Here is a 288,358-nt window from a genome sequence, read left to right as displayed (position 1 = left end):
GGAGAGAAGACCCGGTATCTGGGGTGCATTGCTCCCATCGGGATTGGAAGTTCCATGCAGTTCCCAGGCGATCCCAGGCACTGGAACACAGGCCTGGATGCAGGGCCTGTTGTACCTGGTTCCTCCAGAACAGCTGGCCCCCTGGTCTCCCTGGATCCACTGGTTTCCTGATCTCATTGGTGGGAGAGAAGACCTGGAGTCTGGGGTGTTTGTCTCCCGCCGGGATTGGAAGCTCTGTGCAGTTCCCCGGTGATCCCCAGGCACTGGAACACAGACCTGGATGCAGGGTCTGTTCTACCTGGTCCCCCAGCTCCTGGATTTTATTTATGACTCTATTAATATAGGGCTCATACATTTCCTATCTTGACATGTTTTCTATCAGCTTTGACAGGAAGCAAGAGTAGAGTACTGAAGAAGTGCTCCTGTGGCCTCTTTAGTCCAGCCTTGGAAAGATGACAGGGTTCAGGGCATCATGGTTTATCCCCAAGATACTGGACTGACTTTTACATCTTAGGCTGGTTATTATCCATCAAAGTATTCCTTGATGCAAGTGGAATGACAAAATTGAAGATGACCTAAGAAAGAAAGAACAGCAACCTGCATTTAAGAAAATATCTTGCTATGACCCTTAACTGGGCAAGAGGGAGCATTGCAGGCCAAGACAATAGTTCTGTTTCAAGCTCATCTTTACCCCATAATTTCCCTCTTCTAGATCAGTCTGTGACTCATCCTTTTAATTTAAGGATCTGTACCTCATCTCAGTCACCATCAAACACCTGGGAAAATTGGCCCATGTTATGATCATTTAGCTGAATGACAAGACCACTCCTGGTCTCATGTGTGAGATTTCTGTACAAACAAGTCCTGAGTGCTATTTGTAGGTGCATCTTGGGAAACTAAATAGGAAGCCTTATTAGGTCCTATTTGTAGGACTTCCTTAAACGTCATTGCCTTGGGAGCATAGACCCAGGAACAGCAGTAGACATCAGCACAACTAGAGGGACACAGCATTCTTTGGTGCAATGCAGGCCATGTGTCTGTTATGTCCAGAAGTGACAATGGTCATCTGACTCCAAATCCTAAGTCTGTATCATCAACCTATTCAGCTCAGCTCACTCACAGCAAAGAATGCTTCTCCCACACAATACAGGAGGCTTGTGATCTCTAAGAACTCAAGTCCTCTTGATCTGCATGTGATTCATCTTCTGCCTGGTTCTCTAAAGACATGGATTGAGGGTGGATGTTAGAAAGACCAACATAGTGAAAGAGTCCTTTGCAAGTGTCAGAGTTCCCACAGCAATCCATTTCTGTCTTTTTCTTTATATAGCACTGCTACACAAGTCCTCCATTATAAGTGACAATTCTAACCCCACTGAGGTTGAGGACAGTAGCCTAAAAGCATATACATGAGTGTCAGAATACAACCTAACTATGGGGGAGAAATGGTCAAAGCCTCTAGAAGATTACAGGCTGAAACTGTCAGAGGGCAACTGAACGCTCATTTATTGAGTGTCATAACTGACAAAGGACCCTATTAGTGTGTAATATGGAAAATAATGACTGCCACCTAAAGTGACCCATTCAGCCCAAATGTCACTTGTGGGTAATTTCTGTTTCCTCATGGCTATAACTTCCTATGTACAGGTTTCAAGAGTGGAGACACTCAGCCACTCTCAGGTATTGACACAGATCCACCACACAGATACCTAGGCTGACCAGGGAATTCTTCTCTAGCCCAAACACATACAGTTAGGTACAGCATTGAACTAGAATTGCCTGGTGGGACTTCTTCCTAGAGAGACTCAGCGTGATGAAGATAGGGGATATCTAAGACTCAGGATCATTGCACACATGAGTGACCACTGCGGGGTTTGTTTGTGTTCTGCCAGGGATAGATCAAGAGCTTTTGTATACTGCATGAGTACTGCTCTACTAATCTATACCCAAGCTCTTGTTGGGATCTGCTCACCTAAGGTAATAGAATATATACTAGACCTTCCATACACCAGGATTTTCCAAATTCCTTTCAGGCATCACCTGTGGCATTATTCAGTTTGTTCCAGATGGCTCAGATGACCTGATCATATCCCTCTCTTTAAATTATTTGTATCCAGGGTTAAACTTCAATCTGTTCTTCAATGTTGCCCCTCAATCACCTTCATAGTATTTTTGGCTTATTGAAGGAGTGCCCCAGGTATTCTGTCAAGACTTCTTTATCCCCAACACCATTACTAATACTTGTAAATATTATATCTCCCTTGTTTAGAACTCAGCCATCGGTGTCCATTGGACCAAAGTGAATAAAATAACATTAGTCTGAACAGGTGAGTGACCCACCTGCCAGCTGAAATGCAACACTCCCTATATTCTTCCCCAAAGACCCATACCACAGAGTAAGCTATTCCATTCATCAACTGGACTGTTGTTGGGCCCACTCCTATTGCCAGCTGACTTCTCCTACTCAGGCACAGGTCACATCAATCAGAAGAAGAGATGCAGGCCATATCATTAAGAAGAACAGAGACACCCTGCTGCACCTAAGACAATGCTAATTTCCCAAAAAGTGAGCTCCAACCTTGACAGAGGCTCACTACCAGATCAGATTAAAAGTTGGAAAAGGGCTCTTCTCTTCTCTGGGGACACACTGAACAGTCGACTTGTAGAACGCCAGAGGAGTAACAGGTCCCTGGACCTTTCTCCAACATTGGAAGTAAGTCCCAATTGAGGTAGACAATGCATACTTCAAGAAACAGGACATCAAGTATTCAAGGAATAACTTTCAAGCTGTCAAAAGAGAAAGGTTGTAATTAGTACTACCCAGCTATGAATCAAAAAAAATTGCCAGCATGTCAAGATATCCCTACAGGTGCAATAATGTCCATTATACTTTGATAGTAACAAACAGCTCTCTAATTGGCTCAACAGGAGGGAAAGCATAAAAAGTACTGAAAGCTTAGACAAATACCTGGACTATTGAAGTCATGGATCTTAAAGACTCTTGTATTATCTTATTACTAGACCAATATAATCACCAACTGCACTATAAGGATACCTTGAAGATCCAACTACAGTCCTCTGCTCTACCAACTGAACTATTATAAATATTTATTCTCATACCCACAGGTAAGTGTAGCTCTTGCCTTTCTTCAAAATGTTTCACAGTGTACCTGACAGAGGCTGTTACAAAAAAACACAACTGGTCCAAATTAGAACATAATTGACTATGGAGTGACTGTTCCTAATAGATATATTTACATTGCAATCCAGGCACTTATGTCTCGGAGAACATTATGAAACCGGTAAAATTATTTTAAGAGCCAAAGGTCTAGTGAGTTGCTTAGACTGTATTTTCTAGAAACCTCAGCAACAAGGCTGACTAAAGAAGACCTGAACAATGACAACACCAAGAGGCATGCTAACATGGAAACAGGAAACCTCACAGTGCCTCCTCACCACTAAACAAAGAACTTCTACTTCATTATGTTTCATATGTTAGTTTTTATATGTCCCCTTTTATGCTCAATTCCTTACGTTTCTGAGTAATTCAGGTTTCACCTGGATCAATTTAAATACTAAGTACATTTTATTCTAATCTTAGCATCCACATTTTTCCAAAACATATATAGATTAATATTTAAGTACAAAGATCATTCTCTCATATTTAGAATGGAACAAATTCAATAGGGAGTTAAAAATGAAAATAGTTAAGTGTCTTTCTGACATAAACTTCAATAAGAATATTTTATTCAGTACTCCCTATCAAGTTATATTTAAGTTTCACCAATAAATCAAGAGAAATAAAATCTCAATTATCTGTAAATATACTCAACAGAATTACTTTATCATTAGGATAGAAAAATACAGGATTTTCACTTCAAATAAAATCGATGTGAATTTTGTTGATCAATAGTGTTCGTTAAGTTTACAAATAAGCTAATGCTATTCCAAGTTGTACTTAAGAATTAAAGCTAGTATAGAAAATTGTCAACTGATAAACAACTGGCATTGTAAGAGTGTAGTTTCAGTGTGATAATGTGAAATATAAAAACACTATCAAACGTTTTTCTAAAACTCTACCAATACATTTCTTTGTCTGTTATACCAACATTTTTATCAGAACTGCATTTCCATTAGATTTTTGAATAATTTTATTTTCTCCCTGTGTTGATGAGATAATAGAGTCAATGGTTCCTCAACATAAATCTAGTATAAGTCCCTTTTCTTGGTCAATGGTAGTTAATTGCAAAGGACACTTAGGTTTTTGTCTGTGTTTTCATTTCAGATTAGTGCCTCTTGCTTTAAGCCTTGCTTTGATTGTAACATAGAGAAGTGAATTACACTAATCCCTTGTAATGTGCAGGGAGTGTATTGTAGAACAATTAGATTTGCAATCTGATTATGTATACTGTTGAATGAACATAGAACTCTGATCTGTCACCAGACTTAGAAAACTACATCACTTGGTGGAATTTGCAGAGCCTGACAGTCATCAGGTGTTTCTCTTGTTCTAGTTCTCATGTTCCAGTTATGCTCCTCTACATCATTCCCCACAACTTATTTATACAGTGCACACATAGTCTCAGGTAGGTCTGCACAGGTAAAAGAACACATTCTTGCAATGAGATTTCATAAGCTGTTGAACAAAGAGTAATTCAGAAAATGATTAAATTGAATGATGTTAATTTTATATTTACAGTTTCCCTCCTAGAATTCATTTATAACACTACCAAATTTTAGTAGGCTTAAATTTGATACCGTATACACTCTGACTTTGAACTATTTTTAAGTGTGTTTCTATATCGAACTATTAGTAAATGTTGGTCTATATTGCATGATGTTATTACAAAACATAGTGGCATTTATAAAAAAGAATCTGTAAAATGTTTCCTTTTATTTGTGATTAAATAAAATATGTTTAAATCTAAAAAAAAGAGTTGGAAAAAGATTTTGCGATCAAACCACCTAAGATGCAAACTGTTATTAGTTATCCTAATATCTAACGAAATTGACTTCAAAACTAAAGTATTAAAAAAGATGGAGATGGACATTACATGTTCATCAAAGAACAATCCCACCAAGATAATATCTCAATTCTGAACATCTATGCCCCAAATACAAGAGTACCCACACATATAAAAGCAATATTATTAAAGCTTAAATTACACATTGAACCCCTGTGCATTAATAGTGGGATACTTCAGCACCCTACTCTCACCACAGAACACATCCTTCAGACAAAATGAACCATGAAATAAAGAAATTATTAGATATTATGACTTAAATAGACCTAATAGATATCCACACAACATTTCACCCAAACACAAAATAATATGCCTTCTTCCCAGCACCTCATAATACTTTATCCAAAATTGGCCATATATGGTCACCAGAGCAAGTCTGAATAGATGCAAGAAAACTGAAATAATCCCCTATATCTTTTTGGGATTTTTGAGTCAGGGTTACTCTGTGTAGTTTTGTAGACCAGGCTGACCTTGAACTCACAGAGATCCACCTGCCTCTGCCTCCTGAGTACTGGTACTGGAATCAAAGGCATACATCATCACGACCTGGCAATCCCCTGTATCTTTTCAGGCCACCATGGATTAAAGATGCATTTCAACAAACAATAGAAAACCAGAGACTAATGGAAACTGAAAAACTCTTTACAGTATTTCCACTAAGGCAAGGAAGATTAAAATAAAAAATTAAAGACTTCTTAGGATTTAATAAAATTGAATGCCGAACATACTCAGAGTTATGGGACACCACAAAAGTGATGTTAGGAGGAAACTTCATAGCACTAAATACCTTCATAAAGAAATTAGAATGATCTCACACTCAAAACTTAACAGCATATCTGAAAGCCCTAGAAGAAAAAGAAGCAAACACAATCAGGAGGAGTAGATGACATCAGGAAATAATCAAACTGAGGACTAAATCAATAAAATACAAAGAGAGCAATATAAAGAATCAATAAAACCAAGTGTTGGTTCTTTGATAAAATCAGCAAGAAAAAGAAACCCTTAGCTCAACTATCTAAAATGCAGAGAGAGAATATCCAAATTAACAAAATTAGAAAAAAGGTGGACATACACACAGTCACTGAGGAAAACCAAAGAATCATTAGGTCATACTTCAAAAAATGGTTTTGCCTTAAAATTAGAAAATTTAAAATAAGTGGACAATTTCTTTCAATATATACCACTTACCAAATGTAAATCAAACCAGATGAACAAGTGGAATAGACATATAACCCCCCCAAGGAAATAGAAGTAGTCATTAAAATCTCCCAACTAAAGAAGTCCAAGGACAGGTGAGGTTAGCACAGAATTCTACCAGGCTTTCAAAGAAAAGCTAATATGAATACTCTTCAAATTATTCCACAAAACAGAAACAGAAGGAACATTTCCAAGTTCTTTTTATGAGGTCACAGTCACCCCTATGCCCATACACACAAATCGTCAACAATGAAAGAGAATTACAGACCGGTTTTCCTCAGGAACATAGATGCAACTGCATTCAATAAAAACTAACAAACAGAATCCAGAGACACATAAAAAAGACCATTCCACATAATCTAATGGGCTTTATCCCAAAGATGCTTAGATAGTTCAGCATATGAAAATCTGTTAATGTAATCCACCATATAAACAAACTGAAAGAAAAAATCCACATAATCATGAAAAAATCAATACTACATCATGATAAATGTCTTGGAGAGAACAGGAATACAAGAGACATATCTAAACACAATAAGGACAATATACAGCAAACCAATGTCCAACATCAAATTTAATGGAGAAAAACTCATAGCAATTTCCACTAATATCAGGGACAAGAAAAGACTATGCACTCTCACCATATCTACTCGAGAGAGTACTCGAAGTTTTAGCTGGAGTAATAAAATAATTGACAGAGATCAAGGGGATATAAAATGAAAAGGAAGAACTCAAAGTATCACTATTTGCAGATGCTATGATTGTATACATAACTGAGCCAAAAACATCTACCAGGGAAACTCAAGAGCTGGTAAATACATGTAGGAAATTGAAAGTAACTAAAAAAAATCAGTGTCCTCCTGAATACAGATGATAAATGGACAGAGAAAAAATCAAGGCTAGAACAGTATCCACAAATATTAGAAAATATCTTAGTGTAACTCTAATCAAGTGAGGCCGTTTGAACAAAATGGTACCCAAAGCAAGTGACACTATTAGGAGGTGTGGCCTTACTGAAGTAGGCATAGCCTTATTGCATGAAGTGTTTCACTGCAGGGGTGGGCTTCAAGGTCTCTTTTATACAAGCTTTGCTTTTGTGACAGACAGACAGACAGACTGTTTCTTGCTGCCTGGAAGACACAGGTTTCTCAGCTACTTCTCAAGCACATAACTGTCTCCACTCTGCCATGCTCTTCGAAATAATGGTAATGGACTGAACCTCTGAAACTGTAAGTGACCTGTCCTAATCAGATATGCTTTTTTATAAGCTTGGCCATGATTATGTTATATTTTAACAACAATAGAACTACTAACTAAGACATCAAGCATGTGAAAGACCATTATTGCAAGAGCTTCAGGTTTTTGAGGAAAGAATGAGAAGAAGATATGAGATTGAAAGATCTCCCATGCTCATGGAGTGATAGGATTACCACAGTAAAAAGTGGCCGTCTTACCAAAAGCAATCTACAGATACAATGTACTCCCAAATCAAAGTTACACCACAATTCTTGAAAGACCTTCAAAGAACAACACTCATCTTCTTATGGAAAGACAAAAAAATCAAGTTAGCTAAAAATTATCCTGTATAATAAGGGAACTTTTGAAAGTATTACCATCTCTGATTTCAAGATCTGCTATAGAGCTACAGTATTAAAAACTACATTGTATTGGCACAAAAACAGGCAGGTGGGTCAGTGGAAAGGAGTAAGTGGCAGAGGGGCTGGCAGGGTAAGAGGGAAAGAAAACTTTGGTCATGGTGAAAAAAATAAATAAACCAAAAGCAGCATTAAAAAAAAGAAAATAGTGTCTCAACCAAGACTGGACAGGCTGTACATTTCTGTGAATAATTCTGTTAATTGATGCTGGACGTGGTAACAGACCACTGTGGGAAGCATCATTCCTATGCAGATGGTCCTTGGCTGTACAAGAAGCTAGCTGAGCATGAGCTAGACTGTGAGCCTTGGAATGATCCAGCAAGCATCATGTTTTATGCCTTGACTTCCTTCAGTGCTACAATATAACACAGCCCCAAAAAGGAAATTGAATCTACCCTCCTAAACTGGTCTTTTTCAGGATGTTTTATCACAAATAGAAATAGGACAGTATATAGGGAAGACACATCACTTTGAATAATTGTGATTTGTGCTCAGAAGTAAACCTCTGTGCAGAGAAAATGTCGTATTTAGATAACCATCATTGGTCAGAAAGTGCGTGTGTGGTACACTATATTAATGTCCTCTATTTTTTTAACTAGACAGGATTTCATGTAATCCTATAGACACGGCTGACCTGGATGTAAAAGACCCACCTATCTCTGCCTCATGAGTGCTTGGATAGAAGGCATTCCACCAGTCCCAGATGTGTCCCTTTTTTTAATCTCAAGAGGTATTTCCTAGGACTTTCCTCTGAAATTTCCTAAGCACAACGTTCCTACTGCGATTGCCCTTCCTCTGGATTCACACTAATTCCAACTTTAGTCCAGGGTTTCCCAGGAAAAATCTACAAACCTGTCTAAACCCTGCCCTAAACTACTAGCTCTTTCTTTTCTCTGAGTACATCTTTTTTCATGGGGACCGTAACAGTCTCCTCCCTCATGGCATCTCTCTTAGGGAAAAGCAGGATTACCACCAGGGAATCAAGTAGGAAAAGGACAAAGGTGACCCAGGAAGATCAGGGAGGACTTAGACTCAGCCAACACATAATGCTAAGTGTTGCCTTGAAACCCTCCATAAGGTATAGTCCACGGTCCTTTCAAAGACACACAGGTCACCTCTTCCCCAACACTGAGCACATGACTCTAGGCATTTCTCCTGGATCTATAAATTGACTGTTGAAATTAGTGATAAAGGACTGATCTTCATCCCTAGTTATCACCCAGCTGCTTTCTTTCCAGCCCTCAGAAACTTCCCTGTCACTTTCCACCTGGTATTAAGTAAATCCCACCTTCCCACAGCATTGAGAACACAGGGCATACTGAGTTCTTAGCTTGTTCTATGTGTCACAAGCATGATGGATGCTTCTCTGATGTTGACCCAAAGCAAGGACACAGCAGGTGTCAGCCCTAGGATGAGTCATTGTTCTCTGAGGAAATGGAGATGCTTATCAGCACTGTGGCTCATGTGTATTGCTTGGAGGAGAAACATAAAGGGAAGTTGAGAGGGATGCAGATCAGTGCAGAGGATGGAAGGCATTTGATTCCAACCCCATCACTCATAGCCCATTGGATTCTAGGAAGTACTCCAGTCTGAGGAGGAAGGAGAGCAGAGCCTGAGTTCTGTGTTGGAGATGAGGCTCTTCTCCTCAGAGGGAGGACAGCAAGTGAGAAGATTGATGGAGGAGTCCTCCGTTCATCTCTGCAAGGGGTGTAACCCCTGGCAGGGGCTTCTGCTCACAGGTAAGGGTAACCATTCTCTGACTGTGTGAGGAGGGAATCTCAGAAGCAGACTTGAGCCTCTTGAAGAGGACAGGAACTTCAGAGGAGACTCAAGGCTTTTGTTTTCGGTTATGATGCAGAAGGCAGAGTGAGGGACAGACGCTCAGCAGCCTGAATCTCTCAGGGGACAGGAGGTGATGGTGGTAAGAAAAAAGCTTCAAACATCCCATATTCACTGTGAATTACAGTGGCTGCAATGTTCTGAAGGCAGCTCTTCCCAAACAACAGTATGATCCTTGAAACAGAAATCAAACAGGGAGGGCTAGCGAGACATCTCAGTGTGTGAAGTTATTATAACATGAATCCAATCCTTAGTTTCCCCCACAGTGGATGATGGAGAGAACAGACTCCTGCAGGTTCTATTCTGCCCTCTACAAAGGTGCTGTGGTGTGCACACACACACACACCCTGACACACACACACACACATTTGTGGCATACATCTTCATATGTGCACAAGGAGACACCAGCCTTTTCTTATACACAAAATATATTTACGTAATGAAATCTAAAACAATTTCTTCCACACTTGAATATTATTATTGTCATAAGCTCCAAACCTAGGAACTATGAAGAGAAATCTGTAGAAACCCGCTCTTCCTTCCTTCCTATTTTTCTTTTTCCAGTTGTATCTGAGTCTTTTCCAGGAACTGAAACTTCCAAAAAGGCCAGACTAATCCTGCTCTTACAAATCACTTTTTGTACTGCAGTGCGGTACATACCTTTAATCCCAATACTTGGCACGCAGGGTCAGGTGATCCCTGTGAGTTCAAGGCCAGCCTAGTCTTCAGAGCAAGTACCAGGAGAGAGAAGCTGCACAGAGAAACCCTGTCTCAAAAAAAGAAACCAGACCAAAACCAAAAATGAAGCATAGCAAACAAACAAAAAAGCCCTGGTTCTAGTGGACCTGATGTCAGTATATCTGGTAATGGAGAAAAACAGCAAAAGGTGAGGACTCTCCAGAGGAGGATATCAGAGAGGCATGCCCCTCAATCCACATACTCTATGTGAGGAGAGATTTGGGACACTGCAGGGTGGAGAAATAGCTGAACAGAGAATTCCTAAGAGAGTAACTAATCCACTCAGACACTAAATCAATTAAACGCATGTTGCTCATGTCTGCAAAGAGGGTGGGCAACCCTGACTCACACACCAAAGTTGAATGGTGATCACACCTGTCTAATTTTGGTGAGTTTTCTCAATTCTCTTCTAGCCTCCCTTTTAATCTTCTGCCACCTCTCCAACACTGCCCATGTGACTGTGACCATTGAATCAGTGCCACCCCTAGTGGCCAAAGGAGATGATGTCCTTTTTCTTGTCCATGATCTGCCAGAAAATGCTCAAATATTAGCCTGGTTCAAAGGGCTAACAAACATGAAAGACGCAATTGCACTATATGGACTGTTCAACAATGTAAGTGGGCCAGGGCCTGTGCACAGTGGTAGAGAGACAATATATCGCAATGGATCCCTGCTGATCGAAAAGCTCACTGAGAAGGACACGGGATTCTATACCATACGAACCTATAATGAACATATAAAAATTGTATCAACAACATCCACGTACCTCCACGTGCAGGGTAAGTGATTCATTGTGAGCTCTGTGAGCTGGGTGTGGCTCATTTCACTGGTCACAGACAGGAGAATGGTCTGTGCCTACCTTCCCTGTGCACTGTGCCCCATGTTGGGGCTTGAGAATTTAGTGCAAGACACATATGGTGTAGAATAAAGGAAATAGGTCAGAATCCTTCCTTTGATTTTACCTTGCACATAGTTGGATGCATGATGTGTAACTCAGCCAGGGATATCAGCCCCTATCTAGACTCTAGGGGTTCTTACCAGGAATGTTTCCTCGAGAGATACTCCTCAGGAATCAACATTGTGCCTGGTTGTGGAAAATGTAGGGGCCCTCACAGAGATGTGAATACCAGGATGCCGTGCTCCAAATCTTTGTCCCAAAGTCAAATCCAGGTGTCCATGAGAAGCATTTTAAAAGTGTTGGATTTTGATTTCCTGATGACAGGGAACAGTACTTCCTACTAGTCAATGTCTTATGACTGTCATAAGAACATTGCCTGAGCTATCTCTTTCAGGGAGTTAACAGGGGAATATAGCTCAATAGGTATCCAGGCCATTAGTTAATTGTCCTGTTGGGTATATAAGAGAGGGACACAGGACATGGTTTTTCCTTCCAAGTGCTTGTCCTTGGGTCCAGCTCAGAGAACTCTCTCCTGCAGGCAAATGGCTACAGTCTATACTAATCTGACAGCTTCATGGACGTGAGCTGTAGTTCCCCCAGCGATTACCAGGATGTCATCAGATACACAAGGAACTAGCAGAAAATATTTGTCTGAACCAGGAATGTACCTAGTAGCCTGGATCCACCCCTGTTTTTTCAGACCTGGATATCATGGTAACAGCATTGTTAGACTTACTGGCTATCTAATTTGCCTGCTATACTGCTAGATCTTGTTCTGTTTCCCATTTCATGTGTTTTCTTTGGGAAATACATGACATCCATGAGAGATATACAATGTAGAAGTCCAAGGCATTTCAGAAAGGTCTTGGAGCACATGGTTAGACTCATTACACAGCTCAGAAAACATAGGAAATGAGAGCATGATCTTCAAAATCTTGCACAGGATGAAGGACCTTACAGCCCTTTTCCAGGAATCAAGTTACCTCCTAACACACACCCAAGATGTGAGACTCTTGATACATCATAGGCATTTAACCCCACTGTGAGCCCAGTCTGACATCACTCACCTGGTCCATTTGTAGCCTCAAAGGCAGTTTTGTCACCTTCCTGCTGGGATCAAGTTCCATGTTTCCAGAACATTGTAAACACGGGGCAGACTGGGTACATTTCTGGGTTTTTTGTCATGCAGTTGTGCAGATTTCCCCCTTTTTGATGCTGACAAACCTTGGCCAGGACACAGCAGAGTGCAGTCCCATGGTCAACACTACTATCTTGTGTCACAGGAATCGCCATTACCCTCAACTCTCACTGTGTGTTCTAGAGGACAGAAACATAAAGAATGGGGAAGGCACATCGGGGCAGCACAGAAACTGGAGTGGAAAAGCGTTGTTGGGAACACAGACCCATTCTCAGCTGATGGGACTCTGGGACATGCTCCTTCCAGTGAGAGACTGAGCTTAGATGGGGGAAGGCCAGTAGAGTTTGTGAGTTGTGCTGGAGCAGGCATACCTCAGAGGGATGACAGGCCAAGCTACTGAGACAATGGAAACGCCATCAGTACTCCTTTACAAAAGGCTGCATCACATATCAGGGGGGCACCACATTCATGAATGAGGAGTCCAGTGTGTGGGAGGAGACAATCTGACACATTGTCTGTAGTCTCCTCAGTGGCACAAAAACATGAGAGGAGTCTCAATGTTGGTAAGGGAGAAGATAGAGAGTGAGAGAATGTCAGCATTAGGATGCTCTCATTGAATATTAAACAGAAAGGGTGGGGAGATTTAATTCTTACACAAAGTTAGTAAGCATGGTCGCAAAATTCTGAAGACTGATGCTCTCAGCTTGAGAACTCAACTGAAAGTCAAGCTGATATGGCTCAGTGATGTGGTCCAATAGATACAGGCATTTACTTCTTTGTCTGACAAGCTGGGAGCAATGAATGTAAGGCGTCTGACCTCCACTTAAGTACTGTGTCCAGGATACACCCACACACACACATACACAGACACACACACACACACACACACTAAACTAGCCCTTACACTACTCATGCACAAGTATAATATGTAAACATGTGGAAAACATCAAGGAAATGGGATGATCCAATACTATATCCCTAAACCTATGAGTTTCTTAAATGAATCCTTGGTCATACTGGGGTCTAGGACACCATTCAATATTTTAGTCTCCACATGGATCTGAGATTTTTTTCTAGGCAGCATTTTTTTTTGGTTTCATCTCTTATTTATTTTCTTTTTTTTTAGTTTTTTTTTTTAATTTTAAATAGCTTGTTTTACATGTCAATCCCAGTTCCCTCTCCCTCCCCTCCTCCCGCACTCCCCTTCCACCCTCCCTCCCACCCTATTGCCACATACTTCCACATAGGGGATGTCTAGAGTCTATCATTTTACTCTTGGTAGGGTCAAGGCACTCCCCTAAGAGTCCAGGCTGAGAGAGCATCTCTCTTTGTGCTATAGGCACATGAAGACAGATTGTATACCAGGAATAGACACTGATCCACAGCTCAGAGCCCCATAGGTTGTCCAGGCCTTCTCACTGACACTCACATTTGGGGGGGTCCAGATCAGTCCCATTCTGGCCTCCCCACTGTCGGTCTGGGGTCTAAGAGCACTCCCCTGATCAGATCAGCTGTCTCTGCTGGTTTTGCCAGCCCATTCTTTGCCAATTTGCTCATCATTCCTCTCTCTCTGTCGCTGGGTTCCTTGGGTTCAGTTCAGTGCTTAGATGTGTGTTTGCCTCTGCTTCCATCAGTCCCAGGATGAAGGCTCCCGGATAGTTATAGCCATCAAGTTCATTATCAGGAATGGGCATTCGAGGTGGTCCTTCCACTATTGCTTAGCTTGCCAATTGATGTTATACCTTTAGATCACTCGAGGTCACTCTGGTGCCTGATCTGTCTTTGATCCTATGATTCCCTCTTCCCCCTATTCTACCCCCACCCCCTCAACTTCCTGTTCCCCCATGACCAACTCCCTTAGATATGCATATATACATAGTACCCAAGAGAAGAGGATGGAGACAAGATCCTCTGAATGGATGGGGAACAGGGCGAGGGGGGGTAGTGGGTAAAGAGGAAGGGAGTAGGCAGCATTTTTTTAAAAAAAGAAACAAGGCAGCTTATGGTTCTTTTCATTTAAATTATGAACAACCCTATTTTACATATCAATCCAAATTTCTGCTCTCTCACATTCTCCCATGTCCATCCCATTTCTGCTCCCCAGGGAGGTTGATGCCTTCCGTGGGGGATCATTAAAATCTGTCACATAATTTGGGGTGGGACCTAGGCCCTCTCCATTGTGTCTAGGCTGAGCTAGTATCCTTCTAGGAAGGATTCCTATCTGGGAATGAGTTCCCAAAGTCCATTTGTACACTAGGGATAAATACTAATCCAATACCAGAGGCCCCATAGATTGTCCAAGCCTCCTAAATGACACCTATGTTCAGTGGTCCTGGTTTGGCTCTATGATTGTTTCCCAGCTGTCAGTCTGGGGACCATGAGCTCCCAATTGTTCAGGTCAGCTATTTCTGTGTGTTTCCCCAGCCTGGTCTTGACGACTTTGCTTCTCATTCCTTCCTCTCTACAACTGGGTTCTAGGAGTTCAGCTCAGTGTTTAGCTGTGGATCTCTGCTTCTGCTTGCATCAGCTGCTGGATGAAGGCTCTAGGATAGCTTATAAGGCAGTCATCAATCTCATTATAGGGGAAGGGCATTGAAGGTAACCTCTCCACTATTGCTTAGATTCTTAGACAATTTATGATTCTTATGTTGCTCCAGTTCAAGTGGACTTGAAGCAAATGAAGCTAGAAGGTGAATTCAGGTGTTAGCTACAAGCACAAGAAGAGCAGAACAACCAAAAAGTCAGAGAGTGAAGACAGGGTCTGTATAAGATGTAGAGCAGGCATCCATTGTAAATGAGAGCAGGGGTCTGATGACAATAAGCAGGGGCAATATTGACACCTGAAGAAAGGGAGACATACAGTGGAAATGACCAGTGTGGGGACACTGAGAACAAGAAGGTCATGTTTTGACACCCACCTAGTGGGAGAGGTTGACTCTCACACACAAACATAAGCTGAGCAATGAACACAGCTGCTCAGGACACAGGGCCTCATCTTAGTCAAATACAAATGTCTCAATTTACATGGATCTCTCTCTTAAATTCTAGATTTCCTTTGGAACTGCGGGCGCCATGCCACCTCTGCCCAACCCACAATTGAATCAGTGCCACCCAGTGTTGCTGAAGGGGGGAATGTTACTCTACTTATTCACAATCTCCCGGAGAATCTTGAAGGTTTTGTCTGGTTCAAAGGCATATCTGTGTTCTGGAAAAATGAGATTGCCCGATACACAAAAGGCAGCAAATCAAGTATTACAGGGCCTGCTTACAGTGGCAGAGAGACGTTGAACAGTGATGGATCCCTGCTGCTTCACAACGTCACTCAGAGTGACACTGGATTGTACACCCTACGAATTATGAGTACAGATATGAAAAGTGAAGAAGCACACGTGCAACTCCAGGTGGACAGTAAGTGATTCTCTGTGATTGTTCAGTGCTGGGTGGGGCTTAGACACACAGAGCTGTCATGGCTGGCCTGGTCTCATTTCCCTTCACAAGGTGTCTCCATATGGAAGTTTGTGCATTTAATTTACAACAAATACGGTAGAGACAAATGGCCATAGACCAGCATGCATCTTCTCACCCCACCTACATCAAAGAAGACCTAAAATATGAGTGTCAGCCCAGTGTCTTGGGCCTCTAGATCAGGGATCCCTGAGCCCTGTCATCTTTGCAAGGCAATAATAAATTGAGCAAAGAAAGTACTTCTCCAGTACTCTACTTTTGCTTCCTGTCAAAGCTGATAGGGAACAATAGATTTAGAACATCCCGATAAAATGGAGCATATATTACCTCCATATTCAGAGTATAATAAATAAAATCCAGAAGCTTGTAGAGATACCATGGAGGAGTGCTACCTACTGGCTTGCTCTGTAGGGCTTTCTCAACCTTCACTCTTATATCACCTATGTCTGCTTGCTCAGGGTTGGAACTGACTGCAGTGTTCTCAATTCACCCCCTCAATTTAAAAACTGGACTACATTCTTGCCCACAGGCCAATCAGGTGATGGCATTTTCAACTGAGGCCTGTCTTTCAAATTACTCTCACTTGTGACAAGGTGACATAAAAAAATCCAGCATAGGACCCAAGGCTTTTAAAGATGTGAGTCTGCCATGAGGATCAGACTGCTCCCTGATCCCACCCAGTCCCAGTCCTAAGGGTTGACAGGCAGGGAAGCAACAGCATCTATAGGGAGACCTCAGGGTTTGATTGGAGCCACAAAGGAAATGGAAAATCCAAGTCATGCAGAGATCATGGGAAGCCACATCTGAACCCTCATTGTGGATAAATATGTAATGTCTGACTGAGAGCAGTAAGGGAACAGTTGTGAAGACACATAAGGGGAGAGTTTCATGATGAGTAAATGACATTATTTTGGGGCACACATGCAAGGGAGGAGGTCATGTTCCTCACCTTGATTAAGTGGCACAGACATATCCACACCAGTTGATATAGCCAGAGTGACACATCTATCTGCTCAAGAAGGATGTCACCATCTTTTCATTATGCACAATAATCCCCACACGATGGCTTTTTTTCTCTTTTTCCTTTTAGTCTCCCATTCTCCATGCTGTAACCCTCTCACCTCTTCCCAAGTCATGATAGAACCAATGCCAATGTATGCTGCTGAAGGAGAAAGTGTTCTTCTCAAAGTTCATAATCTTCCAGAAGATTTCCAAGCCTTTACTTGGTACAGGGCGATATATCGTGTTCCGCATTTTGAAATTGTCGAACACAGCAGAGAACTAGATACCATCACCTGGGGAAATCAATATAGCCAAAGAGAGACTGTGTATGACAATGGAACCCTGCTGCTCCAGGACATCACTGAGAAAGATGCAGGAATGTACACACTAGAAATTTTGAAAAGTGATTCCAAAATTGAAAAGGCATATGTGCAATTCCATGTAAACAGTAAGTAACTCTCACTGTGCCTGCTCTCTTCCATTACTGCATTGTGTCCCCACAATAAGGTTTTGGCACTTACTGCTGGACACTCATTGGGGAAACAATCAACAATCAAGTATAGGTTAGAATCTCTACCTGTCTTTACCTACACAAGTGAGAACCTATTCTCAACTCATCACAAGGGTGCCAGGCTCAGTGCAGGCTCTGTGGCTCTCACCATGCAAATAGCCTCAATATAAACATTGTGGGAGTCAGACAGACACTGCAGAAGGAAGTCATGGGATCTGCACGGAGAGCACCAGGAAGCCCTGACTCCAAACCTTTGCCACTGGCTGCATTCTAGACAATGCTGTGGAGATTTTTGTCACTGTCCTGGTTTCCTTTTAGAGCTGACAGGGAACAAGTCTTTACTGACTCTCCAAATCCCTTAGAGTATAGAACCAGCTGTGTACTGCCATGACAGCTGCAGTTAGTTAGATCACCTGTGTATCTCCTTCTCCTAAGTCTCTATGGCCAGCTGTCTGGGCCATTGCCCTTTGTTCTGATGGCATTTGAGTCTTCGCAGGCAGGTGAAGGCATTAAGGGAAGAAACAGCAGAGGCAGATAATCCAGATTCTTCCTTCTCCTCATGGGTCCTTCTTGGGGAATTTTCTTCTGCAGCTAAATAGGAACAGATGATGCTGATGTGAGCATCTCCCCATCCCAGGGTCAGATCATTACTCACAATTAAGCTTAATTCAGAGACATGGCAATAATCATGCTCTATGTGTCCTATTATAGGGAAACAGTCACAGAAAATAATGTCTGAATCAGAGTCAGAGAGTTCATTGGTAGAAGAACCAAAACACATGCTCCATCTATAGTCACAGTTCCAAACTCTGCCTCTGGAGGCTTTACTAAGTAGGAACTAAGGAAGGGATGGTTGAAATCTCTGGACTACCATCATTTGTTACCCTCCTCTGTTTCTTCACAGAGCATGTGGCACAGCCCTTTGTGCGAATCACTAACAGCGTAGTCTCATCACACAGATCTGTGATATTCACCTGTGTATCACCTGACTCTGATGTCTCCATCCGTTGGTTCTTCAATAACCAGCACCTGCGTCTCTCAAGGAGGATGACTCTGTCCCCAACAAAGTGTGGACTGAGAATACATCCCGTTCGATTAGAGAATTTTGGAGAGTATAAATGTGAGGTCTCCAACCGAGTCAGTTCAAAGACCAGTCTTCCAGTCTTGTTTCAGTGAGCTCTCCTTTCATCCTACACTAGAATGTCAGCATTTCTTTATCAATTTTGCACTAAACAGAGAAAAGTTACATGTTGAAATTGATCAGTTATCATTCAGATATAGCCAGCATGGTGACTAATATCTATAATCTTGAGATACATATGTTTACAAGGATAGAACAAGATTTAAATTAAGATTATGTCTCCAAATAAAAATAAATAAGGCAATATGGTAAACAGAAATGAAAAGGATTTCAGAGCTTAGGTTATGGATCAAACATAGCCAACCATCAGAACTCATGGAAAAAATTTCAGGAATTGCTAGACTTTGGGATGCTCAGGGTCTGCTGTAAAAAGTGCATAGTGGAGAAAAGCAGTCTCATATGATAAAATACATTCATTGTGTAACATATTTATTAAATAAACATCTTAAGCAATTATGTCTCTCAACCTTATAAATTGTAATCTATTTTGTAAGTTTCTTTTAGAATTTGGTAAGAAAAAATGCTACAATTATCTAGTCTTCAACCTTTATCAAAGACCCATGAAGGATATAATCCTAGCTAAGTAAACAGGAAGTTTAGAGAAAACAACTTCCAAAACTATAGAAATGAAAGAGACATCTTGATGTCTGTAGAGTCACCCCAAGGTTTCTCTGTAATTCTGGAGCATCCATATTTTGCTTACAGGCCTAGAATATCTGACAGACTGTCCCACCTTGTCTTGGCAAAGTACAACAGTCACAATACAAACTAATGGGAAGAAGAAAATGAACATGATCATCTCATTAGATTCTTTAAAAGCCTTCAAAAAATCCAACAGCACTTCACAATAAAGGTCTTTGAGAGACCAGGGATAAAAGGAACATAAAAACACACAATTAAGGAAATATACAGCAAGCCAATGCCAACATCAAACTAAATGGAGGCAAACACAATATGGTTTCTCTAGAATCAGAAAAAAGACAAGGCTGCCCAATTTCTCCATGTCTATTCAATATAAACCTTGAAGTTACAGCTACAGCAATAAGAAACTCTGAAAGCCAAAAGGTTATGGATAGATGTTCTACACACGCTAAGAGACCATGCATGGATGCCAGTCCAAAATGCTGTCAACACTTTCAGTCTCCAAAGATGGAGAAAACAAGATATTCCATGAAAAAATTTAAGTGATACATGTCCACTAATCCAGCCCTACAAAATGTACTGGAAGGAAAACTCCAACACAAGGTAGTTAACAACACTCGCAAAAACATAGACAATACATAATCCCATTTTACCAAAAATCAAAAAATGGAGATAGGGGAAATTCACATGCAATACAAACAACCAAAACAAATCCAAGAGTAGCAAGAATCAACAATAAGCAGTCATTAATATGCCTCAATACCAGTGGTCTTAACTCACCTATAAAAAGACACAGTCTAACAGAATGGATACGATGACAGGATCAATTCTTCTGCGGCATACAATAAACACGCCTCAACTCCAAAGACAGACATCACCTCATAATAAAGGGTTAGGGAAAGATTTTCTGATCAATTATACATAAGAAAAGAAGCTGCTGTAACTCTCCTAATATCTAACAACTTATATTTCAAACTTCAATTAGTCAAGAGAGGTAAAGAATGTCATTTCATATTCATCACAGGAGAAAACCATCAAGATGAAGTCTTAATCCTGAATATCTATGCCACAAATGCAAAGGTACCCACATTCATAAAAGAAACATTACTAAAACTCAAATCATACACAAAACCATATGCACTTATACTGGGAGACTTCAACACCACAGAATTACCAGACAGAAACTTAACAAAGAAACAAATCAACTAACAGAAGTTATGACCTAATTTGGTTTAACAGATATCAATAGAAAATTCCATCCAAACACAAGTAAATATACATTCTTTTCAGTGCCATATGGAAACTTCTCTAAAATTGACCACATACTTGCCAATATAGCAAACCTCAACAAGTACAAAAATAGTTGGAATAATCCCCTGGATCTTATCGTATCAGCTTGGTTTGAAATCATAATTCAAAAACAACACAAATTACAAAAAACCATGCAAACTCATGGAAAATAAACAATGCTCAATTTCATCACTTCTGAGTCAAGGAAGAAATAAAGAAATTAAATACTGCCTAGAATTCAATGAAAATGAAGACACAACACAGAAACATGGGGGACACTCTGAAAGTGGAGTTAAGAGGAAATTTCACAAAACTAAGTTCCCACATGAAGAAGCTGAAGAATAGCCACAATAAAGAATTAACAGCATACCTGGAATCTCTAGAACAAAAAGAAGGAAACTCATCCAGGAGGAGTAGATGCCAGGAAATAATCAAATTGAGGGCTGAAATCAATAAAGTACAAACAAAGGTAACAATACAAATGATAAATGAAACAAAGAGTTGGTTCTTCTGGAAAACCAATAAGATAGACAAACCTTTATTCACACTAACCAAAAGGCAGAGAGAGAACACACAGATTAACAAAATCCAGAGAATCTTTGTGTCATACTTTGAAAACATATACTCCATAAAATTCAAAAATTTAAAGGAAATGGACAATTTTCTGGATAGATATCACTTAACAAATTAAATTAAGAAGAGATAAGCAATATAAGCAGACCTATAATACCTAATGAAATAGTAGTCATCAAAAGTCTCCCAACCAAAAACAGCCCAAGCCCAGATGGCTTCAGTGAAGAATTCTACCAGAAATTCAAAGAAGAGTTGCTTCCAATACTGCTAAAGTGTTTCACACAATAGGAGCAGGAGATTCGTTGCCAAACTCTTTTTATGAGGTTACAATTACATTAGTACCCAAACCACACAAAGACACAACTAAGAAGGAGAACTACAGACAAATCTCTCTCATGAACATTGATACAAAAATCCAAAATAAAATATGAGCAAATCACATACAAGAACACAACAGAAAAATCATCCACCATGATCAAGTAGGCATCATCTCAGAGATGCAAGGATGGTTCCACATGAAAACCTATCAACGTTTTGTGCTTGGGGACTGCCTGGGGATGGCCACTGAGCCTCCCATCCCAGAGTGAGCCTACACTCCCCAGATTCCTGGTCTTTTTTTCCACCAATGGGACCAGGTAAACTGGGATCTGTATCCTGGCCTGCCTTGCAGTGCCTGGGGACATCCTGGGGGCAGCCACTGAGCCTACCCTCCCAGAGCGAGCCTATGAAACAGAGTTTCCTGGTCTTATCTAACCACAGGACTTGTGCCTGGGGACTGCCATCGAGGCTCACCTCCCGGCCGGAGCCTACAGACCCCAGATTCTTGGTCTTCTTTTGCACAAAGAGAAACAGCACCTGGGGACCTGACTTCTCCATGGAAACTCTGAAAGTCATAAGGTCCTGGATAGATATTCTATCAACACTAAGAAACCATGGATGCCAGCCCAGACTACTATAGATGTAGAAAGCAAGATATTCCATGACAAACCTAGATTTAAACAATATATATCCACTAACCCAGCCCTACAGAAAGTTCTGGAAGGAAACTCACAACCAAAGGAAGTTAACTACAACCAGAAAAATGTAGGAATTAGATAATCCCACCTTACCAACAACCAAAAGAAAAAAAGGGGTGGAATCCCATACATAATTCCAACAACAACAATAACCATTCCAAATCAAAGAATGAGCAATCAATGGCCATTAATATCCCTCAATATTAATGGTCTTAAAACAACCATAAAAAGACACAGGCTAGAAGAATGGATTTGAAGACAGAACCTATCCGTCTGTTGCATAAAAGAAACACAGCTGAGCGTCAAAGACAGACATTACCACAGAGTTAAATGTTTGGAAAAGATTTTCCAATCCAATGGACCCAAGAGACAAGTGGGAGTAGCAATCTTAATATCTCACAAATTAGACTTTTTAAACTTTTTTATTACTTTAATTTTAAATAGCTTGCTTCATATGTCAATCCCAGTTCCCTCTCCCTCCCTTACTCCCACACCTCCCCACCATCCCCCCCAGTCTCCCACCCTATGCCCACTTCCTTCCACATAGGGGATATCCAGAGTTAGTCACTTCACTCACAGAAGGGTCCAGGCATTCCCCTAAAGGTCCAGGCTGAGAGAGAATCCCTCTTTGGGTTATGGACACACAAAGTCCATTTGTATGCCAGGGATAAACACTGATCTACTGCCCAGGGCCTCATTTTTTGCTCAGAACTCGTCACTGATTCTCACACTCAGGGAGTCTGGAACAGTCCCATGTTGCCCTCCCAGCTGTCGGTCTAGGGTCCAAGAGCTCCTCCTTGTTTAGATCAGCTGTCTCTTCTGGTTTTGACAGCCCATTTTTGCCAATTTGCTCATCTCTCCTCTCTCTCTGTCACTGGGATCCATGGGATCAGTGCAGTGTTTAACTGTGGGTGTTTGCCTCTGCTTCCATCAGTCACTGAATGAAGGTTCTAGGATGGCATATACTGTAGATGTCAAGTTCATTATCAGAAATGGGCATTTAAGGTGGTATCTCCACTACTGCTTAGCTTGCCAATTGGTGTCATAACTTTAGATCACTAGATGTCTTACTTGTGTGAGATCTCTTTTCTAACCTATGACTCCTTCTATCATGGTATTTCTCATTCTGTTATCCACCTATTCTACCCCCTACTCAACCTTCATGTTCCCCCATGACCTACTCTCTCCTCCTCTTCTCCCCCTCTATTGTTCCCAGCTCCCACTCCCCCTCCCCCTCTCAACATGATTCTAATCTGTTCAGAAGATCTTACCTCATTCCTCTTCCCTGGGGTACCATGCATATCTCTCTTAGGTACTTTCCTGTTTCCCAGACTCCCTGACAGTGGAACTCGAGACTGGCACTATCCTGATCCATGTCTAAAATCCATATATAAGTGAGTATATACAATGCTTGTCTTTTTGTGACTGGGTTTCCTCACTTAGGATGGTTTCTTCTAGTGCCATCCATTTACCTGCAAACTTCAAGATTCCATTGTTTATTTTTTCTGCTGAGTAGTACTGCATTGTGTAAATGTATCACATTTTCTCTATCCACTCTTCAGTTGAGGGGAATCTAGGTTGCTTCCAGATTCTGGCTATTATAAATAATGCTGCTATGAAAATAGTGGAACAGATGTCCTTGTTGTATAATTTGCAATTTTTCGACAGATGCCTAAGGGTGTAATTTCTGGGTCTTGTGGTAGACTGATTCCCATTTTTCTGAGGAATCTCCATATTGATTTCTAAAGTGGCTGTATGAGTCAGCACTCACACCAGCAGTGAAGGATTGTTCCCCTCTCTGTGCATATTCTCCAGAATAAATTGTATTTGGTGTTTTTGAATTTAGCCATTCTGACAGGAGTAAGATGGCATATCAGAGTTGTTTTGACTTACATTTCCCTGATGGCTAAGGATGTTGAGCACTTTCTTAAGTGTCTCTCAGCCATTTTAGACTCCCCATTTGAGAATTCTCTATTTAGTTCTGCACCCCACTTTTTAACTGTATCCTTTGGTGTTTTGGAGTCTTGCTTCTTGAGTTCATTGTAAATTTTGGAGCTCAGCCTTCTGTTACATGTGGGGTTAGTGAATATCTTTTCCCATACTATGGGCTGCCTTTTGTCTTATTGACTGTCTCCTTTGCCTTACAGAAGCTTCTTAGTTTCAAGAGATCCCATTTGTTAATTTTTGATCTCAGGTGTTATGTCCAGAAAGCGGTCTCTGTACCAATTTGTTGAAGAGTATCTCATAATATCTCTTCTAAGAAATTCAGTATGGTTGGATTTATATGGAGGTCTTTGATCCATTTGGACATAAGTTTGTGCAAGGTGATAGACATAGATCTATCTGCAGTCTTCTGCATGCCAATATTCAGTTATGACAGCACCATTTGTTGAAGGTGCTTTCTTTTTCCACTGTATAATTTTATATTCTTTGTGAAAAATCAAGTATTCATATGTGTGTGTGTGTGTGTTAAAATCGGGGTTTTCAATTCGTTTCCATTGTCTACCTGTTTATTTTTGTTCCAATACCAAGCAGTTTGCAGGACTATAGCTCTGTAATAGAGCTTGAAGTCAGGTACGGTGATGCCTCCGATAGGTCCTTTATTGTATAGGGTTGTTTTGGCTATCCTGAGTGTTTTGTTTTCCATATAAAGTTGATTATTTTTTCAAGGTATATGAAGAATTGTGCCGGAATTTTGATAGGGATTGCACTGAATCTGTAGACTGCTTTTGGCAAAATTGCTATTTTTATTATGTTGATCCTACCAATCAAAGAGCATGGGAGATCTTTCCATTTTCTGGTATCCTCTGTGATTTCTTTCAGCATCATTTGATGCTGTTTATGGCTATTGTAAAGGGTGATGTTTCTCTGATTTCTTTCTCAGCCACTTTATCATCTGTATATAATAGGACACCGATTTTTTTTGAGTTAACCTTGTGTCCTGACACTTTGCTGCAGGTGTTTATCAGCTCTAGGATTTGCCTTGCTGAGTTTTTCGGGTCACTTATGTAAACTATCATATCATTTGCAAATAGTGAAAGCTTGATTTTTTCTTTTCCTATTTGTAGCCCTGTGATCTCCTTTTTTGTTTTATGGCTCTAGCTAGAACATCAAGTACAATATTGCAGAGATATGGAGACAGTGGACAGCCTTGTCTTGCTCCTGATTTTAGAGGAATTGTATAGAGTTTTTCTCCATTTAGTTTGATGTTAGCTGTTGGTTTACTGTATATTGTTTTTATCATGTTCAGGTATCTTCCTGGTATCCCTGATACCACTAGGAACTTTATCATGAAAGGGTGCTATATTTTTGTCACAGTCTTTATCAGCATCTAGTGAGATGATTATGTGGTTTTCTTTTGCAGTTTGTTTATATGGTGGACTACATTGATAGATTTTTTAATGTTGAACCATCCCTGCATTCCTGGGATGAAGCCTACTTGATCATGGTGGATGATGTTTCTGATGTATTCTTGAATCTGATTTGCTAGTATTTTATTTAGTATTTTTGCATCGGTGTTCATGAGGGAAATTGGTCTATAGTTCTCTTTCTTAGTTGTGTCTTTGTGGGGCTTGGGGATCAAGGTAATTGTAGCCTCATAAAAAGAGTTTGGCAGTGAGCCTCCTGCTTCTATTGTGTGGAATACTTTGAGGAGCATTGGAATTAGCTCTTCTTTGAATTTCTGTTAGAATTCTGCACTGAAACCATCTGGGCCTGGGCATTTTTTTGGTTGGGAGACTCACTACTTCTATTTCATTAAGGGATATAGGTCTGTTTAGAGTTTTTATCTGTTCTTGATTTAGTTTTAGCAAGTAATATCTATCCAGGAAATTGTCCATTTCCCTTAAATTTTCAAATTTTGTGGAGTACAGGTTTTCAAGGTATGACCTGATGATTATCTGGATTCCTCAAAATAAAATCATTCAAAAGAGGTAAAGGAGGTCATTATATACTCATCACAGGTGAAATGCACCAAGATGATGTTTCAATTCTGAACATCTATGCCCCAAATACAAGGGTATGCATGTTTGTAAAAGAAACATTACTAAAACTCAAACCATATGTAAAGCCACTCACACTTATAATGTGAGACTTCAACACCCCAATCATACCACTAGATGGGAATACCAGACAGAAACTTAACAAAGAAGCAAAGGGGCTAATAGAAGTTATGACCCAATTGGGATTTACAGACATCTATTGAATATTCCATCCAAATAAAAAAGATTATACCTATTTGTCAACACTATATGGAACCTTCTCAAAATCGACCATATACTTGGCAACAAAACAAACCTCAACAGGTAAAAAAATTTTGAATAATTCCATGCATCTTATCAGACCACCATGCGTTAAAATTAGAATTCAACAGCAACACATATTGCAGAAACCCTACAAACTCATGGAAATTGAATAATGCACAATTGCACTATTCATGGGTCAAAGAAGAAAAAATTAAAGACTTAGAATTCAATGAGAATGAAGACACAACATCCCCAAACCTATGGCACTTTGAAAGCAGTGCTATGAGGGAATTTCTTAGCACTGAGTACCCACATGAAGAAACTGGATAATAGTTATGCTAGAGAATTAACAGCACAGCTGAAAGCTCTAGAACAGAAACAAGCAAACTAACTCAGGAGGAGTAGATGCCAGGAAATAATGAAACTGAGTGCTGAAATCAATAAAGTATAAATCGGGAAGGCAAGAATCAATGCAATGAAGAGTTGATTCTTTGAGAAAAATCAAATCAACAAGATACACAAACCATTTTCCAAACTACCAAACTGCAGAGTGTGAACATGCAATTTAACAAAATCATAAAGGAAAAGGGGACATAACAAATGACTCTCAGGAAATCCAGAGAATCATCAGGTCATACATTGAAAAGTTATACTCCACAAAATTTGAAAACTTAAAGGAAATGGACAATTTTCTGGATCTATATCACTTACCAAAATTAATTCAAGCACAGAAAGAAAATCAATTTAAATAGACATATAACCCCTATGGCAATAGAAGCAGTAATCAAAAGGCTCCCAACGAAAAAAAAACTCAGGTCCAGATGGCCTCAGTACAAAATTCTAACAGAAATCCAAAGAACAGGTTAAAACCAATTCCTCTCAAGGTATTCAACACAATAGAAGCAGAAGGGTCTTTGCCAAACTCTTTCTATGAGGCTTCAATAACCATGATCCCCAAGCCACACAAAGACAAAACAAAGAAAGAGAACATCAGACCAATATCCCTCATGAACATTGAAGCAAAAATACTCAATAAAATACTGGCAAATCGGATCCAAGAACACATAAAAATAATCATTCGATCCCGACATGCCTTCCAGTGACTGGGGAAGGCCTCAGAGCTTCTCATTCTGGTAGAAGCCAAACACTCCATATCCCAGGTCTTCTCTTCCAACAAGAAGACCAGGGGACCAGCTGTTCTGGTACGACCAGATAAAACAGGCCCTGCATCCGGGCCTGAGTTCCAATGCCTGGGGATTGCCTGGGAACTGCACATAGCTTCCAATTCCGGCTGGAGCCAAGTCCCACAAATTCCAGGTCTTCTCTTCCACCAATGAGACCAGGAAACCAGCAGATCCTGGGAGACCTGGGGACCAGCAGGTCTGGAGGGACCAGTTACAACAAGCCCTGCATCTGGGCCTGAGTTCCAGTGCCTGTTTATTTTCTGGGAACTGCACAGAGCTTCCAATCCCAGCAGGAGCCAAGCACCCCAGATTCCAGGTCTTCTTTTCCACTAACGAGACCAGAAAAGGGGCCAGGGCATGTAGAAGAATGTGGATCAATCCATGTTTATCTCCATGAACAAAACTTAAGTCCAAATGGATCAAAGACCTCAACATAAATCCAGCCACACTGAACCTCTTAGAAGAGAAAGTGGGTAATACCCTTGAACTAATTGGTACAGGAGACAGCTTCCTGAACATAACACCAGCAGTACAGACAGTGAGAACAACAGTTAATAAACGGGACCTCCTGAAACTGAGAAGCTACTGTAAGGCAAAGGACACAGTCAGCAAGACAAAAATGCAGCCCACAGAATGTTAAAAAATATTCACTAACCCCACATCTGACAGAGGGCTGATCTCCGAAATTTACAAAGAACTCATGAAGCAAGACACAAAACACCAAAAGATCCAATTAAAAATTGGGCTGCAGAACTAAATAGAGAATTTTCAATAGAGTAGTCTAAAATGCCTGAGAGGCACTTGAGAAAGTGCTCAACATCCTTATCCATCCAGGAAATGCAAATTAAAACATCTCTGAGATATCATATCACTCCTGTCAGAATTGCTAATTTCATAAACACCAAGGAAAATTTATGCTGGAGAGGATGTGATAAAAGGGGAACACTCCTCCACTGCTGGTAGGAGTGCCAACTCATACAGCCACTATGAAAATCAATATGGAGATTCCTCAGAAAAATGGGAATCAGCCTACCACAAGACCCAGCAATTATACTCGTAGGCATATATCCAAAAATTGCAAATTCATACAAGGACATCTGTTCCACTATGTTCATAGCAGCATTATTTGTAATAGTCAGAACTTGGAAGTAACCTAGATGTCCCTCAACTGAAGAGTGGATAAAGAAAATGTGATACATTTACACAATGGAGTACTATTCAGCAGAAAAATACAAGGGAATCCTGAAATTTGCAGGCAAATGAATGGCACTAGAAGAAAACATCCTGAGTGAGGTAGCCCGGTCACAGACAAACATGGTATGTACGCAATCATATATGGATTTTAGACATAGATCAGGGAAGTGCCAGCCTATAACCCCTGGCCAGAGAGTCTGGGAAACAGAACCTCCAACGAATGACTGATGGAAGCAGAGGCAGACACTTACAGCTAAACACTGAGCTGAACTCAAGGAACACAGTGACAGAGAGGCAGGACTGAAGAACAAAGGGGTTAAGACTGGGCTGGTTTAACCCCCAGAAACAGCCTACATGAACAAGGGGTACCTCTTGAATCCCAGACTGGTGGATGAGTATCCAGCATGTGACTTATCAAGACCCCCTGAATGTGTGTGTCAGTGAGGAGGCTTAGGCAATCTATTTGGACTTGGGTAGTAGATCAGTATTTATCCCTGGTATACAAATGGACTTTGTGTGTTCATCCCACAATGAGAGATGCACTCTAACCCTGGACATTAGGGAGAGGGTCTATGCCCTGCCCTGGATGAAATGACAGACTATGGACACCCCCATGGAGGGCCTCACCCTTCCTACAGATAGGAGGGGGTGTTGGGGTGTTGGTGGGAGGACATGGGAGGAGTTGAGGGAAAGGGAATAGGCCTGGGATTGACTTTTGAAGCAACATTGTTTCTAATTTAAATTTTTTAAAAAACTTTTTTAAATTAAAAAAAGAAATTTTATCAATGTAATTCATCATATAAATAAACTGCAAAGGAAAAAACCACATGATCATCTCACTTGTTGCTGGCAAAGCTTTTCCTTTGCTGCTGTTAACATACTTTATTCTGTATAGTTTTTTATGTTATTATTATATGGTAAGGGAACTTTTTTGGTCCACTGTATTTGGTGTCTGGAAACGTCTTGTACCTTCATAGGCATATTCTTCTTTAGGTTGAGAAAGTTTTATTCTATAATTTTGTTTGATATGTTTTCTGTGCATTTGAGCCAGACTTCTCATTCTTCTAGGCCTATTATTCTTAGTTTTGGTCTTTTCATGGTGTCCCAGATTTACCTGGTGTATTGTGTTAAGAATGTTTTGGATGTAACATTTTCTTTGACTCATGAATCAATTTCCTGTATGGTATCTTCAGCTCCTGAGATTCAGTGATACATCTCTTGCATTATATTGGTTATACTTGTATCTGTAGTTCCTGTTCATTTACTCAGATTTTCCATGTGTAGAACTTATCAGTTTTTGTTGCCTTTGTCTCACTTTTAAAGTCTTGGACTTGTTTGATATTTTTCATAGTTTTCTTGGCTTTAATTAAAAGTTTTATTGCTTTTTTCTGACTTTCGTTTTTATAGTTCTCCATTACTTAACAGGGCCTTTTCGTTTCTTTTCCATGAAACTCTATCATCTTCATAAAGTTATTTTTAAGCTCCCTTCTCTCTGCTTCACCTGTGTTATGATGTTCAGGTCTTTCTGATGTAGGACCACTAGTTTCTGGTGGTTCCACAATGCATTCTTAGACTGTCCTCTGCCCATCTCTTCCTCTGATCCATACAGATGAGATCCACAGCTCTGGTAGCTGCTCTTCCTCCAGGTGTAATTGGAGTCTATTCCTCTTCAGGAAGTTGAGGCCTGTGGTTCTGGTGGCCACTGGTGTGGCAACAGGGGATGGATTGTGGGAGAGGGTGCTGCTGCCAGGATACTGGGGATGCTGGTGTGGGGATGGGTGGGATCTAGAGCCTAGAGAGCAGACTCTACAGCTGAGATCTGATACTCAGCTGTCCATTCTGATGCAGTCAGGGCCATTTGGTCCATTATGTTCACTGTTGGAGTACCAGGAGACGATGCTCCTGCCTTGTCACTGGGGATGACATGGTGGGGGAGTGGTAGGTGCTAGGGCCTGAGGGGCATGACTCTCAGGCCAGGATCTTAGACACTCAAATATCCCACCAGTTGCAGGCAGAGCAGTTGGGTTGGGTGGTTGCTGGTGCATGAATAAGGAATGGTTGGCACAGAGGCTACAAGAGTAGGGCCCTCCAGCAGGGATCACAGAAACTTACCTGTCACTCAAAGATTATTTACTTAATGAGTGGAGTTTATGAAAACATGGTCACTTTTTTGGAAACAAGGAACCATATCTTCAACAAGTCTAGCAGAAATGGTTTGCTTCAGGTTCTCTGAGAAAGCCTCTGTGAAAAAATTGAGGAACAATTGAGAAAGATGACATCATTGAGCCTCCACACCTGAACAAACAGGTGAGCATACAACAACAATCTGTACATGCATGCTCACATACAGAAATATTGTGAAAGGGCAAATTTTTTAAAAAAATAACTGGTGTGTAGGCTACATTCTTGATTGTCTAGCCAGTGAAGTTTTATGTGATCAAAGTTCGAGGAAATAGCCAGGCAGTGGTGGCGCACGCCTTTAATCCCAGCACTCGGGAGGCAGAGGCAGACGGATCTCTGTGAGTTCGAGGCTGGGCTGGACCGACAGCCTCCAAAACAATACAGAGAAACCCTGTCTCGTAAAAACCAAAAAAAAAGTTCAAGGAAATAAACATGAAGTTAGATGCTGTGTTGTATTTTCAGTCAGAGAAGCAGGCCATTAGCAATTTCTCCAATTAAGCATGAGTACTAGCACATAGGAAAATTATTGACAAAAAAGTCCATGCATGGAATATTGTAGAAATGCCAGAAATGTCTGAATTACTTTTAGACTTCAATATGCCCTATGGAAATGATACATAGAAATATACTACCTTTACAAATTCTTTCAGAATTAAGAAGACAATTTTTAATTCCTCTTCAGGTTTTTCTATCACACAGTATTAAACTTTTTATAGGACAGCATTAATATTTTATTAAATTTATTAATTTGTATTACATCCCAACCACAGTTTCACTCCTTCTACTCTTCCTATTCCAGCCTTCCACCTACCCTCAGCAGCTCTATCCACACCTCCTCTGTTTCTGTTCACAAGGGGGACAGACTTCCATAGGTGTCAGCCAAGCACAGAACATCAAGTTGAGGTAACTCTGAGCTCCTTCTATTGTATTTAGGCTGGATAAGGCAGATCAGTATGAAGGACAGGATCCTAAAAGCCAGCCAAGGCATTAGAGACAGGCCTTGCTCACACTGCTAGTAGTTCCACAAGTAGACGAAGTCACACACTGTCACACAGGTAGAGTACCTAGGTTGGTCCCATGCAGGTTCCCTGGCTGTCATTCCAGACTCTATGGGCTCCTATGAGCACAGGCTAGTTGATTCTGTGGGTTCCCTTGTGATGACCTCAATTCCACTGGCTCCTAAAACTCTTCTTCCCTCTCTTCAACAGAATTCTCTGAGTTCAGTACAATCTTTGGCTTTGGGTCACTGTATCCGTTTCTATCAGTTACTGGATAAAGGCTCTCTCATTAAAATTTGGGTAGTCACCAGTCTTATCACAGAAGATAGTCAACTCAGGCTACTTATTCACTACTGCTAGGAGTCTTAGCTTGGTCATCCTTACAGATTATTAGAATTTTCCCTAGCACCCAGGGTCTACCTGACCCAAAATCTGCAACATTTCAAGACATCTCTTTCAGTACTGTCCCCCTCCACTCATTCCCCAACCCAATCATTCATGTTCCCATCTCCAACCACCCTCAGTCTATCCAGAAGATAATTTCTATTTCTTCTTCTGAAAGAAATCCATGGATCTCCCTTTGGGCCATTATTGTTACCTAATCTCTCGGGGAGTGTATACTGTGGCATGGTTGTTCTTTAATTTATAGCTAATAATGACACGCGCATGAGTACATCCCATATTTGTCTTTGTGAGTAAGGGTCACTGAACTCAGGATGTTTTTTTCTAGTTCCATACATTTGCCTTAAATTTCTTGATATTATTGTTTATAACAGCTGAGTAATATTCCATTGTGCAAATGTGCCTTTTTTTTCTTTTTCCATTCTTTGGTTGAGGAGAATCTAGGTTCTTCCTTGGTTCTAGCTATTACAAACATTGCTATAAACATACTTCAGCAAGTGTTCTTGTGATATTATTGAACATCCTTTGGTGTATTTCCAAAAGTGATACAGCTGGGTCTTGACATAGATCAATTCCCAATTTTCTAAAAAATTGACACTTTGATTTTCATATGACTGTACAAGTTTATACTCCGTGTTCCCGCTACTCCACATCCTCACCAGAATTTGCTTTCACTTGTGTTACTTATCTTAGTCATTCTGACATGTGTAAGATGGAATCTCAGAATTATTTTGATTTGCATTTCATTGATGGCTAAGGATATTGAACATTTCTGTAAAGGTATCTCACATATTTGAACTCACTGTTTAGATCTCTGCCCCATTTTAATTGGATTATTTGCTGTTTTGATGTGTAGTTTCATGTGTTCTTTCTGCATTATGGAGAACAGCCCTCTGTCATATATGGGGTGGGTGAAGAACTTTTCCCATTCTGTAAGTTACTGTTTTGTCCTATTGACAATATCCTGAAGGTATTCAGTTTTTATGGAATCCCATTTATTAGTTGCCAATTACATTGACTGTGATACTAGTGTTCTATTGAGGAAGTATTCCCCTCTGCCAATGGGTTCAAGGCTACTTTCCATTTTTCACTCTATCATGTTGAGTGTACCTGGATTTAAATGGAGGTCTGTGATCCACTCGGACTTGAATTTTGTGCAGGATGATAGATATGAATCTATTTGGATTCATCTATTTGCCAGAATTCAGTTATGCCAGCATTATGTTGAAAATGCTTTTTTCCCATTGTATGATATCCCTTATCTGTAAAAAATCAAGTGTCCATAGATGTGAGAATCTATTTCTGAATCTTTGAATCACTTCTACTGCTCCATATATCTATTTTATGCCAATGTCATGCTGTTTTTAATACTATAGCTTTGTAATGGAGCTTAATATCAGAGATGGTGATACCTCTGTATGTTCATTAACTGTCCAGGATTCTTTTAGTTGTGATGGTCTTTTGTTTTCCATATTAAGTTGAGAATTGTTCTTTCACAATATGTAAGAATTGAAGATCGAGGTTTCTGTCAAGCCAGGTCCTGCCACCCTTCAGCTCCAAAGAAGCACAGAGAGACATGTTTATATTAAACTGTTGGCCAATGGCTAGGTCTTCTTAATTGCTAGCTCTCTCTTAATTATTAACCCATAACTACTGATCTATGTATTTCCACATGATGTTATTTTACCAGAGATAATGTGCATACTATCTTCCCAGTCTCTACATGGCATCTCTTCCCAGCCTCTCAGCCTCTCTCCCCAGCATTCTCCTCATCCCCTAGCCTGGCCTATCTTCCTGCCTCTATTGGTCATTCAGTGTTTTATTCATTAGTCAACAAGAAAAGCATACAAACAGAAGGACATCCTCCATCATCTCTTTTTTGTCTAAATAAAAAGAAATGTTTGGACTTTAACATAGCAAAATTAAATATAAGAAAGCAGTTATCAAGTTAGAATTATAGTTAACAATATGTTGTTCATTAACATTTGCCAAAATTTAAAGAAAAAACTCTGTCATCTATCCTATATTCGTGAGTCTAAAGTTTGTATGTAACATATTTTTGATCATAACAAAGGAAAACTATAACCATAACTGTTTCTCTTCAACTGAATCAAAAACCTCAGAAGGATAAATTGTAACCTCTTGTATTAACACAGACATCCCTCTGCCTGGACAGTCATCCAAAGTCCCTCTGTAATGTTGCAACATCCAACTTCAGCCCATAGGCTATAGTGTATTTGACAGACTTCTCAGGGAAGCAGGAAATGATAAACTGTCTACCTGTACTGGAAGTTTGTCAGTCCTTTTCCTCTGTGTCTTGCAGAATGTCTGGCAGACTCTTCCATGAAGCAGGAACCCTGTAGAACTGTCCCATCTTGGTTTATCAAGTTCAGCAGTCACTTTCCTGAGGGTCCTGTATGTCTATTTTATACAACATACAGTCAAACAGACCATGTTAGAGCAGATATTTGCCCAAATGGCTATTTCTGCATATGAAGACAAATTCTATAATGACTTTCTTCGATTCCTATCTTCCTCTCTGACATAATTGGTATTGTCAGAAGCATTTGTGTCTCACTGTCATGGAAAACCCTAATAAACCATTTTAAATGCCATATTCTAAAGATCTTTGAAAGATTTTGAAGAATACCTATACAAATCAAATATATGTCTGTATATCTAGAAAACCTAACTAACATAACTATGTATTTAGTATTATAGATGACTATATATAATCTGTATTTAATTATACATTATTTTTTATCATTTTTTATTTTAATTTTAAATAGCTTGTTTTACATGTCAATCCCAGTTCCCTCTCCCTCTCCTCCTCCCGCACTCCCCTTCCCCCCCACCCTCCTACCCTATTGCCAAATCCTTCCACATAGGGGATATCTAGAGTCTGTCATTTCACTCTGGGTAGGGTCCAGGCACTCCCATAAGAGTCCAGGCTGAGAGAGCATCCCTCTTTGTGCTATAGGCACACGAAGATTGTTTGTATTCCAGGGATAGACACTGATCCACAGCTCAGGGCCCCATAGGTTGCCCAGGCCTTCTCACTGACACTCACTAATTATACATTACATTTTTAAATGAGGTATATAAACACAATTATCTAAACAAGAGGAGAAATATGCCTATAACAAATTGATCTTAAATTTGTATCAATAAATCAAAATCCATAACAATACAAAGTGTTCATTTCTATATGATAGTCCTCTTTTTCCTTTAAAAAGAGATTGGTTATGATCATTAGACATTTATATCCAAACACATTTAATAAAAATAAATATTGATAAACAATATTTGGGAATTTGGGCATCATCCTCTCCTGTTATTTGAGGGCACGATCAATACCATTGGGGATACTGAGAAAGCCCAGAGACCTCACCAAATCCTGGCTGTCGTAATCTTTAAGGATGCATTGTCTCAGATGTTTTGGATGTTGAATCACCTGGGCTACTGCTTCAGGGGATCTTGCTTCATCAAACCATGTTATTCTGGAAGGAACCCACAGCTTTTCATTTTCTGTGGAAACAAAATCAAAATCTCTTGCTCAAAGTAACATTTCCTTAGACTTAAATTTAGAATTCAAGGCATTTGCAAAATATATAAGCAGGATTAATCCAGCAGTATTTATATTAAAATGTCTATTAGCAGCTGTTGCTCTTTCCTCAGCAATCAATTTTTTAAATTTATTTTTTATTTAATTTAAATTAGAAACAAGTTTGCTTCACATGTTGATGCCAGCTCCCTCTCCCTTCCCTCCTCTCCCACCCCCTTCAACCCTACCCAATCCCTCACCTAATCACCACTCTACTCTCCAAGGAGGGTGAGGCACTTCAAGGTGGATCTGGAAAGTCTATAATATGATCTGGGGAAGGGCCTAGGTCCTCCTCCATGTGTGTCCAGGTGTTGACAGCATCCCATCACAAGGAATGGTTTCCCATCTGGATGTCATGGATAAATGCTGATTTATTGTCTGAGGCCCCAAAGGGTGCTGAGGCCTCCTAACTAAAACCCATGTTCAGAGGGTCTGGATCATACCATGCTGGCCTCTCAGCTATCAGTGTGGGGTCTATAATCTCCTCCTTGTTAAGGTCAGCTGTTTCTGTGGGTTTCACCTGCCATGTCATAAACCCTTTGCTTATCACACCTCCCTCTCTGCAACTGGGTTCCAGGAGTTCAGTTCAGTGTTTAGTTGTGGGTGTCTGCCTCTGCTTCCATCAGCTACTGGATGAAGGCTCTAGGATGGCATACAAGGAAGTTATTAATCACATTATCAGGGAAGGGCATTTAAGGTAGCCTTTCCACCATAGGTTAGATTGCCAGTTGGTGTCATCCTTATAGGCCACTGGACATCTCACTAGTATCAGATCTCTCCTCAAACCTATAATGGCTCCATTATGGTATCTCTCATCTTTCTCTCCTTTACTCTTCCCCCTACTCAAATTTCCTGTTCCCTCATGTCTTTGTCTCCTCTCCTCTTCACACCCTCTCTTTCTCCCAGCTTCCTCACCCCTCCCCCAGTGCTCCCAATCCCCTCAGAAGATTCTGTCCTGTTCCCCTTCTCTTGGTTACCAAGCATATCTCTCTTAATGTCCTTCCTGTTTCCCAGACTATCTGTCTGGGGATTGTAGTCTGGCACTCCCCTGTTATGGGCCTAAAATCCATATGTGAGTGAGTGCATACCATGCTTGTCTTATTGTTACTGGGTTACCTCACTCAGGATGGTTTCTTCTAGTGCCATCCATTTGCTGGAAAATTTCTAGATTCCGTTGTTTAGAAATCAAATAATTTGAAGACAACAATAACATACAGTATACAGACTCTGTAGTTTAGATCTTTACATGGATTTTTTTTCTCTATTTTTTTTTACATTTACTTTTCACTTTTTCAGACAGGGTGTCTCTGTGTAACTTTGGCTGCTATTTAACTCACTCTATACACAGAGATCTGCTTGACTCTGCCTCCCAAATAGTGGGATTAATTCATGTGCCACCACACTCACTACTCTATACCTTTTAAAAGAATTCCTCTATTCTTTTTCTTTTCTCTCCCAAGCCTATGTATGTTTTAAACACACTGTAATCCTTTATAGTTTTTTTCTTAATCTGAATCAGTCTTTATTGCACATCACTATCTCATCAAAGAATCATGTTGGAAATTTTATGGGCATTGTAGTGAATATGTAGATCACTTTGGAAAATGGCTTTTTTAAAATTTATTTTATTTAAATTAGAAACAATCCAGCTTCACATTTCAATCCCAGCTCCCTCTCACATCCCCTCATCTTATGCCCCCAACCAACACCCCACCCAATGCTCTGACCCCAGCGAGAGTGAGACCCTCTATGGGGATTCCCAAAGTCTTTCATGTCATCCAGGGCAGGGCCTAGGTACTCCCCCATGTGTCCACTGAGAAAGCAACACTCCACATTGAATGGGCTCCCAAACTCCATTCATATGTCAGGCATAAATATTAATCTACTACCTAAGGCCCCATAGATTGTGGAGATCTCCTTGCTGACACCAAGATTCAGGGTGTCTGGATCAATAACATGCAGACCTCTCAGTCATGAATCTGGGGACCCTGAGCTCCTCCTTGTTCAGGTCAGCTGTTTCTGTGGGTTTCACCAGCCTGGTCATGAACTACCTTATATGCGGGTGTCATTGAGGAGGCCTAGGCATTCTTTGGGGCCTTGGGTAGTAGATCAGTATTTATCCCTGGCATACAAATGGACTTTGTGTGCCCATGCCACAATGAGGGATGCTCTTTCAGCCTGAACTCTTGGGGGAGGTCCTAGGCCCTGCCCTGAAATCAATGACAGACTCTGAGGATCCCCCATGGAGGGCTTCACCCTCCCTAGGGAACAGAGTAGGTATTGGGTGGGGGCCTGGGAAGGTTGGTGAGGTAAATGGGAGGAGGGGAGGGAGAGCTAGCTGGGATTCACATATGAAGCAAGATTGCTTTTAATTTAAAAAATAAAAATTTATTTATACATGATGCTATTATGGGTGTTGATATTTTATTTTAATTGAGATCATTCTAATGGTTGTCAGTATTGAGTCATTTTCTTTTCATAAAATGAGAGTATTTGGGACATGACATTATAAAATTAATGGCTAAATTAATTTCTGGCATTCTAGGCATTTAAACTACAGATTACCAATGTAAAGGCAGTTATAATTACTATTGTTTGTTATATTGTTAATATTTCTCTTACATTTGAGAATATTATAACATGATATTGAATATTAGATAATTTACCTGAGTTGTTGGTTAGAGCACTTAAACCACATGCCTGCTTCTTTTTTCCATGTCACTGCTTTTCTCCATATATCTGCTTCTATTTTTTGCCATTGTGTAATTAATGTAGAAGTCAAAAAAAGGTTTGAATACATTATATGAATACTAGTTATGTGTTATTATTGCTTTGAGTTTTTCCTTCTGGATTCTATTTGCTTCTTAATTTTATTTGAAAGACTACTAATGTTCTGGATTTTGAGACTATCCTATCTGTCACAGTCCCTTAAATGAACTGTCTTGTATCTATCAATCTATCATCTATCTATCTATCTATCTATCTATCTATCTATCTATCATCTATCTATCTATCACCGATCTATCACTCAGTCATCTATATATTTCTATCATCTATCTGTCTATCATCTATCTCTATCTATAATATTCTCTCTCATATATATGTTTGTGCATGCATGTGTGTGTGTGTGTGCATATGTATGTATACACACATATATGACTACATAATGAGTCCTGGAGATCAAACAATGCATGATTGTTGGCCTGTCCACAAACATATTTCACTTTGTAAGTCTTCTTGCACTCTCTGAAAAATATTTAAGGAGAACTATAAAAGGTTGCCATAGAGAAAATAATATTTTTTGATGTTCCTTTTAGCAGCTAGTGTTAAGTTGAGTAAGTGTTGGCATCTTTTGTAATAAAAGTAAAATATTTACTCTGGAATTAATAAATATTATTTAGCAAATTTTTTTCTGAAAAAAATTTATTACAAAAAAACAATGAAATTTGAAGGCAAATGAATGTAACCAGAGTTATAGATGGGTATGAGCTGCTGCATATATGCTGGTAACTGAACTTTGGTCATCTATGAGAGAAATCATTGATCTTGACAGTTGAGCCATCACTCCAGCCATTCCAAGTGGATTTTTTCAGAGGCAGATCTGACTGTTAGAGGGTAGAGAGAAAGAACTTGCTGGGACTCAGGCTGAAAGGGACAATTGTGTTTAGCAGATCTCGGGTAGGGATTTGGAATGGCCACTTATTCCATATGTTACCACTGTTACTAGTACCCAGAATCTGAGGCCAGTCACTGCAAGGTTTATTTCTATAAAGAACACAATAGGGTAAGATGAGAGGCAGAGGCTAAAACTGAATTACACAGTAACTTGTTCATCAGAAAGTCCCTTGCTATACAGAATCTACTTGAAGGGAACGATTTAAGACAACAATTTTATTTTCCAGTAGTAGTGATTATAACACACAGGAAAATACACAACCACATCTATGGTATGGGAGCTTAGGGGACATGAAATTCTGGAGAAATTCTTCAGAGCCAGGTGGCTTATTTCTAAAATCAAGTCTATTTGCTTATTTGTTTTCATTTCCTGTGCCAGACATCCCCTAAAGATACTTATGACCAAGATTAATGTCTCTGAAAACAGCTGCTCCCCTTCTACAGCAGCTGTAGACAAATAGCTTGTGCTTCACATCTGCCATCCACCATCTGCGTGACCCTAATTTGGCCACTGTGTTTCTGTATCTTGATAACACACTGATAAGACATATGGTAAATGAATGCTGTCATGGCAATAAGGAGGCTAAATATGAACAAGGATATGGCATTGGGGCAAGACAGGTATCTGTATCAGCAATACCTGTTATGATTTACCTAAAGGAGAGACTTGAGGAGACTTAATCCCTGTGGGCATGCAGTCATCGGGAGCACCTGGGTCCTCTATTCCTCCACTTGCATCCCATGACCATCCTGTGAAGCCACATAGCCCATCAGAGCAGTTGGCCAAGGTCCTGGGCACCTGTGCAGCTGTGCTGACTGTGCTGAGACTCAGAAGGACATGATCAGGTAACCTAGTCTAACTGTGTCTCTCACGGAAAAACTGCCTGGTTCCTTGAGCCACAATTCAGAAAGATGATAGATAACTCTAACAGCTCAGATTCCAAGACTGCCTACACTCCCCAGATCGCCTGTAATCAGGAATCTTGGACAATGACCTGGAGTCAAGATGTCCTGATTGGGGTGGGGGGTTATCTCCTGTTGTAACATTCTATACTTCTCTCAGCCATACCCTCCCTGAATGACAAGGTTTTCTTAGGGCTACATTCTACTCTCAACTGGGTGAATTCAGATAAAAGATTCTAGCAACGTAGTTTGTATCACCTGGGTGCATTTAAACCCTAATGTGGGAAAGAAAATGAAATAAAATAAAACACTTTAGAAATCACGTATTCATCAGTATGTTGTTCGAAACAGCAAAGATCCATTGGTGAACATTGTTTCTCTGCTATTGTGTACAGGCCCAAGTAAGCTTTGACATATGGCACAGGCAGGTAGATTTCTATGATCCAAGAAGTAGGTTACACCTGGCTTCTGATGGCCAAGATACATTTCCCTTCAGATCTATATATGTACAGGTACTGCCTGGATTCCTTCAGATCTGTAATACATAAAAGTATTGCCTGGTTTCCAATGGCCAGGATGCATTTCTCTACAGAACTGTAAGAACTACAATGTGGACAGTCTAAAGGGGACGTCTCCATCAAATGTATCCCCTCAGAAGTCAAGGAACCCCTTAGAAGAGGAGACAAAGTATAACAGTCAGAGGGAATGGAGGACACCAGGAGTACAAGGCACCATAAATCAACTAAGCAAGGCACATGTGAACCCACAGAGACTGAATCAACATGCACAGGCCTACATGAGTAGGTACAAGTCCCTCTGTATGTGTAGTATAACTATTACCTTAGTATTTTTGTGAGACACCTGGGTTTCATGAGACTCTTATGTCTTCTCTTGGGACTCATTTGGACCTGTTGGATTGCAAGGTCCAACACCAATGTGACAGTCTTTGTTTCATCTTATTATATTTTATTTTCTCCTGTTTTGTTATTATCGCTTAGAGGCCTCTTGTTATCCAATGAGAGAAAGAAAGGGAGTGGATCCCCATGGTAGGTGGTTTGGGAAGAAACTGGGAAGGGTTGAGAAAGAAGAAACTATAAACATTATATATTATTTGAGAAAAAGAATGTACTTTAAGGGAGCTGGAGAGATGGCTCAGAGGTTAAAGGCACTGTCTACTCTTCCAAAGGTCCTGAGTTCAATTCCTAGCAACCACATGGTGGCTCACAAGCATCTGTAATGATATCTGGTGCCCTCTTCTGGTGTGCAAGGATACAAGCAGGCAGAGCAATGTATGCATAATAAATAAATAAAAATAAGTAAATCTTTTTTTAAAAAAGAATGTATTTTAAATAAAAAGAAAGGTTCATCCTATAAAGTGATTAATAGCATTAACAAGTTCAATTATATAAACTTGTTTTAAAAGAGTAACTTAATTAACACTAGAAGTGAAACTTGACACCTTGCTGTTCATTTTTCAGATTACTAAAATTCTCATGGCTCTCAATAGAGATGGGAAATTGTAGAATTACTTACATGAAACAGACAAACAACTAGACAGCCAGAACCCACAGAGATGAAAACAAAAGAAACACAAAAATGATTCCATTTATAATTCATAAAACTGACTCAATAAAGAAGTTTGCCAAAAGTGAACAACTTTTAATAATGAAAAAAGAAAACTAGTGTTAGAAGACAGACAAGGGCTGTAGGAGGATGTGAGAAAAACAACAACCAATGCTGTACTCACTGGGGAAATTAACACTTTCCCTCTAAGACCAGACCTAACACAAGGATGCTGCTGTAGCCACAGTTCTTCATAATTCCCTCAGATGCCCTAGAAAGAACAAAAAGTTAACACAAGTGAATAAAATGTTTCAAGTCAATTGGCTTTAAAATACATCTTCAGATGACATGAAATTATTTTTGGAAAATCCTAAGGATTCCACAGATGTTTCTGGAAATGGTGAACTAGCACCCCCATCCCAGCTCTTCCTATATAAACTAATATTGCACACAGTCTATTAGATGCCCTTTTCTCACATGCAAATAGAAGCTACGTGACAAGGAAGAGTTAAGTGGGACTCATTTATCTCACTAGGAAAAAGAAATAGAATAGATTTTGTGGATGGGCTGGTGGCAGGTGTGAATGGGAACAAGAAGAAAGAGTGGGAGACCTGATATGGGAGGAGAGAGTACTTGGGGGAGTGGAATGTTAGGGGCACTTTGGGAGAAATGTGGAAAACTACTACAATATGAATGCCCTGAAATCTACAAAGGTAACACTGCTAACAACTTCTGGTAGGGAGATGTAAATAGTCAGAAGCTGCCATCATCTATAACAACAGAAGGCTTCCAGCAATGACACTGGGACACCAATCCAGTCACAAAAAATCCACCTACAATCTGTACTTCCTGAAATATGTACTGGGGTAACGATGGAGCAGAACATTTGGCACAGACCAGACACTGCTGGATGATTGGGAATCAGAGGCTGAGTGCACAGAAATTCAGGACAGAAAGAAACATGACTAGAAAAACATTTAAATGAAGGATTTTACATCTGTGCATCTAACAAACTGTAAGGCACAGCCATTTAGAAACCAGCTGTGTCCACAGTGAAACATGAGCAGGCCTTTCTCCCATTATACTTTCTCACTTCACATGGATGAATGCTGTGCAGGCAGCACTGGGCTTGGGCAAAGTAATTAAACAGGGAATGAATCTGAGCACATGAGAGGATGTTTTCCTGTATGCAAGCAATACACCATTTTCCCCACAGACTCACAGATTCAAAAAGCTTGAAGGATCCTGAAATGAGTTCCCATGAATCTGAGGTATCATTATACATTTGAACCAAAACCTAAGCTCTTAAGGCCATTGAATTTTTGCTTATCATATTGATGTCTTTATTTTTCTTTTAAGACAACCTCACTTTAAATCCTCGACTGCCCGTACACACACAGGAGTACCAGGATTATCAGCGTAATTCACCATATTGAATGTACCTAAGTATTAACTGATCATTTTTATCTCATGACTATTCTCCATTTTTAACCCATTGATAAAGAAATGCCAGAATTCTACTGTAGGATGGGAGGAGAGGTCACTCACTTCTCACGGCCAGGAGACTGGGAGACTGGTCTTTGAACTGATTCCTTTGGAGACGACACATTGATACTCTCCAGCATCATCACTCCTAACAGGACTTATTCTGAGTCCACACTTTGTTGGGGACAGAGTCATTCTTTGTAGGTGATTCATACTCTGGTTATTGAAGATCCAACGAATAGAGACATCGGTGTCCCGTGAAATGCAGGTGAAGATCACAGATCTACGTCCTGCAATTGTGCTGTCAGTGATTTGCACGAAGGGCTGTGCCAAATTCTCTGTGAAAAAACAAAGGAGGTTACCAAATGACAGCAGCTCAGAGAATTCAACAGGCCCTCTTTAGTTCATAGCTTCCAAAGAGGGAGAATTTGGAGCTGTGGCTAAAGACATATCTTGTACTTTAGATGTGCCATACAGGGATGTGTGACTCTAATTTAGGCACTGTTTCCTGTACTCCAGTTTCTCCTAAATAGGTCATTGCCCTATTCATGAGATAACCTTAAGTTATGAGCAAGGTCTAAACTTGGAATAGGGATCTGATCATATCAGCAGAATCTGTTACCATGTACATGCAGAAGAAAATTCCCTAGATTGGTCCCCTGAAGAGAAAGAGGAATCTGGAGAAGCTGCCTACTCTGTTTCTTTCCTTGCTGCCTTCACCTTCCTGTGAAGTCTCATGAGCTCATCAGAACAATAGGCTGATGGCCCAGACACCTGTCCACACAGCCTCAGGAGAAGGAGAGACACAGGTGACCTACCCAACTGCAGCTGTCAAGGCAGTATACAGCCAACTCTAAACTCTGTGGGAAAATGAGTCCCATGACTTCTACAGGCAGTAAAGCCCTGTTCCCTAGTGACTCTGACAGGAAATCAAACACTTTTGAAAAGCTCTCTAGTGTCACCTTGAGTCCAAGTGGCAAAGTTTTGGGGTCAGAGATTCCTGGTGTTCTCTGTGAGGACCTCATAGCTTCATCTGCTAGGGAATGCCTCACTCCCACAGTATTTCTGGTGACAAGTGCATGGGGAGAGCTCCAAATGTCAGACCTGCACGTGACATCTGAGACTGGCTATCCCAGCACAGGTCCTCCTCTCTGCGGGTAAAGAGAGGTGAGATGTCCTCACCTATTGCAGCTTCTCTACCCACAGCATATCCTGCAGTAAGGGCACAAACCACAGTGAGCCACAATGCAGTGGGGGAGAGGAGAGGCCCGGTCCAATCTGACAGTTAAGAGTATGAAGTAGGATAGGCCACACCCAGAAATTGTAGACATTAGAGAGTACTTACTCTTTACATAAAATTTCACGTATGATTTTTCAATTTTGGATTCTTTGTTTAAAACTTCTAGCATGTAGATTCCTGCATCTTTCTCGGTGACACCTTGGAGCATCAGGGATCCATCATATAATACCATTCCCCTTCTTCCATATCCAGGCCCCCAGGAGGTGGAAGTCGTGGTTCTGCTGTATTCTACAATTTTAATGACCTGGTCCCTATATACCAATTTGTACCAGGAAAAGGCTTTCAGATCTTCTGGAAGTTTATGAACTTGGAAAAGAACACGATCCCGTTCATTAGCATACTGAGGCACCACATCGATAATGAGTTGGGAAGAAGTAAGAGAGATACAGCATGGAGAAGGGAATGCTGGAAGGGAAGAGAGTAAAAAGCAATCATATGGGGATCATTGGTCTTGGCGAAAAGATGGTAATCTCCATCCTGAACACATGGATTCCTCACTCAGCCTAGAGCTGTAAGTGTGTCTTATAACAGAAACACGACCTCCTCCTTTCCAACAGTGCCCCTCAAAGGGTCATATCCACTGAATGGAACTCTTTCCTTGGGTGGCTCCATGGATGCTCCCTCAACGCCCTTAGTCAGACACTGCACACATTCATGCACACTGCGTTTTGAGATGATACTCCCCCCTGAATTCAAAAAGTCTGCAACGTTCACTTTCTAGATTTTTTTCAACCTAGAAAGCATTCAACCCCTGACTTCACTAATAGATGAACTTGCTGCTCTGTCAAGGAGCTCTCAGGTCCAGGGCCTGGGGCAGTGTGGGGTCTGATCTTCAAGGAAGGCTCTGGCCATTAAAAGGCTTGTATACTGGGCTGACTGGTTTTATGTCTACATGGCACAAGCTATAGTTATTTTGCAAGAAAAGATCTCAGTTGATAACGACACCACCAGATTATCCTGTGGGCAATACTGTAATACAATTTCTTAAATTGGAGATTAATGCAAAAGGATTCAGACCAATGCATGCATTTCAGGCCCTGGGCTAGGAGTCCGGGTGATATAAGAGAGCAAGCCAATAGGAAGCACCCCTCCATGCTCTCTGTAGCAGTTCCTGGATTTTATTTATGACACTTTCAATTTATAGCTAATAAATAGCCCCAGTTTGACATGGATGTTCTAAAACCATTGTTCCTTATCAGCTTAGAGAGGATGTAATAGTAGAACACTAGAAAGGTTTCCGCTGGGTCACTTTAGTCCAGCCTTGGAAATATGACAGGATTCCAGGCTCTCTGTTCTAGAGCCCCAAGAGAATGAGCTGACTCTGACATCTTGGACTTAGTTACTTTCCATCAAGGGCTTTGTTAATGCAGAGGGATTCAGAAGATGGAAGCTGCTCTGTGGCCATTTGTCTCTACTAGGGTGTCCTGCACTAACTTCTCCACCCTTCACAAGGGAACACAATGCAGACAGAAGGGAGGTCAGGCCAGCCACGTCAGTCCTGTGTGTCTCATCCCATCCAACCCTGAGCATTCACAGAGAGTCACTTACTGTGCACCTGGAGCTGCACTTGTGTTTCCTCATGTGTCTTATCTTTTCTCAGAATTTTCAGAGTGTACAATCCAGAGTCTTTTTTAGTGACGCCATGAAGCATCAGGGATCCGTCACTAAGCAGTGTCTCTCTTCCACTGTATGCAGGCCCCCACACAGTTGATTTCCTGTCTACATAGTACTTGGCAACCTTAGTTTTCTTGAACGCAATCAGCTGCTTGAACCAGGAGAAGGCTATAATATTCTCTGGGGGATTGTGAACGAGTAGAAGAACACTCCCCCCTTCAGCAATGCTGGGCGGCACTGATTCAATAGTGGGCTTGGAAGAGGTGTCATGGCGCCCACAAGTCCAAAGGAAAGCTAGAAGGGAAGAAAGAGATTCACGTGGATTGGAACTTTTGTATTTGACTAAGATGAGGCCCAGTGTCCTAAGCCATTCTCTCTACTGCTCAGCCTAGGTTTGTAAGCAAGTGTCCTACTTGGTGGAGTTCAGCACATGACCTTCATGTTCTCAGTTTCCCAACACTTGTCATTTCTGCTATATGACTCTCTCTCTCTCTCACCAGTTGGCAGCATTGTCCCAGCTCACTGTCATCAAACCCCTGCTCACATTTACAGTGGAGGTTTTGGAGTGATGCTTCCTGACCTCTTCTACACACCCTCTGTCTTCACGCTCTGACTTGGGTGGTGTAGTGTTTCACTTGAGGCTGAAGCCAACAGCTGACTTCACCTTCTACCTTGGATTTTTTAAATCCACAATGACTGACTTGGCCATTGCAAAAATAAATTTGATTTGTCTAATTTAAAATAAAATACTACCAAAAACTTGGATACCTCTACAGAATGAATGAATGAATGAATGTACCAATGAATGAATGTTATCACAGAACACTGTAGGCCCTTGGATTTATTTAATAGTTCATAGGATAGGGAGTATACAGTATGTAATCACTTCATTTTCTTTGATTTTTATACTTTCTCACATATTATATTTGCTTGTGAGTTTATACAGGACTAGTCTCAGTATGGGTTGGTGAGTACAGGACATGGTACTTGAGTACAGGTCAGAGGAAAGCTTGATTCACTGGCCTCAGCATGTCAGAAAAAGATGCAAATGCCTATATGCATTGGCCCATGTCACTGATCCACAGCCACTTGAAGGTTGATTTTTATTTTTTATGACAAGCTGGTAATATCAGTCTTCAGAATATTGTGACCATGTTTATTTTTTCTTTTAGAAATACTCTTATTTACATATCCATCCCCCCATTCCCTCACCTTCCCATCCTCCCATGCTTCCCACTGTCCCCCCAACTCATCTACTCTTCAGGGATAGTGAGGCCCTCAACCAGGGATCATTAAGGTCCATCATATCATTTAGGGGAAGTCCCAGGCCCTCCTTTCTGTATCTGGACGACAATAGTATCCCTCCATAAGAAATGGACTCCCAAAGTACGTTTGTGACCTAGGAATAAAACTTGGCCCCACTGTTAGAGGTTCCATAGACTGCCTTGGCCTCCTAGCTGGTACCCACACTCAGAGGACTTGGTTTGATCCAATGCTGGTTCCCTTGCTTTACCGTTAGGGTATGAGTGCTCTCATTAGAACAGGTCAACTTTTCTGTGGTTGTCTCCAGCACCATCTTGGCTCATTTGCTCGTCCCTCCTCCCTCTCCGCAACTGGATTCCTGAACTATGTTTATTTATTTTGTGTAAGAGCAATGTCCCTGTTAGCCTGTGACTGGGAAGCATCGGAGGGACAGCATGGCGGCAGTACCAAGCTGTGTGGTGTAAGAAGAACAGAGAAAAAGGCAGCGCCAGGAAGCATCAACAGCAGCAGTGACCAGAAACTTTTTTTTTTGGTTTTTCGAGACAGGGTTTCTCTGTAGCTTTGGAGGCTGTCCTGGAACTCACTTTGTAGACCAGGCTGGCCTCGAACTCACAGAGATCTGCCTGCCTCTGCCTCCCGAGTGCTGGGACTAAAGGCGTGTGCCACCAATGCCCGGCGACCAGAAACTTTCTTAAGAAGTAACTCTGAGAAAGAGCACCTGTGTCCCATCTGGCATCCAGTGCCTTCCTATGTATGAGATACCCCACCACACCAGTGACCACCCAAACACAAAAGAATATGATTTCATAACAGCACCACCATGGAAATTACTCTAAAATTAACCACATACTCCACAACAAAGCACACCTCAATACAAAGAACATGGAATAACCCCATGTCTAATCAGATCAACATGGATTAAAGTTAGAATTCAAGCCAGGCAGTGGTGGCATGTGCCTCTAATGCAAGCACTCTGGAGGCAGAGGTAGGCAGAGTTCTGTAAGTTTGAGACCAACCTGGTCTACAAGAGCTAGTTCCAGGACAGGATCTATATAAAATATTGCTATACAAAATTGCAATATTTAAAGGAAATGTACAATTTTCTAGATAACTACCACATGCCAAAATTAAATCAACACCAGATACACAAATTAAATAGACCTATGAGCCTAATGGAAATAGAAATAGTCATCAAAAGTCCCCAACTGAAAAAGCAGCCCAGGCCAGTGCACAATTCCCCCAGAACTGCAAAGAAGAGCTAATACCAATAATCCTAAAATTGTTCCGCACAGTATAAAGAGAAGGAATACTGCCAAACTCTTTTTGCAAGGCTACAATTACCATGATACCCAAACAACACAAAGATGCAATTAAGAAAGAAAATTATGAACTAATTTCCCCCATAAACATTGATGCAAAAAACTCAATAAAATACTGGAAAACTGAATCCAAGAGTTCACCTGACCAAGTAGGCTTCATCCCAGATATGCAGGGATGGTTCAACATACAAAAATCAGTGCAAACCACCATGTAAACAAATTGAAAACAACACATGATCACTTCATTAGATGCTGAAAAAGCCTTTGAACACCCCTTCATGATAAAGGTCTTGAAAAGATCAGGGCTAAAGATACCATTACTACCCATAAAAAGGCAATATACAGCAAGCCAACAGCCAACATGAAACTAAAGGGAGAGAAACTCAATGTAATTCCTCTAAACTCAGGAACGACACAAGGCTGTCCACTCCCTCAATATCAGTGCTCAAAGTTTTGCTAGAGCAATAAGATAACAAAAGGTAAAGGGGATAAAAATTAGAAGGGACAAAGTCAAATATTAACTATACACAGATGATATAATATTTTACATTAGTGACATGAAAAATTCTACCAGGGAACTCCTACAACTGAAAAATACCTTTAGCAACATGGCAGGGTACAAGATTTACACAAAAAAAGTCATTGGCCCTCTTATATACAAAGGATAAATGGGCTGAAAAATAAATCAGAGAAACATCACCTTTGACAATAGCCACAAACAACATAAAACATCGTGGGATGACTCTAACCAAACAAGAGAAATTCCTGTATGATGAGAACTTTAAGGTGTAAAGGAATGAAATTAAAGAAGACATCAGAAATTAGAAAGATGTCCCATGGTCTTGGATAGTAAAAAACAAAATCTTACCAAAAGCAATCTACAGGTTCAATGCAATCACCATCAAAATCCAAGAACAATTCTTCACAGATCTTTAAAGAATGATACTCAACTTCATTAGGAAAAATAAAAAACCCAGGATAGCCAAAACAACCCTATGCAAAAAAGGAACTTCAGGAGGAATCAGCACCCCTGACTTCAAGCTTTATTGTAGAGCTACAGCAATGAGGACAGCTCATGTGGGCCAATAGGATCGAACTAAAAACCCTGATATTAATACACACCCATGAAACCTGGTTTTGGACAAAGAAGTAAAGCTATACAATGGAAAACGGAAAGTATCTTCAACAAATGTGGCTGGCATAACTGGAAGTCGACATGTAGAAGAATATAAATACGTCAATGTCTATCACCACGCACAAAATTCAAGTCAAATTGGATCAAATACCTCAACATAAATCCAAGGTCATTGAACCTCATAGAAAGGAAAGTGGGAGGTACTCTTGAATAAATTGGTACAAGAGATCACTTCATGAATATACCTTCAGTACACAGACACAGAAATGGAACCTCCTGAAACTTAGAAGCTTCTGTAAGCCAAAGGACACAGTCAACAAGACAAAATGGCAGTCCACAGAATGGGAAACAATCTTTACCAGCCCCACAATCTGGCAGACGACTGATCTCCAAGATGTACAAAGAACTCAAGAAACCAGACACTGACATACTAAACAATCTAATTTAAAAACGGGTACAGATCTAAACAGAATTCTCAACATAAGAAACTCAAATGGCTGAAAGACATTTAAGGAATTGTTCAAAATCCTTAACCATCAGGGAAATAAAAATCAAAACAACTCTGAGATACCTGTCATAATGGCTAAGATCAAAAACACTGATGAAAGCCTATGCTGGAAAGGATGTGGAGTAAGAATACTCCTCCATTGCTGGTAGGAGTACAAAATCGTATACCCATTTTGGAAATAAGTATGGCAGTTTCACAAATAATTGTGAATCAATATACCTCAAGACCCAGCAATACCACTATTGGGTATATACACAAAAGATGCACACCCATACAACAAAAAATCCTCAATAATATTCATAGACACAATATTCATAATAACCTGAAACTGGACATAACCTAGGTTTATCTCAACTGAATAATGCATAAAAATGTAGTAAATTTGCACAATGGATTACTACTCATTGGTAAAAAAAATGACATCTTGAAATTTACAGGCAAATGGATGGAACTAGAAGAAACCATCCTTATTGAGTTAACCAAGACACAGACACACAAACATAAGTGGATATTATACATAGAGCAGTGGATAACCAGCCTACAATCCACAATCCCAGAGAAGCTAGGAAACAAGGGGTTTCCTAAGGAGATACATGGACTCCACTAGAAGGGGAAAGGAACAAGATCTCCTGAGTAAATTGGGAGCACAGGGGAGGGGGAAGGAGATAGGAGAAAGATGAGCGGAGAGAGGGAGGGGAAAGAACATGAGGGATCAGGAAGGTTGAGTTGGGGGAAGAACAGAGAAATAGAGCAAGGAAAGAGATACCTTGGTAGAAGGAGCTGTTATGAGCTTAATGTGAATCCTGGCACTAAGGAAATTTTCGGGAATCCACAAGGATGACCCCAAATAAGAATCTAAGCAATAGTGGGGAGGCTACCTTAAATGCTCTTCCTCTATAACAAGAGTGATGGCTACCTTAAATGCCATCCTAGAGCCCTCATCCAGTAGCTGATGGAAGCAGAAGCAGAGATTCACAGCTAATCACGTAGCTGAACTCCTAGAATCCAGTTGTAGAGAGAGAGTAGTGATGAGAAAAGGGGTCAAGACCATGCTGACCTGAGTAAGTGTGACCTCAAGAACTCCAGACTGACAGCTTCAGAGCCTGCCAAGACTGAACCATGCTCCCTAAATGTGGGTGTCAGTTGAAGGTCTTGGGTGGCTATGGGGCTACTAACAGTGGAACCAGTATTTATCCCTAGTGCACAAATGGGTTTTGGGGGTCCGTGCCCTATGGAGGAATTCTCTCTAAGCCTAGGTACATATGGGAGGGTCTAGATCCTGCCACAAATGATATAACAGACTTTGATAATCTCCCATGAGAGGCCTCATGCTCCCTGAGGAATGGATGGGTGGTAGGTGGAATGGGAGGATGGAAGGGAGCAAGAACTGGGATTGGTATATAAAATAAAATTATTTTTAATTTAAATAAAATTAATTTAAAATATTTTTAAAATTAGAAAAGAAAAGAAAATGTGATATATTTACACAATGGAGTACTACTCAGTGCTTAAAAACAATGGCATGTTGAATTTTGCAAGTAAATGGATGGACCTAGAAAAAAAATATGCTGAGTTAGGTAACCTAGACCCAGAAATACAAATATGATATTATTCCCTCATAAATAGATATTAGGTATAAAGCAAAGGCTAAGCAACTACAGTCCACAACCCCATAGAAGCTAGGTAACAAAGAGGACCCTAAGAGAAAAACATACATGGATCCACCTAGGAAGGGAAACATAGATGAGATATTCTGAGTAAATTGGGAGCACAGGAAGGAGTGGGCAGTTGGAAGGGGGGTGAAGGAATGGAAATGAGAAGGAAAACATGAGAAAACAGGAAATACAAGTTAGGGGAGGGACAGACAGGGAGAGCAAGGAAAGAAATATCTTGATATTTGGGGATTAGTGATAAACCAGGCACCAAGGAAATTCCTGAGAATATACAAGGATGACCCCAGATAAAACTCTAAGAAATAGGGAACAGGGGGAGTGAACTGGCCTTCCCCTATAATCAGATTGAGGACTTCCATAATATTCAAACCTTCATCCAGTAACTGATGGAAGCAGATACAAAGATTCACAACTAACCATTAGGCCAAGCTCCTGGAATCCAGTATAAGAAAGTTCGGAGTGATAATATGAGCAAAGGGATCAAGACAATAATGGAGTAACCCACAGAAAAAAAAAACTGAACCCAGCTAGTGAGAGCTCAAAGACTCCAGACTGACAGCTGTGAGATCTGCATGGGACCAAAATTGGCCCCCTGAATTCATGTGACAGTGAGTGGATTGGGAATTTTATCAGGTCGCTGGCAGTGGGTCCAGGATCTATTCCCTAAACCTTGAACTGGCTTTTTGTAGCCCATTTCCTATGGAATATCTTCCTCAACCTAGAAACAAGGGGTGGGCCTTGTTGAGGCCTCTTTGTGGTGACTGGACAGACTTGTTTGATCCCCTGTTGGAGGTCTCACCCTCACTCAGGAGTGGGTAGAGTGGGGGAAGGGGAAGGAGAGAGAATTGTGATTGATATATAAAATTTAAATATTAAATTAAAATTAAAAAGAACAATGCCTCTCCCACTCTTGCCTTTTAATGTTCCCCCTTATTATTTAATGTTAATGTTGCTAAGCCTCTTGACTGTCCTGCCTTCTCCCCTACAAATAATGAAACTCTCCACATGTTCTTGTCCCTCTTAGGAGACTCCAGACAGTGGGTCAGTCCATTCCTCTCACAAACAATTATGGTATCTTCGCCTGTTAGCTGGAGCTCATGAAAGATGATATATCCTACACAGAGGGGGACGAGAGTGCCTCCCAGGTCTCTGTAGCCTGTTTGGTCTCCACTCTGAGGCATGTCTGCACCAGCATAGCTCAAAATTCCTGCTGTCCTTCCCCCATCTGAGCTAAGCTTCCTCCCAGGAAGAAGCATCTCCCAGACTCCCATGGGCTGACAGTGGGTCTGTGTTCAAAACACTGCTCCACCCCTCTTCACTCTCCATGCTGTCTGGTGTCCATCTCCCCTCATCTCCTTATGTTTCTGTCCTCTAGAACACCCAGTGAGAGTTCTGGATCATGACCTTCCCTGTGACATGAGAGAATTACATCTGCCCCTTTGGCTGCACTCTGCTGTTTCCTGGGCTTGGTCACTAAGCACTAAAAAGGGAAATTCTACACAACTCAGTGACTCAGAAACCCAGCTGCTGCGCACCCCACATGCCCTGTGTTCTCAATGTTCTGGGGACATATCGTTTACTCCCATCAGGAAGGTGACAGATATCTGTGAGACTCCAAAAGGGACCAGCTGAGTGATATGGTGGGGGAAAGAACAAACTGTTCTCAACAGAGCCACCAATCGAGGTTCTGACCCATGTCAAAGGCCCAGGAGGAGTCATGAATCTCACATCCTGGGTGTGTGGGAGGAGGTGATTGTTGTAAAAAGGCTGTGAGCTCCTTTATCCCAGGCAAGATTTTCTAGACCATGCTCCCATTTCCTCTGAATAATGGGTCTCCCCATATGCTCCATGGTCTCTGTGAGATTACATGGACCTCTGTCTAATTCATTCCCTTTGGATATCATCTATTTAACAAGGGAAGCACTTAAAGGAAGAAACAGCGCATGTTCCCCTGGCAGAATAGCAGACACATTAAGAAGCCCGTAAGTGGCCTGGGCACTGCAGGCAAGCCATCTCACGAATGACAGACCAAGAAACCACAAGTCTGCTGACATCCCTGTGCTAGTCCTGCTACCACCCACCAGGAGAGGGAGTACCTCAGTCCTGCCTGCACCCAACATGAGACCCATCAGGCTATTGGAGGTGCGTGCACCCACTGGAACTGAACCTTAGACCTGTACCCACCAGGAGAGGAAGAGACCCCACCTGTACCCACTGGAAGAAGGGATGGTAAGATGACATTATAAGAACACATTCAACAACAGAAAATCCAATGGTGCCACCAGAGTCTAGGGACTCTACACCAGCAAGACCTGAACATCTGAACACAGATGATGCAGAAGAGAATGCTCTCAGAGAGCAGCGGAGGACTGACCTTGGGTTCTTGGCTTCTAATGTAAGTGATTTCTCCCTAATAAAATATTATATGACATCCCTATCCTGTGTAAGTTAATTTTTCTCAATATCTGGTGTCAGAAGGGAAGTAAGTTCGCCCATCCCCCACACATGAGCCTGGTGACATGAGTGCTCCTTGCTCCAGCCACTGCTGCCCCCAGAAGGCACAACTCCCAACCCTGCTGCAGCCTATGTGCATCCCGACTCTGTGGCCATCAGCCTCCTGTTCCTTGACGAGTACGCGTTCCCAGTGGCCAGGCACCCACTCACCAAGAAATCAATGGCTTCTTCCATATGTGTCCCTCATGTACACATGCTCCCTTGCTTAGCTGCTTTCCTAGACACCACCAACAGAGACCAGAGACATGCTGGCTAGTGCCCTGCTGCCAGCTAGTTCGGAGCTCATTTTCATTCCCCACCCCCCTTAACAAAATCCTGATTGCTGAATGTTTGTAAAAAGTATTCAGAATTTTTAGATTCTACTTGAACAGAACGATCATCTGCGTGGGGACTGTGTTTGGTGGTACACCTGCACCATCTTCTGGCTAAGCATAGTTACTACAACTAAAAATCCACACCTCAGTCCAAGACTAGAAAATCACATTGCATTCCTGCAGTTTAAGCTAGTGATAATAAATAAGATTAACTACTCTATACCAATGATGGATAATCTTACGATGCAGAACATTAGGGATCTTTTTGCTTCTTATATGGATGACATCCTGGGAGAGGATTATGACCTGCTGAAAATATATTTATATCTTATGCTAACGTTTAGCATCATAATCCATATAATATCCTGGAAGGGAGGGTTTGATAATAGGGCGAAGGACACAGAAGTTGTGTAAACTATTGGTAAATTAGAGAGAAGGTTTCAGAATACTGAGGACAATAGGGAAGTGACCAACAGAGTAAGTAACTTAGAACGTAAAAATGGCCACCTAGGAGGCAGGATTTGTTTTATGACCTCTGGGTTAATGACCAAAATAGAAACAATGTGAGATTGCCTTGACATGCTATCAGAACTATCAGAAACAACTGCCTCCATGTCTGATAGATAACTCGATTAATAAAACTCAAAGACTGAATCTACAGATTGGAAATCCTACAGAAAAAAATGCATTCCATGTCTGAGGATACTGACAAACTAGCACACAGAACACTGTTTCAAGAAGGAAACGTACATGCCATTCAGATAATAGCTAAGGATGATAATATATGTTTGGAATCGAATTTAAATGGTGAATCCAAAATATTGACCGATTCTATGAAGTACTTAGAAATTTATTTGATCCAAGAAGTTCAAGCACTCAAAGAAATAATAGTGAATAGATTGCAGGCCTTACAAGACCTACAATTTGCTACATCAGACTCAGAGACACAAGAAACAGGTCGTGAAACATGTTTACTTACACCTCTTAGATACTGGGAAGACATTCCTAAGGTTGTTATGCCCTCTCCTATAGTTTTCCCCGTATCTAAGATGAAAAACCAGCACTACAGGTACCTATGATCTCTCCACCCAGTCAAGGATAGCTATTCTGCAAACACAGAGAGACCACAGATGACACAGATGATACTACTATACCCAGCAAAGCTTTCAATCACTATAGATGGAGAAAACAAGATATTCCATGACAAAACAAGATGTAAAGAATACATATCCACTAATCCAGCAAGACAGAAAGTTCTGGAAGGAAAACTCCAACCTATGGAAGTTAACTATACTCATAAAAACATACAGGATAGATAATCTCAATTTACCAAAACCAAAAAGAAAAAGCAGAGTCTCCATACACAATAGCAACAACAATTAATCGAAAACAAACAAGAATTGACACCCAATGGTCCTTAATTTCTTCAATATTAATAGTCTTAACTTCCTATAAAAAGACACAGGCTAACAGAGTAGATATGAAGACAAAACTTGTTCTTCTGCTGTATACAAGATACAAAACACAACTTCAAAGACAGACATTACATCAGAGTAAAGGGTTGGGGAAAGATTTTCCAAACAAATGGGCACAAGAAACACACTGGTATAGCTATCCTAGTATCTAACAAATTAGAGTTCCAACTGAAATCAATCAAAACAGCTGAAGAAGGTCATGTCATATGCATCACAAGAAAAGTCCATTAAGATGAAGTCTCAATTCTGAACATCTATGCCCAAATACAAAGGCATCCACATTCATAAAAGACACATTACTAACATTCAAATTAACCATAAGACCTCAAACAATTATAGTGGGAGACTTCAACCTGCCACTCTCACCACTAGACAGGATGACAAGACAGAAGCTTAACAAAGAAAGGAACTAACAGAAGTTATGATCAAATTGGATTTAACGGATATCTATAGAACATTCCATCCAAACACAAAAGAATATACCTTCTTCTCAGCACCACATAGGACCTTCTCTAAAATCAACCACATACTAGGGAACATAGCAAACCTCAACAGGTACAAAATTTATAATAACCCCCTTTATCTTATGAGACAACCATGCTTTAAAGTTAGAATTCAACAACAACACAAATTGAAGAAATAATGCAAGTTCATAGAAATTGAACAACATGCAATTGCACCATTCCTTCGTCAAGGAAGAAATAAAGAAAGAAATTAAAGACTTCCTGGAATTCAATTAAAATGAAGACACAGCATACACAAACTAATGGGACATTTTAAGAGCAGTGCTGGCCACATGAAGAAACTGGAGAACAATCACATTGGACAATTAACAATACAACTGAAAGCCCTAGAACAAAAAGAAGCAAACTCACTCTGGAGGAGTAGATGCCTGGAAATAATTAAACTGAGGGCTGAAATCAATAAAGTAGAAACAAAGAACACAATAAAAAGGATCAATGAAACAAAGTGTTGGTTCTTTGAGAGCAACATAAAGATAGACAAACCTTTATCCAAACTAAATAAGAGGCAGAGAGAGGACATGCCAATTAACAAAATCAGAAATGAAAAGGGGGAGATAACAACAGACACTGAGGAAACCCAGAGACTCATCAGGGCATACTTTGAAAACCTGTACTCCACAAAATTCAAAAATTTAAAGGAAATACACAATTTTCTGGATACATATCACTTACCACAATTAAATCAAGAACAGATAAGCAATTTAAATGGACCTCCAATGCCTAAAGAAATAAAAGCAGTCATCAAAAGTCTCCCAACAAAAAAGAGCCCAGGGCCAGATGGCTTCATGCAGAATTCTACCAGAAATTCAAAGAACAGTTAACACCAATACTGCCCAAAGTGTTCCACACAATAGAAGCAGAAGTGGCATTGCCAAACGCTTTTTACAACACTACAATTACCTTGGTAACCAAGGCACACAAAGACACAATTAAGAAAGAGAACTACAGATCAATGTTATGAACATTGTTGCAAAACGACTCAATGAAATGCTGGCAAATAGAATCCAAGAACACATTGGAGAAATGATCCAACATGATCAAGTAGGCTTCATCCAAGGGATGCAGAGGTGCTTCAACTTATGAAAATCTACATATGTAATCCATCATATAAACAAACTGAAAGAGAAAAACCACATGATCATCTCACTAGATTCAGAAAAAGCCTTTGACAGAATCCAACACCCATTCATGATAAAGGTCCTGGAGAGATTAGGGATAACAGGAACATACACAAACATAACAAAAGCAATATCCAGCAGACCACCAGCGAATCTGAAATTAAGTGGAGAGAAACTCAACATGATTCCTCTAAAATCAGGAACAACATAAGGCTGGCCCTCTCTCCATATCTCTTCAATATTTTACTTGAAGTTATTGATAAAGCAATTAGACAACAAAAGGAAATCGAGGGGATACAAATTGGAAAGGAAGAAGCCAAAATTTCACGCTATTTGCAGATGATATGATAGTTTACAAAAGTGACACAAAACTCTACCAGGGAACTCCTACATGTGATAAACACCTTCACCAAAGTGGCAGGCTACAAGACAAACTTGAAAAAATCAGTAGCCCTATTATATACATACGATAAACAGTCTGAGAAAGAAAACAGAGAAGCATCACCTTTTCCAATAGCCACAAATAACATAAAATATCTTGGGATAGCTCTAACCAAACAAGTGAAAGAACTGTATAGCAAGAACTGTGAGCCTTTAAAGAAAGAAATTAAAGATAATAGAAAATGGAAAGATCTTCCATGCTCTTGGATAGATAGGATCAATATAGTAAAAATGGAAATCTTGCCAAAAGCAATCTACAGATTCAACACAATCCCCATCAAAATACCCACACAATTCTTCACAGACCTTGAAAGATAAATAACTGTATATTGGAAAACAAAAGACTCAGGATAGCCAAAACAAACCTATACAATAAAGGAATTTAGGGAGGTACCACCATCCCTGACATCATGCTCTATTGTAGATAATTGTTAGGAGGACTTATGACTCTTATTCCTGTCCTTAGCTTCCCTGACCTTCATTAGAAGTCTCATATGACCATCAGAACATATAGGTAATGGCCTGAACACCTGTCCAGCTAAAATTTCTGTGTTCAGTCTCTGGAGAAGATGTTCATGGGACTAGACTAACAATATCACTTATGACAATACACTGGCTGGTTCCACGGGTGCAGGATGTCATCTGACATCTGGAAATCAAAACAAAACTTTTATAAAACGATTGAATCTCAGGGCTAGCAGGGGTTAATTCTGGAACAGAGTTCTGAATTCAGGACATCTTGGTTCTCACAACTCTGTGAGGATCCCACATTTCCCTCCACCAAGTCCAACATTAATTCCTTCTGAGTCTTTCTCAAGGACATATTCCTGGTAAGGACCCAAGAGTCCAGACAGAAGCAGATATCCTAGGCTGAGTTACCCACTATGTGTCCACCTGTCTCATTCTGATCTATTGTCATTATTCTGCACTATGTGTGTCCGGCACTGAATACTCAAGATCCAAAATAGGGAGGCAGTGCACAGGGAGGAGGACACAGGCCACTTTATGTATGTCCAATGGAATGAACCCATGCCCCAGAACATCACAAAGAATCACTTACGGTACACGTGAAGGCGCATGATTGTTGTTGACCCAATGTTTAGCTGTCTATCTATGGTTTGTAGGGTGTAGATTCCTGAGTCCTGCTCAGTGACACGTTCCAGGAGCAGGGATCCATTGCGATATATTGTCTCTCTTCCACTGTGTGCAAACCCTGTCACACTTAAATTCATGTGCCGTGAATATAGTGAAATTCCATGTTTCATGATTGCCTTGCCTTTGTACCAGGCAAAGGCCAGAATATCTTCTGGCACATTGTGGACAAGGAAAAGGACGTTTTCTCCACTGACCACTTGAGGTGGAACTGATCTGATCGTGATATGGTCAGTGGTGGAGAGATCCCAGCAGGTTAAAAGGGAGACTAGAAGGGAAGAGAAAAAGACATCAATCCTAAGAAGATGTGATCATCACTCAACTTAGATATGGCAGTATGAGTATGTCTACCCTCCTTTGCAGACATGAGGAAAATGACTCAGAGTGTCTGAGTGTGTCATTAACTCTCTGAGAAATTCTCTGCTCCAGTGTCTGCCTGGATCCCACTTCAGTGTCCCATATCCCTGCTCACAGAGTATTTGATGTGAGGATCAGTGCTTCTCTGAACTCCTCCTCTGGAGAGCCTCACTTTTTGTCATGCTTCTCTGTTCCCTTTGTGATTCCAGTCCATCCATGACTTCATCATGCAGATACACTGACATCAACTCCTCAAGAGGCAGGCATTGTGAGGACAGGGATTAGTGTGACATGTTTGTAAAGTTTAGTTCCTGGAAAAAATTAGACATAAATAGATAAAGGAGAAAGAGAAGAAGAAAGGATGGGAGGAAAAGAGGGAGGAAAGAAGGGAGTGAGAAAGAGAAGGAGGAAGGGACATTGAGAGGGAGGGACAGAGGAAGGAAGGAAAGTAGGAAGGGAAGGACAGAGGGAGAGAAGGAAGGAGATAGGAAGGAAGACAAGATTGGAGAGTGGGAGAGAGAGGGAGGGAGAGAGAGAGAAAGGAAAGAAGAAGGGAGGGAGGGACTGAGGGAGGAAGGAAGGACAAAGTGCCTTCTTGGGATTATGTACATAGTTCCCAGATTTTGAGTTAATGTCAATAATTGTATTATTTTAGATTTAATTCTGTACTGTAGTGTGTATTTCTGGAAGTGAGTATCTCCATGTTTGCATGTGAAGGGTATGTCACAAATCTGTGTGAAGAAAAATGTCCCAGTGTGTAAAAGTGTGGTTGCATGCCACCACACCTTATGAAAGTCAGAGAAGAGCCTGGAGGGGGCTGTTGCCTCCATCTAGGGAGCAGAGGATTAAACTCAGGTGGTCATGTCTCCAGACACTCAGGTACACCCTGTTTAATTTCTATTAGGAAACACACACTGTCATGGTTGGGGACATCATATTTCAGAACATTGCAGCCAATGCGACTGACTGAGAGTGTTTGAGGCTTTTCTCTTTCTCTCATCTCCTCCTGTACGTTGAGAGCTTCAGAGTGCTAAGCCTCAGTCCCTCACTGCACATTCTGCTCCATAACTGTATACAGTAAGCTTGAGTCTCATCTTGTGTTCCTGTCTGGTTTAGGAGATGACGACTTGCTTCTGTGTTCCCTTCCCTACATAGTCAGAGAGTAGGTACACTTACTTGTGAGTAGGAGCCACTGCCAGGGTGTACATTCTTTGCAGAGAAGCACCGAGGACAACCCCATCTCTCTTCCAACTATGGAGTCCCCCCTCTGAGGAGAACTTCAGCTCTAGCAAGGAGCTCAGTCTCTGCTATCCGTCTGCCCACGCAGCTGAGTGCCCTCCCAGGCAGGAGCACTTCTCAGGATACAAAGAGCTGTGAGATATGCAGTCTGTGTCCAAGGCTGTGCTCTGTCCCTGCTGCTCTCAGTGCTGTCCCTCATCCCTCTCAACTTCCCTTTATGTTTCTCCTCCAAGCAACATATTGAGCAACAAAGCCGATAAGCATCCCCATGGCCTCAGAGAACAATGTCTCATCCCAGGGCTGACACCTGTTGTGTCTTGGACTTGGGTCTGTCAGCAGCAGAGGGAACCTCCTTCTTGACTGCGTGGCATAGTGACACAGAGAGAGATCGGGCTGCCTACTGTTTTCAATGCTCTGGGAAGGTAGGGCTTATTTTATCCCAGCAGGAAGGAACACAGATGTTTCTGAATGTGGGAAAGAGACCAACAGAATGATCAATAGGAATGAAGACCAATCCTGTATCACTAGTGTCACCAGTCAACATTCTGATCCAGAAGAGAAACCCAGAAGCTGTTGTTTGGGGAATTGCATGTTTTAGGTGGTGGAGTAGAGGGGACCTGTGTGTGCCTGAAGTCACTGTAGGCTCCATCTTTCTATGGAGTGTTTCAAGTTAACACTCCAGGATTATGTGTTGGTTGACCTGTGTGTTGGGTGAGCCCATAGGTTCCCTGTTCTTCCAGGGTTACCTTTGTCCTTTGTCTAGCTGAATCCCCTGTGTTATCCTGTCTTTCACCATGGGAGATTCCAGGAGGGGGCTGACTCTCTAGTTCCTCAGGAAGAGAGTTTCTCTCAGACACAAGGAACAGAGCAGGGTGACCAGATGGAGCTCTGCGTTAGTTGTGACAGGAACTGAAACCAATCAACAAGTTAATGTTCTCTCCTCATTCAGAGAAACAATTTTATGATTGTTGAATATGTGTCCTGATATCACCTCCTGGGTATCAATGGGAGAACTGCAATCTCATGTCTTAGGCTACAGAAAACATGGTCAAGAAGTTCAATGTGAACATCCCTGGTGAGTTCAGTACAGGTGGTATGCAGAACCTGTCAGCCTGATCACTATGTCTACAGGACTCCTAGTTCTCTCTGCTGTAGGATGGGTCTAGAGATGGTTCAAGATTTGTCCTGGGAAGCATTGGACTAAAGATAGAAGTAGAGTGAATTGGGGGGAAGGGTATTCTCACTTAGGACGAGACTTGTGCTCAGGAAATTTCAGAGGAAATTCCTAGGACATTTTTCATTAGATTCACTGGACAGAACACTAATGTAGAGTCTGTACCTACACTTGCTGCCCAATCTCTGGTGTCTAAGTCATTCATTTTCCCTGCCCATTGAGTGCTGAGGGGCTCTGATCTTGAGTACAGACAACACTGATTCAAATAGAGGTGTCATCTGCTGTACCCGACATGATGTCCTAAATTTCTTAGTCTACCTGTGATTTTAAAAAAATACCTGAGCAAAAGCAGTTCAGGAGAGCAAAGGTTGCATTTACCTTAAAAGTTTGGGTCATAGTGAACTTTCTTATACAACATAGAGCCATCTGCCTAGGGATGCTGTTGCCCACAATATCCTGGACCCCCCTGCATCAATTAAGACAATCTGTCACAGATATGATCACAGCCTGAAATATGAAAGACAAGTTATTCAGTTGAGACTCGCATCCACTGTGTCAAGGCAACACATAATGCTAACTAGGACAATGTTTCAAATTTAGTAACTATTCTTCCTCCCCCAAAAGGAGACCTGAAAGGAAATTTGCCATTCCACAAGTGAGTTTCACTGAGCATTTGCTTTGGTCCTACAAGTACTGTGATCCACTGTGGTACAGGTCACAGCTCAAGGATGTCTACTTTGGGTTTCACTTTTCCCACTTGCCAGGCACTGAGCAGGGTGACACTGTGATGCCCAATCCAGAAACTGTAAAGTGTTAATGTAACTGCATTGTAAATTGATAAGCTTTGTTGTCTTCATTCGGGACAGGCCTCCCAGGCATATTCATCACCTGATTCTTCTGGAATCAGAGCAGAAGCTAATCACCAGGTGAGACAACAAAAAAGCTAAAAGCATTTGGGGTAAAGGAACATGAGCGTGGTTTAAAGCTCTGGGTGTTCTTTCTGACTCATGGAGAATTTGAAAGCAAATGGAGGGGAGAGGACGGCAAGAGTTAGTGACAGAAAGAAAGATATATTTCACCTAATGTGCAATCCCTTCACTTGGGAATTTCCGTCACCTAGGAGAAAGCCCTGCTTACATTCTAAGACCCTTCCAGGTCACCCAAGAGAAATCAAAGACGCAAGGACAAGAGGAAGAGATGGAGCTGAAATCTCGTGAGAGGATTGGGATTTGTTTGTGACCATGGTCATAGGCTTGGAACTAAACTCTATATCTACCTATAAAAGCAAGATTTAACCTCAAAGCTTGCTTTCAACATTTCAGGAATCAATATCCCAAAACCTGTAACTTTAATCTTTCTGATACTATCAAGGCCAACAGCAGAGATCTGAGCATAGGCAATATAAGATCCACTCTATTTAGTTGTGATATTGGGGATGAAGAGCTTTGAGAAGGATGACTGTGGCTTCCCATTGATGAGCCAAGTGTACTGTGCAAGTGAGTGGGAGGATGCATGGAAGGAGAAGTAGAGGTTTGACCCAGAATGGTAATAGCTGAGATAGAGATGATGGGGGACAGCCAGACAACCTGAGCAAACAGAATAAAAACACATTTTATGTCAGCAGAGGGAAGGGGGAATCTTGATCTGTAGAAAGCTATTGTATCTCTTTAGCTCTGCTATAACTTTAGATGAGCAGGTCCCACCAAGATCTGGGGTGCAGATGAGTAGAAAGGTATTCATGCAGCACGCACAAGCCCTGATCCATCTTGAGCACAACACACAAATAACCCTACTGCACACTTATTAGGTAACAGAAGTCCCTACAGCCCATCCTAGCTCAATGCTGTTCTGTATGCACTTGAATTAGGACAGGATGTCCTGGCCAGCCCAGATATCTTTGTGGTGGTTCTGTATCACCAATCCAAGAGTGATCAAGTGTCCTCACTCTAGTCCTATATATTTAGTCAGCTGTGATGTGGGACCTCTGATCCTTCATCCAGCACTGGTCTTTGTAATATCAACACTAATCCTTTTTCTTGGAGAACCACGCAGATGATGACACTGTCAGATGCAGAGAGTCCTTAGTGCTCATAGATGGTGTGTCTTCTGTGCTGTGTGGGGAAACCACTCTTTGCCATGTGTGAGTTATGCTGCAGTACCTGATGATACAGACCTAGAACTTAGAGTCACAGTGCCAGTGTCTCTCCTGTATCTCACTGGCACACATTTGTCTGCACCTGATGCTACTATGTCCCCCTAGGTGCACTCATCTCCAGGGCTGAGACTGGGGCCATGTCCTCCAAGGCTTTGCAGTACAAAGCTCTCTTATAGATGACACATGCTGAAACTTCCCATTGCGCATCCACAAATGGTTAGCCAGGCAAACACCCATACACAAATCAATAAATCTTCTTTAAGTTGTACTTCTTGGCTGGAAGTTTGTGGTTCAGTGGGGGATAACCTGTGAGTTGTCACTTAAAGAAAACTGGGTGATTTATAAGCATCTTTCCTGGAAGGCCATTACTGAATGTGACTGGACAGAGAAGAAACTAAACAAACAAAATTATTGACTCAAATCAATAAAAATGGGGGAGCTGCATGGAGAGGTATGCCCTTGATCAAACTCTTGCTTAAAGTAGTTTATTTTTAATGCTCCAGAGGACAATTGTTTTAAAATTTTCAAGACAACCTGTGCTGTTACACAAGAAGAAAGAAGGAAGGAAAGAGAGAGAGAGAAAGAGAGAGAGAGAGAGGTAGGAAGGGAGTGAGGAGAGGGGGAGGGAGGGAGAGAGAGAAATAAAAAAGGAAGAAAGAAAGAAAGAAAGGAGAGAAGGATGGAGAGATAGTTTAGCAGTTAATAGCAATGCTATAATTGAAGAGAAATGGTATTTAGTTCACAACACCCATAAGGTGATTCAAAACAATCTGTAATAAAAGTTCTAGAGAATCCAATTACCTCTTCTGGCCTACAAGGACATTGTTTGCTGATGGTGCATAATATTGTAGGCAACATGCCCATACACAGGAAAACATATTTAATTTTTTAAAGAACTTGATCTATGCATGGAAGTGGTAACACATGTACTTGAGTAGCTTAAGCAGGATGAAAGGTAATTGGGTTAACACAAGATGAGACATTACCAGAGACAATCAAGTAAAATCTCAAATATGTGCCACTGAGAAAACAAACTCTGTTTCACTGGTTTCTGGATCTACTGGTACAATCTTAGACATATCTGAACAATCTTATCTAAATTCTAGCACAGTGGTTCTCAGCTGTCCTAATGTTGTGACACTTTAATAAAGATCCTCATGCTGTGGAGAACACTCAACCAAATAATTATCTTTGTGGTTGCTTCATAACTACAATTTTGTTGCAGTTTGAATCATAATTTAAATATCTAGTATGCAGGAAGTCTCATATGCAATCCCTGTGAAAGGATGGTTTGAACCCTCAATCGTGTCATAACCCACAATTTGAGAAACACCGCTCTAGCACGATATGGATCATGTTAGACCCTTCATAATGATTAGGGAGCCAGCTTAGCTGTTACCTGCCTCCCTGCATACATCTACCTAGATCCTTTTCCTGTGCACATATCTCTCCCACACTGCCCCTTGATTTGGTCACTTTGCTTGCCATAAGTCCCCCTCACCTGTACAGTAAATGACATAGCCAATATAATACTGTGATGAGCTACATGGACCCAAGACTTCCTCAGAGGTACTGATGAAAGCACAAAGGAATTTCGTTTCTGTATCCTAGTACAAGAGTGCACTTGGCAAAGTTGATCTGAGACTTAAACTGACACCACATGGGAGTTGAAGCTGCTCTTTCTGGGGACCCAACACTTCCCTCTGGGACGCAGTTTTTAGTACTAAGACAATATTTTGATTAAGGTGTTCCCTGTTCTCTTTACCAACATTAACTTTCTTACTTCTCTGTTGACCTTGGCTTAGTTCTCGCTACAAATAGGATATGAGACACCATACTTCTGAATAAACTTGATTAGCATAAGGTATCAGTTTATTCAAGGCCACATGGTCCTAGCTATTTCCTGTCTTCTTGATTTCTCACTTTCTCTATTTCTCATCCCCAAACCTCACACTGGACACCTTGCCATTCAGAACCCTTTTTCCCGTGAGTAGGTTCAGATCAAGTGGTGCCCAGACATGCGTTGCAGAATATTTGTTTACACTATGAAATGAGTCATTGTCATGGGTTTAATACAGAGCTGGATGGTCAACAGCCAGGCAAGACAGAATATCCAGGATTCCAGGGGAGAGAAAAAGCTTTGGGAAGAAGAGAAGTTGATTGAACACAAAACTCTTGGATAAATCAGACATAGAGTACAGAACACAGGTAACCAAGTCACTTGGCAGAGTGTAGACTGACACAGACAGGTTCGTTCATTTTATAATAGCTAGCCAGAAGAAGAAGTGTGAGCTGAGGCCAAGCTCTCATAATTAACATGAAGGCTCTGTGTCATTACTGGGGAGCTGCCAAGCTCACAAGACAAATTCAATCTACATTTAAGAAAGCTTGTTACATTGGGCACCCAATATGGGGCTCAAATATCCAAATACAGGGCCTGAAAAAGCTAAGAAAAATTAGGAGCCAGATATTGCATCATAGCTGTGTCTCACGGAGGTAAATGCTTACTGATTAGGAAGGTACTACTCCTGAACATCTAGAAGCACCATCAGTCCACCATGTATGGGCAGACAGACTGGCCTTTTATAAGTTGGCTCATGGGGTCAGAGAATGCTGCAGACATGCAAAAAGCCACGTGCAGACACAAAAAGATAACTCTGAAAAGGTAGAGAGTGCTTAAAATGTACTTATGTAGTAAAGAAAGAAAAGAAAATTTACATGAATAATCATACCAAACTAAATGTTTTAAACATAATAAAGTAAAATATTACATAGAGAGTGAAGTAATATAAAAATAAACCACATAAGGATGGGAAATGTTGATTGAATCTCCCAGAGAGGCATGGAGGCAGATCAAACCAACAAGCATCTAGTAACACTGTGGTATTGGATCCATACCCACCAGAAGAGGTGAGTGTCTGTAGGGCTCAAAGGAAAACTCCAACCCAAGAAAGTTAAATAAAAACAGAAAAACATAGGCAATAGAGAATCCCACTGTACCAAAAGTCAAAAGAAAAAAGGGGTGGAAATCCATACACAATTCCAAAAACAACAACAACTCCAAAACAAACAAGAATCATCAATCAATGGACACTAATATCCCTCAATATTAATGGTCTTAAAAAGCTCATAAAAAGACACAGGGAAACAAAATTGATTCAAGGACAGAATCCATCCTTCTGCTGCATACAAGAAACACACGCCAGCTTCAAAGACATACAATACCTCAAATTTAACGGTTGGGAAAAGATTATTCAATCAAATGGACCAAGAAACAAGCAGGGATAGCAATCCTAATATCTAACAATATAGACTTTAAACTGAAATCAATCAAAAGAGATGAAAGAGGTAATTTCATACTCATCACAGGAGAACTCCACCAAGTTGAAGTCTCTATTCTGAACATATATTCCCCAAATACAAAGGCATCCACGTTCAGAAAAGAAACATTACTAAAACACAAACCACACATAAAAACCCACACACATATACTGGGGAACTGCAACACCCCATTCTCACCAATAGATAGGACTACAAGACAGAAATTAACAAAGAGACAAAGGAACTAATACAAGTTATGACACCATTGGGTTTAACAGATATATACAGAACATTGCAACAAAACACAAAAGAATATACATTGTTCTTAGTGCCACATAGAACATTCTCAAAAATTGAACACATATTTAGCAACACAGCAAACATCAACGGTACAAAAATATTGTAACAATACCATATATCCTATCAAACCACCATGCATTAAAGTTAGAATTCAAAAACAAAAGTTTTTAAAAGCCTACAAACTCATGGAAATTGAATAATTCACAAATGCACCATTACTGTGTCAAAGAAGAAATAAAAAAGAAAACAGTGCTAAGAGGAAAGTGCATACCATTAAGTGCCCACGTGAAGAAACTGGAGAATAGTCACACTAGAGAATTAACAGCACAATTTAAAGCTCTAAAACAAAAAGAAGCAAACTCATCCCGGAGTAGTAGATGCCAGGAAATAATAAAATTGAGGACTGGAATCAATAAAGTACAAACAAGGAAACCAATACAAAGAATCAATATAATGAATATAAGATTTGGTTCTCCAAGAAAATCAACAACATACACAAACCACACTGCAGAGTGTGAAATGCAAATTAACAAAAGCAGAAATGAAAAGGGGGAAATAACAACAGTAATTGAGGAAATACAGACAATCTTCAGGTTATACTTGAAAGGCTGTACTTCCTAAAATTTGAACATCTAAAAGAAATGAACAATTTTTGCTATGGGTAAAATTTACCAAAATTAAATCAAGAACAGATAAGCAATTCAAATAGACCTATAACACCTGAGGAAATAGAAGCAGTCATCAAATTCTCCTAACCAAAAAATCCCAGTATCAGATGGTCTCAATGTGGATATCTAACAGAAATTCAAAGAACAGCTAATGCCAATCTCTTCAAAGTTAGAACTCCAGAGATTTACAACAATAACACCAATTAGAAGACTAAGTAATAGCAGAGACACTACATTAATAGCCCCTACCTGATGATAAGGTTGATGACTACCTTATATGACATCATAGAACCTTCATCCATTGACTGATGGAAGCAGGGTCAGATACTCACAGCTAAACACTGAACTGACACCCTGGAAACCAGAGAGAGAAATGGTGGAGTGATTAACCAAGGAGTGAAGTCCATGCTGTTGTAACCCACAAAGACAGCTGACTGGACCTGGGGGAGCTCTTGAAGTCCAGAATGACAGCTAAGAGACCAACAGGGGATTGGTCTAGACTCCATGAATGTAGTTACAGTGAGGAGGCCTCAGAAATCTCTTGGGCCTTGTGTAGTAGATTAGTGTTCACAATGTCATACAAATGGACTTTGTGAGCCCATTCCACATGGAGTGATTCTCTCTCAGCCTGGACACATGGAGAAGGGCCTGAGGTCCTGATCTGTATGAAATGACAGACTCAGGAGATGTTCACAAGGAGGGCCTCACCCTCCTTGGGGATTGATGTGGGGATTGGCTGGGAGTGGGGTGAGGCTGTTGGAGGGACAAGGGGGGATATGTGATTGACATTCGAAGCATGCATGTTTCTAATTTAAATAAAAAATAGTTTAAATACCTAAATAAACTGTGTTTTAACAAATAAAGAAAGAACCATAAGAAGGCCAAGAAAACTATCAAACAAATGAAGTAATCAATTCAGAAAGTTCAAGACTTGAAAACTGACATACAGACAATAAAGAAAACAAAGCTGAAGGAAGGCATGAATCCCAAAACCTGGGTAAATGATCAGAAACTACAGAGGGAAACGTAACCAATAGAATACAGGAGATGGCAGAGAGAATCTCAGGTGTTGAGGATACCCTTAGAGGAAATAGATTCGTTGACCAAAGAAAATCTTAAGTCCAACAAATCCTTAACATAAATATCTAGTAAATATGACAAAACCTAAGAATAATAAGTATAGAAGAAGGTGAAGAAGAACAGCTCAAAGGTGCACAAAATATATTCAATAAAATCATAGAAGTAAGTAGTCCCAAACTAAAAAAGGGCATGTCTATGAAAGTAAAAGTAGCTTACAGAATACACTGGAAAAAAGAGTTCCCTTACGACTTAATAGTCAACACACCACAAAAACAGATAAAAGACAATATGTTAATAGCAACAAAGGAAAAAGACCATGTAACACATAAAGGCAGACGACCAACATTATACCCAACTGCCCAATGGAAACGCAGAAAGCCAGAAGATCCAGAATAGATGTTCTACAAACATTAACAGACTATGGATGCCAGTCAAGACTACAAAACCCAGCAAAACGTTCAATCAGTACAGATAGAGAAAACAAGATACTCCATGACAAAACATATTTCAACAATATATATCCACTAATCCAGCCCGACAAAAAGTACTGGAAGGGAAACTCCAACACAAAGAAGTTAACTAAACTCAAAAAACATGGGAAATATATAATCCAAAATTACCAAAACCTAAAAATAGGAGGGGGAACCCACACACAAAACAATAACAAAATACAAATGCAAATCAAACAATAATTAACAATTAATAGTCATTAATATGCCTCAATATCAATGATCTTAATTTGCCTATAAAAAAGCAAACAGCATGGATGTGAAGTCAGAATCAATCCTTCTGCCGCATTCAAGAAACACACTCAACTACAAAGACAGTCATTACTTCAGAGTAAAAGGTTGGGAAAAGATTTTCCAAACAAATGGACCTAAGAAACATGATGATGCAAGTACACTAGTATCTAACAAACGAGATGTCAAATTGAAATTAATCAAAAGAGATGAAGAAGGCCATTTCATATTCATTACAGTAAAAACACATCAAGATAAATATTCAAATCTAAACATCTATGCCCCAAATATACATACATACATATACATTAATTATAGAAACATTAATAAAAGTGAAATCACACATAAACCAAACACATGTATATTGGGAGACTTCAACACCACACTCAACGCAAGAGAGGACTACCAAACATAAACTTAACAAAGAAACAAGGCAACTGACAGAACTTATGATGCAATTGGGATTAACAGACATCTATAGAAAATTCCATCCAAACACAAAAGAATATACCTTCTTCACAGTGCCACATTCACTCTTGTCTAAAATCAACAACATATTCAAAAACAAAGCAAAGGTCAACAAAATCAAAAAATCGGAATAAGCCCCTGGATCGTGTCAGATCACAATGGTTTAAACTGAGAATTCAAAAACAGAAATGACAGAAAGAGTTCAAATACATGAAAATTGAACAATGCTCAATGCATCTCCGGAGTCAACAAAGCAATAAAGAAAGAAATGTAAGTGATTCTGGAATTCAATAAAAATGAAGGCACAACATACAAAAACATATGGGGAAATTTGTAAGCAGCATTAAGCAGAAAGTTCATAACACTATGAAGAAACTGGAGAAAAGTCAGATCAGAAAATTAAGAGCACATCTGGCAGTGCTAGAATAAAAACAAGCTAAACTCCCGGAGGAGTACATGCCAGCAAATAATCAAATTGAGAGCTGAAAACAATAAAGTAGACACAAAGAAAACTATACAAAGAATCAATGAATCAAAGAGTTGTTTCTTTGAGAAAATCAACAAGATAGACCAACCTTTATCCAAACTAAACAAATGACAGAGAAAGAGCATGCTAACTAACAATGCAAACAGTGCAAGAGTTGAAAACTGAAATAGAGACAATAAAAAAAACAATCTGAAGAAAGGCAGGATATAGAAAAGCTGTGCAAACAGTCAGGTACTACCGATACAAGCATTACCAACAGAATAGAAGAGATGGAAGAGAGAATCTTAGGTGTTGAAGATACACTAGGAGAAATGGATTCATCAACCAAAGAAAATCTTAAGTCCAAGAAATCCTTAACACAAAACATCCAGGAAATATGGGACACCATGAAAAGACCAAACCTCAAAGGGGCAGAAAACATTCAACAAAATCTTAGAAGAAAACTTTTCCAACCATAAGGAAGACATGCCAGTGAAGGTACAAGAACATTACAGAACACCAAATAGAGTGGATCACAAAAAAGTCCCCTTGCCAAATAATAATCAAGACCCCAAATATACAAATAAAGAAAGAATATTAAGAGGTACTAAGGAAAAAGGCCAAGTAACATATAAACTCAGACCTATCAGAATTACACCTGACTTTTCCATGGAAACTCTGAAAGCCAGAAGGTCCTGGATTGATATTCTACCAACACTAAGAAACCATGGATGCCAGCCCAGACTGCTATATATGGCAAAGCTCTCAATCACTATAGATGGGGAAAACAAGATATTCCATAACAAAACTAGATGCAAGCAATATGTATCCACTAACCCAGCCCTACAGGAAGTAGGAGGAAGTTCATAGCATTAAGTGCCAACATAAAGAAACTGGAGAATAATTATACTAGAGAATTAACAGCACAGCTGAAAGCTCTAGAACACAAGAAGCAAACTGCCCCAGGAGGAGTAGATGCCAGGAAATAATCAAATTGATGGTTGAAATCAATAAAGTAGAAACTAGGAAAAAATATAACGAATCAATTCAACGAAGAGTTGGTTCTTTGAGAAAATCAACAAGATAGACAAACCTTTGTCCAAACTTACCAAACAGCAGAGAGTGAACATTCAAATTAACAATATCAGAAATGAAAAGGGAGACATAGGCCACTGCGGATATTCAGAGAATCATCAGGTCACACTTTGAAAACCTGCACTCCACAAAATTTGAAAATTTAAAGGAAATGGACGACTTCCACGACAGCTATCACTCGCCAAAATTAAATCAAGAACAGATAAGCAATTTAAATAGACCTGTAACCCCTGTGTAAATAGAAGCAGTCATCAAAAGTCTACCAACCAAAAAAAAAGCCCAGGTCCAGATGGCCTCAGTGCAGAATTCTACCAGAAATTGAAAGAACAGCTTATATCAATTCTTCTCAAAGTATTCCACACAATAGCAGCAGAAGGGTCTTTGCCAAACTCTTTCTATGAGGCTTCAATAACCTTGATCTCCAAGCCACACAAAGACACAGCTAAGAGAACTTCAGACCAATATCCCTCATGAACATTAATGTGAAAATACTCAACAAAATATTGGCAAATCAGATCCAAGGGCACATCAAAACAATCATTCAACACGATCAAGTATGCTTCATCCCAGGGATGCAGGGATGGTACAACATGTGAAAAACCATCAACGTAATCCACCATATAAACAAGCTGAAAAACAAAAATCACATGATCATCTCACTAGATGCTGAAAAAGCCTTTGACAAAATCCAACACCCCTTCATGATAAAGGACTTGGAGAGATCTGGGATAACACAAACATACTAAAATCTAATAAAAGCTATATACAGTAAACCAACAGCCAACATCAAATTAAATGGACAGAAACTCGATGCAATTCCTCTAAAATCAGGAGCAAAAGAAGGCTGTCCACTCTCTCCATAATTTTTCAACATTGTACTTTAAATTCTAGACATTGCCATGAGACCAAAAAAAACGGGATCAAGGGGATACAAATTAGGAAGGAAGAGGTCAAACATTCACTATTTGCAGATGATGTGGTAGTTTACATAAATGACCCAAAGAACTCTACCAGGGGACTCTTACAGCTGATTAACACCTTCAGCAAAGTGGCAGGCTACAAGATCAACTCAAGAAAATCAGTAGCCCTACTATATACAGATGATAAAAGGGCTGAAAAAGAAATCAGAGAAACATCACCCTTTACAATTGCCACAAACAACATAAAATACCTTGGGATGATGCTAAATAAACAAGTGAAAGACCTGTATCACAAGAAATTTGAATCTTTAAAGAAAGAACTTAAAGAAGCCCTCAGAAAATGGAAAGATTTCCCATGCTCTTGGATAGGTAGGATCAATGTAATAAATGTGGTAATCCTGCCAAAAGCAATCTACAGATTCAATGCAATCCCAATTAAAATCCCAGCACAATTCTTCACAGACCTTTAAAGAACAATAATCAATTCTGTATGGAAAAACAAAAGACCCAAGATAGCCAAAACAACCCTGTTCAACAAGGGAAAGTCCGGAGTCATCTCCATCCCTGACTTCAAGCTCTACTATAGAGCTATAGTCTGAAAACAGCTTGGTATTAGAACAAAAATAGATAGGTAGACCAATAGAATCGAAATGAAAACCCTGATATTAACCCACACACGTATTAATGTCTGATCTTTGATAAAGATGCTAAATATATACAATGGAATAAAGAAAGCATCTTCAACAAATGGTGCTGGCATAACTGGAGGCTGGCATGTAGAAAAATGTGGATCAATCCATATTTATCCCCATGCACAAAACTTAAGTCCAAATGGATCAAAGACCTCAACATAAATCCAGCCACACTGAACCTCTTAGAAGAGAAAGTGGGTGGTACCCTTGAAAGAATTGGTACAGGAGACAGCTTCCTGAACATAACACCAATAGCACAGATAGTGAGATCAACCAATTCATAAATGGGACCTCCTGAAACTGAGAGGCTTCTGTAAGGCAAAGGACACAGTCAGCAAGACAAAAAGGCAGCCCACAGAATGGGAAAAATATTCACTTACCCCACATTTGACAGAGGGTTGATCTCCAAAATTTACAAAGAACTCAAGAAGCAAGTCTCCAAAACAAGAAAGGATCCAATTAACATGTGGGCTGCAGAACTAAATAGAGAATTTTCAATAGAGGATTCTAAAATGGCTGAGAGGCACTTGAGAAAGTGCTCAACATCCTTAGCCATCCGGGAAATGCAAATCAAAACAACTCCGATATACCATCTCACTCCTGTCAGAATGGCTAAAATCAAAAACACCAACAATTTATGCTGAAAAGAATGTGTTAAAAGGGGAAGACTCCTCAGTTGCTGGTGGGATTTCCAACTTATTCAGCCACTTTGTAAATCAGTATGGAGATTCCTCAGAAAAATGGGAATAAACCTACCACAAATCCCAGCAACTCCACTCTTAGGCATATATCCAAAAGATGCCTATTCATACAACAAGGATGTCTGTTCCACTATGTTCATAGCAGCATTAGTTGTAATAGCCAGAACTTGGAAACAACCTAGATGCCTCTCACTCGAACAGTGGATAGAGAAAATGTTGTATATGTACACAATTGAGTACTATTCACCAAAAAGAACCCAATGTAATCTTGAGATTTGCAGGCAAATGGATGACACTAGAAGAAACCATCCTGAGTAAGGTAACTCAGTTACAAATAGAGAAACATGGCATGTACTCTCTCATATATGGATTTTAGACATAGATCTGGGGAGTGCCAGCCTACAATCCCGTGGCCTTAGAGTCTGGGGAACAGAATCTTCATTCAGTGGCTGATGGAAGTAGAGGTAGACTCCCAGGGCTAAGCACTGAGCTGAACTCAAGAAAGCCAGTAACAGAGAGGGAGGACTGATGAGCAAATGGATTAATACTGGGTTGATTTAACCCCCAGAAAGAGCTGACCTGACAAGGGTTAACTCTTGAATCCCAAGCTGAAGCCTGTGAATCCAGCATGGGACTGATCAAGACCCCCTGAATGGGGGTGTCAGTGAGGAGGCCTAGGTAATCTATTCAGCCTTGGGCAGTAGATCAGTATTCATTCCAAGTATACACATGGACTTTGGACTCCCATCCATCAATGTGAGATTCACTCTCACCCTGAACTCTTGTCAGAGGGTCTAGGCCCTGCCCTGCATGAAATGACAGACTATGGACATCCCCATGGAAGGCCTCACCCACCCTGGAAAATGAGGGGCTAAAGGGGTGGGAGGTTGGAGGAGGGTACAAGAGGAGGGGAGGGAAAGGCAGAGGAACGTGGAACTGTATTGTGAAGCAAATTTGTTTCTAATATATATTTAGAAGCAGTCATAAAATGTCTCCCAACCAAAAAACACCAAGGGCCAGATGGTTTTGACAAAGAATTCTAACAGAAATTCAAAGAAGAGCTAATAGCAGTGCTGTTAAAATTGCTCCACAAAATAGAAGTGAAAAAGCTTTGCCAAACTTTTTATTAAGCTACAATTACCTTGGTACACAAGCCCCACAAAGACAAAACTAAGAAACAGGTAATACCCATCACAATCCCAGTAAAATTCTTCACAGACCTTGATTGAACAATTCTCAGCTTTCTATGGAAAAACAAAAAAACCAGGATAGACAAAATCACGCTGTACAATAAGTTAACTTCTGGATGTATCACCATCTCTGACTTCAAGCTATGCTGTATTGCTCTAGAGATGAAAACAGCTTGGAATTGGAACAAAATAGACAGGTAGAAAAAAGGAATTGAATTGAAAATCTTGGTACTAAACCACACACCAACGATCAACTGATTTTTGACAAAGAAGCTAAAATTACACAATGGAAAAATAGCATCCTCAACAAATTGTGCTGGAATAACTGGATGTGGACATGAAGAAGTTTGCGGATACATCCATATCTATCTGCATGCACAAAACATAACTCCAAATGGATAAAAGACCTCAACATAAATCCAGCAAAACTGACCGTCATAAAAGAGAAAGTTGAAAGTAACCTTGAAAGACTTAGTAAAGGAGACCACTTCCGGAGAATAACACCCACAGCACAGACACTAAGATTTGTAATTAATAAATGGGACCTCCTGAAACTGAGAAGCTCATATAAGGCAAATGACACATTCAAATAGACAAAACAAGCCAGACATTGGTGGTGCACACCTTTAATCCGAGCACTCAGGAGATAGAGGCAGGTGGATATCTCTGAGTTTCAAGCCAGTCTGGTGTATGGAACAAGTTCCAGGACAGGCTCCAAAGCAGTACAGAGAAACCATGTCTCAAAAAAAAGACAAACAGATAAGGCAGCCCACAGAATGGAAAAAGATCTTCAACAATCCCAAAATTGACAGAGGGCTGATTTCCAAAATAAAAAGAATTCAAGGACTTTGTCACCAAATGATAAAATTTAAAAGTGGGGCACATTCAGTCCCCTCGGGAGCCTCCCTGTACCTGACATAAGTGGGAGCTTTGCTCTGGGCCCCAACTACTGACATCCTCCTGCTTTTGTCTTCCTCAGCATGTCCTGAGCCTAGAATAGAACCACTACTCCAAAAAGGACCACCTTATGTCTGGCCACACCACAGTCTGCAATCCCTTGCACTGTGCTTGAGGTGAGTGGCTGGTCATTTACAGACCTCAACACCTAACATCTCCCTGCTTTCATGGACATGGGCCTGCTTCACACATAGCGTGGATGCATCCTGCCAGTATTGGACCTACCTGAATACACTGGAAGAGATCCGTAGACCCAAACCCACCAGGAGAAGAAGACACTCCACGAGCTCCAACTGAAAGAAGGGATGGGAAGATGGGAATATGAAAACACAGCCAACAACAGAAAAAACAGAATGACACCACCAGAATCTAGAGACTCTACAACTGCAAGACCTGAATATCCCAATACAGATGAAACAGGAAAGAATGACCTTCAAAACAACCTCATTAAAATGATGGAAGTTCTCAAAGAGGATATGAGAAAAATCCCTTAAATAAATGGAAGAAAACACAAACCTAAAAACACAATAAATCAACAAATCTCTTAAGGAAAGCCAAGAAAAAAATCAAACAGATGATGGAAACAATTCATAAAGTCCAAGTCTTGAAAACTGAAATGGAGGCAATAAAAAACACAAACTGAGGCAATGCTGAAAATACAAAAGAAGAATAAACAATCAGGTACTAGAGATGCAAACATAACAAACAGAACACAAGAGATGGAAGAGAGAATCTCAGGCGCTGAAGACAACCTGGAAGAGACAGATTTATCAACAAAAGAAAGTCTTAAATGCAACAAATCCTTAACAGAAAATATCCAGGAAATATGGGACACCATGAAAAGACATGATGGTTCTCATGACAACTATTTCTTGTTCTCTATCTATCCCTAGCTCTCTCTTATTTTGACTCCTTTTTAACTTCTTTTACAGTGTTTTCTTTTGAATTTTCTTGTATACTTATTTTGTTTACAGCATTTTCATTTGTCAGTCTTGCCCTCTACCTCTTCCCATGATGTCCACTCTCTAATTCATGCCTCTTCTGCATGTATTATTGTTATACATTTATTTGTTTGTTTGTTTGTTTTACTCTTAATAACATTTTTTGTGATCTGATTAGGATTTTAAGTATGGACACTGGTAATTATATCATTTGTATTTCAGAATTCATTGCAGAATAAAAAGAAAATTAGTCTTGTAGAAATAAACCAATGGCTTCATTATAAACTTTCAGTGTTATTACAGGTATTTCCAAATTTTTCTTAACTTATTGAGATTTACTATGATATAATCTCATCTTTTTGCCTTTTATTATTTTTTTAAATTCCAATCCTAGTCCCCCCCTCCCTCCTCTCCTGCTCCCCCCTCCACACCCCACCCTACCTCCCATCTGCTCGCCAGAGAGGGAAAGGCCTCCCCTAGGAAGTCTACTTAGTCTGTCCCATCATCTCTTTGAGTGCATAATAGACACAGAGCAAAGGTTAACCATCCTGAAATACACAGCCTCAGAGAAACGAGGAAACAATTCTGACCCTAAGAATGACACACATTCTTCCCCAGAGAAAGCAAAAGGGACAAGATCTCCTGAATAAACTGGGAGCATGGGGTAGGGGAAGAGAGGTAGGGGAAAAAGGAGGGGGAGAAGGGGACTGGGGAGGAGAGCATGAGGGATCAGGAGAGTAGGGTTTGGGGAAGGACAAAGAAGGAGAGCAAGGAAGAGATACATTGATATAGGGAGCCATTATGGGGTTAATGAGAAACCTGGCACTAGGGAAATTCCCAGGGATCCACAAAGATAACCCCATCTAGGGACCTAGGCAATTATGGAGAGGCAATCTTAATTTCCTTTCCCCTATAATGAGATTGATGACTACTTTAAATGCCATCATAGAGCTTTCACCCAGTAGCTGGTGGAAGCAAAAGCAGAGGTTCACAGCTAAGCCCTGAACCAAGCTCCTGGAGTCCAGTTGTAGACAGGGAGGAGTGATGAACAAATGTGTCAAAACAAGGTTGTGGAAACCCACAGAAACAGCTGACTTGACCAAGTGGGAGCTGATGGACTCCAGACATAAAGTTGGGGAACATGCATAATACATGTATTACATGTATTACATATTACACATGTGGGCGTAAGTTGGGGGACTGGGCAACATATTGGGCCACTGGCAGTAAAACAATATTTATCCCTAGGGCAAGCACTGCCTTTTTTGGAGTCCATTCCCTGTGGAGGAATACCTTGCTCATCCTAGATACAGGGGGAGTACCTCTGTTCTACCCCAAATAATGTGACATAGATTTATGATTCCCCATGGGAGGCCTCGCCCTTTCTGAGGAGTAGATGGGGGGTAATATGGGGACATGATAGGGACAGGCGCAGGAAGAGGGAATGAGATTGTTATGTAAAATATGATTGTTTTTATGTATAATTTTTAAAAAGTGAAAAAAAGTCCTGAGTGTGGTAATCCAGACTCAGAAAGACAAAATGGCATGTATTCACTCACAATTGGATATTGGATATAAAGCAAAGGATAACCAGAGGGCATACCTCAGCTCCAGAGAAGCTACATAACAAGGAGGACCCTAAGAGGGACACATGGATTGCTCTGGGATGGGAAAGCAGATGAGATATATGATGTAAACCAGGGAAGGGGAGGAGGGAAGCTGGAGGGGAAATAAGAACATGAGGGAATGGAATGGTGAAGACAGGGATTGGTGGGGTGGAAGAGCAATGAAAGAGATGTCTTAATAGAGAGAGCCACTAGGGGCTTAGGGAGGAACCTGGTGCCAGGGTAACCTCCAAAAATCTATAAGGATTACCCCAGGAAAGTCCCTCAACAATAGTGGAGAGGATACCAGAACTGGCCTACCCCAGTAAACAGATTGGTTAATGCCTCAACTATCATCATAGAGTCTTCATCCAGCAGTTGATGGAATAAGACACAGAGATCCACAACCAAGAACCAGGCCAAGTTCTGGGAATCCAGTCCAACACAGGGAAAAGGGAATATATGATCAACACTATGATGGAGAAATCTACAGAGACAGATGATCCAAGCTTGTGGAAATTCATGAACTCTAAACGTACAACTGTGGAAACACCAGGGAACCAAACTAGACCCTCTACATGTGGGAAACAGCTGTGAAGCTTGGCGTAGCTGAGGGGCCCACAGTGGTAGGACAATGATGTAAACCTATTGCATGAGCTATGTTGTTGAAGCCTGCTCCCTACGATGGAATGTCATGCGTAGCCTTGACATGGGAGAGAGGCCTGACCCTGGCCTAACATAAGGGGCCAGACTGTTGATTCATCATGGGAGCCTTACTGGTAAGGAGGAATTGACTGGGCCAGAGGGGAGGGGAGGGGAGGGGAGAATGGGAGGAGGCTAAGGGGTTAGAAAGTAGTGTGGGAAAGAGAACTGTAGTTGGAATGTAAAATGAAATTAAAAAATAAAAAGGTATTTTATAAAGACATATATTTAACACCCAATGTCCTGTAAATTCTATCCTACATATTTTGAGAGCTCCTGTATAGACCTAATGATGGATTTTCTGGGATATATTTTATTTTCAGACAAAAGAAGATTCTTTCTTTTTGTATTGAGCCTTTTTTATGACACACTATTGACACCCCCATGGAGGGCCTCATCCTCCCTGGGAAAGCAGGGGGTATGGTGGGGTTGTTGTGAGATTGTGCGAGGAAGGGAGCGAAAGGGAAGGGACCTGGGATTGACATGTGTAGCAACCTTGTTTCTAATTTAAATTTAAAAATAAAAATAAAAATAAAAGTAAATTATTTTATATCCTAACCCAAGTTCCTCTTCCATCTCCTTCTTCCTCCCTTCACTTGCCCCCTATCCCACCATCCATCCACTCCTCAAAGGAGGCAAGGCCTTCCTTGGGGAGTCAACAGTATCTGCCATACCAAGTTTAGGCAAAACCAAGTTCCTCCCCCCTGAATCTAAGCTGGTCATGGTATTCCACCATAGAATGGAATCAAAAAACCAATTCATGACCCTGAAATAGGACCTGTTGTCACTGCCAGGGTACCCCCAACAGATCAATTCACATAACTGTTTCCACATCCAGAGGGTCTAGTTCAATCCCATGCAGGTTTACCAGCTGTCAGTCCATAGTCTGTGACCACCCAATATCTTGGGTCAGCTGTCTCTGTGGTTTTTCCCATCACAGTCTTGCCTGTCCCAATTCATATTATCTCTCCTGCCTCTCTTCAACCACACTTCAGGATCTCAAGTGCTTGGTGTGGGTCACTGCATCTGCTTCCATCAGTTACATCTATTGCGTTCTGTGATGACAATTAGGGTAGGCTCTAATCCGATTAAAAAATTAGGCCCATTCAGACTCCCTCTCAACGATTGGGAGGCATGTAACTGGGGTCATCCCCATGGATTCCTGAGAATTTCATTAGCACCTGGTTTTTCCCTAACTCCATAATGCCTCAAAGTCTGTCACATCATGTAAGTGGGCTGACAAAGAGTAGCGCTCCATGGGGAATAGGTTCCCAAAGTCCACTTTTGCACTAGAGATAAGTACCATTTCCACTGTCAGAGGTCCCATAGAAACTTCTGTAAGACAAAAGACACACTTAACAAGACAAAACAGCAGCCCACAGGATGGGAAAACATCTTCACCAACCCCACATCTGACAAAAGGCTAATTTCCAAAACATACAAAGAACTCAGGAAGCTAGTCACCAAAATACCAACTAATCCAATTAAAAAGTGGGGTGCAGAACTAAATAGAGAATTTTCAGTAGAGGAATTCTAAATGGCTACAAGACACTTAAGAAATTGCTCAACATCCTTAGCCATCAAGGAAACGAAAATAAAAAGCACTCTGAGATACCATCTGACACCTTTCAGAAGGGCAGGCAGATGTTTTTTTATGTGTTCTTGGATCCAGCTGTGAGTTCTTATGAGTACAGGATAGTTGGTTCCATGGGTTCCTTTGTAATGACCTTGACTGCACCAGGTCCTGCAATTCTTCTCTTTCTTCAACAGGTTACTTCAAGCTCAGCATAGGCATTGGGTGTAGGTGACTGTTTCTTTTGTTTTACAGAATTTTTTATTTAAATTAGGAACAATCTTATTTTATATATCAAATCCAGTTCCCTCTCCCTACTATTTTCCCATAGCCCGACTGACTCACATCCCACACCTCTTCTGCTCCATAGACTGAGGCCATCTATGGGAGAATCATCAAAGTCTGTCACATCATTTATGGAAGGGCCTAAATGATAAGACATATGGTAAATGAATGTTGTCCTGGCAATAAGGCAGGCTAAATATGAACAAAGATCTGGCATTGGGACAAGATAGACATCCATGTCAGCAATGTGTGTTACCATTTACCTAAAGGAGACAGTTCAGTAGACTTAATCCCTGAGGAAATGCAGTCAACGGGAACACCTGGGTCCTCTACTCCTCCCCTTGCATCCCATGATGATCCTGTGAAGCCACATATCCCATCCAGAGCAGATGGCTGAGGACTTGGGCTCCTGTGCAGCTGTGCTGTCTGAGCTGAGACTCACAATGACATGCCCAGGTGACCAAGCCTAACTGTGACTCTCAGGGCAGCACTGCCTGGTCCCAAGAACTAGGAGGTTCTACTTTGTTAGCCCTGATAGGCAAGATTCTGAGCCTGCCCACACTCCCCAGCTCACCTGGAGTCAGGAATATGGGACATCAAGGAAAAGCCAGGAGGTCCTGATGGGGAGGTCTCCCCTCAAGTAAGATTCTATATTTCCTTCAGGCACATCCTCCCTAAATCACAAGGTTTCCATGGGACTAAATTTATGTTGAGATGCACACAATCTGGGCTTTTTCTGATACTTTGGATGAGTTAACTCACCTCACATCTAACTCTCAACAGGGAAAATTCAGACAAAAAATCTAGCATTGCAGTTTGTATCAACTGGGTGCATCCAAACTCAAATGTGGGGAAAATGAAATAAAACACTTTAAAAATCACGTATCATTCTGATCCATAGATCCATTGGTGAACATTGCTTCTCAGCCATTGTATACAGGTTCCAGTAAGCTTTGACACATGGCAGAGGTAGGTATATCTCTAAGACTGGAACAGTAGGTCTCACCTGGCTTCTGACTGGCAAGATACCTTTCCCTTCAGAGCTGTAACACTTACAGGTATTGCCTGGTTTCCAGTGGCCAGGATAACTTTCTCTTCAGATCTGTAGCACATACAGATATTGCCTGGCTTCCTTCAGATCTGAAATACCTACAGGAATTTCCTGGCTTCCAATGGCCATGGTGCATTTTACTACAGAGCTGTAACACTTACAATGTTGACAGCGTAAATAGGATGTCTCCATAACACCTGTCCCCTCAGAGGTCAAGGAAGCCCTCAGAAGAAGAGGCAGAAAGAGTGTAATAGCCAAAGGGAATGGAGGACACCAGGAGTACAATGCCCTGTGAATCTACTAAGCAAGTCACATGTGTACTTACGGAGACTGAGTCAGCATGGACAGTGCTACATGAGTTGGGAACAGGTACTCTGTATGTACATTATAGCTATTACCTTGGCATTTCTGTGAGTCATTTTTCTCTTAGAATAAGTGGCTCTGACTGTTGTGCCTTCTCTTAGGGCTTTTTTGCTCTACTTGGGTCACAGAGTCCAAAACCAATGTGATAGACTCTGGTTCATCTTATTATATTTATTTTCTCATGTTTTGTTGTTATCTCTTAGAGGCCTATTCTTCTCTAAAGAGAAAAAGAAAGGGAGTAGATCCCCTAGGTAGGGGATTTGGGGAGAAACTAGGAATTGTTGAGAAAAGGGAAATCTACAAACAGTGTATATTATATGAGAAAAGAAACTATTTTAAATTTTAAAAAATGCTCCTTCTTCAAAGTGGTTAATGGCATTAACAAACTATGTAGATTAATTCTGTTTTTAATGGAATAATTTTATTACTACTACAGCTGAAACTTGAGAACTTGCTTTTCATGTTTCAGATTACTAAAATTTCTATGACTACTCAATAGTGATGGGGAATTGTAGAATGACTTACACAAAACAAATACCTAGAAACCCAGATCCTACAGAGATGAAAGAAAAAGACACACAAAACTGATATGACTTATGGCTCATAAGACTGACTCAATAAAGAATCTGACAATAGTGAGCAAATTTTAATGATGACAACAGATAAACTAGGGGTAGAAGATAGATGGGCAAAGTAGGAGGACATGAGAAAAACCACTGCCAACTCCAGAGTCACAGGAGACGCTTAAGCTTTCCCTCTAAGACCAGGACTGACACAAAGATGCTGAAGTCGCTACATTTCTTCAGTATTCCCTTAGAAGCCCTAAAGAAAACAAATAGACAAAACAAGTAAATATAAAGCTTACAGTTAATTGGCTTTAAAATAAATCCACACACAGCATGAAAGTAATTTTGGAAAATCCCTAAGATTCCACAGAAGTTTCTGGAACTGTTGAACTAACACCCCCATCAAAGCTCTATTTATGTAAAATAATATTGCATGAAAACAATTAGACTCCCTATTTAATAATACACATAGGAAGCTAAGTGGCAATGAAGACTCCAGTGGCTCCCAAGGATCTCCCTATAAAGAAGAAACAGAGTAGAGTTTTGTGGAAGAAACTGGAGGCAAGTGTGAATGAGAGCAAGAGGAAATAGTGGGAGAGCTGAGATGGGAGGAGAGAGTACTTGGAGGATTGGCATGGTAGGGGCACTTTGGGAGCAATATGGAAAACTACTACAATAGGAACTCCATGAAATCTACAAAAGTAACACTGGTAACAACTTCTAGTAGTGAGATATAGATAGTCGGAAGCAGACATCATCTATAACACCAGAAGGCTTCCAGCAGTGGCACTAGGATACCAATCAGCTGTAAAAAAAATCCAATTACAATCTGTTCTTCCTGTAAGATGTACTGTGGTGATGGTGGAGCAGAAAGTGTGGCCCAGACCAGACACTGCTGGATGACTGGGAACCAGAGCCTGAGTGCCCAGAAATTCAGGACAGAATGAAACATGGCATAAATAGAAAAAAACATTTCAATGCAATGATTACTGATGATATTGTGTCACACTCATAGATAAGTGCCTAGCCTAATAGACATGGGGGGCATCATCCAACAGTTATGAAACAGATACAAAGACATAGAGCCAAACACATAGCAGGATTTGGGTAACCCCACAGAATGTGGGGACATTGGGTTGTGGGAACCAGAGGGATCAGTGAAACCATGAAAGCATGGAACACAGAATCAGTTAAGCAGGGCTTATAGAGGACCATAGAGGCTGAAGTGGTAATCACAGACCATGTCTGAGTTTGAGATAGGGCCTCTGTGTATAAGTAATAGTAATGTAGATGGGTATTCTTGGGGACGACATAGCAGTGAAACTGGAGAACATCTCTGACACATTTGCCTTCACCTTGTAACCTTTTCTTCCCACTGGGTTGCCTCTCCCAGCTGTGATATGAGAGATTGTGACAAGTCTCATATAATTTGTCATGCCATGTTCTGTAGATATCCATGGGAGGCTGGCTAATTGTTAGAAGGAAAACAGAAGAGGAATGGATCGTAGTTAGAGGGAAAGTGGGCTTTAAGATGGAATGGTAGGAGGGAAAATTGTGGTCAGAATGTGATATATGACAGAAGAATAAGAAAAGGAAAGAATACATATCAGCATGGAAAACACTCATGTGCAAGGTGCCCCTGAGAGTGACACTCTCAGGAAGAAAACAGGCTGATCTGTCCTTAAGTGAAGGATTTGAGCCCTGTACATCTAACAAACTGTGAGGCACAGCCATATGGAAACAAGCTGTGTCCACAGTGAAACATGGGCAGGCCTTTCTCTGGTTACACTTTCTTGCTTTACATGGATGAATGCTGGGCAGGTGGCACTGTGCCTAGGTAAAGTAATTAAACATGGAATGAATCTGAGCACATGAGAGGATGTTTTCCTGTGTGCAAGCAATCCACCATTTTCACAGCAGACTCTAGAATCAAAAAGTTTTAGGGATCCTGCATTGAGTTCCCATGAATTCTGAGGTATCATTGCACATTTGAACCACAACCTAAGCACTGAAGGCCTTTGAATTTTTGCTTACCATATTGATGTCTTTATGTTCCCTTTAATACAACCTCACTGTAAATCCTGGCCTTCCCTTATACACACAGGTACACCAGGATTATCACCGCAAATCGCCATGCTGACTGTACCTGAGTAGTAACTGATCATTTTTATCTCATAGCTATTCTCCATTTTGTACTCCATTGGTGATGAAATGTCAGCACTCTGCTGTAGAAGGAGAGGAGAAGTCACTCACTCATCAAAGCCAGGAGACTGAGAGACTGGTCTTTGAACGGAATCCTTTGGAGACCACGCACTTGTACTCTCCAGCATCTTCACTTGTGAAAGGATTTATTCTGAGTCCACACTTTGTTGGGGACAGAGTCATTCTTTGTAGGTGATTCATAGTCTGGTTATTGAAGATCCAGTGAATAGAGACATCAGCGTTGGGTGAAATGCAGGTGAAGATCACAGATCTTTGTCCTGCAACTGTGGTGTCAGTGACTCGCACAAAGGGCTGTGCCAAATTCTCTGTGAAGAAACAAAGGAGGTTACCATATGACATCACCTCAGAGAGTTCAACGGAGTCCTGTTGTAGTTAATAATTTACAAAACTTCCAAAGGGGCAAATTTGGAGCTGTGACTATAGACATATCTTGTATTTGAATGTGCCACCCAGGGATGTGTGACTCTAATTTAGGCACTGTTTCCTGTACTTCATTTTCTCCTAAATAGGACACACAGTGAATGGTCATTGTCCTATCCATGAAATAAGCTTAATTAAGAATACTGGTCTAGTGTGGGATGGGGAGCTGCTCACAGCGGCATCTGTTACCATATACATGCAGAAGAAAATTCCCTAGGTTGGAAACCTGAGGAGAAAGAGGAATCTGGAGAAGCTGACTCCTCTGTTTTTTAACCTTTCTACCTTCACTTTCCTGTGAAGTCTCATGAGCTCATCAGAACAATAGGCTAATGGCCCAGACACCTGTCCACTCAGACTCAGGAGAAGGAGAGGCACAGGAGACCTACCCAACTGCAGCTGTCATGGCAATATACAGCTAACACTAAACTCTGTGGGAAAATGAGTCCCATGACTTCTACAGGCAGTAAAGCCTTGTTCCCTAGTGACTCTGACAGGAAATCAAACACTTTTGAAAAACTCTCCAGTGTCACCTTGTGTACAACAAGTGGCAAAGTTTTGGGGTCAGAGCTCTCTGTGAGGACCTCATAGCTTCATCTGCTAGGGAATGCGTCATTCCCACAGTATTTCTGGTGACATGTTCATGGGGAGAGCTCCAAATGTCAGACCTGCACGTGACATCTAAGACTGGCTATCCCAGCACAAGTCCTCCTCTCTGCGGGTAAAGAGAGGTGAGATGTCCTCACCTATTGCAGCTTCTTTACCCACAGTGAATCCTGCAGTAAGGGCATAATACACACTGGGAGCCACAATGCAATTGGGGAGATGAGAGGCACTGTCCAATCTAACAGTTAAGATTATGACATAGGATAGGCCACACTCAGAAATTGTAGTCATTAGAGAGTACTTACTCTTTATGTAAAATTTCAGGAATGATTTTTCAATTTTCAAATCTTTGTTTACAATTTCTAGTGTGTACATCCCTTCATCTTTCCCAGTGAGATCCTCAAGCATCAGTGATCCATCATTGTGCATCGTCCCTCTTTTTCTGTATTCAGGACCCCAGGAGGTAGAAGTCGTGATTTTGCTGTATTCAACAATTTTGAGGACCTGTTCCCTATTTACCAACTTGAACCAGGAAAAGGCTTTCACATCTTTTGGAAGATTGTGAACTTGAAAATATACGTGTCCCCCTTCAGCAGCATACTGAGGCACTGCCTGGATCTTGAGTTGGGAAGAACATGGAGAAAGGGGGGCTGGAAGGGAAAAGAGTAAAAAGCCATCACATGAAGATCATCATTTTGTTGAAAAGATGGTGCTGTCCATCTGGAAAACATGGATTACTTAGTCTAGAATTGTAGGTATGGCTAACTCACTTAATGAAGTACATAAACATGACCTCTTCCTTTCCAAAAGTGCACCTGAAAGTGTCATTGCCTCTGCATGTATCTGACCCCTTGGGTTGATCCTTGGAGGCCCTTCAAGTGCCTTCAGTCAGACATTGCACACAATCATGCACACTATGATTTGACATGGTATTTCCCCTGAATTCTAGAAGCGTGGAATGTTCACTTCCTAGGTTTGTTTCAACCTAGAAAACATCCAACCCCTGATTTCACAACAGATGTGCTTGCTGCTCTGTCAAGTAGCTCTCAGGTCTAGAGTCTGGGGCAGTGTGGGGTCTGGGAGCCAAGGTAGGCTCAAGCCTTTGAAAGGCTTGAATGGTAGACTGGCTGGTTTTATGTCAACTTGACACAATCTGTATTTATTTTGGAAGACAGGGCCTCAGATAAAAATGCCACTACCAGACTGGCATGTCAGAAGATATGTAATACAGGTATTTTTAAATTGGGGATTGATGCAAAAAGATTCAGAAGAATGCATGTAGTTCAGGCCCTGAGCTAGGAGTCCTGGGTCATATAAGAGAGCTGGTTGAGTGGGCATGAAGATCAAGCCAATAGGAAGCACCCCTCCATGCTCTCTGTACCAGTTCCTGGATTTCCTTTATGACACTCTAAATTTGGAGATAACAAATACCATCAGTTTGACATGGGGGTTCTAAAACCATTGTTACCTATTAGCTTAGAGAGGATATAATAGTAGAAAGTGTTCCACTGGTTCACTTTAGTCCAGCCTTGGAAAGATGACAGGATTCAGGACTCCCTGGTCTAGAGCCCCAAGACACTGGGCTGTCTCTGACATCTTATGCTGAGTTACTTTCCATCGAGGGCTTCCTTGATGCAGAGAGATTCAGATGATGAAAGCTGCTCTATGGCCATTTGTCTCTACTAGATTCAGAAGATGAAAGCTCCACTAACTTCTCAACCCTTCACAAGGGAACACAATGCAGATGGATGGGAGGTCAGGCCAGCCACGTCAGTCCTGTGTGTCTCATTCCACCCAGCCCTGAGCATTCACAGGGAGTCACTTACTGTGCACCTGGAGCTGCACTTGTGTTTCCTCATGTATCTTGTCTGTTCTCACAATTTTCAGAGTGTACAGTCCAGGGTCTTTTTCAGTGATGCCATGAAGCAGCAGGGATCCATCACTATACAGTGTCTCTCTTCCAGTGTATGCAGGCCCCCACACAGTAGATTTCGTTTCTGTGTTGTATTGGGCAACCTCAATTTTGTTGAATACAGTCAGCTCCTTGAACCAGATAAAGGCTTCAATATTCTCCGGGGGATTGTGAATGAGAAGAAGAGCACTGCCCCCTTCAGCAATGCTGGGCGGCACTGATTTAATGGTGGGCTTGGAAGAGGTGTCATGGCGCCCACAAGTCCAAAGGACAGCTAGAAACAATGAAAAAGAGTCATATGAATTGGAAGATTTGTATTTGACTAATATGAGGTCCAGCATCCTGAACTGCAGTGTGCACTGCTCATCCAAGGCTTGTGTGAGAGTGTCCCCCTGTCCTACCTACTTGGTGGAGATAAGCACATGACCTTCATGTTCTCAGTTTCCCAACACTAGTCATTTCCACTATATGGTTCTCTCTGTCTCTCTGTCTCTCTCTCTCTCTCCTGTTGGCAACATTGCCCAACCTCACTGTCATCAAACCCCTGCTCATATCCACAATGGACTGGTTTTGGAGTGATGGCTGCCCAGCCTCTTCTCCTACACACCCTGTGTCTTCAAATTCTGACTTGGTTGTTTTATGTTCCTCTTGGCTTTATACCCAACAGGTGACTTGCAAAGAATAAATAAATAAAACTTGATTTGTCTTATTTAAAAAAAGTTTCTAAGAAAAAAAACTTGGATAACTGTACAGAATTGATGAATTAATGATGTCCCAGAACCCTGTATTCCCATGGATTTATTCAAAAGTTCATAGGCTAGGGGACACAGTATGGAATCATTCCATTCCTTTTCATTATTTGCACTTGTTCACATATTACATTTGTGTGTGAGTTTTTCTTAGGACTAGTCTCTGTGTGAGTGAGTAGGTGCAGGACACAGTACTTGAGTGAGGTCAGATGACAACTGTTTCGTTGGCCTCAGCTTCTCAGAAAAAAGAAGCAAGTGCCTTTATCCATTGACACATCTCGCTGATCCCCACACGCTTGATTTTATTTTTGCTTCTGAAGGCAATCTGAAAAGAGCAGTCTTCAGAATACTGTGGCCACGTTTATTAATTCTGAGTGAGAACAATGTGTATGGAGGCCCATGCCTGGGAAGCATTGGAGAGACAGCACAGCAGTGGTGGTAGCCTATGTAGTGGAAACATCAGATATACAGAAAGCTGGCACCCAGAAGCATCAACACCAGCTGCTTCCAAAAATAAATGTAAGAATTCCCTCTGGGAAACAGCACTGGTGTCCCAGTCAGGATCCAGTGCCATCCTATGTACAAGATACTCCTCCTCCTCCTCAGTGACCACCAGAGCCTTAGACCCTCATACACCTAGAGTAGCAATCACCAGAGCTGTGGCCCCACATGTACCTGGTAAAATGATCATCTCAGGTTTGGGTCTGCCTGTTCCTGGAGGAGCACATCCCTAGGGGCTCTGACCTGCTTACACCTGCAGGAGTGTATTGGTGAACCCAATGCCACCAACTGGAGGAAGAGGGACTCTCTCGAATCAGGGCTACAGCAGCACTAATTGGAGGAATATATGGGTAGACAGATGTGCACCAATACCCTCCACAACATAAAGAGCAACACTGAACCACAAGAAACAAGGCTTAAACATTCTGACACACTTCAGGCAAAACAAAATAAACTAAAAATGACTTTACAAAGTTGAATGAGGCTCTTAATAAAGAAATAAAAAATTTCCTTAAAATCAAAACAAATTAGAAGAAATCAAAAATGCCTTAAAGAAAACCAGAAAAAGCAATCCAACCGGTGAAAAAAGTGTACAACACTTCAAAATTGAAATAGAAACAATAACGTAAACATTAACCAAAGGAATTGTACATATGGAATGTTGTGGAGGTTCTTGTCTTACCAGGTCCCACCGCCCCGAAATAAATATATGGATGCTATACTAATTATTAAACTGTTAGTCGATGGCTAGTGCATCTAACTTGCTAGCTCTCTTTATCATCTTCCCATTTCTACTAATCTAAGTATTTCCACATGGTCCTATCTTATAAGAGTAGGGTCCAGACCTGCCAATCCTTCCTCTGATACATGGCATCTGTGCTGTCTCCCTTCACATACCCTGTCCAGAATTCCTCTTGTCTACAAGTCCCACCTATCTTCCTGCCTCTCCTTGACAAACAGTGTTATATTCAACAAACAATAACAGAAATATGTAGACAGAAGGGTATCCCCATCAATGGAAAACCTAGGTACATGAATAAGATCTACAGATGCAAGCATAAACAACAGAATATAAGATATGGAAAAGAGAATCTCAGATGTTGAAGATATAACAGAGGAAATAAATCCATCGGTCAAAAAACAATGTTAAATGCAACAAATACTTAATGCAACATATCCAGCAAATGTGGAACACCATGGAATAGAAGAAGTAAGCTCAAAGGCAAGGATAATATGCTCAACCAAATCATAGAAAAAAACTTATCCAACTCAAGAAGAAAATAACTATGAAAGTATAAATTACAAAACACTGAATAAACTGGACTCCAAAAGTCCTCTAGCCACATAATAATCAGGATAGTAAACATACAGAATAAATAACGAATATTAAGAGCTGCAAAGCAAAGACACCAAGTAACATATAAAGGCAGACCTGTCAGAATTATATGTGACTTCTCAATAGAAACATAAAAGCCAAAAGGTCCTAAATAAGCCTCATGAAGACATGAAGAGACTACAAATGCTGGCCCAAACTACTGTACCCAGCAAAGATTTCAATCACCACAGAGTAAGAACACAAGATATTCCATGACAAAACTAAAGGTTAAACAACACCAATCCACCAATCCAGCCCTATAAAAAATATTAGAAGGAAAACTCCAACACAAGGAAGTAAGCTACACCCACAAATGCACAGGCAAAAGATATTCCCACACCAGCAAATCCCCAAGGAGAAAAATGAGCACACAATATTAACAACAACAACAAAAAAGTAACAGAAGAAATTAAAGACTTCCTAGAATTCAATGAGAGTGAAGACACAACCTAAGAAAACTTATGGGACATTTTGAAAGCAGTGCTAAGAGGAAAGTTCATATCACTAAGTGCCCACATGAAGAAACTGGAAAATAGTCACACTAGAGAGTTAAAAGCACAACTGAAAGCTCAAGAATAAAAGGATATAAACTCACTCCAGAGGAGCAGACACCAAGAAATAATTAAATTGAAGGCTAAAATTAATAAAGTAGAAACTTGGAAAACAATACAAAGAGATCAATGTAACAAAGAGCTGGTTGTTCGAGAAAATCAACAATATAGACAAACCTTTATCCAAACTTGCCAAAAGTCAGAGTATGAACATGCAAATTAACAAACTCAGTAATGAAAAGGGAGACATAACAATGGACACTGAGGAAATCAAGAGAATCATCAGGTCATATTTTGAAAAAATTGCACTTCACAAAATTTGAAAATTTAAGGGAAATGGACAATTTTCTGGATTAATATCACTTACCAAAATTAAATGAAGAACAGATAAGCAATTTAAATAATCCAATAACACCTCAGGAAATAGAACCAGTTATCAAAAGTCTCCCAACCAAAAAAATAAAAGCCCAGGGCCAGATGGCTTCAGTGCAGAATTTTACCAGAAATTCAAAGAACAGGTTATACCAACTCTCGTCAAAGTATTCCATGCAATAGAATGAGAAGGGTCTTTGCCAAACTTTTTATGAGAAAGTGCTCAACATCCTTAGCCATCCGGGAAATGCAAATCAAAGCAACTCTGAGATACCATCTCACTCCTGTCAGAATGGCTAAAATCAAAAACACCAATGACAATTTATGCTGGAGAGGATGTGGTGAAAGGGGGACACTCCTCCATTGCTGGTGGGAGTGCCAACTGGTTCAGCCACTTTGGAAAGCAGTATGGAGATTCCTCAGAAAAATGGGAATAAACCTACCACAAGACCCAGCAACTCCACTCTTAGGCATATATCCAAAAGATGCCCATTCATATAACAAAGATGTCTGTTCCACTATGTTCATAGCAGCTTTATTTGTAATAGCCAGAACTTGGAAGCAACCTAGATGTCCCTCACCCGAAGAGTGGATAGAGAAAATGTGGTACATCTACACAATGGAGTACTATTCAGCAGAAAAAAATAATGGAATCATGAGATTCGAAGGCAAATGAATGACACTAGAAGAAACCATCCTGAGTGAGGTAACCCAGTCACAAAAAGAGAAACATGGCATGTACTCTCTCATATATGGATTTTAGACATAGATCTGGGGAGTGCCAGCCTACAATCCTATGGCCAGAGAGTCTGGGAAACAGAAACTTCATTTAGTGGCTGGTTAAGTACTGAGCTGAACTCAAGAAAGCCAGTATCAGAGAGGGAGGACTGATGATCAAAGGGATTAAGACTGGGCTGGTTTAACCCCCAGAAACAGCTGACCAGACAAAGGTTAACTCTTGAATCCCAGGCATCAGCCTGGAATCCAGCATGGGACTGATCAAGACCCCCTGAATCTGGGTGTCAGTGAGGAGGCCTAGGTAATCTATTGAGCCTTGGACAGCAGATCAGTACCCATCCCAAGTATACACACGGACTCTGGACTCCCATAGAACAATGTGAGGTGCACTCTCACCCTGAACTCTTGGGGAAGGGTCTAGGCCCTGCCCTATATGAAATGACAGACTATGGACACCCCCATGGAGGGCCTCACCCTCCCTGGGGGAATGAGGGGATAACGGGGGGGGATGGGGGGAGGGCACGGGAGGAGGGGAGGGAAAGGGAGAGGGACCTCGAACTGACTTGTGAAGCAACCTTGTTTCTTATGTAAATTTAAAATGGAAAATAAAATAATAATAATAATAATAAAAAATAAAATAAAATAATGGCAAATCGGATCCAAGAAAACATCATAACCATCATCCACCATGATCATGTAGGCTTAAGTCGAGGGATGCATTGATGTTTCTACATAAAAAATCCATGAAAATGATCCACCATATAAACGAACTGAGAAAAAAATCACATGATCATCTCACTAGATGCAGAAAAAGCCTTATAGGGAAAATGTGGTATTTTACACAATTGATTACTACTCAGCGGAGAAATACAGTGGAATCTTTACATTTGCAGGCAAATAGATGGCACTAGAAGAAACCATCCTGAGTGAGTTAAACCAGTCATAAAAAGACAAACATGGCATGTACTCACTCATATATGGATTTTATACATAAATAAGGGGTGTGCTACCCTGCAATCCTAGTGCCAGTGAGTCTGGGAAACAAGGATTTTCCCAAGAGTGATGAATGATACCTGGAGAAGTGGAATGAGGCAAGATTTCCTGAGTAGATTGGGAACATCGTGGGAGGGAGAGGGTAACAAGAAAGAGAGATGGGGAGAAGAGGAGGGGAGAAGAAGGCATGGGGGACCAGGAAATTTGAGTCAAGGTAAAAATAGAGGAGAGCAGGATGAGAGATACCATAATAGGTCGAGTCATTATAGGCTTGAGCAGAGAGCTACAAATAGTGAGATCTCCAGAGATCTAAAAGGAGAATACCAACTGACAAACTAAACAATAGTGGAGAGACTACTCTAATAGAACCTCCTTGATGATAGGGTTCATGACTGTCCTATATGCCATCCTAGAAACTTCCTCCAGTGACTGATAGAAGCAGAGACAGATAACCACAGATAAACACTGAACTGAATGCCTTGGACCTAGTGACAGCGATGGAGGAGTGATGAGCAAAGGGGTCAAGACCATGATGATGAAATCCACAAAGACAGCTGATCGGTTAAGGTGTAGCTCTTGAATCCTGGACTGATGGCTGAGAGGACAACAGGGGACTGATCCAGACTTCATGAATGTAGTGCAAGGGAGGAGGCTACAGAAATCACTGGGGCCTTGGGTAGTAGACCAGTGTTATTCTTGGTTTATGAAAGATCTTTGGGAGCCCATTCCAAATGGAGGGATGCTGTCTCAGCCTGGACACATGGGAAAGTGCCTAGGTCCTGCCCAGGATGAAATGACAGACTATAGAGATCCCCCCAAGGAGAGCCTCACCCTTCCTGAGGAATGATGTGGAGATTGGGTTGGGGCTGGAGGGCTGGAGGGCTGGTGGATGGAAAAGGGAGAAAGGGTGGGAGAGGGAGCTGGGATTGACATGTGAAACATTCACGTTTCTAATTTAATTTAAAACATATATTGAGAAAAAAGAAAGAAAACGCGAAGAAAATCAACAGAAATAAATGAAAATTTTACACTCTATAGAATTAAGCAATCATGCTTCCTTCTAAGGAGAGATTGTGTAATTTCAGTGTTTCTGTCACCCAAACCTAACACGATAAAACCAGAACTCCCAAAGAGATATCATTAAAACAGCCTATTCAGTGGTGACTGAGTCAAAAGTTACCAGTACCTCATAAAACATGTCCCCGAAGACTTCTCTGCCCTTCTTCCTCATGGTTAGAAGACATTTGGATTAATAGGTATCTTAACATTGGACTTTATAGAGTCCAGAATTATAAGAAATAAATGCCTCTCTTTTATAAGAAATAAAAGTAACAGGAATTAACAATCCAGCAGTATCAACAGTCTCAATTTACTGTAAAAAGAAACAGACTAAGAAAATTGATACTAAAACAGAATCCATCCTTTTGCTGCATACAAAAAAGTACTCCTCAACTTCAAAGACAGACCTTGCTTCAGGAAAAGGGGTTGGGAAAAGATTTTCCAATCAAATGGACCTAAAAATAAGTTAGAGTAGTTATCTTAATGTCTAACCAAGTAGACTTCAATCTATCATTACTAAGTCTTAAATCACAGGTTGAGCCATACACACTAATAGGGGGAGACTAACAGATGTAATGACTCAAATGGGCTTAACAGATATGTATAGAACATTCCACCAAACACAAAAAGTATATACTTACATCACAGCACCCCAAAGAACCTTCTCTAAAATAACCACATAATCCAAAACAAAGCAAACCTAAAGAGATACAAAAAATTGGAATAATCCCTGTATCTTAGTGGATCACCATGGTTTAAGGATAGAATTCAACAACCACGTTAATTGCAAAAAGTCCTCAAACTCATGGAAACTAAGCAACTTAGAACTGAATCTCCACTGAGTGCAGAAAGAAATAAAGAATAAAATTAAAGGCTTCCTAAATTCCAAGGAAAACAAATGTACAACCTACCAAAACTTAAGGGACACAATGAAAGCACTCATAAAAGATAGAATTTCATAGCAATAAATGTCTACATAAAGAAGACCATGAAATCTCATTTTGGAAAGTTATAATGAGTAGAAATAAACCTACCAAGGAGGAGTAGATGTCTGGAAATAATCAAAGGGAGGGATGAAATCAATAAAAAAGAAAACAATACAAAGAATCAATTAAACACAGAGTTGGTTCTTCGAGAAAACAAAGAGAGACAAACTAACCAAAAGACAGAGAGAGAATACCCAAATTACCAAAATGAAAATGGGGACATAACAATAGGCACTGAAGTAATCCAGAGAAATATCAGGTCATATTTCAAAACCTACACTCCAAAAAGTTGGAAATTTTAAAGGAAATGGACAATTTTCTGGATAACTACCACACACCAAGAGACTCTAAGAGAGATATGCATAGTACCCCAGAGATGGGGAATGGGACAGAATCTCCTGAGAGGAGGGGAGAGAAAGCTGGGGGAAAGTGAGGGGAGAAGAGAAAGGGAAAGGAGGACATGGAGGAGCAGGAAGGTTGAGTCTGGGCAAGAAAACAGAAGAGTAGAATGAGAGATACTACAATAGATGGAGTCATTATAGGTTTTAGGAGAGATCTGCCACTAATGAGATTTCCAGAGATCTATAAGGATTACATCAACTGGTAATCCATGCAAAAGTGTAGAGGCTTCCTTAAATGCCCTTCCCCTATAATGACATTGACAACTGCCTTGTATGCCATCCTAGAGCCTTCATAATATGACTGATGGAAGTAGAGGCAGACATCCACAAATAAACACTGTACTGAAATCCTGAAAACCAGTTGCAGAGAGGGAAGAGTGATGAGCACAGGGGTCAAGACTGGGATGGTGAAACCCACAGAAAGAGTTGACCTGAACAAGGGGTGGTCATGGACCCCAGACTGATGACTGAGAGGCCAACAGGGGACTGATCCAGACCGCCTGAACAGGGGGGTCAATGAGGAGGCCTTGGCAATCATTGGGGCCTTGGGTACTAAGTCAGTATTTATCTCTGGCTTATTAATGTACTTTGGGAGCCCATTCCATATAGAAGAATTCTCTCTCAGCTTGGACAAATGGGGGAGGGACTTGGCCCTGCCCCAGATGATATGACAGACTATGAAGATCCCCCATGAAGGGCCTCACCCTTCCTGGAGAATGGAGTGGGGATTGGGTGGGGAGGTTGGGGGTTGGTGGGGGCAGATTTGGAGGAGAGAGAGAGGGAGCTGAGTTTGGCATGTGAAGCAAGCTTGTTTCTAATTTAAATAAATAGTTGTCAAATCAGAAACTTAACAAAGAAAAAAAGAACTAATAGAAGATATGAACCAACTGGGTTTAACAGACATCTATAGAACATTCCCCCCAAACACAAAGGGATATACTTTCTTCTCAGCACCACATGGAACCTTCTCTAAAATTGACCACATTATAGGAAACCTCCACAGACACAAAAAATGGAATACCCCCTGTATCTTATCAGACCAACAAACATTAAAATTAGAATTCAACAATAACACAAATTGCAGAAACCCTACAAACTCATGGAAATTGAACAATGCACATTTGCACCATCCCTGGGTAAAGGAAGAAATAAAAAAGAAGCTAAAAACTTCCTTGAATTCAATGAGAATGAAGAAACAACTTACACAAACTTATGGGGCACTTTGAAAGCAGTGCTGAGAGGAAAGTTTATAGTACTAAGGGCCCACATGAAGAAACTGGAGAACAGTCTCACTAGAGAATTAATAGCACAGCTGAATGCTCTAGAACAAAAAGAAGCAAACTCACCTAGGAGGAGTAGATGCCAGGAAATAATCAAATTGAGGGCTGAAATCAATCAAGTAGAAACCAGGAAAACATTGCAAAGAAACAATGAAACAAAGAGTTGGTTCCTTGAGAAAATGAAAAAAATAGACAAACTTTTGTCAAAACTAACCAAAAGACAGAGAGAGAGAGAGCACGCTAATTAACAAAATCCCAAATAAAAAGGGAGACACAACAATGGACACTAAGGAAATCCAGATAATCATCAGGGCATACTTTCAAAATCTTTACTCCACAAAATTCAAAAATTTAAAGGAAATGGATGATTTCCTGGATATATATGTCAGAAATAAATAAAGAACATATAAACATTATAAATAGACCTATAATCCTTAATGAAATAGAAGCAGTCATCAAATGTCTCCCAACAAAAATAGCCCAGGCCCAGATGGCTTCATTGCAAAATTCTACCAGAAATTCAAAGAGGAGTTAATTCCAATACTCCTCAAAGTATTCCATAAATTAGAAGTAGGAGGCTCACTACCAAACTCTTTTTATGAGGCTACAATTACCTTGGTACCCAAACCACACAAAGACATAACTAAGAAAGAGGACTATAGACAAAATTCTGTCATGTACATCGATGCACATATACTCAATAAAATACTAACTTATGTAGAAGACTGCAAATAGAACCGTATCTATCACCATTCCCTAAACTCAGCTAAAACTGAATAAAGACCACAACATAAATCTAATCTCACTGAAACTCATAGAAGAGAAAGTGGGAAGAAGCCTTGAGTGCATGGGCACAAAAGACAACTTCCTAAAAATAACACCAGTATCTCAGACACTGAGAGACATTGCTAATAAACGGGACCTCCTGAACCTGAGGGCTTCTGTAAAGCAAAAGCTATGTCCAACAAGGCAAAAAGGCAACATATAGAATAGGAAAAGGTCTTCACCAAATCCACATCTGACAGAGGGCTGATCTCCAAAATATACAAATAACTCAAGAAACTGGAAACAAAACTACAAAATAATCCAATTTAAAAATTGTGTAAGATCTAAACAGAGAACTCTCAACAGGATAAACACAAATGGCTGAAAGACATTTAAGGAATTGCTCAAAATCTTTAGACATCATGAAAATGTATATCATAACTCTGAGATATCACACACCTGTAAGAATGGCTAAGAGAAAAACACTGATAACATCCTATACTGGATAGGATGTGGAGTAAGGGGAACACTCTTCCATTGATGATGGGAGTGTAAAATTATACAGGAGTTTTGGAAATCAGTGTGGTGGTTTATCAGAAAATTGGGAATCAATCTACCTCAAGACCCAGCAGTATGACTTTTGTGCAAATACCCAAAAGATTTACAATCATACCACAAGAATATTTGCTTGACAATATTCACAGCACCATTACTCATAATATCCAGAACCTGTAAACAGTCTAGATGTCCCTCAACCAAAGAATAGATAAAGAAAATGTGGTATATTTACACAACAGAGAACAACTCAGTGGGAAAAAATGGCATCTTCAATTTGCAGGCAAATGGATGGACCTAGGAAAAAAACATCCTGAGTGAGGTAACTCAGACCCAAAAAGACAAATATGGTATGTACTCACTCATAAGTATGTATTACACATAAAGCAAATGATAACCAGACACACCAGCTAGGTAACAAAGAAGACCCTAAGTGAAACATGAATGAATCCACCTAGGAAGGAGAAATAGACAAGATCTCCTGAGTATATTGGGATCAAGGGATGGAGGGGGAGGATGGAAGGGAAGTAGTGAGGAGAAAACAATGAAACTGGAAGGTAAAGTTGGGGGAAGGCCAGAGAAAAAGAGCAAGGAAAGAAACATCTTCATTGAGCAAACCATTGGGGGATTACGGAGAAACCTGGCACGAGGGAAATTCCCAAGAATATCCAAGGACAACCCCAATAAAACTCTAAGCCCTATCAGAGAGGGAACTGAAATGTACTTGCCTAGAAATCACATTGAGGACTGTCATAATTGTCAAACCTTCATCGAGTTACTGATGGAGGCAAATGCAGAGATCCACAACTAACCAATGGGTCAAGCTCCCAGAGTCTAATCAAAGAGAGGTAAGAATGATAATATGAGCAAAGGCACCAAGACCATAATGGGGAAACAAACAGAAACAGCTGGCCTGACCTAGTAAGACTTCAATGACCTGGAGTGGCAGCTGTGGGATCTTCATGGGACCAAAATCAATGTTCTGAATGCAGGTGACACTTGACAGTTAAGGCAGTTTACCAGGCCACTGGCAGTGGTTCAAGGATCAATCACTAGTCCATGAACTGAATTTTAGGGTGTCATTCCTATGGAGAGATACCTTGCTCAGTTTAGACACAATGGGGAGGGCCTTGGTCAGGAAATCAGAATCCAAATTTTGTAAAATGATTGAATCTCAGGGCTAGCAGGAGTTTATTCAGGAACAGAGATCTGAATCCAGGGCATCTTGGTTCTCACATCTTTGTGAGCATCCCAAATTTTGCTCCAGCAGGCCCAACATTAATTCCCTCTGAGTCTTTCTCAAGGACACATTCCTGGTAAGGACAGCAAGAGTCTAGACAGAAGCAGGTATACGAGGCTGAGTTACACACCATGTGTCCACCTGTGTCATTCTGATCTATTGCCATTATTCTACACTATGTGTATCCTGCACTGAATACTCAAGCCCCAAAATGGGGAGGCAGTGCACAGGGAAGAAGACAAAGGGCACTCTACGTGTGTCTAATGGAATGAACCCACGCCCCAGAACATCACAAAGAATCACTTACGGTACACATGAAGGTTCATGATTGTTGTTGATACAATCTTTAGCCTTCTATCTATGGTTCGTAGGGTGTAGATTCCTGAGTCCTGCTCAGTGACATGTTCCAGGAGCAGGGATCCGTTGCGATATATTGTCTCTCTTCCACTGTGTGCAAACCCTGTCACACTTAAATTCATGTGCAGTGCATACAGTGCAATTCCATGTTTCATTTTTGCCTTGCCTTTGTACCAGAGGAAGGCCAGAATATCCTGTGGCATATTGTGGACAAGGAAAAGGACGTTTTCTCCACTGGCCACTTGGGGTGGAACTGATCGAATGGTGATATGATCAGTGGTGGAGAGATGCCAGCAGGTTAAAAGGGAGGCTAGAATGGAACAGAAAAAGACATCAATGCTGAGAAGATGTGATCATCACTCAACTTAGATGTGGCAGTAGGCGTGTGTCTACCCTCCTTTGCAGACATGAGGAAAATGACTCAGAGTGTCTGAGTGTGTCATTAACTCTCTGAGAAAATCTCTGCTCCAGTGTCTCCCTGGTTCCCATTTCAGTGTCTCATGTCCATTCTCACAGAGCATTTCATGTAAGGATAAATGCCTCTCTGAACTCCTACTCTGTAAAGCCTCACTTTCTGTCTTGTTTCTCTGTCCCCTTTGTGATTCAAGTCAATCCTTGACTTCATCTTGCACATACAATGACATCAATTCCACAAGAGGCAGGCATTGTGAGGACAGGGATTATTCTGACATTTTTGGAAAGTTCAGTTTCTGCAAAAAATTAGACATAAGTAGATAAAGGAGAAAGACAAGTAGGAAGAAGGGAGGAATGGATGGAGGAAGTAAGAAGGTAGGGAGGAATGGAGAGAGCAAGATTAGGAAGGAAGGGAGGGAGGGAGGAAAGAAGGGAGAGATGGAGAGTGAGGAAGGAAGAAAAGAAAGATAGAAGTTCCTCATTAGGACTATATACATAGTTCCCAGATTTGGAGTTAATGACAATAATTGTATTATTTTAGATTTACTCCTGTACTGTAGTATGTATTTCTGGAGGTGAGTATCTCCATGTGTGCATGTGAAGGTTATGTCACAAAGCTGAGCGAAGAAAAGTGCCCCAGTGTGTGAAAGTGTGGTTGCATTCCACAACACCTTGGGAAAGTCAGAGATTAGCCTGCAAGGTCTAGTGCCTCCATCTAAACTGTGGGAGCACAGGATTAAGCTCAGATGGTCATGTCTCCACACACTGAGGTCCACCCTGTTTAATTTATATTAGGAAACTTACACTGTCATGGTTGGGGACATCACACTTCAGAACATTGCAGCCAATGGGACTGACTGTGAGTGTTTGAGACTTTTCTCTTTCTCACATCACCTCCTTTCCTCTGATAGCTTCAGACTGCTAAGCCTCTGTCCCTCACTGCACCTTCTTCTCCATAACTGCAAACAGTAAGCTCGAGTCTCATCTGGAGCTCCGATCCAGTTTAGGAGACCTCAACCTGCTTCTGTGTTCCCTACCCCACACAGTCAGAAAGTAGGTACACTTACTTGTGAGTAGGAGCCACTGCCAGGGTGTACATTCTTTGTAGAGAAGCACTGAAGACACCCCCATCTCTCTTTCTACTATGGAGTCCCCCTCTGAGGAGAAGAACTTCAGCTCTCGCAAGGTGCTCAGTCTCTGCTACCCGACTGCCCACTGAGCTGAGTGCCCTCCCAGGCAGGAGCACTTCTTAGGATCCAAAGAGCTGTGGGATATGCAGTCTGCATCCAATGCTGTGCTTTGTCCCTGCTGCTCTCAATGCTGTCCCTCTTCCCTCTCAACTTCCATTTATGTTTCTCCTCCAAGCAGCACATTGAGCAACAAGGCTGATAAGCATCCCAATGGCCTCAGAGAACAATGTCTCATCCCAGGGCTGACACCTGCTGTGTCTTGGAGTTGGGTCTGTCAGCAGCAGAGGAAACCTCCATCTTGCCTACGCGGCTTGGTGACAAGGGATCAGGCTGTGCTCCCAGTCTTCCTGGTGTTCAAAATGCTCTGGGAAGGTAAGACTTATTTCATCCTAGAAGGAAGGAACACATATGTTTCTGAAAGTTGGAAAGAGACCAGCATAATGATCAATAGGAATGAAGGCCAATCCTGTATCATTAATGTCACCAATCAACGTCCTGATCAATAAGAGAATCCCATAAGCAGTTGCGTGGGGAGTTGTATGTTTTTAGTGGTGGAGTTGAGGTGACATGTGTGTTCCTTGAAGGCACTGTAGACTCCATCATTCTTTGGAGTGTTTCAAGGTAACACTCCAGGATCATGTGTTGGTTGACCTGTGTGTTGGGTGAGCCCATGTGTTCTCTGATCTTCCAGGGTTAACTTTGTCCTTTGTCTAGCTGATCCCCATTTAATCCTGTCTTTCCCCATGAGAGATACCAGGAGAGAGTTGACTCTCTTGTTCCCCATGTAGAGAGGTGCTCTCAGACACAAGTAATAGAGCTAATGTCCTCTCTTCATTCAGAGAAAAAAATTATGATTGTTGAGTATGTGTCCTGATATTTCCCCTTGGGTATCAATGGGAGAACTGCAATCTCATGTCTTAGGCTACAGAAAACATGGTCAAGAAGTGTAATGTGAACATCCCTGGTGAGTTCAGCACAGGTGGGATGCAGAGCCTCTCAGCCTGACCACTGTGTCTTCAGGACTCCTAGTTCTCTCTGATGTATGATGGGCCTAGCGATGGTTCAAGATTTGTCCTGGGAAGCACTGGACTAAAGATGGAAGTAGAGTGAATTCAGAGGAAGAGTATTCTCAATCAGGAGGAGCCTTATGCTCAGGAAATTTAAGAGGAAATTCCTAGGATATTTTTCATTATACTCATAGGACAGAACACTAATGTAGAGTCTGCACCTACACTTGCTGCCCAATCTCTTGTGTCTAAGTCATTCATTTTCCTACCTATTGGGTGCTGAGGGGCTCTGATCTGGAGTACAGAGAACACTGAATCAAATAGAGGTGTCATCTGCTGTATCCTACATGATGTCCTAAATTTCTTACTCTAGCTGTGATCTAAAAAATAACTGAGAAAAAGCAGTTCAGGAGACCAAAGTTTGCATGTACCTTCAAAGTTTGTTTCACAGTGAAGAAATGAAGTCAAGGAAAGAATGTGCTGCTGGAAGTGTAACTCCCTGGCTCACTCTCTCACTCTCCGTCTTACTCTTAGATAACTTTCTTACACAAGCAAGAAACATCTGTCTAGGGATGCTGTTGCCCACAATATCCTGGACGCATCTGCATCAATTAAGACAATCTGTCACAGTTATAATCACAGCCTGAAATAAGAAAGTCAAGTTATTCAGTTGAGACTCTCTCCCACCAGATGACTTTGGACTGTGTCAAGGCAACATTATTGGTAACTAGGGCAATATTTCAAATTTTCTACCTCCTCCTCCTCCTCCAAGGGGAGATCTAAAAGGAAATTTGCCATTCCCCAAATGAGTGTCCCTCAGCATTTGCTTTGGTCCTACAAGTGCTGGGATCCACTGTGGTACAGGACACAGCTCAAGGATGTCTGCCTTGGGTTTCACTTTTCCCACTTGCCAGGCAATAAGCATGTTGACACTCTGATGCCCAATCCAGACACTGTGAAGTGTTAATGAAATAGCATTGTCAAATTATAAGTTTGTCATCTTGATTCGGTTCAGGCCTCCTGGGCATATTCCTCACCTAATCCTTCTGGAATCACAGCGGAAGCTAATAACCAGGTGAGACAACATAAAAACTAGAAGCATTTGGGGTAAAGGAACATGAGCATGGTTTAAAGCTCTAGGTGTTCTTTCTTGCTCATGGAGATCGTGAAAGCAAATGGAGTGGACAGGAATGCAGGAATTTGTGAAAGAAACATCTACTTCACCTAATGTACAACCCCTTCCCTTGGGAAGTTCCCTAACCTAGGAGAAAGCCCTGCTTACATTCTAAGACCCATGCAGGTCACCCAACAGAAATCAAAGATGCAAGGACAAGAGGAAGAGATGGAGCTGAAATCTCATGAGAGGATTGGGATTTCTTTGTCCCTATGGACACAGGCTTGGAACTAAACTCTATATCTATGTATAAAAGCAAGGATTAACCTCAGAGCTTGGTGTCAACATTTCAAAAATCAATGTCCCAAAACCTGTAACTTTAATCACTGTGATACTATCAAGGCCAATAGCAGAGATCTGAACATATGTGATATAAGATGCACTATTATTAGTTGTGATATTGGGGATGAAGAGCTTTGGGGAGGATGACTGTGGCTTCCCACTGATGAGCCAAGAGTACTGTCCAGGTGAGTGGGAGGATGCATGGAAGGAGAAGTAGAGGTTTGACCCTGAATGGTAATAACTGAGAAAGAGATGATGGGGAACATCGAGACCATCTGAGGCAAACAGAATAAAACCACATGTGATGTCAGCACAGAAAAGGGGGAATATTGATGAATAGAAAGCCATGGTATCGCTTTAGCTGTGCTATAACCTGAGATGAGAAGGTCCCAACATGATCTGGCCTGCAGATAAGTAGAAAAGTATTCATGCAGCATGCACAAGCTCTGATCCATCTTGAGCACAACACACAATCAGCCCCGCTGCACACTTATGAATGGACTAAGCCTAAGACTCATATGTACTCTGTCTCCATCATCCAGAGTCTCTCTAGGAAGCAGAAGTCCCTACAGCCCATTCTAGCTCAATGTTGGGCTGCATGTGCTTGGATTAGGACAGGATGCTCTGGCCAGCCTAGGTATCTGTGTGGTGGTCCTGTATCACCAATTCAAGTGTGATCAACTGTCCTGACTCTAGCCCTCTGTATTTAGGCAGCTGTGGCCATGATTAAACAGAAATACTCAAGTTGAATAGTTTACTTCAGATCACACTCATAGGGTCCTGTGTCACTTTTAACACTGAGTGTCCTGCTGCCCTGGGACATCTTCAGCCTGTGATCTTCTGAGAGGCTTTGTTGTTGCTTCATAGCTGCAATTTTGTTGCTGTTATGAATCATAATTTAAATATGTAGTATGCAGGAAGTCCCATATGCAATACCTGTGAAAGGATGATTTAAAGCCCCAATGGTGTCATAACCCTCAATTTGAGAAACAATTCTCTAGCATGATATGGATCATTGGAGAACCTTCATAATGACTAGGGAGCCCACTTAGCTGTTACCTAGATCCGTTTCCTGTGCACATCTCTACCCCACACTGCCCCTTCATTTGGTCACTTTGCTTGCCCTAATTCACCCTCACCTGTACAGTGAAAGACACAGCCAGTATAATACTTTGATGAGCTACATGGACCCAAGACTTCCTCAGAGGTACTGATGAAAGCACAAAGGAAACTTGGGTTATGAATCCTAGTCCAAGAGTGCACTTGTCAAGGCTGATCTGAGGCTAAAACTGATACCTCTTGGTAGTTTAAGCTACTCTTTCTGGGCACCCAACTCTTTCCTCTAGGCTGCAGTTTTTAGTACTAAGACAATACTGTGACTAAGGTTTCCCCTGTTCTCTTTACCAACATTACCTTGCTTAGTTCTCTGTTGACCTTAGCTTTGTTCTCCCTACAATTAGGATATGAGATGCCATACTTCTTAATAAACTTAATTAGTATAAGGCATCAGTTTATGCAAGACCACATGGTCCTAGTTATTTCCTGTTTTCCTGATTTCTCATTTTCTCTATTTCTCATCCCCAATCATCACACTGGATGTCTTGCCATTCAGAACCCTTATTCCTGTGGGTAGGTTCAGATCAAGTGGTGTCTAGACATGTGTTGCAGAATATTTGTATACACTGTGTGAAATGCATCACTGAGATGGGTTTAATAAAGAGCTGGTCAACAGCCAGGCAAGAGAGAATACCGATGATTTCAGGCGAGAGATAAAACTTTGGGAAGAAGAGAAGCTGATAGAACACAAAACTCTTGGATAAATCAGACATAGAGTAAGAGAAGAGGTAACCAAGACACTTGGCAGAGTGTAGAAAGACAGAGACAGGTTCAGTGATGTTATAAATCCTAGCCAGAAAAAGAAGTGTGAGCTAAGGCCAAGCTTTCATAACTAAATGAAGGCTCTGTGTCATTACTTGGGAGATGTCAATTCCACAAGACAAATTCAAACTACATTTGAGAAAGCTTGTTACATTTGGCACCCAATATGGGGCACAAATATCCAAATACAGGACCTGAAAAAGCTAAGAATATTTAGGAGCCAGATATGGCATCATAGCCACAAGTCTTTCTTTCAGGAATGTTCTTACTAATTAGAGAGGAATTACTCCTGAGCACCCACCAGCACCATCAGTCCACCATGGATGGGCAGACAGACTGGCATTTTATGACTTGGTTCATGGGGTCAGAGAATGCTGCAGACATGCCAAAAGCCACGGACAGGCACAAAAAGAAAACTCTGAAAAGGTACAGAACACTTAAAATGTACTTAGGTACTAAAGAAAGAAAAGAGAAATTATATAAATAATCATACAAAAACAAATGGTTTAAACATAATAAAGTAAAATATTACCTATGTAGTAAAGTAATAAAAAATAAACCACATAAGGATGGGAAATATTGACTGGATCTCTCAGGGAGGCAAGGATGCAGACCAAACCAACCAGCATCTGCTAATATTGTGGTATTGAATCCACACCCACAAGAAGAGGTGAGGCTCTGTAGGGCTGTAAGGAAAACTCCAACCTAAAGAAGTTAAATATAAACAGAAAAACATAGGCAATAGATAATCCCACTTTACCAAAAGTCAAAAGAATAAAAGGGTAGAAATCCACACATAATTCCAACAACAACAACTCCAAAACAAAAAGGATACAGCCAATCAATGGACGCTAATATCCCTCAACATTAATGGTCTTAACAAGCTCATATAAAAACACAGGTAAACAAATTGGATTTAAGGACAGAATCCATCCTTCTGCTGCATACAACAAACAAGCGTCAGCTTCAAACACAGACGTTACCTCAAATTTCATGGTTGAAAAGATTATTCAATCAAATGGACCCAAGAAACAAGCAGAGATAGCAATCCTAATATCTAACAATAAAGACTTTAAACTAAAATCAAACACAAGAGATGAGGGAGGTCATTTCATATTCATCATATAAAAAAATCCACCAAGATGATGTGTCAATTCTGAATATCTATGCCCCAAATACAACGGCATCCACGTTCAGAAAAGAAACATTACTAAAACTCAAGCCACACATAAAAACTCACACACTTATACCGCGGGACTCCAACACACTATTCACACCACTGGACTGCATTACAAGACAGAAACTTAACAAAGAGACAAAGTAACTAATACAACTTATGACCATATTGGGTTTAACAGATATCTACAGAACATTCCATCCAAACACAAAAGAATATACCTTATTCTAGGTGCCACATGGTAACTTCTCAAAAAATGAACACATACTTGGCAACAGAGCAAACATCAACCCGTATGAAAACATTGGTATATACTATCAAACAACCATGCTAGAATTTAACAACAACAAAATTTCAGAAATCCTACAAACTCTTGGAAATTGAATAATGCACAATTGCACCATTCCTGGGTCAAAAAGAAATACAAAAAGAAATTAAGACGTCATAAAATTAAATGAAAATGAAGACAGAACATACCCAAACTTATGGGACACTTGGAAAGCAGTACTAAGAGGAAAATTCATAGCACTAAGTGCCCACATGAAGAAACTGGAGAATAGTCACACTCGAGAATTAACAGCACAATTGAAAGCTCTAGAACAAAAAGAAGCAAACTCATCTGGAGAAGTAGATGCCAGGAAATAATAAAATTGAGGACTGAAATCAATAAAGTACAAACTAGGAAACCAATACAAATAATCAATATAATGAAGAGTTGGTTCTCCAAGAAAATCAACAACATGCACAAACCAAACTGCAGAGTGTGAAATGCAAATTAATAAAATCAGAAAGGAAAGGGGGGACATAACAACAGACATTAAGGAAATACAATCTTCAGGTTATATTTGAAAGGCTGTACTCCCCAAAATTTGACAATCTAAAAGAAATGGAAAATTTTTGGTATGGGTATATTTTACCAAAATTAAATCAAGAACAGACAAGCCATTTAAATAGGCCTATAACACTTGAGGAAATAAAAGAAGAAATCAAAAACTCCTAACCAAAAAATCCCAGCATCAGATGGTCTCAATGTGGATATCTACCAGAAATTCAGTGAACAGCTAATGCCAATTCTCTTCAAAGTAAGATTTCCAGAGATCTACAATGATAACACCAACTAGAAAACCAAGTAATAGCAGAGAGACTACATTAATAGCCCCTACGTGATGATAAGTTTGATGACTACCTTATATGACATCCTAGAACCTTCATCCAGTGACTGATGGAAGCAGAGACAGATACAGCTAAACACTGAACTTACCTACATATTACCCAGTGGCAGAAATGGAGGTGTGATTAGCAAAAGGTCAAGACCTTGCTGGTGAAACCCACAAGGACAGTTTACTGGACATGGGGGAGCTCTAGAACCCCAGACTGATGGCTAAGAGACCAACAGGGTACTGATCCAGACTCCATGAATGTAGTGTCGGTGAGAAGGCCTCAGAAATCTCTGGGAACATGGGCAGGAGATTAGTGTTCACCATGTCATACAAATGAACTTGGTGATACCATTCCACATGGAGGGATGCTCTTTCAGACACATGGGGGAAGGGCCTAGGTCCTGCCTTGGATGAAATTACAGACTCTGGAAATCCCCACAAGGAGGCCCTTACCCAACCTTGGGAATAATATGGGGATTGGGCTGGGGGTTGTGGGTAGAGGGTTGGGATCAGGCTGGTGGAAAAACTAGATGGGGATCTGGGATTGACGTTTGAAGCATACATGTTTCTAATTTAAATAAAAACTAGTTAAATAACATAAAATTGTGTTTTAACAAAGACAGAAACAAAGGAAAGCCAAGAAAAGCTATCAAAAGATGAAGGAATCAAATCAAAATGTTCAAGTCTTGAAAACTGACAAACAGACAATAAAGTAAACAAAAACTGAGGCAAGGCAAGAAACTCAAAACCTGGCTAAATGATCAGGAATTACAGAGGCAAACATAATCCACAGAATAAAGGAGATATCAAAGGGAATCTCCAGTGTTGAAGATACACTGAGAGGAAACATATTCTTAAGTCCAACAAATCCTTAACATAAATATCCAGGAAATATGGGATACCATAAAAATATGAAACCTAAGAATATTAACTATAGAAGTAGGTGAAGACCAGCTGAAATGTGCAGAAAACATATTCAATAAAATAATAGAAGAAAATAGTCCCAAACTAAAAAAGGGCATGTCTATGAAAGTACAAGTAGCTTACAGAACATCAAATACACTGGAAAAAAGAGTCCCCTTACCACTTAGTAATCAACACACAAAACAAACAGAAAAAAAGACAAAATATTAAGAGCAGTAAAGGAAAAAGACCATGTAACATATAAAGGCAGACTACCAAAATTATACCCGACTGCCCAATGGAAATGCAGAAAGCCAGAAGATTCAGGATAGATGCTCTACAAACATTAACAGACCATGGATTCCAGTGTAGACTATGATAGCCAGCAAAACTTTCAATCAATATAGATAGACAAAACAAGATAATCCATGACAAAACAGATTACAACAATACATATCAATTAATCCAACCTGACAAAAAGTACTGGAAGGGAAACTCCAACACAAACAAGTTAACTAAAATAAAAAAACATGGGAAATATTTAATCCCAAATTACCAAAAGCAAAAATAGGGAGGAACCCACACACAATACAATCACCAAAAACAAATGCAAAACAAAGAAGAATTAACATTCAATAGTCATTAGAAACCCTCAATATCAATGGTCTTAATTTTCCTATAAAAGGCACAAGCTAACAGCATGGATATGAAGAGAGAATCAATCCTTCTAGCGCATTCAAAAAACACACCTTAGCTACAAATACAGATGTTACTTCAGAGTAAAGGGTTGGGAAAACGTTTTCCAATCAAAGGGACCTAAGAAACAAGATGGTGCAACGATACTAATAATTAACAAACAGATGTCAAACTGAAATTAATCAAAAGAAATTAAGTGGGCCATTTCATATTCATCACAGGAAAAATCCATGAAGATGAAGTCTCAAACCAAACATCTATGCTCCACATAAATAGGCACATACATTCATAAAAGAAACATTACTGAAACTGAAATCTCACATAAAATGAACACATGTATACTGGGAGACTTCAACACCACACTATCAACACTGGACAGGACTACCAGACAGAAACGTAACAAAGAAACAAGGGAACTAACAGACCTTATGAAACAATCAGGATTAACAGACTTCTATAGAACATTCTGTCCAAACACAAAAGAATATACCTTCTTCACAGTGCCACATGGACTCATCTCTAAAATCAACAACATATTCAAAAACAAAGCAAACAGAAACAGAAACAGAAACAAAAACACAAATAACAGAAATACATGGAAATTGAACAATGCTCAATTGCATCTCTCCTGAGTCAACAAATAAAAGAAAGAAAGAAATGGAAGTCTTCCTAGAATTCAATGAAAATGAAGGCACAGCATACACAAACTTATGAGGAAATTTGTAAGCAATGTTAAGCAGAAAGTTGATAACAAAGAGTGTCCCATTAAGAAACTTGCGAAAAATAAGACCAGAAGATTAACAGCACACATGACAGTGCTAGGATAAAAACAAGCTAACTCACCCCGTAGGTGTACATGCCAGAAAATAATCAAATTGAGGGCTGAAAACAATAAAGTAAACAAAAAGAAAACAATACAAAGAATCAATGAATCAAAGAGTTGGTTCTTTGAAAAAAATCAAGAATATAGTCTAACCTTTATCCTAACTAACCAAAAGACAGAGAGAGAGAGAGCATGATAATTATCAACATCAGGAATGAGTAAATTCAGAGAATCATCAAGTCATATTTTGAAAACTGTACTCCACAAAATTCAGAAATCTAAGGAAAGTGGACCAATTTCCAGATAGATATCACTTACCATAATTAAATCAAGAACATATAAGAAATAGAAGCAGTCATCAAAAGTGTCCTAACCAAAAAACACCAAGGGCCAGATGGTTTCGACACAAAATTCTCCCAGAAATTCAAAGAAGAGCTAATAGCAGTACTACTCAAATTGCTCCACACAATAGAAGCCAAAGAGACATTGCCAAACTCTTTTAATGAGGCTACAATTACATTGGTACACAAGCCCCACAAAGACACAACTAAGAAACAGAACTACAGACAAATATGCTTCATGAACATTGATGCAAAACTACTGAGCAAAATATTGGCAAATTGAATCCAGGAACACATCAGAAAAATCATCCCCGTGATCAAGTAGGCTTCATTACAGGGTTGCAGGGATGGTTCAACATACAAAATTCCATCAATGGAATTCATCATATAAAAAAACTGAAAAACAGAAACCATATGATGATCTCACTAGCTGTTGAAAAAACGTTTGATAAAATCCAACACAGTTCATGATCAAAGTGTTGGAGAGATCTGGAATAATAGGAACATATTGAAACATCATAAAAGCAATATACAGCAAAAACAGTGAATGTCAAACTAAATAGAGAGAAAATCAACATGATTCCTCTACACTCAGGAAAAAGAAAGGATTTGCACTCTCTCCATATCTCTTTAGTATTGTACTTGAACTTCTAGCTAGAGTAATAAGACAACAAATGGAGATCAAGGGGATACAAATTTGAAAGGAAGAAGTCAAATTTTCACTATTTGCAGATGATACGATAGTTCATATAAATGACCCGAAAAACTCTACCAGAGAACTCCTACAGCTGATAAACACCTTCAGCAAAGTGGCAGGATTAACTCAAAAAATCAGTAGCCATAGTATATGCAGATGAAAAATGGGCTAAGAAGGAAATTAAAGGAATATCACCCTTTACAAGAGGGACAAAGTACATAATCTATCTTGGGGTAAGACTATCCAAACAAGTAAAAGACCTGTAGAGTATGAATTTTGAATATTTAAAGAAAGAAATTGCCCCACAGACATTGAAAGAAAATACTCAACTTTCTATGGAAAAACAAAAAACGTAGGATAGACAAAAACACCCTGTACAATAAGGGAACTTCTGGATGCATCACAATCTCTGACTTCAAGCTATGCTATATTGCTATAGTGATGAAAACAGCTTGGTATTGGAACAAAACAGACAGGTAGACAAAAGAAATTGAATTGAAAATCTTGATACTAATCCACACACCAACCATCAACTGATTTTTGACAAAGAAGCTAAAATTACACAATGGAAAAAAAGCATCTGCCACTATTGGTGTTGGCATAACTGGATGTGGACATGTAGATGTTTGCTGATAGATCCATATCTATCTCCATGCACAAAACATAAGTCCAAATGGATCAAAAACATAAACTTGAATCCAGCCAAACAGACCCTCATAAAAGAGAAAGTGGGAAGTTCCCTTGAAGGACTTGGTACATGAGATCACTTCCTTAGCATAACTCCCACATCACAGACACTGAGATAGGCAATTAATAAATGGGACCTCCTAAAACTGACAAGCTTCTATAAGGCAAAGGACACAGTCAATAAGACAAAACAAGCCAGGCATTGGTGGTGCACACCTTTAATCCCAGCACTCAGGAGGCAGAGGTAGGTGGATCTCTGTGAGTTCCAAGCCAGTCTGATCTATAGAAGGAGTTCCAGGACAGGCTCCAAAGCAGTACAGAGAAACCATGTCTCAAAAAAGAAAAAAAAAACAGATAAGGCAGCCCACAGAATGGAAAAAGATCTTCAACAATCCCAAAACTGACAGAGGGCTGATTCCCAAAATAAAAAGAACTCAAGGATCTAGTCACCAAATAATACAATTTAAAAGTGGGACACATTCAGTGTCCATTGGACCATTCCCTGTACCTGACATACATGGGAGCTTGTCTCTGGGCCCCAATTACTGACATCCTCCTGCTTCTGTCTTAATTGGCATGCTCTGAGCCTAGAATGGACTGACCCCACCAGAAAGGACCACCCTAAGACTGGCCACACCTAAGTGTGCAATCCCCTGCTGTGTGCTTGAGGTAAATGGCATTTGGGGACCCCAACCCCTGACATCCCTCTGCTTCCATGGACCTGGGCCTTCTCCAAACCCAGAGTGGATTTGTCCTGCCAGTATTGGACCTACTTGAATACACTGTAAGAGACCCTCTGACCCAAACCCACCAGGAGAAGAAGAGACACCACGAGCCCCAACTGAAAGAAGGGATGGCAAGATGGCAATATAAAAACACAGCCAACAACAGAAAAACCAGAATGACACCACCAGAGTCTGGAGACTCTACACCAGCAAGACCTGAATATCCCAATACAAATGAAACGGGAAAGAATGACCTTCAAAACAACCTCATTTAAATGATGAAAGACCTCAAAGAGGATATGAGAAAATCCCTTTAATAATGGAAGAAGTGCGATCCCAGCTTCAGGTGAGCTTGGGCCTACGGGAGGGACACTCCCCATCCCCTAAATCTTACTGGGGCCCTGCTCCTGGTATCCAGAAGTCCTGTCCACACAGGAAAGATTCCAGCCCTTCCAGGTCCTATCCTCCAGCGATCCCAGCTTCAGGAAAGGCATCATCCCTTCCAGGCCCCAATCTCCGGCGACCCCAGCTTCAGCTTCAGCTTCAGTGCCAGTGTTCCCAGCTTTAGCTTCAGGAAGGAAGGAGACCAGTGGAGACGTAAAGACCCCACCTGCACCCACTGGAAGAAGAGATGGGAAGAAGACAGAATAAGAGCACACTCGGCATTAGAAAGACCAACATGACTCCACCAGAATCTAGAGATCCAACGCCAGCAAGACCTGAAAAGCACTACATAGACGAAGCAGAGGAGATAGAACTTAAAAATTATTTTATGATGATGATAGAGACCCTCAAAGTGGAAATGAGCAAATACCTTAAAGAAATATAAGAAATATAAATAAAAAATCCATGAAATGGGGGAAAATTAAAGAAATAAACAAATCTCTCAAAGAATTTAAAGAATACCAAGAAAAAACAAACAAATAAAAGAAGAAAACAACTCAAACTCTTGAAGGATTGAAAGATGAAATAGAAACACTAAAGAAAACACAGAACAACAGGATGCTGGAAATAGAAAAGCTGGGTAAACAATCAGGAAATACAGATGCAAGTATCACAAATAGAACACAAGAGATAGAAGAGAGAATCACAGGTGTTGAAGACTCATTAGAATATATACAGTCATCAACCAAAGAAAATCTCAAAACCAACAAATCTCTAACAGAAAATATCCAGGAAATATGGGACACCGTGAAGAAGCCAAACCTGAGAATAATAGGTATAGAAGAAGGCAAAGAAATACAGCTCACCAGCCTACAATCCCATGGCCAGAGGGACTGGGAAACAGAACCTTCATTAAGTGGCTAATGGAAGCAGAGGTAGACTCCCACGGCTAAGCACTGAGCTGAACTCAAGAAATCCAGTGACAGAGAGGGAGGACTGATGGCCAAAGGCATTAAGACTGGGCTGGTTTAGGACCCAGAAACAGCTGACCTGACAAGGGTTAGCTCTTGAATCCCAGGCTGATGCCTGGGAATCCAACATGGGACTGATCAAGACCCCCTGAATGTGGGTGTCAGTGAGGAGGCCTAGATAATCTATTGAGCCTTGGGTAGCAGATTAGTATTTATCCCGGATATACAAATTGACTTTGGACTCCGATCTAACAACAAGAGATGCACTCTCACCCGGAACTCTTGGGAGATGGTCTACACCCTGCCCTGGATGAAATGACAGACTATGGACACCGCCAATGTGGGCCTCACCCTCCCTGGGGAAATGAGTGGATATTGGAGTGTCAGTGTGAGGGCACGTGAGGAGGGGAGGGAAAAAGAGAGGGTCCTGGAATTGACATGTGAAGCAACCTTGTTTCTAATTTAATTTTAAATTAAAAAAGAAATACAGCTCAAAGGTACAGAAAACAAATTCAACATAATCATAGAAGAAAACTTCTAACCTAAAGAAGGATATGCCTATGAAAATACAAGAATATTACAGAACACCAAATAGGCTGGACCAGAAAAAGAAGTCACCTCTCCATATAATAATCAAACCTTTGAAACTACAGAATAAAGAGAAAATATTAAGAGCAGCTAAAGAAAAAGACCAAGTAACATATAAAGGCAGACCTACTTTAATTACACCTGACTTCTCAATGGAAACTATGAAAGCCAGAAGATCCTGAACAGATGTCCTACAAATGCTGAGGGAACAAATGCTACTATATCCAGCAAAACTTTCGATTACCATAGATGGAGAAAACAAAATATCCCACAACAAATACAGATTAAAAGAATAACTATCCATGAATCCAGCTCTACAGAAAGTGCTAGAAGGAAAACCTAGACCCAACGAAGACAACTACAATCACAAAGACACAGGCAATAGATAATCCCACTTTAACAAACACCAAAAGAAAAAGGGAGGAGAACCTACACAAAATAACTTCACTACCACTAAATCATGCACAAACAAGAATCATCAATCAATGGCAATTAATATCCCTCAATGTTAGTGGTCTCAACCTGCCTATAAAAAGACACAGACTAGCAGAATGGATATGACAACAGAACCCATCCTTCTACTGCATACAAGAAACACATCTCAATGTCAAAGGCAGACATTACATCAGAGTAAAGGGTTGGGAAAAGATTTTCCAATCAAACGGACACAAGAAATCAGCGGGTGTAGCAATCTTAATATCTAACAAACTAGACTTCAAATTAAAATCAATCGAAAGAGATGATGAAGGACATTTCATATTCATCAAAGGAAAAGTCCAACAAGATGAAGTCGCAATTTTGAAAATCTATGCCCCAAATACAGAGGCACCTACTTTCGTGAAAGAAATATTACTAAAGCTCAAATCGCATATAAAATCTCACACACTTATAGTAGGAGACTTCAACACTCAGCTGTCACCGCTAGACAGGGCCTCCAGACAGAAACTTAAACAAGAACCAAAAGAACTAATAGAAGTTATGATCCAACTGGATTTAACAGACATTTATAGAACATTCCACCCAAACACAAAGGGATATACCTTCACCTAGGCCCCACATGGAACTTTCTCTAAAATTGAACACTTAATAGGAAAAATAGCAAATCTCCACAGATACAAAAAATTTGAATAACCCCCTATATCTTATCAGACCACCATGCATTAAAATTAGAATTCAACAATAATGAAAATCTCAGAAACCCTACAAACTCATGGAAACTGAACAATGCACATTTGCACCATCCCTGGGTAAAGAAAGAAATAAAAAATAAATTAAAAATTTCCTGGAATTCAATGAGAACGAACACACAGCATACCAGAACTTATGGGAAACTCTGAAAGCAGTGCTGAGAGGAAATTTCATAGCACTAAGTCCCCACATGAAGAAACTGGAGAACAGTCACACTAGAGAATTAATAGCACATGTGAATGTTCTAGAAAAATAAGAAGTAAACTCACCCAGGAGGAGCAGACGTCAGGAAATAATCAAATTGAGGGCTGAAATCAATCAAGTAGAAACCAGGAAACATTGAGAAGAATCAATGAAAAAAAGAGTTGGTACTTTGAGAAAATCAGCAAAATAGACAAACCTCTGTCCAAACTAACCAAAAGACTAACCAATGTTAATTAACAAAATCAGAAATTAAAAGGGGAACATAACAACGGACATGGAGGAAATCCAGAGAATCATCAGGTCATACTTTCAAAACCTGTACTCCACAAAATTTGAAAACGTCAAGGAAATGGACAATTTCCTGGATACATATCATTTGCCAAAATGAAATGAAGAACACATAAACAATCTAAACAGACCTATAACCATTAATGAAATAGAAGCAGCCATCAAAAATTTTCAACGAAAAAAATCCCAGGCCCAGATGGCTTCAGTGCAGAATTCTACCAGAAATTCAAAGAAGAGCTAATTCCATTACTCCTCAAAACTCTTTTTATTAGGCTACAATTACCTTGATACCCAACCGACACAAAGACAAAACTAAGAAAGAGAATTATAGACCAATTTCCTTCATGAACATCGATACAAAAATACTCAATAAAATACTAGCAAACCGGATTCAAGAACACATCAGAAATATCATCCACCATGATAAAGTAGGCTTCATCTCAGGAATGCAGGCATGGTTCAACATTAGAAAATATATCAATATAATCCACCATATAAAAAAGTGCAAAAGAAAAAAAACATGATCATCTCATTAGATGCTGAAAACTCCTTTGACAAAATCCAGGACCCCTTCATGATAAAGGTCCTAGAGAGATCAAGGATAACAGGAACATACCTGAACATAATAAAAGCAATATACAGTAAACCAACAGGTAACATCAAACTAAATGTAGAGAAACTCAATGCAGTCCCTCTAAAATCAGAAACAAGACAAAGCTGTCCACTCTCTCCATAACTCTTCAATATTGTACTTGAGTTCTAACTACAACAGTAAGACAACAAAAGGAGGTCAAGAGGATACAGATAGGAAAAGAAGAAGTCAAGCTTTTATTATTTGCAGATGATATGATAGTTTACATAACTGAACCGAAAAACTATGCAAGGGAACTCCTAGAGATGATAAATACCTTCAGCAAAGTGGCAGGATACAAGGTTAACTCAAAAACATCAGCGGCCCTATTATATACAGATGAGGAATTGGCTGAGAAAGAAATCAGAGAAACATCACCCTTTACAATAGCCATGAACAGCATCAAATATTTGGAGATAATGTTAACCAAGGAAGTGAAAGACCTTTATATCAAGAACTTTGAGTTTTTAAAGAAAGAAATCAAAGAGGATACCAGAAAATCGAAAGATCTCCCATGCTCTTCGACTGGTAGGATCAACATAATAATAATGGAAATCTTGCCAAAAGCAGTCTACAGATTCAATGCAATCCCTGTCAAAATTCAGGCAAAATTCTTCACAGGCCTTGAAAGAACAATAATCAACTTTATATGGAAAAATAAAAAGCCTAGGATAGCCAAAACAACCCTATACAATAAAGGAACTTCAAGAGGTATCACCGTACCTGACTGCAAGCTCTATTATAGAGATATAGTCCTGAAAACAGCTTGGTATTGGCACAAAAATAGACAGGTAGACCAATGGAAATGAATTGAAAACCCTGATTTTAAACCACACACCTATGCACACTTCATTTTTGACAAAGAATCTAAAACTATACAATAGAAAAAAGAAAGCATCTTCAACAAATGGTGCTGGCATAACTGGGTATTGGTATGCAGAAGACTGCAGATAGATCCATGTATATCGCCTTGTACAAAACTTATGTCCAAAAGGATCAAAGATCTAAACATAAATCCAACCACATTGAAACTATGAGAAGAGAAATTGGGAGGTACTTTTTAATGAGTAGGTACAGGAGACCACTTCCTAAACATAACACCAGTGGCACAGACACTGAGATCAACAACTAACAAATGAGAACTCCTGAAACTAAAAAGATTCTGTAAGGAAAAGGATACAAACAACAAGACAAAAAGGCAGTCCACAGAATGGGAAAAGATATTCACTAACCCCACATCTCACAGAGGGCTGATCTCCAAATTGTACAAAGAACTCAAGAAGCAAGTCTCCAAAACACCGAAGGTTCCAATTAAAAGGTGGGGTACAGAACTAAATACAGAATTCTCAGTAGAGGAGGCTAAAATGGCCAAGAGACACTGAAGAAAGTGCTCAACATCCTTAGCCATCAGGGAAATGCAAATCAAAACAACTTTGAGATACCATATTACTCCTGTCAGAATGGTTAAAATCAAAATCACTGAAGTCAATTGACAATGGAGAGGATATGGAGAAAGGGGACACTCCTCCACGGTTGGTGGGAGTGCCAACTTCTACAGCCACTTTGGAAATCAGTATAGAGATTGTTCAGGAAAATGGGAATCAATCTACCACAAGACCCAGCAATTCCACTCTTAGGCATATATCCAAAAGAGGTAAATTCATACAACAAGGCCATCTGCTCCACTATGTTCATAGCAGCATTATTTGTAATATCCAGAACCTGGAAGCAACCTAGATGCATCTCAACTACAGAGTGGATTAGAAAATGTGGTACATTTACACAATGGAGTATTACACAGCAGAAAAAAACAATGGGATCTTGAAATTCACAGGTGAATGGATGGCACTAGAAGAAACCATCCAGAGTGAGGTAACCCAGTCACAAATAGACAAACATCGTTTTTACGCACTCATATATGGATTTTAGACATGGATCAGGACAGTCCCAGTCTGTACTTCCACTGACAGAGAATCTGGGGAAAGGAAATAACCTAAGAGATAATGATAGTATCCCATATAGAGGAATGAGACAAGATCTTCTGAACAGATGGGAACACAGCGAGGAGTGGGGGGAATGGTATCTGGGAAGAAGAGAGGGGGAGAATAGGAGGAGGGAATATGTCATGGTAGAACAGGAAGGTTGAGTGGGGGGGGTAGAATAGGGGCATGGGGGAATCATAGGTTAGAAGACAGATCAGGCAACAGTGTGACCTCTAGTGATCTAAAGGTATGACAACAACTGGCAAGCTAAACAATAGTGGAGAGACCACCTTGAAAGCCCATTCCAGGTAATCAATTTGATGTCCATAACCATCCTGGTGCCTTCATCCAGTGACTGATGGAAGCAGAGGCAAACACACACATATAATAAACACTGAACTGAACCCATGGAACCCAGTGACAGAGAGACAGGAGCGATGAGCAAATTGGCAAAAAATGGGTGGCAAAACCAGAGAAGACAGCTGATCTGAACAAGGGAGAGCTCTTGGACCCCAGACCAACAGCTGGGACTGATCCAGACCCCCTGAATGTGAGAGTCAGTGAGGAGCCCTGAACAACCTATGGGGTCCTGGACAGTATATCAGTGTTTATCCCTGGCATACAAACAGACTTCATGAGTCCATAACACAAAAAGGGATGCTCTCTCAGCCTGGACTCTTAGGGGAGTTCCTGGACCCTGACATGAGTGAAATGATAGACTCTAGATATACCCTATGTGGAAGGAAATGGCGATAGAGTGCAAGACTAGGTTATGGTGGGGATGCAGGAGGAGGGGGGGGGGAGAGGGAACTGGTATTGGTGTATGAAACAAGCTTTTTAAAATTAAAATAATAAAAAATAAAAAGCAAAAAAATTGAAGAAAACGCAAACCAAAAAATACAAGAAATCAACAAATCTCTTAAGGAAAGCCAAGAAAATCAATCAAACAGATGAAGGAAATAATTCATACAGTTCAAGCTCTGAAAATTGAAATGGAGGCAATAAAAAACACAAACTTAGGCAATGCTGGAAATACAAAAGAAGAATAAACAATCAGGTACTGGAAATGCAAACATAACAAACAGAATACAAGAGATGGAAGAGAAAATTTCAGGTACTGAAGACAACCTGGAAGAAAAAGATTCATCAGCAAAAGAAAGTCTTAAATCCAACAATTTCTTAACAGAAAATATGCAGGAAATATTGGACACCATGAAAAGACAAAATCTAAGAATAATAGCTGTAGAAAAATGTGAAGCCCATTTCAACTAGTCAAAAGAGTTGAAGGAGGTAATCTCATATTCATCACAGGAAAAGTCAATCTGGATGAAGTCTCAACTCTGAACATTTATGCCCCAAATACAAAGGCACACACATTCATAAAAGAAAATTTACTAAAAGACAAATCACACATTAAACCCCACACAGTTTTAGTGGGAGTACTCAACACCCAACTCTCACCACTGGAAAGACCCACTAGACAGAAACTTAAGAAAAAGCAATGCAACTAACAGAAGTTATGAGCCAGTCGGGTTTAACAGATATCTATAGAACATTCCATCCAAACAGAAAAGAATAAACCTTCTTCTTGGCACCAGATGGAACCATCTCTAAAATTGAACTAATACTTGGCAATAAAACAAACCTCAACAGACACAAAAATGGGAATAACCCTGTGTGTCTTTTCAGAAAACCATGGCTTAAAATTAGAATTCAACATCAACAAAAATTGCAGACACCCCATAAACTCTGGAAATTGATCAATGCTCAATTGCATAACCCCTGCATAAAGTAAGAAATAAAGAAATAAATCAGAGAGCACCCACCCACACACGAAAGGCATCAGCCCTTCCAGGCAGCTTGTGAGTCAACAACAGCCTGTGAGGCAGATGCACACTCTGTGTTTTCTGTGTCTCGTTTCAAGTGATAATACATATTGTTAAAGAATGTTGCCATGGTGATAAAGCTGCCTCAATTATAAACACAGCCCTGACACTGGGACAGGACAGCTGAGCAGATCAGCACCATCTGTTGCTACTTGCCTATAGGAGAAAATTTACTAGATTTAATCACTGAGGACATGGAGTCATCCGGAAGCCCTCTGATCTCTGTCTTTCTCCAGCACTCCCTGACTTTCTTGTAAAGTCTCATAAGCCCATCAGCAAAATGGGCTAGAAGCCTGGGCACAGGAGCAGGTGGATTATCCATGCTGAGGCTCAGAAGAAGATACCCAGTTGACTAGTGGATGCTTAGAGATTATGTAGATTCCCCTGAAGTGGAAGTTAAGTAACGTGAAGCTTCTTCACAAAGGTGCTAGGAACTGAACTCTGGTCCACTGGAAGAGCAGCATGTGCTATTAAACACTGGGCTATCTCTCCAGCCTTCCTTTCTCATTCTCTTCCTTTTTCCCTTTGTGGTTGCAGTCACCCCCTTAATTCACCTTCTAGATGACTCCCTGCCTTCTGGTAAATTGAAACTAAGACACAGGGAGGGCAGAATGTCCCTGAATTTTGGGACTGTTCGAGTCCCCAATAAAGGCTCAGACACCTGTTGATGAATGAATGAATGAATAAATGAATAAATGATAGATACAAGGGCACTGATTTTAAGGAATCTCATGTTGGTAGATAGATAAGAAAATAGGCTAATGCCATAGGTTGACTTTGAATTTATACTTATGCATTTTAGGTATGTGTATGAAAGGGGAGTCAGAGTGATTGAATATCTATATTTAATTGTACATACATCCGTGTATGGATGAGAAAATGTTACGGCACATATATGGAGGTTAGATGACATGAGAGAGTTGGTTATCTCCTTTCACCAAGTTAGATCTGGGGATTGAAGTCAAAATGACAGGTCTGTCAGCAAGTGCCTTTACCCACTGAGACATCTTGGTAACCCACCCTGCTCTGATTTTCATTTAGAGGAAGAGCCTGCCATAGTTGAGAGCATCAGTCTTCAGAATATAATGGCCAATGGTAATAAACTTTGAGTAGAAAACAATCTAGCTGTCCCTCCCCTTACTGTTTCAAGTTCACCAAGGGCTTCTGTCTTCTCCCTTTTGGTTGCAATTGTAAACCCTTAGACCCCACTCAGGCTCCTGTCTCAGATGACTTCAGCCATACTCTGCATTCCCATCCACTGAGAAAGCATGGTCTCTGCAACTTTGTGTTGGGACACATGTTTGTAGATGTACCCCAGTTTTGACAGCCTTAGTCAGGCCACATCTCCTGCACCTCCCTCCAAGACAGGAGGTGTCTTTGCTGTGACTACTCTGCGTTTACAACACCTGGCTCCTCCATGCTTCACATACTCTAGACTGGAGTAAACAGATGGTGTGAAACTTCCCTCTGGCCATGTAAGTCTATTGAAGGCCAGACTTTTCCCTTGTACCAGGAATCAGGAAAAGACAGCTCACTGATATTGCCAAGAAATGCAGAGTTCTCTCAGAAGAGGCTTCTGTGCCTCAATCAATGATCGTTCTCATGGCAACTATTTCTTGTTCTGTAACTCTCTCTAGCACTCTCTTATTTTCACTACTTTTTAACTCTGTTTAAAGTGTTTTCATTAGATTTTTTCATGCTTATTGTGTTTACAGCATTTTCATTTCTAAGTCTAGCCCTGTACCTCTTTCCATGATATCCACTCTCTAATTCATGCCTCTTCTGCAAGTATTATTGTTATACATTTGTTTGTCTGTTTGGTTTACTGTTAATAACAGTTTCTGTGACCTGATTAGGATTTTAAAATATGGATACTGGAAATTACATCATTTGTATTTCAGAATTCCTTACAGAATAATAAGAGAATTAGTTTTGTAGAAATAAACAAATGGCTTCATTATAAATTTTCAGTAATTATTAAATGTATTTCTAAATTTTTTCTTATCTTATTGACATTTACTATGATATAATCTTATCTTTTTGCATTTTTATTAATTTATTTTTTAGATTACAGTCCCAGTTCCCCCTCACTCCTCTCCTGCTCCCCCCACCCCCTACCCCACCTCCCATCTGCTCCTCGGAGAGGGAAATGTCACCCCTAGGAAGTCTACTAAGTCTGTCCCATCATCTCATTGAGTGTATAATACACACAGAGCAAAGTTTAACCAGCCTTCAATTCACAGCCTCAGAGAAATGAGGAAACAAGGAGGACCCTAAGAGAGACACACAGGGTACACTAGAGAAAGCAAAAGTGACAAGATCTACTGAGTAAAATGGGAGCATGGGGGAGGGGAAGGGAGGGATGGAAAATAGGAGGGGAAAAGGGGCCTAGGGAGGAGAGCATAAGGGATCAGGAGGGCAGGGCTATGGATACACACATGGAGGTCCTCAACCTATTGGGGGGAAGGAGGGGGTATATGTGGGGTTAGTGGGAGGTTGTTGCAGGAGGGGAGGGAAAGTGAGAGGGACCTGGGATTGACATGTGTATCAATCTTGTTTCTAATTTAAATTTAAAAGTAAAAATTAAAAATATTATTTTACATCTCAACCCCAGTTCCTCCTCCTTCCCCTTCTTCCCCCCATACTTGCCTCCACTTCCTGCCATCTATCCACTCCTCAAAGGAGATAAAGCCATCCTTGGGGAGTCAACAAAATCTACCATACCAAGTTGAGGCAGAAGCAAGTCCCTCTCCCCTGTATCAATTTTGAGCAAGGTATCCCACCATAGTGAATGGAATAAAAAAGTCATTCATGAATCTCAAATGGGCCCTGGTGTCACTGCCAGGGGTGCCACCAAAATATCAACTCACATAACTTAATCCACATCCAGAGGGTCTAGTTCAATCCCATGCAGATTCCCAAGGTGTCAGTCCATAGTCTGTGAGCCCCCAATATCTTGGGTCACCTGTCTCTGTGGTTTTCCCCACCACAGTCTTGACTTTCCCCATTCGTATGATCCCCGTGCCTCCCTTCAACCACACTGCAGGAGCTCAAGTGCTTGACTGTTAGTCACTGCATCTGCTTCCATCAGTTACTACGTGTAGGTTTTGTGATGACAATTAGGGTATTCTCTCATCTGACTAAAAGGGTAGGCCCATTCAGACACCCTTTCCACTATTGCTAGACATCTTAACTGCGATCATCCCTGTGGATTTCTGAATATTTCTCTAGCAACATGTTTCTACCAAACTCCATGAAGGCTCCCACTATCAAGATGTCTCTTTCATATCTTTCCTCATCCAACCCTCTGCCAAGTCTGTTTTCTTGATCCCTTATACTCCCATTCCCCATGCCCTCCCTTCTAAACCTCCCCCCACTTTACCCAAATCTAACTATTTTCCATTCCTGGGGTCCTCTATGTGTCTCCTTCTTAAGGTCTCCACTTTTATCCAGCTTCTCTGGGGTTGTTGTGTGTAGCATGGTTTTTCTTTGCCTTATATCTAAAATCAACTTATGAGTGAATACATACTGTGTCTTTCTGGGTCTGGGTTATCTGACTCAGGATAGATAACTAGTTCCATCAATTTTTCTTTAAATTTCAAGGTATCATTGTTTTGTACCATTGAGGAATACTCCAACGTGTAAATGTACCACATTTTATCCATTATTCAGTTGAGGGGCATCTAAGTTTGGTTTTCAGGTCCTGGCTATTGGAATTCACTGCCATGTACATAGGTGAGCAAGTTATAAGTGTGAACCCTTTTGGGTATATGCCTAAGTGTGGTAACTCTGCGTCTTGAGGTAGATTGACTCCCACTTTTCTGAGAAGCTTCTGTACTGATTTTCAAAGTGATTTTACAAGTTTTCACTCCCACCAATAGTGCAGGAGTGTTCCTCTTACTCCACATCCTCTTCAGGAAAAGCTGTCTTCTGTATTTTTGATCTTAGCCATTCTGGCAGGCGTAATATGGTATCTCCAACACATTTAGACTTGCGTTTCTATGATGTCTAAAGATATTGAACAATTTCTTATATGTCTTTCAGCCCTTTGAGTTTCTTCTATTGAAAATACTTTTTAAATCTGTACACCATTTTTCTCATGTTTTTATATTTTTGGTTGTGACCCTAGCCTTTAATGGCTGAGCCATCTCTCCAGCCCTAAGTCTGTACCCATTTTTAACTAGATTATTTGTTATTTTGATATCTAATTGGAGGTAAGCCCTCTGTCTGATGTGTGGTTAGTGAAGATATTTTTCTCATCCTGTAGGTTGCAGTGTAAATTTACTGTCATCTTGGTCTGACCTAAGCTTTTCGGTTTCAAGAGGTCCCATTTATTAATTGTTTGTCTCAGAGTCTGTGCAACTGGTGTTCTATTTAGGAAGTAGACTCTTGCGACAATGAGTTCAAGGCCACTTAACACTTTGTCTTCTATCAGGTTCAGTCAGTATCTTTGATCCACTTGTACTTGATTTTGTGTATGGTGATAGATATGGATATATTTGCAGTCTTCTATATGTTGACATTCTGTTATGCCAGCACCTCTTGTTGAAGATGTTTTCTATTTTCCATTGTACAATTATGGCTTCTTTAAAAAAAAACAGGTGTTGCCACAAGGACATTTGCTCACCTATGTTCATAGCAACATTATTTGTAATAGCCAGAACTTAGAACAAACTAGTTACCCTTCAACTGAAGAATGGATAAAGAAAATATGGTATATTTGCACAATGGAGTACTACTAAGGAGTAAGAAACAATGACTTCCTAAAATTCGCATGCAAATGGACAGAACTAGTGAAAACCAGCCTAAGTGAAGTAACTCAAAACAAGAAAGACAAATATAGCATGTAGTCATTTGGATACCAGAAATAAAACAAAAGATACCCAGCCTACACTCCATAACCCCGGAGAAGCTTTAACATTCTTTCAGAAACAGATGGAAGCAGATGCAAAATCCACAACTAACCAATGGACCAAGCTCCTAGAGTATAATCAAAGTGAAGAGCAGAGTTAATATGAACAAAGAGTCAAGACCATGAGATATCACTGTCTCAGGTCTGACAAATGGGGAACTGGCACAATACCAAACTAGAGTCTCTTAATGTAGGTGACAATGGTGTCACTTGGACAATATATGAGGCCACTGGCAGTGGGTTCATGATCTAACACTAATGCACAAACTGACTTAGTGTTGCTAATTCTATACGGAGAGATACCTTGCATAGCCTAGACACAGGAGTATGGTGGAGGATAGGTTCCTTGGTCTCCCTTCTACTGGATTACTGGAAAGACTTTGTAGACTTCCTTTGGGAGGCCTTACACTCTCTGTAGAGCAGAAGGAAGGAGAGGGGCATGGATGGAGTAGAAGGAAGAGAGGGAAGAGAAACTAAGATTGGAATGTAAAAATTAAAGTAACAAAAAAGGTAAAATATTAAAAGACTATAAAATTAAATGTGTGTAGATTGGTATCAGCGTGTTCAATTTGATTCCATTTATCCAGGAGTCTATTTCTAGGCCAGTACCAACCTATTTTTATTACTGTAACTCTATAACAGAGCTTGACATCAGGGATGATGAGTCCCCCCCTGTTACCTTATTTTACAACATTCCTTTGGCTCTCCTGTGTGTTTTGTTTTGCCATATGAAGTTGAGAATTGTTCCTTCAAGGTCTGTGAAGAACTATGTTGAGATTCTGATGGGGTTTGCATTGAATCAGTATATTGCTTTTAGCAGGATTGTTGTTTTTACTATGTTGATCCTACCTATCCAAGAGCATAGAAGGAGATTTCTTTATATTTTGTGATATCTTCTTCAATTTCTTAAAACTTTGGTTCGCACAGGTCTTTTACATATTTTGTTAGAGTTACCCCAAGTTATTTGTGGCTATTTTGAAGAGTGATGTTTCTCTGATTACAACCAGAACCTTTTTACCATCTGTATATAGGAGGGCTACTGAATTTTTTGAGTTAATCTTGTATCCTGACACATTACTGAAGGTGTTTATCAGCAGTAGGAGTGTCCTGGTAGATTTTTCACAGAACTTACCTGTACTATAATGTCATCTGCAAATAGTGAATGCTTTAATTCTTCCTTCCCAATTGCTATCAGCTTTATCTCCTTCTTTTGTCTTATTGCTCTAGCTAAAACTTCGAGTACTTTATAGACTAGATGTGGAGAGAGTGGGCAGCTTTATCTTGTCATGATTTTAGTGGGATCTGTTTGAGTTTCTCTCCACTTAGTTTGATGTTGGCCGCTGGCTTACTGTATATTGCCTTTTTATTATGTTTAGGAATGTTCCTTGTATTTCTGATCTCTCCAAGACCTTTATCAAGAAGGGTATTGCATTTTGTCGAAGGCTTTTTCAGCATCCAATGAGATGACCATGTGGTTTTTTTCTCTTTCAGGTTACTTATATGGTGGATTACATGGACAGAGTTTCCTTTGTTGAAGCATCAGAGCAGTTGGCTGAGGTACTGGGCACCTGTCTGTGCTGAGATTCAGAATGATATGCCCAGGTGACCAAGCCTAACTGTGACTCTCATAGCAAAACTGCCTCGTCCCATGAACTAGGAGTTTCAGAAAGCTGATAGATTATTCTAGTCTGCTAACCCTAATAGGCAAGATTCTTAGCCTGCCCAAGCAACCCAGAGCACCTGGAGTCAGGAATCTGGGACAGCAATCTAAAGCCAGGAGGTCCTGATCGGGGGATCTCCCCTCTAGTAAGATTCTATAGTTCCTTCAGGCACACTCTTCCTGTATCACAAGATTTTCTTGCGGCTACATTTATGTTGAAATGCACACAATATGAGCTTGTTCTGATCCTTTGGATGAATTACCCCACCACACATCTTACTCTCACCATGACAAATTCACACAAAAGATTCCAGCATTATCATTTGTTTCCACTGGGTGCATCCAAACCCTAATGCGGGCAAAAAATGAAATAAAACACTTTAAAAATCATGTATTCCTCTGATCCAAAGATCCACTGGTGAACATTGCTTCTCTGCCATTGTATACAGGCCCCAGTAAGTTTGACACATGGCAGAGGCAGGTAGATCTCTAAGATACCTTTCCCTTCAGAGCTTTAACACTTACAGGTATTGCCTTGTTTCCAGTGGCCAGGATAACTTTCCCTTCAGATCTGTAACACATACACATATTGACTGGCTTCCTTCAGATCTGAAATACCTGCAGGCATTTCCTGGCTTCCCATGGCCAGGACACCTTTCACTACAGAAATCTAACACTTACAATGTTGACAGTCTAAATACGATATCTCCATCAGACTGATCCCCTCAGAGGTAAAGGAAGCCTTCAGAAGGAGAGGCAAGAAAGAGTGTAAGAGCCAAGGGGAATGGAGAACACTAGGAGTACAAAGCCTTGTGAATCAACTAAGCAAGTCACATGTGAACTCACAGAAACTGAACCAGTATGGATAGGCCTACATGAGATGGGACCAGGTCCTCTGTTTGTATTTTATAGCTATTACATTGGCATTTTGTGAGGCACCTTTCTCTGATGATAAGTGGCTCTGACTCTTGTGCCTTCTCTTAGGGCTTTTTTGCTCCAGTTGGTTCCCAGGGTCCAATTCCAATGTGGAAGTCTGCGGATCATCTTATTATATTTATTTTCTCATGTTCCCTTTTATCTCTTAAAGGACCATTCTTCTCTAAAGACAGAAAGAAAGGGAGTAGACAACCCAATGAGGAGGTTTGGGAAGAAACTAGGAATGATTGAGAAAAGGGGAAACTACAAACAGTGTATATTATATGAGAAAAGAAACTATTTTAAATTTTGAAAATGTTCCTTCTTCAAAGTGGTTAATGGCATTAACAAACTCTAATGAGATTAACTTTGTTTTTAATGGAATAATTTTTTACCACTACAACTGAAACTTGAGAACTTGCTGTCCACGTTTAAGATTACTAAAATTTCCATGACTACTCAATAGTGATGGGGAATTGTAGAATGACATACACAAAACAAATACCTAGAAACACAGATCCTCCAGATATGAAAGAAAAAGAAACAAAAACTAATACGATTTATCACTCATAAGACTGAATCGATAAAGAATTTGACAAAAGTGAACAATTTGTAATGATGAAAACAGGCAAACTAAGGGTAGAAAATAGACGGCCGCAGCAGGAGGACTTGAGAAAAACCACTGCCAACTCCAGACTCACAGGAGACACTACAACATTCCCTCTAAGACCAGTACTGACACAAAGATGCTGAAGTCGCCATGTTTCTTCAGTATTCCCTTAGAAGACCTAGACAGAACAAATAGACAAAACAAATAAATATAAGGCTTCCAGTTAATTGGCTTTAAAATAAATCCATAGATGGCATAAAGTTATTTTTGGAAAGTCCCAAAGATTCCACAAACGTTTCTAAAACTGGTGAACAAGCACCCACATCTGAGCTCTATTTATGTAAATTACTATTGCACACAAACAATTAGACTCCATATTTAGTAACACACATAGAGAATCTAAGTGGCAATGAAGACTCCAGTGGCACCCATGGATCTCCCCAGAAAGAACAAATAGAATAGACTTTGTGGATGAGCTGGTAGCATGTGTGAATGGCAACAAGAGGAAAGAGTGGGAGACCTGAGATTGGAGGAGAGAGTACTTGGAGAAGAGGAATGGTAGGGGCATTTTGTGAGCAATGTGGAAAACTACTACAATAGGAACTCCCTGAAATCTACAAAGGTAACACTGCTAACAACTTCTAGTAGTGAGATGTAGATTGTCAGAAGAAGCCATCTTCTATAACAACAAAAGTCTTCCAGCAGTGGCACTTTGAACTTTTGCTTTCCATATTGATGTCTTTATGTTCCCTTTAAGACAACCTCACTGTAAATCCTGGCCTCCACTTATACAGACAGGGACACCAGGATTATCAGTGCAAATCGCCATGCTGACTGTATGTGAGTAGTAACTGATTATTTTTATCTCATAGCTATTCTCCATTTTGTACTCCATTGATAAAGAACTGCCAGCACTCTACTGCAGAATGAGAGGAGAGGTCACTCACTCATCATGACCAGGAGACTGGGAGACTGGTCTGTGAACTGACTCCTTTGGAGACCTCACACTTATACTCTCCAGCATCCTCACTCATGAAAGAATTTATTCGGAATCCACACTTAGTTGGGGACAGAGTCATCCTCTCTAGGTGATGCATACTCTGGTTATTGAAGATCCAGTGAATAGAGACATCGGCATCAGGTGAAATGCAGGTGAAGATCACAGATCTTCGTCCTGCAACTGTGGTATCAGTGACTTGCACAAAGGGCTGTGCCAAATTCTCTGTGAAGAAACAAAGGAGGTTACCAAATGACAGCAGCTCAAAGAGTTCAACCGGGTCCGGTGTTAGTTGATAATTTACAAAACTTCCAAAGGGTGAATTTGGAGCTGTGGCTATAGACATATCTTGTACTTTGGATGTGCCACATAGGGATGTGTGACTCTAATTTTGTCTGTTTCCTGTACTTCATTTTCTCCTAAATAGGACACACAGTGAATGGCAATTGCCATATCCATGAGATGAGCTTAATTATGAGCACTGGTCTAAGGTTGGGATGGGGAGCTGCTCACATCAGCAGCATCTTTCAACATGTACATGCAGTAGAAATTTCCCTAGATTGGACCCCTAAGGAGAAAGTGGAATCTAAAGAAGCTGCCTCCTCTGTTTCTTCCCTTGGTGCCTTCACCTTCCTGTGAAGTCACATGAGCTCATCAGAACAATAGACTAATGGCCCAGTCTCCTGTCCACTCAGCCTCAGGAGAAACAATGGCAAAGATGACCCACCCAACTGCAGTTGTCATGGCAGTACACAGCTGAAACTGAACTCTATGGGCTAATCAGTAACATGACATCTACAGGCAGTACAGCCTTGTTCCCTAGTGACTCTGACAGGAATTCAAAACATACAGTTTTGAGAAGCTCTCCAGCATCACCTTGAGTCCAACGAGAGGCAAAGTTGTGGGGTCATAGCTCCTTGATGCTCTCTGTTAGGACCTCATAGCTTCATCTGCTAGGGAATGTGTCACTCCCACAGTATTTCTGAGGACATGTGCATGGTGAGCGCTTCAAATGTCAGAGATGCAGGTGGCATCTGGACTGGCTATCCCAGCACAGGTCCTCCTCTCTGCAGGTAAAGAGAGGTGAGATGTCCTCATCTATTGCAGCTTCTATACCCACAGTGTATCTTGAAGTGAGGGCCAAACCACAGTGGGAGCCACAATGCAGTAGGGGAGAGGAGAGGCATCGTCCAATCTGACAGTTAAGAGTATGATGTGGGATAGGCCACACCCAGAAACTCTAGACAATAGTCACTTACTCCTCATGTAAAATTTCACAAATGATTTTTCAATTTTCAAATCTTTCTTTAAAATTTGTAGTGTGTATATTCCTTCATCTTTCTCAGTGAGATCCTCGAGCATCAGTGATCCGTCATGGTGCATTGTTCCTCTTCTTCTGTATTCAGGCCCCCAGGAGGTAGAAGTCGTGATTTTGCTGTATTCAACAATTTTGAGGACCTGGTAGCTATTTACCAATTTGTACCAGGAAATGGCTTTCACGTGTTTTGGAAGATTGTGAACTTGGAAATGTACATTTCCCCCTGCAGCAGCATACTGAGGCACTGAATGGATCATGAGTTGTGAAGAAGTAAGCATACAGCATGGAGAAAGGGGGGCTGGAAGGGAAAAGCATAAAAAGCCATTACATGATGATCATTGTTCTTGGTGAATAGATGGTGCCCTCCATCTGGAACACATGGATTCCTCAGTCTAGAGTTGCAGGTGTGACTAACTCACTTAATTCAGTACAGAAACATGACCTCCTCCTTTCCAACATTGCCCCTGAAAGTGTCATTTCCTCTGCATGGATCTGTCCCCGTGGGGGGCTCCATGGATGCTCCCTCAGTGCTTTCAGTCAGACATTGCACACAATCATAAACACTGCAATTTGAGATGCTACTTCCCCATGAATTCAAGAAGCCTGGAACGTTCACTTCCTAGGTTTGTTTCAACCTAGGAAACATTCGACCCATGTCTTTACAACAGATGTGCTTGCTGCTCTGTCAAGTAGCTCCCAGTCTAAAGTCTGGGGCACTGTGGTGTCTGGGAGTCATCTGATCTTCAAGGCAGGCACCGGGCTTTAAAATGCCTGTGTGCTAGACTGGCTGGTTTTATGTCACCTTGACACAATCTATAGTTATTTTGCAAGACAAAGCCACATTTAAAAATGCCACTACCAGATTGGCCCATGGGCAAAACTGTAATACAGTTTTTTTAAATTGGAGTTTAATGCAAAATAATTCAGACCAATGCATGCATTTCAGGCCCTGGACTACGAGTCCTGCATGATATAAGAGAGCTGGTTGAGCAGGCATGAACAGCATGCCAATAGGAAGAACCCCTTCATGCTCGCTGTACCAGTTAGTGGATTTGATTTATGACACTCTCAATTTTGAACTAATAAATACCCCAGTTTGACATGGATGTTCTAAAACCATTGTTCCCTATCAGCTTCGAGAGGATGTAATAGTAGAACACTAGAAAGGTTTCTGCTGGGTCACTTTAGTCCAGCCTTGGAAAGATGACAGGATTCAGTGCTCCCTGGAATAGATCCCCAAGACACTGTGCTGACTCTGACATCTTAGGCTGAGTGACTTTCCATCGAGGGCTTCCTTGCTGGAGATGGATTCAGAAGATGGAAGCTGCTCTATGGCCATTTGTCTCTACTAGATTCAGAAGATGAAAGCTGCACTAACTTCTCAAACCTTCAAAAGGGAACACAATGTAGATGGAAGGGAGGTCAGGCACAGCCACGACAGTCCTGTGTGTCTCATCCCCACCCAGCACTGAGCATTCACAGGGAGTCACTTACTGTGCACCTGGAGCTGCACTTGTGTTTCCTCACGTATCATGTCTGTCGTCACAATTTGCAGAGTGTACAGTCCAGGGTCTTTTTCAGTGATGCCGTGAAGCAGCAGGGATCCGTCACTATACAGTTCTTCTCTTCCAGTGTATGCAGGCCCCCACACAGTTGATTTCCTGTCTATGATGTATTGGGCAATCTCAATTTTCTTGAACACAGACATCTCCTTGAACCAGATAAAGGCTTCAGTATTCTCTGGGGGATTGTGAACCAGTAGAAGAACACTGCCCCCTTCATCAATGCTGGGTGGCATTGATTCAATAGTGGGCTTAGAAGATGTGTCATGGCGCCCACAACTCCAAAGGAAAGCTAGAAGGAAGAGAAAGATTCATATGGATTGGAAGATTTGTATTTGAGTAAGATGAGTTCCAGCATCCTGAACTGTAATGTCCACTGCTCAGCTAAGGCTTGTGGGTGAGTGTCCCCCTGTCCTACCTACTTGGTGGAGATAAGCACAGGTTCTGCATGTTCTCAGTTTCACAACACTTGTCATTTCCACTATATGCTTCACACTGTCTGTCTGTCTGTCTGTATGTCTGTCTGTCTGTCTGTCTGTCTCTCTCTCTCTCTCTCTCTCTCTCTATCTATCTCTCTCTCCCTCTCTTCTGTTGGCAACATTGCCCAAACTAACTGTCATCAAACCCCTGCTCACATTTACAATGGACTTATGTTGGATTGATGCCCGCCCAACCTCTTCTCCTACACACCCTGTGTCTTCACTTTCTGATTTGGTTGTTTTGTGTTCCTCTTGGGCTTATAATCAACAGATGACTTGAAAAAATAAATAAATTAAACTTGATTTGTCTTATTTAAAAAAAGTTTCTAAGAAAAAATACTTGGATACCTGTACAGAATTAATGAATGAATGAATGATGTCCCAAAACCCTGTATTCCCATGGATTTATTTAAAAGTTCATAGGTTAGGGGACACAGTATGGAATCATTCCATTCCCTCTCATTGTTTGCACTTGTTCACATATTATATTTGTGTGTGAGTTTGTATTAGGCTTAGTCTCAGGGTGGGTGGATAGGCACAGGACACAGTACTTGAGTGAATTCAGATGGCTACTGTTTCATTGGCATCAGCTTCTCAGAAAAAGAAGCAAATTCCTTTATCCATTGACCAATCTCGCTGATCCACACGCTTTATTTTATTTTTGCTTCTGAAGGCAATCTGAGAAGAGCAGTCTTCAGAATACTGTGGCCACGTTTATTAATTTTGAGTATATGGAAAAACAAAAGGCCCAGGATAGCCAAAACAACGCTATACAATAAAGGAACTTCAGGAGGCATCACCATACCTGACTTGAAGCTCTATTATACAGTGATAGTCATAAAAACAGCTTGGTATTGGTAGAAAAATAGGCAGGTAGACCAATGGAACCAAATTGAAAACCCTGGCTTTAACCAACACACCTATGAACACTTAATTTTTGACAAAGACGTTAAAACTATACAATGGAAAAAGAAAGCATCTTCAACAAATGGTGCTGGCATAACTGGGTATAGGTATGCAGAAGACTGCAGATGTTTATCGCCTTGTACAAAACTTAAGTCTAAATGGATCAAAGATCTCAACATAAATCCAGCTACACTGAAACTTTTAGAAGAGAAAGTGGGAGACACTCTTCAATGAGTTGGTACAGGAGACCACTTCCTGAACATAACACCAGTAGCACAGACACTGAGGTCGACAATTAACAAATGGGACCTCCTGAAACTGAAAAGCTTCTGTAAGGCAAAGGACACAGTCAACAAGACAAAAAGGCAGTCCACAGAATGGGAAAAGATATTAACTAACCCCACATGTGACAGAGGGCTAATCTCCAAAATTTACAAAGAACTCGGGAAGCAAATCTCCAAAACACCAAAGAATCCAATTTAAAGGTGGGCTATAGAAATAAATAGAGAATTCTCAATAGAGGAGGCTAAAATGGCCAAGAGACACCCACAGTTAAACATTGACCTGAATCCAAGGAACCCAGTGACAGAGAGAGAGGGGCGATGAGCAAATAGGAAAAGAATGAAAGAATGAGCTGACAAAACCAGCAGAGACAGCTGATCTGAACATGGGGGAGCACTTGGACCCCAGACCGACAGCTAGGAGGCCAGCATGGGACTGATCCAGACCTTCTGAATGTGAGAGTCAGTGAGGAGGCCTGGGCAACCTATGGGGCCCTGGGCAGTTGATCAGTGTTTATTCCTGACATACAAATGCACTTTGAGTGTCCATAAAAAAGAGGGATGCTCTCTGAGCCTGCACTCTTAGGGGAGTGCCTGGACCATGCCCTGAGCAAAATGACAGATTCTGTATATCCCCTATGTGGAAGGAAGTGTGGATAGGGTGGGAGGCTCTGGGGCATTCTGTGGGTGCAGGAAGTCTAGAGGGAGAGGGAACTCTGATGACATGTGAAGCAAGCTATTTAAAATTAAAGTAATAAAAGAAAAGTTAAAAAATAGTTGTCAAATAATGGAAAAGGTACTGGCAAACAAATCCAAGAACACAACAGAAAAATTATCCACTATGATCAATAGGCTTCATCCCAGAGATGCAAGTATGGTTTAACATACAAAAATCAATGTAACACACCACATAAGTGAATTGAAAGAAAAAACATACAATCATCTCATTAGATGCTGAAAAAGCATTGGATAAAATCCAACATCCTTCATGATAAGGGTCTTGGATAGATCAAGGATAAAAGGACTGTTACTAAACTTAATAAAAGCAACATACAGCAATGCAACATCCAACTTCAAACTAAATGGAGAGAACTCAAAGTCATTCCACTAAAATCAGTAAGAAGGCAAGGCTGTCCACTCTCACCATATCTATTCAATGTATTACTAAAAGTTTGAGCTAGAGCAATAAGACAATTAAAGGAGATCCAAGGAATGCAAATTGGAAAGGAATAAGTCAAACTTTTGTTTTTTAGCAATGATAAGATAGTAAGTGACCCAAAATATTCTACCACGGAACACCTCAAACTGATAAATGCCTTCAGTAATGTAGCAGGATACAAAATTAACTCAAAAAACTCAATAGCCCTCCTATATACAAATGATATATGGGCTGAAAAAGAAATCAAGTAAACATTATTCATCACAATAGCTACAAAGAGCATAAAGCCTCTTGGGATGCCTCTGACCAAACAAATTAAAGTCCTGTATGTGAAGAATGTTAATTCATTGAAGAATAAAATTAAAGAAGATATCAGAAAATGGAAAGATCTTCCATGGTCTTGGATAGCTAGGATTTATATAGCAAACAAATGGCAACCTTATAAAAAGCAGATTCAACCTACAGATTCAATGTAATCCCTATCAAAATCTAAGAACAATTCTCTACAGATCTCAGAAGAAAAATATTCAACATCATATGGAAAAACAAAAAACCAAGGTAACAAAAACAATTATGTACTATAAAGGAACTTTGAGTGTCATCATCATCCTTGACTTCAAGCTCCATAATAGCTACATTAATAAAAACAGCTTAGGATATTGGCACAAAACCAGAAAAGTGGACAAAAGGAATTGAATTGAAGAGTATGATATTAATCCACACACCTGATTTTTGACAAACAAGCTAAAATTATACAATAGAAAAAAGCAAACATCATCAGCAAATAGTGCTGATATAACTCGAAGTCAATATGTAGAAGACTGCAAATAGAACCGTGTCTGTCATCATGCCCAAAACTCAGCTAAAAAGGGAATAAAGACCACAACATAAATCCTACCTCACTGAACCTCATGTAAGAGAAAGTGGGAAGTGCGTTGAGTGCATGGGCACAAAAGACCACTTCCTAAAAATAACAACAGTATCACAGACACTGAGAGCAATAGCTAATAAATGGTACCTCCTGAAACTGAGAGCTTCTGTAAGGCAAAAGATAGGGCCAACAAGTCAAAAAGGCAACATATACAATGGGAAAAGATATTCACCAAATCCACATCTGACAGAGGGCTAATCTCCAAAACACACAAAGAGCTCAAGAAACTGGACACCAAAATACAAAATAATGTAATTTAAAAATTGGGTACAGATCTAAACAAGAGAACTCTCAACAGGAGAATCTCAAATGGCCGACAGACATTTAAGGAATTGCTCAAAATCTTTAGATATCATGGAAATGTATATCAAAATAAATCTGAGATACCACAAACCTGTCAGAACGGATAAGAGAAAAACATTGATAACATCCTATACTGGATAGCATGTGGAGTAAGGGGAACACTCCTCCATTGCTGATAGGAGTGTAAAATTATACAGCACTTCTGGAAATCAGTGTGGTGGTTTAACAGAAAATTGGGAATTAATCTACCTCAAGACTCAGCAACATGAATATTGGTCAAATACCCAAAAGATGTTGAGCAAGAAAATTTACTCAACAATGTTCATAGTGACATTACTCATAACATCAAGAACCTGTAAACCATCTAGATGTCCCTCAACCAAAGAATAAAGAAAATGTGGTATATTTACACAACGGAGTACTACTCTGTGGAAAAAAATGGCATCCTCGATTTTGCAGGTAAATGGATGGACCTAGAAAAAACATCCTGAGTGAGGTAACCCAGACCCAAAAAGACATATATGGTATGTACTCACTCATATGTAGGTCTTATGCATAAAGCAAATGATAACCAGACACAACCTCACAGAATCTAGGTAACAAAGAGGACCCTAAGTGAAACATGAATGAATCCACCTATCAAGGAGAAACAGACAAGATCTCCTGAGTAAACTGGGAGCATGGGAGGGAGGGAGAGGATGGAAGGGAAGTAGTGAGGAGAACATAATGAAACTGGAAGGTCAAGTTGTGGGAAGGACAGGGAAGGAGAGCAAGGAAAGAAACATCTTCATAGAGGAAAACATTGGGGGATTATGGAGAAACCTGACAATAGGGAAATTCCCAAGAATATCCAAGGAAAATCCCAATAAAACTCTAAGCCCTATCAGAGAGGAGGAATGAAAAGGTGTTGCCCTGAAATCAGATTAAGGACTATCATAATTGTCAAACCTTCATCCAGTAACTGATGGAAGCAGTTGCAAAGATCCACAACTAATCAATGAGTCAAGCTCCCAGAGTCTAATCGAAGAGAGGGAAGAATGATAATATGAGCAAAGACCATAATGGGGAAACAAACAGAAACAGCTGGCCTGTCCTAGTGAAACTTCACTGACCTGGAGTGTCAGCTGTGGAACCGGCATGGGACTAAAGTCAACGTCCTGAATACAGGTGACACTGGCTAGATAAGACAGTTTATAAGGCCACTGGCAGTGGGTCTAGGATTTATCACTGTAGGGTTGAGCCCACAAAATAAGGGCAGAGACAAGGAAAGTAGCACAGGTGAGTATAAATGGAAGTGAAAGTAGAAGGAAGCCCTCTTTTGGAAGTTGGCCCTGCTTTGAATTCCCAGCTTGTCTGATTTTCTCTCTCTCTCTGGTAAATAAATAAATTGTATTCCCTACTGCATTGACTATCATCATTATATCACTATTCCATGAACTGAATTTTTGGAGCCCATTTCCTATGGAGAGATATCTTGCTCAATTTAGACACAGGGTGGACTTTGTCAGGAAATCAGATTCAAACTTTGTAAAATGATTGAACCTCAGGGCTAGCAGGGGTTTATTCTGGAACAGAGATCTGAATCCAGGGCAACTTGGTTCTCACATATCTGTGAAGATCATAAATTTCCCTCTACCAGGTCCAATATTAATTCCCTCTGAGTCTTTCTCAAGGACATATTACTAGTAAGGAACCCAAAAGTCTAGACAGAGGCAGGTATCCTAGGATTAGTTACCCACGATGTGTCCACCTGTCTCATTCTGATCTATTGCCATTATACTACACTATGTGTATTATGCACTGAATACTCAAGCCACAAAATGTGGAGGCAGTGCATAGGGAGGAGAACACAGGCCACACTACATGTGTGTCCAATGGAATGAACCCACACCCCAGAATATCACAAAGAATCACTTACGGTACACGTGAGGGCGCATGATTGTTGTTGACACAATCTCGAGATGTCTATCTATGGTTTGTAGGGTGTAGAATCCTGAGTCCTGCTCAGTGACACGTTACAAGAGCAGGGATCCATTGTGAAATATTTTCTCTCTTCCACTGTATGCAAACCCTGTCACACTTAAATTCTTGTGCAGTGCATACAGCAAAATTCCATGTTTCATGATTGCCTTGCCTTTGTACCAGGCAAAGGCCATAATATCCTCTGGCAGATTGTAGACAAGGAAAAGGATGTTTTCTCCACTGGCCACTTGGGGTAGAACTGATCATATGGTGATATAGTCAGTGGTGGAGAGATGCCAGCAGGTAAAAAGAGAGGCTAGAAGGGAAGAGAAAAAGACATCAATGCTGAGAAGATGTGATCATCACTCAACTTAGATGTGGCAGTAGGAGTATGCCTCCTTTTCAGACATGAGGAAAACGACTCACAGTGTCTGAGTGTGTCATTAACTCTCCCAGAAATTCTCTTCTCCAGTATCTGCCTAGATCCCAACTCAGTGTCCCATATCCCTCCTCACAGAGTATTTCATATGAGGAGCAGTGCCTCTCTGAACTCCTGCTCTGGAGTACCTCACTTTCTGTCATGTTTCTCTGTCCCCTTTGTGAATCATTCAATCCATGACTTCACCATGCAGATACATAGAAATCAAGTCCACCAGAGGCAGGCAGTTTGAGAATAAGGATTAGTCTGACTTTTTTGGAAAGTTCAGTTCCTGGAAAAAAATTAGACATAAGTAGCTAAAGGAGAAAAAGAAGAAGGAAGGAAGGGAGGGAGGAAGGAAGGAGGGAGGGAGGGATGGAGAGAGGTATGGAGGGAAGGCAGCAAGGAAGAAATGAAGGAAGGGAGAAAGAGAGGGAGAACGAGGGAGGAAGGAAGGATGAGAGGGAGGGAGTGAGGTTGGAAGGAATGAAGGGAGGGACACAGGAAGAAAGGAAGGATGGGAGGAAGTGGAATTGTGGGGTAAGAAAGAAGGAAGGAAAGAATGAAGAGTGGGAGAGAGAGGGAGGGAGGAAGGGAGGAAGGAAGGGAGTGAGGAAGGAAGGACAGAACAGACAGAAGTGCCTCATTGGGACTATGTACATAGTTCCCAGATTTGGAGTTAATGACAATAATTGTAATTTTTGAGATTTACTCCTGTACTGTAGTGTGTATTTCTGGAGGTGAGTATCTCCATGTGTGCATGTGAAGGATGTGTCACAAATCAGTGTGAAGAAAAATGTCCCAGTGTGTGAAAGTGTGGTTGCATGCCACAGCACCTTGGGAAAGTCAGAGAAGACACTGCATGGGGCTGTTGCCTCCATCTAAACTGTGGGAGCACAGGATTAAATTCAGGTGGTCATGTCTCCACACACTTAGTTCCACCCTGTTTAATTTCTATTTGTAAACTCACACTGTCATGGTTAGGGACATCAGACTTCATATCATTGCAGCCAATGTGACTGACTCTGAGTGTTTGCGGCTTTTCTCCTTGTCTCATATCCTCTTATGGCTGAGAGCTTCAGACTGCTAAGCCTCTGTCCCTCACTGCACCTTCTTCTCCATAACTCTAAGCTTGAATCTCATCTTGGGCTCCTGTCCAGTTGAGGAGATGCCAACATGCTTCTGTGTTCCCTTCCCTACACAGTCAGAGAGTAGGTACACTTACTTGTGAGTAGGAGCCACTGCCAGGGTGTACATGCTTTGCAGAGAAGCACCGAGGACACCCCCATCTATCTTCCTACTATGAAGTCCCCCCTCTGAGGAAAAGAATTCAGCTATAGCAAGGAGCTCAGTCTCTGCTACCCGACTGCCCACTGAGCTGAGTGTCCTCCCAGGCCAGAGCACTTTTCAGGATCCAAAGTGCTGTGGGATATGCAGTCAGTGTTCTAGGTTCTGCTCTGTCACTGCTGTTCTCAGTGCTGTCACTCATCCCTCTCAACTTCCCTTTATGTTTCTCCTCCAAGCGACACATTGAGCAACATGCCGATAAGCATCCCCATGGCCTCGGAGAACAACATCTCATCCCAGGGCTGACACCTGCTGTGTCTTGGGCTTTGGTCTGTCAGCAGCAGAGGGAACCTCCATCTTGCCTATGTGGCCTGGTGTCACAGAGATCGGGCTATGAACCAAGTCTACCTAGTATTCTCAATGCTTGGGAGGGTAGGACTTACTTAATCCCAGCAGAAAAGGAACACAGATGTTTCTGACAGTTGTAAAGAGACCAGAAGAATTATCAATAGGGATGAAGACCAATCCTGTATCACTAATGTCACCAATCAACGTTCAGATCCAGAAGAGAAACCCATAAGCAGTTGTGTGGAGAATTGCATGTTTCTGGCTGTGGGGTAGAGGTGACCTGTGTGTGCCTGAAGGCACTGTAAGCTCCATCTTTCTATGGATTGTTTCAAGGAATCACTCCACGATTATGTGTTGGCTGACCTGTGTGTTGGGTGAGCCCATGTGTTCCAGGGTTATCTTTGTATTTTGTCTAGCTGATTCGCCTGTGTAATTGTGTCTTACCCCATGGGAGATTCCAGGAGAGAGCTGACTTTCTTGTTCCGCATGAAGAAAGGTGCTCTCACAAACAAGGAACAGAGCAGGGTGTACAGAGGGAGCTCTGCGTTAGTTGGGACACGAACTGAAACCAATCAACAAGCTAATGTCCTCTCTTAATTCAGAGAAAAAAATTTATGATTGTTGAGTATGTGTCCTGATATCTCCCCTTGGGTATCAATGGGAGAACTGCAATCTCATGTCTTAGGCTAAGTGCAATGTGAACAACCATGGTGAGTTCAGCACAGGTGGGATGCAGAGCCTGTCAGCCTGATCACTGTGTCTTCAGGACTCCTAGTTCTCTCTGATGTATGATGTGTCTAGAGATGGTTCAAGATTTGTCCTGGGAAGCATTGGACTAAAGATGGAAGTAGAGTGAATTCAGAGGAAGAGTATTCTCACTCAGGAGGAGCCTTGTGCTCAGGAAATTTAAGAGGAAATTCCTAGGATATTTTTCATTATACTCACAGGACAGAACACTAATGTAGAGTCTGCACCTACACTTGCTGCCCAATCACTTGTGTCTAAGTCATTCATTTTCCCTGCCTATTGGATGATGAGGGGCTCTGAGAGAGAATATTGAATCAAATAGAGGTGGCATCTGCTTTATCCTACATGATGTCCTAAATTTCTTACTCTAGCTGTGATCTAAAGAATAACTGAGAAAAAGCAGTTCAGGAGACCAAAGTTTGCACGTACATTCAAAGTTTGTTTCACAGTGAAGAAATGAAGTCAAGGAAAGAATGTGCTGCTGGAAGTCTAACTCCTTGGCTCACTCTCTCACTCTCCATCTTACACTTAGATAACTTTCTTACACAAGCCAGAGACATCTGTCTAGGGATGCTGTTGCCCACAATATCCTGGACACTTCTGCATCAATTAAGACAATCTGTTACAAATATGATCACAGCCTGAAATAAAAAAGGCAAGTAATAGAGGAGTCAGGGAGATCAGGGAAGCGGCTGTAATGGCAGCAGCATCAGGTACAACAGGCCCTGATTCTGGGCCTGTGTTCCAGTGCCTGGGGATCGCCTGGGAACTGCACAAAGCTTCCAATCCCGGCAGGAGAAATTGGGTGTTACCCTTGAACGAATTGGTACAGGAGACAGCTTCCTGAAAATAACACCACCAGCACAGACAGTGAGAACAACAATTAATAAATGGGATCTCCTGAAACTGAGAGGCAAAGGACACAGTCAGCAAGACAAAATGGCAGCCCACAGAATGGGAAAAATATTCACTAATCCCACATCTGACAGAGGGTTGATCTCCAAAATTTACAGAGAACTCAAGCAGCAAGTACCCAAAACACCAAAACATCCAATTAAAAAGTGGTCTTCTGAACTAAATAGAGGGTTTTCAATAGAGGTGTCTAAAATGGCTGAGAGGCACTTGCAAAAGTGCTCAACCTCCTTAGCCATCCGGGAAATGCAAATCAAAACAACCCTGAGATACCATCTCATTCCTGTCAGAATGGCGAAAAAAAACACCAATGACAATTTATGCTGGAGAGGATGTGGTGAAGGGGGAACACTCCTCCATTGCTGGTGGGTGTGCCAACTGGTTCAGCCACTTTGGAAATCAGTATGGAGATTCCTCAGAAAAATTGGAGTAAACCTACCTCAAGACCCAGCATCTGCACTCTTAGGCATATATCCAAAAGATGTCCATTCATACAACAAGGATGTCTGTTCCAATATGTTCATAGCAGCATTATTTGTAATAGCCAGAATTTGGAAGCAACTTAGATGTCCCTCAACCGAAGAGTGGATAGAGAAAATGTGGTACATTTACACAATGGAGTACTATTCAGCAGAAAAAAAAACAATGGAATCCTGAGATTTGCAGGCAAATGGATGACACTAGAAGAAATCATCCTGAGTGACATAACGCTGTCACAAAAAGAGAAACATGGCATGTACTCTCTCATATATGGATTTTAGACACAGATCTGGGGAGTGCCAGCCTACAATCCCATGGCCAGAGAGTCTGGGAAACAGAAACTTCATTCAGTGGCTGATGGAAGAAGAGGCACACTCCCATGGCTAAGCACTGAGCTGAACTCAAGAAAGCCAGTAACAGAGAGGGAGGACTGATGACCAAAGGGATTAAGACTGGGCTGGTTTAACCCCCAAAAACAGCTGACTTGACAAGGGTTAGATCTTGAATACAAGGCATCAGCCTTGGAATCCAGCAAGGGACTTATCAAGACCCCCTGAATGTGGGTGTCAGTGAGGAGGCCTAGGGAATCTATTGAGCCTTGGGCAGTAGATCAGTACTCATCCCAAGTATACACACGGACTTTGGACTCCCATCCAACAATGTGAGGTGCACTCTCACCCTGAACTCTTGGTAAAGGGTCTAGGCCCTGCCCTGGATGAAATGACAGACTACGGACACCCCCATGGAGGTCCTCACCCACCCTGGGGAAATGAGGGATAATGGTGGGTAGGGGGTAGGGCGTGGAAGGAGGGGAGGGAAAGGGAGAGGGACCTGGAACTGAATTGTGAAGCAACCTTGTTTCTAATCTAAATTTAAACTGAAAAATAAATATAAATAAATAAAAAGAAAGGCAAGTTATTCAGTTGAGACTCTCCCCCCCCCACCAGGTGACTTTGGACTGTGTCAGGACAATACTTAATGCTAACTAGGACAATGTTTCAAATTTCCTAAATCCTCCTCCTCCTAAAGGAGATCTCAAGGGAAATTTGCCATTCCCCAAGTGAGTGTCCCTCAACATTTGCTTTGGTCCTACAAGTGCTTGGCTCCACTATGGTACAGGTCACAGCTCAAGGATGTCTACTTTGGGTTTCACTTTTCCCACTTGCCAGGCACTGAGTCTGGCAAAGCTGTGATGCCCACCCAATACACTGTGAAGAGATAATGAAACAGCATTGTGAAATGATAAGATTTATTTGGGACAGGCCTCCCAGGCATATTGGTCACCTGATTCTTCTGGAATCAGAGCAGAGGCTAATCGCCAGGTGACACAAGATAAAAGCCAGTAGAATTTGTGGTAAAAGAACATGAGCATGGTGTAAAGCTCTGGGTGGTCTTTCTGAGTCATGGAGAATTTGAAAGCAAATGGAGGGGACAGGAAGACAGGAGTTAGTGACAGAAAGAAAGATCTACTTCACCTAAAGTACAACACCTTTACTTGGGAAGTTCCCTCACCTAGGAGAAAGAAAGCCCTGTTTACATTCTAAGATCATATCCAGGTCAACCCATAGAAATCAAAGATGCAAGCACAAGAGGAAGAGATGGAGCTGAAATCTCATGAGAGGATTGGGATTTCTTTGTCCCCATAGACACAGGCTTGGAACTAAACTCTATATCTATCTATAAAGGCAAGGCTTAACCTCAAAGCTTGGTGTCAACATTTCAAAAATCAATGTCCCAAAACCTGTAATTTTAATCACTGTGATACTATCAAGACCAACAGCATTGATATGAGCATAGTGGATATAAGATCCATTATTATTAGTTGTAATATTGGGGATGAAGAGCTTTGGGGTGGATGACTGTGGCTTCCCAAGAGTACTGTGCAGGTGAGTGGAAGGATATATGGAAGGAGAAGTAGAGGTTTGATCCTGAATGGTAATAGCTGACAAAGAGATGATAGGGGACAGCCAGACCATCTGAGGCAAAGAGAATAAACCACATGTGATGCCAGCACGGAAAAGGGGGAATATTGATGAGTAGAAAGCCATCGTATCACTTTAGCTGTGCTATAACCTGAGATGAGAAGGTCCCAACACGATCTGGCCTGCAGATAATTAGAAAAGTATTCATGCAGCATGCACAAGCCCTGATGCATCTTGAGCACAACACACAAACAGCCCCGCTGCCCACTTATGAATGGACTAAGCCTAAGACTCTTATGTACTCTGTCTCCATCATCCTGAGTCTCTCTAGGCAGCAGAAGTCCCTACAGCCCATTCTAGCTCAATGCTGGTCTGCATGTGCTTGGATTAGGACAGGATGCCCTGGCCAGCTCAGATATCTTTGTGGTGGTTCTGTATCACCAATCCTGGAGTGATCAAGTGTCCTGACTCTAGCCCTCTATATTCATGCAGCTGTGTCCATGATTAAACAGAAATACTCAGAGGTAATCTTCAAGTTGAAGAGTTTACTTCAGATAACACTTATAGGTTGTGAATAACATTGAGTGTCCTGCTGCCCTGGGACATCTTCAACCTGTGACCTTGTGAGAAGCTTTGAACATTTCTAGTCCATAGGCAAGTTGTATTCCAACTCTCTGGATCATGCTTTAAGGCTACCATCTTCACCATCCAAGGGGTTACAATTTTCATTTTTGATTGTAGCCTTGGATAACAGTCTTGTGCAGACAACAGAGATTAGATGGCCTGCTGTGTGTCCTCTGATCCTTCATTCAGCACTTGTCTTTCTAATATCAACACTAATCCTTTTTCTTGGAGAATCAGGCAGATGATGACACTTTAAGAAAGAATGGAAAAAGAAAGAATGGCAGGAAGGGAGAGAGAGACAGAGAGAGAGAAGAAAGAAAGAAAGAAAGAAAGAAAGAAAGAAAGAAAGAAAGATGAGAAGGATGGAGAAATAATTTAGCAGTCAATAGCACTGCTGGCCCTCAAAAAGTGGTATTTAGTTCCCAACACCCATAAGGTGACTCTAAAGCATCTGTAATAACAGTTCCAGAGAATCCAATAACCTCTTCTGGCCACCAAGGTCTCTATTTGTTGATGGTGCATAATATTTTAGACAACACGCCCATACACAGAAAACCATATTTATTTTTTAAAGAAATTGACCTATGGGTGGAAGTGGTAACCCATGCACTTGAGTGGCTGAAGCAGGATGACAGGTTATTGGATTATCACAATATGAGGCACTACCAGAGACAATCACATAAAATCTCAAAAATGTGCCACTGAGAAAACAAACTCTGTTTCACTGGTTTCTGGATCTAGTGGTATAATCTTAGACATATCTGTACAATATTATCTAAATTCTAGCACAGTGGTTCTCAGCTGTCCTAATGTTCTAACACTTTAATGAAGTTCCTCATGATGTGGAGACCACTCAACCAAATAATTATCCTTGATGTTGCTTCATAACTGCAAATTTGTTGCTGTTATGAATCATAATTTAAATATCTAGTATGCAGGAAGTCCCATTTGCAATCCCTGTGAAAGGATGGTTTGAATCCCCAATGGTGTCATATCGCACAAGTTGAGAACCACTGCTCTAGCACGATATGGATCATAGGAGACCCTACATAATGATTAGGCAGCCCACTTAGCTTTTACCTACCTCCTTGCATACATATTCCTAGATAATTTTCCTGTTCACATCTCTCCCCCATACTGCCACTTCATTTGGTCACTTCGCCATTAGTCCCCCTCGCCTGTATAGTGAAAGACATAGCCAGGATACTACTGTGATGAGCTATATGGACCAAAGACTTCATCAGAGGTACTGATGAAAGCACAAAGGGAACTTGGGTTCTGTATCCTAGTCCAAGAGTGCACTTGTCAAGGCTGATCTGAGGCTAAAACTGATACCTCATGGGAGTTGAATCTGCTCTTTCTTGGGACCCAACTATTCCCTCTGGTCTGCAATTTTTAGTACTAAGACAATACTGTGAGTAAGATGTCCCCTGTTCTCTTTACCAACATTACCTTGCTTACTTCTCTGTTGACCTTGGCTTTATTCTCACGACAAATAGGATATGAGAAGCCATACATCTTAATAAACTTGATTAGCATAAGGCATCAGTTTATGCAAGACAACGTGGTACTAGGTATTTCCTGTCTTCCTGATTTCTCATTTTCTCTATTTCTCATCCCTAATCCTCAAACTGGACACCTTGTCATTGAGAAACCCTTTTTCCCATGTGTAGGTTCAGATCAAGTGGTGTCCAGACATGTGTTGCAGAATTTGTTTATACTGTGTGAAATGAGTTATTGTGATTGGTTTAATAAATAGCAGGATTGTCAACAGTCAGGCAAGAAAGACTATGCAGGATTTCAGGGGAGAGAAAAAGCTTTGGGAAGAAGAGAAGCTGATTGAACACAAAACTCTTGGGTAAGTCAGACATAGAGTACAGAGCAGAGTTAACCATTCCACTTGGCAGAGTATAGATTGACCCAGACATGTTCTTTCATTTTGTAATTGCTAGCCAGAAAAAAACAAGTGTGAGCTGAGGCTAAGTTTGCATAATTAACATGAAGGCTCTGCGTCATTACTGGGGAGATGACAATCCCACAAGACAAATTACAAACTACATTTAAGAAAGTTTGTTACATTTGGCACCCAATATGGGGCTCAAATATCCAAATACAGGACCTGAAAAAGCTAAGAAAAATTAGGAGCCATATATAGCATCATAGCCGCACAGTCTCTCAAGCAAGTAAATGCTTACTGATTAGGGAGGCACTACTCCTAAGCACCCAGCAGCACCATCTGTCCAGCATAGATGGGCAGACAGACTGGCTTTTTATGGCTTGGCTCATGGTGTCAGAGACTGCTGCAGACATGCAAAAAGCCACATGCAGACACAAAGAATAAACTCTGAAAAGGTACAGAACACTTGAAATGTACTTAGGTACTAAAGAAAGAAAAGAAAATTTATGTAAATAATCATACCAATCTAAATGGGTTAAACATAATAAAGTAAAATATTATCTAGAGAGTGAAGTAATATAAAAATAAACCACATAGGATGGGAAATATTGACTGAATCTCACAGAGAGACATGGAGGCAGATCAAACCAACCAGCATCTGGTAACATTGTGATATTTGATCCATACCCACCAGTAGAGGTGAGTGTCTGTAGGGCTCAAAGGAAAACTCCAACCCAAGAAAGTTACATAAAAACAGAAAAACATAGGCAATAGATAATCCCACTGTACCAAAAGTCAAAAGAAAAAAGGGGTGGAAATACACACAATTCCATAAACAACAACAACTCCAAAACAAAAAAGAATCAGCAATCAATGGACACCAAAATACCTCAATATTAATGGTCTTAACAAGCTCATAAAAAGATACATGTAAACAAAATGGATTCAAGGACAGAATCTATTCTTTTGCTGCATACAAGAAACACATGCCAGCTTCAAAGACAGATGTTACCTCAAATTTAACTGTTGGGAAAAGATTATTCAATAAAATGAACCCATGAAACAAGCAGGGTTAGCATTCCTAATATCTAACAATATAGAATTTAAACCAAATCAATCAAAAGAGATTAAAGAGGTCATTTCATACTCATCACAGGATAAATCCACCAAGATGAAGTCTCAATTCTGAACATCTATGCCACAAATACAAAGGCATCCACATTCAGAAAAGAAACATTACTAAAACACAAACCACATATAAAAACCCACACACCTATACTGGGGCACAGCAACACCCCATTCTCACCAATAGACAGGACTACAAGACAGAAATTTAATACAGAGACAAAGGAACAAATACAAGTTATGACCCTATTGGGTTTAACAGACATATACAGAACAATCCAACCAAACACAAAAGAATATACATTATTCTCAGTGCCACATAGAACATTCTCAAAAATTGAACACATATATGGTAACAGAGCAAACATCAACAAGTACAAAACATTGGAACAACACCATATATCCTATCAATCCACCATGCTTTAAAGTTAGAATTCAACAACATTAAAAATTTCAGAAAGCCTACAAACTCATGAAAATTGAATAATGCACAAATGAACCATTACTGTGTCAAAGAAGGAAGAAAAAAGAAATTAAAGACTTCCTAGAATTAAACGAAAATGAAGAAAGAACATACCCAAACTTATGGCACACATTGAAAGCAGTGCTAAGAGGAAAGTTCATACCACTAAGTGCCCACATGAAGAAACTGGAGAATAGTCACACTAGAGAATTGACAGCACAATTTAAAGCTCCAAAACAAAAAGAAGCAAACTCACCATGGAGGAGTAGATGCCAGGAAATAATAAAATTCAGGACTGAATCCAATAAATTAAAAACAAGGAAACCAATACAAAGAATCAATATAATGAATATAAGAGTTCGTTCTCCAAGAAAATCAACAAGATACACAAACCAAACTGCAGAGTGTGAAATGCAAATTAACAAAATCAGAAATGAAAAGGGGGACATACAACAGTAATTGAGAAAATACAATCTTCAGATTATACTTGAAAGGCTGTACTTCCTAAAATTTGAACATCTAAAAGTAATGAACAACTTTTGGAATGGGTAAAATTTACCAAAATTAAATCAAGAACAGATAAGTTATGTAAATAGACTTATAATATCTGAGGAAATAGAAGCAGTCATCAAAAGTCTCCTAACGAAATAAGCCCTGTATCAGATGGTCTCAATGTGGATATATACCAGAAATTCAAAGAACAACTAATGCCAATTCCCTTCAAGTGAGAACTCCAGAGATTTACAATGATAACACCAACTAGAAGACTAAGTAATAGCAGAGCCACTACGTTAATAGCCCCTATCTTTTGATAAGGTTAATGACTACTTTATAAGACATCCTAGAACTTTCATCCAGTGACTGATCAAAGCAGGGACAGATACTCACAGCTAAACACTGAACTGACACCCTGGAAACCAGAGACAGAAATGGTGGAGTGATTAGCAAATGACTCAAGTCCGTGCTGGTGAATCCCACAAAGACAGCTGACTTGACAAGGGTGAGCTGTTGAACCCCAGACTGACAGCTAAGAGACCAATATGGGACTGATCCAGACTCCATGTATGTAGTGTCAGTGAGGAGGACTCAGAAATCTCTGGTGCCTTTTGTAGTAGATTAGTGTTCACAATGGCATACCAATGAACTTTGTGAGCCCATTGCCCATGGAGGGATGCTCTTCCAGGCTGGACACATGGGGAAGGGCACGAGGACCTGCCCTGTATGAAATGACAGACTCTGGAGTTGTCCATAAGGAGGGCCTCATCCTCCCTGGGGAATGATGTCGGGATTGGCTGAGAGTGGGGTGAGGCTATTGGAGGGACAAGGAGGAATATCTGTGATTGACATTTAAGCATCAATGTTTCTAATTTAAACAAAACATAGTTTAAAAACATAAATAAAATGTGTTTTAACAAATAAAGACAGAAACAAAGGAAAGCCAAGAAAAAGCTTCCAAACAAATGAAGGAATCAATTCAAAAAGTTCAAGACATGAAAACTGACATACAGACAATCAAGAAAAAAAACTGAGGCAAGGCAGGAATCTCAAAACCTGGGTAAACGATCAGGAACTACAGAGGCAAACATAATCAAAAGAATACAGGAGATGTCAGAGAGAATCTCAGGTGTTGAAGATACACTTAGAGGAAATAGATTCGTTGACCAAAAAAAATCTTAAGTCCAACAAATCCTTAACATAAATATCCAGGAAATATGGGAAACCATGAAAAGACAAAACCTACAAATAATAAGTATAGAAGAAGGTGAAGAAGACCAGCTCAAAGGTGCAGAAAACATATTCAACAAAATCATAGACATAATCCCAAACTAAAACAGTGCATGTTTATGAAAGTAAAGTACAAGTAGCTTACAGAATATCAAATACACTGGAAAAAAAGAGTCCCCTTACAACTTAATAATCAACACACCAAACAAACAGAAAAAAGACAAAATATTAAGAGCAGCAAAAGAAAAAGTCCATGTAACATATAAAGCCAGACTACCAAAATTATACCCGACTTCTCAATGGAAACACACAAACCCAGAAGATCCAGGATAGATGTTCTTCAAACATTAACAGACTGTAGATGCCAGTCCAGACTCCAAAACCCAGCAAAACTTTCAATCAATATAGATAGAGAAAACAAGATACTCCATATCAAAACAGTTTTCAACAATACATATCCATTAATCCAGCCCGACAAAAAGTACTGGAATTGAAACGCCAACACAAAGAAGTTAACTAAACTCAAAAAACATGGGAAATACATAATCCGAAATTACCAAAACTATAAAATAGGAGGGGGAACCCACACACAAAACAATCACCAAAACAAATGTAAATCAAACAATAATTAACAATCAATAGTCTTTAATATGTCTCAATATCAATTATAATATCTTGCCTACAAAAAGGCACAGACAAACAGTTTGTATGTGAAGACAGAATCAATCCTGCTGCATATGAGAAACATACCTCAACTACAAAGGCAGACCTTACTTCAGAGTAAAGGGTTGGGAAAAGATTTTCCAATCAATTGGACCAAAGAAACAAGATTGTGCAACTATACTAATATCTAACAAATGAGATGTCAAACTGAAATTAAATAAAAAGTATGAAGAAGGCAATTTTGTATTCATCACAGAAAGAAACCATCAAGATAAATACTCAAATCTAAACTACTAAGCCTCAAATATACATACATACGCATATATTCATAAAAGAAACATTACTAAAACTGAAATCATACAAAAAAGAACACATGTATACTGGGAGACTTAAACACCACACTCAACACTAGACAGGACTACCAGACAAAAACTTAATAAAGAAACAAGGGAACTAAGAGAACTTATGACACAATTGGGACAAATAGACATCTATAGAACATTCCATCCAAACACAAAAGAATATACTTTCTTTGCAGTGCCACATGCTCTCTTCTCTAAAATCAACAACATATTCAAAAACAAAGCAAAGTTCAACAAAATCAAAAATCAGAATAAGCCCCTGGATCTTGTCAGATCACCATGGTTTAAATTGAGAATTCAAAAACACAAATGTCAGAAAGACTTCAAATACATGGAAATTGAACAATGCTCAATGCATCTCCTGAGTCAACAAAGAAATAAACAAAGAAATTGAAGTCTTTCTAGAATTCGATTAAAATGAAGGCACAGCATACACAAACTTATGGGGAAATTTGTAAGCAATGTTAAGCAGAAAGTTCATAACATTAAGGGCCCCATGAAGAAACTGGAGAAAATTCAAATCAGAAAATTAACAGCACATCTGGCAGTGCTATAATAAAAACAAGCTAACTCACACCGGAGGAGTACATGCCAGCAAATAATCAAATTGAGAGCTGAAAACAATACAGTAGACACAAAGAAAACTATACAAAGAATCAACGAATCAAAGAGTTGGTTCTTTGAGAAAAGCAACAAGATAGACAAACCTTTATCCAAACTAACCAAAAGACAGAGAGACAGCATGCTAATTAACACAATCAAGAATGAGTAAATCCAGAGAATCATCAGGTCATGCTTTGAAAACCTGTACTCCACAAAATTCATAAATCATAGATATCACTTACCAAAATTAAATCAAGAACATATAACCAATTTAAATAGACATATATAATGCCTAAAGAAATAGAAGCAGTCATCGAAAGTCTCCCAACCAAAAAACACCACGGGACAGATGGTTTCGGCACAGAATTCTACCAGAAATTCAGAGAAGAGCTAATAGCAGTACTCCTCAAATTTCTCCACACAATAGAAGTGAAAGGGACATTGCTAAACTCTTTTAATGGGGGTTCAATTACCTTGGTACACAAGCCCCCCAAAGACACAACTAAGAAACAGAACTACAGAACAATATCCTTCATGAACATTGATGTAAAACTACAGAGGAAAATACTGGCAAATCGAATCCAGGAACACATCAGAAAAATCATCCACCATGATCAATAGGCTTCATTCCAGGCTTGCAGGGATGGTTCAACATATCAAAATCCATCAATGGAATCCACCATATAAACAAACTGTAAAAGAGAAACCATATGATCATCTCACTAGCTATTGAAAAAGCCTTTGAGAAAATCCAACACACTTCATGATCAAAGTGTTGGAGAGATCAGAAATAACAGGAAAATATTTAAACATCATGAAAGCAATATTCAGCAAACCAACAGCCAACATCAAACTAAATGGAGAGAAACTCAACATGATTACTCTACACTCTGGAACAAGACAAAGATGTCCACTCTCCCCATGTCTCTTCAGTATTGTACTTGAAGCACTAGCTAGAGCAATAAGACAACAAAAGGAGATCAAGGGTATACAAATTGGAAAGGAAGAAGTCAAACTATCAGTAATTGCAGATGATACAATATTTCATATAAGTGACCCAAAAAACTCTACCAGAGAACTCGTACAGGTGATAACTACCTTCAGCAAAATGGCAGGATTAACTCAAAAATAAACTCAAAAAATGAGTAGCCCTATCATATACAGATTATAAATGAGCTAAGAAGGAAATCAGAGGAACATCACCATTTATAAGAGCGGCAAAGAACATAAACTATCTTGGGGTAACACTAACCAAACAAGTGAAAGACCTGTACAATAAGAAATTTGAGTTTTAAAGAAAGAAATTAAAGAAGATACCAGAAAATGGAAAGATCTTCCATGCTCTTCGAGAGGTAGGATCAACATAGTAAAAATAGCAATCTTGCCAAAAGAAATCTACAGAATCCAGGCAATACCCAGCAAAATTCCCCACAGACATTGAAAAAAATACTCAACTTTCTATGGAAAAACAAAAAACCCAGGCTAGATAAAACCACCCTGTACAATAAGGGAAATTCTGGAGACATCACCATCTCTGACATCAAGCTATGCTATATTGCTATAGGGATGAAAACAGATTGGTATTGAAACAAAACATACAGGTAGACAAAAGAAATTGAATTGAAAATCTTGATACTAATCCACACACCAACGATCAACTGATTTTTATAAAAGCTAAAATTACACCATGGAAAAAAGCATCTTCAACAAATGGTACTGGCATAACTGGATGTGGACAGGTAGAAGTTTGCTGATAGACCCATATCTATCTCCATGCACAAAACATAACTCCAAATGGATAAAGACCTCAACATAAATCCAGTCAAACTGACCGTCATAAAAGAGAAAGTGGGATGTACCCTTGAAAGACATTGTACAGGAGACCACTTCCTGAGCATAACTCCCAAAGCACAGACACTGAAATTTGCAATTAATAAATAGGACCTCCTGAAACTGAGAAGCTTCTATAAGGCAAAGGACACAGTCAATAAGACAAAACAAGCCAGGCATTTGTGGTGCACTCCTTTTATCCCAGCACTCAGGATACAGAGGCAGGTAGATATCTGTGAGTTTCAAGCCAGTCTGGTCTATAGAACAAGTTCCACGAAGGCTCCAAAGCAGTGCAGAGAAACCATGTCTCAAAAAAGAAAAAAAAAACACATAACAGATAAGGCATCCCACAGAATGGAAAAAGATCTTCAACACGCCCCAGACTAACAATGGCTGATTTCCAAAATAAAATAAGTCAAGGACCTCGTCACCAAATAATAAAATTTAAAAGTGGGGCACATTCAGTCCCCTCTCTAGTCTTCCCTGTACCTGACATAAGTGGAAGCTTGGCTCTGGATCCCAACTACTGACATCCTCCTGTGCATGTTCTGAGCCTAGAATGGAACCACCCCTCCAGAAAGGACCACCCTAAGTCTAGCCACACCACAGTCTGCAGTCCCCTGCACTGTGCTTGAGGGGAGTGGATGGTGATTTACAGACCCAAACATCTGACATCCCCCTGCTTCCATGGACTTGGGCCTGCTCCGCAAACAGAGTGGGTGCGTCCTGCCTGTATTGGACTTCCCTGAATACACTGGAAGTGATCCTAAGACCCAAACCCACCAGGAAAGGAAGAGACCAAATGAACTCCAACTGAAAGAATGGATGGGAAGATGGGAATATAAAAACACAGCCAACAACAGAAAAACAGAATGACACCAACAGAGTCTAGAGACAATACACCAGCAAGATTTTAATATCCAAGTACAGATGAAACAGAAAAGAATGACCTTCAAATCTACTTCGTTAAAATGATGGCAGTGCTCAAAGTGGATATGAGAAACTCCCTTGAAGAAATGGAAGAAAACACAAACCTAAAAGCACAAGAAATCAACAAATCTCTTAAGGAAACCCAAGAAAAAACAATCAAACCGATGAAAGTAATATTTCATACAGTTCAAGACCTGAAAACTGAAATGGAAGCAATAAAAAATGCAAACTGAGGCAATGCTGGAAATAGGAAAGCTGAATAAACAATCAGGAGCTACAGATGCAAGTATAACAAACAGAATACAAGAGATGGAAGAGAGAATCTCAGGTGCTGAAGACAACCTGGAAGAAACAGATTCATCAACAAAAGAAATTCTTAAATCTAACAAATGCTTAAAAGAAAATATCCAGGAGATATAGGACACCATGAAAAGACAAAACCTAAGAATTATAGGTATAGAAAAAGGTGAAGAAGCCCAGCTCAATGGTGCAGAAAACAAATTCAACAAAATCGTAGAAAAATTTTCCCAACCTGAAAAAGGACATGGCTATGAAAGTCCAAGAAATTACTGAACACCACATGATAATCAAAACACCTAACATCCAGAATAAGGAAAGAATATTAAGAGCAGCACAGGAAAAAGACCACGTAGCATATAAAGGCAAACCTAACGGGATTTCACCCAGCTTCTCCATGGAGACTCTGAAAGTCAGATGATCCTGGATAGATGTTCTACAAACACTAAGAGACCACGGATTCCAGCCCAGACTACTATACCCATCCAAACTCTCTATCACTGTAGATGGAGAAAACAACAAGTTCCATGACAAAACAAGATTTACACAATACATTTCCACAATTCAAAACCTACAGAGATTTCTAGAAGGAAAACTCCAACAAAAGGAAGTTACCTACACTCAAAATAACATCGGCAATACATAATCTTACTTTACCAGAAGTCAGAAATAAGGGAAACACCCACACACAATACCACTACCAAAAAACAGATCCAAAGTAAACAAGAATCAACAATCTTTGGTCATTAATATCCCTGAATATCAATGGTTTTAACTCACGTATAAAAAGACAAAGCCTAACAGAATGGATACAAAGACAGAATCCATCCTTCAGCTGCATACAAGAAATACACCTCAATTTCAAAGACAGACATTACCTGAAGGTAAAGGGTTGGGAAAAGTTTTTCCAATCCAATGGACATAAGAAGCAAACAGGTGTAGCTATCTTAATATCTAAGTAAATAGGCTTGAAACTAAAATTAGTCAAAAGAGGTGAAGAAAGATATTTCATATTCATCTGAGGAAAAATCAATCAGGGTGAAGTCTCAATTCTGAACATTTATGCCCCATATACAAAGGCACTCACATTCATAAAAGAAAATTTACTAAAACACAAATCACACATTAAACTCCACACAATTTTAGTGGGAGAATTCAACACCCCATTCTCACCACTGGACACACCCACCAGACAGAAACTTAACAAAGAAACAATGGAACTAACAGAAGTTATGAGCCAGTTGGGTTTAACAGACATCTATAGAACATTCTATCCAAACAAAAAAGAATACAAATTTTTCTAGGCATCACATGGAACCATCTCTTAAAAGTTGAACACATACTAGGCAATAAATGAGCCTCAACATTCACAAAAAAATGGAAATAACCCTCTGTATCTTGTCAGACCACTATGGCTTAAAATTAGAATTCAGCATCAATACAAATTGCAGAAACCCCATAAACTCTGCAAATTGATCAGTTCTCAATTGCATAACCCATGGGTAAAGGAAGAAATAAAGAAATATATCAGAGATCACCCGTCCACACAGAAAATGCATCAGCCCTTCCAGGCAGCTTATGAGTCAACAACAGCCTGTGAGTCAGATGTACACAATGTGATTTCTGTGTCTCATTTCAAGTGCTAGCACACTTTGTTAAAGAATTTTGCATGGTGATAAAGCTGCCTCAGTCATGAACACAGCCCTGACACTGGGACAGGACAGCTATCCAGATCAGCACCATCTGTTGATACTTTCCTACAGGAGAAAATTTACTAGACTTAATCACTGAGGACATGGAGTCATCCGGAAGCCCTGTGACCTCTGTCTCTCTCTAGGACTCCCTGACATTCTTGTAAAGTCTCTTAAGCCCATCAGCAAAATGGGCTACAGGCCTGGGCACTGGAGCAGCTGGAATCTCCATTCTGGGGCTCAGAAGAAGGTATGCAGTTGACTAGTGGATGCCTAGAGATTGCATTGATTCCCCTGTAGCTGGAGTTACATAATGTGAAGCTTCTTTATAAACGTGCAAGGAACTGAACTCTGATCCACTGGAAGAACAGCATGTGCTATTAAACACTGGTCTATCTATTCAGCCTTCCTTTCTCATTCTCTTGCTTTTTCCCTTTGATGTTGCAGTCAACCACTGAATTCACCTTCTAAATGCCTACCTACCTTCTGGTAAATTGATAGTAAGGCACAGGGAGGACAGAATGCCCCTGAAGTTTGGGAATGTTACAGTGCCCAGTAAAGGCTCAGGCAACTGTTGTTGTATGAATGATTGAATGGATGAATGAATGACAGATACAAGGGCACTGATTTTAAGGAATCTCATGTTGGTAGATAGATAACAAAATATGCTAATGGCATAGTTTAACTTTGAATTTATACTTATTCATTTTAAGTATGTGTAAGAGTGATTGGGTATCTGTACTTAATCGTACACACATCCGTGTATGGATGAGAAAATGTTATGGCACATATATGGAGGTTACATGACATGAGGGAGTTGGTTATCTCCTTTCACCAAGTTAGATCTGGGGATTGAAATCAAAATGACAGGTCTGTCAGCATCTTGAGACATCTTGGTAGCCCACCCTGCTCTGATTTTCATTTAGAGGAAGAGCCTGCCATAGTTGAGAACATCAGTCTTCAGAATATAATGGCCAATGATAAGAAACTTTGAGTAGAATACAATCTAGCTGTCCCTCCTCTTACTGTTTCAGGTTCACTAAGGACATCTGTCCTCTCCCTTTGGGTTGCAAGAGCAAACCCTTAGACCCCTCTCAGGCTCGTGTCTCAGATGACTCCAGCCATACTCTGCATTCCCATCCACTAACAAAGCATGGTCTCTGCAACTTTGTGTTGGGACACATGTTTGCATATGTAGCCCAGGTTCTGACAGCCTTATTCAGGCCACATCTCCTGCAGATCAATCTAGGACAGAAACTGTAGGAAGTGTCTGTGCTGTGACTACTCTCAGTTTACAACACCTGGCTCCTCCACGCTTTACATACACTAGACTGGAGTAAACACATTGTGTGAAAATTACCTCTGGCCCTATAATGCTATAGAAGACGAGACCTTTCCCTTGTACCAGGAATCGGGAGGAGACAGCTCACTGATGTTGCCCAGAAATGGAGAGTTCTCTCAGAAGAGGCTTCTTGGCCTCTCTCCATGATGGTTCTCATGACAACTATATCTTGTTCTCTAACTCTCCCTAGCTCTCTCTTATTTTCACTCCTTTTTAACACTTTTTAAAGTGTTTTCTTTAAAATTTTCTTTCATGCTTATTTTGTTTACCACATTTTCATTTCTAAGTCTTCCCCTCTACCTCTTCCCACATATCCACTCTCTAAGTCATGCCTCTTCTGCAAGTATTATTGTTATACATTTATTTGTTTGTTTGTTTTACTGTTAATAACATTTTTTGTGATCTGATTAGGAATTTAAAATATGTATACTGGGAATTATATCATTTTTATTTCAGAATTCATTACAGAATAATAAGAGAATTAGTCTTGTAGAAATAAACCAATGGCTTCATTATAAACTTTCAGTGTTTATCACAAGTATTTCCAAATGTTTGTCTTAACTTAATGACATTTACTATGATATAATCTTATCATTTTGCATTTTTATTAATTTATTTTTTACATTCCAATCCCAGTTTCCCCTGCCTCCTCTCCTGCTCTGCCCTCCTCCTCACACCCCACATCCCATCTGCTCCTCAGTGAGAGAAAGGCCTCCCCTAGGAAGTCTACTAAGTCTGTCACATCATCACGTTGAGTGTATAATAGACACAGAGCAAAGGTTAACCAGCCTGCAATGCACAGCCTCAGAGAAACGTGGAAACAAGGAGGACCCTAAGAGAGACACACATGGTACACCAGAGAAAGCAAAAGGGACAAGATCTCCTGAGCAAGCTGGGGGATGGGGGATGGGAAGGGAGGTAGGGAAAACAGGATGGAAAAGGGGACTGGGAGGAGAGCATGAGGGATCAAGAGGGTAAGGTTTGGGGAAGGACAAAGAAGGAGAGCAAAGAAGAGATACATTGATAGAGGGGGCCATTTTGGGGTTAATGAGAAAACTGGCACTAGGGAAATTCCCAGGGATCCACAAAGATAACCCCAGCTAGGGACCTATGCAATGGTGGAGAGCCCACCTTAAATGCCCTTCCTCTGTAATGAGATTGATGACTACCTTAAATGCCATCATAAAGTTTTCACCCAGTAGCTAATTGAAGAAAAAGCAGGGAATCATAGCTAAGCTCTGAACCAAGCTCCTGGAGTCCAGTTGTAGAGAAGGAGAAGTGATAAACAAATGTGTCAAGACCATGTTTGAGAAACCCACAGAAACAGCTGACCTGACCAAGTGGCAGCTGATGTACACCAGACTTACAGTTGGAGAACCTGCATAAGACAGAACTACACCACCTGAATGTGGGTATAAGGTGGATGTCTTGGGGAGTATACTAGTCCACTGGGCAGTCTATTGGTCCACTGGCAGTAAAAACAATATTTGATCCCTAGTGCAAGAACTGACATTTTTTGGAATCCCTTCCCTGTGGAGGGATACCTTGCTCAGCCTAGATACAGAGGGAGGGTCTCGAATCTGCCCCAAATGATGTGACAGAGATTTATGATTCCCCATGGGAGGACTCCCCCTATCTGTGGAGTAGATGAGGGTGATATAGGGAGATGTTGAGGAGAGTCACAGGAAGAGGGAATGAGATTGGTACATATAATAAGATTGTTTTTATTTCAATTTTATAAATTGAGTGTGGTAAACCAGAATCAGAAAGAAAAAATGGTATGTATTCACTCATAATTGGATATTATATATAAAGCAAAGGATAACCAGAGTACATTCCATCGCGCTAGAGAAGCTACATAACAAGGAGGACCCTAAGAGAGACACATGGATGGCTCTAGGAAGGGAAAGTAGATGAGATCTATGATGTGAACCAGGGAAGGATAGGAGGGAAGCTGGAGGCGAAACAAGAACTTGAGGGAATGGAATGGACAAGGCAGAGAGAGGTGGAGTGGAAGTCAATGAAACAGGTGCTTAGGGAGAAACCTAGTGCCAGGGTAACATCAAAAATCTATAAGGAGGACCCCAGCTAAGACTCTCAGCAATAGTGGAGATCATACCAGAACTGGCCCATTCCAGTAAACTATTTGGTTAATGCCCCAACTATCATCATAGAGGCTTCATCCAGTATTTTATGGAATCAGACACAGAGATCCACAACCATGAAGGAGACCAAGTTCCAGGAATCCAGTGAAACACAGGGAGAAGGGAATATATGAGCAGAGCATGTCAAGACCATCATGAAGAAATCTACAGAGACAGATGAACCAAGTTTATGGAAACTCATGACCTCTAAACATACAACTGCGGAAACTCCAGGGAACCAAACAATTCCCTCTACAAATGGGAGACAGTTTTGAAGCTTGAAGTAGCTGAGAGGCCCACAGTGGTAGGACCATGCTGTAAACCTAGTGTATGAGCTAGCTTTTTGAAGCTTGCTCCCTACAATGGAATGTCATGCTCAGCTTTAACATGGGAGAGAGGCCTGACCCTGGCCTAACCTATGGGGTCAGACTGTTGATTCCTCATGGGAGCCACTACTGGTAAGGAGGAGTTGACTGGGGAAGGGCTGGAGGGGAGGGGAGGGGAGAATTGTAGGAGGGTAAGGGGGTAGAAAGAAGTGTGAGAGGGATAACTGTGGTTGGAATATAAAATGAAATTAAAAAATAAAAAGGTATTTAAAAAAGAAAGAAATCCACCAAGATGAAGTGTCTATCCTGAACATTTATGCCCCAAATAAAAAGGCATCCACATTTGTAAAAGAAACATTACTAAAACTTAAATCACATATAAAGCCCCACACAGTTATAGTGGGAGATTTCAACAAACCACTCTCACCACTAGACAAGAACACCAGAGAGAAACTCAACAAAGATGCAAAGGGTCTAATAGAAGTAATCACCCAACTGGGAATAAAAGACATCTATAGAACATTTCATCCATGTAAAAAAGAATATACCTTCCTATCACGACCACATGGAACCTTCTCAAAAATCAACCACATACTTGGCAACATATCAAACCTCAGCAGCGATAAAAAATTGGAATAACTCCATGCATCTTATCAGACCACCATGCTTTAAAATTAGAATTCAACAACAAGTAAAATTGCAGAAAAGCTACAAACTCATGGAAATTGAATAATGCACAACTGCACCATTCCTGGGTCAAAGAAGAAATTAAAGACTTCCTCAAATTCAATGAGAATGAAGACACAACATACCCAAACCTATGGGACACTTTGAAAGCAGTGCTACGGGGGAAGATATTGGCACTACGTACCCACATGAAGAAACTGGAGAATAGTTGTACCAGAGAATTAACAGCACAGCTGAAAACACTAGAACACAAAGAAGCAAACTCCACCAGGAGGAGTAGACTCCAGGAAATAATCAAATTGAGGGCTGAAATCAATAAAGTAGAAACAAGGAAAACAATACAAAGAATCAATGCAATGAAGAGTTGGTTCTTTGAGAAAATCAACAAGATAGACAACCCTTTGTCCAAACTTACCAAACAGCAGAGAGTAAACATGCAAATTAACAATATCAGAAATGAAAAGGGGGACATAACAATGGACTCAAAGGAAATCCAGAGAATCATCAGGTCATACTTTTAAAACCTGTGCTCCACAAAATTTGAAAATTTAAAGGAAATGGACGACTTCCTGGATAGCTATCACTTGCCAAATCTAAATCAAGAACAGATAAAGCAATTTAAATAGACCTATAAGCCCTATGGAAATAGAAGCAGTCATCAAAAGTATCCAAACGAAAAAAACTGCAGGTCCAGATGGCCTCAGTGCAGAATTCTACCAGACATTCAAAGAACAGCTTATACCAATTCTTCTCAAAGTACTCCACACAATAGAAGCAGAAGGGTCTTTGCCAAACTCTTTTTTATGAGGCTTCAATAACCTTGATCCCCAAGCCACAAAAAGACACAACTAAAAAAGAGAACTTCAGACCAATATCCCTCATGAACATTGATGCAAAAAATACTCAATAAAATACTGGCAAATCAGATCCAAGAACACATGAAAATGATCATTCACCATGATCCAGTAGGTTTCTCCCAGGGATGAAGGGATGGTTCAACATACAAAAATCCATCAATGTAATCCACCACATAAACAAGCTGAAAAACAAAAATCACATGATCATCTCACTATATGCTGAAAAAGCCTTTGACAAAATCCAACATTCCTTCATGATAAAGGTATTGGAGAGATCTGGGATAACAGGGACATACTTAAACATAACAAAAGCTATATACAGTAAAACAACAGCCAACATCAAACTAAATGGACAGAAACTCAACCCAATTCCTCTAAAATCAGGAACAAAACAAGGCTGTCCACTCTCTCCATAACTTTTCAACATGGAACTTGAAGTTCTAGCCATTGACATACAATAACAAAGGGGGATCAAGGGGATACAAATTGAGAAGGAAGAGGTCAAACTTTCACTGTTTGCAGATGATATGATAGTTTACATCAATGACCCAAAGAACTCTACCAGGGAACTCTTACAACTGATTAACACCTTCAGCAAAGTAGCAGGCTGCAAGATCAACTCAAGAAAATCAGTAGCCCTACTATACACAGATGATAAAAGGGCTGAGAAAGAAATCAGAGAAACATCACCCTTTACAATTGCCACAAGAAACATAAAATACCTTGGGGTAACGCTAACCAAACAAGTGAAAAACCTGTATCGCAAGAACTTTGAATCTCTAAAGAAAGAAATTAAAGAAGCCCTCAGAAAATGGAAAGATCTCCCATGCTCTTGGATAGGTAGGATCAATATAGTAAAAATGGCAATCCTGCCAAAAGCAGTCTACAAATTCAATGCAATCCCCATCAAAATCCTAGGCTCCAAAACACTAAAGGATACAATTAAATAGTGGGCTTCAGAACTAAAAAGAGAATTTTCAATAGAGGAGTCTAAAATTGCTGAGAGGCACTTGAGAAAGTGCTCAACATCCTTAGCCATCTGGGAAATGCAAATAAAAACAATTCTGAGATACCATCTCACTTATGTCAGAATGGCAAAAATCAAAAACACCAATGATAATTTATGCTGGAGAAGATGTGGTGAAAGGGGAACACTCCTCTATTGCTGGTGGGAGTGCCAACTTGTTCAGCCACTTTGTAAATCAGTATGGAGATTCCTCAGAATAATGAGAATAAACCTACCACAAGACCGAGCAATTCCACTCTTAGGCATATATCCAAAAGATGCCCATTCATACAATAAGGGTGTCTGTTCCACTATGTTCATAGCAGCATTATTTGTAATAGCCAGATGTTGGAAGCAACCTAGATGCCCCTCGCCCGAAGAGTGGATAGAGAAAATGTGGTATATTTACATAATGGAGTACTATTCATCAGAAAAAACAATGGAATCCTGAGATTTGCAGACAAATGGATGACACTAGAAGAAACCATCCTGAGTGAGGTAACACAGTCACAAAAAGAGAATCATGGTATATACTCTCTCATATATGGATTTTAGACATAGATCTGGGGAGTGCCAGCCTACAATCCCATGGCCAGAGAGTCTGGGAAACAGAAACTTCATTCAGTGGCTGATGGAAGAAGAGGCACACTCCCATGGCTAAGCACTGAGCTGAACTCAAGAAAGCCAGTAACAGAGAGGGAGGACTGATGACCAAAGGGATTAAGACTGGGCTGGTTTAACCCCCAGAAACAGCTGATCTGACAAAGGTTAACTTTTGAATCCCAGGCATCAGCCTGGGAACCCATGTTTCACTGTATACACAATTGGTTTCTAAATGGCTGTGCCTCACAGTTCATTAGATGCACAGATGTGATATCCTTCATGTAAGGACAGATCAGCCCATTTCCATCCTGAGAGTGTCACTCTCAGGCGCACCTTGCACATGAATGTTTTTCCCGCTGATATGTATTCTTTCCTATTTTTATTCTTCTGTCATATATCACATCCTGATCACAGTTTTCCCTCCCACCATTCCTACCTAAACCCCACTTTCCCTCTACCTCAGATCCATTCCTCTTCTGTTTTCCTTATAAAAATTAGCCAGCCTCCCATGGATATCTATAGAAATGACATGGCAAGTTATATGAAACTTGTTGCAGTCTCTCATATCACAGCTGGGAGAGGCAACCCAGTGGGAAAAAGAGGTTCCAATGGGAAGACAAACGTGTCAGAGATGTTCACAAGGTCCACTGCTATGTGTTCCCCAAGAATACCCATCTATATTACCATTACGTATACACAGAGGCCCTAGCTCAAAACCAGACAGGGTCTGTGATTACCACTTCAGTCAGTTTGGTCCTCTATAAGCTCTGCTTAACTGATTCTGTGTTCCATGCATTCACGGTGTCACTGACCCCTCTTGTTCCCACAATCCATCCTCCCCACATTCTGTGGGGTTACCCTAATCCTGCCATGTGTTTGACTCTGTGTCTTTCTATCTGTTTCATAATTTTGGTATGATGTCCCCCCCCGATTTCTATTAGGCTAGACACTTATCTATGAGTGTGACACAATATAATCAGTAATAATTGTATTGAAACATTTTTATATTTATACCATGTTTCATCCTGTTTGAATTTCTGGGCACTCAGGGTCTGGTTCCCCGTCATCCAGCAGTGTCTGGTCTGGGCCACAAGTTCTCCTCCATGGTTAACACCTTACAGGAAGAACAGATTGTACCTGGAAAGTTTTGTGGCTGGATTGGTGACCCAGTGCCACTGCTAGAAGCCTTCTGTTGTTATAGAATATGGCTGCTTCCAACTATCTACATCTCACTACTAGAAGCTGTTAGCGGTGTTACCTTTGTAGATTTCAGGGAGTTCCTATTCTAGTAGATTTCCACATTGCTCCCAAAGTGCCCCTACCGTTCCAGTCCTCCAAATACTCTCTCCTCCCATCTCAGGTCTTCCACTCTTTCCTCTTGTTCCCATTCACACCTGCCTCCAATTCTTCCACAATGTCGATTCTATTTCTTCTTTCCATTGAAATCCCTGGGTGCCACTGGAGTCTTCATTGCCACTTAGATTCTCTATGTGTATTATTAAAGAAGGATTCTAATCGTTTGTGTGAAATATTAATTTACATAAATAGAGCTCAGATGGGGGTGAATGTTCACCAGTTCCAGAATCTTCTGTGGAATCTTTGGGATTTTTCTAATAAAGTTCATGCCATCTGTGGATGTATTTTAAATCCAATTAACTAGAAGCCTTATATTTATTAGTTTTGTCTATTTGTTCTGTCTATAGCATTTCAGGGAATACAGGAGAAATGTGACGACTTCAGCATCTTTGTTTCAGTCCTGATCTTAGAGGGAAAGCTGTAGGGTCTGCCATGATTCTGTAGTTGGCAGCGGTTTTTCCCAAGTCCTCCTGCTGTGGCTGTCTATCTTCTACGCCCAGTTTGTCTGTTTTCATCATTAAAAATTGTTCACTTTTGTCAATTTCTTTATTGAGTCAGTCTTATGAGTCATAAATCATATCAGTTTTGTGTTTCCTTCTCTTTCATCTCTGTAGGATCTGGGTTTTTAGGTATTTGTTTCATGTAAATCATTCTACAATTACCCATCACTATGGAGTAGTCATGGAAATTTTAGTAGTCTGAAAAGTAATAGCAAGTTGTCAAATTTCAGTTGTAGTGTTAATAAAAATTTTACATTAAAAACAAAGTTAAACTAATTAGAGTTTGTTAATGCCATTAACCACTTTGAAGAAGGAGCATTCTTAAAATTTAACATAGTTTCTTTTCTCATATAATATACACTGTTTGTAGTTTCCCCTTTTCTCAACCCTAACTAGTTTCTTCCCAAATCCCCTACCTTGGGGATCTACTCCCTTTCTTTCTCTTTATAGAGAATTATAGTCCTCTAAGAGATAACAGCAAAACATAGATAATATATATAAGATGAACCAGAGACTACCACATTGTTGTTGGATCCTGCGATCCAACAGGAGCAAAAATGTCCCACGGGAAGGCATATGAATCAGAGCCACTTATTCTCAGAGACAGGTGCCTCATAAAAATGCCAAGCTAATAGATATAAAATACATACAGCGGACCTGATCCAAATCATGTAGGCCTGTCCATGCTCATTCAGTCTCTGTGAGTTCACATGTACCTTGTTTAGTTGATTCACAGGGCTTTGGACTCCTGGTGTCCTTCATTCACTTTGGCTTTTACACTCTTTCTGCCTCTTCTTCTGAGGGCTTCTGAGGGCTTGAAGGAACTATAGAATCTTACTAGAGGGGAGACCCCATCCCATCAGGACCTCCTGGCTTTAGATTGCTGTCCCAGATTTCTGACTCCAGGTGAGCTGGGGAGTGTGTGCAGGCTCAGAATCTTGCCTATTTGGGCTAACAGAGTAATCTATCAGCTGTCTGAACTCTTAGTTCGTGGGACCACACAGTGTTGCTATGAGAGTCACAGTTAGGCTTGGTTACCTGGGCATGTCATTCTGAGTCTCAGCAAAGACAGCACAGCTGCAGAGGTGCCCAAGACCTCAGCAAACTGCTCTGATGGGCTATGTGGCTTCACAGGATGGTCATGGGATGCAAAGGGAGGAGTAGAGGACCCAGTTGTTCCTGTTGACTGAATTTCCTCAGGGATTAAGTCAACTGAACTCTCTCCATTAGGTAAATGGTAACAGGCATTGCTGATATTTATGTCTGTCTTGTCCCAATGCTAGATCCTTGTTAATATTTAACATCCCTTATTGCCATGACAACATTCATTTACCATATGTCTTATCACTGTGATATCGAGATACATAAACACAGTGGCCAAATTAGGGTCACACAGATGGCAGATGTGAAACACATAGTTGAAGACCAGGCTGCGGAAACCCACAGAAACAACTGACCTGAACAAGGGGGAGCTCATGTATCTCAAACTGACAACTTGGAAACCAGCATAGGAGACAACTAGACCCCCTTAACTGTGGGTGTCAGTTAGGAGGCCTGGGCAATCTATGGGGTCCCTTGTAATGGAACAGCATTCATACCTATTGTATGAATGGACATTGGTAGCCCATTCACCATAGAGGGATTCTCTCAGGCTAGATACATAGGGAAAGGCCTAGGCTCTGCCCTAAATGATGTGACATGCCTTGATGATTCCCCATAGATGGCCTCAGTGTCTGGAGCAGAAGATGGATGGGATGTGAGTCAGTGAGGGCCATGGGAAAATGGTAGGGTGAGGGAACTGGATTTGATATATAAAATAAGATTGTTTCTAATTTAAATAAAAAATTCTGTAAAAAAAAGAAAGTCACCCACAGCCAATGACTGGACTGAGCTTGAAGAATCCTGTTGAAGAGAAAGAAGAATTACAGGATTTGGTGGGATCAAGGTAATTACAAAGAATCACATGGAACCAACTAACCGGTACTCATAAGAACTCACAGCTTGATCCAAGAACACATAAAAAAATCATCTGCCTGCCCTTCTGACAGGTGTAAGATGGTATCTCAGTGTTCTTTTGATTTGCACTTCCCTGATGGCTAAGGATGTTGACCAATTTCTTAAGTGTCTTTTAGCCATTTTAGATTCCTCTACTGAGAATTCTCTATTTAGTTTTGTACCCCACATTTAATTGGATTAATTGGTATTTTATTATCTAACTTCTTGAGTTCTTTGCATGTTTTGGAAAACAGCCTTTTGTCAGATGTGGGGTTGGTGATGTTCTCCCATCCTTGGGCTGCTGTTTTGTCTTGATGAATGTGTCTTTTGTCTTATAGAAGTTTCTATGGTGCCTCTGACAGTGGAACCAGTATTTATCCCTCGTGCATTAGTGGACTTTGGGAGCCCATTCCCCATGGAGGGCTACTCTTTCAGCCTAGATACATGGGGGAGGGCCTAGGCTGATGTGACAGACTTTGATGATCTCCCTGGGGAGTGTATGGGTGTCAGATGGGTGGTTTACAGGGGGACATGGTAGGATGAGGATGAAAGGGAGAGGGAACTGGGATTGCTATGTAAAATACAATTGTTTATAGATTAAATAAAATTATAAAGAAATTATCCATCATGTTCAAGTAGGCCTCATCTTGGAGATTGAAGGATGCTTCAACATAGGAAATTCTGTCCATGTAATCCACCAAAGAAATAACCTGAAAGAGAAAACAACAACATGGTCATCTCATTGGTTGCTGAAAGAGCCTTCGACAAAATACAACATGCTTCTTGATAAAGGTCTTGGAGACATCAGGAATACAAAGAACATTCCTAAATTTAATAAAAAGGCAATATGCAGCAAACCAGCGGCCAACATCAAACTAAATGGAGAGAAACTCAAACTGATCCCACTAAAATCAGGAACATGAGAAGGCTTGCCACTCTCTCCACATCTATTCTTTATAGTACTTGAAGTTCTTGCTAGAGCAATAAGACAACAGAAGTCGATAAAGGTGATAGCATTTGGAAAGGAAGAAGTAAAGTGTTCACTATTTGCAGATGATATCATAGTACAGGTAAGTTATGCCAAAAATCTGCAAGGGAACTCCTACTGCTGATAAACACCTTCAGTAATGTGGCAGGATACAAGATTAACTCAAAAAATTCAGTGGCCCTCTTATATACAGATAGAAAAAGTATCAGATAGTAATCAGAGAAACATTACCCTTCATAATAGCCACAAACATCATGAAATATCTTTGGGCAACTCTAACAAAACAGGCAAAACCTCTGTGAACCAAATTTTCAGTCTTTTAAGAAAGAAATTGAAGAAGATATCAGAGAATGGAAAGATCTCCTTTTATGCTCTTGGATAGGTAGGATCATCATTGTAAAAACAATAATCCTGCTAAAAGAAATCTACCGGTTTAATGCAATCCCCATCAGAATACCAGCATAGTTCTTCACAGACTTTGAAAGAACAATATTCAACTTCATATGGAAAAGCCAAATACCCAAGAGAGCCAAAACAATCTTGTACAAAAAGGGAATGGTCAGAACTCATCATCCCTGATTTCAAGCTTTTATAGAGCTACAGTAATAAAAATAGGTTGATATTGGCCTAGAAATGGACACCTGGATCAATGAAATCAAATTGATCACCCTGATACTAATCTACACACATAGCAGCACTTGAATTTTTTAGTCTTTTAACTTTTTTACAATTTTTATTAATTTATTTTTTTACATTCCAATCCTAGTTTCCCCTCACTTTCTTTCTCCAATTCCCTCCACACCCATCTACTCTATTCTTCTCTAAATAGAGGGTAAGGCCTCCCATAGGATGTCTATGAAGTCTTTCCAGTCATCTAGTTGAAGCGGGACCAAGGCACCTCTCCACCCTCAAGCACCTGTGTCTAAGCTGGCCAACGTATCTCTCCATATAGAATGGGATCCACTAAGTCAGTTTGTGCATTAGTGTTATATCTTCGACCCACTGCCCGTGGCCTCATATATTGTCCAAGTGGCACCATGGTTACCTGTATTAAGGGACTCTAGTTTGGTCTTGTGCAGGTTTCTCATTTGTGAGACCTGAGTCATTGATCTCACAATGGTATTGACTCCTTTGTTCATATTATCTCTCCTCTTCACTTTGATTATACTCTAGGAGCTTGGTCCATTGGTTAGTTTTGGATTTTGCATCTGCTTCCATCTGTTTCTGGAAGAGTGTTAAAACTTCTCTGGGGTTATGGATTGTAGGCTGGATATCTTTTACTTTATCTCTGGTATCCAAGTGAGTACATACTATATTTGTCTTTCTAATTTTGGGTTACTTCACTTAGGATGCTTTTTGCTAGCTCTGTCCATTTGAATGCGAATTTTAGGAAGTCATTGTTTCTTTCTGCTGAGTAGTACTCCATTGTGCAAATATACTATGTTTTCTTTATCCATTCTTCAGTAGAAGGACATATACATTGTTCTAAGTTCTGGCTATTACAAATAATGTTGCTATGAACATAGGTAAGCAAATGTCCTTGTGGCAACACCTGATTTTTTTAAGAGAAGCCCTAATTGTACAATGGAAAAAGAAAACATCTTCAAGGAGAGGTGCCGCCATAATAGAATGTCAACATGAAGAAGACTGCAAATATATCCATATCTATCACCATATGCAAAATTAAGTCCAAGTGGATCAATGATACTGACTGAGCCTGATAGATGATAAAGTGTTAAGAGGCTTCGAACTCATTGGATCAAGAGTCTACTGACTAAATAAAACACCAGTAGCACAGTTACTGAGAGAAACAGTTAATAAATGGCACCTCTTGAAACCAAGAACCTTGGGTCAGGACAAGATTACAGTAAATTAGACAAAACTGCAGGCTACAGCATGAGAAAAGATCTTCACCAATCCCACATCAGACAGAGGGCTTATCTCCAACTAGATACCAAAATACCAAATAATCCAGTTAAAAATGGGGTAAGATTTATGGCTGGAGACATGGCTCAGCTGTTAAAGGCTAACCTTACAACCAAAAATATAAAAACATAAGAAAAATGGGGTATATATTTAAATAGTATTTTGAATAGAAGAAACTCAAAGGACTTACAGACATATAAGACATTGTTCAACATCTTTAGTCATCATGGAAATGCAAGTCTAAATGAGTCAGAAATTATCACCTTACACATGCCAGAATGGCTAAGTTCAAAAACACGGAGGACAGCTTATGCTGAAAAGGATGTGGAGTAAGGGGAACTCTCCTTCACTATTTGTGGGAGTGAAAACTTGTAAAATCATTTTGAAAATCAGTACCGAAGCTTCTCAGAAAATTGGGAGTCAATCTACCTCAAGACCCAGAATTACCTCCCTTAGGCATATATTCAAAAGGAAGCACACTTATACCACAATGACACTTGCTTACCTATGAGCATGGCAGTGAATTCCAATAGCCAGGACCTGGAAACAAAACCTAGATGCTCCTCAACTGAATAATGGATAAGAAAAATGTGGTACATTTACATGGTGGAGTATTCCTCAATGGTACAAAACAATGATACCTTGAAATTTCCAGTTAAATAGATGGAATCAGTTATCCATCCTGAGTGAGATAACCCAGACCCACAATGACACAGTATGTATTCACTCATAATTTGATATTAGATATAAGGAAAGGATAACCATGCTACATACATCAACCCCAGAGAAGCTGGATAAAAATGGGGACCTTAAGAAGGACCCACACCGGGAACCCCAGGAAGTGAAAATAGTTAGATCTGGGTAAAGTGGGTCGAGGCATAGAAGGCAGTGCATGGGAGATGGGAGTACAAGGGATCAAGAAGACAATATTGGAGGAGGCATGGAGGAGAGCTATGAAAGAGATATCTTGATAGACAGAGCCATTATCGAGTTAGAGAGAAACCTGGTGCTAGAGAAATTCTCAGGAATCCACAGAGATGACCACAGTTAAGATGCCTTGCAATAGTGGAGAGGGTGTCTGAATGGGCCTACCCTTTTAGTCAGATGAGAGACTACCCTAATTGTCATCACAAAACCTACACGTAGTAACTGATGGAAGCAGATGCAGTGACCCATAGTCAAGAACTCACTTGAGCTCTTGCAGTAAGGTTGAAGATAGGTAGGAGGGATCATATGAATGGGGACAGTCAAGACTGTGATGGGGAAAACCACAGAAACAGCTGACCCAATATATTGGGTGCTCACAGACTATGGACTGACATTTGGGGTATCTGCATGGGAATGAACTAGACCCTCTGGATGTGGATGACAGTTATATGAATTGATCTGTTGGGGGCACTCCTGGCAGTGGCAGTGACACCAGGGCCTATTGCAGAGTTATGAATTGGCTTTTTGATTCGATTAACTATTGTGGTACACCTTGCTCAGCTTTGACACTGGGGGGAGGGACTTGCTTATGCCTAAACTTGGTATGGCAGATTTTGTTGACTCCCCAAGGAAGGCCTTTGAGAAATGGATAGAGGGCAGGAAGTGGAGCCAAGTGTGGGGAGGAAGAAGGGGAGGTAGGAGGAACTGGCTTGTGATGTAAAATAATTTTTTATTTTAAATATAAGCTTAAATTAGAAACAACATGTCAATCCCAGGTCCCTCTCCCTTTCCCTCCCCTCCTGCAACAACCTCCCAACAATCCCCTCAATATCCCCTCCTTTGCCCAAGGAGGGTGACACACCCCATGTCGGTGTCCATAGTCTTTCATAAAACAAACACAATACAAAAATCTTCATTTATCTAATAATAAAATATATTTCAGAAAATCCACCATCAGGTCTATACAGGAGCCTTCAAAATCTATAGGATAGAACTTACCCGACTTTGGGTGTTATGTATATATCTTTTAAAAATACCGTTTTATTTTTAAATTTCATTTTACATTCCTACTACAGTTCTCCCTTGCACACTTCTTCTACCCCCTTAGCCTCCTCACATCCTCCCCCGTCCCCTCCTGCCCTTCTCCAGTCCATTCCTCCTTACCAGTGAGGGCTCCCATGATGAATCGACAGTGTAGCCCCATAGGTTAGGCCACAGTCAGACCTCTCTCCCACGTTAAGGCTACTCATGACATTCCATCTTACGGAGCGGGTTTCAACAAGCTAGCTCATGTACTAGGTTCACTGTAGGGTCCTACCACTGTGGTCCCCTCAGCTACTCCAAGTTTCACAACTGTTTCCCACATGTAGAGGGCCTAGTTTGGTTCCCTGGAGTTTCCACAATTGTACATTTAGAGTTCATGAGTTTCCACAAGTTTGGTTAATCTGTCTCTGTAGATTTTTCCATCATGGTCTTGATCTATCTTGCTCATATATTCCCTTCTTCCTGTCTTTGACTGGATTCCTGTAACTTGGCCTGGTTTTTGGTTGTGGATGTCTGTATCTGATTCCATCAACTACTAGATGAAGCCACTATGATGATAGATGAGGCATTAACCAATCTGTTTACTTGGGTAGGTCAGTTCTGGTATCCTCTCCACTATTGCTAAGAGTCTTAGCTGGAGTCCTCCTTATAGATTTTTGGAAGTTACCCTGGCACCAGGTTTCTCCCTAAGCCCCTAGTTGCTCTCTCTATTAAGATATCTCTTTCATTGATCTTCCACCACACTTCCCTGCCTTGTCCATTCCATTTCCTCATGTTCTTGTTTCCCCTCCAACTTTCCTCTGCCCCTTCCCTGGTTTACATCATCTCATCTGCTTTCCAATCCTAGAGCCATCCAGGTGTCCCTCTTAGGGTCCTCCCTGTTATGTAGCTTTTCTGGTGCTGAGGAATGCACACTGGTTATACTTTGCTTTATATCTAATATCCAATTATGAGTGAATACATACCAATTTATCTTTCTGAGTCTGGGTTACCTCACTCAGGATGGCTTTTTTTCACTTTTAAAAAATTTAAATAAAAAACAATCTAGTATGTACCAATCTCATTTCCTCTTCTTGCCACTCTCCCCACCATCTCCCAATATAAACCCCAATCTACTCCTCAGAGAGGGCGAGGCCTCCTATGGGGAATCATAAATCTCTGTCACATCATTTGGGGCAGAACTGAAGCCCTCCTCCTGTATATAGGCTGGGCAAGGTATCCCTCCATAGGGAATAGACTCCAAAAAAGGAAGTTCTTGCACTAGGTATAAATATTGTTTTTACTGCCAGTGGCCCAATAGACTGCCCAAGTTCCCCAAATTACACTCACATTCAGGTGGTCTAGTTCTGCCTTATGCAGGATCCCGAATTGTAAGTATGGGGTCCATCAGCTCCCACTTGGTCAGGTCAGCTGTTTCTGTGGGTTTCTCCAACATGGTCTTGACCCATATTTTCATCACGCCTCCCTCGCTACAACTGGAATCTAGAAGCATGGTTCAGGGCTTAGCTGTGAATCTCTGCTTTTGCTTCCCTCAGCTACTGGGTGAAAGCTCTATGATGGCATTTAAGGTAGTCATCAATCTCATTATAAGGGAAGGGCATTTAAGGTGGCCTCTCCACTATTGCTTAGATCCCTAGTTGGGATCATCCTTGTGGATCCCTGGGAATTTTCCTAGTGCCAGGTTTCTCATTAACCCCATAATGGTTCTCTCTATCAAGGTATCTCTTCCTTGATCTCCTTCCTTTTCCTTCCCAAACCCTACCCTCCTGATCCCTCATGCTCCCCTCCCCAGTCCCCTTCTCCCCTCCTCTTTTCTCTACCTCCATTCCCCCCTTGCTCCCAATTTACTCAGGAGATTTTGTCCCTTTTGCTTTCTGTGGTATACCATGTGTTTCTCTCTTAGGGTCCTCCTTGTTTCCCCGTTTCTCTGAGGCTGTGCATTTCAGGCTGATTAACCTTTGCTCTGTGTCTATTATACATTCAACGAGATGATGGTACAGCATTAGTAGACTTCATAAGGGAGGTGTTTCCTTCTGGGAGGAGTAGATAAGAGGTAGGGTGGGGGTAGTGGATGCAGCAGGAGAGGAGGGAGGGAGAACTGGTACTGGAATGTAAAAAAATAAATTAATAAAAAATGCAAAAAGGTAAGATCATATTATAGTAAATATCAGTAAGTTAAGACACATTATTAACGACAAAATTTTGAAATACCTGTGATAAACACTGAAATGTTATAATGAAGCCATTGGTTAATTTCTACAAAACTAATTGTCTTATTATTCTGTAATGAATTCTGAAATACAAATGATATAATTCCCAGTATCCATATTTTAAAATCCTAATCAGATCACAAAAATGTCATTAACAGTAAAAGAAACAAATACACAAATAAATGTATAACAGTAATACTTGCAGAAGAGGCATGAATTAGAGAGTGGAAGTCATGGGAAGAAGTAGAGGGCAAGACTTGGAAATGAAAATGCTGTAAACGCAATGAGCATAAAAGAAAATTCTAAAGAAAACACTTTAAAAAGAGTTAAAAAGGAGTGAAAATAAGAGAGAGCTAGGCAGAGTTCGAGAACAAGAAACAGTTGCAATGAGAACGATCATGTAGAGGGGCCAAGTAGCCTCTTCTGAGAGAACTCTCCATTTTTTGGCAACATCAGTTAGCTGTGTTCTCCCGATCCCTGGTACAAGGGAAAAGTCTGGTCTTCTATAGCTTTATATGGCCAGAGGGAAGTTTCACACCATGTGTTTACTCCAGTCTAGTGTATGTAAAACAGGGAGGTGCTAGGTGTTGTAAACTGAGAGTAGTCACAGCACAGACACCTCCTACACTTTCTGTCCTCGAGCGAGTTCCAGGAGATGTGGCCTGACTAAGGCTGTCAGAACCTGGGCTACATCTGCAAACATGTGTCCCAAATAAAGAAGCAGAGACCATTCTTTGTCAGTGGATGGGAATACAGAATATGGCTGGAGTCATGTGAGACAAGAGCCTGAGAGGGGTCTAAGGGTTTGTCTTTGCAACCCAAAGGGAAAGGACAGAAGTCCTTGGTGAACTTGAAACCGTAAGGGGAGGGTCAATTAGATTGTTTTCTACTCAAAGTTTATTAACATTGTCTATTATACTATATAGGATGATGTTCTCAGCTATTTCAGGTTCTTCCTCTAAATGGAAACCAGAGCAGGGTGGGCTACCAAGATGACTCAGGGTTAAAGGCACTTTCTGACAGAGCTGTCATTTTGATTTCAATCCCCACATCTAACTTAGTGAAAGGAGATAACCAACTCCCTTATATCATCTAACCTCCACATATGTGCCGTAACATCTTCTCATCCATACACGGATGTATGTATGATTCAATACAGATACTCAATCTATCTGTGCCCCCCCTTTCATACACATACCTAAAATGCATAAGTAAGTATAAATTCAAAGTCAACCTATGGCAGTAGCCTATTTTCTTATCTATCTACCAACATGAGATTCCTTAAAATCAGTGCCCTTGTATCTATCATTCATTCACTCATTCATTTAGCAACAGGTGCCTGAGCCTTTACTGGGAACTGGAACATTCCCAAACTTCAGGGGCATTCTGTCCTCCCTGTGCCTTAGTTGCAATTTACCAGAAGGCAGGTATGCATCTAGAAAGTGAATTCAGTGGTTGACTGCAACCACAAAGGGAAAAAGGAAAAGAATGATAAAGGAAGGCTTGAGAGATGGCCCAGTGTTTAATAGCACATGCTGCTCTTCCAATGGACCAGAGTTCAGTTCCTAGCACCTTTGTGAAGAACCTTCACATTACTTAACTCCAGCTCCAGGGGAATCTTCACAATTTCTAGGCATCCACTAGTCAACTGGGTATCTTCTTCTGAGCCTCAGCATGGAGAATCCAGCTGCTCCAGTGCCCAGGATTCTAGCCCATTTTGGTGATGGACATATGAGACTTCACAAGAAAGTCAGGGAGTCCTAGAGAAAGATAGATGTAACAGCTACTTTGGATGACTCCATTTCCTCAATGATTAAGTCTAGTAAATTTTCTCCTGTAGGCAAGTAGCAACAGATGTTGCTGATCTGGACAGCTGTTCTGTTCCAGTGTCGGGCTGTATTTATAATTGAGGCTGCTTTATCACTGTGGCAAAATTCTTTAACAAAGTGTGCTGTCACTTGAAACATGACACATAAAACACAGTGTGTACATCTGACTCACAGGCTGTTGTTGACTCACAAGCTGCCTGGAAGGGTTGATGCCTTTCCTCTGAGAGTGGATGGTCTCTGATTTATTTATTTCTTCCTTTACCCATGGGTTATGCAATTGAGTATTGATCAATTTGCAGAGTTTATGGGGTTTCTGCAATTTGTATTGATTCTGAATTCTAATTTTAAGCCATAGTGGTCTGACAAGATACAGATTGTTATTTCCTTTTTGTGACTGTTGAGGTTCATTTATTGACTAGTATGTGCTCATTTTTTTAGAGATGGTTCCATGTGATGCCAAGAAAAATTTGTATTCTTTTTTGTTTGGATGGGATGTTCTATAGATGTCTGTTAAACCCAACTGGCTCATAACTTCTGTTAATTCCATTGATTCTTTGTTAAGTTTCTGTCTGTTGGGTGTGTCCAGTGGTGAGAGTAGGGAGTTGAATTCCCCACTAAAACTGTGTGGGATTTAATATGTGATTTTTATGTTACTAAAATTTCTTTTATGAATGTGGGTGCCTTTGTATTTGGAGCATAAATGTTCAGAATTGAGACTTCACCCTGATTGATTTTTCCTATGTTGAATATGAAATGACTTTCTTCACCTCTTTTGACTAGTTTTAGTTTGAAGCCTATGTAGTTAGATACTAAGATAGATACACCTGCTTCCTTCTTAGGTCCATTTGTTAGGAAAATCTTTTTTCCAACCCTTAACGTTGAGTTAATATCTGTCTTCGAAATTGAGGTGTATTTCTCGGATAAAGTAGAAGGATTTGCAGGCAAATGGATGACACTGGAAGAAACCATCCTGAGTGAGGTAACACAGTCACAAAAAGAGAAACATGGCATGTACTCTCTCATATATATGGATTTTAGACATAGATCTGGGGAGTGCCAGCCTACAATCCTATGGCCAGAGGGACTGGGAAACAGACCCTTCATTCAGTGGCTGATGGAGGCAGAGGCAGACTCCCACAGCTAAGCACTGAGCTAAACCCAAGAAAGCCAGTAACAGAGAGGGAGGACTGATGACCAAAGGGATTAAGACTGGGCTGGCTTAACCCCCCAAAACAGCTGACCTGACAAGGGTTAACTCTTGAATCCCAGGCTGATGCCTGGGAATCCAGCATGGGGCTGATCAAGACCCCCTGAATGTGGGTGTCAATGAGAAGGCCTAGACAATCTATGGGGACTTTGGTAGTTGACCAGTATATATTCCTGGCATACAAATGGACATTGGTTGCCCATCCTACAATGAGAGATGCACTCTCACCCTGGACTCTTGGGGGAGGTGCTAGGCCCTGTCCTGGATTAAATGACAGACTATGGACACCCCCATGGTAGAACTCACCCTCCCTGGGGAAAGGAGATGGTATTGGCTGGGTGGTTGGAAGGGGTGGGAGGAGGGGAGGGAAAGGGAGAGGGATGTGAGATTGACATGTGAAGAAACCTTGTTTCTAATTTGAATTTAAATTTAAAAATAAAAATTTTAATATAAAAAACAAAAAACAAAAAGAAGCATAAGGATGGATTCTGTCTTTGTATCCATTTTGTTAGCCTGTGTCTGTTTATAGTTAAGTTAAAACTATTGATATTCCGGGATATTAATGACCATGGATTGTTGATTTTTGTTTCCCTTTGATCTGTTTTTGGTGGTTGTATTGTATGTGAGTGTTTCTCTTATTTCTGACTTCTGGTAAAGTAATATTATGTATTGCCCATGTTATTTTGAGTGTAGTTATCTTCCTTGGGTTGGAGTTTTCCTTATAGAAGTTTCTGTAGGGTTTGATTTGTGGATATGTATCTTGTAAATCTCATTTTGTCATGTAACTTCTTGCATTCTCCATCTACAGTGATTGAGAGTTTTGCTGGGTATACTAGTCTGGGCTGGAATCTGTGATATCTTAATGTTTGTAGAACATCTATCAAGATCATCTGACTTTCAGAGTTTCCATGGAGAAGCCAGGTGTAATTCTGTTAGTTTTGCCTTCATAATCTATGTCTCCTTTTTTTTGTGCTCCTCTTAATATTTTTTCTTTATTCCGGATGTTTGGTGTTTTGATTATTATGTGTTGTTCAGTAAGTATCTCATATATTCATAGGCATGTCTTTTTTCAGATTAGGAAAATTTTCTTCTATGATTTTGTTGAATTAGTTTTCTGCACCATTGAGATGGGCTTCTTCACCTTTTTCTATACCTATTATTCTTTGGTTTTGTCTTTTCATGGTGTCCAGTATTTCCTGGATATTTTCTGTTAAGTAGTTTTTATATTTAAGACTTTCTTTTGTTGATGAATCTGTTTCTTCCAGGTTGTCTTCAGCACCTGAGATTCTATCTTTCATCTCTTGTATTTAGTTTGGTATGTTTTCATCTCTAGTTTCATGTGAGGAGCCGCCCTCGCTATCGCTATTGCCGTTAGAAGATGGCGCTGACATCCACTGTCAGTTGGAGTTAACTGTCGCTGTCAGTTGGAGTTAACTGTCGCTGTCAGTTAGAGTTAACTGTCGCTGTCAGTTGGAGTTAACTGTCGCTGTCAGTTGGAGTTAACCATTTAAACTGTGCCTCTCCCGTGACGTCATCTGGGGTGATGTGCAAACCACCAATCCCGGCTCTACACATCTCACTCGGAGCTCCTAGGCTTATATAAGGGGCTGGGTTTCTTAGCTTGGGGTCTCCCTCTAAGAAGCTGATCATCTATCTCTCAAGATGCATTAAAGCTTTACTGCAGAAGGATCCGAGTGTTCTGCGTCGTTCTTGCTGGCGAGACGGTAGCGCGGGACATCTGGTGCCGAAACCCGGGAACTCTTCAACATCGCCGGCGCCGCGGGAGACCCCTCGGAAGACGGGGCGGATTCAGAACTGCAGGGACGTAGGTTCAGAGAGGTATGCTTTATCCTGAACAACCCTTTTCTCGACTTTGGCCTTAGTTTGTCATCACCGTGGGACGGGTCAGTGGAGGCTTTGGTGCTAGTCCTGTTTGTCCTTCTCCTTCATCGTGGCTGGTGCTGACAGAACGGCGCTGTCCATCTGGCGCTGTCCATCTGGCGCTGTCAGTCTGGCGCTGTCAGTCTGGCGCTGTCAGTCTGGTGCTGTCAGTCTGGTGCTGTCAGTCTGGTGCTGTCAGTCTGGTAACGGAGTTGAGCGCGTTTTTTAGATAAGCTGTCAGCGCGATGGGGTCGTCACAGTCAGTGGTTACAGCCTTACAGACTGTGCTAAAACAAAGAGATCTTAAAATTGCACCACGAACACTTCAAAATTTTGTGAAGGAGGTAGATAGAGTGGCACCATGGTATGCTTGTTCCGGGTCCCTCACTGTGGCCTCATGGAACAAGCTAGGTAAAGAACTAGACAGGAAGCATGCAGAAGGAGATCTCTGCTTAGGTACCAAAGCCATTTGGAAGCTAGTTAAAAACTGCTTGGAGGATGAGGCCTGTCACCCTGCTATAATAGAAAGTCAGGGAACCTTAGAGGAAGTTCAGGATAGCATGTCAGAAACTGAACGGAGTGAGAGAATGGGAGCTCGCAAAAGAAAAGACATGTCTAAGAAAAAAGGCCCTCCCAGGAAGTTAAGAAAGGGGAGAGAAAGAAGGGAGTTATCATTCACCCCTTAACAAATCTAAGAAAAAGAAAAAGCCAGAATCTAGTCTATACCCTGCAGTAGAGCTAGAAGCCTTGGAGCTAGATAATTCTGATTCTGACACTCTGGATTCTAGCGAAGAAGGTGGTCTAGAGGGGGAGGTGGCACGGTATGAGGAAAAAAGATATCACCCTGATAGACACCGGCCACTGAAAACAAAAATGAATGTGAGGCCACCGCCTATAAATCCGGCGGGCTCACGCCCCTCAGCGCCTCCGCCATATGAGCTTCGGCTGAATACTGGTACTGACTCCTTTTTACCTTTAGAGGAACGGAGAAAAATACAAATGGCTTTTCCAGTATTCGAGAATGTGGAAGGCGGAAGAGTACATACCCCCGTAGATTACAATCAAATTAAAGAATTGGCCGAATCCGTTCGTAATTATGGGGTCAATGCTAACTTTACCACATTACAGGTGGAAAGGCTTGCTAATTTTGCCATGACTCCCACTGACTGGCAAACGACAGTGAAAGCAGTGCTTCCCAACATGGGACAATACATGGAATGGAAGGCCCTCACAAAAAGGGGAGAGTCCAGTGGACACCTTACAAAGATTGTCCAAGGACCCCAAGAGCCATTTTCAGACTTTGTGGCCAGAATGACAGAGGCCGCCAGTCGCATCTTTGGTGATTCAGAACAAGCTATGCCCCTGATTGAGCAACTTGTCTATGAACAAGCAACCCAGGAATGTCGAGCGGCTATCGCCCCTCGCAAAAGCAAAGGTTTACAAGATTGGCTCAGAGTGTGCAGGGAGCTGGGGGGACCCCTAACCAATGCAGGACTAGCTGCCGCCATTTTACAAACGCACAGGTATAGAGACTTATCTAATCGAAAAGCTTGTTTTAATTGTGGGAGAATGGGGCACCTTAAGAAAGATTGTCAAGCCCCTGAAAGAACAAGAGAATCGAAGCTTTGCTATCGTTGTGGTAAAGGTTATCATAGGGCTAGCGAATGCAGGTCAGTCCGGGATGTAAAGGGAGGCTTCTGCCCCCTATTGAAGAATCCAAGGTACCCCAATCAAAAAACGGGTCACGGGGCCCATGGTCCCAGGGCCCTCAGAAATATGGGAACCAATTTCAGAAAAGCAATCAAGAGGAAGTAGAGGTTTCCGAGGAACCTCCGGAATGGACTTGCGTGCCGCCTCCGACTTCTTACTCATGCCCCAAATGAATGTTCAACCGGTCCCAGTCCATTCCCCTGGACCTTTGCCCCTGCCACCATTGGGCTTATTCTGGGCCGTGGCTCCTTAACTTTACAGGGACTCATTATATATCCTGGGATTGTTGACCCATATCATAAAGAGGAGATTCAAGTTCTCTGTTCTAGCCCTCGGGGTGTATTTTCTATAAAGCAGGGAGATAGAATTGCACAACTGGTGTTGCTGCCCTCCCTCGGGGATGGAGAAACCTACACTTTACAAAAAAGGGCTATGGGATCTTCTGGAAGTGATTCAGCCTATCTGGCTATACCCCTAAATGAGAGACCTACAATAAAATTATTAATTAATGGAAAAGAATTTGAAGGGATAATGGATTCGGGAGCAGACAAAAGCATTATTTCACTCCATTGGTGGCCGAAGTCTTGGCCCACTGTTGTTTCATCTCATTCTCTACAAGGTCTTGGATACCAGTCCTCTCCTGCCATCAGTGCCTCAGCCTTAACCTGGCGGGATGCTGAAGGCAAACAGGGATGTTTTACCCCCTATGTGTTGCCACTCCCTGTAAATTTATGGGGACGGGATGTGTTACAAGCCATGGGCATGACCCTAACTAATGAATACTCCCCCAGGCATCAGCCATTATGGCAAAGATGGGGTATACAAATGGTAGAGGCTTGGGTAGGCAAGAACAAGGCAGAATAAAACCCATTACACAACACGGAAATCGGGGTAGAAAAGGACTGGGTTTTATTTAGGGGCCGTTGAGGCTTCACGACCCATACCATGGAAAACAGAGGAGCCGTTATGGGTCTCTCAATGGCCTCTATCCTCTGAAAAATTAGAGGCTGTCACAAGATTAGTGCAAGAACAGGAACGGCTGGGGCATCTAGAGCCTTCTACCTCCCCATGGAATGCACCAATTTTTGTTATTAAGAAGAAATCTGGGAAGTGGAGATTACTCCACGACCTGCGGGCCATTAACAATCAGATGCATCTTTTTGGCCCTGTTCAAAGAGGCCTTCCTTTGCTTTCTGCACTTCCTCAAGATTGGAAGCTTATTATTATAGATATTAAGGATTGTTTCTTCTCTATTCCACTTTACCCACGGGATAGACCAAGGTTTGCCTTCACTATCCCTTCTCTTAATCATATGGAACCAGACAAGAGATTTCAGTGGAAGGTACTGCCGCAAGGCATGGCCAATAGCCCAACAATATGTCAGCTGTATGTGCAGGAGGCTTTGGAGCCAATTAGGAAGCAATTTACATCTTTAATCGTTATCCATTATATGGACGATATTCTTATTTGTCACAAAGAGTTAGATGTTTTACAAAAGGCTTTTCCCATGCTGGTGGCTGAATTAAAACAGTGGGGATTAGAGATTGCCTCAGAAAAGGTTCAAATTGCAGATACAGGCCTCTTTTTGGGCTCAAAGATTACTCCCAAAAATATAGTTCCTCAGAAAATAGAAATTCGCAAAGACCACTTACAAACATTAAATGATTTTCAGAAACTTCTGGGAGATATAAATTGGTTGAGGCCCTTTTTAAAAATTCCATCTGCTGATCTAAAACCCCTCTTCGATCTCCTGGAGGGTGAGCCTCATATCTCCTCACCCAGAAAATTTACCCCTGCCGCCCACCGAGCCTTACAGATGGTGGAAGAGGCCTTACAGGAAGCACAATTACAACGAATTGAGGAGTCACTACCTTTTAATCTGTGTGTTTTTAAGACAGCTCAATTGCCAACTGCAGTCCTGTGGCAACATGGACCATTACTTTGGATTCATCCAAATGCTTCCCCTGCTAAGATTATTGACTGGTACCCTGATGCTGTTGCACAGCTCGCGCTTCGCGGAATAAAAGCAGCTGTTACACATTTTGGCAGGGATCCTGATTCCTTGATTGTGCCTTATACTGCTGCACAAGTTCAGACCTTGGCAGCCACATCTAGTGATTGGGCAGTTTTAGTTACTTCCTTTTCAGGACAAATTGATAATCATTTTCCAAAGCATCCAATTTTACAGTTTGCCCTAAACCAGGCTATAGTGTTTCCACAAGTGACAGCTAAAGACCCACTCCCAGATGGGACTGTGGTGTACACTGATGGATCAAAAACTGGTATGGGAGCTTATGTGGTCAAGGATAGGGTTATATCTAAACAATATAATGAAACTTCACCTCAAGTTGTAGAATGTCTGATAGTACTGGAGGTTCTTGAGGCTTTTCCAGGACCCCTCAATATTGTATCAGATTCCTCTTATGTGGTTAATGCAGTTAATCTCCTTGAGATAGCTGGAATAATAAGATCCTCCAGCAGAGTTGCTAACATCTTTCAGAAGATACAAGCTGCCTTGTTAAATAGGAGATTTCCTGTTTTCATTACCCATGTCCGAGCACATTCTGGACTCCCAGGTCCCATGTCCTTAGGGAATGACTTAGCGGACAAGGCTACAAAGCTGGTGGCCGCTGCCTTGTCTACCCATGCACAAGCAGCAAAAGAATTCCATAAGCGCTTTCATGTGACGGCTGAGACCTTGCGCCGTCGTTTTGCTCTATCCAGGAAAGAGGCTAGGGAAATTGTTACTCAATGCCAGAATTGCTGCGAATTCTTACCTACTCCCCACATGGGAATAAACCCACGTGGCATTAGACCATTGCAGATGTGGCAGATGGATGTTACTCATATTCCCTCTTTTGGAAGGCTTCAATATGTTCATGTTTCTGTTGACACCTGTTCTGGCGTAATGTTTGCCACACCCCTAACAGGGGAAAAGGCCTCATATGTGATTCAACATTGCCTTGAGGCCTGGAGTGCTTGGGGAAAACCCAGAATTTTAAAAACAGACAATGGACCAGCATATACCTCTCAAAAATTCCGACAGTTTTGTCGGCAAATGGATGTTACCCATCTAACTGGCCTACCTTATAACCCTCAAGGACAGGGCATTGTGGAACGTGCCCATCGTACACTCAAATCATATCTGATTAAACAAAAGGGGAGTATTGAGGATGTTCTACCCTCGGTACCAAGAGTTGCTGTATCCATGGCACTTTTTACCCTTAATTTCTTGAACTGTGATGCCCAAGGCCACACTGCGGCTGATCGCCACAGTTTAGAGCCTGATAGGCCAAAAGAAATGGTAAAATGGAAAGATGTCTTGACTGATCTCTGGAAAGGCCCGGATCCTATTCTTATAAGATCCAGGGGAGCTGTGTGTGTTTTTCCACAGGAGGAAGAAAACCCCCTGTGGATCCCTGAAAGACTCACTTGAAGAGCTCCTTCACAACTCCAGAATAAGAAGGATGGAGGCCAAGTGGGTGATGAAGACTCTCCTACTCGGGATGATGGTTCCTAGTATGATGGGAGAGTTACGGTGGGCCATCATGTCTACCTTCCCCCTACCGATGCCAGTGATGCAGAATGCCCAGGTGTTCCCTAGATTTTTCACAACTAATAGAGAGTTGGGGCTTGCCTTTTTGCCTTTAGATCCTCAGATACAGAGTTTTCAGGATGAGAGAACCTTGTCATTAGTAGGAAGCTTGTGCTTTACTGTGATTTCTTCATTAAAGGATAATTTTATTCATATGGATCCAGAAAGATCTAATGCTAATCCTTTTGAATTAATGGAAGCTGTACTGATCTTTCTCCTATGATAGTGAGAAGGGACAGATTACTTTTGATTGGAAAGGGGCATTAGGCAACAGTCTGAGTGAGGGACAGAGCTCTGGATCATCTGATTGGTCCTCCTCCAATGTTAAGTATACCCCTTTTAAGAGAACTAATTATTCAGCTGCCCTTTATTTGGGTTGTGAGTAATGATACCTTAGGTAAGAATCAGAAAGAAATAAATTGCTCTGCTTAGAATTGTTTTTATGCATTATGCTGGGATGCTATTAAGCACCCTTTTGCTTTGGTAATGCGCATGCCTCGATTTATTCCAGCTCCTGTTGAGGCGCCAAGTAATTTGAGTTTGTTTAGGGAAAAGCGAGATTTTTGGGATCTCTGCTATTATTGTGGGCCTGATAGCCACCGCCGCGGTTACTGCTTCGGTTACCGCCTCGGCCCTTGCACTTTCTGCCACTGTGCAGACAACTCAAACCATTAATGAACTATAGGCCACTGTGACCATGGTCCTAGATAAACAGGCCACTGCCAATTCTCAGATACAAGGAGGCCTGATGTTGGTAAACCAACAGATTAATTTGGTTCAGGAACAATTGGATATATTGTGGCAGATGGCCAAATTGGGATGTGAACAAAGTTGCCTGGCCTTTGTGTCACTTAGTACAATATGAGAATTTTACAAGAGCAGCTAACCTGTCAAAAGCTCTGTCTCAACATTTATTACAGAATTGGACTTTTGAGTTTGAGCAGACACTCCGTGAGTTGAGAATGGCGATCCTGCAAGTGAATTCGACGCATCTGGATCTTTCTCTGATGGAAGACCTCTCCCCTGGATTTCATCTGCATTTTCTTATTTTAAGGAATGGGTGGGGGTAGGATCATTTAGCCTAGTTCTCTGCTGTGGAATAGTGTTGATGCTTTGGATGGTGTGTACGCTCAGAGCCCAAACAAAAGGAGAAAGTGGTGGTGGCACAAGCACTTGCTGCCTTAGAACACGGAGCATCCCCTGACATTTGGTTAACCATGTTAAAGCAATAGGTCGCTGGCCTCCCAGCTCTTGCACCCCACGAGGCTAGTCTCATTGCACGGGATAGAGTGGGTAGGCTTCAGCAGCCCAAGGAGTTGCAAGGCTAAGCACTGCACAGGAGAGGTCTGCGGTATAACGACTTTCTCCTGGGAGATAAGTCATCTTGCATGAAGGTTCTATGTCATGATCTCCTTCCCCCAGAAAAAAGACATCGGACTGGTCAGGACTTCCTCTGGGGATAAGACCCTGGAGAGGAGCTTTGTACATGTTCCGAATTTGCACATGGGGATTTGACCTCTATCTCCACTCCAAAGTTGTGGGTGTCCTATTGCTTCAAAAATAAATGAATAGGGGGAGATGTGAGGAGCCGCCCTCGCTATCGCTATTGCCGTTAGAAGATGGCGCTGACATCCACTGTCAGTTGGAGTTAACTGTCGCTGTCAGTTGGAGTTAACTGTCGCTGTCAGTTAGAGTTAACTGTCGCTGTCAGTTGGAGTTAACTGTCGCTGTCAGTTGGAGTTAACCGTTTAAACTGTGCCTCTCCCGTGACGTCATCTGGGGTGATGTGCAAACCACCAATCCCGGCTCTACACATCTCACTCGGAGCTCCTAGGCTTATATAAGGGGCTGGGTTTCTTAGCTTGGGGTCTCCCTCTAAGAAGCTGATCATCTATCTCTCAAGATGCATTAAAGCTTTACTGCAGAAGGATCCGAGTGTTCTGCGTCGTTCTTGCTGGCGAGACGGTAGCGCGGGACAGTTTCAGATTGTTTATTCAGCTTTTCTATTTCCAGCATTGCCTCAGTTTGTGTTTTTTATTGCCTCCATTTCAGTTTTCAGGTCTTGAACTGTATGAATTATTTCTTTCTTCTGTTTAATTGTTTTTTCTTGGCTTTCCTTAAGAGGTTTGTTGATTTCTTGTGTTTTTTGTTTGTGTTTTCTTCCATTCATTTAAGGGAATTTCTCATATCCTCTTTGAGTACTTCCATCATTTTAATGAGGTTGTTTTGAAGGTCATTTTCTCTTGTTTCATCTGTATTGGGATATACATGTCTTGCTTGTGTAGATTCCCTAGACTATGGTGGTGTCATTCTGGTTTTTCTGTTGTTGGCTGTTTTTTTATATTCCCATCATGCCATCCCTTCTTTCAGTTGGAGCTCATGGGGTCTCTACCTCTCCTGGTGAGTTTGGATCTAAGGCTCTCTTCCAGTGTATTCAAGTAGGTCCAATACTGGAAGGACACATCCACTCTATGTGTGGAGCAGGCCCAGGTCCATGGAAGCAGGGAGATATCATGTAAATTATCTGAAACTCTCATCAAGCACAGTGCAGTGGACTGCACACTGAGGTGTGGCCAGATTTATGATGGTCCTTTCTGGCAGGGTGGGTCCATTCTAGGCTCAGAGCATGCCCAGGATGACAGAAGCAGGAGGATTTCAGTAGTTGGTGCCCAGAGCCAAGCTCCCACTTTCCTCAGGCACAGAGAAGGGTCTAGAGGGGACTGAGGATTTACCCAACTTTTAAATTTTATTATTTGGTTACTAGGTCCTTGAGTTCTTATTTCAGAAATCAGGCCTCTGTCAGTTTTGGGATTGTTGAAGGTCTTTCTCCATTCTGTGTGCTGCCTTATCTGTTTTGTCTTTGTTTTGGAGACATGGTTTCTCTGTACTGCTTTGCAGCCTGTCCTGGTACTCGTTTTATAGACCAGACTGGCTTGGTACTCACAGAGATCCACATGCCTCTGCCTCCTGAGTGCTGGGATTAAAGGTGTGCATCACCAATACCTGGCTTGTTTTGCCGTATTGACTGTGTCGTTTGTCTTATAGAATCTTCTCAGTTTCAGGAGGTCCCATTCATTAATTGCCAATCTCAGTGTCTGTGCTGTGGGTGTAATGATCAGGAAGTGGTCTCCTGTACAATGTCTTTCAAGGGTACTTCCCACTTTCTCTTTTATGAGGGTCAGTTTGGCTGGATATTTGTTGAGTTCTCTGATACATTTGGACTTATGTTTTGTGCATGGAGATAGATATGGATCTATCAGCAAACTTCTACAAGCCCACATCCAATTATGCCAGCACCATTTGTAGATGATGCTTTTTTCCATTGTGTAATTTTAGCTTCTTTGTCAAAAATCATTTGATCAAAATCTGGAAAAAGACAAAGCTGTCCTCCCTCTCCATACCTTTTCAACATTGTACTTGAAGTTCTAGCCATTGCCATATGAGAACAAAAGGGGATCAAGGGGATACACTTTGGAAAGGAAGAGGTCAAACTTTCACTGTTTGCAGATGATATGATAGTTTACATCAATGAGCCAAAGAACTCTACCAGGGAAATCTTACAGCTAATTAACACCTTCAGCAAAGTGGCAGGCTACAAGATCAACTCAAGAAAATCAGTAGCCCTACTATATACAGATGATAAAAGGGCTGAGAAAGAAATCTCAGGGAAGCATCACCCTTTACAATTGCCACAAACAACATAAAATACCTTGGAGTAATGCTAACCAAACAAGTGAAAGGCCTGTATCACAAGAACATTGAAGTTTTAAAGAAAGAAATTAGAGAAGCCCTCAGAAAATGGAAAGATCTCCCAAGCTCTTGAATAGGCAGGATCAATGTAGTAAAAATGGCAATCCCGCCAAAAGCAAACTACAGATGCAATGCAATCCCCATTAAAATCTCAGCACAAATCTTCATAGACCTTGTAAGAACAATAATCAATTTTATATGGAAAATAATCAATTTTGCATGGAAAAACAAAAGACCCAGATAGCCAAAACAACCCTGTTCAACAAGACAACGTCTGGAGGCATCACAATCCCTGACTTCAAGCTCTATTTTGGAGCTGTAGTCCTGAAAACAGCTTGGTATTGGCACAAAAATAGATATGTAGACCAATGGAATCGAATTGAAAACTCGGGTATTAACCCACACACATAGGAACATCTTTGACAAAGAAGCTAAAAATATACAATGGAATAAAGAAAGCATCTTCAACAAATGGTGCTGGCACAATTGGAGATTGGCATGTAGAAGAATGCGGATCGATCCATGTTTATCGCCATGCACAAAACTTAAGTCCAAATGGATCAAAGAACTCAACATGTAGCCACACTGAACCTCTTAGAAGAGAAATCGGGTGGTACCCTCGAACGAATTGGTACAGGAGGCAGCTTCCTGAACATAACACCAGTAGCACAGACAGTGAGATCAACAATTAATAAATGGGACCTCTTGAAACTGAGAAAGCTTCTGTAAGGCAAAAGACACAGTCAGCAAGACAAAAAGGCAGCCCACAGATTGTGAAAAAAGTTCACTAACCCCACATCTGACAGAGGGTTGATCTCCAAAATTTACAAAGAACTCAAGAAGCAAGTCTCCAAAACACCAAAGGACCCTATTAAAAAGTGAGCTGCAGAACTAAATAGAGAATTTTCAATAGAGGAGTCTAGAATGGCTGAGAGGAACTTGAGAAAGTGCTCAACATCCTTAGCCATCCAGGAAATGCAAATCAAAACCCCTTTGAGATACCATCTCACTCCTGTCAGAATGGCTAAAATCAAAAACACCAACGAAAATTTATGCTGGATAGGATTTAGTAAAAGGGGAACACTCCTTCATTGCTGGTGGAAGTGCCAACTTGTTGACTTGTGAAGCAAAATTGTTTCTAATTTAAATTATATATATGAAATAGAAGCAGTCATCAAAATCTCACAAAGAACAAACACCAAGGTCCAGATAGTTTGGGCACAGAATTCCACCAGAAATTCAACGAAGAGCTAATAGAAGTACTACTTAAATCGCTCCACACAATAGAAGCCAAAGAGACATTGCCAAAGTCTTTTAATAAGGCTACAATTACCTTGGTACACAAGACCCACAAAGACACAACTAAGAAACAGGACTACAGACAAATATCCTTCATGAACATTGATGCAAAACTACTGAGCAAAATGCTGGCAAATCATATCCAGGAACACATTAGAAAAATCATCCACCATGATCAATGGGCCTCATTCCACGCTTGCAGGGATGGTTCAACATACAAAAATCCATAAGTGGAATCTACCATATAAACAAACTAAAAAAGAGAAAACATATGATCATCTCACTAGCTGTTGAAAAGCCTTTGAGAAAATTCAACACATTTCATGATCAAAATATTGGAGCGATCAAGAATACCAGGAACATATTGAAACATCATAAAATCAATATACATCAAACCAATAGCAAACATCAAACTAAATGGAGAGAAACTTCACGTTATTCCTCTACAAACAGGAACAAGAAAGGATGTCAACTCTCTCCATATCTCTTAAGTATTGTACTTGAACTTCTAGCTAAAGCAATATGACAACAAATGAAGATCAAGAGGATACAAATTCGAAAGGAAGAAGTCAAACTTTCACCATTTGCAGATATATGATAGTTCATATAAGTGACCCAAAAACACTACCAGAGAACTCTTACAGCTGATAACTACCTTCAGCAAAGTGGCAGGATTAACACAAAAATTAACAAAAAAAATCAGTAGCCCTGGTATATACAGATGATAAATAGGTAAAGAAGGAAACCAGAGGAACATCACCCTTTACAAGAGCAACAAAACATAAACTATCTTGGGGTAACACTAAACAAACAAGTGAAAGAACTGTACAGTAATAACTTTTAGTCTTTAAAAAAGAAATTATAGAAGATAACAGAAAATGGAAAGATCTTCCATGCTCTCGGAGAGGTAGGATCAACATAGCAAAACTAAAAATCTTGCCAAATGAAATCTACAAAATCAAGGCAATACCCCTCAAAGTCACTGCAAAATTCTTCACAGACCTTGAAAGTTCAATACTCATTAATCTATGGAAAAACAAAAAACCCAGGATCGACTAAAACCAACCTGTACAATAAAGGAACTTCTGAAGGCATCACCCTCCCTGCTATATTGATATAGTGATTAAAACAGTTTGGTATTGGAAAATAACAGACAGTTAGACAAAATGAATTGAATTAAAAATCTTATTAATAATCTACACATTAACGATCAAATGATTTTTTAATAATTTAGAAATTTTACTTGGAGTATTTTTCAAAACCTAGCATATTTATTCATTCACTTACTAATCACTTTTTATTTTAATTTTTTATTATTATTTATTTTTATGTTTAAATTTAGATTAGAAACAAGGTTGCTTCACAAGTCAGTTCCAGGTCCCACTCCGTTTCCCTCATCTCCTCCCGTGCCCTCCCCCCAGCTCCCCCAATATCCCTTCATTTCCCCAGGGAGGGTAAGGTCCTCCATGTGGGTGTCCATAGTCTGTAATTTCATCCAGGGCAGGGCCTAGACCCTCCTCCAAGACTTCAGGGTGAGAGTGCCCTCACATTGTTGGATGGGAGTCCAAAGTCCATTTGTATACCCGGTATAAAGTGATCTACTACCCAAGGCTCAGTAGATTTCCTAGCCCTCCTTGCTGACACCCACATTCAGGGGGTCTTGATCAGTCCCATGCTGGATTCCCAGGCATCAGTCTGGGATTCAGGAGCTAATCTTTGTCAGGTCAGCTGTTTTTGGGTGTTAAACCAGCCCAGTCTTAATCCCCTTGGTCATCACTCCTCCCTCTCTGTCATTGGATTTCTTGAGTTCAGCTCAGTGCTTAACTGTGGGAGTCTACCTCTGCTTCTATCAGCCACTTAATGAAGGTTCTGTTTCCCAGTCCCTCTGGCTATGGGATTGTAGGGTGGCACTCCACAGATCTATGTCTAAAATCCGTATAGGAGAGATTACATGCCATGTTTCTCTTTTTGTGACTGTGTTACCTCACTCAGGATGGTTTTTTCTAGTGCCATCCATTTGCCTGCAAATGTGAGGATTCCATTGCTTTTTTCTGCTGAATAGCACTCCTTTGTGTAAATGTACCACATTTTCTCTATCTACTCTTCGGTTGAGGAATATCTAGGTTGCTTCCAACATCTGGCTTATACAAATAATGCTGCTATGGACATAGTGGAACAGACATTCTTGTTGTATGAATGGGCATCTTTTAGATATATGCCTAAGAATGGAATTGCTGGGTCTTGTGGCAGGTTTATTCCCATTTTTCTGAGGAATCTCTATATTGATTTCCAAAGTGGCTGAACAAGTTGGCACTCCCACCAGCAGTGGAGGAGTGTTCCCCTTTTACCCCATCCTCTCCAGCATAAATTGTCATTAGTGTTTTTGATTTTAGCCATTCTGACATAAGTGAGATGGTATCTCAGAATTGTTTTGATTTGCAATTCTGTGATGGCTAAGGATATTGAACACTTTTTCAAGTGCCTTTCAGCCATTTTAGATTCCTCTATTGAAATTTCTTTATTTAGTTCTATAACTCACTTTTTAATTGGATCCTTTGGTGTTTTGGAGACTAACTTCTTGAGTTCTTTGTAAATTTTTGACATCAGCACTCTGTCAGATGTGGGGTTAGTGAATATTTTTCCCAATCTGTGGGCTGCCATTTTGTCTTGCTGATTGTGCCCTTTAGCTTACAGAAGCTCTCAGTTCATGGGGTCCCATTTATTAATTGTTGTTCTCACTGTCTATGCTACTGATGTTATGTTCAGGAAGTCGTTTCCTGTACCAATCCTTTCAAGGGTACCACCCTCTTTCTCTTCTAAGAGGTTCAGTGTGGCTGGATTTTGTTGAGGTATTTGATCCATTTGGTATTAAGTTTTGTCCATGGGGAGAGACATGGATCTATCCGCATCTTCTACATGCCAGCATCCTATTAGGCCAGCACCATTTGTTGAAGACCCTTTCTTTGTCCCATTGTATATTTTTAGCTTCTTTGTCAAAGATTAGATGTTCATACATGTGTGGATTAATATCAGGGTTTTCGTTTTGATTCCATTGGTCTTCCTGTCTATTTTTGTGCCAATGCCAAGCTGTTTTCAGGATTATAGCTCTATAATAGTGCTTGAAGTGAGGGATGGTGATGCCTCCAGATGTTGCCCTGTTGAACAGGGTTGTTTTGGCTATCTTGGGTCTTTTGTTATTCCATACAAAATTGACTATTGTTCTTTCAAGTACTGTGCAGAATTATGCAGGGATTTTAATGGGGATTGCATTGAATCTGTAGATTGGTTTATGTCCCCCTTTTCATTCCTGATTTTGTTAATTAGCATGCTCTCTGTCTTTTGGTTAGTTTGGATAAAGGTTTTTCTATCTTGTTGATTTTTTCAAAGAACCAACTCTTTGTATTGTTTTCTTTGTGTCTACTTTATTGTTTTAGCCCTCTATTTGATAATTTGAAGGCATGTACTTCTCTGTGGTGAGTTAGCTTGTTTTTATTCTAGCAATCTCAGGTTTGCTGTTAATTTGCCTGTCTGACTTTTCTCTAGTTTCTTCATGGGTCACTCAGTGTTATGAAGTTTTTGTTTACCACAGCTTACAAATTTCCCCACCAGTTTGTGTATGTTGTGCCTTCATTTTCATTGAATTCTGAGAAGACTTCAATTTCTTTCTTTATTCCTTTTTCGACTCAGGAGAGATGCAATTGAGCATTGTTCAATTTATATATATTTGAAATCTTTCTTTCCTTTGTGTTTTTGAATTCTAACTTTAAATCATGGGGATCTGACAAGATCCAGGGACTTATTGCAATATTTAGTATCTGTTAATGTTTGCTTTGTTTTTGAATATGTTGTTGATTTTAGAATAGAGTCCATGTGGTATTACGAAGATGGTGCATTCTTTTGTGTTTGGATAGAATGTTCTATAGATGTCTGTTAATCCCAATTTTTTCATAAATTCTGTTATTTCTCTTATTTCTTTGTTAAGTTTCTGTCTGGTTTTTGTATCCAGTGTTGAGAGTGTGATGTTGAAGTCTCCCAGTATACATGTGTTCGTTTTATGTGTGATTTAAGTTTTAGTAATGATGCTTTTACAAATGTATGTGTATGCATGTATATTTGGGACACAGATGTTTAGATTTGAGACTTCTTTTTCATAAATTTTTTCATGTGATGCATATGAAATAGCCTTCTTCATTTCTTTTCATTAATTTCAGTTTGACATCTCATTTTTAGATATTAGTATAGATGCAGCATCTTGTTTCTTTTTTCCCACTTAACTTTGAAAGAGTTAATATTTCCACATAAACTCTAGTTTTTTTATTTTTTATCATTTTTTATTTTAATTTTAAATAACTTGTTTTACATGTCAATCCCAGTTCCCTCTCCCTCCCCTCCTCCCGCACTCCCCTTCCCCCCTCCCTCCCACCCTATTGTCAAATCCTTCCACATAGGGGATATCTAGAGTCTGCCATTTTACTCTTGGTAGGGTCCAGGCACTCCCCTAAGAGTCTAGGCTGAGAGAGCATCTCTCTTTGTGCTATAGGCACACGAAGATAGTTTGTATACCAGGGATAGACACTGATCCACAGCTCAGGGCCCCATAGGTTGCCCAGGCCTTCTCACTGATACTCACATTTTGGGGGTCCAGATCAGTCCCATGCTAGCCTCCCCACTTGCATCTTGTTTCTTAAGTCAATTTCATTGGAAGCTCTTTTCCCAACCCTTTACTCTGAAGTATAGTCTGTCTTTGTAGTTGAGGTGTATTCTTTGTATGCAGCAGTAGGATTGATTCTGTATTCATATCCATGCTGTTATCCTGTGCCTTTTTATAGGCAAGTTAAGACCACTGATATTGGTTGATATTCATGACTATTGATTGTTAATTCTTGTTTGTTTTGCATTTTTTGGTGATTGTATTGTGTGGGGGTTTCCCCCCTATTTTTTGGTTTTGGTAATTTGGGATTATATATTTGCCATGTTTTTTAAGTTAGTTACTTCTTTGTGTTGGAGTTTCCCTTCCAGAACTTTTTGTCAGGCTGGATTAGTGGATATGTATTGTTGCAATCTGATTTGTCATAGAATATCTTGTTTTCTCTATCTATATTGATTGAAAGCATTGCTGTGTATTGTAGTCTGGACTGACATCCATAGTCTGTTCATGTTTGTAGAACATCTATCCTGGATCTTCTGGCTTTCTGCGTTTCTGTTGAGTAGTCAGGTATAATTTTGGAAGTCTGCCTTTATATGTTACATGGACTTTTTGCTTTGCTGCTCTTAATATTTTGTCTTTTTTCTGTTTGTTTGCTGTGTTGCTTATTAAGTGGTAAGGGGATTCATGTTTGTCCAGTGTATTTGGTGTTCTGTAAGCTACTTGTACTTTCATAGACATGCCTTTTTTTGGTTTGGGACCATTTTCTTCTATGATTTTCTTGAATATGTTTTCTGCACCTTTCTGCTGGTCTTCTTTACCTTCTTCTATACTTATCATTCTTAGGTTTTGTCTTTTCATGGTTTCCCATTTTTCGTGGATATTTATTTTAAGGATTAGTTGGACTTAAGATTTTCTTTGGTCAACGAATCTATTTCCTCTAGTGTATCTTCAACACCTGAGATTCTCTCTGTCATGTCCTGTATTCTGTTGGTTATGTTTGCCTCGGTAGTTACTGATCATTTACCCAGGTTTGTATTTCCTGCCTTTCATCAGTTTTGTTTTCTTTATTGTTTGTATGTCAGTTTTCAAGTCTTGAATTTTTGAATTAATTCCTTCAACTTTTTGTTAGCTTTTTTTGCTTTCCTTTGTTTTTTTCCTTTATTTGTTAAAACACATTTTATTTATGTTTTAACTATTTTTATTTAGATTAGAAACATGTATTCTACAAATATCAATCCCAGCTTCTTCCCACTTGTCCCCCCACCACTCCAACCCCCACCCCCACAACCCCAGCCCAATCCCCACATCATTCCACAGGAAGTGTGATTGCTTCCTTGGGGGGGTATCTCCAGAGTCTGCCATTTCATCCAGGGTAGGACCTCGGCCCTTCCCCATTTGTCCAGGCTGAGAGAGCATGCCTCTATGTGGACTGGGCTCACCAAGTTCATTTGTATGCCATGGTGAACACTAATCTACTACCCAAGGCCACAGATATTTCTGAGGCCTCCTCATTGACACTACATTCATGAAGTCTGGATCAGTCCCCTGTTGGTTTCTTAGCTGTCTGTCTGGGGTTCAAGAGCTCCCCCTTGTCCAGTCAGCTACCTTTCTGGGTTCACCAGCATGGTCTGGACCCCTTTGTTCATCACTCCTCCATTTCTGTCTCTGGATTGCAGGGGGTCAGTTCAGTGTTTAGCTGTGCGTATCCATATCTGCTTCCATCAGTCACTGGATGAAAGTTCTAGGATGTCATATAAGGTAGTCATCATCCTTTTCATCAGGTAGGGGCTATTAATGTAGTCTCCCCTCTATTACTTAGTTTTCTAATTGGTGTTATCCTTGAAGATCTCTGGAGATCTCAATTTGAAGAGAATTGGCATTAGCTGTTCTTTGAATATTTGGTAGAATTCCACATTGAGACCATTTGATGCAGGGCTTTTTTTTGGTTAGGAGACTTTTGATGACTGTTTCTGTTTCCTCGTGTGTTATATGTCTATTTAAATGGCCTATCCTTTCTTAATTTAATTTTGGTAAATTATACCCATACCAAAAATTGTCCATTGCTTTTAGATTCTCAAATTTTAGGGATACATCCTTTCAAGTATAACCTGAATATGGTCTGTATTTCCTCGGCATCTGTTGTTATGTCCCCCTTTTCATGTCTGATTTTGTTAATTTGCATTTCACACTCTGCAGTTTGGTTCGTGTATCTTGTTGATTTTCTTGGAGAACCAACTCTTCGTCATATTGATTCTTAATATTGGTTTCCTAGTTTGTAATTTATCAAATTCAGCTATTAATTTTATTATTTATTTATTCTATATAACATATGTAATAAAATATATAATATATAATAAAAATATATATAATAAAAGGAGGAAATAACAATGGACACTGAGGAAATCCAGCGAATCAACAGGTCATACTTCAAAAACCTATACTCCACAAAATTCAAAAACTTAAAGTAAATGGACAATTTTCTAGATCAACATCACTTACCAAAATTAAATCAAGAACAGATAAGCAATTTAAATAGACCTATAACCCCTATGGAAATAGAAACATTCATCAAAAGACTCCCAACCAAAAAAAAGCCCATTTCCAGTTGGCCTCAGTGCAGAATTTTAGCAGAAATTCAAAGAACAGCTTACACGAATTCTTCCCAAAGTATTCCATGCAATAGAAACCGAAGGGTGTTTGCCAAACTCTTTCTATGAGGCTTCAATAACCTTGATACCCAAGCCACACAAAGACACAACTAAGAAAGAAAACCTGAGACCAATGTCCCTCGTGAACATTTATGCAAAAATATTAAAATACTCGTAAATTGTATCCAAGAACCTATCAAAACATTCACCATGATCAAGTAGCTTTCATTCCAATGATGTAGGGATGGTTCAACATACAAAAACCCGTCAACATAATCCACCATATAAACAAGCTGGGAAACAAAAATCACATGATCATCTCACTAGATGCGGAAAAAGTCTTTCAAAAAAATCCAACACCCCTTCATGATAAAGGTCTTGAAGAGATCCAGGATAAAATGAACATACCTAATCATAATAAAGCTATATACAGCAAATCAGCAGCTAACATCAAACCAAATGGACAGAAAATGAATGCAATTCCTCTAAAATCAGGAACAAGACAAGGCTGTCCACTCTCTCCATATCTCTTCTATATTGTTCTTGAAGTTCTAGCTAGAGCAATACAGCAAAAGCGGATAAAGGTGATACAAATTGGAAAGGAAGAGGTCAATCGTTCACTGTTTGCAGGTGATATGATAATTTATAAGTGATCCAAAAAACTAGACAAGGCAACTCTTACAGCTGTGAAATACTTTAAGCAAAGTAGCAGGATACAAGGTCAATTCAAGAAAATCAGTAGCCCTATTATATATAGATGATAAAGTGGCTGAGAAAGAAATCAGAGAAATATCACACTTTACAATTGCCACAAACAAAATAAAATATGTTGGGGTAATGCTACCAAACAAGTGAAAGACCTGTATTGCAAGAACTTTGAGTCTTTAAAGAAAGAAATTAAAAAAATTTTTTAATTTAAAAAAAATTGCCGGGCAGTGGTGACACACGCACCTTTAATCCCTGCACTCGGGAGGCAGAGGCAGGCAGATCTCTGTGAGTTCGAGGCCGGGCTGGACCAACAGCCTCAAAAACAATACAGAGAAACCATGTCTTGTAAAACCAAAAAAAAGGAAAGAAATTAAAGAAGACTTCATAAAATGGAAAGATCTCCCATGCTCTTGGATCAACGTATTTATAAATGGCAATCCTGCCAAAAGCAATCTACTGATTCAATGAAGTCCCCATTAAAATACCAGCACAATACTTCACAGACCTTGAGAGAACAATAATCGACTTTGTATGGAAAAACAAAATACCAGGATAGCCACAACAACCTTACTCAACAAAGCAACATCTGGAGGTATCACCACCGCTGACTTTAAGCTCTACTATAGAGCTGTATTCCTGAACACAGCTTGGTATTGAAACAAAATAGACAGGTAGATCAATGGAATCGAACTGAACATCCCAATATTAACCCATGCATGAATGAACATCTGATCTTTGACAAAGAAGCTAAAAATATACAATAGAAAAAAGAAAGCACCTTCAACAAATGGTCTTGGCATAACTGGATGCTAACATGTAGAAGGACTCTGATTTCACACAGAAATCTGTGGCTTCACACAGGATTCTATGACTTCATACAAGATTCTTGACATCACACAGGACTGAAACTTCAAACAGTATTCTGTGACTTCATACAGGACTCTGTGACTTCACACAGGATTCTGTCACATCACACAGTACTCTGTGACATCATACAGGACTCAGTGATCTCACATGACTATGACTTCACACAGGACACTGTAACGACATACAGGTATCTGTGACTTCACACACGACTCTCTGATTTCACACAGGAATCTGTGATTTCTCATAGGATTCTATGACTTCACACAGGACGCTATGACTCCACACAGGACTCTGTGATTTCACATAGGAATCTCTGACTTCAAACATGACACTGTGACATCACCCAGGACACTGATTTCATACAGGACATGGTAAACTCATACAGGTATCTGTGACTTCACACAAGACTCTCTGTCTTCACACAGGACTCCGTGACTTCATACAGGACTCTGTGACATAACACAGGACTCTGACATCAAACAGGACTCAGTGACCTCACATGAGTCTCTGTGACATCATACGGGACTCTGGGACATCACGCAGAACTCTCTGATTTCATAAAAGTCTCTGTGAATTACCACAGGGCACTGTGACTTCACACATGACCCTATGATTTCACACAGGACACAGCAGCCTCATACAGGTATCTGTGATTCCACACAGTACTCTTTGACTCCACACAGGACTCTGTGATTTCAAAGAGGACTCTCTGACCTCATACAGGTCTCTGAGTCATCACATAGAACTCTCTGACATCATAAAGGCTCTGTGAATTCACACAGGACACTACGACTTCACACAGAACACTGTAATCTCATACAGGTATCTGTGGTATCACACAGGACTCTCTGACTTCAACAGGACACTGTGATGTCACAAAGGACACTGTGACCTCACAGAGGACTCTGTGACCTAACACAAAATTCTGAGATATCACATAGGACTCTCTGATATCATGGCAGATACTGTGAGTTCACAAAGGACACTGTGAACTCACACAGGACTTTGTGACTACATACAGGACTGTAAAAGGAACCAACATATGTCTCTGTGACTTCACACAGGACTCTAAGACTTCACAAGTACTCTGTGAAATCACACAGGAATGTGAGTTCTCACAGGATTCTATGACTTCATACAGGACTCTGACTCACTCAGGACACTGTGACTTCATACAGGACACTGTGAACTCAAATAGGACTCTACATAAAGGCCACTGTGACTTCACAAAGGACTCTGATTTCACACAGGAACCTGGGACTCCACACAAGATTCTATCACTTCATAAAAGAATCTTTGACTTCACACAGGACTGTAATTCACACAGGATTCCTTTATTTCACACAGGACACTATGACTTCAACAAGGACATTACCACTTCACATAGGACACTGTAACCTCATACACATATCAGTGACTTCCCACAGGACTCTCTGACGTCACACAGGACAGTGTGAATTCACACACAGCTCTGTGGCCTCATGCAGGACTCTGTGACATCACACAGGACTCTGTGACATCACAAAGGACTCTGATATACCACACATGACTCTGTGATATGATAGAGGACTCAGTGACTTCATACAAGATTCTGTAACATCATACAGGACTCTAAGACATCACACAGGATTCTCTGGCATCATAAAAGACTCTCTGACTTTACACCAGACTCTGTGACTTCACACAGGAATCTCTGACTTCACAAAGGACTCTGTGACCTCACACAGGACTCTGTGACATAGGACACTGTGACATCATACAGTACTCTGAGACATCACATGGGACTCTCTGACATCATAAAGGACTCTCTGACTTCACACAGGACACTGTGACTTCACACAAGAAACTGCGATCTCACACAGGACTCTGTGATATCACACAGGATTCTGATACATCGCAGAGGACAATCTGACATTAAAAGATTTTGTGACAAGAGACACTTAAGAAAGTGCTCAACATCCTTAGCCATCAGGGAAATGCAAATCAAAACAACTCTGAGATACCATCTTACTCCTGTCAGAATGGCTAGAATCAAAAACACCAAAGACAATTTATGCTGGAGAGGATGTGGAGAGAGAGGAACACTCCTCCACTGCTGGTGGTAGTGCCGACTCATACAGCCTCTTTGGAAATCAGTATGGAGATTCCTCAGAAAAATGGGAATTAATCTACCACTAGACCCAGCAATTCCACTCTTAGGCATTTATCCAAATGAGGCAGGTTCATACAACAAGGGCATCTGCTCCAGTGTGTTCATAGCAGCATTGTTTGTGATAGCCAGAACCTGGAAGCAACCTAGATGCCCCTCAACTGAAGAGTGGACAGAGAAAATGTGGTACATTTACACAATGGAGTATTACTCAGCAGAAAAAAACAATGGAATCTTGAAATTCGCAGGGAAATGGATAGCACTGGAAGAAACCATCCTGAGTGAGGTAACCCAGTCGCAAAAAGACAAACATGGTATGTACTCACTCATATATGGATTTTACACATGGATCAGGATAGTGCCAGTCTGCACTTCCACTGATAGTCTGGGAAACAGGAAAGAACTTAAAAGATATGCATATATGCATAGTACCCAAGAGAAGAGGATGGAGACAAGATCCTCTGAATGGATGGGGAACATGGCAAGGGGTGGGGGGGAGTGGGACCTGGGAAGAAGAGAGGGGTGAAGAGGAAGGGAGTTGGTCAGGGGGAACAGGAAGTTGAGGGGGTGGGGGTAGAATAGGGGGAAGAGGGAATCATAGGATCGAAGACAGATCAGGCACCAGAGTGACCTCGAGTGATCTAAAGGGATAACACCAAGCTAAGCAATAGTGGAGGGACCACCTCGAATGCCCATTGCTGATAATGAACTTGATGTCTATAACCATCCGGGAGCCTTCATCCTGTGACTGATGGAAGCAGAGGCAAACACACAATTAATCACTGAACTTAACCCAAGGAACCCAGTGACAGAGAGAGAGGAGTGATGAGCAAATTGGCAAAGAATGGGCTGGCAAAACCAGCAGAGACAGCTGATCTGAACAGGGGAGAGCTCTTGGACCCCAGACCGACAGTGGGGAGGCCAGCATGGGACTGATCTGGACCCCCCAAATGTGAGTGTCAGTGAGAAGGCCTGGGCAACCTATGGGGCCCTGAGCTGTGGATCAGTGTCTATCCCTGGTATACAAACTGTCTTCGTGTGCCTATAGCACAAAGAGAGATGCTCTCTCAGCCTGGACTCTTAGGGGAGTGCCTGGACCCTACCAAGAGTAAAATGGCAGACTCTAGATATCCCCTACGTGGAAGGATTTGGCAATAGGGTGGGAGGGAGGGGGAAGGGGAGTGCGGGAGGAGGGGAGGGAGAGGGAACTGGGATTGACATGTAAAACAAGCTATTTAAAATTAAAATAAAAATGATAAAAAAAAAAGATTTTGTGAGTTCACACTGGACACTGTGACTTCACACAAGACTCTGTGATATCACACAGGACTCTTTGACTTCACTCAGGACTCTATAACTCCACACAGGACTCTTTGACTTAATACAGGACACTGTGACCTCACACAGAACTCTGTGACTACCTACAGGATACTGTGACATCACAAAAGACTGTGACTTCACACAGGACACTGTTCCTTCATACAGGACACTGTGACTTCACACGGGACTCTGTAACATCACACACAACTCTGTGAATTCACACAGGAATCTATGTCTACATACAGGACACTGTGATTTCACACAGGACAATGTGACATCACACAGGACTTTAAGACTTCATACAGTAATGATGACAGCTGATTATATAGGGGATAAAATATATTTATTTACCAGAGAAATAGCAAGTCACACAAGCTAGGAGTGAGAAGCGTGGCTGGCTTCCAAAGAAATGGAGGTCCTTTTTCCTTTCACTTCCTTTTATCTCTACCTGCGCTAATTTACTTGTCCCTGACCTCATGCCTCATGGGAAGATAGCATTGTGGGGTTCACTCCTACAATTCCCCTTTTAGTCTAAATAGAAGATTTAAATTTGATACAAACTCAAAGATATACAACACACACACACACACACACACACACACACACACACACATATATATATACAGAGAGAGAGAGGGTGATAATTAAGTTATAATCTACTTATCATAAGCTAAACATATCCATTCTACCTAAATTATAAACTTATCTGAAAAGGATGCCTAAGTCTGAGCACTAAAATAATTGAAAATTAACACTAACAGGTGTAAACTATCCTCTAATATCAATAGTAGGGAGAAGGGACGTGGAATTCTCAAATTTACTTCCTGCTGAAGTGGGACGATGACAATAATGGGGACTTGTGGGAAGAAATTGTTAGTGTAACAAGAGTCTTAAGTAGGTTAATTAGTCTCTGTTTGGCAGGAGATGCTTGAATGAAGTTCTTGATTGGAGTTCTAATTTTGATTGAAGCTCTTATATGAAGCTCTGGTCAGATTATAGAAGATGCACTGTATCAGTTCCTTGTTCTGGAGATGTGTCGAGTTGTGTAGTTCCAAGCTGCTTTCAGGATGGTGCTTGTCAGGTTAGGTCGATGATGTGGGGCAGTTCAGATGTATCCAGTTGAATCAGGCAGAGTCGGGGAAGTGAATCCATTCTCTTTCTGAAGCAGTTGAAGAATGCTGTCAGGAAATCCCTTTCTCTGGAAAACTGAAACATTAATGTTAGGATATAAATTTTAACTTTTATATGTAAGTATTCTGGGAAAGGCAACCCTAAGGAAGATAATAAACATGAAGGAGATTAGAATTTCAGAAAAAGAACCAAGTATGCACACATGACAGTCCCTATTTTTGTTTTCTTCTGTCTTATAGCAATGGCTCTTTGATATAATATGGAAAGTCTGAATTGTATTTTTACAATATGCTTGTGTTTAAAGCAGCAGAGAAAATCCAACTCTAAAGCCAGCGTTAATTAGATGAATTGGGACTAAGGCATATTAAGAAGCAAAGAAAATAGAAATTATAATAACAAAATAGAGAGATTTAGACATTGATAGCATGTTGTATTATTGCATTTTTGATGGTCCTCTGGGTAGCTATCCTATCTTCTTTAGGTATCCACATACCTAGTATTTTTCACTGTTCAGAACTAAGTTTTCCTGTAAAGAAACAAGAACACTTCTCTTTCCTTTTATGAGGTCTCCTTATGCACAGCAGTACATGGTAGAATTTGACCTTGTAGCTGAGCCATCATCTTTCCTCTTTCTGAGACTTCTTCTGTTTTGATCGAATCTTAATTAATTTCGATGGGACCCAAATGTTTTCTTCTACTGTGGAAACAAAAGCAAAATCCATTCCCCAATGTAACACATATCCTGGTTTCCAGACTGAGGTCATAACATCCTTAAAATACACCAGTGGTTTAGTTCAGAAGTCTTCTCTGTAGTCCAGTGTCTTTCTGCTGCAGTTTTCTCATTAGCATTAAGAAACTTGGACGTTAGCAAAGCATTATGTAACCTGTTTTGAGGGTCTATGTTCCCCCTTGCTGTTTATGAAGCATCTCTTTTAAGGTTCGATTAGATCTTTCAACCACTGCTTGTCCTGTGGGACTGTAAGGTATACCAGTTACATGTTTTATATTATAATATTTGAAAATATTGTTCCAATTTACTGGAGACATATGCTGGAGCATTGTCAGTCTTTATTGTTTTTTGTATGTCCATAACAGCCATGCCCCTCTAAGAGGTGTGTGATAACAGAATCAGCCTTTTCAGATCTGAGGGCAGTAGCCCATTGGAAGTCTGAGAATGTGTCTATAGTATGGTGTACATATTTCAAACTGCCAAATTCTGGGAAGTGAAATGCATCCATTTGCAAAAGTTCATTTCTGTGAATACCTTTAGGATTACAACCTGCTGGTAACAGACTTTGACTGTAGAATGAGAAAGTGGAGCAATTTCTTACTATTTCTTTGGCTTGTTGCCAGGTGATAGAAAAATCCTTCTTTAAACCTTTGCTGTTAACATGGTGTTTCTAATTAAATTCTGAAGCTTCCAACACATTACCTACTAATAAATGATCAATTTCATTATTGCCTTGTGCCAGAGGACCTGGCAGACCTCTATGGCATCTGATGTGTGTTATATATAAGATGAGTCCTGTTTCTGATGGTTTCCTGTAATTGAAAAAACAATGAGGATAATTCTGTACCAGCAGGAACAAATTCTGCAGGCTCAATGTGCAAGACAACTCTTTACGCATACTGAGAATCCGTGACTATATTGCGAGGCTCAGTAAAGACTTTAAGTACCATGAGAATGGCTTATAACTCTGCCTTTTGTACAGAGTTGTAAGGGCTTTGAACTACTTTACATATATTTCCTGATTTATACCCTGCCTTACCTGATTTGTTTGCATTCGTGTAGACGGTAAGAACTCCAGAAATAGGTGCTTTTCTCACGATACATGGAAGAATCCAAATTGTTTTCTTTATGAATTTGATTCTCTCTGTTTTGGGATAGTTGTTACTAATAGTTCCCAAAATGTCACTGCAAGCTATTTTCCAATACTCATTATCCTTCCACAAGGAGAAAATTTCCTCATTATTTAAAGGTACATGATTTCAGCTGGGTCTTTCCCAGTCAGTTGATGAAGCCTTAACTTACTTTTTAATATCAAATTGGAGATTTTTTCTATATATATTTTCAATTTTTCATTCTGTTTATGTGGCAAAATACCCATTCTAGGATGATGTCTTCCATCTGCATTAATAATACTGAGGGGTATTCTCTAGATGGTAAAATAACCAGAATGCAGTCCAGTTTTGGATCCATTGGTTCTTCCAATATTCTCTTTTCTACCCATTCTAATTCTTTTTCAGCCTCAGATGAAAGTACTCGTGGACTATTTAGGTCTTTATCTCCTTTTAAAGCCATTTTAGGTGTTTTAAATCATGCCCTTCCACACCAATAATTGTCTGTAATTGAGAGAATTCTAATAGTTTCTGAAGATCATTAAGAGGCTGGTAACGATCTCTTCTGATCTGTACTTTCTGAGGTCTGATTTTCTGAGAGTGTATTTTATAACCTGGATACTTAATAGAATCTCATCTTTGTATTTTTTCTGGGACAATTTGTAATCCCCAGAGAGGCAAAGTTTCCTTTACTGTTTCAAACACCTTTTCTAAAGTATCCTTATTTGAATCAGACAGTAATATATCATTCATATAATGACATATTAATGAATGTGGAAATTTTTTATGAATTGTTTCTAGTGGTTTATGCACAAAATATTGACACAAAGTTGGGCTGTTTAACATACCTTGAGGCAGCACTTTCCATTGGAATCACTGTACTGGTTGGGAATTATAGGTAGGTACTGTGAAGGAGAACTTTCTCCGTTGTTTTCTTGTAACTGTATGGTGAAGAAGCAATCTTTTAAGTCTATAACTATAATTGGCCAATCCTTAGGTATTAGAGAAGGTAGTGGCATCCCAGGTTGTAGAGATCCCATAGGATGAATTACCTTGTTGATGGCTCTAAGATCAGTAACCATTCTCCACTTACCAGACTTCTTCTTGACAAAACAGGTGAATTCCATGCACTAGTTGATTCCTCAATATGTCCAGTATCTAGATGTTCCTGAACTAACTTCTCCAAAGCCTCTAACTACTCAGATGTCATAGGCCATTGACCTACCCAGACAGGTTCATGTGTTAGCCATTTTAAGGGCAGAGCTGTCAGTTGCTCTGTAGGCTTAGCAATAGCATCCTGTTTTTGTACAGCATGTATGTTTGGCATCTGCTTTCTGTAATGCCTTACAACATTTCTACTACCATCTAGCGTCTGTCTATTATTAATATCTGATACAGGAGGAATGTTAATTTGGGTATTCCATTGCTGTAATAAATCACGACCCCAAAAATTCATAGCAATATGTGTGACATATGGCCTCAAACTTCCTCTCTGCCCTTCTGGTCCAATACATTCTATCCATCTGACACTTTTTTTCACATGAGACAAGGTCCCGAAGAAATTGAATATTTACATCTTTAGAGGGCCAACCTACTGGCCAGTTTTTCTTAGTTAGTATTGTTACATCTTCCAGTGTCTAAGACACTGTAAAATAATTTAGTATTCATTCTTACAGCTAATTTGGGTCTATGATCTTGTACAGAAGTTTGCCAGAATATACGTTTTTTGTTTCCTCCAGTATCAACTAGCTCCTCCTCAATAACTAATCTGTTATCCACAATGCCATTATTCTTTACAATAGGCTGTGGATAATCTAATTGTCCTGATAGAGGCTGTACTCCACCGTTACTGGGAAAGAACGAATCACCTTTTATCTAGGGGGCCTCTACAGGGAGGCCCCTGGGCATGTTTCCCAGCTGCAAAGGCTTACCTTGTGGGTCTGTAGTTGACCAACATTCTTTGGTCTAGTGTCTGCCTTTTCCACAACTCTTGCAGAGACCAGGAGGCTGAGACCTTCTGCGTAAAGCATTTCTGGTAGAAGCATTATTTCTAGGAATGCTTTGTCTACAAATCCTATTCAAATATCCTTTTTTACCACAATTAAAACATCTAGGGTTTCGATGTCTTTGAAACTTCTGAAGATTGTTTCCCTAACCCAATACAGTATTTCCTATTGGATAGGCAATTTTTCATCCTGATTCCTCTTAAATCCTTTAGAAATGGCCTCTCCTATCCAGGTTGCTGTCTCTAGATTGTGATACTCAACATAAGTTGTATATAAGAACCACTCCTTGTGGTGAATGATTGTTTTGATGTGTTCTTGGATCCGATTTGGCAGTATTTTATTGAGTATTTTTGCATCAATGTTCATGAGGGATATTGGTCTGAAGTTCTCTTTCTTAGTTGTATCTTTGTGTGGCTTGAGGATCAAGGTTATTGAAGCCTCATAGAAAGAGTTTGGCAAAGACCCTTCTGCTTCTATTGTGTGCAACACTTTGAGAAGAATTGGTATAAGCTGTTCTTTGAAATTCTGGTAGAATTCTGCACTGAGGCCATCACGATCAAGTAGGTTTCATCCCAGGGATGCAGGGATGGTTCAACATACGAAAATCCATCAACGTAATCCACCATATAAACAAGCTGAAAAACAAAATCACATGGTCATCTCACTAGATGCTGAAAAAGCCTTTGACAAAATCCAACACCCCTTCATGATAAAGGTCTTGGAGTGATCTGGGATAACAGGGACATACTTAAACATAATAAAAGCTATATACAGTAAACCAACAGCCAACATCAAACTAAATGGACAGAAAATAAACTCAATTCCTCTAAAATCAGGAACAAAACAAAGCTGTCCACTCTCTCCATACCTTTTCAACATGGTACTTGAAGTTCTAGCTATTGCCATACGACAACAAAGGGGGATCAAGGGGATACAAATTGGGAAGGAAGAGGTCAAACTTTCACTGTTTGCAGACGATATGATAGTTTACATCAATGACCCAAAGAACTCTACCAGGGAACACTTCGAGCTGATTAACACCTTCTGCAAAGTGGCAGGCTACAAGATCTACTCAAGAAAATCAGTAGCCCTATTATATACAGATGATAAAAGGGCTGAAAGAGAAATCAGAGAAACATCACCCTTTACAATTGCCACAAACAACATAAAATACCTTGGGGTAACGCTAACCAAACAAGTGAAAGACCTGTATCATAAGAACTTTGAATCTTTAAAGAAAGAAATTAAAGAAGCCCTCAGAAAATGGAAAGATCTCCCATGCTCTTGGATAGGTAGGGTCAATGTAGTAAAAATGGCAATCCTGCCAAAAGCAATCTACAGATTCAATGCAATCCCCATTAAAATCCCAGCACAATTCTTCACAGACCTTGAAAGAACAATAATCAATCTTGTATGGAAAAACAAAAGACCCATGATAGCCAAAACAACCCTATTCAACAAGGCAACGTCCGGAGGCATCACCATCCCTGACCTCAAGCTCTATTATAGAGCTATAGTCCTGAAAACAGCTTGGTATTGGCACAAAAATAGACAGGTAGACCAATGGAATCGAATTGAAAATCTGGGTATTAACCCACACACGTACGAACATCTGATCTTTGACAAAGAAGCTAAAAATATACAATGGAACAAAGAAAGCATCTTCAACAAATGGTGCTGGCACAATTGGAGATTGGCATGTAGAAGAATGCGGATCGATCCATGTTTATCGCCATGCACAAAACTTAAGTCAAAATGGATCAAAGACCTCAACATAAATCCAGCCACACTGAACCTCTTAGAAGAGAAAGTGGGTGGCACCCTTGAACGAATTGGTACAGGTGACAGCTTCCTGAAAATAACACCAGTAGCACAGACAGTGAGATCAACAATTAATAAATGGGACCTCCTGAAACTGAGAAGCTTCTGTAAGGCAAAGGACACAGTCAGCAAGACAAAAAGGCATCCCACAGAATGGGAAAAATATTCACTAATCCCACATCTGACAGAGGGTTGATCTCCAAAATTTACAAAGAACTCAAGAAGCAAGTCTCCAAAACACCAAAAGACCCTATTAAAAAGTGGGCTGCAGAACTAAATAGAGAGTTTTCAATAGAGGAGTCTAAAATGGCTGAGAGGCACTTGAGAAAGTGCTCAACATCCTTAGCCATCCGGGAAATGCAAATCAAAACAACTCTGAGATACCATCTCACTCCTGTCAGAATGGCTAAAATCAAAAACACCAATGACAATTTATGCTGGAGAGGATGTGGTGAAAGGGGGACACTCCTCCATTGCTGGTGGGAGTGCCAACTTGTTCAGTCACTTTGGAAATCAGTATGGAGATTCCTCAGAAAAATGGGAATAAACCTACCACAAGACCCAGCAACTCCTCTCTTAGGCATATATCCAAAAGATGCCCATTCATACAACAAAGATGTCTGTTGGGGGAAGTCCTGTGCATTTGTCAATAAAGTACTGTCTGGCCAATAGAAATCCTGGATAGGAGGGACTAGGAGTCACGGAGGATTCTGGGAAGGGGAAACACAAGAGAGTCAACATGTGACGCCATGGGGGTAGGACACCGGGAACTATTCTCCGGTAAGAAACATACTTAGATTAACAATTATGGGGTAATTACTTAAGGCAGAGCTAGCCAGTAAGAGACAAACAAGGCCAACAGCTTCATAATTAATATAGCCTCCTGTGTGTTTATTTGGGACTCATGCGGATCTAGAACCAGGCTGGCGCGGCAAAGCCCAGGCGACTGGCGGGGGATAAACCAAAGCGGATAGCAAAAGGAAAAGCTGCCCTTAACAGATGTCTGTTCTACTATGTTCATAGCAGCTTTATTTGTAATAGCCAGAACTTGGAAGCAACCTAGATGTCCCTCAACCGAAGAGTGGATAGAGAAAATGTGGTACATCTACACAATGGATTACTATTCAGCAGAAAAAAAATAATGGAATCATGAGATTCGCAGGCAAATGGATGACACTAGAAGCAACCATCCTGAGTGAGGTAACCCAGTCACAAAAAGAGAAACATGGCATGTACTCCCTCATATATGGATTTTAGACATAGGTCTGGGGAGTACCAGCCTACAATCCTATGGCCAGAGAGTCTGGGAAACAGAAACTTCATTTAGTGGCTGATCGAAGAAGAGGCAGACTCCCTTGGTTACGTACTGAGCTGAACTCAAGAAAGCCAGTAACAGAGAGGGAGGACTTATGATCAAAGGGATTAAGACTGGGCTGGTTTAACCCCCAGAAACAGCTGACCAGACAAAGGTTAACTCTTGAATCCCAGGCTGATGCCTGGGAATCCAGCATGGGACTGACCAAGACCCCCTGAATCTGGGTGTCAGTGAGGAGGCCTAGGGAATCTATTGAGTCTTGGGCAGCAGATCAGTACCCATCCCAAGTATACACACGCACTTTGGACTCCCATAGAACAATGTGAGGTGCACTCTCACCCTGAACTCTTGGGGAAGGGTCTAGGCCTTGCCCTATATGAAATGACAAACTATGGACACCCCCATGGAGGGCCTCTCCCTCCCTGGGGGAATAAGGGGATAACGGGGGTGGGGGGAGGGCACGGGAGGAGGGGAGGGAACGGGAGAGGGACCTGGAACTGACTTGTGAAGCAACCTCGTTTCTTATCTAAATTTAAACTGGAAAATAAAATATAAAAAAATAAAAAAAAGAAAAAAGAAAAAAAAAGAACCATTCCTCCAATGGTGCTGATCTGATCTTTAATGACCACAGTATCTGTTTATATTGTTGGTTTGCATTCTCATAAGCCAAAGATTCTGTAAGAAGTTGCCTAATATAAAGTCAGTTATCTGTAAATCTACTGCTCTGGATAAGCTTTGTAAGAATTCAGAGAATCTTTCTCTCAGACCTACCTTGCGTCACTTTTGAATATGATTCAACTTTTTCCCCTGGTTCACAAACCTTATCCAAAGCATTTAGTGCTGTTGTTTTGCATAAATGAAATGGAAATGTATGCTCATCATAATCAGCTTTGGACTTGTGGGTCAGAAAATTGCTTCTTCCCAATAATCTTACTTTCAGAAGCTTCAAAGCCGTCCTTCAAACCCTGAAGTTCAAGGGCCTTGGCTTCCTGTCTCCACAAAGCTTTCCCCTGTTTTGGGGAAGATTGGTCCAGCACTGCAGATATTAAATCATGCCAATCTAAGGGAGTTATCTTATTAGTAGTAGCCCATGTGCTTAGTAACCATTTTACATGAGGGATTGGACCCCAAAAGACATTATCACTTGCTTTACAGCTTTCATTTCTTTCAGGGGAATAGGTTCCCATTTATGTGTAGTGGAACCAGTTTGGTTCCTCTGCAATGCTGGCTTTTCTATCATGGTTACTGGAAAGGCCACCTTAGGATGTCTAGTAGCTATATTTTGTTTATTTCCTGATAGCCTAACATCTGATGACTCAACATCTGATGTTTCAGATGATGTATCTTTTAAAGATTAAATTTTGCAACCATGTCATCCCTTAGGTCTTGGATTTCCTGTATTAAATTTTTTTCCAAGTCTTTGGACTCTTCAGTTAAACATGATTCCAAGCTTTTCATACTATCTGCCCTAAAAACTCCAAAGGCGTCTATTTTTCCTTCCAGAAAACACATTCAGTCTGCTATATAGTCATTATTATCAGACACAGATTGAATTGACCCTGCTAATTTGGAAAATTCCTCCTGGCTAGACCCCATCTTAGCCATAAATTCAGTGGACATTGAATTGAATGTATCCCAAAGGTCTTTCTGATCAAATTCCAAATTATCTGTTTTGTTAACTAAACCCCCCTTTTCCTGAATTTTTGACTCTAGTTTTTGAATTGACGCTGCTAATTTAGAAAATTCCCCCTGGTTAGACTCAATATTAGCCATAAATACAGTAGACATTGAATTAAACGTGTCTCGAAGGTTGTTCTGATTAAATTCCAAATTATCCATTTTGGTAGCTAAATCACCTTTTTCTGAATTTTTGACTCTAATTTTTTAATCATTTGTACATGTGTCTTCCATGTGATTAGATATATTAACACACTAATCACAAGCATTGTACACATATACGTATGAAAAATATCATAATTGTCTTTTACTGTATAACCCATTACGTTGGTAACGAAATCTCTAAAATCGTGCAGTGTTAAATTACCTGTCATATTATAATTAGATGTTTTTACCACCAATTAATAATTCCTAAATTGAAACCTCGTGTATGTCTTAGATTTAAAATACCTGTAGTTCCCGTAATTGGCCAGCAGATGGAGCAGGTGTACCGCCAAACACTGCTTCTCTGTGAAAAATCGGATGTTTCCCAAGGAACTTGTGGAAATTCAGTGAACAGATTTGGGAGCAAAGAGGGTTTGGGGAAGTTTGTGGACATGCCGTACTGTAGCAAAGCTCACAGTGGCGTTATTAGCTGCTAAGCCAGTGGAAGAGAAATGTTGATAAACGCAGGTTTTTCAGGTCACTGATTGCGGGGAGTGCGCAGGTGAGCAGGTGCGCATAATGTGCTGTGGCAGTTAGGGCAGTAATTGTGCCGCGGATGGGAGGGGCTTGGACACCGGGACGGCTGCGGGAGGCCAGGGCTTCCTGCCCCTGGATCTGGACCGGCAGCACAAGATGTGAGGTGGACAGGTAAGCACACGGAGTGCTGAGGTAGCGTGGTCCTACTCTCGCAGATGAAATGGCTGCTTTTTCAGAAGAATGGGATTTGAATTGAATTCGGGAGAGGTGGAAACTGCTGGCTCTGGCATGAGCCCGCGTAGCAGGGAGAGGGAGAAAAACGGGCGTGCTCCAGGAGCTAAGGGAGCACATGATGGGCAGCTAGCGGGTGGGGGCAATGCAGCTGCAGCTGCAGCATGATGGCAGCCCAGGATCTGGAGGCACAGCATCCTGCAAGGCGGCTGGAATGCCGATTGCACTCACCTTAGTTATCAATGGCTGTGTTGTGCAATTATGTCACCCAACCACAGATGGCTGATGTACTTTTTTCTGGCCAAGGCCCAGCGGGCATGCAGGTGAGGGAGAGGAGGGTAACATTCACCTCGGGAGCCAAGCCAGGCAGCCACCGGCCACAGAGATGTGGGCTTCCAATCCACTCAGCTTCCACCAGATAATGATAATAGCAGATGCTATAGGGGATACAATATATTTATTTACCAGAGAAACAGAGAGTCACACAAGCTAGGAGTTAGAAGCGTGGCTGGCTTCCAAAAAAGGGAGGTCCTTTTTCCTTTCACTTCCTTTTATCTCTACCTGTGCTAATTTACTTGTCCCCACCTTCAAGGGCAGATAGCTTTGTGGGGTTCACTCCTACAATGCAGGACTCTATGATCCCACACAGGACTCTGTGACTTCACACAGGGCTCAATGAACTCACACAAGTCTCTGTGTCATCATACAGGACTCTAGACATCACACAGATCTCTTACATCATAAAAGACTCTGTGACTTTAAACAGGACGATGTGACCTCACACAGGACTCTGTGAACTGAATCCAAGGAACCCAGCGACAGAGAGAGAGAGGAGTGATGAGCAAATTGGCAAAGAATGGGCTGGCAAAACCAGCAGAGACAACTGACCTGAAGAGGGGAGAGCTCTTGGATCCGAGACTGACAGCGGGGAGGGCAGCATGGGACTGATCCGGACCCCAGAATGTGAGTGTCAGTGAGGAGGCTTGGGCAGCCTATGGGGCCCTGAGCAGTGGATCAGTGTTTATCCCTGTAATACAAACAGACATCATGTGTCCATAGCACAAAGAGGGATGCTCTCTCAGCTTGGACTCTTAGGGGAGTCCCTGGACTCTACCCTGAGTGAAATGACAGACTCTAGATATCCCCTATGTGGAAGGAATTGGCAATAGGGTGGGAGGCTGTGGGGGAATGCGGGGTACAGGTGGAGGGGAGGAAGAAGGAACTGGGATTGACATGTAAAACAAGCTATTTAAAATTTTTAAAAATTTTTAAAAAATGATTCTGTGACTTCACACAGGACACTGGGACCTCACATAGGACTCTGTGACCTCACCCAAGATGCTGTGACCTCACACAGGATTCTGAGATATCACACAGGACTCTCTGACATCATAAAAGTCTCTGTGACATGACACAGAACTCTTACTTCACACAAGACATTGTGATTTCATACAGGATTCTATTATTTCATACAGGATTCTGTGACATCACACAGGCCGCTAAGACTTCACACAGTACTCCATGATGCAACACAGGATTCTGTGACATTAAACAAGACTAAGTGAACTCACATGAGTCTTTGTGACATCATATAGGACTCTGTGACATCACAAAGACCTCTCTGAATTCATAAAAGACTCTGTGACTTCACACAGGACACTGTGATATCACACAGAACTCCATGACTTCACACAGGACACTAATCTCATACAGGTATCTGTGATTTCACAAAGGACTCTCTGACTTCACACAGGACTCTGTGAATTCACAGAGGATTCTATGACCCCACACAGTACTCTATGACTCCACTTAAGACTGTCACTTCACACAGGAATCTCTGACTTCACAAAGGACACTGTGAGTTCACAAAAGACACTGAGAACTCACACAGGACACTGTGACTTCTTCACACAGGACTCTATGACTACACAAGCACTCTGTGAAATCACACAGGCATGTGAGATCACACAGTATTCTATGACTTCAATCAGGATTCTATGATTTCACACAGGACTCTGTGACTTCATACAGGACACTGTGACCTCAAACAGGACTCTGAGACATCACACAGGTGTCTGTGACACCATAATACACTCTGTGACTTCAAAGAGAACACTGTGATTTCACCAAGGACACTACGACTTCATTAGGACACTATAACCTCATACATGTATCTATGAATTCACACAGAACTCTTTGAATTCACACAGGACTCTTAGACAACATACAGGACTGATTGATCTCATACAAGACACTGTGACATCATACAGGACTCTGTGACATCTCAAAGACATCTCTGATTTCATAAAAGACTTTGTGACTTCACACAGGACAGGGTGACTTCTCCAAGGACACTATGACTTCACACAGGACACTGTAATCTCAAACAGGTAACTGTGATTTCACACAGGACTCTGATTAACCCAGGACTCAATGACACCACAGAGTACTCTATGACTCCACACTCTGATTTCACACAGCACTCTGAGACTTCACACAGGACACTCTGACTTCAACAGGACACTGTGAACTCACACAGGACTCTGTGACCTCTCACTAGACTCTGTGACCTCACACAGGATTCTATGACTTCATACAGTATTCTATGACTTCACACAGGACTCTGTGACTTCACACTGGACTCTGTGACATCATACATGACTTTGTGACATCACTTAGGACATAGTGACTTCACACAGGACACTGGGACTTCACACAGGACTCTGTGACATCACGCAGGACTGTGACTTCATCAGGAAACTCTCTAAACCAGGCACATCAGTGCCCCATAGTGTCACGTGTGCGTATCCACACTGCCATCTACTGGACAGGCTGCTGCCACCCTCCTGGGCACCAGCTCTGGATGCTGAGAAGGTTCATAATTAATTAACTTATCCTTTACCCAGGAACGTAGCACAAAGGCTGCTGATGGTAAGGGTAACTCATGCCCATGTGGGAAGTTCCTGTTTGGTGGCGGGAGTTGGCGGGGTGTTTGGAGTCCAGGTAGCCGTCTTGAAAGCTGCTGTTGGTTTGGGTCGACATGCTCTGTGCTGGGCGCTCGGGCAGCAGTCCGGGTGAGGTGTTTTAATGGAGGAACTTGGCGGGGATCCTTGCTACTGTGGGCCTTGGTTTCCCACAGTGCCTGCAGGGAAGATAGGAATGACAGGTGCCTCTCATTCGCACAGCCCAGTCTTGAGTCAACGTGCAAGATGCTATGTGGATGGACTAACCTTTGACCTGTGGAGGAGAACGAGTGTCCAATGCAGAGTAGGGCAGGATGTCAGGGAGCTGCCGCTGCCTGGAGGTTAGAAATACTACTTTTTGTTTTGCTCTCTTTAATCCTGTTTTAGTCACCAACAGGAGGCAACCCTCAGTGTGCAGCACCATGAGAGGGGGGGACAGGGAAGGAAGCTGGGCTCCTCCAACTGTGCCCAATGTGACTGGCTGAACTTTAGGTCCCAGCTCTTCTCTTCACCTCTCCAGGCCTCTACCCCCACCCCCAACACAACACAAAATGGCAGTCATTAGCACACCCTCTTGGCAGTATTATGAGAATTGGGGAATTGTCCACAGAGCCTGTACTCTAATGCTCTGAACTCAGTGTTCAGTAGAGTATAAAATTCTGTCACTGAATTGGTAATGGTCTTCCATCCATGCAAGGGTAGGGCATCCCCAGCTTCTGAAGGTACTCGAGTGTTCCACAAAAGGAATAACATTCCAGTACAATGCAAAGGTGAGAAGAAGTTTGTTTTCATCTTTCACTATTGGGGAAGGGGAAAGGAAAGCAGTAGGGCTAGTTATAATGACACACATGTGAAAATGCTGTGATGATGGCCATTATCTTGTATGCTAATCTTAAAAAGCAATATTTTAAATATGAAAGTTCTTCAAAAATTTTATCCTCCAACTGGCTCTTTAAAACTCATTCTCCCTCTATTAATAAGGAAGAGAGAATATTTATCTTGGTCAGTGTAAAAGAATATAGAGGCATAAGTACTGAAAAGTTAGAGTCCCTGGACATAGGACACAACAGACTGCATCAGTGACATGGTGGCCGATTAGACAGGATGGCAGACAGAATTAGCAGACACTGCCTAGATACGGAGAGCAGGGAATCAGGACTCAGCACCAAGAAGTCCCACCAAACAAAGCTTCAAAACAAAGCTCAGGACACTAAAGCCACCTGAAGTTTCAATCCAGAAGTGAGGAGCTTGAAATGGAATTGGATGGAGGTATGAGGAACAACTGTACCCTAGGGCCAGCCCCACACTCACCACTCCAAAGTTTAAAAAGTTGTTTTCTGAGGAAACAGAGCCAGGGAGACTACGGTGCAGGGTGACTGCCACAGTCAAGACTGTTGGGACCAACACTGGAGGATACATTGCAGACTAGATCCTGAGACTGAGGACACACCTTGGCCTGGAGAGCTTGCCAGGATATGGCTGGCACTGGATTCTAGCCCCTCCAAAAGAAAAGAAAATGTAAACATGGAACTGTAAGACCCTTCCTCAGCTCTACTGTGCACACATCTAGGCAGAGTTAGCACAAGGAAGAAACTGGAATACTGCTCTCACGGAACCCTGAATGTGATTGTGGATAAGGAAGGGGTGCAATATTTTAATAATTTGTGATGAGAAAAATTTCATTTCTGTGTATGTATGTAAGAGTGCATGTATGTGTGAATATGTTTATGTATGAGCATGTGTGTATGTATGTGCATAAATATGAGTGCATGTGTGAATGTGTTATATGTATGTATGAATGTGTGTATGTATGAGTGCATGTATGTGTGTATGTATACATATATGTATTATGATTGTGTGTATGCATGAGTGCATGTATGTGTGTATATGTATGTATATATATATGTATTAGTGTGTGTATGTATGACTGAATTATATGTGAGTGTGTGTGTATATGAGTGCATCCATGTATGTGTGTGTGTGTTTGTGTGAATAGACTTGTGTGTGTATGTGTGTGTATGTGAATAGACCTGAAGAAGGTGTCAGATTCCTTGGAGCTAAAGGTACAGGTAGTTATGAGCTGCCAGATGTAGATGCTGGGAATGGAACCTGTGCCCTCAGCTGGCCACTGAGCCGTCTAACCTACCCTCTCCCCCATTTTAGTAATTTTAATTGGAAATAAATAACCCTCCCTATCCGATCACTCTGCAGTGATGTCCACCCTTTGATCACAACATCTTGCACACAGAATTTACACAGAACAAAGAAACAGCACATACTTCCACAAAGTCTGTGGCATTAAAGCCAGAGCAGCCAACCAAATAATGACTGTGAGAGAGTCACCAACAGATTTCTTGCCTCTGAAATGAATGATAAGTTCCTGCCAGACCAGGTTCTCCAACCAGTGGAAACTTTAAGTTGTGGGAGGACATATCTACCCAGAGATGCTGCAAACTGAACAAAAGTCACAGGATTCTGGGAATGATAACAAGACTTAGAGGAAGATAATGGCAGGCAGTGATGTCAGTTTACAGTTCTTCACTGACCAAAGATGAAACACAAAGCAACTAAAACTCAACCAGAAACTCAGTCTTTCAAAATTATAAGCATGTTTGTAGTAGCATAAAATGAGTAGACAGAGTTTTAAAGATCACTTTACAAAGTATTTGTTAGTATGTAGAAGTAATAGAAAGTCAGTGATTTGTTTTAAAAAAAAAGAAATTCAGTCTTTCAGGTCTGAAGCACCAGAATGGGAGCTTGGAACAAGCTGAAAACTTAATGGGAAGGTCTTGGAAAAAAGAGGAGGTACACAGAGTAACTGTCCACATCTCTTGTTGACCACTATGCTGTTTCTTTGTGTGGTGGTGAACTAAAATTTGAAACAGTTCTCAAGAGAGTGTCTACAATTGATGTCTGAGCAGGATAACTGTCAAAACAAAAGTTATTCACTGTTCAGAGAAATGTATGAACCCCTGCACCCAGCGACTGCAATGTGAGTTAGTGGTTTCGACAGATTTTAAGTCTTCCATTCTTTCTCCCAAATTCAGCGTAGCCACACATTTATCTTACTACATAGTATGTCAGCCCAAGTTGAGTGCATTGTGTGTGTTTAGAATAACATCACAGTGCTTTCCAGAAAACTTAAAGGTAGAATTCATGAGTACTACCTTCAAAATGAGACAGAAGTTTAAGAACAGAAGCAGTGGTGATAGGAGCAGCTGTCTGGGGTTCATCCGCGGGTGACAGAGTGGGACACTGCATCTTCCTCTGTTCCACGCATGTGCATGCACACAAAATAAGAAAATCAAAGTCTGTACATGACAATGTAGATGACAGTATTCTTAACATCAAGAATTCTAACTAATCTAAACATCTTTGAGCTTAGGAGTGGCTAGGCAATGGTGTAAACATTTAGAGGAGTTTTTCTCAGACATAAAGGTATAAACTAATGCACAAAGGCATTCTAATTGGGAGACAGTGGACTCAGAGAATGCCATACAGCTTCGGCTGTTTGACATCTTGGGAAAACTTGAATTTAGAGACAGAAGAGAAATCAGTGGTTAGCAGGGGCTAGGGGACCTGTTCTGTATTATAACTATAGCAGTAGCCTATGAGATTATCATAACTCAGAACTATATCCAAAGAGTCTTGGGTTTGAATAGATGGCTTCATGGTAAAGAGCATTTTATTGCTCTACCAGAATTCAGTCCCATTGGCCACCTTGTGTAGTTCATAACCCACCTAGGCAACCCAATATCTTCACTGATCTCTGAAGGTACCTACACACACATGGAATATACTCACCCAAACACACACACACACACACACACACACACACACACACACACGAAAAGTTTTTAAGTGCATTGAGTTTGTTGTATAAAAGTTAAAAATAAACAAATCTGGAATTGTTGTGATAGCACACAACTTTAATCCCAACACTCAGGAGGCAGAAGAAGATGGATCTCTGTAAATTCAAGGTCAGCCTACTCTACATAGTGAATTTCAAGACAGCTAGGGCTGATACACAGTAAAGCCTAGTCAAAAAACAAAACAAAACAAAACAAAAACAACAAAAAACAGTCCTGTACCCTGAGCAGAACCACCGGAGACCTGAGGACTGTACACAACAGATCTGGATCCCAGAATGACAGGATTCAGCCCACCCTGAGACTGCCAGCTTCCATGTCCCAGTCTCCACCCATGGGACAGGCAAGGTGAGGGCCAAGCCTACCCAGAGTTTGGTAAGGTCCCGATACTAGGAGGGCCTCCATTAATGAAAGAGGAAAGCCACCAAGTTATTGGACCTGCTCCCACCCACTGGAAAGGAACCATGGTCACATACCCAACAGGGGAGGAACAGACTTCTTCTGCACCCACAGGAAGAAATGATGGGAAAGAGACAACACAAAAACACACCCACCAACAGAAAAACCAATATGACACCACCAGAAACTAGAGAATCTACACCGGCAAGAACCTGAACAGCCCATTTCGGAACAAGCAGATGAGAAAGACCTTAAAACAAGTTTTTCTCAAAGTATTCCACTCAATAGAAGCAGAAGGTTCTTTGCCAAACTCTTTCTATGAGGCTTCAATAACCTTGATCCCCAAGCTACACAAAGACACAACTAAGAAAGAGAACTTCAGACCAATATCCCTCATGAACATTGATGCAAAAGTACTCAATAAAATACTGGCAAATCGGATCCAACAACACATCAAAACAATCATTCACCACGATCAAGTAGGTTTCATCCCAGGGATGCAGGGATGGTTCAACATACAAAAATCCATCAATGTAATCCACCATATAAGCAAGCTGAAAAACAAAAATCTCATGCTCATCTCACTAGATACTGAAAAAGACTTTGACAAAATCTGACACCCCTTCATGATAAAGGTCTTGGAGAGATCTGGGATAACAGGAACATAATTAAACATAATAAAAGCTATATACAGTAAACCAACAGTCAAACTAAATCAACAGAAACTCAACGCAATTCCGCCAAAATCAGGAACAAAACAAGGCTGTATACTTTCTCCATACCTTTTCAACATGGTAATTGAAGTTGTAGCCATTGCCATACAACAACATAGGGGGATCAAGGGGATACAAATTGGGAAGGAAGAGGTCAAACTTTCACTGTTTGCAGATGATATGATAGTTTACATAAATGACCCAAAGAACTCTGCCAGGGAACACTTCGAGCTGATTAACACCTTCTGCAAAGTGGCAGGCTACAAGATCAACTCAAGAAAGTCAGTAGCCCTACTATATACAGATGATAAAAGGTCTGAGAAAGAAATCAGAGAAACATCACCCTTTACAATTGCCACAAAAATCATAAAATACCTTGGGGTAACGGTAACCAAACAAGTGAAAGGCCTGTATCGCAAGAACTTTGAATCTTTAAAGAAAGAAATTAAAGAAGCCCTCAGAAAATGGAAAGATCTCCCATGCTATTGGATAGGTAGAATCAATGTAGTAAAAATGGCAATCCTGTCAAAAGCAAACTACAGATTCAATGCAATCCCCATTAAAATCCCAGCACAATTCTTCACAGACCTTGAAAGAACAATAATCAATTTTGTATGGAAAAACAAAAGACCCAGGATAGCCCAAACAACCCTGTTCAACAAGGCAATGTCTGGAGGCATCACCATCCCTGACTTCAAGCTCTATTATAGAGCTATAGTCCTGAAAACAGCTTGGTATTGGCACAAAATAGACAGGTAGACCAATGGAATCGAATTGAAAACCCTGATATTAACCCACACACATATGAACATCTGATCTTTGACAAAGAAGCTAAAATGTACAATGGAATAAAGAAAGCATCTTCAACAAATGGTGCTGGCATAACTGGAGGCTGGCATGTAGAAGAATGTGGATCAATCCATGTTTATCGCCATGCACAAAACTTAAGTCAAAATGGATCAAACCAGCCACACTGAACCTCTTAGAAGAGAAAGTGGGTGGTAGCCTTGAATGAATTGGTACAGGAGACAGGTTCCTGAACATAGCACCACTAGCACAGACAGTGAGATCAACAATTAATAAATGGGACCTCCTGAAACTGAGAAGCTTCTTTAAGGCAAAGGACACAGTCAGCAAGACAAAAAGGCAGCCCACAGAATGGGAAAAAATATTCACTAATGCCACATCTGACATCTCCAAATTATCTCCAAAATTTACAAAGAAATCAAGAAGCAAGTCTCCAAAATACCAAAGGATCCAATTAAAATGTTGGTTGCAGAAGTAAATAGAGAATTTTCAATAGAGGTGTTTAAAATGGCTGAGAGGCACTTGAGAAAGTGATCAACATCCTTAGCCATCCAGGAAATGAGGGGATAATGGGGGGTCTGGGAGAAGGGCAGGGGAGGAGGGTAGGGAAAGGGAGAGGGACCTGGAACTGACTTGTGAAGCAACCATGTTTCTAATCAAAATTTAAACTTAAAAATAAATAATAATAATAAAAAGAAAGCAAAAAACAAAAGTAAAGTTTACACCTCTACTCAGAAAAAAAGTTTATCTGCTCCATCTTTCATTTTGAGACTAGAATTGTTATTTGAGGAGAAAGACCAAAGATACAGCATGTAATTCTTCCATAGAGTAGAGTGGCGTTTGCCCTAAGCACAACTGATCACTTTTCATACTGAGATTGACCAAATGTCTGTGATTTCCCCTCTGGAAAAGGTTTGTTTTTCTCAAATTTGTATTTGTACTTTTGGGAAATAAGTTGTTGCTTCATACAGACCCTGAAAAACGTGCAACTATATTTCTGCTAGCTGTACATGGCATTATATCTGGATTGTCCGTTTGTTCTGAGACTCAGTGCCTTGGCTTTCAGCTTAACAATCTCTATTTACTGTGAAAAAAACAAAAACAAACAAACAAACAAAAAAGGAACAACTTCATGAAAATGATAAAAGCCTGTAAAGAGAAACCTTTTCCTTGAGAGAAGCCTTCCTGCCAGCCTGGTTCCAGAGCCGCATCAGTCCCAAATAAACACACAGGAGGCTATGTTAATTATGAAGCTGTTGGCCTTGCTTGTTTCTTGCTGGCTAGCTCTGACTTAAGTATTTATCCCATAATTGCTAATCTAAGTATTTCTCTTACCGGAGAGGTTTCCAGGCTTCCTACTCCATGGCATTACATCTTGCCTTCTTGTGTTTCTCCTTCCCAGAGTTCTCCTGGACTCCTAGTCCCACCTATCTTGCTTCGCTATGGGCCAACAGTGTTTTATTGACATATACACAGGACTTCCCCCATCAGAAGCCCTCAAAGAAGATGTGAGGAAATCCCGAGAAGACATGGAAGAAAAACACAAACCAAAAAGTACAAGAAATGGAGGAAAAAGCAATCCAAAAATGCAAAAAAATGCAAGATATGGAAGAAAACACAAACTAAAAACTTCAGCAAATACAAAAAACAGGAGAAAAGACAAAGCAAAAATTACAAGACACAATTCAACAAGTACAAGAGTTGAAAGATGAAATAGAGACAATAAATAAATGCAGACTGAAGGAATGCTAGAAATAGAAAAGCTGGGCAAATGGTCAGGTACTACAGATGCAAGCATAACCAACAGAATACAAGAGATGGAAGAGAGAATCTCAGGTGTTGAAGATACACTAGGTGAAATAGATTCATCGACAGAAGAAAATCTTAAGTCCAACAAATCCCTAATGCAAAACATCCAGGAAATATGGGACACCGTGAAAAAACAAAACCTAAGAATAATAAGTATAGAAGAAGGTAAAGAAATCCACCTCAAAGGGGCAGAAAACATATTCAACAAAATCATAGAAGAAAACTTTCCCAACTTAAAGAAAGACATGCCAATGAAAGCAAAAGAAGCCTACAGAACACCAAATAGAGTGGACAACAAAAGGTAATCCCCTTGACACATAAAAGTAAAAGCCCTAAACATACAGAATAAAGAAAGAATATTCAGAGCAGCAAAGGAAAAGGCCACGTAACATACAAAGGCAAACCTATCAGAATTACACCTGACTCCTCCATGGAAACTCTGAAAGCCAGATGGTCCTGCATAGATATTCTACTACCACTAAGAGACCATGGATGCCAACCCAGACTGCTTTCCCCAGCAAATCTTTCAATCACTATAGATGGAGAAAACAAGATATTCCATGACAAAACCAGATTTAAACAATACATATCCACTAACCCAGCCCTACAGAAAGTTCTGGAAGGAAAACCCCAACCCAAGGGAGTTAGCTACAACCAGAAAAACATAGGCAATAGATAATCCCACCTTACCAACAGCCAAAAGAAAGGAGGTAGATATCCACATATAATTCCACCACCATCAACTATTCTAAAACAAAAAAGAATGAGCAATCAATAGTCATTAATACCTTCCAATCAATGGTCTTAACTCACCCATAAAGAGACACGGGCTAACAGACTGGGTTCAAAGACAGAACCCATCCTTCTGCTGCATACAAGAAACACACCTAAGCCTCAAAGACAGACATTACCTCAGAGTTAAGGGTCAGGAAAAGATTTTCCAATCAAATGGACCCAAGAAACAAGCAGGGATAGCAATCCTAATATATAACACATTAGATTTTAAAATAAAATCAATCAAAAGAGATGAAGGAGGGCACTTCATACTCATCACAAGAGAGATCCACCAAGATGAAGTTTCAAATTTGAACATCTATGCCCCAAATACAAAGGCACCCACGTTCATAAAAGAAACATTACTAAAATTCAAATCACATATAAAGCCCCACACACCTATACTGGGAGATTTCAACACCACACTCTCTCCTTTACACAGGACTACGAGACAGAAACTTAACAAAGTAACAAAGGAACTAATAGAATTTATGACCCAATTGGGATTAACAGACATCTATAGAACATGCCACCCAAATAAAAACAATATACCTTCTTCTCAGCGCCACATGGATCCTTCTCAAAAATCAACCACTTACTTGGCAACATATCAAATCTCAACTGCTACAAAAAATTGGAATAACTCCATAAACCTTATCAGACCACCATGCATTAAAATTAGAATTCCACAACATAAATTGCAGAAACCCTACAAACTAATGGAAGTTAAATAATGAACAATTGGACCATCCTTGGTCAATGAAGAAATAAAAAAAAAGAAATTAAAGATTTCCTATAATTCAATAAATGAGGACAGAACATACCCAAACTTGTGGGACACTTTGAAAGCAGTGCTACAAGGAAAGTTCATAACATTAAGTGCCCACATGAAGAAGCTGGAGAATAGTTACACTAGACAATTAACAGCACAACTGAAATCTCTAGAACACAAAGAAGCAAATTCACCCAGGAAGAGTAGATGCAAGGAAATAATCAAATTGAGGGATGAAATCAATAAAGCAGAGACTAGGAAAACAATACAAAAAATCAATGTAACAAAGACTTGGTTATTTGAGAAAATCAACAAGATAGACAAAACTTTATCCAAACTTACCAAACGGCAGAGTGTGAACATGTAAATTAACAAATCAGAAATGAAAAAGGGGACATAACAACAGACACTGAGGAAATCTAGAGAATCATCAGGTCATACTTTGAAAATCTGTACTCCAAATACTTTGAAAATCTAAAGGAAATGGACAATTTTCTAGATAGATATCATTTGCCAACATTAAATCGAGAACAGATAAGCAATTTAAATAGACCTATAACCCCGAAGGAAATAGAAGCAGTCATCAAAAGTCTCCCAACCGAAAAAGGCTCAGGGCCAGATAGCCTCAGTGCAGAATTCTACCAGAAATTCAAAGAACAGCTTATACCAATTCTTCTCAAAGTATTCCATGCAATAGAAGCAGAAGGGTCTTTGCCAAAATCTATGAGGCTTCAATAACCTTAATACCCAAGCCACACAAAGACACAACTAAGAAAGAGAACTCCAGACCAATATCCCTCATGAACATTGATGCAAAAATACTCAATAAAATACTGGCAAATTGGATCCAAGAACACATCAGAAAACTCATTCACCACAATCAAGTAAGCTTCATCCCAGGCATGCAGGGTTGGTTCAACATACAAAAATCCATCAACGTAATCAACCATATAAACAAGCTGAGAACCAAAAATCATATGATCATGTCACTGGATGCTCAGAAAGCCTTTGACAAAACCCATCACCACTTCATGATAAAGGTCTTAGAGAGGTCTGGGATAACAAGAACTTACCTCCACATAATAAAAGCTATATACAGCAAACCAACAGCCAACATCAAACTAAATGGACAGAAACTCAACACAATTCCTCTAATACCAAGAACAAGACAAGGCTGTCCACGCTTTCCATACCTCTTCAATATTGTACTTGAAGTTCTAGCTAGAGCAATATGACAAAAAAGGAGATCAAGGGGATACAAATTGTAAAGGAAGAGGTCAAACTTTCACTATTTGCAGATGATATGATAGTTTACATAAGTGACACAAAAGAAAACTCTACCAAGGAACTCCTGCAGCTGATAAATACTTTCAGCATAGTGGCAGGATACAAGATCAACTCAAGAAAAGCAGTAGCCCTACTATATACAGATGAAAAAAGGGCTGAGGAAGTAATCATAGAAACATCACCTTTTATAATTTCCACAACAACATAAAATACCTTGGGGTAATGCTAATCAAACAAGTGAAAGACCTGTATTGCAAGAACTTTGAGTCTTTAAAGAAAGAAATTAAAGAAGACAGCAGAAGGCAGAAAGATCCCCCATGCTCTTGGATAGATAGGATCAACATAGTAAAAATGGCAATCTTACCGAAAGCAATATACAGATTTAACACAATCCCCATTAAAATCCTAGCACAATTCTTCACAGACCTTGAAAGAATAATAATCAACTTTGTATGAAAAACAAAAGACCCAGGATAGCCAAAACAAACTTATTCAACAAAGCAACATCTGGAGGCATCACCATCCCTGACTTCAAGCTCTAATATAGAGCTTTAGTCCTGAAAACAGCTTGGTATTGGCACAAAAATAGACAAGTAGACCAATGGAATCAAATTGAACAACTGATCTTCGACAAAGAAGCTAAAAATGTACAATGGAAATAAAGCATCTTTGTTTATGATATAATAAAGCTTGCCTGAAGATCAGAGAAGCAAAGCAAGCAGCCAGCCAGTAAAGAGATCTCACCTCTACCAATGCTCAGACCAAAGGATCAACTTACTGAACCTCAGATTGCATCTCCAGACTGCACTGCTCTCCATCAAATATCAGACTGTTAGACTGCCCTCTGAGCCTGCACTGAGCTCCTTATATACTCTCTAGTGCTGGGATTATTCTATTATCCGTGCTACAGTAGGTACTAGGCACGCACATGGTGCACATGCATATACACAGATAAACACTAATTAACAAAAATATTTACAGTTTATAACAGGGAAATAAAAATACCTTATGATATTGAACTTAACCTAGAAAAATTACCAAATTCATTGAAAGCCACAAATAGCCTAAGCTGGTACTTATCAATCAATAACTTGAATAGCTCCCCATATGCCAAAGATACTGAACTTGTCACAAAGGAAGGGATTTGGAAAAGCAAGACTAACCCCCAAGAAGGAAAACAGGAGGCCCAGATGGCTTCACTGGTGAAATCTGCCCAAGTTCCATAGAATAAATAAGATTAATTCTACTCAAGTTCTTATTAAAAAAATGCAAGCAAAGGCAGTTTCAGGTCACCCATTCCAGCAAGATTTCTTGGCTGTCTGAGTCTGGGATAGTGCTCTTTTGTAATCCCCTGTGACAATGACCACTTTCTCTGTACACAACTGAAGAACCTCTCTTCCTCTCCTCCCCACCTTCCCTTCCCACCACTTTTCCTTTCAGGAGAGAGACACACCCTTCTAATTTTATCCACATGGATAAGAAGTGAGCAATAATCATTTGTTGGACATATAAACAAATAATGGATAGATGGAAGGGGTAATGCATGGATAGATGGGTGGATCATACAAGGCTGACTTGCTGATGGTTTGTTCAACATGAGTTCAAGGTATCCTTTATATTTCTGTTAGACTTCCTAAAATGTAATCATCCTGTCTTTCTTCTAGACTTACAAAATGAAAAGCTTTTAGTTTTCATTGATTGTAGCAAGTATCATTAGAATCTTAAAAGAATATAAAATACGGTATAAAAATAAGTATCATAAGGAAGACAAAAACAATTTGTGGTTTGGTGACATGGCTCAGCAGGTGAAAAGGAGCTCTCTGTACAGACTGAACTCCTGAGTCTGACCCTGGAAACTGTGGTGCAAGCAGGGACAGTTGTCTTGTGACCTCCTTACACACACCCTATGAATACATCATATACACACAGTAATAAATAAACACGTTTGCCAAGAGTTAAAATAACTTTATACTCAGAAAACTCAAGAGAAAAAAATTATCAGAGCATCAAAAGGCTGCTTGGCTAGCATAAAACATAAACTTAGTTGTTCTTATATAAATAATGACAATTAACATTCAGACAAATACAATAGATTTCATCAAAAATAACAAAAAGCCTAAAACACCCAAGAATACACTTAAGAACACTCTTTAATTAGTTTCTTATTCTACCAACACTAAATAATAGGTTTCATTATGACACTGTCATATGTATTAATTATTGTACTAGAATAATTTTAAACTAAAAACCTCCATTCAAGGCCCTTAGATGAGATTTAAATAAATGGATAGACCTACATTGTTCTTTAGTTGAAGAACTCAGTGTTACAAAGGTTTTGGCAGGCATTATCTAGGATGTCAGCCCATGCCACTGTGCTGTTTCTGCAACTGATCCTCTTGAAAATCCACCTGATGTGGCAAATCTACAGCACGGACAGAACAAGGCAGGACCAATCAATTTACTGGCCAGTGACTAACTCACTTATTTCAAGCAGTAATTTGAATGAACAGATTTGAGATCCAGTGTTTTAGATGAAGCTACACAATAAACAGTGAGATGGAAGACTAGATAACAATCTAAATTTATCTGCAATTTGCCCAAATACTGCCGAAATCTTTTTTTAACCTTCTGAGACCTGGCTATTCCACTTTTACTCCTATTGCATGTCAAACTATTGTACACACACAATAACCCCCTTTTAAATAAGTTTAAATGTTCTCCATAGCAAAGTGCTTTGAAATAATTCTTGAAGGTGGGGCATGTCAGAGTCCAGGTAAAAAACAGGCACAAGGGAATCTCACAGGAATCCACAAGGATGTCCCCAGCCAAGACTCCTAGCAATAGTTGATATGAGCCCTGAACTGGTCATTTCCTGTGACCAGATTGGTGCCTAGTTCAATTGTCATCAGAGAGGCTCCATCCAGCAACTGATGGAAACAGATGCAGAGACCCACAGTCCAACATTAGCCAGAGCCTAGGGAATCTTGCTGAAGAAATTATAGGAGCCAGAGGTGTCAAGAACACCACAAGAAAATCCACAGAATCAACTAACCTGGGCTCACAGAGGTTCACAGAGACTGAACCATCAACCATGGAGCCTGCATGGGACTGACCTAGGCCCTCTGTATGTATGTTACAGCCATGTAGCTTGGTCTTCTTGTGTGACTCCTAACAGTGGGAACAGTGTCTGTCTCTGACTCTCTTATGGGATTCTGGGATCCTACTCCTCATACTGGGTCATTTTGTCCAGCCTTAATACATGGGGAAGTGCTTAGTCTTACATCAATTTTGTATGCCAGGTTTTATTGATACTCGTGACCTTTCCTAAACAGAAATGGAGGAGAAGTCAGGGGGAGTGTGAAGGGACTGTGAGGACAGCAGGGAGAGGAAACCGCAGCCAGGATGTAAAATAAAAAATAAATAGGTAAATGAATAATTTAAAAAATCTTTCTTCTTAACTGGATGTGGTGACGCACTCCAAAGGCAGGATGATCTCTGTGAGTTCAAGGACAGCCTGGGGTACACAGTGAACTTCCAGGACAGCTGAAACTACAGAGAGAAACTTTCTCTAACAAACAAGCAATATATTTATTCTTTATACAAAATGGCACAGCTATATGCATGGACAACTTGAAAAGGCATAAGCTGCCCAAGATAAAGAAACAGTATTATAGCCAGGCGGTGGTGGCACACACCTTAAGTTCCAACACAAGTGAGGCAGAGATAGATGGATTTCTGTGAGTTTGAGGCCAACCTGATATACAAGGTGAGTTCCAGAACAGACTCTAAAGCTACAGAGAGAAACACTGCCTCGAAAAATCAAAAAAGAAAAAAAGGAAGAAGAGGATGAGGAAGAGTAAGAGGAGGAGGAGAAGAAGAAGAAGAAGGAGGAGGAGGAGGAGGAGGAGAAGGAGAGGAAGAAGGAGGAGGGGGAGGAGGAGGAGGAGAAGGAGAAGGAGAAGGAGAAGAAGAATGTCATTATAAAATATCTAGTTTTATTACATGGCAAACATACTTTGACACCAGTTAGTCGGTGAACTCTATGAAGAAAACACTGCCTTTTTTCAACATCAAATTCCAGATCAGTGAAACATTGCTATGTGAAAATAAAATCAGGAAGAACATGGGAACGATCATGAACATGTGACTGTAGTCATGTATGATCATGAACATGTGAGTTTAGTTCTTATGTTCATGAGAAAGACAAGGCTTTCAACCATGGCATGAAAACAAGAAATAATAAAGGAATACAAGGGTGAATTTTTCTTTGGAAATGTGGTAAAATTATGATTTTTTAATATAATGAACATACACTGGTAAGTTTTTTTTTAAATCACCTTATATGGTTTTGAGGAGGAAAGAATCTTTAACATTTTTAAAAATAACTTAGCCGGCCATTGGTGGCACATGCCTTTAATCCCAGCACTCAGGAGGCAGAAGCAGGAGGATCTCTGTGAGTTTGAGGACAGCATCGTCTACCAAGTGAGTTCCAGGACAGGCTCCAAAACAATACAGAGAAATCCTGTCTCAAAAAAACAATAAATAAATAAATAAATAAATAAATAAATAAATAAAAGCCTATGGAGAAGTAAGAAAGCAAAAGAACTCAGAAATACACTTTACCCAGACTCATAGATATTAACATTACACAACATTTGCCTTACTCTCTCTCTCTCTCTCATTCTCCCTCACAATATATGTCTCACACATATAAACACATTTATCTTCAAAAGCTAAAGCAAACAAATTCTCACACATCTTCCTATCAGACCTTTCTCAGTCCTTAAGCTTGCAGCCTTTTACTGGGTATTTCAGTGCACACTGTTAAGTACAAAAACATTATTTTCACGACTGCAATTCAATTATGAGAAGCAGGAAGTTTAACTTTGATACAGGTTTTTAATATAGATTATATTACTATTCAAGTCTTACTTATTATCCTTGTATGTATCTATGATTTTTTCTTGTCCAGCATCCAATCCATCTAGCTGTCAAGACTTTTCATATTTATGTGTTGAAAGGACTAGCTAGTTGTTTATGAATTGACTAAGCAATAAAAGGTGGAAGGTTGAATGATGAGATTATATGTCATAAGGCTAATAATCATCCATATCTCAGAGCCCATCTTTTTGTTTCTGTTTGTCACCCATGCGATTACTGCCATAACTACAGCTTCAGGAACTACCGCTTCAGGGGTTCCAATGCCCTCTTCAAGGCCTCTACAGGCACCTACAAAGAGGAGGCATACCTACAGAGGTTGCTTTGTTGAATAAGGTTGTTTTGGCTATCCTAGGTCTTTTGGTTTTCTATACAAAGCTGATTATTGTTCTTCCAAGGTCTGTGCAGAATTGTGCTGATATTTTAATGGGGATTGCATTGAATATGTAGATTGCTTTGCGAAGGATTGCCATGTTTCCCTCTGTAGAACAGGCTGGCCTCAAACTCACAGAGATCCAGCTGCCTCTGCCTCCCGAGTTCTAGGATTAAAGGCACGCACCACCAACACCCAGTGACAGGATTGCCATTTTTACTGCATTGATCCTATCTATCCAAGAGCATGGGAGATTTCCCCATTTTCTGAGGGCTTCTTTAATTTCTTTCTTTAAAGACTCAAAGTTCATGCGATACAGGTCTTTCACTTGTTTAATTAGTGTTACCCCAAAGTATTTTATGTTGTTTGTGGAAATTGTAAAGTGTGATGTTTCTCTGATTTCTTTCTCAGCCCTTTTATCGTATATAGTAGGGCTACTGCTTTTCTTGAGTTGATCTTGGATCCTGCACTTTCCTGAAAACACCTTGGTATTGGCACAAAAATAGACAGGTAGACCAATGGAATTGAATTGAACACCCTGGCATTAACCCAGACAAGTATGAACACCTGATCTTTGACAAAGAAGCTAAAAGTATACAATGGAAAAAAGAAAGCATCTTCAACAAATGGTGCTGTCATAGCTGGATTCTGAAATGTAGAAGAATGAGGATAGATCCATGTCTATCGCCATGCACAAAACTTAAATACAAATGGATCAAAGACCTCAACAGAAATCCAACCACACTGAACCTCATAGAAGAGAAATTTGGTGGTACCCTTGAACAAATTGGTACAGGACACTGCTTCCTGAACATAACTTCAGTACCACAGACACTGAGATCAACAATTAGTACATGGGACCTCCTGAAACTGAGAAGCTTCTGTAAGTCAAAGGACACAGTCAGCAAGACAAAAAGGCAACCCACAGATTGGGAAATGATATTCACTAACCCCACATCTGACAGAAGACTTATCTCAAAAATTTACAGAGAACTCAAGAAGCAAGTCTCCAAAACACCAAAGGATCCAATCAAAATATGGGGTAAAGAACTAAATAGAGAAGTTTCAGTAGAGGAGACTAAAATGGCTGAGAGACACTTGAGAAAGTGCTCAACATCCCTACCCATCAGGGAAATGCAAATCAAAACATCTCTGATATACCATCTCACTCCTGTCAAAATGGCTAAAATCAAAAACACTAATGACAGTTTATGCTGGAGAAGATGTGGAAAAAGGGGAACACTCCTACACTGCTGGTGGGAGTGCCAACTCATATAGCCACTTTGGAAATAAGTATGGAGTTTCCTCAGTAAAATGGGAATCAGCCTACCACAAGACCCAGCAATTCCACTCTTATGCACATATCCAAAAGATACACACTCATAGAACTAAGACAACTGTTCCACTCTGCAAATAGCAGCATCATTTGTAATAGCCAGAACCTGGAAGCAACCTAGATGCACCTCATCTGAAGAGTGGATAGAGAAAATGTGGTACAGTTACACAATGGAGTGCTATTCAGCAGATAAAACAAAGGAATCCTGAAATTTGCGGGCAAATGGAAGACACTAGAAGAAACCATACTGAGTGAAGTAACCCAGTCACAAAAAGCCAACATGGTATGTGCTCTCTCACATATGGATTTTAGACAGAGACCTTGGGAGTGCCAGTTTACAATCCCATGGCCAGAGAGTCTGGGAAACAGAACCTTCATCCAATGGCAGATGGAAGCCGAGACAGACTCCCACAGCTAAACACTGAACTGAACTGAGGGAACCTGGTGAGCAAAGGGGTTAAGACTGGGCTGGCTGAAACCCCAGAAACAGATGACCTGAACAGGGGTAGCTCTTGAATCCCAGACAGATGGTTGGGAATCCTGCATGGGATTGATCAAGACCCCATGAATGTGGGTGTCAGTGAGGAGGCCTAGGCAATCTATGGGGCCTTGGGTAGGAGACCAGTATTTATCCCTGGCATACAAATGGACTTTGGTTGCCCATCCCACAATGAGAGGTACACTCTTACCCTGGACTCTTGGGGGAGGGTCTTGGTCCTGCCCTGGATGAAACATCAGACTATGGACACCCCCATGGAGGGCCTCACCCTCCCTAGGGAAAGTATGGGGTTTGGAAGAGGTATGGGGGTTGGTGGGAAGGTGTGGGAGGAGGTGAGGGAAAGAGAGATTGACCTGGGATTGATATGTGAAGCAATCTTTAATTTAAATTTAAAAATTAATAATAAAAATGGGGCATACACTCACATAAACACAGCAATAAAAGTTAATTCATTAATTAGTACAGGCATCACAGGCCATACTAATTAACATGATGATTTGAAAAAGAATGTTCCCTATGTCCTCCGGTATTTGCATACTTGGTCCCCCATCAGTGGTGCTGTTTCGAGAGGTCTGGGTTCATTGCAGGATGTGTGGCACTGAAATGGGGCTCTGAGATTTGAATGCCTCACTCATTCCGGGTTTGCTCTCTGAGCTTCCTGTGTGGATTTGAAAGTGAGCTCTCAGCTCACTGTTCCAGCTGCCAGGCCTGCCCCCCACTCCACCATCACAAACACCTCAAACCTTCTGGTATTGTGAACCCAAAGAGACCCTTCCTTTCCTAAGTTGCCCCAGTTATGTGGTTTTGGTTTTGATTTTAGGTTGTTTTGTTGTTGCTGTTTTGTTTTTGTTTGTTTTTAATCACAAAGATGTAAGTGGCATACACTCACATACACATAGAGAAATATAAAATAATTAATTAATAAGATGCCATCACTGATCATGCATTTAAATCATGAACAACATGATAGTTCCTCCACCAATTTCACAATTCTGGAACACAGAGAGAAAAACAAATGCCTCAAGTATTTTTTATAAAGCCACATTGACAGAAGTGAAATACACAAAGAAAACTACAGACTCATAGCCATGGTGAATATTTGCCTGAGACCTAGATAAAATGTGGTCAAGTAAAATTTAACAGTAGTAGGAGACTTTATCATTAATATACACAAAAATGACTCAATACTAGAATTTATTTATTAAGAGGAAAATGTGTTTTGACTATTTTTGATCAATGCCATAAAGCACTGAACATTCAATGTCAATTTTAATGAATACTTTCATGTATTCATATACATAGATACATACAGGCCTGGCATAATGATTGAAAATTCTCATATACATAGGTACATGCTTGTATGGTATAATGATTGAACATTCACATCAAGGAACACAACAGGGGGATAAGTTCAATGATTTTTTCATAATTAGAATGATTTCCATTAGTGTTTGTGGATAAAATAAGATGCTGTTGCCTTGATAATAATAGTCCATGACGTAGAACAGTTGTTCTCAACCTGTAGGTCATGACCCCTTTTGGGGTCAAACGACCCTTTCAGAGGAGTCACCTAACACCATGGGAAAACATGTATTTACAATACAATTCATAATGACAGCAAAATTATAGTTATGAAGTAGCAATGAAGTAATCTTATGGTTGGGATTGACATAACATGTAAAACTGTATTAAAGAATCCACACATTAGGAAGGTTGAGAACCACTGTCCTAGAACATCACAGACAGCCAAGTGATTGCAAGCAATTGATTTTTCACTTGCAGCTTTGCTGAGGCAGACATAGATAAACAGACACATGCACAGCAGGGTGGGGACATTGTCAACTCTCTACTGTGTGCCTCACTTTTTGACGTGGAATATTTTAATTTCCAAGATAAAAAATTCTCATATCATTAGAATCTGAAAGAGGTGGAATTTTGTTTTATGGTTTTGGCCAACAGTAGGAAGTCAAAGAAGTCAAAGGCTTCTCTTTCATCTTATTGAAGTCTGAAACAGATGCTAGTTAGATAAGGGCTTAATGGATTTTGTTGGTTCTTCTCCCAGGAGTAGCTTAAATATGCAGCACTCTTACCCACACCAGTATGTTTTATGGTTTGTGTTGGCTTCACAAATGGAATGTGAAGGCTTCTCTGTGTGAGTGTTCTGGAATCATGCCACCAGTGGAGAAGAAACAAGCAACTCTATTAGAGATATGTGGCTAAGAGCAAAAGGATGGGACATGTCACAGATGTTTCCTGCATTTATAGGGGTCCCTAAAACCTGTAATGCTCCAAAATATTACAGTGGCCTTTAGTCTATAGCTTGACTTTGAAGAAAGGCTAGGGTACAGACTGCAACATGAATCACATTGTCTTTCATTGATTCAACTAGTGACTGCCATATGTCAAGCACTGTGTAGTGTGTGGGAGACACCCAAGCAAAAAAGGAAATGAGAACCCTCCATGGGGGCCAGTAAGATGACTCAACAGATAAAGGAACTTGCCACCAAGACTGACGACTTGAGTTTAATCCCCAGAAAATACATGGTGAGAAGGGAGAAGTAACTCCTTCTTGCAAGTTGTTATCTGACCACCACCTGCTATCTGTGATGTGTAAACACACACACATACACACAGGACAAAACAAAGAGGAAAAGGAACATTCCAGGTGTCTTGCTAAGCAAGGGTACGGCATGATAGCCACAATGTAGAGAAGCAGTAAGAAGGATATAGTCAGTGATGGAAGTATAACAGAACAGCGTAACAAGCTGCCTTAGAAGTCATCGTTCTGATTTGGAATCCTCTATACAGAAGCCAGCTATGCCAGCATCAAGCAGGGAGCAGGCTGGGCAGAGAGGGTGTCAAGAGCAAGTGCAAAGGGGCTGTGCTGTGCTGTGTGGGAAGCGATTCCTCCCAGGGAACAGAGCACGGAAATGGATAAATCATGAGATTGAGGCAACGGAAGCCTTTGGAAAGACATGTGATGTGCTTCACATACATTTTCAAAGGTCCTTCTGGTTGCTTTGTGCAAAGGGATTTTAAGGGACAAAGAGTAGGGAGATGCACTGGAATGCTACCGTGGCTTCCAGAAACAATCAGGATTTAAACCTTTTACTCTGTGTTTGGCTATATGTCATACATTACCTTCTTTGAGTCAATGAATCTTTATTGCAGTCCTAGGCTGTGGCTGTCAGTGCTACCTAGATTACAAGGGTCGAGATTACTGGCAGGAGCCAAAGGAGCCTGTGCTTTGAGAGGTGGAGATAAATGGGGGTGGTGAGAGCCTGCTCAAGAGTCGAGCCAGAAGGCTGGGGAAATAGCTCAGTTGGTAGAATGCTTGTCTAGCATGCTCAAAACCCTGGGTTTGTTCCCCGGTGCTGTTGAAACAAGGCATGGTCGCCCATGCTTATGGTCCTAGCTTATGGGAAGCAGAGACAGAAGCAATATAAGTTTAAAGCCATCCTCAGCTCCAAAGTGAGCTGAGGCCAGCTTGGGCTATAGGAAACTGTGTGTAAAGGCAGGCCTGGGTTGGCTCCCCCTTGCCACTTACACACTGTGAGTGACTCTGGGCAAGTTGGCTCAGCTGCCTCTGACAGCAATGCCAACCACCCACTGAGAGGAATGTCTGCTTCTACTGCTTTGCTGGGCTTTGGACAAGCCAAGTGCTAAGCAAAGCAGATGGAAAGAGAAATCTGTTTGGTTTCACATGGAAGCTCCTGCTGGAATCTATCTGCTTTATAGATACCCTCCCTTAACACAGACACATATACACACACACACCACACACACACGTACACACACACCACATCACACACACTCACACATACACACACACCACACACTCACACCACATCATACACTCACACCACACACATACACACCACACACACACATAGACACACACCACATCACGCACACTCACACATACACACACACACCACATCATATACACACCACACATATACACCACACATACCACACACACACACATACACACACACACCACATCACACACACACAGAGCAACTCTCAGATGGCTCTTAAAATAAATCTTGTGATTTAAAAATAATCACTTTGCTCTAAACGTCTTAAGCACTTGCTCAGAACACCCAGCTTGCACAGCACTTGTCCCTCCTCATTTGCATCCCTAGAGTCCACTTGCTCCTGCAGGTGGGCTTCAAGGCCAAGTGCGCTGCCAAGGTTCTTCTCAGAGAAGGAAAAACAGCTGCCTGGGAGTGCCAGGGACAGTGTATCAGGATGGGTGTGCAAATGAATTCCAACTATCAGAGACAGGAAGCAGGGAACAAATGTGTCCGAGGATAAGAGACATACCCTCCACGGAGTTCATCACCAGCTTTGCATGCCTGTATTTTAACAGGGTGGGAATTATGTGCTGTGCATCTGCTCTCTCTACTCTAACATCCTATAGACCACGAACTGCTTCTTACTAGACAGGCCCTAAGCATCTAGAGCAGTGGTTCTAAACCTGTGGGTGGTGACCCCTCTGGGGAGAGTCGCATATCAGAATCCTGCATATCAGATACTTACATTATGATTTATAACAGTAGCAAGATTAGAGTCATGATGTAGCAATGGAAATAATGTTGTGGTTGGGGGTCACCACAGCATAGTAACTGCATTAAAAAATCACAGCATTAGGAAGGTTGAAAATCACAGATCTAGAGCATGACATTGGATGTGGTAGTTAGTCAGCAAATATTAAGTTTGTTGCACAAACAAAGGCTTGGATGAGCTGTAATTATTGTTAGTTATAATTATTGTTAGTACAAATGTGAAATGTGCCCCCACAGGCTTCCTTGGTTGGCCTCCACAATGTGCCAACTGCCTGTTGTACCTGCTGCTGCCGCTGCCGCCTGCCTCTGCTGCCAAGGCTGCCAAGACGTCAGCCTCCCGGCCGAGGCACTCCGGCCATCTGCTGTCCGCGGCCATCTGCCGCAGCCGCCCCCCCTCCGCCACCTGCCCAATTTCCCGGTTAGTTCTGCCTTCCACCGTCTTAGCAGCTATCAGAGACACTGCGAGCTCCGCTGCTGTGCGGGGAATCTGCCTTCCCAAATCTGTTCGTTAAGTTTTCACAGGTTCCTTGGGGAGGATCCGATTTTCCGTGGAGAAGCGGTGTTTGGAGGTACACCTGCTCCATCTGCTGGCCAGGCGCGGTAACCACAGGTATTTTAATCTGAGACAAAACAAGAGGTGATTTTTCCAATTTAGGAATCACCAATTGGTGGTAAGAACATCTAATTATAACATGGCAGGTAATTTAACACTGCAGGATTTTAGAGATTTCGTTACCAATATGATGGATTATGCAGTAAAAGACAATTATGATATTTTTCATACGTATATGTGTGGCATGCTTGTGATTAGTGTATTAATACATGTAATCACATGGAAGAAACATGAGATTATGATTTGAAAATTAGAGTCAAAAGTTCAGGAAAAAGGAGATTTAGTTACCAAAACAGATAATTTGGAATTTGATCAGAACAATCTTCGAGACACAGTTAATTCAATGTCTACTGCATTTACGGCTAAGACTGAGTCTAACCAGCTGGAACTTTCCAAATTAGCAGAGTCAATTCAAAAATTAGAGTCAAAAATTCAGGAACAAGTGGATTTGGTTGCATTTAATTCAATGTCTACTGCATTTATGGTTAAGACTGAGTCTAACCAGCTGGAACTTTCCAAATTAGCAGAGTCAATTCAAAAGTTATGTTAAAAAATGCAATCCCTATCAAAATTCCATCACAATTCTTCAAGGACCTGGAAAGAACATTAATCAACTTTATATGGAAAAACAAAAGGCCCAGGATAGCCAAAACATCCCTATACAATAAAGGAACTTCAGGAGGCATCACCATACCTGACTTCAAGCTCTATTATAGAGCTATAGTCCTGAAAACAGCTTGGTATTGGCACAAAAATAGGCAGGTAGACCAATGGAACCGAATCGAAAGCCCTAATTTTAACCCACACACCTATGAACACCTGATTTTTGACAAAGAAGCTAAAACTGTACAGTGGAAAAAAGAAAGCATCTTCAACAAATGGTGCTGGCATAACTGGGTAGTGGTATGCAGAAGACTGCAGATAGATCCATGTTTATTGCCTTGTACAAAACTTAAGTCCAAATGGATCAAAGATCTCAACATACATCCAGCCACACTGAAACTTTTAGAAGAGAAAGTGGGAGATACTCTTCAACGAGTTGGTACAGGAGACCACTTCCTAAACATAACACCAGTGGCACAGGCACTGAGATCAACAATTAACAAATGGGACCTTCTGAAACTAAAAAGCTTCTGTAAGGCAAAGGACACAATCAAAAAGACAAAAAGGCAGGCCACAGAATGGGAAAAGATATTCACTAACCCTACATCTGACAGAGGGCTAATCTCCAAAATTTACAAAGAACTCAAGAAACAAGTCTCCAAAACGCCAAAGGATCCACTTGAAAGGTGGGGTACAGAGCTAAATAGAGAATTCTCAGTAGAGGAGGCTAAAATGGCCAAGAGACACTTAAGAAAGTGCTCAACATCCTTAGCCATCAGGGAAATGCAAATCAAAACAACTCTGAGATACCATCTTACTCCTGTCAGAATGGCTAGAATCAAAAACACCGAAGACAATTTATGCTGGAGGGGATGTGGAGAGAGAGGAACACTCCTCCACTGCTGGTGGGAATGCCAACTCATACAGCCTCTTTGGAAATCAGTATGGAGATTCCTCAGGAAAATGGGAATTAATCTACCACTAGACCCAGCAATTCCACTCTTAGGCATTTATCCAAATGAGGCAGGTTCATACAACAAGGGCATCTGCTCCACTATGTTCATAGCAGCATTGTTTGTAATAGCCAGAACCTGGAAGCAACCTAGATGCCCCTCAACTGAAGAGTGGATAGAGAAAATGTGGTACATTTACACAATGGAGTATTACTCAGCAGAAAAAAACAATGGAATCTTGAAATTCGCAGGGAAATGGATAGCACTGGAAGAAACCATCCTGAGTGAGGTAACCCAGTCGCAAAAAGACAAACATGGTATGTACTCACTCATATATGGATTTTAGATATGGATCAGGATAGGGCCAGTCTGCACTTCCACAGATAGAGAGTCTGGGAAACAGGAAAGAACCTAAAAGATATGCATATATACATAGTACCCAAGAGAAGAGGATGGAAACAAGATCCTCTGAATGGATGGGGAACAGGGCGAGGGGGGGGTATTGGGACCTGGGAAGAATAGAGGGGGTAAAGAGGAAGGGAGTTGGTCATGGGGGAACAGGAAGTTGAGGGGGTGGGGGTAGAATAGGGGGAAGAGGGAATCATAGGATCGAAGACAGATCAGGCACCAGAGTGACCTCGAGTGATCTAAAGGTATAACATCAATTGGCAAGCTAAGCAATAGTGGAAGGACCACCTCGAATGCCCATTCCTGATAATGAACTTGATGTCTATAACTATCCGGGAGCCTTCATCCTGGGACTGATGGAAGCAGAGGCAAACACACATCTAAGCACTGAACTGAACCCAAGGAACCCAGTGACAGAGAGAGAGGAATGATGAGCAAATTGGCAAAGAATGGGCTGGCAAAACCAGCAGAGACAGCTGATCTGAACAGGGGAGTGCTCTTGGACCCCAGACCGACAGTGGGGAGGCCAGAATGGGACTGATCTGGACCCCCCAAATGTGAGTGTCAGTGAGAAGGCCTGGACAACCTATGGGGCTCTGAGCTGTGGATCAGTGTCTATTCCTGGTATACAATCTGTCTTCATGTGCCTATAGCACAAAGAGAGATGCTCTCTCAGCCTGGACTCTTAGGGGAGTGCCTTGACCCTACCAAGAGTAAAATGATAGACTCTAGACATCCCCTATGTGGAAGTATGTGGCAATAGGGTGGGAGGGAGGGTGGAAGGGGAGTGCGGGAGGAGGGGAGGGAGAGGGAACTGGGATTGACATGTAAAACAAGCTATTTAAAATAAAAAAAACTAAAAAAAAATTCAGGAACAAGGGGATTTGGTTAAATTTAACCAGGACAACCTTCGAGACACAATTCAATGTCCACTACATTTATGGCTAAGATGGAGTCTAGCCAGGAGGAATTTTGAAAATTATTAGGGTCAATTCAATCTATGTCTGACAATAATGGCAATCTAGCGGACCGAATGTGTTTTCTGGAAGGAAAAATAGATGCCTTTGGAGTTTTTAGGGAGGATGGTATGAAAAGCTTGGAATCAAGTTTAACTGAACAATCCAAAGACTTAAAACAATCTTTAATGCAGAAAATCCAAGACCTCAATGAACAATCCAAGGACTTGGAACAATTTTTAGTGGAGGAAATCCAAGACCTCAATGAACAGTCCAAGGAATTTTTAAAGCAGAAAATCCAAGACCTAAGGAATGACATAGTTGCAAAATTTTAATCTTTAGAAGATACATCCTCTGAAACATCAACAGATGCTAGACTACCGGGAAATAAACGAAATATGGCTACTAGACATACAAAGGTGGCCTTTCCAGTAACCATGATAGAAAGGACAGCATCTCGGAGAAACCAATCTGGTTCCACTACACATGAATGGGAACCTATTCCCATGAAAGAAATGAAAGATATAAAGCAAGCGATAATGTCTGTTGGGGTCCACAGCCCTTATGTAAAACAGTTACAAAGTACATGAGCTACTACCAATAAGATAACTACATCAGATTGAAATGATTTAATATCTGCAGTGCTGAACCAGGCTTCCCAAATACAGTGGAAAGATTTGTGGAGTCAGGAAGCCAAGGCCCTTGAACTTCAAGGTTTGAAAGATGGCTTTGAAGCTTCCAAAAGTAAGATTATTGGGGACACGCAATTTTCTGACCCGTAGGTTGAAGCTGATTATGATGAGCATATATTTGATTTATGCAAGCCAGCAGCACTAAATGCTTTGGATAAGGTTCGTGAACCAGGGGAAAGAGTTGAATCATATCCAAAAGTGATACAGGGTCTGAGAGAAAGATTCTCTGAATTCTTACAAAGATTATCCAGAGCAGTAGATATACAAATAACTGATCCTAATATTAGGTGACTTCTTACACAATCTTTGGCTTATGAAAATGCAAACCCACAATACAAACAGATACTGTGGCCATTGAAGGTAAGATCAGCACCATTGGAGGAATGAATCTTACATACAACTAATGTTGAGTATGACAATCCAGAGGCAGGAACCTGGATAGGAGAAGCCATTTCTAAAGGATTTAGCAGGAATCAGGATGAAAAATGGCCTACCCAAGAGGAGATAAAAAATTGGGTTGGGGAAGCAATCTTTAAAAGTTTGAAAAGACATCGAAACTTTAGATGTTTTAATTGTGGTAAAATAGGACATCTGAGTAGGAACTGTATACAACGCATTCCTAGAAATAATGCTTCTACCAGGAATGCATCAAACAGAAGGCCTCAGCCTCCTGGTCTCTGCAGGAGGTGTGGAAAGGGCAATCATTGGACTGACGAATGCTGGTCCACAAGAGATAGACAAGGTTGATCTTTACAGCCGGGAAACAGGAATCGGGGCCTCAAGCAGGCCCCAGAAAGAAAGATTATCCGGTCATTCCGAGTGACAGTGCAGGATAGCCTCTCCCAGGACAATTAGAAGACCCACTGCCCATTGGAAATAATACGGCACTGGATAATACGTTAGCTCCAGAGGATGAATCAATTATATCAGGAGGAAATACAAAATATATATTTTGGCAAACTTCTATACAATATCATAGACCCAAGTTACCAGTTAAAGTAAATATTATGGTGATTAATGGCATTTTAGACACGGGAAGTGAAGTCACCATCATTAATCAGAAGTCTTGGCCCCCAAATTGGGCTTTAAAAGAGGTTAACGTTCAATTATTAGGGATTGGAACACTATCTGAAGTTAAACAGAGCGTTAGATGGATTGACTTTAGTGGGCAAGAAGGACAGAGAGGAAGGTTAAAGCCACATGTTGCAGATATTGCTATAAACCTCTGGGGTCGTTATCTATTACAGCAATGGAATACACAGATTAACATTCCTCTTGTATCAGCTACGAATTATGGACAAGCTCTTAGTGGTAAAAAGAATATAGTAAGGCAGTACAGAAAACAGATGCCAAATATACAGGCTGTACAGAAGCAGGATGCTAGTGTCAAATCTACAGAGCAACCAAAAGCTCTACCCTTAAAATGGCTGACAGATGAACCTGTCTGGGTGGGTCAATGGCCTATGACATCTGAGAAGTTAGAGGCTTTGGAGAAGTTAGTTCAGGAACAGCTAGATGCTGGACACATTGAGGAATCAACAAGTGCATGGAATTCACCTGTTTTTGTTGTCAAGAAGAAGTCTGGTAATGGTTACTGATCTTAGAGCCATCAACAAGGTAATTCAGCCTATGGGGTCTCTACAACCTGGGATGCCATTACCTTCTCTTATTCCTAAGGATTGGCCAATCATAGTTATAGACTTAAAAGATTGCTTCTTCACCATACCGTTACAAGAAAACGACAGAGAAAAGTTCGCCTTCACAGTACCTACCTTTAATAATTCCCGTTCGGTACAGAGATTCCAGTGGAAGGTACTACCTCAATGTATGTTAAACAGCCCAACTTTGTGTCAATATTTTGTGAATAAACCTCTAGAAATAATTCGTAAAAAATTTCCACATTCATTAATATATCATTATATGGATGACATATTATTGTCTGATTCAAATAAGGATACTTTGGAAATATGTTTGAAGCAGTAAAGGAAACTTTGCCTCACTGGGGATTACAAATTGCCCCAGAAAAAATACAAAGAGGAGATTCTATTAACTATTTAGATTACAAAATAGATGCTCAGAAATTAGACCACAGAAAGTACAGATCAGAAGAGATCGTTACCAGACTCTTAATGATCTTCAAAAACTATTATGAGAAATCTCTCAATTACAGACAATTATTGGTGTAGAAGGGCATGATTTAAAACACCTGAAATGGCTTTAAAAGGAGATAAAGACCTAAACAGCCCATGAGTACTATCAGCTGAGGCTGAAAAAGAACTAGAATGGGTAGAAAAGGGAATATTAGAAGCACATGTAGACCATGTGGATCCAAAACAGGACTGTATTCTGGTTATTTTACCATCTAGAGAATACCCCTCAGGATTATTAATGCAGAGGGAAGACATCATATTATAATGGGTATTTCTGCCACATAAACAGAATAAAAAATTGAAAACGTATATAGAAAAGATCTCTGATTTGATATTAAAAGGTAAGTTAAGGCTTCGTCAACTGACTGGGAAAGACCCAGCTGAAAGTATTGTACCTTTAACAAATGATGAAATTTCCACCTTATGGAAGGATAATGAGTATTGGCAAATAGCTTGCAGTGACTTTTTGGGAACTATTAGTAATAACTATCCCAAAACAGAGAGAATCAAATTCATAAAGAAAACAATTTGGATTCTTCCATGTATCGTGAGACAAGCACCTCTTTCTGGAGTTCTTACCTTCTACACAGATGCGAACAAATCAGGTAAGGCAGGGTATAAATCAGGAAATATAAGTAAAGTAGTTCAAAGCCCTTACAACCCCATACAAAAGGCAGAGTTATATGCCATTCTCATGGTATTTAAGGGCTTTACAGAGCCTCTCAATATAGTCACGGATTCTCAATATGCAGAAAGAGTTGTCTTGCACATTGAGACTGCAGAATTTGTTCCTGATAGTACAGAATTAACCTCATTATTTTTTACAATTACATGAAACCATCAGAAACAGGACTCATCCTATATATATATATATAACACACATCAGATCTCATACAGGTCTGCCAGGTCCTCTGGCACAAGGCAATGGTGAAATTGATTGTTTATTTGTAGGTAATGTGTTGGAAGCTTCCAAATTTCATATGAAACACCATGTTAACAGCAAAGACTTAAAGAAGGATTTTTCTATCACCTGGCAACAAGCCAAAGAAATAGTAAGAAATTGCCCCAGTTGTTCATTCTACAATCAAACTCCATTACCAGCAGGTTGTAATCCTAAAGGTATTCATAGAAATGAACTTTTGCAAATGGATGTATTTCACTTCCCAGAATTTGGAAGTTTAAAATATGTATACCATACCATAGACACATTCTCAGGATTCCAATGGGCTACTGCTCTCAGCTCTGAAAAGGCTGACGCTGTTATTACACACCTGTTAGAGGTGATGGCTGTTATGGGTATACCTAAAACGATAAAAACTGAAAATGCTCCAGCATATGTCTCCAGTAAATTGGAACAATTTTTCAAATATTATAATATAAAACATGTAACTGTTATACCTTACAATCCCACAGGACAAGCAGTGATTGAAAGTTCTAACCGAACCTTAAAAGAGACGCTTCATAAACAGCCAGGGAGAACAAAGACCCCTAAACACAGGTTACATAATGCTTTACTAACATTGAATTTTCTTAATGCTGATTAAAAATGACAAACTGCAGCAGAAAGACACTGGACTACAGAGAAGACTTCTGAACTGAAACAACCGGTGTATTTTAAGGATGTTATGACATCAGTCTGGAAACCAGGATGTGTGTTATGTTGGGGAAGGGGTTATGCTTTTGTTTCCACAGGAGTGGAAAAGTTTTGGGTCCCATCTAAATTAATTAAGATTCGATCAGAACAGAAAACGTCTCAGGAGGAGGAAAGATAACGGCTCATCTACAAGGTCTACTCTGTATAAGGAGACCTCATCAAAGGAAAGAGTTCTGTTTGTGTCTTTACAAGAAAATTAGTTCTGACTAGTGAAAAAATACTAGGTATATGGATACCTAAAGAAGAAAAGATAGCTACCCAGAGGACCACCAAACATGCAATAATACGATATGTTATCAATGTCTAAATCTCTCTATTTTGTTATTGTAATTTATATTTCCTCCACTTCTTAATATGACTGAGTCCCAATTCATCTAATTAACGCTGGCTTTGGAGTTGGATTGGCTCTCCTGCTTTAAACCCAAGTATATTGTTAAAATGCAATTCAGACTTTCTGTATTATATCAAAGAGCCATTGATATAAGACAGAAACAAAAAAATATATAGGGACTGTCATCTGTGTATATTTGATTCTTTTCTAAAACTCTAATCTCCTTCATATGTATTATCTTCCTTAGGGTCACCTTTCCCAGTATTCATACACATAAAAGTTAAAAATTTCTGTGCTAACATTAATATTTCAGTTTTACAGAGAAAAAGGGATTTCTTGACAACGATCTTCAACTGCTTCAGAAAGAGAATGTAGATTCACTTCCCTGACTCTGCCTGATTCGACTGGATACATCTAAACTGCCCCACATCATCGACCCCACCTAACAAGCATCATCCTGAAACCAGCTTGGAACTACATCACTCGACACATCATCAGGCCAAGGAACTGATACAGTGCATCTTCTATAATCTGATCAGAGCTTCAGACAAGAGCTCCAATCAAAATTAGAAATCTAATCCAGAACTTCAGTCAAGCCTCTCCTCCAAAACAGAGACTAATTGACCTACTTAAGACTCTTATTACTCTAAAAATTTCTTCCCATGGGTCCACATGATTGTCATCGTCCCACTTCAGCAGGAAGTAAATTTGAGAATTCCATGTCCCTTCTCCCTACTATTGATATTAGAGGATAGTTTACATCTGTCAGTGTTAATTTACAATTGTTTTAGGGTTGGGATTGGAAGGAGGTGTTCAGAATTAGGCATCCTTTTCAGATAAGTTTAGAATTTAGGTGGAATGGATGTGTTTAGCTTAGGTTAAGTAGATTATAACTTAATTATCACCCTCTATGTAAATATGTTGTATATGTTTGAGTTTGTATCAAATTTAAATCTTCTATTTAGACTGAAAGGGGAATTGTAGGAGTGAACCCCACAAAGCTATCTGCCCCTAAGGGCAGAGACATGTAAACTGACACAGGTAGATATAAAAGGAAGTGAAAGGAAAAGGAACCTCCCTTTTCTCCTGGAAGCCAGCCACGCTTCTAACTTCTGGTTGGTTACTAAATGGGTTCTCTCTAGACTTTAACATGGTATGACTGATAATTGAGAGATAAAATGAAAATAAACTTTTATTCAACTTGAGTAAATACACAGTACATTGTGCAACAGGGGGCAACCTCCATGTAAGGTTTCTAGAATGCCCCAAGTTGCATTGTTCTAGAGCATACTATTGAACACTTGGCCCCTGGATTTTTCTGAGAGCAGGGGACATCAGAGAGCCTGTGCATGCCCATTAAGAACAAGCTCTACAGGACTTGCCTTTTTCTATATACCAGATTAATAACAGATTAGGAGACTTGATGGACAGGTACATCCTGATTTCAACTAGATACTTAACACAATTGCTCATTCCTTCATCTGTATTCAGTGATTTTTCAATGAGGTACTATTTGCTAGATACTAGAGACATAATAGGGGCAACACTCACTCAGTCTCACCGGTAAGGCAAGGCAAAGCAGTGCAGCCGAGCAAAATCCAGGCAGTGACAACAATGTGACATGTCACACTCAAGGGGACATCAAAAAAGAGCTTCTAATCCAATGGAAAGGTGGTAGGTATGTCAGAGATGGGCAACTAGCATTGTAGGAAGAACGAATATGGTAAAGGGAATACTTTAGAATTCCATGGAATTTGATGACTTCAGCAGCAGTTCTCAACCTGTCAGTCACAATCCCTCTGGGGGCAGAATAACCCTTTCACAGGTGTCATTTAAAACCATTGGAAAACACAAGTATTTACATTATGGTTCATCACAGTAGCAAAATTACAGTTATGAAATAGCAAGGAAAATAAGCTTATGGCCAGGGTTCACCACCATATGAGGAACTATGTTAAAGCATCGAAGCCTTAGGAGGGTTGAGAACCACTGCTTTAGAGTAGGAGAGCAACTGTCCTCCAGAAGGTTAACCTAGGGGAAATCTTGGTGTTCGATATACAAAGGCCCTGCTAATACCCTTCTTAGCAATGCCTTTTGTGACTTGCAAAAATCTAGAAAGGCAAACTATCCAAGTCAGGAAGTGAAGGGGGCAGGTGCACACGGGACACAGAATGTCAGCCTGGGCTTGACTGCCTGTGGCTGCTCTGACAGGGTGCAACCAGTGAACTAAGCATGCAGCTTTGCATTGGCTTTGCTTAGGAGTGAATAGACAACCAAGACATGAGTCCTTCAGTAAGTCATTATGAGGAAGTATTAATAAAGCAAAGCAAATGCAGGGCTCTGATCATAAAATCATCAAATATGAAAACAGGACACAGGTCACCTCTTGATGATGTGAGACCCATGCCTATTTCTGTTGCTGTAATAAACAATGTGACCAATAACAAAGGGTTGACTGGGCTTATGGCTTACAGTCTATCATTAAGGGAAACCAGGGAAGGAACTTGAGGCAGAAACTCACAGGCAAGAACTGAAGCTAAGACCACAAAGTAGAGTTTTGTACTGGGTTCCTACTTGTGGCCTGCTCAGCTACCTTTCTGATGCAGCCCAGGCCTCATTGCCCATTATGGACTGGGCCTTCATTTTTTGGTTTTATTGAGGCAGGGTTTCTCTGTATTGTTTTGGAGGCTGTCTTGGAACTCTCTCTTTATACCAGGCTGGCCTCAAACTCACAGAGATCCATCTGCCTCTTCCTCCCGAGTGCTGGGATTAAAGGTGTGTGCTACCAATGCCCGGCCTGGACTGGGCCTTCTTACATCAATAATTAATTAAGAAAATAATTAATTCACTTATATGGCTACAAGACAATCTGATTTAGGCAGTTTTTCAGTAGAGTTTTTCCCTCTTCCGAGGTGATGCTAGATTTATTTCAAGTTGAAAGTTCATGCTAACTATGACAATGCCCTTCCAGGGAAAGGTGACATATAAGTATAGTATCTAAGATGGTCCAGAAAGAGAAAACGATTCTCCAGAAAAGCCATCTGAGAGCAGACTTATCAGAAAAAGAATGTTCAATAAACTTTAAATATACATATTTAAATATATCTCACCACCATGTTGAACAACTTGCAGTTTTTCTAAATATTTAATCAGTAAACTTACTTTAACAGATTACTTTTATGATGCCCATTTTTTCAGAGATGCAGTCTTAGTCATTGCAAGAGACTGGGTGTATTTTACTGTCACATAATATATGTATACTTCCTATAGAATCATGCAAAATATGACAGGATAGAAGGTTGGTGAAAAAGCACTAATGGTCAATAATCACTGTGATGTTCCTAATAAAAACTTAAGCAACTTGTTAAGTTAGTATTAACGTGGCTATGTGCGTCATCAAATGAAGATATTTACCCTTTATGACCATGCTACTGTGCCAAAGAATTGCAGTTGCTGAATTGCAAAGACAAGGGGATGGGGGAGAGAAAACCGGTGATAAGAAATGGTTGGTGGCAGTTGTAATCCATGAGACAGAGCTGGCTCAGAGGCTCCCTTCTCAGATTCCAGAGTTCCCTGATAATTACTGGGCAGATGAAGCCAAATCGAGCAGGGAAGGTGCAGAACATGTCTGAAGATAGTTCTGGCCACATATAACCTGGAAATGCTGTAAGTGTACTCAATGTTGACACTGTTAAAATTCCACAGGAGTGGGTCTTTTATTACTTGTCACAAACTCAGAATGCATTTGGAGTCAATAGTAATGGATTGATGGTTGAATCTGCCCTTGGGCTATTTGTCCCCTTCTTAGTGGACAATACATAAGTTCACATAGGTTTGACAGCAGGAAGGGAACAGGATCCACTGTATTTTGACCTATAATTGCTTTTGCTATCAAATTCACACTACTTTTAAATTAGCAATTTGAAATAGAGATTAAGCAAGAGTCTCTGTCTTTCCTGGGAGTTTGTGAATCCATTCTTCCAGCAGTTTGGGATCCTTACAGCTGGCCCTACTACATAAGAATTAAATTTTCATTCTTCATTTTTCTCATTAGTAATAACATTAACACTAATTGTAATTGAGTAAATAATGTACACAACTGATTGCATGTTAATCAATATTAGTTTTAACTGTAGTTAATAAATCTGGGGAACATATGCTGACAAATAATTTAAGTAGCACAGGAAGATATGAAAATGATCTCATCGTTCTATAATGCAAGATTTGATATTATTATTATAATTTGATCTATTAGAATGCTGAATTTTGCAGACCAGCAAGATGGTTCAATTTAAGACTGGCAGCCTCAGCTCAATGCCCACCAGAACTCACACAAGGGTGGAAGAAGATAATTGACTACACTAACTTTGTGGTGACATCTTGCTTGTACAAATAAAGCCTGTCTGAATGTCAGAGAATGGAACTTGCCCTTAGCTAACCATAAAGGTCTGGAGGTCTGTAGTGGCAAGCTCCATTCTCTGACCTTCAGACAGTCTATATTTGTACAAGATAGATATTACCACAAAAGTTGTGTTCTCACCTCCAAATACACAGAGTGGCACACAGATCCACACCCACATCATCCACACACAAGTACACACACACACACACACACAGACATTTAAACACTAGGATGTCTAGAAAAAAGCCATATGGAAACAGTGCTCTGCAAGCTTATTTAAAATATGTAAATAATATCTGGAGAGATGGATCCAATGTTGAGAGCACTGCCTGCTCTTCCAGAGGACCCAGGTTTGATTCTTAGCACCTCCATAATGGCTCATAACCATCTGAACGTCCAGCTTCAGATAATATGACCTTCTTTTCTGGCCTCCACCGGCGCTTTAGGAACATGGTACAAATATATACATGCAAGATAAACACCCATTTACTTAAAAACAAGACAGATAGAAGCCAAACAGACATAGATATGTAGCTATAGCTGATAAATGGTAGATAGATAGATAGACAGACAAATAGATAGAATGGAGTTACATCATTACACCATGCAGTTGATAATGTTCCCCAAGGAGCTATTGACTATATAACAGAAGCCACAGTCCCAGGTACAGAAAACCTCTGACTCCCAAACAATATAGGCAATTTCCACTGCCCTTGGTTGCCTCTCAGAAATTAACTATTACTGAAGATACCACACGTTTTAGACAGGACTTGGAAGAATTGAGCTGGGCATGATCTGGAAACTTCCTTCTTGAGGACTAACTCTTAGAAGGTGCTATACAAAGAGAAAAGCAATCTACTCATACTCAACAGTAAAGCCTCTGAACTACAATAATGACCAGCCCAGTAAGACATTCCCAATGGTGCAATGTGGCACTATTGTCTTGGGGATAACCAACAGCTGTAATTAAGGTCTGTTCAATAGAGGGAATTCATTCCTGGAACAATAAACCCAGCCAACTACCCATGGCTGGAGAGATCACAGAACCCAGAGGATAACCTACTACTGCAAGTTTCCTAAGCCAATAGAATTTCTAAATGCATTCTAAATACTTATCCTTATGCCCACAAAGAAGTGTAGCTCCCATCCTCGCCAAAGAGGCTTCCCTTTGCAACAGACAGAGACTATTACAGATACCCATGACTGACCAAAATGCAGGGAAAAAGTGAGCAAGGAATTCCAAGCCCCAACTGATACATCCACAATACAATACCTAACATCTCTGGGTCAAAGGAAATTGAGTAAGTGGAGGCAGGAAGATTGTTAGAAGCAGAGGACCAGGATGCCTGCTGCTGCTGAAGTGTCTTCTAGACACGGCAGGGAAGCAGCACCAATGAAGTCTCTGTAAGACCTACAAAATGACAGCTGCTCATGTAGATGGGGCAAATTTCACAATGACTGATTCACCAGATGAAGAACTGCAAATCATCAATGGTTTTCCAACCCAAAGTGGATATAATCATATGTATATACATCAACACTAGATGGACTCAATAAGTATATGTGTGTGTGATTATTGTTACATGTGTACTTTTATATGTATATACTTAACTTATATTTTTCATATCTTATGTAAACTGTAGGTAGATAAGGTAGCTGAGGTGCTTGTTTCCAGACCTGATGACCTGAGTTTAATCCCCCAGGTCTCACATAGCTGTTCTCTGCATTTTCTCTGTGTCCATGGGCACACATACAATAAATGCAATGAAAAATTTGACTTGTAAGTTGTCTGCCTCTCAGAGTTGAGTTAGGTCCAATGGCTGTATGGGAATGAAAGTCTGTGGAGTCTACAAACAAGTGGGATGGCAATGAGAAATGGAGGGAAACGAAACATAGAAGGTGGTCTGATAGAATAGGAACAAACTGTCTGAGTAAGTACATGTAAAACAGGGTGGCATATGGATCTTTGATTTTCCATAGAAGGCTATCAAGGAGACAGGGAATCCTTGGCATTGTTCCGTAGACCTGACCTCACCACCATGTTCAGCTTTTCAGCTCCCTGAGCAGCAAGCAGATTTCTGCCTTGTCTCCCTGTCAGGCTTCATAAGCAGGTGACTGCAGCAGACATGGAGTAGGGGGCATGATTTCAGGTGAGTGAGAGAAAGAGCTGGATAGGAGCCAGAGGCAAGGACACCACGAATGTAATGGGGGAATGTGTACATGAGTAAACAGGTGACTGTGGCTAGTGCAGGCAACTCTCAGAGGATCTGAGCTAAAGACTTCCAATGGGCTCTCGCAATGGGAGGAAATTTCAGAATAATTGGGTACAGAAGCCAGATCACTGTGTGCCAAAAGGGGAGGGGAAATGAAGATCTCAGACAGTGGGTGTTAGTGAGAGACTGGTGAAGGAAATGGAAAAGGCAGGTGGACATTTAAGTAGAGTTAGCACTGGAAGAAGAAATCCAAACCAAAAAGATAGCTCATCACTTGCCAGCAGGCCTAACAACCTGCTTTTTTTAGCTTTAGGACCTATATAGTGGATGAAAGAATTGACCTGCCAAGTTCTCCAACCTCTACGCACATGCTGTGGCTGCTCCCACATATAGACGGGTGGATGGATAGGCAGATACATAGATGATGATAATAGATACATAGACAGATGATACATAGATAGATACACAGATGCATATATAGATAGAGATCATGGTGGTTTGAAAGAAAAGGCACTATTAGGAGGTGTGACCTTGTCTTGTCAGAGGAAGTATCACTGTGGAGGCCAGTTTTGAGGTTTCAGATATTCTCAAGTCATACCCAGAGAAACAGACCACTTCCTGTTGCCTTTGGATCAAGGTGTAAGGACTCTGAGCTCCAACACCATGTCTGCCTGCATGCTGTCTTGCTTCCCACCATGATGATAATGTTCTAAACCTCTGAACTGTAACCCTTAGACAGTCTCAATGGCACCTAATCTCTTCTGTGTCTGGGCTCTAGAACACCTGGTGACCAGCTGGCATTCTTGTAAAGATAACCATTCTCAAATACACATTTCCACCCCAGCTTATGGGGTTCAACCCCACATGGGCCAGTGTCCCATGCGATGGATTTGGAACAAACTTTTCTAGATCAAAAAATGCAAATTAACATGGGGCAGCTAGAAGGATACAGACTGTAGGTGGTTTCAGAGCAGCAGTTATCAACCTTCCTAATGCTGGTACCTTTAATACAGTTCCCATGCTGTGCTTCTCCCCAACTGTGACACCACATAACTGTAACCTTGCCACTGTTATGAATCATAATGTGTTTCTGGAGACATAGGTTTGTTGAAGGAGTCCTGACCCACAGGTTGAGAATCACTGCTTTAGAATAAAACAATCCTCCTCCAGCCAAACTTCATAGCAGTTAATCTGACAATATCAAAGTGCTAGCAATTCTACTTCATAGAGATTCTTCCAAAGTAAACTGGAGAGTATTTTTCAATACATCTTTATAGAAGGTTAGGACCTAGAACAAGCCTCCATGTATAGTAAGATAAACAGGTGGTTTTTCACACATGTGTACCTCAGGCTTGCAAGTGAGAAAAGTCTTTCCCTTGTTCTTCATTTCTATTTCCAGAATTCTCTATTGCTCATGCCTCCAGGTCAAGTGTCACATGGCAAATGATTAGCCTACCTCCTGTTAGTGGCATCAACCATATTCTGGCTCATTTTCCTTTTCTTTGGAGAGAAGAAAACAAGGGTTGAAACCTCTGTAAATAGAAAAAAATGATAACCTTAAAAATAAGCATAGCAAAACTACTGACCTCTTTGTACCAGGCTGATAACATGGCATAGCCACAAGCAGAGATAATATGATCACCTCTACTTCTCACATTGGGAGACATAAGGCCTGGGAGGTTTACTCATCCCTACTCCTAGAAATAGCGCATTGCAAAACCACGATTCACAAGCAGGATAACTGACTCAAAGTCCATGGTCTTAATTACTGCCCCATTCTCAGCACATAAATGCTCAATAAATGGCAACTATTATTACTAATTAGGTTGCAGACTCAGGGTTGGAAAACATTTTCTGTACAGAGTCAGGTGGTAAGCATTTTCAGTTTTACAGACCATGGTCTCTGTTGAAAGCACTCAATTCTACTGAGAGCATCAGAGCAGCTGTCGACAGCAAAGGTGTGATTAGGTGTGTTCTGTTAAACCTTATTGGCACTCATGGGCTTGCAGTCAGATGTGGACTCTCGGTCATGACTTGTGGACCTCTGCTGCAGGTCAGCAAGAGTAACTGAAGGTAAGTGTAGTTCACTCTGTATCCCATAGGAAAGTTAAATGCTAAAGAGTAAAGTAATATAACAATATGATGTTTGTTTATTTGTTTTACACATACAAAATGCTGGATTTGGTGAAACGCACCTGAAAACCCACCATTTATAGAGCTGAGGCAGGATTTTTAGTTTGATGCCAAGCTGGGCTACATATCAAAGTGTTATTTCACAAAACCCAAAACCCCAAGCCGAAACAAAACCATGCAAGAGCAACGAAAAACTGGACAGGGGTAAGCCCTGAATGGGGAGATTTTTGAGACAACGGCTCCCATTTTCAGTGTTAGTGCCTGTGTGTTGAACAATCCAAGTCACACGAGAGACTGCCAGCCCAGGCTCACCTCTAATTTGGAAAGTTGAAACCAATAACAACACCAAAGCAGCAATGAAAACCTCTATCTGGGGCAAGAGGCTGACAAGCCAATAAGGTTTCAAACACAGTGTGTGTGTGCAGGTGGCCAAGGTCAGTGCTGACCCTCCTGTGCCACATTTGAAACTAGAAATTGCCTTCACTAGGAGGTCTGTCCTGCATGGCTCATGGTTTCCACCCAACTGCCCACATCAGTTAGAAGCTTGCAGATGACTCTTCAATCGTTCTCATTACCTGGCTGGGTCTTTCTGTCCTTGACTTATTCTTGTTCGTCTCCTGGAAGGTCCAGGCTATCTCCACACAGAAGTAAAGCTGTGTTACAGATAAATAAGCTGTGCCTCTATAGAGTAACTTCAGACTTCAGGCAACACTGTCTAAAAGTCTAGCTTCAGGGATTAACCGGAAGGTAAACTTTCTGACCCTCTGGGTCAAAACAGCATCAGTGTTCTGTGAAAGCACTTGGAACTCACGACCTTAAAGAGGTGGAAGATGGTCTTGGGCCAGTTGTCGTTTGCTCCTTCTGTGCAAGCCCAGGTTCTGCTGGGACTGAGGGACTCGAGCAGATGGGCACTGACTTCTGACCTCAGTGTGAGAGAAAGAAAACCAAGAGGCTAGCTGACGGTGGAGGTAGTCTTCGCCCATAGGAAAGTCTCACGCAGAGTCAACTCCAGCAGTGTGCAGTGTCTGCCCTCCCTACACACTGCACTAAGCTGTTCTGGGCTTCTTATCCTTTTCTTGAAAAGCCAGAAACATCATCAGACGACCAGAGTTGGGTTTTCTCATTTTGGAGAAATAATACACAAGCACCACTTGGTTGCCTGGGGAACTTTAACAGAAACAGAAAATGTTCAAAGCTTTATTGATAGCAGCTTTCTAGACAAATTGTCTCTGATGGTCCCTGCCCTTGCACAGCTTGGGGTTCTAAAAGCCACTCCCACAGGGGAGCTGGATTTCAGTAACCAAGTTTAAAACAACTACCAGCATCAATATAAACTGTGAGTGGCCAAGGCATTTAATTCAAGATTATACTGACAAATTAAATTATTTAATACCAAAATCATTAAAAGGAACAATGTTTTATTTGGGACAAAAGCTCCAAGGAAGACAGAAAGGTTGCTTTCAGATGGATAATAGTTTGCAGGAAGTTTATTGGTTCTTCAGACCTTGAGTAAATAAAAAGCAAAACAAAATACATATTTACATAAATGAAAAACAACAGCAACAACACCCACACACACTCAGTGGTTAATGGCACTTGGTGCTCTTACAGAGGACCTGGATTCAGTTCTGAGCACGCACATCAAGTGTGTCACAACCACCTGTAACTCCAGTTCTAGGAATTTCGATGTCCTCTTCTGACATCTAAAAGCACGAAGTTCAGATGTGGTGCACATATATGCATACATACACACACACACACACACAAGCAAGCACTCATGCATACACAAACTAAAACTAAGTAAATCTTTAAAAATTACAATTTACATAATAAATATTGCAACAGAATGTAGATGAGTTGATATCATTTTAAACAGAAAAGGAAGGCGGAATTTTTTTCAGGCTACAAAATTCCTACCCCCAAAATATTTTAATCACATGTATTCCGTGACTAATTGTGTCTAAGTCCTGTTTCACTAATGACAAATGAAATTAAAAGTAAGATTGCATTTGATTCAAAACGGTGGAGTAACAAAGGAATATGGCTGCAACAGCAGGTCCTGTTGATTACAACACCCTGTCTAGTCTCACGCTCTTCCTGTTCTAAAGAAGATTTTTATTCTTTAAGGTTGGGGAAAGGAAATCATGAAAACCTAAGGGGAAATGGAAGTTTTCACACCTTTAGCTATCACTTAAAGGAGGTGGAACAGCCTTGGCATAGAGTGATTCATGATACTTGCTAAACAGTGGAAGGAATTTTAAAAGTCACCAGCTAGCTGTGATTTTCAGAGCTTGTGCCTCTATATTTCCCCAAAATTTACCACTTTCCTGCTACACACTCAGAGCAGGAGCACGGATAATCTACCTTTCTGTGCATGGAGCACAAACTCTTTCACTATTGGAGAGGCTACACTGTTTAGTTTGAGGCTAACAAAGAAACTGTGTTAATGACAGTGGTGATGTTGATGATGATGATGATGATGATGATTATATACTATGTAGAACATGTATTCCAATAACTACAGGAAAGATATATGGAAACGGCATCATAGAGATCACTATGACAAAAGGGAACAGCAGGCAGATCTTGTGAGTCGAAAGCTCTTCCAGGAACGCAGAGGCCAGAGACTGGGTTCCCTCAGTTGTAGGAGACAAAGTCTAATTTTCATGTTTATAGACTGAATCAGTAGTTTCTCTTTTAAAAGAAAAGTACAGCAGCAACTGCAGCTTGAATCATGTTGCCTACAGCCTCAAAGATAGATCCATAGTATATAACCTCAGAAAACAACAGCAAACCATTAGTGAATCGAGCACATGCCAAGTACAGCCCAGATGCATGATGTCAACCCTGGCCACCATTTACAGGCAGGACTTCAGGGGACTGAATGCAGGACCAAAGGAACACATTGACTCTCACAGCTCAACTTGACTTTCTAGACATTTCTGGCAAAATCCAAATCATAGAAACTCCCTCATTATGTCAGCTTTCTAGGTTATGACCTAGAGTCATACCATGCCTCTGACATGACCTGTCACTTATTAGTATTTGGCATTTGTCAGGCTTTGCTTTCAAACCTTTTAATATATCTTCTTATAACATCCTTCACTAAACTACAAAAATACCAATATCACTTATTTGAATTCACTGGTGCCTGCCCTTGAGTGATTACCACTTAGACCCCATGTGTTAGTATTCAGGCATCTGTACTGTCCTGTCCTTGGGGTTCTGATAGGATCAACACTCAGCTGCAGCCACTAAGAGCACCACCTGTGCATATTCACTATAATAAGGACCCTGCCCACCTCCCATCCTTCTCTCTTTCTCCCTCTCTCTGCCTCTCTTTCCCTCTGTCTGTCCCTCTGCCTTCCCTCTCTCCCCTCTTTCCTTTCTCCTCTTTCCTGCTGCTCCTGTCTCTGGAGTTCAGTCTCCCACTTCCCTTTCCCCTTTTTGTGATCCTTTTCCCTAATAAAATACAAACAATCAACAACAACAAAACCAGCCCTCTGCATGAACCCTGTCACATGTTGTCTTTCTCTAGAATGCCGCTTTTCTTAAATTTCAACGCCCTTGGTGCACCTTCTGTGAAACACTTTGAAACGTGTGAAAACTTGGCCACATTTCCCTTCCAGAGGAAGTCTGAGCCAGGCTAACGTTGATTCTCCCACCCATGCATCTTCAAGTGGTAATGGAGGGCAAGGTCTTGCTAACATATTCAAAAAAACCCACCATTGTAAGAATGCCTTCCCCGTGAAATATGAACAACAGCACCGCCAACTTGGGTTCTGAGAAGGGAGGAAGCCTGTGTAATGCTGGTGTCAGACAATCCACACCAAAGTGAAGACAAACTCAGCCACAAAAGCAAATGATCACCCACTACATGTTTTTTAAGTGTTGTGAATAAGGAGAAAGATGGAAGCATGAACTGGATATTCCTTTGCTGTTTTAGGCTGATTTGAAATTCATTATCCTAAATGACACATTTTAATTAAGATCTTAATTTTGTTACATGATAAAGTCCTTTTAGAGAGAGGACAAATATGACATTTTTAAAACATAAAGGGTTAGGACGAACGAGCCCTAATAACAAGACACAGATGGGTGGTAATGCAGGCACTCAATTAACTCAATAATAACCATGCTATGGAAGATGGAATCCTGCCTTTAAAAAACCATCACCCATATCACTGAATTTGTTATCAATGGAGTGAATAAAAGCTGTACTTTCAGCTCAGGACTTATCTGATAGCATTCTTCCAACGGCAAAGCAAATGTGAATGCTGAGGCAGGGAAAGTGAAAGTGACTGGGGGCGTTGCTCAGAAACAGGGACCATGGGGGCCACTGGGCTATTACTTTCAAAGAACTGCTGTAGGGCCTCGTTTTCATCTAGCACGTCCATGCTGCTCTGTCCTCTTCAAACAGGGCTGTCAGACCTCAGGATATACGTGTCGTCCTCCGGGCCTCAAAGCATATGATTCCCCTGGGAAATCTCCATATCCTTTTCAATGACACAAAGCATCTCCTCGGCCATCAACTTGTGACCACACGAGGAAAAAACATCACAGAGGGAAGTAGTGACATATCCATCCCTCTTAGTTCAGGAACTGTTTCTACTTTACCTCTGGTCTTTAAGAACCTTTGTCCTTAGTGACACAAGTAATTACATAAATGGGCAATAGATGCCCAGCCTTATCGAGTATGTGTCCTGTACACACGGTTTCTATCTTCACCTTCATCAAGCAGATCAATTTAGCCACCAAGAAAAGATACAGTTATTTTCTTAAACCCCAAAAAGGACATACATCAATATAAACATTTTCATAGGTGACCAAAAAGACTGGGTTATTCAAAACGCTTTGTGAGAATAAAAATAATTTGTTCAATATTTTCAAATGCAGTTGGAAAATTACACTCCTCAGTGCACACTAAGGCTAATTCCTCAAAAGTCTATATTTCTTAAAGGTATATACCAAGTATGAAAGTCCCTCTATACTACACACACAGAGCATTGTTTACTTGTCTTTTGATTTCCTGTAGCAAGTTCAGCTTCACCCAAGTCAACTGAAAAAAAAGAATGGAAAATTAACTCAACAGTCCTGCTCAGTCACTCAGGGTTTTGTGATAGAAAGAACGAGCACATGGCGTGTTGATCAAGGACTTTACTTTCTCACTGGTGGTTTAAATTGGTACACACACACACACACACACACACACACACACATATACAGCTAACAATTCTGAGAAAACACATTTTGGTACCACACAACAGTCTATTATGTGAACATATAGCGCCTTTGTTTTTTTTTCTAGAACATGCTTATGTATACATTCTAGGATATGTCATACAAGTATTTCTCTTGAGCATACACATAAAAGTGGAATTGCTGCTAGACATAGTTGCCCACACTTATAATCTAAGTACCTGCAAGGCAAAGGCAGGAAGATTTCCATGAGTTCAAAATGCCTGGGCTATACAGTAAGTCAATCCCAGGCTAGCCTGGGCTACATAGTGAGACACTGTCTCAAAAACTGAAAGTGAAATTATTTGTTAACAGATATACAAAGACTCAACCATTTCCATTTTTCTTACCTTTACATTAATTGTCATATATTAATTGTAAAAACTGGGTTTCATTATGACATTTCTATGTACATGCTTTATGCTCCCACTCCATTCACATAAGCCCCTCATTTGTCCCAAATAGGCCTTTTTAAAAATATCAATTCTATGTAGGAGAGAACACATGCAGCATTTGTTTTTTTAAGATTTATTTATTTATTATATATACAGTGTTCTGTCTGCCTCTGTGCCTGCACACCAGAAGAGGGCACCAGATCTCATTATAGACAGTTGTGAGCCACCATGTGGTGCTAAGAATTGAACTCAGGACCTCTGGAAGAGCAGCCAGTACTCTTTAACCTCTGAGCCATCTCTAGTACCAACATTTCTTTTTCTAAAATGACTTACACTAGGCTGGAGGGATGGCTCAGCAGTTAAGAGCACTGACCGCTCATCCAGAGGATAACGCTTCAGTTCCCAGCACCCACATGGCAGCTCACAACTGTCTGTAACTACAGTTTCAGGGGAACTGACACCCATAGCAAAAACACCAGTGCACATAAAATAAAAATTATTAAATTTTAAAATGACTTGTTTGTTTCAAATATCTATCTTTTAAATGAGTGGCTTTTCACAATGGCTATAAATCAATTGTCACATCAGATTTTACTAGGTTTCTTCATTTTTGCCAGTTTTATCTATTCTAAATATGTCACTGTGGTCTTGTTTATCTGGCAGAGAATAAAAACGTTTTTAATGTCCATTGTCATTTATATACTTCTAACTTTGGGGAAAAAATAACCTTTAGTCTTCCACCCATTTTTCTGTTAGGTTGTCTGTCCAGACATTTTAGAACCAAGGGCCTTAAACATGTGCACCCTACCACTCAGCTACGTCCCTGTATTAGTTCCAAAATGCCATTACAAAAGGCAGTTGGAAGAGTATGTTTTGGCTAATGGTTGCAGAGAGGCAAGAGTCCATAATGGCAGAACAGATGCGTGGCAACAAGCAGTAGGCATGGTGGGAGGTGCAGGGAGCTGAGAGCTCACATCTTTTAACTATCAACACAAAGCAGAGAATAAATTTGGAATTTGGGGGACAGGTGGTACCCCTCAAAGCTTGCCCCTAGTGACATACTAATCCTCCCACAAACTTAAAATCCCCCTGCCTCAGCCTCCTGGTTATAGGCAGAAACCACCAGTCCCAACTCTACACATTCATGGTGCTGACCAACGTCTTCTCATGTTTGTAGTTGGACTTTAGACTTTTTGGTGGACACAAGTTCTAAAGAATTTGTATCACAGCCAATTTTAGTTTATAATCATCTTTTATGACTTCTCTCTGCTTCAAACTTAAATTCTTAGATATTCACGTGTATTTTAAAAATATTTTGTCTTTAGTTTGTACCTCAGAAACCCTGAAGTTCAAGATGCTTAAGTTGTGTGTGTTGAGGAAGATTTAATTTTATCCCCATCTTTTTTGGGTTGGTCTCATTTCATGGAAAGGTTTACTGTACACCTAGCACATCAGTTCTCAATCTCTGGGTTGCAACCCCTTTTGAGTCATGTATCAGATATCCTGCACATCAGATATTGACAATTCATAACCATAGCAAAATTTCAGATATGAAGTAGCAAGTAAAATAATTTTATGGTTGGGGCTCACCACAACATGAGGAACTATATTAAGGGGTTGCATCATTAGGAAGGTTGAGAACTATTGGTCTATAATATGCCTGCTGTGTCAGTGTGAATACAATATATGTACACAAATATGCACACAAATCTGCTATGGTTCTGTGGACTGGATGGTTTGTCCATTCCTGCACTAACACACTAATATCCAGCCTCAGAAGTAGGGTCCAAAGACCTCCTTTGTTCTTTTCCATTGGTGCCCTGACATTTTTAATCATTTACTCAGCTACATATATTCACAACCAGGTTGTAAAATCCAGGAGGAATACTACCTACCTATCATTTAGCGAGAACTGACAGCTTTTTGGTTTTACAGTCATGAGCATTTCGTCTGTCTATAAGTTTTATCACCTTCTCAATACAAAACTAGCAAACATTTGAATTTACAATTACATGTTGGTTCTTAATTTTAGCAACTGCCCATCAAAGGTCTAATAATCTGATAGTGGACTTTTTAATTGGGTTTTCTGGGTACCACCACATAATCTGCAAAATTCTTCTTAATCTATCTCCTTTCCAATAGTTAGGTTCTTTTCTTATCTTTCTGTGTGGTGGTAACATTTCTAGTATTGTATCAGATTTTTTAAATGAGAAAAATTATTATCCTTGACTTGTCTATGAAGAATTTTAATTTAATTTTGTTATGTGAGTGACTGTGTGTGTAAGCACACAGGAATTCAGGGGGCCCAAAAATGATATGGGGTTCCCTAGAGCTAAAGTGACAGGCAGGGGTGGGTGCTAATTTTTTTGGAAAATTTTATATATTAGTACTGTATTAATAAACATTTCCACCTCCATCTCTCCTCCCTATAACTCTTGCATGTCCCCGTCCCCTCTGAAATTCAAGAACTCTTTTCTTTATTATTAAGTACATACACACACACACACATACACACACACATACACACACATATATAGATATGTAAATACAACCTGTTGAGTCCATTTAATGTTGCTCTTATGTTTTGGGATTTATCTCTTGATACTGGATAGCCAGTTAGAGGGCTCATCCCTGGGGAAGTTCTATTCTCCCACTCTCAGCGGCCATTGTCTCTAGTTCTTCATCTAGGGGCAGGGCCATGGGAGATTTCCTCCTCCATTGTAGGTGTTTTTCTCTCCAGCCTTTTGTTTCTCATGATCTCCCAATAGTGACTACAGGATTTTTAGGCATCCTTATATTGAAAGTGCTCTCTTACTTAAAGATGATCCAGTTATTTTTAAAAGGTATTTATTTCATCAGTTTTCCCCCCATCTATTGATCAATTGGCTTTTCATGTTTACTCTCCAGCAAAGGAGGTCAATTTTCTAAGATATCACTTTTTCCTGCATTCCTGAGATAGATTGCATTTGGTCACTGTTTTAACTGTAACAAACCCATACTTTTCATCCCTCACATTGATTCTACCTGGTTTTACTATCAAGGTGATATTAGTTTGGTTGTAGCTGGCATCTTATTTTCTGGGTAAATTTGCATATCAGAATAACCCATTCTTTTTGGTAAAGCTATTTGTGCCTTAAACTTTATAAAGAAAATTATCTTAAATAAGAATAGTAAGACTTATTTCTTCTTTGTCAACTTCCTGGAACTTTTCCACTTTGAATTTTCATGTTAACTGGGATGTCTGATGGGGCCCACTGCATCTGGTATCTTCAGAATCTCTAATGGCAACTGTTTCCTTTCCAACATTGATTATCTGTGTGGTCTTTTTCTCCATAAGCTTGCTTGAAATTTTGTTCGTTTCAGTCAACATTTGTTTTGTTGTTCATTCACTCTTGCTTTGGTGTTAGATATCCTTCTTTCATGTCACTGATCTTATCTTCTGTAATTTTATTCAGTCACTCTAAATCAGTGGTTCTCAACCTTCCTTACACAACTTTAATAGAGTTCGTGTTGCGGTGACCCCCAACCATAAAATTATTTTCATTATTTTCTAACTGTAATTTTGCTGCTGTTGTGAATCATGATGTAAACATCTGTGGTTCTAGCAGACCCCTGTGAATGTGTATTTCTGATGCCATGGGGTCGTGACCCATAGGTTGAGAATGACCACTCTAAAACAATTGCTGTATGACTCCTTCTGAAGCCTAATTCTTTGTATCCTGTTTTGTTATTCAATACTTAAAATTTAAACATTTTCTAATGTTTTCATTAAATCTCAATAAATACATGCTGGCTTTGAACTTGCTATGTAGCTAGGGTGACTCTGAACTCTTCATTTCCCTGTCTCCTAATGGGAGAGGGAGGATTCTAGGCATGGTCATGACACCCAGATGTACTTCATCCCCTCCCTCCCTCCCTTCCCCGTTTTGTCTTTGTTGCATTAAGTAGTGTTTACTTCCATCTCTAACTTGCTTTTAAATTTTAAGGTGAGATTATTAAATTCAATGATATATACTATTAGAATATTCTCCTAAACATTTTCCCTTTCTTAGAAAAAAAGTGGTAGATCAAAGCCTCTTGGCATAGCAGAGGCTACATGTGGCCAAACCTCTGTGGAGATGGAGATAGTCTGCTTGTTTGAGAGTCACTCCTTGGGTCAGCAAAATAGTGACCTGAATGGTTCTCATTTTCCTCCAGCATTCGTTCATTTTTCTCCACATCATGTTCTGTCTTCCCCAAGAACTGGATATTACAGGATGTAGGTTGTATAAAGATTGTTTCACATAGCTGTTTCGCATATACTTTCTCTCATTTGTTCTCTGCTTTCACCCACTTCTTTTTAATTTCTGAGAATTCAGTAACAAATCTGACCTTCCAATTGAAAAATGCCTAAACTATACCTGCTTCTGCTTTCCCCCTTATAATTATTTGGTTATTTTCACTGTTCTTACACAGCTGCTACCAAAGACCATCATCCTATCAAGATTTTCCTCCAATACACACAATTTTTACATGCCTCAAACATCATTTCCAACATTCCTTCCTTTGAATCAGCCAACAATATATCAAATCAGCCATCAATATATCATCCATATAATGGTAAGTTATGAATTGTGGAAATTGTTTAAGAATTCCAAAGGTTTTTTAACAAAACATTGGGACAAGATAGGAATGTTTAGCATTCCCTGTGGCAAAACCTTCCATTGGTTACATTCTAACTGGCTGAGAATTGTTATAGTTAGGCACTGTGAAGGTAAAATTTTCCCCATCTTTTTTTTGTAAAGATATAGTGAAGAAGCAATCCTTTAGATCAATGACTATAATAGACCATCCTTTAGGTATCAGAGAAGGCAATGGCATCCCAGGCTTTAGAGAACTCACAGGCTGAATTACTTTATTGATGACTCTCAGGTCTGTCTGTAATCGATTTTCTAGTCTGGCCTGAGTTGTGGATTTTTATTTGCAGTAACTAGGTTTAGCCAGCAGGTGGCAAAAGTGTACCGCCGAACACAGTTCCGTCATGGATGCTCGGTATGCTCCCAGTGGAATCTGAAAAATTGTAAGTACCTTTTACAGAAATTTAGCCAGCAGGATTTTGTTAAAAGGTGGGATTTCCTTATCACATGTGAACAGTGAACAAGGTTGCTTCCAGCTGCAGGGATGCCCTGCAGGCTCCACTCCTGGCCTGGGAAGTACAAGTGCCTGCCAAGACTAGGTGCAGCTCTCCAGTGTCTTAGGACCTTGTCATGTGAAGCACACAGGACAATGTGGTAGGAAGAAAGTTCAATATTTCGGAATAATAGCTTTCTGATGAGTTGGATCACTGTACATTTAAAACCAGGTACCGGGTCTGTCAAAGTCCTCTTGGTGCATCCCTTTAAGAATCTCACAGCACAGCCGTCTGCTGTGTAAGGTTAGGATCTGCCTGGGCAGGAGTCAGGAAAAATAGCGCCAGAGACTTGTTGAGTTGTTCATCATTGTAACCATGGTCCGGCCTGCTGCCTATGGATCAGATCCACACCCAGGCATGCTGCAGCAGAGACTGGGAGCAGGAGTAGAGTTACAGTGGGTAAGGGCTTCTTATTGTAGTATCTATATGGGCATATATATTTACATATAAATCCATTTGGTGTACTTGTATTTTGTATAAACACTATCATTTCCATTTCTCCCCATTCTCTTTTCAACCAATGCCCTACACTTTGTGACTACATATCATACACTTGAAACCAACTTCACTCTTTTCACACTATAAGCTGCTGAGTTTATCTTCTTATAGCATCTTTTCCTTATTTGCACGTCATATGCTTCTCTATTTGGTCATTTTTATTATCGTCCCCACTGTTGATAGTTACATCTAGTAAGGTAAGAAATCTAAGGAAATTCTATGCTTCCTGGTCTGTGCCTGCTGCTGCTGTGGATGCTGTAATGTACAGGATAGTCACCATGACTTTCTGTCCTTAACTTCCTGAAGTTTTTCTCATTACACTATCAATGAACCTTCCCCCAGTGTTTGTTTTGGGTTTGTTTTGGGGTGCGAGAGATCAAAACCAGGTTTGAGCATGGTGGAGAGGACTCTACCATTGTGCTACACTCTCCCTTCCATTTCAGCATCTCTTGAACTTGTTTTTCTCAAGGAATGTCTCCAAAAAGGTTTTTGTTTTGTTTTTTATTTGTGGAAAATATTCTGAATCTTGAATGAGCACATTCAATTTGATGCTGTGTGTGGGCTCTGTGACTGGTTAAGATTTCTAATGGGTTAATTTGGTCAAAAGAACAAACATGTTTAAACCCTGGCATGAACAGGAAGGAAACCCCACAAAATGTCACAGAAGGAAGTATACATATGCGAGGTGACCCACCACAATGTCATGACAGGTAAAGAACTGAAAACAACCCAATCTCTAGAAACAATTAAACTGTTTAATTACAATTAACATTCAGTGATTAGGATGTGGAGATCAGCAACAGAGAGACAGCCAACCAGGTATAGGTGTCCTGAGTTTGCTTGATCACTGGAAACTACACAGGGGATGGAGAGAACAGACTCCCCAAAGCTGTCTTCTGACCTCCAAATGAAAAGGCACACCCCCAAATAAACACATAAACTGTTAAAAAACCTTTTAAATATGTGAAGGTTTACTCACAGGGAAAATGTATTTATTTTTAAAGCAAGAAGGACAGTCGGGAGAGATGGACCCAGGATCTTGCAGAGAACCTGAGTTCAGTTCTGAGTGCCCACCTTCAGCTCACAACTGTCTGCAACTCTAGTTCCAGGTTTGACTCCCTTGTCTGGCATCTGTGTGCACTAGGCACAAGCACAATGCACATATGCCACAGGACACTGTGAACTCACTAGAAAATCTGTGACATCATACAGGACTCTGTGACATCACACAGGACTCTGTGACTTCACATAGGAATCTGTGACCTCAAACAGAACTCTGTTTTCACCCAGGAATCTGAGACATCGCACAGGAATCTCTGACATCATAAAAGGATCTGTTTCTTCACACAGGATTCTGTGACATCACACAGAAATCTGAGACATCACATGAGACTCTGTTAAATCATACAGGACTCAGGGACCACATACAGAACTCTCTGATTTCATAAAAATGGTGATTTCACACAGGACACTGTGACTTCACACTGACAACAATGATTTCACACAAGACACTGTGGCCTAACACAGAACTCTGTGACATCATCCAGAACTCTATGACTTCACACAGGAGTCTATGACTCCACATAGGATTCTGTGACTTCATAAAGTACTGTATGACCTCACACTGAACTCTGTGACAACACACAGGACCCTGTGACTTCACACAGGAATCTGTGACATCACACAGGATTCTATGAACCCACACATAAGTCTGTGACTTCATAAAGGCCTGTACAATATCACACAGGACTCTGTGACATCACACAGGACTCTGTGAGATCTCACAAGATTCTGTGACTTCCTAGAGGACCGTTAGACTTCACACAGAACTCTGGGACAACATACAGGACACTGTGACGTCACACAGGACTCTGTCACATCACACAGTTCTCTAAGACTTCACAAATGACTCTATGACACAATACAGTAATCTGTGAGTTCACACAGTACTTTGACATCACACAGGCATCTGCAACATCATACAGGATTGTGACTTCACACATGACCAACTAACTATACACAGGTCTCTGTGATTTCACACAGGATTCTAAGACTCACACAGGAATTTATGATTCCACTCATTACACTATGACTCCACACAGGAATCAGTGAGCTCACACAGGACTTTGAAACATCACAGAGGACTTCCTGAAATCCTGAAAGTCTCTGTGACTTCACACAGAACTCTGTGACTTCAACTAGGACACTGTGACATCACACAGGATTCTGTGACTACATACAGGACACTGAGACATCACACAGGATTCTCTGACATCATAAAAGTCTCTGTGAGTTAACACAGTACACTGTGACTTCACACAGGACATACAGGACTCTATGAAATCACACAGAAAGATCTGACATGATAAAAGACTCTGACTTCACACAGAAATCTGTGACTTCATTCAAGACACTGTAAACTCACACAGATCTCTGTGACAGCATACAGGACACTGTGACTTCACACAACACACTGTGACATCATAAAGGACACTATGACTTCACACAGAACGCTGTGACTCCACACAAGAATCTGTGACTTCACAATTGACTGTATGACTTCACACAGGACTCTGACATCACACAGGAATGTGAGTTCACACAAGATTCAGTGACATCATACAGGGCTCTTTGACATCACATAGGATTCTGAGACATCATAGATGACTCAGTTATCTCACAGGAGACTCTGTGACATTGTTCAAGACTCTGACTGTGAGACCTCACACAGAACTCTCTGATTTCATAAAAGACACGATGATTTCACACAGGACACTGTGACTTTACACTGGCAACTATGATTTCACCCAGGAAACTGTAAACTCATACAGGTATCTATGACATCACACAGGACTCTATAAATTCATACAATATTCAATGACACGGCACACTACTCTAGGACTCCACACTGGACTTCGTGACTTCACACAGCAATCTCCTACTTCACTCAGGATTATGTGACATCACACAGGACTGTGACTTCAAAAGGACACTATGACATCACAGAGGATTCTGTGAACTCACCCATGATCTGTTACCTCACAGAGGAAACTGTGACATCACAAATGACTCTGAGACATCACACAGGACTCTCTGACATCATAAACAAATCTGTGACTTCACTCAGGACACTGGGAACTCACACAGAACTCTGTGACCCAACACAGGACTCTGAACTCACACAGGATTCTGATACTTCACACAGGATTCTCTGACATAATCAAAGGCTATGTGTCTTCACACAGGACATTGTGACTTCTCACAGGACTCTATGATATCACGCAGTACTCTGACTTCAACCGGACACTGTAAAATCACAAAGAACTCTGTGACCTCATAGGACTCTGCTTCCTCACACATGTCTCTGTAACATCACACAGGACTCTGTGTACTCACACAGGACTCTTAGACATCACACAGGAATTTGAGTTCACTCAGGATTCTTTGACTTCATACAGGAGTCTGTGATTTCACACAGGACTCTATGACTTCACACAGGAAGCTGTGACCACATACAGAACTCTCAGACATCACACAGGAATGTGAGTTGACTCAGGATTCTATGACTTCATAGAGGACTCTGTGACTTCACACAGGATTCTGTAACATCATACATGACTAAGTGAATGGACACATCACACTGTACTCTCTTATGTCATAAAAGTCGTTGTGACTTCACACAGGACACCGTGACTTCACACATGAAACTTTGACCTCACACAGAATACTGTGACTGCAAACAGGACACTGTGAATTCACACAGGACTCAGTGACATCACGCAGGATTCTATGACTTTACATAGGACTCTCTGTCTCCACACAGGACTTTGAGATATCACACAGCCTCTCTGACATCATAAAAGTCTCTGTGACTTCACACATGACTCTGTAATATCAGAGAGGAATGTGAGTACACACAGGATTCTATGACTTTAAACAGGCTCTATGCTTCATACAAGATTCTGAGACATCACACAGGACTCTGACATCATCAAAGGCTCTGTGTCTTCACTTTGACTTCAAACAGGATTCTGTGACCTCACACCGGATCTGTGACTACATACAGTATAATGTCACTTCACAAAGGACTCTGATATCACACAGGACACTGTGACTTCATACACTATTCTATGACTTCACACAGGATTCTGTGACATCATACGGAATATAAGAATTCACACAGGGCTCTATGACATAACACAGGACTCTGTGAATTCACACAGGACTCTTTGACATCACACAGGAACTGTGACTTCAGACAAGACACTTTAACCTCACATAGAAATCTGTGTCAACATACAGGACACTGTGACTTCACATAGGATTCTGTGATATCTAACAGGACTCTGTGATTTCACAAAGGACTGTATGACTTAACAAATGAATTTGTGACATGATAAAGGACTCTAAAACATGACACAGGATGCTGTAACATCATAAACATCTCTGTAACTTCACACAGGACACTCTGATTTCACATGACACTCTGTGACATCGTAAAGGACTTTGGAATATCATACAGGACTCTGTGATTTCACACAGGAATCTGTGACCTCAAACAGGACTCTTTGACTTCAACCAGGAATCTGAGAAATCACACAGGACTCTCTGATATCATGAAAGACTCTGTGAGTTCACACAGGACACTGTGACGTCACACAGGTATCTGGGACCTCATACCAGACACTGTGATTTCACACAGGTCTCTGTGTCTATATACAGGTCACAGAGACATCACACAGGACTCTCTGACATCATAATAGATGCTATGACCTCACAGATGACTCGGTGAATACACACAGGACACTCTTATATCACACAGGACTCTCTTACCCCACACAGGACTCTATGACTCCACACAAGACTCTGTGACTTCACACAGGACTCTCTGACTTCATAAAGGACTTTGGTCCATCACAAAGTACTCTGTGACATCACACAGGAATGTGCGTTCATCCAGGATTCTATGACTTCACACAGAACTCTGTGATTTCACACAGGACTCTATTCTTCATACAGGACTCTTTGACTTCCCACAGGACTCTGCGACTTCATACAGGACACTGTGATCTAACACAGGTCTCTGTAACTACATACAGGACACTGTGAATTCATAAGTGACTCTGACATCACATAGGACACTGTTTCTTCATACATTATTCTATGATTTTACACAGGACTCTGTGACATCACACAGGATTCTAAGACTTCACAAAGGACTCTATGACATAACACAGGACTCTGTGATTTCACACAGGACTCTATGACTTCAAACAGGGCTATTTGTCATCACATAGTTTACTGTGACTTCACACAGGACTGTAACATTACACACAACTCTGTGTCTTCATACAGGGCTCTGTGACTTCACACAAGACTATGAGATATTACACAAAACTCTCTGATTTCATAAAAGACTCTTTGAATTAACAAAGGACACTGTCACTTCAAACAGGATTCTATGACCCACGCAGGACTCTATTACTACACACAGTACTCTATGACTCCATGCAGCTCTCTGTGACTTCACATAGGGCTTTGAAACATCACACAAGCATCTCTGATTTCATAAAAGACTCTGTGATTTCACACAGGACACTGTGACCACACACAGGATTCTGTGACATCTTACAGTACACTGTGAAAGCACACAAGGCTCCGAATTCAACAGGACACTGTGACATCAAACAGGGCTCTGTGATCACACGTTAAAATCTGTGACATCATACAGGATTCTATTACATCACATAAGATGCTGTGAATTCCCACAACATTCTGCGACTTCACTCAGGACACTGTATCCTCATACAGGACTCTGTGACTTCAAACAGGAATTCCTGACTTCAGAGAGGACTCGCTGATTTCACACAGGATTCTGACTCCACAAAGGAATCTGTGACATCACACACATCTGATTTCAAACAATACACTGGGTCTTCACACAGTACACTCTGACTTCATAAAGGACTCTGTGACATCACACAGGACACTGTGAATTCACACAAGACACTGTATCATCACATAGGGCTCTGTGACTTCATATAGGACACTGTGTCGTCACACAGGATTCTGAGACTGCATATAGGACACTATGCCTTCACAAAAGACTCTATGATATCACACATGAATCTATGACTTCACACAGGTCTCTATGACTCCACACAGGACTCTGTGATTTCAAAAAAGACTGTATGACTTCACACCGGACTCTGTGATATCACACAGGAATGTGAATTCACACAGGATTCTTTGAATTCATACAGAACTCTGTGGCATCAAACAGGATGCTGAGACATCATATAGGACTCATTAACCTCACAAGAGGCTCTGTGACATCATACAGGATGCTGCGACCTCATAAAACACGCTGTGTCATCACACAAGTTTTGAGATATCACTAATGACCCTGTCACATCATGAAAGACTCTGTGATTTCACACATTACACTGTGACCGCAAACAGGGCTCTGTGACTTCATACAGGACACGGTGACATCACACAGCATTCTGTGACTGCATATAGGACACTGAGACACCACACTGGACTCTGTGATATCATAAAAGATGCTGTAACCTCGCAAAGGATTCTGTGACTTCATACAGGATTGTATTATTCCACACATGACTCTATGACTCCATACAAATCTCTATGACATCACACAGGACTCTGTAACTTCACACCAGACTCTTTGACATCACACAACACTCCAAATTCAACAGGACACTGTGACATCACACAGGACTCTGTGATCTCAAATGAGAATCTGTGGCATCATACAGGACTCTGTAACATCACATAGGATGCTGTGGCACCCCACAATATTCTGTGAATTCACACAGGACAATGTAACCTCAGACAGGATTCTCTGAATTCCAACAGGACTCTCTAACTTCACACAGGAGTCTCTGACTCCACACAGGCCTCTGTGAAGTCACAGAGGACTCTCTGATTTCTAACAAGACATGTGTCTTCACAAAGGACAATGTGACATCACAATGGACTATAACTTCAAAACGACACTGGGGCATCACACAGGACTCTGAGACATCACACTAGGCTGTGTGACATCATACAGGACTCTGAGACATTACACAGGATGCTCTAACATCATAAAGGACTTTGTGACTTCACAGAGGACACTTTGATTTCACACTAGACACTGTGTCCTCACACAGAACTCAGTGACAACATATGACACTGTGCCTTGACTCAATACTGTGACATCACACAGGACTCTATGACTTCACAAAAGACCTTTTGAAATCACACAGGATACTGTGACTTCATACAGGACTGTGTCTTTTTTTAATAAAGAAATAATATTTTTTATTTTATTTTCCAGTTTAAATTTAGATAAGAAACAAGGTTGCTTCACAAGTCAGTTCCAGGTCCCTCTCCCCTTCCCTCTCCTCCTCCCGTGCCCTACCCCGACCCCCCCCATGTTATCCCCTCACTCCCCCAGGGAGGGTGAGGCCCTCCATGGGGGTGTCCATAGTCTGTCATTTCATATAGTGCAGGGCCTAGACCCTTCCCCAAGAGTTCAGGGTGAGAGTGCACCACACATTATTGGATGGGAGTCCAAAGTCCATGTGTATACTCCGGATGAGTACAGATCTACTGCCCAAGGCTCAATAAATTACCTAGGCCTTCTCACTGACACCCACATTCAGGGGGCCTTGATCAGTCCCATGCTGGATTCCCAGGCTGATGCCTGGGATTCAAGAGTTAACCTTTGTCTGGTCAGCTGTTTCTGGGGGTTAAACCAGCCCAGACTTAATCCCTTTGATCATCAGTCCTCCCTCTCTCTTACTGGCTTTCTTGAGTTCAGCTCAGTACTTAACCAAGGGAGTCTGACTATTCTTCGATCAGCCGCTAAATGGAGTTTCTGTTTCACAGACTCTTTGGCCATAGGATTGTAGGCTGGTACTCCCCAGATCTATGTCTAAAATCCATATATGAGGGAGTACATGCCATGTTTGTCTTTTTGTGACTGGGTTACCTCACTCAGGATGGTTTCTTCTAGTGTCATCCATTTGCCTGCGAATCTCATGATTCCATTACTTTTTTCTGCTGAATAGTACTCCATTGTGTAGATGTACCACATTTTCTCTATCCACTCTTCGGTTGAGGGACATCTAGGTTGCTTCCAAGTTCTGGCTATTACCAATAAAGCTGCTATGAACATAGTGGAACAGATATCTTTGTTGTATGAATGGGCATCTTTTGGATATATGCCTAAGAGTGGAGTTGCTGGGTCTTGTGTTAGGTTTATTCCCATTTTTCTGAGGAATCTCCATACTGATCTCCAAAGAGGCTGAACCAGTTGGCACTCCCACCAGCAATGGACGAGTGTCCCTCTTTCACCACATCCTCTCCAGCATAAATTGTCATTGGTGTTTTTGATTTTAACCATTCTGACAGGAGTGAGATGGTATCTCAGAGTTGTTTAGATTTGCATTTCCCGGATGGCTAAGGATGGTGAGCACTTTCTCAAGTGCCTCTCAGCCATTTTAGACTCCTCAATTGAAAACTCTCTATTTAGTTCTGCAGCCCACTTTTTAATTGGGTCCTTTGATGTTTTGGAGACTTGCTTCTTGAGTTCTTTGTAAATTTTGGAGATCAACCCTCTGTCAGATGTGGGATTACTGAATGTTTTTTACCATTCTGTGGGCTGCCTTTTTGTCTTGCTGACTGTGTCCTTTGCCTTACAGAAGCTTCTCAGTTTCAGTAGGTCCCATTTATTAATTGTTGATCTCACTGTCTGTGCTACTGGTGTTATGTTCAGGAAGCTGTCTCCTGTACCAATTCGTTCAAGGGTACCACCCACTTTGTCTTCTAAGAGGTTCAGTGTGGCTGGATTTATGTTGAGGTCTTTGATCCATTTGGACTTAAGTTTTGTGCATGGCAATAAACATGGATCGATCCACATTCTTCTACATGCCAGTCACCAGTTATTCCAGCACCATTTTTTGAAGATGCTTTCTTTATTCCATTGTATATTTTTAGCTTCTTTGTCAAAGATAAGATGTTCCTATGTGTGTGGGTTAATACCCGAGTTTTCAATTCGATTCCATTGGTCTACCTGTCTATTTTTGTGCCAATACCAAGTTGTTATCAGGACTATAGCTCTATAATAGAGCTTGAGGTCAGGGATGGTGATGCCTCTGGACGTTGCCTTGTTGAACGGGGTTGTTTTGGCTATCCTGGGTCTTTTGTTTTTCCATACAAGATTGATTATTGTTCTTTCAAGGTCTGTGAAGAATTGTGCTGGGATTTTAATGGGGATTGCATTGAAATCTGCAGATTGCTTTTGTCAGGATTGCCATTTTTACTACATTGATCCTACCTATCCAAGAGCATGGGAGATCTTTCCATTTTCTGAGGGTTTCTTTAATTTCTTTCTTTAAAGATTCAAAGTTCTTATGATACAGGTCTATCACTTGTTTGGTTAGCATTACCCCAAGGTATTTTATGTTGTTCGTGGCAATTGTAAAGGGTGATGTTTCTCTGATTTCTATTTCAGCCCTTTTATCATCTGTATATAGTAGGGCTACTGATTTTCTTGAGTTGATCTTGTAGCCTGCCACTTTGCTGAAGGTGTAAATCAGCTGTAAGAGTTCCCTGGTAGAGTTCTTTGGGTCATTGATGTAAACTATCATATCGTCTGCAAACAGTGAAAGTTTGACCTCTTCCTTCCCAATTTGTATCCCCTTGATCCCCCTTTGTTGTCGTATGGCAATAGCTAGAACTTCAAGTACCATGTTGAAAAGGTATGGAGAGAGTGGACAGCCTTGTTTTGTTCCTGATTTTAGAGCAATTGCGATGAGTTTCTGTCCATTTAGTTTGATGTTGGCTGTTGGTTTACTGTATATAGCTTCTATTATGTATAAGTATGTCCCTGTTATCCCAGATCTCTCCAAGACCTTTATCATGAAGGGGTGTTGGATTTTGTCAAAGGATTTTTCAGCATCTAGTGAGATGACCATGTGATTTTTGTTTTTCAGCTTGTTTGTATGGTGGATTACTTTGATGGATTTTCGTATGTTCAACCATCCCTGCATCCCCGGTATGAAACCTACTTGATCGTGGTGAATGATTGTTTTGATGTGTTCTTGGATCCGATTTGCCAGTATTTTATTGAGTATTTTTGCATCAATGTTCATGAGGGATATTGGACTGAAGTTCTCTTTATTAGTTGTATCTTTGTGTGGCTTGGGGATCAAGGTTATTGAAGCCTCATAGAAAGAGTTTGTGAAAAGACCCTTCTGCTTCTACTGTGTGGAACAATTTGAAAAGAATTGGTTTAAGCTGTTCTTTGAATTTCTGGTAGAATTCTGCACTGAGGCCATCTGGACCTGGACTTTTTTTGGTTGGGAGACTTTTGATGACTGCTTCTGTTTCCATACGGGTTATAGGTCTATTTAAATTGCTTATCTGCTCTTGATTTAGTTTTGGCAAGTGATAGCTATCCAGGAAGTCATCCATTTCCCTTAAATTTTTGAATTTTGTGGAGTACAGATTTTCAAAGTATGACCTAATGATTCTCTGGATTTCCTCAGAGTCTGTTGTTATGTCCCCCTTTTCATTTCTGATTTTGTTAATTTGCATGTTCACTCTCTGCTGTTTGGACAAAGGTTTGTATATCTTGTTGATTTTCTCAAAGAACCAACTCTTCATTGCATTGATTCTTTGTATTGATTTCCTGGTTTCTACTTTATTGATTTCAGCCCTCAATTTGATTATTTCATGGTGTCTACTCCTCCTGGGGGAGTTTGCTTCTTTGTGTTCTAGATCTTTCAGCTGTGAGGTTAATTCTCTGGTATAACTGTTCTCCTGTTTCTTCATGTGAGCACTTAGTGCTATGAACTTCCCCCGTAGCACTGCTTTCAAAGTGTCCCATAGGTTTGGGTATGTTGTGTCTTCATTCTCATTGAATTCGAGGAAGTTTTTAATTTCTTTTTTTATTTCCTCTTTGACCCAGGGATGGTGCAGTTGAGCATTATTCAATTTCCATGAGTTTGTAGGTTTTCTGCAATTTGTGTTGTTGTTGAATTCCAATTTTAAAGCATGGTGGTCTGATAAGATGCATGGAGGTATTCCAATTTTTTTTGTAGCTGCTGATGTTTGATATGTTGCCAAGTATGTGGTCGATTTTTGAGAAGGTTCCATGTGGTGGTGAGAAGAAGGTATATTCTTTTTTATGTGGAAAAATATTCGATAGATATCTGTCAATCCCAGTTGTTGGGTCATTACTTCTATTGGACCCTTTGCTTCTTTGCTGAGTTTCTGTCTGGTATTCCTGTCTAGTGGTGAGAGTGGTGTGTTGAAGTCTCCCACTATAACTGTGTGGGGCTTTAGATGAGATTTCAGTTTCTTTAACGAATGTGGATGCCTTTGTATTTGGGGCATAGATGTTCAGGATAGACACTTCATCTTGGTGGGTTTCACCTGTGATGAGTATGTAATGACCTCCTTCATCTCTTTTGATTGATTTTATTTTAAAGTCCAGTTTATTAGATATTAGGATTGCTACCCCTGCTTGTTTCTTGGGTCCATTTGATTGAAAAATTGTTTCCCAACCTTTAACTCTCAGGTAATGTCTGTCTTTGAGGGTGAGGTGTGTTTCTTGTATGCAGCAGAAGGAGGGGTTCTGTCTTCGAATCCATTCAGTTTTCAACCCTTTCAGTGTTTGCATCGCTTCTTGCAATTTTCTGTTTATCTTTTCGTCCATTTGTTGCCTTTTATTAATTTTTTGGTTTGTTCTTTCTTACATTTCTTGCATTTTTTGGTTTGCTTTTTGTTCCATTTCTCGCATTTTGTGCTTTGTTTCTTCTTCCATTTCCTGCCTTTTTTGGTTTGTTTCTTCTTCCAATTCTTGCATTTTTTTTGCTTTGATTTTTCTTCCATTTCTTGCATTTTTTGGTTTGTTTTTTCTTCCATTTCTTTGAGGGATTTCCCTATATCCTCTTTTAGGGCCTCTATCATTTTCATGAAAGTGCTTTTAAGGTCATTCTCTTCTGCTTCGTTCGCATTGGAATGTTGGTGTCTTGCTGGTGTGGAGTCTCTAGAATCTGGCGGTGTCATATTTGTTTTTCTGTTGCTGAGTGTGTTTTTGTATTGTTTCTTTCCCATCTCTTCTTCTAGTGGGTGCATAAAGAGCCCCTTACTGTTCTGGGGACCAGAGTTCCCTTTTGGTGGATGCTAGCAAGTCCAATAATCTGGTGATTCTTCTATGCCTTGTCCAAATGCTGGTCCCATGGGTGGAGAAGAAGAACAGGAATCTGGGGCGCTTAGCCTCCTACCTGGTCCCCTGGACCCTATGCTGGGTCCTGTTGTACCTGATCCGGAACAGCTACTCCCCTGCTCTCCTTGGCTCCTCTGGTTTCCTGGTCTCGTTGGTGGGAGAGAAGACCTGGAGTCTGGGGTGCTTGGCTCCCGCCGGGATTGGGAGCTCCGTGCAGTTCCCAGGCGATCTGCAGGCACTGGAACACAGGCCGGGAAGCCGGCCTGTTTACCTGATGCTGCCAGAGGAACATCTGCTTCCCTGGACTCCCAGCCTCCTCTGGTTTCCTGGTCTCGTTGGTGGGAGAGAAGACCTGGAGTCTGGGGTGCTTGGCTCCCACCGGGATTGGGAGCTCTGTGCAGTTCCCAGGCTATCTGCAGGCACTGGAACACAGGCCAGGAAGCAGGCCTGTTTACTTGATGCTGCTGGCGGAACCGCTGCCAGGACTCTGTGTCTTGATACAGGGCTCTGTGACTTCACAAAGGATGCTGTGACATCATGCAGGACTCAGTGACCTCACACAAGACACTGTGGCATTACACAGAATGCTCTGATTTAATAAAAGACTCTGTGAATTCACACAAGACATTGTGACTTCACACAGGATTCTATGACTCATGAAGGACTCTATGAGTCCTCACAATATTCTATGACTCCACCCAGCACTTTGTGATGTCACAAAGGACTTTGACACATCACACAAGACTCTCTAACATCATAAAGACTCTGTAATTTCACACAGGATACTGTGAACACACACGGGGCTTTATGACTTCATACTGTGGCATCACACAGGATTCTGTGACTGCATACAGGACACTGAGACGTCACATAGGACTCTGTGACATCATAATAGCTGTTTTGACCTCACACAGTAATCTCTGATGTCAAACAGGACTGTATTATTCCACACAGGACTATATGACTCCACACATATCTCTCTGACTTCACACAAGACTCTATGACTTCACACTGGACTCTGTGACATCACACAACATTCCGAATGCAACAGGACACTGTGACTTCACCCAGGATCCGGTGACTTCACATAAGACACTGTGACATCATACAGGACACTGAGACATCTCACAGGATGCTCTGACATCATAAAAGTCTATGTGGCATCACACAGGACACTGGGACTTCACACAGGACTGTGTGACACCACAGAGGACTCAAAAATCTCACAGGATTTTGAGACATCACATGAGCATCTGTGACTTCACACAGGTTCTGTTACATCACGCAGGTCTTCACACAGGTTCTGTTACATCACGCAGGACTCTGATTTCAACAGGACACTTGGACATCACACAGGACTCTGTGACTTCACCCAGTAATCTGAGACATTGCACAGGAATCTCTGACATCATAAAAGACTCTGTGAGTTGAAACAGGACACTGTTATTTCACACAGGACACAGGACTTCACACAGGACAATGTGACATCACAAAGGAATCTGTGATTTCATACAGGACACTGTGACATCACCCAGGAATCTATGACTTCACAGAGGACACTATGACTTCACACAAGACACTGTGACATCATACAGGACACTGAGACATCTCAAAGGATGCTCTGACATCATAAAAGACTGTGACATCACACAGGACACTGGGACTTCACACAGGTATGTGAGTTCACATGGGATTCTATGACATCATACAGGGCTCTGTGACATCACATAGGACTCTATAATATAATAGAGGACTCAGTGAACTCACAGGAGATTCTATGTCCTTACACAAGACTTTGAGACATCGCATGAGCATCTGTGACATCATACAGGATTCTGCGACTTCCCACAGGTTCTGTGACATCACACAGGTCTCTGATTTCAACAGGACAATGGGACATCACACAGGACCCTGTGACTTCACACAAGACTCTCTGATAACATACAGGACTCTGTGACATCACTTAGGATGCTGTGTAATTCAACAATATTCTGTGACTTCACACAGGACACTGTAACTTCAAGCAGGTCTCTGTGACATCCCACAGTTCTCCAAATTCAACAGGATACTGTAACATCACACAGGACTCTGTGACATCAATTGAGATTCTGTGACATCATACAGGACTCTGTGACATCACTTTGGATGCTGATACAACCCACAATACTCTGCGACTTCACACAGCACACTGTAACCTCACACACTCTGTGACTTCAAACTGGACCTTTTGAATTCACACAGTATTCTCTGACTTCACAGAGGACAGTGGGATGTCACACTGGACTCTCTGACTTCAAACAAGACATTGGGTCTTCACACCAGACACTGTGACATCACACAGGACTTTGAATTCAACAGTACAGTGTGAATTCACACAGGACTCTGTGACATCACATGTTACTCTGTGACACCATACAGGACACTGTGAATTTGCATAGGACTCTATGATTCCACACAGGACTCTGTGACATCACACAGGTATGTGAGTTCACAACATAATCTGTGACTTCACACAGTATTCTATGACTTAATCCAGGACCCTGTGACAAAACACAGGACTCTGTGACATCATAAAAGACTCTATAACATCACACATGACATTGTGACTTCACACAGGACCCTGTGACATCACACAATACAACGTGACATCATACATGACTGTGAGACATCACACAGAACACTCTGACTACATAAAAGACTCTCTGACTTCACAAAGGAAACTGTGACTTCACATGAGACTCTCAGACATCATAAAGCACATTGAGACATCACACAGGATAATCTGACATCATAAAAGACTCTGAGACATCACACATGACACTGAGACTTCACAAAAGGCACTGTGACATCATATAGGACTCTGTGATTTCACACAGGATGCTCTGACATCATAAAAGAATATGTGACTTCATTCAGGACACTCTGACTTCACAAGAGACTCTGGCACATCATACAGGACTCTGTGACCTCACACAGAACTCTTTGACAACATATAGGAGTCTCAGACATAACACAGGAATTTCTATCATCATAAAATACTTTATAACTTCACACAGGCCACTGAGACTTTGCATAAGAAACTCTGAACTCACACAGTACTCTATAATTCCACACAGTACTCTGTGACATCACACAGGAATGTGAGTTCACACAGGATTTTATGAATTCACACAGGACTCTATGACTCCATACAGGATTCTGTGATTCACACAGGACTCTGCGAAATCAAACAGGACACTGTGACCTCACACAGGACTCTGAGACATAACAAAGGACACTGTGAATTCATACCATATTCTATCTCTTCACACAGGACTCTGTGACATCACACAGGACTCTAAGACTTCACCTATGATTCTGAGACACAACACAGGAGTCTCTTACTTCACATAGTACTTTGACATCACACAAGATTCTGAGACCTCCCACAGAACACTCTGATCTCATAAAATGCTCTATTATTTCATACAGGACACTATGACTTCACACCAGATACTATGCTTTCACAAAGAACACTGTAAACTCATACATGTATCTTTGACTTAACACAGGACTCTGTGACTTCACATAGGAATCTCCTACTTCACACAGGATTATGTGACATTACGCAGGACTCTGACTTCAATAGGACACTGTGACATCACACAGGATTCTGTGACCTCACGCTGGACTCTGTGCCAACATACAGGACACTTTGGCTTCAGAAAGAATTCTGTTACTTCATACAGAACTCTGTGAGTTCAAACAGGAATATCTAATTTCACACAGGTCTCTATAATTTCACCGAGCACTCTATGACACCACACACTACTCTATGTCTCCTATCCACACACTGTGACTTCACATAGGAATCTCCTACTTGACACAGGATTATGTAACATCATGCAGGACTCTGACTTCAACAGGACACTGTGACATCACACAGGTTCTGTGAACTCACACAGGACTCTGTGACCTCACACTGGACTCTGTGACCTCAAACATGCCTCTGAGATGTCAAACAGGACTGTCTGACATCGTTAAAGAATCTGTGTCTTCACACCGGACACTGTGATCTCACGCAGAACTCTGTGACCTAACACAGGGCTCTTTGACATCACACAGGACTCTGAAACATCACACAGGACTCTTTGACATCATAAAAGGCTCTGTGACTTCACACAGGACACATTGATTTCATACAGGACTCTATGACTTCAGATATCTGTGACTTCACACAGGACTCTGATTTCACGCAGGAATCTCTGACTTCACACAGGACACTGTGTCTTCACAGAATACTCTCTGACATCATGAAGGACTCGGACATCAACAGGACACTCCTGATATCACAAAAGATTCTGTGACCTCACAAAAGACTCTGTGACCTCACACAGGACTCTCAGACAACACACTGGAATGTCAGTTGACTCAGGATTCTTTGACTTCATACACAACTCTGCGACTTCACACAGGACCCTTTGACATCGTACAGGATGCACTGACCTCACACAAGACTCTGTGACATGATACAGGAGTCTGAGATATCCAACAGGATTCTCTGACATCCTATAAGACTTTGTGACTTCAGTTAGGACACTGTGACTTCACACAAGAAATTGTGACCTCACACAGGACACTGTTACTACATTCAGGACACTATGAGTTCACACAGGACAGTATAACTTCACCCAGAACAGTGTAAACTCATACAGTTATCTGTGTCTTCACACAGGACTCTATGACTCCACAACAGACTCTGACTTCCCCCAGGAATCTTCTACATGACACAGGATTATGTGACATCATGCAGGACTCAGACTTCAACAGGACAGTCTCACATCACAAAGGATTCAGTGATCTCACACAGGATTCTGTGACCTCACACTGGACTCTGAACTCACACATGACTTAGAAACATCACACAGGACTCTGTGACATCACAAAAGAATCTGGGATTTCACACAGGAAACTGTGACCTCGCACAGAACTCTGCAAACTAACACAGGACTCAGTGACCTCACACAGGACTCTGTGATATCACACAGGCTTCTTTTACATCATAAAGGATCTGTGACGTCACACAGGACACTGTGTTTTCATACAGGATACTGTGACATCACACAGGATACTGTAAACTCATACAGGTATCTGTGACTTCACATAGGACTGTATGACTCTGTACAGAACTCTTTAACATCACACAGGAATGTGAGTTCACACAGGATGCTATGACTTCACACAGGACTCTATGCTTCATTCAGGACACTGTGACTTCATAGAGGACTCTGCAACATCATACAGGACACTGTGATCTCACACGGGACTCACACTGAGACTTCATACAGTATTATATGACTTCACACAGGACTGTAACTTCATACAGGACTCTGTGTCTTCACACAGGTCTCTATGGCTTCATTCAGGAATCTGTGACATCATACAGGTCGCAGTGACCTCACACAACACTCTGTGAGATCACCCAGAACTCTCTGGTTTCATAAAAGATTTTGACTTCACACAGGACATTGTGATTTCACAAAGGACTCTCTGACTTCACACAGGACACTGACTCCACACAGGACCTGTGATGTCACACTGGACTCTCTGACTTCAAATAAGACACTGGGTCTTCACACAGGACTCTGTGATATCACACAGGACTCTGACTTCAACATGACACTGGGACATCTCACAGGACTCTGTGACATCACTCGAGAATCTGTGACAGCACACAGGACTCGCTGACATGATAAAAGACTCTGTGACTTCACACAGGATTCTGTGACATCACACAGGACTCTATGAGTTAACACAGGACTCAAAGACTCCACACAGGACTCTGTGACATCACATAGGATGCTGTGGCATCTCACAACATTCTGTGAATTCACCCAGGACTCTGTAACCTCACACAGAACTCTGTGACTTCAAACAGGCATTTCTGACTTCACACTGGATTTTGACTTCACACAGGAATCTCCAACTTGACACAGGATTATGTGTCATCATGCACGACTCTGACTTCAACAGGACACTGTAATATCACACAGGATTCTGTGACCTCACACTGGACTCTATGAACTCACACATGACTCAGAAACATCACAGGTCTCTGTGGCTTCACTCAGGAATCTGTGATATCATACAGGACTCAGTGACCTCATGCAAGACTCTTTGAGATCACACAGAGCTCTCTGATTTCATATAAGATTCTGATTTCACACAGAACATTGTGACTTCATAGAGGACTCTCTGACTTCAGAGAGGACACTGACTTCACACAGGTCCTGTGATGTCACACTGGACTCTCTGACTTCAAATAAGACACTGGGTCTTCACACAGGACTCTGTTATATCACACAGAAATCTGACTTCAACAGGACACTGGGACATCACACAGGAATCTGTGACATCACTCGAGACTCTGTGACATCACACAGGACTCGAGACATCACACAGACTCGCTGACATGATCAAAGACTCTCTAACTTCACACAGGACACTGTGACTTCACACAAAAAACTGTGACCTCACACAAGATTCTGTGACTGCATACAGGAAACAGTGACTTCACACAGGACTCTGTGACATCACAAAGGACACTAATTTCAACAGGACACTGTGACATCACACAGGGCTCTGTGACTTCACACAGGTCTCTCTGATGTCACACAGAAAACTATTACTCCACACAGGATTCTTTGACTTCACACAGGACTTTGAAATCAACAGGACACTATAACATCACATCGGTCTCTGTGACCTACCATGATACTCTGTGACATCATACAGGACTCCTTGACATCACATAGGATGCAGTGACATACCACAACATTCTGCCACTTCACACAGGACACTGTAACTTCACACAGGACTCTGTAATTTCAAACAGGAATCTCTGACTTCACACAGGACTCTGACTCCACACGGTACCTGTGACATCACACTGGACTCTCTGACTACAAATAAGACACTGGGTCTTCACACAGGACTCTGTGACATCACACAGGACTCTGACTTCAACGGGACACTGAGATGCTACACAGGACCTGTGACATCACTCGAGACTCTGTGACATCACACAGGATGGTGAGACATCACACAGGACTCTCTGACTTCCAACAGGACAGTGGTTCTTCACACAGGTCTCTGTGACATCACATAGGCCTCTTACTTTAACAGGACACTGGGACATCAC

The 288,358-nt window shown here is 40.8% G+C and overlaps 3 protein-coding genes across 3 annotated transcripts; 1 reads left to right on the top strand and 2 right to left on the bottom strand.

Moving 5' to 3' along the window:
• The first annotated feature begins 9,474 nt into the window (after nt 1-9,474).
• Nucleotides 9,475-18,664, top strand: LOC101840132 (pregnancy-specific glycoprotein 22-like). Its single transcript, XM_005081892.2, has 5 exons — nt 9,475-9,612; nt 10,864-11,229; nt 15,535-15,894; nt 17,042-17,401; nt 18,369-18,664. Exons 1-5 carry the CDS (start codon nt 9,504-9,506, stop codon nt 18,638-18,640), a joined length of 1,467 nt encoding a protein of 488 aa, XP_005081949.2. The 5' UTR covers nt 9,475-9,503; the 3' UTR covers nt 18,641-18,664.
• Nucleotides 18,665-43,625: 24,961 nt separating this feature from the next.
• On the bottom strand, nt 43,626-61,506 carry LOC101840404 (pregnancy-specific glycoprotein 22-like). Its single transcript, XM_005081893.1, has 6 exons — nt 61,443-61,506; nt 59,818-60,177; nt 46,408-46,767; nt 44,905-45,264; nt 44,664-44,771; nt 43,626-43,897 (listed from the first exon to the last, which is right to left on the bottom strand). Exons 1-6 carry the CDS (start codon nt 61,504-61,506, stop codon nt 43,626-43,628), a joined length of 1,524 nt encoding a protein of 507 aa, XP_005081950.1.
• Nucleotides 61,507-86,773: 25,267 nt separating this feature from the next.
• On the bottom strand, nt 86,774-215,101 carry LOC101840685 (pregnancy-specific glycoprotein 22-like). The gene is made up of 9 exons (XM_040735435.1): nt 214,954-215,101; nt 141,041-141,115; nt 134,780-135,139; nt 133,227-133,583; nt 131,977-132,192; nt 101,548-101,907; nt 89,590-89,949; nt 88,069-88,413; nt 86,774-87,045 (listed from the first exon to the last, which is right to left on the bottom strand). The coding sequence occupies exons 1-9, from the start codon at nt 215,099-215,101 to the stop codon at nt 86,774-86,776; spliced, it is 2,493 nt and encodes an 830-aa protein (XP_040591369.1).
• Between the last annotated feature and the right edge of the window lie 73,257 nt (nt 215,102-288,358).

The sequence above is a fragment of the Mesocricetus auratus genome, unplaced genomic scaffold, assembly GCF_017639785.1.
Source record: "Mesocricetus auratus isolate SY011 unplaced genomic scaffold, BCM_Maur_2.0 Super-Scaffold_100046, whole genome shotgun sequence".
In the NCBI taxonomy this organism is placed as follows: Eukaryota; Metazoa; Chordata; class Mammalia; order Rodentia; family Cricetidae; genus Mesocricetus; species Mesocricetus auratus.
This window is presented reverse-complemented; position numbering and strand designations above follow the sequence as displayed.

Bases quoted from the DNA above. Each gene is read 5' to 3' on its own strand.
- LOC101840132 (XM_005081892.2), top strand. From the start codon at position 9,504: ATGAGGCTCTTCTCCTCAGAGGGAGGACAGCAAGTGAGAAGATTGATG. The intron at 9,613-10,863 runs GTAAGGGTAACC...ATTCTCTTCTAG, and splicing joins GCAGGGGCTTCTGCTCACAG to CCTCCCTTTTAATCTTCTGC. The intron at 11,230-15,534 runs GTAAGTGATTCA...CTTAAATTCTAG, and splicing joins CACGTACCTCCACGTGCAGG to ATTTCCTTTGGAACTGCGGG.
- LOC101840404 (XM_005081893.1), bottom strand. From the start codon at position 61,506: ATGGGGTTGTCCTCGGTGCTTCTCTGCAAAGAATGTACACCCTGGCAG. The intron at 45,265-46,407 runs GTAAGTGACTCT...CTTCCCTTCCAG, and splicing joins AGTGCAGCTCCAGGTGCACA to CATTCCCTTCTCCATGCTGT. The intron at 44,772-44,904 runs GTAAGTACTCTC...CCCTTACTGCAG, and splicing joins CGTGAAATTTTATGTAAAGA to GATATGCTGTGGGTAGAGAA.
- LOC101840685 (XM_040735435.1), bottom strand. From the start codon at position 215,101: ATGTCCACAAACTTCCCCAAACCCTCTTTGCTCCCAAATCTGTTCACT. The intron at 141,116-214,953 runs GTATTTTAAATC...TTCTACCCCAAG, and splicing joins GCCAATTACGGGAACTACAG to TGGCCAGTGGAGAAAACATC. The intron at 87,046-88,068 runs GTAAGTACTCTC...GTTTCTTCACAG, and splicing joins CCTGAAATTTTACATAAAGA to AGAATTTGGCACAGCCCTTT.